Here is a 208,179-nt window from a genome sequence, read left to right as displayed (position 1 = left end):
GCCCAGCGTTGACATCAGATCGCTCCCAGCTTTGCACATGCGCAGAACGGACTCTTACTTTCAGTAATGGGCTGTGCATGCGCAGCCTACATCAGCACCTGGTTTGTCAGGACTAATTTGCGCATGCGCCCAAAAACGTCATTCGCGTACTGCAATGTCTGTCAGCCACTTGCTCCCAGCATCGCCACTTCTCATTGTCTCATTATTGCCTCCTTTTGTCTTGCATCATCACTTCTGTTATTTAATCGATCCTGTCCTATGCTGCATTAACCTCTTCCATTAATCTTCCCTGCCCCCCCTTTCTCCCTACTTCGCACTCACTTAAAAGCTGTTTATCTCTACCAGTCTTGATGAAAGATCATCGAGCTGAATCATTAGCTGTTTGTCCCACAGCTACTGCCTGATTTGATGAGTGTTTCCTGAAGGTTGTGTTTGTTGACGATGCAACCACTAGGCGGCGCAGTACTTGCACATGAGCAAATGCAGCCTCATGCTCTGAAACGTCACTGTCTGTGACGTTTTTGGCAGCTGCCTGTAGTAAAGGTCGCACTGCCTCATTTATCACAAAAACAAATGAAGCTTGGCCAGTAGTGGTGCTACCGAGTCACTCGTGGTGATGGACATTGAAGTCCCCCAGCCAGAGTACATTCTGTGCCCTTGTTACCCTCAGTGCTTCTTCCAATTGATGTTCAACATGGAGAACAGTCGTCAATGGTGGTAGGCAATTAAACAACTAACAGGAGGAGGAGGATCCACAAATATCCCTATCCTCAACGATGGGGAGTTCAGGCCATCAGTGCAAAAGATCAGCCTGAAGCATTTGCATCAATCTTCAGCCAGAAGTGCCGAGTGGATGATCCATCTTGGCCTCCTCCTGAGGGCATCAGTATCACAGATGCCAATCTTCAGCCAATCCGATTCACTCCATGCCATTAAGAAACAGCTAACGGCACTGGATACTGCAAAGGCTATGAGACCTGACAACATTCTGGCAATAGTACTGATGACTTGTGCCCATGGCCAAGCTGTTCCAGTACAACTACAACACTGGCATCTACCAGCAATGTGGCGAAATGCCCATGTATGTTCTGTCCACAATAAGCAGGACAAATCTAACCTGGCCAGTTGCCGCCCTAGCAGTCTACTCTCAATCATTAGCAAAGTGATGAAAGGTGTCGTCGACAGTGCTATCAAGCAGCACTTACTCAAAAATAACCTGCTCAGTGATGCTCAGTTTGGGTTCCACCAGGACCACTGTGCTCCAGACCTCATTACGACCTTAGTTCAAACATGGACAAAAGAACTAAACCTAAGAGATGAGGTGACAATGATCACCCTTGACATCAAGGCAGCATTTGACCGAGAATGGCATCAAGGAGCCCTAGCCAAATTGAAGTCAATGGGAATCGAGGGAAATCTCTCCACTGATTGGAGTCATACCTATCACAAAGGAAGATGGTTGCTGTTGTTGGAGGCCCAGGGCATTCCTCAGAGTAGTGTCCTAGGCTCAACCATCTTCAGCTGCTTCATCAATTACCTTCCCTCCATCATAAGGTCAGAAGTAGGGATGTTCGCTGATTGTACAAAGTTCAGTACCATTCGCAACTCCTCAGATACTGAAGCAGACCATGTCCATATGCAGCAAGACCTGGACAACTTTAAGGCTTCGGTTGATGAGTAACATTCGCGCCACACAAGTGCCAGACAGTGACGATTGCCAACAAGAGAGAATCTAACCATCTCCCCTTGACATTCAATGGAATTACCATTACTGAATCTCCCATTAACAATATCCTGGGGTTACCATTGACCAGAAACTGAACTGGAGCAGCCACATAAATACTGTGGCTACAAGAGCCGTTCAGAGGCTGGATATTTTGCAGAATTGAAGGTGAATGAAGTGTGTGGGGGGGTGGGGGGAGTGAACGGAGCAGTTTTAAGAATATGGCATTTGATGATGCATTCACTGGACCTGACCAGTTGTTTGAGGTCATTAAACATCTCCCTGCATGCATCCAGGCCCTCAGGGCTTGACTGCATTGATAGCGATGGCTATCTGCTCCCACTGCCTTTTCAGTATCTGTCCAGAGGATCTCCTGGACCCCTGTGGGAAGAGGACCTCACTCCTCTTACCTCCAAACCCTGCATCGTGGCCTCCAATGTTGTATTAGAGAACCCTAATCACACTTTCTACCCTGTTATGCCATTTTCAGTCGTCTTCCAGCTCAGAGACACTCTCCCCAGCCACTTACAGAATTTGCTGCAGCCAGAATGCACTTTCCCTTTAAAAGGCTGGCTTTAATAGTGCTTAAAGTATAAGGGTTTGAAATAGTTAATGTTTGAGACAGTGAGAGGAATACCTTCCACCATGATGTAAGAGATCACATGCAAGAGACTGGAGGGAGAAGCAACCTAATTAGAGGAGTCATACAGATTTATGTAAAGCTGTTTATAGTTAAAATGTAATAAATGAGTTAATGTTAAAATTACTGAAGACTCAATCTCTCCTAGCTAGACTAACCAAATACACAAACGGTGGCAGACTAACCAAACTTCAAATATGGCAACAGCAGTGGTTCCTACCATACAACACCCAGAAGAATTAGAAAAATTCTTTAACAAAAGCTGACCTGGAAAAATAGCACCAGAACTCCAGAAGAGGCTGTGAAAAAGCTCCAGAGCTACTCCGTGGACGAAAACGGCAGGGAGAGTTGGGAAAATCGGCTTACAGAGGCATTCGGGCTGCACCACAGGTGGGTAGTCTGAAAAAAATTCTAGTTCAGCGATCGCAGGCTTAGAGTTGAAAAACCAAGCAACGGTCCGGGATCTGGGAAGTAACCTGTAAAGAGGGTAAAAATTTGTTCATAACAGTACTAGGCAGGCAGCACCGGGAAAGCCAAAACTCCTTTGCGAGGGCGGATCTGAGATGCCATTACTTGTGACATGCAAGACAGGAAAAAAACAGAGGCTGCAATTACTCAATACTCTTAAGTGAAGCAAGTAAAAAGAGTAGAAAAACTGCAAAACACCGTTTAAAGAAACAAAGAAAGACAGAGTCTAACAGTGAATTTTCATAGGACGAAACGGCGACCATAGCAGGAGTCAGCATGAGGCCGAAAAACAAGGGAATCTTATGATACTGGAGGGAACATTTTTAAAAGAAAGTAAATTGCATAGAAAGCCATGGATCTTAAGTTCATGATACCAGAGAGGTTTGGACATATGGAAGGACCAAATTGAACTCAAAATTGGTCTCTAGCGAAAAGGTTTTTGGGGAGGCAGTGATGTGATGGTATTGTTACTAGGTTAGTAACCTAGAGACCCAGGGTATTGCTCTGGGGACATGGGTTCAAATCCCATCATGGCAGAAGGTGTAATTTGAATTCAGTTAAATCTAGAATTGAAAAATACACCTGTCTGATGATGGTCATGAACCCATTGTCGATTGTTGTAAAAACCCATCTGGTTCACTAATGTCCATTCCGGAAGGAAATCTGCTGTCCTTACTTAGCCTGGTCTATATGTGGTTGACTCTTAAATGCTGTCTGAAATTGCCTAGCATGCCACTCAGTTGTATCAAACTGCTACAAAGTAAAGCTCCCTTCCAAACAGCACTGTGGGTGAACCTACCCCTCATGGACTGCACGGTTCAAGAAGGCAGCTCACCACCCCTTCCCAAGGAGAATTCAGGATGGACTATCTGTGCAATCCTAGCCAGTGACCCCATATCCCATGAATGAATTTTTAAAAAAATACAGAATTCCTTCCAAATTAGACAGCCAGTCTGAAACAGAGCAAGTTAACACATTGATGTATTACATCGCAGACAATATAATTGCAAGACAAGTGTCATGAAGACCCCCACCTGCTAAGAATGAGGCATATTAATTTTGTCACATGAACACTAATTTTAAACCGTTGCTGGAATGAAGAGATTACTTGTTCAAAGAGATAAGCGGTGGCTGGAAAAAATTTGCATTCTAAGAGACAGTCGCCTAGGAAAAGACTGGGAACTGCTCACTGATTCAATTAACAGAGATTGGTCTAGGCAATGGTGGTCCGCATCTTCTTGGTGTAAGAGCACTATACCCCCACCAAGAGTTTTGGAATCCACAAATGCAGGAGTTTGTTAAAAGATAAAGTGAGTCACATGACTAACCTGCTGACCCAGGTCTGGTTTAAACTGCACACAGGACAGCTTGGGTTAGACTGCAGATTGCAACTGAACTTGGAAGAAGAGAGCCTCTCTCTCTCTCTCTCTCTCTCTCGCTCTCTCGCACTAATCTCCGGATCCACTGAAGTCACTTAACCCTCGAGAGAAAAGACTGCTACATTGAAACAAATCTTAAAGCATGCATTGGGCCCCAACGAAACGGCAAGACTTACCTGCAATGAAAGACTCCACATCGAACTCAAAGGACCATAAATAGATCTCAGCTATTGCTTCAAACATTTCCCCTTTATTCTTTCTACTTCTGTCTCTATCTGTGTGTGTGTTTATCGCGTGTGCATGGTAGCGTGGTTATGTTGCGCATTCGTAGTCGTTAACCAAATTAGAGTTTAAGATTAATAAACTTCCATCTTTCTTGTTTAAATCTAAGAAAACCTGTATGATTGATTTCTTTGCCTTACAATGGGAAAGCAGCGAACAAAGATTCACTGAGGGGGAGCTAAAAACAGTGTTTTTAAAAATTAAACCCTGTTAGTTTAACCAGGCAAAGGCTGAGAGGGAACCCCTAGACCCCTTTCTCACCTGGTCATAACACAAGGCATTAATGAGACATCAGACAAACTTGATGAAGTTTTAAAAGCCTTTGATAGCTATTTCAACCTGTGGAGAAATAAGATTCTGGAAAGGGCAAAATTTAACAGAAGGGTCCAGAAACCAGGTGAAACAGTTGATGCTTTTATTAATGGCCTTTACAGACTAGTTGAAGGATGCAAGTATGGAGATCTAAAAGCAGAATTAATGAGAGACTGCATTGTAGTAGGTATTACTGATGAAACCCTAGCAGATTAATTGTAGTCTAAGGAAGACCTCACCCGACAAAACAATTCAGCTGATGAGACAAGCAGAGGTCCAGAAAAGGAACAGAGTAATCCTGAGAGGTGAAGAAAAACCTTGATTCTGCAAACCTCCAGTGAGCATACAGTTCTTTAATCACAGGTGTCAGGAAAACCCTATATTCCAAATGGGAAATATTAACTTAATCGGTTGGAAACTTACCTTAGACTTTTAATTGAAAAAACCCTACAAGTAACTTAAAAAAAAACTAGCAGCCAAGATGGCCACTGCAATGTGCATCTGAAATACCAGGGGATTGGGATGGAGATAAAAAGTCTAACAAGAAGCCCAGCTAGGACAATGGCTTGCTCTAAGTAATTGAATTACCTAGAATGGCTTCATTATCACAACAGTCAAGGCCATCCCCACCCATTGACTTTGAAAGAGACAACACCTTCTAAGTGTGCATGGACACCCTGGGGCATATAGAACCTTGAATTTCATTAGAAGATGCCAGAAAAACCTCATTAGAAACTAAGGGGATTGAGAAGAACCATATGACCACCTGTTCATCTCTGAAGAAACAAGTTTTGTTATACAGACAAGCAGTAACCAAGTGGACAGCAGCTGAGAAGGCTGCTGCTCCCCTGCCTCTTTCTCTCTTCCACCCCCCCCCCCCCCAAGAAAACATCAAGTGAAAATTGTCTGCGACTGGGGGGGACCCTCCAAGCATACAGACCACTACAGCCAGCAACCAGGGGAAGAGAATCAACTGCAAATTCTGCCTTCAAGAAAACCCTGAGCACAGCAGGCCAGCCAAAATACACTTTGACCAACCAAGAACTTCAAGAATACGTTTTCAGCTGAGGACTATTAGATCATCCACTTTACAGACTGTATTTAAGTTCCATTTATTCTGGACTTTAATCCAGCCACCAAATTTATTTTCCCTTCTGTAATGTGTGTGTGTGATTCTCATGTGAATGTGTAGCGTATTTTTAAATCGGGTTAGAGTATTAAGTATAATAAATTTACCCCTTTCTTGTTTAAACTCATGAAAACCTGTACAATTGGTTCTTTGGCAATCACAGTCAAGCTAAAAGGTAAAACACTCATGGAGGTGGTAAGCACAACCACTGTTTAAAAGGAATAATCCCTGTTGCGGTCAAATAAGAGGAAGGGGCAAAAGGGGAGCCTGAGACCCCCTCCTTACCTGGCTGTAACACAGGGCTGTAAAAGAAGGACCAGGAAAGGTACACTGGTGGGGTGGGGGGGGGGGGGGGGGTGCGTTTGAGAGTGCAAGACGCCATGAAACCCTGCCAGCGCTGTGGCACCAAAAAGACCCACAGGTGTGAACAGTGTCCTGCAAACAAAGAATGCTTCCACTGTAAAAAAAGGCCATTTTGGGAAGATGTGCCAAAGTAAAATCTCTAAACCCACAGGTTCAAAGGAAAAAGTCTTCAAGCATAGATCTGTTAATGAATTGAACAATCTCCATCAGGAGAGAAATCTGCAAACTTCCTTGGTGAGATCAATGACCCTTATCAGGCATTCTAATCTGCAGATATATATGTCAACAGACATATCACCAATTTTAAACTAGACACTGGAGCAAGTTCTATCAAACAACAGAGCATGGTTATCAACACATTACCTGGAACCAACAGTATCTCAGTTACATGGCCCAGGAGGGATTGAACTTAAAGTCAAGGGAAAGCTACAGGTAACACTCCAGTACAAGGGAAAGCAGATATTAGAAACACTGTATGTTCACGGAATCAAGAATTTTCTCTTTTAAGTAGAAGAGATTGTATTGATACTCATTTTATAAGAAAAGTGAAAGAGGGCAAGCAACAAACGACAGCAGATGCATTGTCCAGAGCTATTGTTGATCATCCGACACAACAGGATGTTAATATTATTGAAATTGAGTCATATTCTTAGTTCACTGCATCACAATGGCCAGCACGTTCAAAAAAAGCTCCAAGAAATTTGCATGCTCAGATGCAAGATGAGGAATGCATCTGTATCCATCAATATTGCAAGCAAGGTTGGCCACAGCAGCGTCCCAGTGGGAAGAGGATGAGAATCTTCTTCAAATACAGAAGGCACTTTTACGATTGTGGATGATTTGCTGGTATATGAAGAGAGGCTGGTGATTCTGGACTCACTTCGGCTAGACATCTTGGAGAAAACACATCAGGGCCACATGGGTATAAGGAAATGTAGAGCATGGGCTCAGTCGTCAGTGTGGTGGCTAGGAATATCGAGAGATATTGAAGAAATGATTTCTAATTGCCAGGTATGCGCAGTGCACAGGCAGGATCAGAGGAAACCCCTTTGCCCGACCCAATTTCCAACCAGATCGTGGGAATGTCTGAGGATGGATATATTCATGTTTAACGGAAAATCCTATCTCATTGTCATAGATTATTTCTCAAAGTGGATTGAAGTCAAACGTTTGTGCACAATGACTACTGAGATAGTCATTTGAGCTTTATCGGAGATCTTTGCAACACATGGTATACCTGACCAGATAGTTTCTGATAACAGACCACAATTTGCAAACAAATACTTCAGGTATTTTGTGGAAAACTGTGGATTTGAGCATCTTATAAGTTCCCCTAAATAGCTTCAATCTAATGGTGAAGCTAAAAGAGGAGTCAGACCTATCAAAGCATTATTAAAGAAAAATTAAGATTTTCAAACAGCACTCCTAAACTAAAGATCTATTCCATTGTTATGCGGATTAGCACCATCCGAACTGTTGATGAGAATGAAGCTTCAAACACAACTTCCTATCCTACCCAAAAAAATTACTTTCAGGGCTAGAAGTCCAGGATTATCAGAGAGTTCAAGTCAGAGAAAAGTGTTACCAAAAGCAACAAGCTTATAATTATAATAGGAAATACTGTACCAGGCGCCTACCTAAGTTGATGGAAGGAGAAAAGGTATGGGTATGAGACCAAGGCAGGGAAGGAGTAATCGTCCAGAGAGATGAGAATCAACAGCGATCTTACTTAGTACATACTTCAAAAGGTACTATAAGACAAAACAGAAGAAATCTTATTTCTATTCATCAAATGTCAATCAATCATACATTTGGATGAACCAGATGTTGAACCTGAAATTCAGAAAGCACCGGATACTACAAACCTCAATAAAGGCCGTCCAAATCATGAAACAAGAGTTCAGAGAAAGGCTACTAATCTTGCGCATCTAACAACAATATAATCAGGGAGAGTTGTGAAGCCGCCTGACAGATTGAATCTGATATCAGCGACGTTGGGGGAGATGGGGTACTAAAAATTAAAAAAAATGTATATATATATGGATGAAGACTTGGGGAGAAAATTAGCATAAGGGTTTGAAAGGGTTAATGTTTGAGACAGTGTGAGGAATAATTCCCACCATGATGATGTAAGAGATCACATGTGAGAGAGGCTGGAGGGAGAAGCAGCGTGACTTCAGAGAAGTCCATACAGACTTATGTAAAGCTGTATATAGTTAAAATGTAACAAATGAGTTAATGTTAAAATTACTGAAGACTCAGTAATCTCTCTGAGCTAGACTAAGCAAATACACAACGGAGGCAGACTAACCAAATATACAACAGTGCAGGCTAGCTTTAAGTGGTGCATGCCTCGCACAAACCTGGGCCCCCTGCTGAGGTGTTCAGCCACTCAACAGTGCATTTATCCTGGGCTGCACATTGTCATTTAAATTAGCAGGCAGCACAAAGTTTGAAATGCAACAAAGGGGCGTGGATTAATTGTGCATCATGATCCCCACACCCATTTTAAGGCCTTATCCAATTTTCCCCCCCAGAACTCAGCACAGTACTCGAAGAGTGGTCTAACCAAAGTTCTGTACAAATTTCACATAACTTCTCTAATTAGTTTACTTTTTTGAAAAGTGAAACACTGTATATTTTGGAAATCTGAAACAAGAAAATGCTGAAAAAACTCAGCACATCTGTGAGGAGAGCAGAGGAGTGAACCTTTTGAGTGCAGATGCTTTTGTCAGAATCAAATTTGTTTGCCTTGGACTGATTCCAGGGCCCAGTGGGAACGTCAGTCCGGCTATAGTGTACTGCTGCATAATGTAAACTGATACCTCCTTTCTAAGAGGAGGCAGGAACTTCATTAACCCCTTGGACAATAAAGAACAAGAAACAGCCCTAAGATTTCGTCAAATGGCAGGATTCCCAAAAGTCCAAGATGCTATTGACTCCTGTAGAGCCTACCATGCTCCTGCACTCGGGAGTGTTCTCTATACACCCTTCTGTTCTAAGGGAGACACTGAAGCCCAGGAAGGGCTAGGGAAAGGCATCCTATATTTTTAAATGCTCCTGAGGACGAACATGGACATCTTTATAAAAGTAATCAATTCACTTTGGGATCGATTACATTCATTTCAGGCACTAGGCCTAGTGAGGGACCTACACCAACTCTCAGCTGTCATAGATTCCAATGGGCCTGCTGGATGGTGTACAGTAGAATTCCTGGTTCGTTTGGAAACACCCAAGACACACCCTCATGTATAATACAGCAGCAAATGACATAGTTCGCTGCGAATGTAGGGGTTGACCAGAAGACATGTGGTTTCTCCCCTGACTGCAGCACTGGGAATGGAAACCTGGCAGATCTGGTTTCAGAGATTTGTATTTAGACATTCCCTCCTCAAATGTTGATGCAGTCCTTTTAGAAATTCATTCCTTTAAGTTAACACTTTTGCTGATCTTGTTAAATAAAAGCAAAATACTGCAAATGCTGGAAATCTGAAGTAAAAACAGAAAGTGCTGGAAATACTCAGCAGCTCTGGAAGTTCTGATGAAAGGTCACAGACCTGAAACGTTAACTTTGTTTCTCTCTCCACAGATGCTGCCTGACCTACTGTGTATTTCCAGCACTTTCTGTGTTTATTCCTGATCTTGTTTTTGTGTTCTCCTTTTGGATTCACAGTATGCATAAAAACAAGAAGTGCAACTACCCCAATCACTCAGAACATTTTTCCAAATAAACAATATAAAATATCAAAGTTTCACTTGCCACACTTACTCCTTCCACTGGGGAATCATTGATCATAAATTGAAGTTTAGAAATTACACCCAATGCACCACCACTAATGAGAAGTGCCATGGGGAAAGAGATAAAGTCATTAAATAAATACGTTACATTGTATTTCAGCTTTGAAGAGTTGCTTTCACAATGTCAGGTTCCATGTGTACACTGATGACATCCAGCTCTACCTCATCACCATCTCTCTCAACTCTTCCACTGTTTCTAAATTATCACACTGCTTGTCTGACTTCCAGTACTGGATGAGCAGAAATTTCCTCCAACTAAATTTTGGGAAGACTGCAGCCATTGTCTTTCCTTCCCGCCAAACTCCATTCCCTAGCTACCAACTTCATCCCTCTCCCTGGCAACTGTCTGAGGCTGAACCAAACTGTTTGCAATCTTCGTGTCATATTTGACCCTGAGATGAACTTCCAATGACATATCTGCGTCATTGCTAAGAATGCCAACTTCCACCTCCATAATATCACCTGATTCCATCCCTGCCTCAGCTCACCTGCTGCTGAGACCCTCATCCTTGCCTTTGTTACCTCTAGACTCGATTATTCCAACACACTCCTGGCCGGCATCCCATCTTCCATAAACTTAAGCTCATCCAAATTTCTGCTGCCTGTATCCTAACTTGTACCAAATCCTGTTCACCCATTGCCCCTGTGCGCACTTACCTCCAGTTTAAGCAATTTTTCAATTTTAAAATTTTCATCCTTGTTTTTAAATTCCTCCATGACCTCACACTTCCCTATCTCTCTACCTTCCTTCAGCCCTACAACCCTCCAAGATATGTGCACTCCTCCAATTTTGGCCTCTTGTGCATCCCTGATTTTATTCACACCAGCTTTAGAATCATAGAATCATATAAAATTTAAGGCACAGAAAGAGGCCACTTGGCCCATCGTGTCTGTGCCGGCCGAAAAACGATCCACCTATTCTAATCCCACCTTCCAGCATTTGGTCCATAGCCCTGCAGATTACGGCACTTGAGGTGCAGATCCAGACTCCTTTTGAATGAGTTGAGAGTCTCTGCCTCAACTACCCTTTCAGGCAGTGAGTTCTATACCCCCGCCACCCTTTGGGTGAAAAAGTGTTTCCTCATCTCCTCTCTAATTTTTCTGCCAATCACTTTAAGTCTATGCCCCCTATCACTGCCCTCTCTTATAACGTGAATAGACCCTTCACCTGCACTCTATCCAGGCCCCTCAAAATTTTGTACATTTCAATTAGTTCTCCCCTCAGCCTTCTTTGTTCCAAGCAGAACAACCCCAGCCTATCCAATCTTTCTTCATAGCAGCACTTTTCCAGTCCTGGCAACATCCTCGTAAGTCTCCTCTGTACCCTCTCTAGTGCAGTTCCATCCTTTCTGTAACGAGGTGACCAGAACTGCACACAGTACTCAAGTTGTGACCTAACCAATGCATTATACAGTTCCAGCATAACCTCCCTGCTCTTGTATTCTATACCTCGGCTAATAAAGGAAAGGATTCCATATGCCTTCTTAACCACCTTATCGACCTGTCCTGCTACCTTCAGGGATCTGTGGCATTCACTCCAAGGTCCCTCACTTCCTCTACACTTCTCAGTATTTTCCCATTAATCGTGTATTCCTTTGCCTTGTTTGACCTCCCCAAATGCATCACCTCACAGTTCTGCAAGTTGAATTCCATTTGCCACTTTTCCGCCCATCTGAACAGATCATCAATATCTTCCTGCAGCCTACAGCTATCCTCCTTGCTATCTACCACACAGCCAATCTTTGTGTCATCTGCAAACTTCTTGATCATGCCCCCTACATTTACGTCCAAATCATTAATATATACCCCAAAAAGCAGGGAACCCAGTACTGAGCCCTGCAGAAGGCCACTGGAAACAGCCCTCCAATTGCTAAAACAGCCGTCAACAATTACCCTTTGCTTCCTGCCACTGGGCCAATTTTGTATCCACCTTGCTGCATTTCCCTGGATCCCATGGGATTTTATTTTTTTAACCAGTCTGCCATGTGGGACCTTGTCAAAAACCTTGCTAAAATCCATGTAGACCACATCAACTGCACTACCTTCATCTATCTTCCTTGTTACCTGCAAAAAATTCGATCAAGTTGGTCAAACAAGATCTTTCCTTAACAAATCCGTGCTGACTATCCTTGACTAACCTGTGCCTTTCTAATTGACTTTATCCTGCCTCTCAGAATAGATTCTAATAACTTGCCCACTACTGAGTTTAAACTGACTGGCTTATAATTATTCGGTCTATCCTTTGCTCCCTTTTTAAACAGAGGTACAATGCTAGCAGTTCTCCAATCCTCCGGCACCACACCTGTATCCAGTGAGGACTGGAAAATTATGGTCAGACCCTCTGCTATTTCCTCTCTTGCTTCTTTTAACAGCCTAGGATACATTTCATCTGACCCTGGTGATTTATCAACTTTCAAAGATGCTAATCCCATTAATACTTCCTCTCTCCCTATGTTTCTCACATCCAATACTTCACACTCTTCCTCCTTAACTACAATATCTGTATCGTCCCCCTCTTTTGTGAAGACAGATGCAAAGTATTCATTAAAAACCATACCAATATCTTCCGCCCCTACACATAGGGTACCTTTTTGGTCTTTTATAGGCCCTACTCTCTTCTTAGTTATCCTCTTACTCTTAATGTCTTGATAAAACATCTTTGGGCTCACCTTAACTTTGCTTGCCAATATTCTTTCATGCTGTCTCTTTGCTTTCCTAATTTCCTTTTTGATTTCACCCCTCCAATTTCTATACTCCTCTCGGCTTTCTGTAGTATTGAGTTCTTGGTGTCGGACATAAGCTTTCCTTTTCTGTCTTATCTTACCCTGTAGGCTCCTTGACATCCATGGGGCTCTAGATTTGGCCGTCTCACCCTTTTTCTTTGTGGAAGCATGTTTACGCTGAACCCCTTGAATGCCTCCCACTGTTCTGACGCTGATTTACCTTCAAGTACCTGTTTCCAATCCACTTACTCTAAATCACTCCTCAGTTTAGTAAAATTGGCCTTGCCCCAATTGAGATCTCTAACTCCTGTTCTACCTCTGTCCCTTTCCATAATTATGTTAAAACTGACTGAATTATGATCACTACCACCAAAATGCTCTCCCACTGCCACTTCTACCTGCCCATCTTCATTTCTTAAAACTAAGTCTAAAACTGCACCCTCTCTTGTTGGTCTTGCTACATACTGGGCAAAAACGTTCTCCTGAATGCACTTCAAGAATTTTGCTCCCTCAATTTCTTTCACACTAAAACTATCGCAGTTAATATTGGGGTAGTTAAAATTCCCTACTATTACTGCCCTATTGTTCTTGCACTTGTCAGAGATTTGCCTACATATCTGCTCTTCTATCTCCCTCTGACTGTTTGGGTGTCTACAGTACACTCCCAGCAGTGTGATTGCCCCTTTTTTGTTCCTTAGCTCAATCCATATGGCCTCATTTGATGAACCTTGCAACATATCATCCCTCCTCACAGCTGTAATAATTTACTTGACCAAAATTGCCACTCCCCCTCCTTTCTTATCCCCCTCCGTATCACGTCTGAAAGCCCTGTAACCAGGAACGTTGAGCTGCCATTCCTGTCCCTCCTTAAGCCATGTTTCTGTAATAGCTATGATATCATACTGCCACGTGTCTATTTGTGCCCTCAGCTCATCTGCTTTACATGCTATACTTCTTGCATTCAAATAGATACCCTTAAGCACTGCCAAAATCTTCTTTTTATTTTCTAACCCTCATTTTCTCTGTCTTCCAGATTCATCCATTAATTTTCTGCCTTCCATTTTCATTTCTGATTTTGTCCCAACTGAGTCTACCCTCAGGTCCCCATCCCCCTGCCAAACTAGTTTAAACCCTCCCCAACAGCACTAGCACAACGTCCTGCAATGAGCTCAGTCCCGTCTCTGTTCAGGTACAAAGATGCAACCATGGCTTCAGGTATTGTGTCAGTCATGGCTCAGTTGATAGCACTCTCACCTCTATGTCAGAGGTTGTGGGTTCAAATCCCACACCAGAACTTGAGTACAAAAATGTAGGCTGGCACTGCAGTGTGAAACTGAGAGAGTGCTGCACTGTCTGAGATGCTTTATTTCAGATGTGATGTTAAACTAACACCCTGTCTCCTTTCTCAGGTCAATATAAAAGATCCCATACTACTAGTTTGAAAAAGAGTAGGGGAGTTATCCCCAGTGTTCTGGTCAATATTTATCCCTCAATAAACATCACAGAAACAGATTATCTGGTCATTATCACATTGCTGCTTGTGGAGCTTGCTGTGCACAAATTGGCTGCCACATTTCCTACACTAGCACAGTAACCATACTTCAAAAGTACTTCATTGGCTGTAAAGCCCATTAAGACATCCTGTGGTCATGAAAGGTGCTATATAAATACAAGTCTTTCTTTCTTTCTGCTGAGGCCCTCTTTCCTCCTTTAAGATACTCCTTAAAACCTACCTCTTTGAGCAAGTCTTGGCCATCCGCTCTAAAATCCCCTGAAATCTCAAATTCTTACACAAATGTCAGTCTCCTTGAAGAAATTACTCGTTTTATCTATTTGACGATCACATTTAATGGGATTAACATTACGTATGAAGTTACATTCTCCAACAGCAACAGTAGCATAGTGATTAAGTGTCAAGAATGGTAACATTGTGGTAGTGTTACAGGACTAGAAATCCAGAAGTCTGGACTAATAATTTGTAGACATAGGTTTAAATCCACCAAGGTAGCTGGTAAATGTAAATAAATCTGGAATTAAAAAGCTACTATCAGTAATAATGATCATGTTATGGACAGAGATGAGAGAGAACCAAAACCCCAGTTCTCTTCTATTTACTGTTTGTATGTAAGTGTGTTTTTTTGAAAAGGAAGATGGGTGTGTATCGTAACTCCCTGAGTATATGAGTATATTGAATAACCAGCAGCACGCTTTTCGTGGGTTGAAATAAAGAGAATTATTTTTATTCACACATTCACCCAGAAAGTTTGACTCTACGTCACTCACTCACCACTCTCACAAAAGCGTGCTATGATTTTTTTTTATTCCACCGGCTGGAAATCTGAATTAAATTTTTAAAAAGGAAAAAAAGAAAAGACTGCGAGCAGCTAAAATGGCCATTGCAATTTGCATCACTATATCCTACATTCCAATGCATCGAGGTGGAGACGTAGTCTCTGCTCAGTCCCCAGTAAGAACAATAACCTGGGATATTGAGTGAACTACCTGTCCTGTCCCCATTAACAAGATATTAAGGCAATCCCCTGAGATGTTAAAATAAAAGCAAAATACTGCAGATGCTGGAAATCTGAAATAAAAACAAGAAATGCTGAAAATACTCAGTAGGTTTGGCAGTGTCCGTGGAGAGAGAAGCAGAGTTAACGTTTCTGGGAACTGGGAAAGGTAGCCAAACCATGGGAAATTAAAGACAGCATTAGATCCAAGGAAGAGGCATATAAATTTGCCAGGATAAACAACAGACCTGAGGATTGGGAGCAATTTAGAATTCAACAAAGGAGGACCAAGGGATTGATTAAGAAGGGGAAAATAGAGTACGAGAGCAAACTTGTGGGGAACATAAAAACTGACTGTAAAAGTTTCTATAGGTATGTGAAGAGAAAAAGAATGGTGAAGACAAATGTAGGTCCCTTACAGTCAGAAACAGGTGAATTTATTATGGGGAATAAAGAAATGGCTGATCAACTAAATACTTTGGTTCTGTCTTCACAAAGGAGGACACAAATATCATACCAGAAATGTTAGGGAACACAGGGCTGAGTGAGAGAGAGGAACTGAAAGAAATCAGTATTAGTAGAGAAATGGTGTTTGGGAAATTGATGGGATTGAAGGCCGATAAATCCCCAAGGCCTGATGGTATGCATCCCAGAGTACTTAAGGAAGTGGCCCTAGAAATAATGGATGCATTGGTGGTCATCTTCCAAGATTCTATAGACTCTGGAACAGTTCCTACAGATTGGAGGGTAGCTAATGTAACCCCACTATTTAAAAAGGGAGGTAGAGAGGAAGCAGGGAATTATAGACCAGTCAGCCTGACGTCGGTAGTGGGGAAAATTCTAGAGTCTATTATCAAAGATTTTATAGCAGAGCACTTAGAGAATAGTGGTAGAATCGGGCAGAGTCAGCATGGATTTATGAAAGGGAAATCATGCTTGACAAATCTAATAGAATTCTTTGAGCTTGTAACTAGCAGAGTTGATGAGGGGGAGCTAGTGGATGTGATTTATTTGGACTTCCAGAAGGCTTTCGACTAAGTCCCACATAAGAGATTAGCATGAAAATTAAAGCGCATGGGATTGGGGGTAGTGTATTGCGATGGATAGAAAATTGGTTGGCGGACGGGAAACAAAGAGTAGGGATAAACGGGTCTTTTTCCAAATGGCAGGTAGTGACTAGTGGGGTACCGCAGGGATCGGTGCTAGGACCCCAGCTATTCACAATATACATTACTGATTTAGATGAGGGAACTAAATGTAATATCTCCAAATTTGCAGATGATACAAAACTGGGTGGGAGGGTGAGTTGTGAGGAGGAAGCAGAGAGGCTTCAGGGTGATTTGGACAAGTTGAGTGAGTGGGCTAATGCATGGCAGATGCAGTATAATGTGGATAAATGTGAGGTTATCCACTTTGGTAGCAAAAACAGGAAAGCAGATTATTATCTGAAGGCTATAAACAGAGAGGGGAATATGCAGTGAGACCTGAGTGCTCTCGTACACCAGTCGCTGAAGGTAAGCATGCAGGTGCAACAGGTGGTAAAAAAGACAAATGGTATGTTGGCCTTCATAGCGAGAGGATTCGAATACAGGAGCAGGGATGTCTTGCTGCAATTATACAGGGCCTTGGTGAGGCCACACCTGGAATATTATGTGCAGTTTTTGTCTCCTTATCTGAGGAAGAATGTTCTTGCTATAGAGGGAGTGCAGCGAAGGTTTACCAGACTGATTCCTGGGATGGTGGGACTGACGTATGAGGAGAGATTGAGTCGGTTAGGATTATATTCGCTGCAGTTCAGAAGAGTGAGGGGGATCTCATAGAAACCTATAAAATTCTAACAGGACTTGACAGGGTAGATGCAGGAAGGACGTTCCCGATGGTGGGAGAGTCCAGAACCAGGGGTCATAGTCTAAGGATACAGGGTAACCTTTCAGGACTGAGATGAGGAGACATTTCTTCACCCAAAGAGTGGTGAGCCTGTGGAATTCGCTACCACAGAAAGCAGTTGAGGCCAAAACATTGTACGTTTTCAAGAAGGAGTTAGATATAGCTCTTGGGTCTAAAGGGATCAAAGGATATGGGGCAAAAGCCGGAACAGGCTATTGAGTTGGATGATCAGCCATGATCATAATGAATTGTGGAGCAGGCTCGAAGGGCCGAATGGCCTACTCCTGCTCCTATTTTCTAAGTTTTTCTGTGTTTCTATGTTTCAGCTGTCAGTGACCCTTCATCAGTTCTGATGCTGCCAGACCTGCTGAGTATTTCCAGCATTTCTTGTTATTATTACTTGAGACATTAAACTGTTGGAGACAAACTACTCAAACCTAATCACTTGAGAGAAGGTAATTCCTAGACGTGAACTGATTGGGTTGTAAGAGGAAATACACACTGGGTGACGGTTATGTGACAGGCGCACCATCTGTGAGTTTAAACTGGTATTTTTCTCTACAGCCCAGACAGCAGCTAGTCACTGACCAGAGAAGACCCAAGTGGGGTCCCTCTCTCTCTCTCTAGTCCACCTTAAAAATTTCAAACTGTCTGTACTGGCTGTAACCACCAGGCCTATCGCTGCTACAGTCAGAGAGCCCATGAAGGAAATCATTTGCCACGCTGTTGTCTCAGAGAACCACCAAACCAGCTGGCCACATCTGCAAGCCAGAAGCCTCAGGACCACTGAGTTCAGCTGGAAGCCAGCCAAGTCATCAAACTCCACAGACTGTATACCCCTTTTTATTGCTCCGGACTCTAATCCAACCAAGCTATCCTTCCTCACTCTGTAACCTATTGGTGTGTATGTGTGAACCTCGAGTGTATGTGTGTGAAAGTTGGACCATAGTTTATCATTTTACTGAGATCGGTTTAAGTACAATAAAGCTAATCACTTTTTTTGTTAAACTCAAGAAAACCTGTCCGATTGGTTCTTTTATAATCATAGCACGTAAATAATTAAACACTCAATGAATTGGCAAACACATTCACTTGATAAAATAAATAAACCCTGTTGTGGTCAAACAAGGAGAGGGACAAAAGGGAAACCCTTCAACCCCTCCTCACCTGATCGTAACACCACTCACACAGACACACCCTAGAAAAAGAAAGGCGTTAAAGAGCATAGTCCAGTTTTACAAATTACAAACAAAGGAATTGTTCATAAGTCACGTGATTTAGCTCGTCTTGGGGAAAAAGCATGCTTTGCAGGATAGGTGAAGAAGGTGTTTTCACTCCTGAAGTGTAGGAAGGTGGATTCGATAGCTGGAGTCGTATATTGAAGTCATTGCAGGATTCTCTCAAAGAGACGGATTTTCAGTGGGTCACAACGTTACATGCTTATAAGTCTTGTTAGTTACAAGGTAAGTTTTCTGTATGGGTGGATTTGAAAAGGAACAGGCTGTTGTGTGATTGCCTTTACATGCCACTCTCACTCTGCTACTGTAACACCAAGAGGCAGTTTCTGAAAATAGTTAGCTCTGCACTGTATATACTTGTTAGCTGTTTAATAAACCTGTTTGAGATCTTCAACAACCTGAACTCCAGGCATCTCATTTATGTTGCATCAGACAACATAAAAAGCTTCTCATTACATGGTGGCAGTGGCTTCTCATTACATAGGCTTGGAGGCCTTAAAATGTGGTTGTCTCCAGTTTTAAAGTATAGGTGTTTTGCCTTTGCTGCTGTCTTTGTTGCTGGTAGTTGTAAACTGACCAGTCTGCCCCTGGGTCCTTGGAGTAATAAGATTCGATATCTGCCAATAGTTTTGGTTGGGTGACTACATGATCAATACTGCTATTGTCCACCCAGACTGATTTGAAATTTGAAGCCATTGCTACACAATGGGGAATGGATAGTCGCCATTCGCACCTACTTATAATTTAACTAGTTACTTACAGCTCTCTCTGTTAAGTTTCGAGCTCGGAGAAGCTCTTAGTCTAGAAGTCCGTAGATATTGATTTTTGGGTAAGACCACAAACAATAGGAGGTCTGAATTCTACAAATGGTTTTGTCTTGGTCTCTCCATTCAAGGGAGGCACTCCATCCATGGTCATTCAATTAGGAACTTTCCACGGGCTTGAGATATTTCCGAGTCTGGGCTGAAATTGCAAAAGTCAGCTGATCCTCGGCAGCTATCTTATGCAGCATTTTAATGTCCATTGTGGTTCATTTAAAAAAGAAAATTCGCCTCCAAAAGATTCTATGCTGAATACAGTCCATGTTTAAAGTTATGAATTAGACATTATGAATTAGACCGGGCATGACAACCGGATTACTGTAAAAACACCCTTTGGTTCACTAATGTCTTTCATGGAAGAAAATCTGCTGTCCTTACCTGGTCTGGCCTATAAGTAACTCCAGACCCACAGCAATGTAATTGACTGTTAACAGCCCTATGAAATGGCCTAACATAGAGTCATTATGACACAGGAGGAGACCATTCAGCCCATCGAGTCCACCTGGCTCTTTGTAGAGCAATCCAATCAGTCCCACTCCTCCACTCTATTCCTGTAGCCCTGCATATTTCCCTCAAGTGCCCATCCAATTTTCTTTTGAAATCATTGATCATCTGTTTCCACCACCCTTGTAAGCAGCAAGTTTGCTGTGTAAAAAAATTCTTCCCCGCATCCCCACTGTATATCTTGCCCAAAATCTTAAATCTGTGTCCCCTAATCCTTTACTATCAGCTGTGGGAATAGCTTTCTCTGTCTACCTTCTCTAGACCTGTCATAATATTGTACGCCTCTATCAAATTTCCCTGCAATCTCCTTTGCTGCAAGAAGAACAACCCCAGCTTCGCCAACCTAACCTTGTAGCTAAAATCCTCCATCCCTGGAATCATTCTGTTAAATCTCCTCTGCATCCTCTCAAGGACCCTCACATCCTTCCCAAAGTGGGGTGACCAGAACTGGGCGCAATACTCCAGTTGTGGCCTAACCAGAACTTTATAAAGGTTCAACATAACTTCCCTCCTTTTGTATTCAATACCTCTATTTATGAAGCTCAAGATCCCATAGCTTTGCTGACTACTCTCTCAATATATCCTGCCACCTTCAAAGATCTATGCACATGAAACCCCAGGTCCCTCTGTCCCTGCACAATCTAGAACTGCAGCATTAAGTGTATACTGCTTCTTCCTATCCCTTCTGCCATAATGCACTATCTCACATTTCTCTTAACTAAATTCCACCTATTCTGCTAGCCTATCTATGTACTGTTGTAGTTGATTGGTAGCATCCTCACTGTTTGCCACACCTCCAAGTTTGCTGGTATGAACAAATTTTGAAATTTTACTCTCTCTTCTAATATCAAAGTCATATATATATATATATATATGTCTCAAAAAAGCAGTGGTCCTAGCACTGACTCTTGGGGAACACCACAGTCTACTATGCTGCAGTCTGAGAAACAACCATTTACCACGACTTGCTGTTTTCTGTCCTTAAGCCAATTATTTTACCCAAGTTGACACTGACCCTCCTATTCCATGAACCTCAGTTTTGTTAACCAGCCTTTTATGAAGTACTTTGTCAAACTCTTTCTTAAAATCCATAGAGACAACATCCACTGCATTCCCTTTATCAGCCTTTATCAAAAAATTCAATTAGATTGGTCAAACACGATGTGCCTTTTACTAATCTATGCTGGCTCTCCTTAATTAACTCAAACCTCTCCAATTTTCTCCCTGATTATTATTTCTAAAACCTTACCCAACAATGATGTTAAACTGACTGGCCAGTAGTTACTAGGAATGTGCTTACACCCTTTCTTGAATAAGGTGGCACATTTGCCACTCTCCAGTCCTCTGGTACCTCCCCCACTTCCAATTTAGAAGTTCTACTTTAGATTGTTCCTTGCACTTCTCCATTACTAATTTAAAGCAATGATCACTCTTACCCAAGTGTTCTCCTACAGACACTTGATCCACTTGACCTACTTCATTCCCCAGCACCAGATCCAGCAATGCCTCCTTCCTCATTGGACCGAGAACATACTGGTCAAGGAAGTTTTCCTGAACACATTTCAGAAATTCCTCTCCCTCCTTACCCTTTACTCTAATATTATCCCAATCAATATTTGGATAATTAAAGTCCCCCAGTATCACCACTTTTTTTTAATTTCCAAAATATACTTTATTCATAAAATCTGTAAAAAATACATTACCAGTTTCAAACAGCACCAAGTCAAAAAATACAAACAGTGCAAAGGAGGTCCGTTTGCTTCATTACAATCATGAGTTGCCTCACAACCCTTCCATTTCACAATTGTCATGCCAATTACATTTTTACATTTTACAGCAAATGAAAATTTTCCCGATACAGTTCGAGGGGTTTCCCATGGATCCAGACTCTCGGTTCAGCTTCGTGGGGGGACCTTACACTGTGGTCTTTCCCCATTGAGCCTTTGCTGCGGTTGCCCCAAGCTTTAGAGCGTCCCTCAGCACATAGTCCTGGACCTTGGAATGTGCCAGTCTGCAACATTCGGTTGTGGACAACTCTTTGCGCTGGAAGACCAGCAAGTTTCGGGCAGACCGAAGGGCGTCTTTCACCGAATTGATAGTCCTCCAGCAGCATGTGATGTTTGTCTCGGTGTGCGTCCCTGGGAACAGCCCATAGAGCACAGACTCCTGTGTTACCGAGCTGCTTGGGATGAACCTCGACAAAAACCACTGCATCTCTTTCCACACCTTTGCTTTGCAAAGACACATTCCAGGAGGCAACCGTCTCTTACCCACCACAGCCACCGCGGGGGCATTGCGCGGAGGGGGCGAGACTTCGGGGGTGCAGGAAGAATCTGACGGGGCGGTCTCTTCTCACCACCAGCCAAGCTAAATCTTAGTGCTTGTTTGAAAGTTCTGGTGGTGAGGCATTCCGCCAAATGACTTTGGCGGTCTGCTCGGGGAACCATCCGACAGGATCCACCGTCTCCTTTTCCCGTAGGGCCTTGAAGACATTCCGTGCAGACCACTGCCTGATGGATCGGTGGTCAAAGGTGTTTTCCCGCAGAAACTGGTCCACGAAGGATAGGTGGTACGGCACGGTCCAACTGGATGGAGCGTTCCGCGGCAATGTGACCAGGCCCATTCTTCGCAACACCGGGGATAGATAGAACCTCAGCACATAGTGACACTTGGAGTTTGCGTACTGGAGGTCTACACACAGCTTGATGCAGCCGCACACGAAGGTGGTCATCAGGATGAGGGCCACCTTGGGTACATTTTCCCGCCCTTATCCAGAGGTTTGAACATCGTGTCCCTCTGGACCCGGTCCATTTTAGATCCCCAGATGAAGCGGAAAATGGCTCGGGTGACCGCCACAGCGCAGGAGTGGGGTATGGGCCAGACCTGCGCCACATACAGCAACAACGTGAGCGCCTCGCACCTGATGACCAGGTTCTTACCCACAATAGAGAGAGATCGCTGCCCCCACATGCTCAACTTTTGTTGTACCTTGGCTACTCGCTCCTCCCAGGTTTTGGTGCACGCCCCGGCCCTTCCGAACCATATCCCCAGCACCTTCAGGTAGTCTGACCTGACGGTGAAGGGGACAAGGGATCGGTCAGCCCAGTTCCCAACGAACATGGCCTCGCTCTTGCCGTGGTTAACTTTGGCTCCCGAGGCCAGTTCGAACTGGTCGCAGATGCTCATCAGTCTGCGCACGGACAGCGGATCTGAGCAGAAGACGGCGACGTCATCCATGTACAGGGAGGTTTTAACCTGAGTGCCTCCACTGCCTGGGATTGTCACCCCTCTTATGCTCGCATCCTTCCTAATAGACTCAGCAAAGGGTTCAATACAGCAAACAAACAAGACCGGGGAGAGAGGACAGCCCTGTCTGACTCCAGGTCGGATCGGGAAACTTTCCAATTCCCACCCATTGATTGAGACTGCGCTACTGATGTTTGTGTAGAGCAGTTTGATCCAATTGCAGATTCCCTCCCCAAACCCCATTTTGGAAAGCACGTCCATCATGTAGGTGTATCACCACTTATAGTTCTTGCACATCTCTGTGATTTCCCTGCAGATTTGCTTCTCTATCTCTCTCACTACTTGGAGACCTATAGAATACCCCAGTAGTGTGATCATACCCTTTTTGCTTCTTAATTCTAACCAAATGGATTCTGTCCTTGCCCCCTCAAGGACATCCTCTCTTTCCAACACCACAATGTCTTCTCTGATCAGTACCACCACCTCACCTCCCTTTTTCCTTCCCTATCTTTTCTGAACATTTTGTATCTGTGAATATTAAGTGCCCAATCCTCATTATTTTTAAGCCAAGTTTCCGTGATTGCCACGACATCATATTCCCACACAGTTATTTGTGGTTGTAGCTCACCAACCATATTCACCACACTTTGTGTGTTTACATACTTGCATTGTAAACCTATCTTTGTATTGTTTGTAGTCCTTCTTAGTCTGCTCCTATCCAATATGGTATTACTTCCTTCTCTAGCAGTATCCAACACTCTCACTACTTTATGCACCTGAGCAAGTCACTTAGTTGTCAGGAAGGTTGCCTGCTACCACATTCTCAAGGGCAATTTGCATTGGGCAATAAATGCTCTTTTTTTCTGTGACGCCCACATCCCGTGAATGAACAAAAACTGTTTATTAAGGCATATTTATCTCACACCTCCATCACCTGCTTCAATTTAGTGCGCATTGCTTCACAACCAATTATCAGTAAAACAGAGAAGGCAGAACAAAAAACAAGTTTGACAAGGCCAAAATTCCAGAGGACGCAGCCTTTTTAAGCTAACAAGTGAGATTTCATCTTTTAACCTTTTGAGGACTAAAGATCTTTTCCTTTTTTCTAAATCATAATTTTGCAAAATATGATTCTGAATATTACACAGCACAGTCCCAGCAGCCTAAAAAGAATCTGACACATGGGAAAAAATGAAAAACTCTCACTTTTAATTAGTTTGAGAGCACCCATCTTTAGTTATTTTAGGAACGGTGTAGATATTCACGCAGCTCTGTAAGGGTTAAGGGGTGGGGAAGAGAATTAATGCTATTATTTTGGAATGCAGTAATACATCTTTCGGCATCCAGTCCAACCTGGTGTCTGACTATTTCATTGCATCTGTATCTGTTTACTTGAAATTTTTTGTTTATGAGCATGAGCTGAAACTCCCAGGATGTTTGCGGCTGACATCACATGACAATAGTTCTGATTACTCTGGATACCTGCAAGGTTGCCTTTAAATAATTCATACTATTTGCTTCTCTCTCTCCTTGTTCCAGACACACAAGCTTTTAATTTGTTTTTTGTTGCAGATGAATGTTATATTTTATTTCTGAGCACTGTTCATTTCATACAAAGCTCTCAGTAAAGATTCAGGATGGTCAATGTGTTTGCATATCAGAGCTCTCAGATCGACTGGTGTGAAGACAATTTTCAGTTTTCAGAGAAAGTTGCTGAGTTTTACAACACGGTGAGTGCTAACTGTTGACTGTGTCATTTCATGATTATGTCAGACAATTTGAAGCACAAAACAAGCAGCAGCATTTTAAACTATATCACAGACTAGAATTAGAACAGGCAGCAGCATTTTAAATTGTATCATAGACAAGTATTGAAACATGCTGTCTAAAGCAATTTTTATATTAAATTGTGAACCTGCCAGTCTCTTTTGACCAATCATAGATTTAACATGTGAGTTTATACTCATGGTTTGCCAACTATGGAGTTCCTGATCAGTGCACCAAGGTCGCCAAGCAAAATGAATCACTTTACCTCCCCCATAGAGAGTATACAGCTCATAGTGGCTTGGATGCCTTTATTCCTCATTAATATTATTGATCTACCACTGATGCAGCTGTTGAAACTAGTGCCAAATCTGTAATTTATACCTGGGCTCTCAGAAACATGCCTGAGAGGGTGGTCTGCAGCTAGTGATGCCACGGTTTTAAGTTTAAAGACAGGGACAACAAAAAATATGGTCCATCTAGATTGGGTGGCTGAAATGCCTCCGCTATGATTGTACAGTTAGTGAAGGTCTTTCTCAGACACTCATCTGCTGGGGGCATCCCCAGCCACTGGGGAAGTTATCAGATCAAAAGAAACAAGGTTTTAAAATGTTTCCTAAACTAAAGCACATGGACAAGCCTTTGTTGCTTAAATTTCTTAGAAGCATACAGCACAGAAGGAGGTCATTTGACCCACTGGGCCGGATTTTCAAAGAGGGGTCGGGAACCCAACACCCTGATGAATGCCAGGTGCCGACCCCCTGCTTCAGCTGTTTTGGTCTTGTGACGCAATCTTTGAATGTTAATGTCCTAACTGGACAGGAGACGGGCTCGGCACCCAATTAGAGGTGTTGGGCGCCTCCAGGAGGCAGAAGCTGCCTGCCTGGCACCAGTGGCAAAGGCAGGTGGTAGCCATGTTGGGGGCTACGGCTGTCTTGCCGAGGAGAGCAGGCAGCTCATGAAACGGCCAAGTTGGTAATAACGGCGGGAAGTGGCCATGGACACCAGGTGGAGGTTCAGCACTTGACCTGGCACTAGTTGGCCTCAAATTTAATCTCACCACACAGAGAAACAAGCTTGCATTTGCCCCGTGGCAACCCTGACTCCTGTGCACTATACCAGACTGGTTGGGATCGCCAAAATCAGATTTTAAAATTACTTTACCAAACACCTTCGGCTCTTTAACAAGCTCCTAAAGGAGCTTAATAGGCTGGTAATTGATGGCGTGCATGTTCCCTGTTCCCTTCCCACCGCCAGCCCTTTGAAAATTTGGAACTGTCCTGGAGGCATCCAGATGCTGAGACGAGCTGCGGGACCATGATTTTCAAATGCCGCCCACACTGGGTCCCGACCCATAACCCTTTGAAAATCTAGCTCATTGTGTCTGTGCTGGATTTTTGAAAGTGCTATCAATTTCTTAAATGACTTTTTAATATTGTTTTGATAACTTCCTAAAAGTCTGGGGAAGCTCCCTACAGATGAATGGTAGAGAAACCAATTCACTACCTATATAGAGGGAAGAACTTCAGTCTGGCATATTTGTTTGCCACCTCTTCGATCTGCACTGGTTTTAAAGTCTCCTTGAAATGCAAGTTGTTACGACCGCGACGGGAGTGATGCACTGTCAATTCAGTCCCGTCACTCCACAGGTCGCAGCATTTTAATTTAAAGTTTTCCACCCAACTGGAAAACAACCAAATTAAGCACTCTAGTAAGTCACCCCGGAATAAAACAGACGAAACTAGGTATCTTTAGACAACAACAAATTAACTATTTATTAAAAACTAAATCTTAAACACTATTAAGATAAACCTATGTCTAAAGACCTTATAACTTCTTATTTTAATCTAACTTCCCCATTCACACACATACACTCAAGAATAACGGTCATTAACCGGTTTTAAAAGTGGTGTTTTTAAAAATTAGCTGTCTCTTAAGAATAAATAAAATAAGTAAGCCTTTGTGAATTACGTTCCTGGTGGATGAGGTATTCTAATGTGGAAAGAGTCAAAGATCAATCAAAGTCTTCACGTGGATTTGATGCAGTAATCTGTTCGTAATAGGCATTCAAACTCTTTGGCTACAGTAAGTATCAGCCGTTCCTTCAGCAATACAAATAGTCTCTTGAAAAAAGAAGGTTTTTCTTCTTTAGGCAATTAACTCAGCCCGTAGCTTCCTGAAGAATTTTTTTTTTGCTGAGAGTGTCATGCTAGGCCACCACCTGCCAAGAATGAGGCACATCAATTTTGTCATGAACATTGATTTTTAACTGTTGTTGGAGCGAGGAAATGACTTGTTAAACAGATCAGCTGTGGCTGGAAAAAACCTTTACATACTAACTGACATCGAAGGTGACGAAGCACAATCCAGGGCCTGCTAAGGACGATACAATCCACTTGGGCCAGGACTGGTTAGAACAGCGGGTCACATGACTAACTGGCTGTTCCAGGGTTTTCTTTTGAACTGGCCACAGAGAGTTTGAACTCAGAAAGACTGTTTGCTCCTGGACTGAGAAGGTCTCTCCTGTCTGCTCCCATCTCTTTCTCACAGAACTCCAAATCCACTGAAGACACATGAACCCTAAGAGAGAAAAGTCTCCTACAACAAACAAGGTTTAAGAAAACTGGGCCCTAACGAAATCAAAATTTACCTACAATAAAGGACTCTACAGTGAGCTCCAAGATTCATAACAAAAACCCTCTTCAGAGATTGCCTCAAACTTTTCCACTTTATTTTTTCTGCTCTTTTCTGTCTCTATCTGCATGCGTGTTTCGCTCATGCGTGCTAGCGTGGGCACTTCGTATATCCATAGGCGTCAACCAAATTAGAGTTAAAGTTCAAGTTTAATAAACTTCAACTTTTCTTCTTTAAACCTAAGAAAACCTGTTTGTGCTGGTTTCTTTGCCTTATAATTGGGAAGCGGTGATCAAGGATTCACCAAGGGGGAGCTAAAAACAGTGTGTTTAAAATTAAACCCTGTTACGGTAAGACCAGGTGAAGGCTGAGAAGGACCCCTAGACATCTTTCTCACCGGGTCGTAACAAGAGAAATATAGACAGCTTTCTTCTCTTCAGTAGCACGCCTCGTTGGAGAGTCTCTCAAAACTAACTGGTTCAGACTAGTTTTTGACAGTTTTCACACACAGTCAATTTGAAACATTGAACCATGTGATTTCTCTCTCTCCTGCTGTTGCCCAGGGTAACAAGTGCAGCTGCCGGCACAATGTGCATTAGAAATTCCAGAACTTTCTCTGCCTTAAAGATGCACTGTTTTTAACAGTGTTTTAAAGTCACACACTTTTTTTTTAATCTGTGGAGAAAAATAATTACAAGTCTGTGACAAAGTGAAGGAGTTTAATAGAGGTAGGCAGAATTCAGATATATAGAACCATTTGCCTGAATAGTCCTGTTATCTAAAATGACTGTAAACTTGGCTGCACAATAGGCAATCTGTTTAAAAGAGTTCCAGAGATGGGAGAAGCTACCCATAAGCATCATTAGCGGTATTCCATCAAGACTTTCTGATTGGCACAAAACATAACAGCAGCACCTTTAGTGTTTCTGGCATAAACCTAGAAGTCTGGCTTCACCATTAGTGACTCTTCTGATAATAATTATGGTTTTGTAGAAACTGCGTTATGAGGTTACATTTCTGTCATGATATAGTTGATGGAGTCTGCCTAGAATGGGTCATTCTTATCCAGTCCGTTTGTTTTAATCTCTTTGGATTTTGAGTTCATGAACAAGAGGTTTTTTTTTCACTGTGCTGTTCCATTACTACTGTGGCAGAGATTGCCAAACTAAGCAGAAAACACAGAGCAACAACAACAGTTTGCATTTATATAGCCATTAATGTAGTAAAACATCCCAAGATGCTTTACAGAGGTGAATTTAGAAAAATTAATTGACAATGAGCCAAAGGGGGAGACATTAGGACAAGTGACCAAAAGCTTGGTTAAAGAGGAAGGTTTTAAGGAGCATCTTAAACAAAGAGAGAGAGAGGCAGAGAGGTACAAATGTTGATGGAAAAGGTCTTTAGCCCAAATATTAACCTACCTCCCTCCTCTGTCAAGAACTATCTGTTGAGTACGCCTCACTAAAGCTATGCGAGCTTTATTTAAATAGTAATCTTAATGAAAATTAGATGGAACTGATTGCTCCCAGCAATTGCCTGATCATTTTCCAAAAGTTCATAGTGCGCTCTTCCTACTCAAATAAAATGAGCGATAAAGGGCAGCGATGTTTTGGCTTTTCTGGAAGTATGTTCTTAAAGCAGTATTTTTCTTTGCTACAATCTAATTTTGATTGCATTAGTCTAAATTCTGAATACGGGGATTACTGGGAGTGTTACATGTAACAAACAAACCCAGGTATATCTATATGGGAAGGTCTGAGGACATCTGCCTTCTCAAGCTCTCCAAAATGTGCTAGCTTGCATGACTTTTGTTGAACCAACAGTTCCAGGGCCTTGTAGCTAAATGTTGTTCTCTGATGCTGTTGAGACCGTTTGTCAGGAACTGCACAGCAGGACTCCCAAGCTATCTGAAAGTTACAGGGAACAGTTAGTTCAATAGGTCTTCTAGAAATTTGAAAAGATGCAGGCACTTCATGATTGGCTGCTATTTTTCATTCCTGCTCATGAAGTTGGCATTATCATAGTCAACACTTAGAAACATTGCTTGCTTCTGTGATTTCATTTGCATTTAGTTGAAATGTTCAAAAATAAAATGTTTTATTTGCATTTTTTCAAAGAGAGAGGACAGTCACTTTTAATGACATCCACCAGATGATCGAAGGTAACAAAGAATGGAGTCAGGTCAATACAGTGTAGGTTTTTGATGGATGGATTAGAGAAAAGGATAGCCTTCATCAACTCTGAGCGATACAAAAACCTCAACTTTGGTGATCACAGAAAAAGTGTGTCACTCGCTAAAGGACAGACAAATCCATTTGTTATAATGTACTATTACTTTAATTTACAGATCAGCAACATGAGTTTCCTTATATCTGCCCCTATAATGATGTATCTATTACATCCCTATGCTCAGAAGAGGAACAGAGCTGTGTATCTGATCTGGGTCATGATCATGTTAGTAGGTGAGTTGCACAGCATAATAATAATTTGTCAGCACACCCAAGTGCAGTCTATCACTAAAAGTTGGACATATATACACAGGTTTCATTAATCAATAGAATGGTATTTTTCAGATTTATTTCTGCATAATTACAATATCTTACCCCATTTCCAGTACTTCCAGATAAGTACACCAACAACATCTGAAAGAAGTGTGGTACAGATATTTGTTACTCCAGGTCTTTTTAAAATGACAATGGGTTTAATTTTATCTAAACAGAGCTGCATACAGAGGGGAGGCCGATAGTGGGTCCGTAACCTGTTTGTTCTGTCAGCGGCCTTTGCCATGGCTCTTTAACTCAGCTACGGCATTAGCACCTCCTTCCTGGGTTTCCCAACCAATCAGAGTGCGGGCATGACGATGACCCACACTCTGGGTTGCATGTTCTTCTGGCAGCGGATGAAGAAAATGTTGGCTCGCTCGCGCAGGTCACACACCGCCATGCCGCCGAGATCTTCTTGGAGGCGGCCCAGGCTAATGAGCCGTCACCCCACCCCAATCACATGGAGGGGGCGGGATCTCCGACGCCGGCAATGGCATCAATTGCCTGTGCACAGGCACTGGCGCCATTTTTAAAGGGTAGCCGCAATGTACGACCGATAAATCTATCACCCCTTCCCCCCATAACAATTAAATTCAACATTTGCCCTCTTCCCCCACCCCCCCCCACCGAAACACATACCTTCAACACTTAACCTTCCCCTCCCCAAACTGATCAAAGTGTAGAGGTCTTCCCTTCCCACCCTCCCCTGCACTTATGATTTGTAGTACAATGGTGGGAGGGGTGGGGAGGTGGAGAAACGGGCTCTAATGCAAAGTTCCCCCCTTCACTACCATGGTGGCACCTGTTTTCCCTGGATAGGAAAGTGAAAGCGGTGAGTGCCGGCTGCTACTTGGAAGATTGTGGCCTGAAGGTAAGATCACTGTTGATTTTATTTAAATGCATTCATTTTATTAATTTAATTATGTTAATTTGGGTCCTGTCGCGAGTGGTGGGGGGGCCGCCATGGAGCCACGCTGCTGCCTGGAAGATCGAGCCTGGCACTCCCAGCATGGGCTCCATGGCGGGCCACTGCCAGAACAATCTTCCAGCACCCCCCGCCATGGAGGCTGACGTCGGGAGCTCAGGGGTCAGAATGGCTGCAGAAGCCTTGATTGTGAAGGCTTGTGGAGGCAAATAAATGGAAGGAAGGAAGACATTGGAATACTGCCCACTGTCACCCCTTCCCCACCAGTTCTCTGACTCTTCCCTAGAGGTTATGCTGCAGACGGAGAGGGCTGGCCACCCTAACTAAACAGGCTTAACTAGAAGTTGTGGAGTCTGTCAGCAGCAGGAACATGATACCCAGGACCTGGATACAGTGTTGGAAAAAGTTAAATGACCTCATAAGACCAGGAAAGTTGAGTGCCCCACCACTTTCAAGTGGGTTTCATCACTCTCTGACCGCCCTAGCATTCTCCTGCACTGCACTTGACCTTGCAGTTCCACAAATTCCTTTCTCTCCAGCACCTCCTCAAATCTCTGTTTGAATAGTCAATATTGTCACTCACTCTCATCCTATTGCCATCTCACACGCAGTCTTCATAGTCACCCTCCACAGATGTCCCCATTCCATCCTCAAAACAAATTCTATTCCCCACCCTCATAACTCTCTGCTTTCTCTCATTGTAAGAGAAGAGAATCCACAACCTCAGGGAAAGACAGAGAAGCTGGGGCTGGGGGACAGTGGTGGACCTGCAGCCATATCCACCCTGACTGCATTGGAGGATGCGCCTAGGAGATCGGCAGGGTGGCGCTCACACTAAGCATCCGCAATGGAGGAGCCCGGCCTACACCAGAGCCCGCCACCCCCGCCCCCACCCCACAGGCAGTTAAGATTCTGCCTTATGTGTCTCAAGTTTTCTAAGCAAAATAATGAATGTCTGCAATTCCCACTCCCAGCTATCAGAATATTGGAAAATTCAGCATTGGTATCTTATGTACATTTATCCACGGTGAGCCTCAAAATCTCTTCATTGATTGGTACTGTCGATTTTTCCATTTAACACATATGTATTTTTGAATCCTTGCTCCCATACTTACTATTTTACACATGTCCATATTGAACCACATGTGCCACCTACTGGCGTAGATACATTAAAAAAATCCAAATTCTTCTGAATCGAGTTCCATGATTTAGCATTATTGCACTGCTCCCTCTTTTTGTATGGTCTTCAAATTCTTCTAAGCTACTTCTATATTGCAAATAGTAAGAGCCCCAAGATTGATCCCTGGGGATACCCCACTCACAACATTCTCCATGTTGTAAAGTTCCCGTTATTGGTAACTTTCCATTACTTTACCCCATTTCACAATGTCTTAACTTAGCCACTGACCACTCATATAGAGCATTGTCAGAAATTTCTTGAGAATGTATTAAGAGGAACTGTTGTTGCACAGAAATATCCCCAAACTCTTAAATCGGAAAAGCATTTCACTAAGTTGCTGTTATGTGGCTGGAGCAGATCAGGGCAACTTTGCAAAATCTTTTGAGTGAGTAAAGAATAAAAGAAAATAAAGCAAAGGATTTTACCAGCCACCCTGAGCTTGGGAGAGGACCCCGAGTGCTCCTTTCCCATTCCCTCTAGTTTCTCTGGCTGCAGAATTTGGAGGGTTGACTTCTTGGGCCAAGTTAGTAAACTGCACTTGGGAGGGTCACTTCTAGTCTGCATATGTTCTTTGCCGATTATGCCCAGCTTTTCCCTCTAAGCAGAAACAAAATGTTTAGAATGCGAAGGAACAGAATTGGTGGGGCAGAAAATCCTTGGATCTATTCCATTGCTGTAATTCTGATGGAGAGGGAATCCATAGATTGTTTGACAAACAAAATTCAGGACAATGTTGACATGCATACAATCAGTAGCAAGGGGATAGTGAGGCCAGTTACAGAACCCACTACCACAACCCCATTTCAGATCAACTAATGCAGCCCAGACCAAAGACTGAACCTGTGTCATTTCTAGTTTTGCCATGCCATGTGCTGAATTTACTCATTGAGTCATAAAAGTCTAAACATTAATACATTCTGAAAATTATATTTAGGAAAATGAGACGTCTGATATCTGAAGTCCTTATTTAATTTGAATGATACATTTTTTTCAATCTATTTCATAATAGGATTTTTCTCTGCATACTACCACATGACTCTGAGTTACTTTGGTCAGTTACTCGATGAATTATCCATCCTGTGGGTGTTAGCAATTGGCTACATGCTGTGGTTTCCCAGGAAACACTTACCAACGTTCATCAAAAGCAGGTAATGAGTGTTTTATTTAATTTAAATTTCTTATTCAACACTCAAATGTACAAACGCAGTAAGAATTAGTTGAGACAGAATGTGCATGTCAGAAGTTCTGGTACGTACTGCCCACAAATTCTGACCATTATTTCAAATGGTCAGACAACTGTGTACAGCAGAATGTGGAATCTCCAACATGTATTCTCCTTTGGTGCTGCTTCCCACCAAGTCAGAAAATTACCTTATAATTTTACTTCTTTAAATGGAGCAATCAAATCATGGACAATGCAGTAATCAAGTCATGATATAGTGTAGCACAAAACATATATAATGTGATGCACAGCAATGATGCAACAATGCAGCGGATGGAATGGGATGTCATTGGGGGCAGAGGAACAGGGCTTCAGAGAGCATTGAGGCTTGCTCATTTTGAACTTATGAAGGAATTCCTTTGTAAAAACACATTTTAAACTCTGCATGAGCAAATAGTCACGACTGGCTGTGGAAGGGGTTTAAAAGAATAAATTATGGGAGTAATTTTCCAAGTGCTTGTGAGCATCACATATTTGGGGGCATGCTAAATACAAGCCCCCACCATCAAAGTCCTGAGCATCATCACTGACAAGAGAAATAGCTGGATCAGTCATATCTGCACCATGCTTATAACAGTAGGCAAAGGCTCACCTCTTGACCCATTTAAGGCTCACCACCATCAGCAAGACTCAAGTCAGGAGTGCAATGGGATACTTCCCATTTGCTTGGATGGGTCCACCTGCAACAGTGCTCAGGAAACAGTTTGTCCATTGGCGCCTGTTCCATAGATTCAATATCCACCCCCTCTACCACTGGCGCACTGTGGCTGCTGTATATACGAACATCCACTTTGGCAGGAAGAATAAAAAAGAAGCATATGATCTAAATGGTGAGAGATTGCAGAGCTCTGCGATGCAGAGGGATCTGGGTGTCCTAGTGCATGAATCGCAAAAGGTTAGTATGCAGGTACAGCACATAATTGGGAAAGCTAATAGAATGTTATCGTTTATCGCGAGGGGAATTGAATACAAAAGTAGGGTGGTTATGCTTCAGCTATACAGGGCATTGGTGAGACGACATCTGGAGTACCGGTCTCCTTATTTAAGGAAGGATGTAAATGCGTTGGAGGCAGTACAGAGAAGGTTTACTGGACAAATACTTGGAATGAGCAGGCTGTCTTAGGAGGAAAGATTGCACAGGCTAGGCTTGTATCCGCTGGAATTTAGAAAAGTAAGAGGCGACTTGATTGAAACATATAAAATCCTGAGGGGTCTTGACAGCGTGGATGTGAAAAGGATGTTTCCTCTTGTGGGAGAATCTAGAACTGGGGGTCACAGTTTTAAAATATGGGGTCGCCCATTTAAGACAGATGAGGAGAATTTTTTTCTCTCAGAGTGTTGTGAGTCTGTATGTTCGTATGTAGTACCTCCAAGCTCAATGCAGTGGTAACCTCCAAAGTCACAGCAAGAGCTGTCCTGGTGGTAAGAATTGTCTGCACTTTAGCCTGGAGAAGATGACTTAGCTCAGTGACAGATTCCCAAATGCAGCAGAGATCACAAACCCATATCTCCTCTGAGATGCCCAAATATGATTGTATCGGCCTGTAAATCGGGTAAGGGCAGGAATGTACATAACCACTAATGTAATTTTCCTTATCTAATTAATACAGCATCACTGGGGCTTCCAAAAGAATTCCCAACCTGAGCAGATTGTTTGTTGCAAGCCGAATTGGAGCCTTCAGCAAGACCATTGCATAAAAAGGAGATGTAATGTAAAAGTCTTGCAATGCAAAAAAAAAAGTGCCCTCCATAACCATAGGAATAAATAACAGAGCTAAATGCAAAACAAACTTAAGGGCCGATTCTCTGGTGTTTGGCTTGGGGAGTGCCCCGTTCATTGGGAGTGTGTACGGCATCACAAAAATCAGGGAGCTAGGCTTCAGCATGCTGAACATTGAACTCCCAATTGTGCAGGAGAAATTTCTGAGGCCATGCTTTGGGGGAAGGAAATAACAGTGGCACATTGACATAGCATAAGTGTACCCCAATGGTCCAGGAAAACGTTGAAAAGCATTTTACAAATTGCTGGTTTTCTGTTGGGTTGGTTTCAGTAATGATTTTCATTAATTACATTGCAAGAAGCCCTTGAAAACTCTGAGCACAAACATCTCTTGCATCCAGCATTACTCTGACACCAGTGATAGGAAATATGCTGTATAACCATGCTGACCTAATATGTCTTATTTTGCAACCATCCTCAAACGCAGCAGAAATTCTGATGGATGGGAAAAAGGGGCAGGGACATGCTGTCCTCATTTTATGGTGTTTCACACAGCAACTAGACAGTAGATTTTGGGCCACTGTATTTATAGACAGTATGCTGTATAATACAATTGGCTACATTTTAATCATACAAATTTTCTGCACTCACTTGTAAAAGATTTAGTTACAGAAGTGACTGTTTCATATAATACCAAATGTTTTGCTTCTATGCACTTCCTGTATAATGCACTGCATCATGATTTTGAGCAACTTTTATGTCACCATTTACAATGGAAACTGTGCATCTCAACACTTATAATAGAAATTTCCCTGGATAAACATTCACCTATCATGCTGTAGTTGCATGTCTTGCACCACTGGTGGCACTGTACAGCCTTCCCATGCTGCCAGTGCTAAATCTCTTTTGGCTGTCTGCTTACATTCTCCGCCTTTTGTTTATTCTAGCTTCTCACTAACTGCAACCGGACCCCATGCCTTCATTGCCTTCCCACCACCAGGTCTTGGTCCTATTGGCCTTCCTCGTCTAGCTCTTTCAAATGTCTTGGCCTTTCCTCTCCACGGACTCTAAACCAGGCCTGACTCTAAAAAAAATTGGCCTGCAGGTTCACCCTAGTCCTGGCCCCAGGCCACATGAAATTTTGGCCTCTTACCCTCTGGCAGGTTTCCAGCCCCGCACTCCCACTCTTTAAATATTCTAGGCCTCTGTTTGCCACTGTTCTGCAGGTTTCCAAGCCCTAAACCCATCCTCAACCCCAACTCCTTAAAACTTATCCCTCTGTACATGTTCCCAACCCAAGTTTGGGCTGAAGTGTTCAGAATTTTGCCTTACCACAGCTTCCCACCCATTACACCAGCGCTAACTATATTAAAAAACTCCTGCTGATTTCAGACCACATTGTTTTAAAATGTTATTTTCTAATAATCCTAGCCCTCATCTTCAAAATTTTTCTTCACGTACCTATTTTCCCATCAAGCTCTCAACCATATCCTCAACTTACCATGTGCAGCTCCATTATATTAATTAAATTTACATAAATGGCTTTTTACCCAACAAGTTGTCTTCTGTACTTTAGTTGATCCCTTACAGTTTAAAAAACATCCATTCTTAGGTTGCCTGGCAGCAGCTATTTATAACTTGAATGTAGACAATGACATAATGCAGCCCGATGAATAATTCTCTGCTATTCTATCCATCCTTATAGCCAAGTATGTTAATACAACACAATGTGGGGGAAAATCAGATTGAAAGGAAAGAGAACAAAACAGGTCTGGAGTTTCCTCCTTGGGAGGAAAGTTAGACCCATGAATGTGTCCAGTGTTGCACCCAGTTTGCTGATGTCAAGTTACCCCCAAGTACCCTCCCAATCTCATTAGAATACACCAAATTTAAAATGGGTATAAATCAGTGTAAACAATTGGGGCCCAACGAAACAAGTTAAAAAGTTCCAACTCATTTAACCGCCATTCATGCACATCAGCCCAAGATGTTCAAGAGCCTATGACCTGGAAAGCTTTTCAATTTTTGATGTGGCTTATGCTATAAAAATGCAAAGAAGCAAAATATACAAAGCAGGTCTTAGTGAGGATAAAACTGTTTTAAAATGCTCAAAATATTTCAACAATAATAAAAATGAGACTTTATTTCCCACCGTGCCTGAAAATCTGGTTGTAACATCGCAATGCCCAAACAAGCACAATTGGGGGATTTGAGAGTAGGGCGTGTGGCCAGTTTTATGGACAGAGATTCATTCAGGTGGAGTGTTTGATGGCTGAAGTAAAAGACGTGGGCATATTATGGTTAAGCTCGTAATTCACTTGTGACGATATTTCCACGATCTTTAAAGTCATGTAATTGGTTTATGCCCAGATTATGGGTGTTATCTGGTGCAAATACAAAGGAAACTCCAAGTCCAAATATCTACTTCTCCTCATAAACCACATTACCAGTTCTACACTTGTACAGACACAGAATACAACTTATAACCTCCCTTAAATAAAGAGATTAAAACAGGTTTAGCTAAAAATCCAAGATAAAAAGTGAAACTGCAGGAATACTTCTATCTCAGTTGTTAAATTCCAGAAAGCTTGTTGTGGAAGGATGATGCTGGAGCCAATGTTTACTCAGTTTCACATTTATTGTGCAGAATAAAAGGATTACAAACACGTAGCTCCTCACTCAAAAACCTCCATCAGTCTCAGTAAGTGTATGCTTATAAGTGCTCAAGTAAGACCCCAATTAACTCCCTCCACCTGCATGTAATTAAACAATTGATACACAATTAACAGGTTAACGCCAGTAGTTTTCTGAAGTGGAAATTAACTTTGAAAAACAATCCAACAATCCAGAATTTACTGAAATGTGTTTTTCCTCCCCACCAGGGAGTCTTTTTCACTGATGGTCTTTCTCACTGCACTGCTAAGTACAATCCTGTCGTTTTTAAAACCAACAGTGAACGCTTATGCACTCAATAGTGTTGCCTTGCACATTATTTATGTGATTTCACTTGAACTAAAAAGGTAAGAACTTTACAACAAATCAGTAGTAAACCTAAAGACTTGATTCGCATCGAAACAGTTAAATGTATTATTAATATTCTGAGAATCAAGTTTTAACAGCAACCAGTGAACCAAAGCATCCCAACAGATACACTGGGCCCGATTTTACTCTGTGCAAGTGGATGGGTTTTCAATGAATTAAATTGCCCACTGCAATTAAAGTATGGTGTTATATTGTAAGTTTGGAACATGTTCCATTGCTTGACAACTATGTATTAATTTTGACTTCATGCGAGAGTAAATGTAGATGAAAATTCATGAGGATATGGAATGATTATAATTGGGTGCATCTGATGATGTTATAAATCTTGAATTACAATATCAGTTCCTTCACAGCCACTTCACACTTTTGAAGTGTAGTCATTTAAGGAAACATGGCTGCCAGTTTTGTTTGCAGCCAGGTCCTTTACCACATTTTTTAATGATGTTGGCTGAGGGATAAATATTATAGAGTCATAGAGTTATACAGCCCAGAAACAGGCCCTTCAGCCCATTGTGTCTGTGTCTGCCATCAAGCACCTATCTATTCTAATCCCATTTTCCAACACTTGGCCCGTAGCCTTGTATGCTATGGCATTTCAAGTGTTCATCTAAATACTTCTTGAATGTTGTGAGGGTTGCTGCCTCTACCACCCCTTCAGGCAATGTGTTACAGATTCCAACCACCCTCTGGGTGAAAACATTTTTCCTCAAATCCCCTCTAAACCTCCTGCACCTTACCTTAAATCTATGCACCCTGGTTATTGACCCCTCTGCTAAGGCAAAAAGTTTCTACCTATCTATCCTATCAATGCTCCTCATACTTTTGTATATCTCAATCATGTCCCCCCTCAGCCTTCTCTGCTCTAAGGAAAACAACCCTAGCTTATCCAGTCTCTCTTCATAGCTGAAATGCTCCAGCCCAGGCAACATCCTGGTGAATCTCCTCTGCACCCTCTCCAGTGCAATCACATCCTTCATATAGTGTGGTGACCAGAACTGTACACAGTAATCCAGCTGTGGCGAGTCGAAGAGACTTAGCAGTTGGCAGGAAAAAAGACAGAGGCGCAAGGGGAGAGCCAACTGTGTAACAGCCCCGACAAACAAATTTTTCTGCAGCACCTGTGGAAGAGCCTATCACTCTAGAATTGGCCTTTATAGCCACTCCAGGCGCTGCTCCACACACCACTGACCACCTCCAGGCGCTTACCCATTATCTCTCGAGATAAGGAGGCCAAAGAAGAATCCAGCTGTGGCCTAACTAGCGTTTTGTACAGCTCCATCATAACCATATTGAATTCTCTTTCTCCCCCGGCAATATCGGGCCAGGCATTCCTGGCGTCGAGGCCCATGGTGGGCCTCTGTCAGAGGCATTTTCCAGCCCCTCCCCCCCCTCCACGACCCCCTATGTCGGTGGTGGGGGGGGGGCTGTAAAATTCAGCTCCAAGTCTCTGGAATGGGCCCTGAAACGTAAACCTTCTGATTCCGAGGTGTACATGCTACCAATAAGCCACAGCTGATAAAGAATTAAAAATCTTCTTCTTAGGCAGTCCCTCGGGAATGAGAATGACTTTCTTCCACTCCAGGGCTGTGGGTCCTTCAGTGACTGAATAGTCCAACAGTCAATTACGTTGGGTGGACCACATCATCTGCATGCCTGACACAAGAATTAAAAATAACTCTTAACTCACATAGAGCACCAAATGAGAGTTCATTCTTTTTTCAGGAGCAGAAAATTTTACTGTGCTTTCTGGATGCATTATCATGAATGAACAGTTGAGAAACCAATTGGAATGCACCAGTAAAAATGGTGCAGAAACTGGTATAAATAGCGCTCAGTGCAGTCTGTGATATTGTGGCCCAATTGAGGAGGACTCATTGTTTTTATAAATTCTAATGTGTCTGATTTGTGGGCGTGCAATAGATTGCCACACTAACAACATTGGGTTCCTGTAACATACCGACATCCGTTGTGTCCATCACTGCTATGGCAGTATTGACAGAAAATACTGATATATTCAATGTAACTGAAATAACTGAACAGGAAATTCTACCCAGTATGCTCAACCCAAAGGGACCCAGCAACCTTCTAGAGCCAGAACACCTGGGGAGCGAATGAAGATTCAAGCAGGATAAAAAATGCAGAAAGTTGTAGAGCTGGGGAAAAAAGACAAAGTACACCAAAGATAGGGGGGAGGAAAACAGCCGTTAACATTTGGAAGGCAGCATGCCTGAGAGATTTATGATCAAGAAGAGTAAGAGAGATTGCAATTCTAATTAAACATATAAAGTTTTTATATTTATTTTTCAGATGTACAGATCAAAGAATAATTAACCTAGCCTTTGTGACTGTGGCTTGGTGGCTTGTGGCGATTTCTTGCTGGCTAAGTGATCGCTTCCTCTGTGCTTTCTGGAGACAAATAAACTTCTACTACCTCCATAGCTTCTGGTAAAAACTACTTTAACAGTTTTTCAACACTTATGCTGCCAGAGCTGCTGAGTATTTCCAGCACTTTTTATTTTTATTTCAGATTTCCAGCATCTGCAGTATTTTGCTTTTATTTCAATCCTTAATATTGTTTATGATATATAGGGGAGGTGGTGGTGCAGTGGTATTGTCACTGGAGTAGCAAAGCAGAGACCCAGGGTATTGCTCTGCGGACATAGGTTCGAATGCCATCACAGCAAAAGGTGGAATTTGAATTCAATTAATAAATCTGGAATTAAAAGCGAGTCTAATGATGGCCACGAAACCATTGTCAATTGTTGTAAAAATGCATCTGGTTCACTAAATGTCCTTTAGGGAAGGAAATCTGCTGTCCTTACCTGGTCTGGCCTACATGTGACTCCAGACCCACAACAATGTGACTGACCCTTATGCTTTCTGAAATGGCCGAGCAAATCTCTCAGTTGTATCAAACTGCTACAAAGTCAAGGAATGAAACCGGACAGACCACCCGGCATAGACCTAGGCACTGGAAATGACAACGGCAAACTCAGCCCTGTCGACCCTGCAAAGTCCTCCTGGGGGCTTGTGCCAAAGTTGGGAGAGTTGTCCCACAGACTAGTCAAGCAACAGCCTGACATAGTCATACTCACGGAATCATACCTTACAGACAATGTCCCAGGCACTGCCATCACCATCCCCGGGTATGTCCTGTCCCACCGGCAGGACAGACCCAGCAGATGTGGCAGCACAGTGGTATACAGTCAGGAGGGAGTTGCCCTGGGAGTCCTCAACATCGACTCCAGACCCCATGACGTCTCATAGCATCAGGTCAAACATGGGCAAGGAAACCTCCTGCTGATTACCACCTACCGCCCTCCCTCAGCTGATGAGTCAGTACTCCTCCATGTTGAACAGCACTTGGAGGAAGCATTGAGGGTGGCAAGGGTGAGGGACTTCAATGTCCATCACCAAGAGTGGTTTAATAGCACCATAACTAACCGAGCTGGCCAAGTCCTAAAGGACATAGCTGCTAGACTGGGTCTGCAGCAGGTGGTGAGGGAACCAACAAGAGGGAAAAACATACCTGACCTCTTCCTCATCAATCTGCCTGCCACAGATGTATCTGTCTATGACAGTATTGGTAGGAATGACCACCACACAGTCCTTGTGGAGACAAAGTCCCGTCTTCACACTGAGGATACCGTCCATCGTGTTGTGTGGCACTACCACCGTGCTAAATTGGATAGATTTTGAACGGATCAAACAACTCAAAACTGGGCATCCAAGAGGTGCTGTGGGCCATCAGCAGCAGCAGAATTGTACTCAAGCACAATCTGTAACCTCATGGCCCGGCATATCCCCCACCTTACCATTACCATCAAACCGGGGGACCAACCCTGGTTCAATGAAGAGTGCAGGAGGGCATGCCAAGAGCAGAACCAGGCATACCTTAAAATGAGGTTTCAGCCTGGTGAAGCTACAACCAGGACTACTTGCATGCCAAACATTGTAAGCAGCATGTGATAGACGGAGCTAAGCGATCCCACAACCAACGGATCAGATCTAAGCTCTGCAGTCCTGCCACATCCAGTTGTGAATGGTGGTGGACAATTAAACAACTAACAGGAGGAGGTGGCTCCACAAATATCCCCATCCTCAATGATGGGGTAGCCCAGCACATCAATGCGTAAGATAAAGCAGAAGCATTTGCAACAATATTCAGCCAGAAGTGCCAAGTGGATGATTCATCTCAGCTTCCTCCTGACGTCCCCAGCATCACAGATGCCAGTAACATTCGTGCCATGCAAGTGCCAGGCAATAACCATCTCCAACAAGAGAGAATCTAACCATCTCCCTTTGACATTCAATGGCATTACGATTACTGAATCCCCCACTATTAACATCCTGGGGGTTACCATTGACCAGAAATTGAACTGGAGTAGCCATATAAATACTGTGGCTATAAGAGCACATCAGAGGCTAGGAATCCTGCGGCGAGTAACTCACCTCCTGACTCCAAAAAGCCTGTTCACCATCTACAAGCCACAAGTCAGGAGAGTGGTGGAATATTTTCCACTTGCCTGGATGGGTGCAGCTCCGACAACACTCAAGAAGCTCGACAGCATCCAGGACAAAGCAGCCCGCTTGATTGGTACCCCATCCACAAACATTCAGTCCGTCCACCACCAACGCACTGTGGCAGCTGTGTGTACCATCTACAAGATACACTGCAGCAAAGCACCAAGGCTCCTCAATCAGCATCTTCCAAACCCGCGACCTCTACCACCTAGAAGGACAAGGGCAACAGTTGCATGGGAACACCACCACCTGCAAGTTCCCCTCCAAGCCACACACCATCCTGACTTGGAACTATATCGCCATTCCTTCACTGTTGCTGGGTCAAAATCCTGGAACTCGCTGCCTAACAGCACTGTGGGTGTACCTACACCCCAAGGACTGCAGCAGTTCAAAAAGGCAGCTCACCACCACCATCTCAAGGGCAATTAGGGATGGGCAATAAATGCTGTTCTTGTCAGTGATGCCCACATCCCACGAATGAATAAAAAAAAGTTTTTTTTCCACAGTAAGTGTTAAGATGATAATTTTTTACACTTTTGGGTATTTTCTATTCCTTTTTCTAGATTTTTGAGGTATTTTAGAGTACTCTCCTAGGTGAGTTACAACTCCCTATTGTCTCGCAATATCTTCAGTAGTATGGATGTCTAGGGCAGCCTTTGGTAATGTTCCCAGGATAACATACTGAAAAATCTTTCTGCTAATTAACAACTGGAATTATCTGATATCTCCGAACGATCTTCCAACTGCAAAAAAAATCACAATATCAGACCATGTTTTAGACTTTGACAATGACACAAATTTATTTAACAACTGATGGATCTTCTGTAGTATTACTCGCAAGAGGACTATTAAACGGTACAACAAAAGATGTATTATAATATAATAGGGCCTTCCTCAGATGGGGACCAAAGTGGGGCAGGGAATGGGTTGAGAGGAGGTGAAGGCAGGGCAGGCCTAAAGAAACAGGCAGCTGGGTCAAATCCTGGAACTCCCTCCCTAACAGCAATGTGAATGTGCCTGCACCACATGGACTACAGTGGTTCAAGAAGGCAGCTCACCACCACCTCTCAAGGACAATTAGAGATGGGCAATAAATGGCAGTCTTGACAGTGATGCTCATATCCCATAAATGAATAAAAAAACAGGTACAGGGATTGAGTGGCATTGGCAAAAAAAAGCTGCAGAGGTAGAAAGGGATTTGGACTGACAGGCCATTAAGGGTGTGTATAAATTCTAGGGTTAAAATAAAAGTAAACTTTTATTTGATAGTCATACTTGCGTAGGAAAACTTACAGCTATTTGATAAGCAGAAAAATAGAGTTTGAGACTGAGGAACTTCTAGCTAGTACAGACTGAGCAAAATGGAAGCACAACAACAGCACCCAGTGGTGGGAGGCCTGTCATTAGCCCGTGACAGGCAACTGCAGATGTAGGTAACTGCCATTATGAATGTTTAACCTTTTAACATTGTATATGTTGCCATAAAAAGATTATTCAGAAGTCTTGGTTACAGAAAGTAAGATTCTGGGACTTGCCAATCTCCCATGGTATCCTATGCAGAGAGTGAAGACCAAGTGTAGTCTTCAAGCAGGGTTAGAGGCCAGAGTATAATTGCACAAGGGTGCCCAGATGTAATTCAGTCCTATGGCAAGGAGAATGTAATTACAGCAAATCTTTACAAAGGCAGTTTCCATTATAAATGTGGAACAGGAATTTGTAATGCAAGTACATGCAAATGTAAGATTTTTAATACATTATAGCGAAATAAACAAATGAATAAATAATAGTAAATATAACATATGCACATAGAGCATAAATTATATTGTTTAGCTTTATTCTGAATTAACATTCTTTTGAATTGATATACATAATGATTCTTTCCTTCTATCTTCTTACCAGTGTGGGTGTAAAATTGATCTGATCTGATTCTTTATGTTCCAAGTGTACATTCTCCCTAATTTGAACAATTTAATTAAATTATTTAAGACTTCGCGGTTTAAATCACTGACAATGTGCTCAACACGTAGCTGTCAATCATCCTCATTCATCAATCTGTCAACATAGTTTATGTTTGAATAATATGTCTTGCATCCTTTCTCAAGCCTGTAATCTTGGAGACAAATGGCCAAACCTTGCAATGTTTCTAAGAGGAATGAGGACAGGAACTGTAACTACAACTGACTTTTGAATTCTTTATGTGTTGTAACTGAATACATTTGACCCTTTGTGGATCTTAAAGTCATAGATTTGATTGATAACTGTATTTTGAATTGAAGACTTGAGTCAGGTTTTCACTCAGAGAAGCTAGGTCTTCTTTCATTGTAGTTTATTTTGTGGGCATCTCTGTAGCCAGGAGCCACTGATTGTCATTTTATATTTGGCAACCTGAACCCTGCTCACTGATCATGTTGACTCTGTGAGGGGTATGAAAGTACTTAGAGGAACAGTGATAGCAAAGAGCAAGGCAAAAAATAACTGACCATATTTTAAGCATCATTTTTATGTTGCGGATTAGTGCAGAAGTATCTTTGACATTTCAATGAGAAAAGTAAAGCTTTCTATTACTGTACTGCTTCTGCTATTCTTTTACCTGTTTAATATTTGATGAATTTGTCCAGCAGTTTATAATCTGAGCCACAATCTAATACAGTGGATATTTCTCTCTCTCCAAAGTCTAAGAGAATATGTGATGACAAGTTGCAGTAATCCAGAGTACAGTAATAAGGATTCTCTGTTTGACCCTTGGGACCCCACACTTAGCTAAATATTGAACAGGAAATTCATACACTGGTTCATACAGAATGTAAAATCTTCTTACAGGAATGATCAGTCACACTGAACCCAAATCTAAAAATGTAACACCTCAGCAAAAACTCAGCCTCTCATTTAATTGCAGCTCATAGTAATTTCCCATCTTATGTAACTACTGCTGCCTAGCACCACTATAAATGAGTAAAATCAGTGTCATATTTACTTAAGTTGGAAAAAATCACTCGTTACTGACTAGACCGATGCATCAACCTTTTGCTCTACTTCATGGAATTTACAGATGACATAGTCACGCACACTTTAGTCTATTTTCTTTCATATCTAGGAAAAGCAGGCATTGAGTTTTTGATGTTTGGTTTTATTTTGTGATTGAGACTAAAATAAAAGAATAAACTAATGAAATCCTATCTGTTACACATCGTATCTCATTCCTCTGGATCTATTTGCAGGCACGTGCTGATTAATATCGCAGTTGTCCATGGCACAACGCTGTTTGCATATTTTGATGCATTTTATGAAATTCCAGAGACCAACCCAGAAGTGAAATATTGGCCAATAAACTCGCAGTACTTTGGTCTACCATACCTTGCAATAGAAACCAAGGAGCATCTCCAAAAGATCTGCTGATAGGGGTGTGTCTTGTTAACTGATATCAAACACTTTATTAATCAGTGCCTATATATATATCTGCAAAGTGCTATTGTGGGGATTTTAATGATGGTGGAAAAAGCCTAATCTGAAATGATATATTTGTCTTTTATTTACACAGTTCACTGTATTGTTGGCCATGTATTATTAACTTGATAGAAGATTTGGGTAAAATTTTTAAATTTGGAGCACTTATTTTCTATTTTAATTATTTTTAATTTATTTATTTTTCTGTGACTTCAGGTGAAGGCTAGAGAATACATTTTTTAAAAATGTTATGCCCCATGTCAGTATAAATGAATCTTTAGCAAAATATGTCATGGGTAATCAGCATTAAGAGCTCCTTGTGAAAGAATGTGATATTCCAGTTTCCCAAACCAGCCATCTTTCTGAACTCTCTGAAGAGTTATAGGTAGTTTGTACTGTGATCTCCTGTCCACGAAGAATTTAGGGGACAAAACCTTTTTTCCCCCTCAACTTTGGGAAAATATCTTAAGTAATTATTATTGAATACATGCTAATGAAATTGCAGGAATGTACATCTTTTGAAATGTGTCCTTTCTACAAAAAGGATTTTGTTGGTATGATCATATATCACCTAACTGCAATACAGGACTAATGACCTCAAGTATGAGTGTTGAAAAGTTTTTTCATTCAACAATGGAGCATGCAATTCATAGAATCATAGAATTTACAGCACAGGTGGTGACTATTTGACCCATCATATTTCAACTGAAGCTGCTTACACTGTTTCCTTACAGAAGCAAAATACTGCAAATCTGTCAATCGGAAATACAAACAAAAGGTGCTGGAAATATTCATCAGGTCAGGCAGCATCTGCGGAAGGTATTTCCAGCATTTTCTGTATTCTACTTCCATGTTCTAGCAGTTTCCTTTTATTCTTCTATGTCCTTCTTGTTCAAATACTTAACAAATTACGCTTTAAATAACATTCTCAATGGCCACTCATGGTAAAACAAACTTTGTTCTAATAACCAAACAGTGGAAAAATCTTTCATTGTTTATCCTCTCAAAATGTTTTAGAACTTTGGAAACCTCTATTCAAAACCTACATGAATCCATCTTTGAGTTGGCTGATGTTTGTATATTTTGCAGACTGATCGTTTCAGTAAAATCAATTCAAAGTGACCTAACATGGCAACAGAACTTTTGCATGATTCAAAAAGTTAAAAGCTATAGGGACAGAATGTAGGAAATAGAAAATTGCCTGGCTATCGGCAAGAGAACAGCAGAATAAAACATCTTAGACAATCAGCAAAAGTTAACCAACAGCTTTAACCAATTGCTAGTACAATGCCAAAAAAACTGACAACTTAAAAACATCCCTGAATATAGGCTTATAATCTGGGCCACTGTTTTTTGACAACTGAATAGGTCAAATTTTGTTTTTCCGAGCATTTGACAGATGCTTTGGGATCCAATTCCACAATTCATGTGTTTTTAGTATAATTGAAATTTAGTGGTATTGTCAAAATGTGAAAGTGCAGTGGGACCGAGGAATCTTATAAGAAGAAACAAAACTCCTGTTTGTTTTTTCAGTTGCAGAGATATTTCTGAAGGGAGTACGGAGACTAAAAACAGGAGATTTGTTTTTTGGGGAAAATGGGAGCATGCGCTTCCAGAAAGTGTTGATTTTTGCCATTTCATTTGATGGTTTTTGGAGTCTACTATAATTCTGCATTTCAAACCAAACTAATAAAATCCCACAAGGTAACATCTCTTTGAAATATGAAAATAAAATGTGTCGAGACTTCAGTAGAATTTGAGAGGGTATAGTTCCTTGTATTGAGAATTTAATCCAACATGCATGCTTTACATGGACAGTTACCATTTGAGTGGTTTGACTTTGTGGTTCCATCTGTTTCCCTTTCCCTTGGAAGCTAGTGATGAGTGGCCATCTGTGCTCATCCTGCTTCTTGAGTGCTTTACAACTTCTATTGGCCTTCTAAAGCATTACAAAACCTTCTTATTCTGGTTTATCTCTTCTTTCTGTCCCTGGTTCTCTTCCTTCCACTTTCCTGCCTTTTAGCCTCAATGACTCAACCAACCAAACTGACTTCAACTGATTTGATGCTAAAACAGAAAGAAAAGGCAAGGCTTTTATATATCTTAAATTTCACTAAAGCAAGTCTCCTTCTGGGATTAAATGTTCTTTAAAAAATGGTTATCTCTGTCATCTGGGATATTTCCTAAGTGCCAATCAAATAAACAGGCATACATCAGTAACTATGATGGTCAAATTTCAAATATTTTTGATGTAAGCCATACCCTCCTGGCCAGTTCACCTTTCTTAGTATCTCTTATCAATCAGCCACAGCCAGAGGGTCATAAACCAACTCTTTTGTTTATCTCATCATTAACTTCACAAACAACTGTGACCCATCAATCTGTCTCTTGGGTTCCTGCCAGATTTATGACATTTGCGGTTCCGTTGTCAATCAACCACTTGTGATTTCTGGTACCTCACCTTTTTGTGATCTTGGAATCCCCAGAATATTAATGTTAACCCTTTAGGTTTTCCCAGAATTCATTACTGGCAGTTCTCCAATTATAATATCCACTTCTTCTGCAAAAACTGAGACAAAGTACTTATTTTGTATTTGTTTCATTCCCTTAATCTCCATCACAAACTTATTTCCTTTATCTCTTATCAGCCCTTCCCCAAACCTACTTATTCTCTTTCCACTGATGTGTCAAGATAACATTTTGGGTTTTGTTGGCATTGCCTGAGCAGAATTTTGCCAATTTATAATATTGCTTATATATCAAATACAGCATTTTTGACAATGTTGAGGCCAGCAGTCTGGGATTACTTTAACAATAGTGATCTGAAGTCTTAATGAACAATCAAGAGACAGATCATGGCTGGACTCTCATGGATGTCTCAGAAATGGCCAGATACTTAGGAACAGTTAGCTTGAAAAATGAGTTTTGATCCAGAATGGCAGCATGGATGCATATTGATGGTACATGAGAGGTAGGAAATTGATGAATTCCAGTGTGAAAACTGTAATTAAATATTTTATGTAGAATACATTTTTGACTTACAATTGTGTCTCATCTTGCTAGCGTGATTTTCATTTTGCTTTCCATAAAGACAGGAGACCCCATATAGTGGCATATGCAAGATTATAGTAGCTGGCTTGGACGCTGTTAGGAAGGGAGTTCCAGAATTTTGATCCATTGACAGTGAAGGAAGGGCAATATAATTCCAAGTCAGGATGGTGTGTGGCTCGGAAAGAACTTGCAAGTGGTGATGTTCCCATGTCCTTGTCCTTCCAGGTGGTAGAGGTCACAGGTTTGGAAGGTGCTGTCGAAGGAGCTTTGGTGAGTTGATGCAATGCATCTTGTATGTGGTTCACACTGCTACCACTGTGCATCGATGGTGGAGGAAGTGAATGTTTAAGTTGGTGGAGGGGGTGCCGATCAAGTGGACTGCTTTGTCCTGGATGGTGTTGAGCTTCCTCAGTGTTGTTGGAGCTATGTTTATCTAGGCAAGTGGAGAGTATTCCATCACACTCCTGACTTTGTGCCTTGTAGAAGGTCCCTTTGTTATGCTATTTTAACTAGATATTCAGCAGTAAAAATGCACTCACAATTGTAGAGGATGTGAGGTCCATTGAGCACCAGGGAATATCTAATGCAATATCTATGACATTTGTTTCTTGATTTGTGCCAATTGCATCTCTTGTTTAAATATTTCCCATTAATGATACACAGTTCTATTTGCCATTAATTCCCTTCCATTTAATCTGAGTAAGGTACCCATTTTTTGGATTTTTTTTTCCATTCACATAACCTCGACATCAACTTTTCTTTTTCCTCTAACGTTGAACCTAATTATAGCAGGTCAGAGACTGGAAATTCTGAGGTGAGTAACTCACCTCCTGACTCCCCAAAGCCCGTCCACCATCTACAAGGCACTAGTCAGGAGTGTGATGGAATACTCTCCACTTGCCTGGATAAGTGCAGTTCCAACAACACTCAGGAAGCTTGACACCATCCAGGACAAAGCAGTCCACTTGATTGGCACTCCCTCCACCAACTTAAACATTCACTCCCTCCACCACCGACACACAGTGACAACAATGTGTACCATATACAAAATGCACTGCAGTAACTCACCAAGGCTCCTTTGACACCTTCCAAACCTGCAACCTCTACCACCTAGAAGGAAGAGGGCAGTCAACACATGGGAACACCACCACCTGCAAGTTGCGCACCATCCTGACTTGGAACTATATTGCCAATTTCACTGTCGCTAGGTCAAAATCCTGGAACTCCCTTCCTAACAGCACTAACAGCACCACATGGACCGCAGCAGTTCAAGAAGATGGCCTACCACAACCTTCTCAAGGGACGGGTAATAAATGCTGGCCTTGCCAGCAACACCCACATCCCATAAAAGCATTAAACAAAAATTGTGGTCACATGCCAAATGTTCCACTGCATTATCTAGAACCAGATCAGATTGTACATCATTTCCTGTTGAATAGCAATAGAGTGACTAAGAAAACTGTCCTGAACACATGACAAAAAAACCCTCATTTCTCACTAGAAATATTTTTGCAATTCCAGCTTATTTTTGGATAATTAAAATATCCTACTAATATAACTATATTATTCTAATTTATCTATAAATTAAACTTACACATTTGAGCACTGGATTAACAATCCTCTTTACATCTACCTTTTTCCTCCAGAAATATCCAGTTGTCTACAGACCCTTCTCTGGGTGCTCTACTGCACACCGATCCCATTTATACTACTGATTAAAGCCGTTTCCAAACCTTGTCAACAATAATGCTTGACGCAGAACAGCTTCAGTGCAACCATAATTTTAATGAAACTCAAGAGTGTATGTATGTGCCCTGAGTTTCTGACCATTGTGCTTCCTCTCCATGCAAGTGTGTGAAGTGGAACAGTTAAAACCATTTTAGTGTTCCTCCCAGTTGCTACTTGAGTAGCAGAATGGAATGAGCTGGCTGGCTGCTGATCGGTAAGATGAGCCTCTTGGTGCTAAGTGCTGAAAGACCTGGTAAAAGCTGCACCTTGTATGGCGTTCCATGCATCACGCGGGCCTGCTCTGCTTTCTCACATAAGCAGGCATCCAAGCAGCTGGTGGTAGAGCACGTATGATAGTGCTGATATGCTGACAGACAGTACCTTCATCTGAGGGCATTCCTGCCAGGATATTAGTACTGGGCACATGGTCGTGAATCTAAGGGAAAGCAGTCCCAGTAAGACTGGTGAATTCCTGCCTAGTGATTGTCTTTCCAGGAACTCCATGTTTGAATCCAACCAACCAGGTTTCTGCTGCTGCCACAATACTGAAACGGCTCTTATCAAAGCCACAAATAACATCCTACATGACAGTGAACATGGTAAACTATCCCTCCTTGCTCTTCCCAACTTGTCTGTAGCCTTTGACACGGTTGATCAAAACCATCCTCCTCCAACCCGTCTCCTCTGTCGTCCAGCTAGACTGCACTTGCCTGGTTCCATTCTTATCTATCCAGTCATAGTCAGAGAATCATCTGCAATGGCTTCTCTTTCCACTGCTACCCTGTTACCTCTGGAGTCCCCAAAGGATCTATCTTTGGCACCCTCCTATTTCTCATCAGCATGCTGTTCCTCTGCGACATCATCCAAAAACACAATGTCATATTCCACATATATGCTGACAATACCCGGCTTTATCCCACCAGCACTCTCTCGTCAACTCTACTCTCTCAAAATTGTCAGACTGCTTACCTGGCATCCAGTACGGAATGAGCAGAAATTTCCTCCAATTAAATATTGGGAAGACAAAAGCTATTGTCTTTGGTGCCCACCAGAAACTCCATCTCTAGCTACCAACTCCATTCCTCCTCCTGGCAACTGTCTGAGACTGAACCAGACTGTTCACAATCTTCGTGTTGTATTTGACCCGAGGTGAGCTTCCAACCACATATCCAAGCCATCACTAAGGCTGCACACTTCCACCTCTGTAACATCACCCGACTCCTCCCCTGTCTCAGCTCATCTGCTGCTGAAACCGTCATCCATGCCTTTGTTACCTATAGACTTGACTATTCTAATGCATTCTTGGCCAGCATTTCATTTTCCACTCTCCATAAAAATGAGCTCATCCAAAATTCTGCTGCCCATATCCTAATTTGCACCAAGACATGTTCATCCATCACGCATGTGCTTGGTGACCTACATTGGCTTCCATTTGAACAATGCCTTGATTTTACAATTCTCATCTTGTTTTCAAATTCCTCCACAGCCTTGCTCCTCCCTTTCTCTGTAACCTCCTCCATCCAGCCTTACACCCTCTGAGTGCTCCTCCAATGCTAGCCTCTTGTGCATCCCCAAGTTTAATCACTCTACCATTGGTGGCCGTGGCTTCAGTTGCCTAGGCCCTAAGATCTGCAATTCCCTCCCTAAACATCTCCTCCATTCTACCTCCTTTAAGACACTCCTTAAACCTACTCTTTGACCACGCTTTTGGTCATCTGCCCTAATATCACTTTGTGTGGCTTGGTGTCAAATTTTATTTGTTCACACTCCTGTGAGGCACCTTGAGACATTTTACTACATCAAAAGTGCTATATAGATGCAAGTTATTGTTGTCTGTCTGGCTTCATGGTTGCCAAGTGTTATGAAAGCGCTTCTATTTTAAAATTTTTTTTTTGAGAACTCATATTTTAGAATTATGGACATCAGTTCATTTGGGAAAACTGAAAAAATTCCATGGATGTGTTTTTGTTTTTACAAGGGTCACAGAGGTTTTTTTTGAAAATAAACCTTTACTGGATGACACATGCCTTAAGCTCAATAAACAACAGAAACATTGGTGAGTTGGCGGAGATGTTTACAGAGAAGTGACATGTCAAGATTTACACAGGGCAGGAGGTTTCGCTTTTGGGATATTGTTTTGGTTCAGTTGGGCTGTGGAGTGTTTTGAAAGCAGTTGGGTTTGTAGACTGCTAGCTCCTCTTTCTCCACCATTTTGAAAAAACCCTGTGAATCCAGTATGTGAGAGCCTAAACCCCTGATCCGCATTTCCCCTGAGAAGCACCTGGAAAGCCTGCCTGAAAAGAACTGCTCCAGAAAAGATCCAAAATACCAGTCTACGTGTACTTGGACACCAGACGGTATGCCTTTTTTGGGACACAACATATCTCATTCTTTTATTTCAAGAATTAACAAGTATTTGGCCAAAGTATTCTTTTTTGCCTTTTTTTAAAAAGACATCTGCAGAGAATATTTCGTTTTTTTTTCTTTAACCAGTGTGTGTGTTGGGTATTTATAAAGGGAATTTTCATATTTCAATCTGTGTGTTAATGCTTTTGATCTTTACTGGCTAAGTCTTGTTTTATAACAAACTGATAATTTCATTGTTTATTAAAGAAACCTGGTTGGTGTATTTTATTCTGCAATAAAAATAAAGTATAGGATTGGGTAAACATTTAAATATATGTTGTGATTTGTGGAGAAGTGGAACTAGAGAAAGACAGTGTAGTCCTCCCGCCTCAGTCGTAACACAAGTATTTTGAAGCTCTCCAATATGATGCTGGAGGACTCTATGCAGTAGAATATGCATCCATGAAAGAAGTACAGACTGACTTAGGGCCTCTGTCACAGGAAGCTCCTCTGCAAATGTTTATGGAGCTGTCATACAATCTACAGTCTGGTGTAGTAATGTAGATGCAATGGGATGGTATATTTATCAGCACAGGATTTCAGTCTTGTCATCACAAATCAAAAACAGTTGAGGGATGGGGTAGGGAATTGCTTCGGAGGTGGGAGTCAGTGAGTATGGATCATGAATATGTACTCAAATTGACAGGATGTGACTAGTTGTGTCCCCCAAGGGATCTGTATTGGAGCCTCAGCTTTTTACTATATATATATATAAATGACTTAGATTAAAGAATAGAGAGGCATTTTTCTAAGTCTGCTGATGACACTATGTTAGGTGACACAGTATGTAGCATACATGGAAGTTGAAAGTTGCAATGGGACATTGATTGATTAAGTGAGTGGGCAAAACTGTGGCAGTTGGAGTTCAGTATGAGAAGGTGTGAGGTCATTCACTTTGGACCTGAGAAAAATAGATCAAAGTATTTTCTAAATGATGAGAAACTGCGAAATGTGAAGGAGCATTCCATACGGGTCCATGTATGGAATGTTGGCCTTTATCTCAAAGGATCTGGTACACAAAGAGGTAGAAATTATGTTAGCATTGTTAGCACTGGTTAGACCCCATTTAGAATACTATGCACCTCAGGAAGGATATACTAGCCTAAAAAGGGGCGCAGCACAAATTCACCAGAATGATACCAGGGATAAAAGGGTTAATTCTAAGGACAGGTTATATAGAACAGGCTTGTATTCCCTCAAGTATAGAAGATTAAGGGGTGATGTAACTGAGGTGTTAAAAATGATTAAAGGGTTTGATAGTGTAGAAGCTCTTTCCTCTGGTGGGCAGTACCGAACGAGGGGGCAAAACCTTAAAATTGGAGTTGGGTCCCTCAGGGTTGATGTCAGCAAGCATTTCTTCACATAAGGGGTAGTGAAAATTTGCAAACTTCTTCCCCCAAGATGCTATTGAGGCCACATTAATTAAGATATCAACTGAGATTGATAAATCTTTGTTAGGCAAAAGCATTAAGGATTATGGAACCAAGAAAGGTAGATGAGATTAAGATACAGATCAGCCATGAACTAATTGAATAGCAGAACAGGCTTGAGGAGCTGAATGGCCTACTCCTGTTCCTATAAGAAACAGTAGAGTTCTGACAATAGTGGTACTGCAGTTGTTTACCTTTCTTTAGGGTAGAAAGTTTTAATGGGCTAATTCTGTGTATATTTCTGAACGCTTAGGGGCAGTTTGAACAACAATTGGTCCAGTCGCTTGTTGGGCTGTGAGTGATCTCACCCATCACTTACACAAGATTTTTTTGGATTCCGTATCTCAGTTCACTTGGAAGCTAGCCTCCAACTCCCTATGTCATAGAGGATGCTTTCACCTTTCCAGATAGCTGGGAACTTTGGAGTGTGCCCAGGGATTGAATAGAAAAGCCTCTACTTTATTTTGGCTTTATCACATCGTTGAGCATTGTAGTATTACAGTGGTTACAGTTAATGATCTCAAGTAGAAAATAAAATCACAACTACTGAGCCACACTGTAGAATACAAAGTACTCTTATAGAGCAGAAAGTGCTGGAAATACTCAGCAGGTCAGGCATCATCTCTGGAGAGAGAAGCAGAGCTAACAGTCACCAGTTCTGATGAAAGGTTACAGACCTGAAACGTTAACTCTGCTTCTCTCTCCACCTGCTGAGTATTTCCAGCATTTTCTGTTTTTATTTCAGATTTGCAGCATCTGCAGTATTTTGCTTTTATTTACTCTTAAAGAGCAGTTCTGTTTTGACTGATGGAAGCTGTCTAACCTTGCCCTCTCTCTGCCCAAGCTTAAGATGCACCCTCTTTGAACCAGACAGATAAATACTTTCCAAAATAATGTACAGGAGCAAGCAGATTTAGGTATGTGTTAAACTCCAGAAAAATCTCCTATCAAATGTATATTTGAAGTAATCCTATTAGATATTTGTATCTAAATTGGTTGGAGTGACCCACCCCCTAACTCTAGCCTGGATCAGAGAAGTAGCTAGTCGCAACTTTGCTATCAAAATAAACTAGGCCATTTTCTTTTCTGTGAGCTGGCTTGTAATTCTTTAAAAATGGGATTATAGAAGCCATCTTCATGCTACATCTTGGACAGGAATGCATTTTTATCATAAAGTGCACAAGTCCAGAAGTAATGATTTTCTTCTTCCCAAACGACTGTTCAGAATTATAATCAGTAGAGCGGAAAGCATGGTGAGGAATCCTAGGTCCGTTTTGTTTTACTTCCTTGCCGGATTGAACTGCGCTGTCAGAATTGATCACATCAGTGGGAGACGCGTGGAGGTGGAGATGAAGAAGCCAGGATTTTTACTCCAATTTTCACCCATCTTTTACGACTGGAAACATCTTGTAAACGGGCCTTTCATGGGCAATCGTACCCATTCCATATGCGACAAAACCGGCAAAGGTGCATTGCAAACGATATTTGAAGTTTTACGGTCAGGACTAAGACCGTAATGCGATAAATCCGGCAATGGGGGGAGGGGGTTTTGATCATAATCCGCTCAGGATTGTATTTTTTTAATAACCGAAAGCAACAAACTCAGTCAGCTTGAAATAGAACGAGCGGGTAAAATGGGTGAGGGGAGGGATCGGGTAGTGAGGGCTGAGGGGAGTGTGAGATGGGATGAGTAAGGGATGGGATCGTGAGGGAGGGGTGAGTCAGGGATGGGGTAGTGAGGAATGGGGTAATGAGTGATGGGGTAGTGAATGGTTAGTGAGGAATGGGGTGAGAGGGATGGATGAATGAGGGATGTGGGTCGTGAGGGCCAGGGTGAATGAGGGATGGGTGAAAGAAGGAACGGGTTGTGAGGGATGGGGTGAGTGAGGGAGGGGTTGTGAGGGATGGGGTGAGTAAGGGAGGGGTTGTGAGATGTGGGATGAGTGAATGAGGGAGGGGTTGTGAGGGATGGGGGACTGATGAGTGAATGAGGGATGGGGGAGTGAAGGATGTGAATGAGAGAGGGATTGTGAGGGATGGATGAATAGGGAGGGGTTGTGAGGGATGGGGGAGTGAGGGATGGGGTGAGTGATGAGTGAATGAGGGAGGGGTTGTGAGGGATAGGGTGAGTGAATGAGGGAGAAGTTGTGAGGGATGGGGGAGTGAAGGATGAGTGAATGAGGGAGGGGTTGTGAGGGATGAGTGAATGAGGGAGGGGTTGTGAGGGATGGTGCAGCCGGAATGAAACACTTGACCTAGAAGCTATGATCCCTCAGGGTGAGGGCTGACTAACCCTGACTGGACATTCTCCCATACCCCACCCTCCTGTTTCCCCAGACAGCAGCTCAGTGACGGCTCCAGACCCACAGAGAATGGGGGACATGAAACTGTGTAACTCCAAGCAACCAGCACTGCCAATCCGCACTTCCGCGTGAAGGAAGCAGCCAATCCCTGACGGCTGCATGACGCGGACCACTGGGCTCCGCCCCCTGGGCTACCGCTGATTGGGCAACTCCGGCCTCTCCCGTAGACTGGTCAGCCCGGCTGTCAATCACCGGTACAAGATGCGGAGGGGGGGTTGCGTGCGCGGTGACGGGAAATCCCGCCTCCTCTCGGCGCTGATTGGCTCCATCTGGCACTGCCGGCCCCGCCTTCCCGGCGCGTGATTGGCCGGGATGACATTCTGTTTTGGAACGTTACCGAGTGTCAGTGTAACAAGTCGGCGCTGCTTCCGCTGTGGAATCGGCCGGGATACAATGCGAGTGTGAGCTGGGCAAGCGGCCGAGGGAGAGGCGGCGGCGGCGGCGGCGGCGCAGGGCGACGCCATGGACAATCAGGTAGAGTGACCGCCAAAGGCGGCTGCAGGCTCGCCCACTCCTGCTGTCTCACATGCATTTTAGCTCCAGGTCCCTCGGGCCTCCTGCAGAACCCGGGCGACGCGTACGGCAGCGTGAGAGAGTGCACGGTCCTCACTGATGGAATGTCTTAAATTAAACCCGATGATTCTGCTTGGAAAGTTTCATTTTATATAAAGAAGAGCACTTAATGTAATAAAGTAAATGCCGACGGCCCCTCATCTAAACCATTGAGAGGTCTCTCTTTCTCTCTCTATCTCTCTCTCTAATATATTTGGGTTTAGTTGACAGGTACCTGAATGGAAAAGGCTAACTACATCTTTAAGGAAGGCCGACTATAATTTCTGGAGCCGGGATGAGTTCCTGAATGAAATTAGATGTTTTGAGGGTTGTTGGTTAAGCATTTAATACGGGAAGGCTTTTAAGGGTTCTACTTCAGTGTTGAGATTAAAGATAAGGATTAGGAGTTGGTCTTTAGAATAAGACTGAGGCAAGGATTTTGTGTAAGGAGAAATGCAATAATAAACTTAAAATGCCAAGTAGAAGGCTTCCAGCAAGTTCCCTAGCAGCAGTGCAGCACAACCTTTAGGATGCTATAATCATTAATTAGTCATCCACTGTAAGCTATTTAGTGAAGCCTATTGAGTCACATCTTGAAGACTATATTAAATATGAAAGCATAGTGCAAGTAGGTATCACAAGATTTCTCAGTATTTTGCACATTGCTAAAGACTCCTTCAAGATTAAAGTTTGATAGCGTTCTCACCACCCCAAATTGATGATCAAGTTGACAGTTTTGGAATCCATTGACATTTTAAAATATATTTTCCTCTGAAGCTTTTTAAAAACAAGTGTTAATGTAGTTGTTGAAACAAATGTTATAATTATATGAAGAACAAATTACCTGGCAAATGTCACATTGAGTACCTTTTGATTTCAACTTGTAAACCATCATGTAGCATCTGTTTCAAAATGACCTATGTATTTGTGCAGTATAACACAATGACTAACAACAGTGGCTGCTAGTAAATGGATTACAGTGACATTTTAAATTCCTTCCAGTACTGTGCAAACAAATCGTCAGTTACTGATACTAATTTTATATGGCAAAGCATATTTGAATTTACATCAAAGGAACAGAGTTTTCCATCTCATTTGCAGAACTGTCCATGAAAATATTTATAACAAAAAAAACATAATTACTGGTAGAACATTGCCATGTTGCTCCTCTGATTCTCTTACATGCACTAAATACATAATTTTTTAGAGCTGAAACTGAGCTCCAGTTATGACAAATTATTTTTTCGGCAGTGGTGAAATATGAAGCATATTTTAATTGATGAAGTTGACCATAACCACCTTGTGACTTTGTTCTTCTGTTGTCTGGTCAACTTAGCTCATTGAGACACTGGTACTAACCATGCTATGGTCTTTACATCATCCCATTGTGTTTAATGTCTTTGATAATGAACTTGAAATAGGGCTAATTCACTTTTTTTCTCTGCCTATTTTCAACTAAAATTCTGCTCTAGTTTAAAGAAAAAGTCTTGGGTTGTATTGTTGGGAATTTGTTTTTAAATCTTCTGTTTTCTTTTCTTATGCTTTCTTGAAGTTAGTGACTTATACTGGGATATGATTCTACAAGTGGTGGGAACATATAGGTACCTCATCAAGTGGTGATTCTTAATGTTTCAGCATGGGCAATGATTGTTGACAACTTGGGGTGGCTAAACCCGATCCTACGGTCACCTAGTGTCCGCCTATGTACTTCTAGTTGACGTAGTGGGAGCCTTGATTGATATACCCACCCCCTTTCAGCACAGGGGGTTTAATTGGAGTTCAAGTCAAAAATTCTTTTGTAACAAATATATCAGCCATGGTTCAGTGATGGCTCTTCGGCTTCTTGAGTCAGAAGATCATAGATTCAAGCCCCACCCCAGATACTTGAGCACACACAAGCTGACACTCCATTGCAGTATTGAGGAGTGCTGCACTGTTGAAGGTGCCACATTTGGATGAGGTGTTAAATTGAGGCACCATCTGCCCCCTCGAATGGATGTAAAAGACTCTGTGGCACTATTTGAAGAAGAACAGGGGAGTTCTCCCAGCGTCCTGGCCAATATTTCTTCTTCAACCAGAATCATTAAAACAAATGAAATGGTTATTTATCTCGTTGCTGTTAGTGGAACCTTGCTGCATATGTATTGGTTGTTGTGTTTCTCTACATTACAACAGTAACTATACTTCAGATGTACTTTATTGGCCTTTGGGATGTTCTAAGGTTGTAAAAAGCACGATATAAATGCAAGTCTGCCATCAAATGGTGAGATCCTTTTTGTGTGGATTTAGTTTGATTAGCACAGTGCTCTAAACTTATAAAAAGCCCAGACAGTCATGTCCCCAACTTCCAAATTTGGAATGTAAATTTGTCAGAATTTGCTACATATGGTATTACTTTTTAAAGATAACGGATAGATTTAGCATTGGATACAGACTAGGATTACAGCCACGTAAAGATTTGACATTTGTCTTATGGAACAAAAATTTTTAGATTTATGGAATATATTTTGAAAAATGGGATTCCCTGCACAAGAAATGTTGTATTTGTTCTGATTTATAGCTAGCAAACTTCACCATGTTGTAGTATCCTTTTGAATTTTTGTTTTGTTTTATTAAGTATAAGTGTGCTTTCAAGCTGTAAGTTTAATTATGTTCACGTGGTTCTTCCAGTGGCTTTGCCAGGGAGGGGTTAGGTTGTTGAGAAGTTTCTGGGGCTAGGAAATTCGATTATCTTTAAGGATGTGTAAGATTCTCTTCCCTCCCTGCTCCCTCTTTTTTTTTTTCTGTTTTCGCCCCTTTGAATGAAAGGTTGTTTCTACAGAGTTCTACCACTGTGTAGGGATGTTTTCAGTATTGCTAAAAACTTAATTGGTTAGACTTTTGTTGCACTTTGTGATTTTTCAACCATTTTACAATGGAAGAATTTGGGTAATTTATACTGAAGATTGTGTTTAAGCTAATGTGAGTTCTCCAGTGGGTTAAAATCTAGTTTGGAGTTGGAGTTTGGGGGTTGGTGGGTGTGGGTATAGGAGTGGGTGAGAATTGTGTGGTCGAGCCATTCAACCTATTAATGATCTAGGACAGTGTGGGGTGTTGTCGACTTGTTTCAGGCAGTTCCAATGAGTTTTTTCACACAATGTTGGGAGATACTAAATACATGCATGCAGATGTATGATCCTCCACCCATTGGAGTGATAGCTGGATAAATGACAGCTCGACTGGTCAGTCCTTGGACAGCGATGAAGTGGGATGAGCTTGAATATGTGTTTCATTCTTTTGTTGCTTCTGAACGCTCAAAGCTGAGTAACCCTCATATTCCTGGTCTCAGTAGCAAATAAGAGTGAAACATAGTCAAGGTCAGTTGGGTAAGGTATGCTGAGAGAGGCTGGAAGGTCTAGGCCGATTTGCCTCAAGACCTCCTGATAAGCCTTGGTCTGATTCAGTGATGGGGCTGACTCAAAGAAAGTGTAACTTAGACAGATAACTTTATGGCAAATTGTTTATATTCTTTATTGCTGAGGAGTGACTAATGTCAAGGTGAAATAAATTGTGATTTACTACATTTATTTACTGCCCATGACCCCTGGGCTCACTGACCTACAAGGACTCCTGGTCTATCAAAGCCTCAGATTTAAGATTCTCATCCTTGTGTTCAAATCTCTTCATGGCCTCACCCCACCATAACTCTGTAACTTCCTCTAGCCGTCCCACTTCCAAGAACTCTGCGTTCCCCCGACTCAGGCCCCATGTATCTCCCACTCATTTTGCCCACATTGGCAGCTGTGCCTTCAGCCATTTAGGCCCTAAACTCTGCAAGTCCCTTCCTAAACCTCTTCATCTCTGGCTCTTCCTTTAAGACCCTCCTTGAAACCTAATTCATTGACTAACCTTTAGTCTCCTAATAGCTCCTTCTTTGGCTAGATGTCAATTTTTGATTGATTATGCTCTGTGGAGCACCGTGGGACATTTTCCTCTATTAAAGGCTGTATGTACATACAAATTGTTTTTGTTGCAAAATAAAGCTACTTAACTGATTTGTATTTGGCCTTGTCTCACTAAAATGTTAATCACTCCACCTTTTTGAAAGGTTGGAGAAATGCACGTTAGGATCATGATAGCCACTTCTTGTACCTAGGAGCTGTCAGTGTTACATCTCCTGTGTTACACTGTTGTATGTCAGGTAGTCAGCAGTGAACGTAACCTCCTGATCGTGAGGAACATGGATCCACTTGTTGGAGAGATTGGTGGCACATACCTGAGAGAATATCTAAGGTGGACCTGAAATTTGTAACAGACTTCTTAAAATAGATTAGCTTGGCAGATGTGGTAGGTTTTAAAGAGTGACTAAAAGGAGGAGAGTGAGGTAGAGAAGTTCTGGCGGGGGTGGGGTGGAATTCCAGAGCTTGGGGCCTAGGCAGCTGAAGACATGACCGCCAATGGCAGAGCATTGAACTCGGGTGTGGTAGAATCATATAGCATAGAATGGGACCATTTGGCCCATTGTGCCTGTGCACACTGCTTGAAAGAGCTTTTCAATTAGTCCCACTCCCCTGCTCTTTCCTCATAACCCTGCAAATGTTTTGCCTTCAAGTATTTACCCCATTCCCCATGTAGAGTTACTGTTAAATCTTGTTCCTCGACTCATTCACCACCATTTTCCTTATGTCGTCTTTTTTGCCAATTAACTTAAATCTGTGTCCTCTGGTTACTGACCTTTCTGCTATTGGTTACAGTTTCCCCTTTACTCTTTCAGAACCTTTCCTGATTTTGAACACCTCCATCAAATCTCCCCTTAACCTTCTTTGCTCTAAGGTGAACAATACCAGGTTCTTCACATAACTAAAGTCCCTCATCCCTGGTACTGATCTAGTAAATCTAATTGAATGGTGGAGCAGTCTCGAAGGGCTGAATGGCTTATTCCTCCTATTTCTTATGTTATTTGTACCCTCTCCAAGGTCTTGATATCCTTCCTAAAGTGTGGTTCCCACAAAACACCCACTGGGGCCTAGCCAGTATTTTATAAAGGTTTAGGATAACTTCTTTGCTTTTGTACTCTATGCCTTTATTTATAAATCCTCATTTTTTACTACATTTTCAAGTTTCCGAGTTTTGTGTTATCTGCGTACTTTGAAATTGTGGCCTCTATACCCAAGTCCTGGTGATTCATTTAAATTAAAAAGAACAGTGGTCCTAATCAACTTACCCTCTAATTTCTTTTTGTAGTGCACAGGTGATTTGTTTGCGCGTGGGCCCTTTAAATTTTTTCGTGCGGCTGCACATGCATGGTAGCTTAAACCAGTGCGCGGTCTGCATGGGAACATTTGGGTTGCTGTGCCAAGTTGGAACGTTGGTCCTAATGCTCACCCCATGGGGACACCACTGTTTACTTCCATTTTGTCTGAAAAAACAGTCTTCTGCTCTGCTATCTGCTCCTTAGCCTATTTTGTATCCATGCAGCCACAGCCTCTTTAATGCCATGGGGTTCAATTATGCTAACAAGTTTTAATTATTATATGGTACTGTCTCAAATGCTTCTTTAAGTCCACAACCACAAATACAACTGCTTTACCCTCATTAATTCTTCCCATTACTACAGACCAGAATTGGAGAAGTGCAGAGGGAGAGATTTGAATACAAGGATGAGAATTTCAAATCAAAGCATTGCTGGACTGGGAGCCATTGTAGGTCAGCGAGCATGTGTGATGGGTGAGCAGGACTTGATGCGAGTTAGGATACAGGCAGCAGTCAAGGGTGCAGTGGCCTAGTCACTTGATCCTCAATTTGTGAGAAGTTGTTGCTACATGTTTAGTGTGTAGATTTCTTCTGAGGCAAGGGCTTTTTCTTGTGCAGTCTGCTTTCCGTTATTTTGCAGGGAACTGCTATTTTAAAATTTGGGATAAGTAGAAAAGGCTGTTGCTGTCAGCTGTGATTAGATCCGTGTACACGTCCATTAATAGGACACTACCTCAGTTTCTGCTGAGTTAGTCATGATGAGCAGGTGTAAGGTGTGACACTGGATTCCTAAACTAGCGGTTAGGAATGGTTCTGGAGTTTTTACTTTCATTGAGGTTTTCTTTTACTCTAACTAGAATGTGTGCTACAGCTTGGCACTTCTGCCCTGTGTGGCGTGAAAGAGTCATATTGATCAGGTAGGTCCCAAGTTTGATTTGTGGCCTCTGCTAGCTTGGTCACTCCGGGCAAAGCCGGGAGTGTAGCGCTACAATTAGCCCTGACATGCCAGACCACAAAGAGAAAAATCCAACAAGATTTCAGTTCACTAGTGATTCCCCGCAGAATGTGGGCAGTAGGTCTGGCTAGGATTGGATTCAGCTGCGATGATACCCATGGTTGAGTAGTCCCTCCCACACATGCATGGATAAAGAATGGGCATTTGTGTGAGGTGCTGTTGCCAGTTTCAGCACAAAACATCAAAAGTCACAAACTGCAAGGAAGTGGAATAAGACTAGAAAACTCAAAGGGGGAGGGGGAAAACAAAGGAACAAATTCTGCTCATTCCTTAATACTACAAAGATGCCTTTTCTGTATTGCATGGCATCACTTAAAAAATATTATCAGTCAGGGACTTGCTAAAGTCCAGATCAACTAACTTGGTAAGTATTGATTGAACACAGGCCCCTAGAGCTCAGTGCATCTATTTACTGAGCTGTTGGGCAAGATTGCATGACATCACTTAAATACTATTTACATAACACTTTCTGAATCAACTTTGATCCCTATTTGCTTCAACGTTGCACTTCTTTCTTTTCTTTTTCTTTTCTTTTGGGCCTCCTTATCTCGAGAGACAATGGATACGTGCCTGGAGGTGGTCAGTGGTTTGTGAAGCAGCGCCTGGAGTGGCTATAAAGGCCAATTCTGGAGTGACAGGCTCTTCCACAGGTGCTGCAGAGAAATTTGTTTGTCGGGGCTGTTGCACAGTTGGCTCTCCCCTTGTGCCTCTGTCTTTTTTCCTGCCAACTACTAAGTCTCTTCGACTCGCCACAATTTAGCCCTGTCTTTATGGCTGCCCGCCAGCTCTGGCGAACTCTGGCAACTGACTCCCACGACTTGTGATCAATGTCACAGGATTTCATGTCGCGTTTGCAGACGTCTTTATAGCGGAGACATGGACGGCCGGTGGGTCTGATACCAGTGGCGAGCTCGCTGTACAATGTGTCTTTGGGGATCCTGCCATCTTCCATGCGGCTCACATGGCCAAGCCATCTCAAGCGCCGCTGACTCAGTAGTGTGTATAAGCTGGGGGTGTTGGCCGCTTCAAGGACTTCTGTGTTGGAGATATAGTCCTGCCACCTGATGCCAAGTATTCTCCGAAGGCAGCGAAGATGGAATGAATTGAGACGTCTCTCTTGGCTGGCATACGTTGTCCAGGCCTCGCTGCCGTAGAGCAAGGTACTGAGGACACAGGCCTGATACACTCGGACTTTTGTGTTCCGTGTCAGTGCGCCATTTTCCCACACTCTCTTGGCCAGTCTGGACATAGCAGTGGAAGCCTTACCCATGCGCTTGTTGATTTCTGCATCTAGAGACAGGTTACTGGTGATAGTTGAACCTAGGTAGGTGAACTCTTGAACCACTTCCAGAGCGTGGTCGCCAATATTGATGGATGGAGCATTTCTGGCTTCCTGCCCCATGATGTTCGTTTTCTTGAGGCTGATGGTTAGGCCAAATTCATTGCAGGCAGCCGCAAACCTGTCGATGAGACTCTGCAGGCACTCTTCAGTGTGAGATGTTAAAGCAGCATCGTCAGCAAAGAGGAGTTCTCTGATGAGGACTTTCCGTACTTTGGACTTCGCTCTTAGACGGGCAAGGTTGAACAACCTGCCCCCTGATCTTGTGTGGAGGAAAATTCCTTCTTCAGAGGATTTGAACGCATGTGAAAGCAGCAGGGAGAAGAAAATCCCAAAAAGTGTGGGTGCAAGAACACAGCCCTGTTTCACACCACTCAGGATAGGAAAGGGCTCTAATGAGGAGCCACCATGTTGAATTGTGCCTTTCATATTGTCATGGAATGAGGTGATGATACTTAGTAGCTTTGGTGGACATCCGATCTTTTCTAGTAGTCTGAAGAGACCACGTCTGCTGACGAGGTCAAAGCCTTTGGTGAGATCAATGAAAGCAATGTAGAGGGGCATCTGTTGTTCACGGCATTTCTCCTGTATCTGACGAAGGGAGAACAGCATGTCAATGGTCGATCTCTCTGCACGAAAGTCACACTGTGCCTCAGGGTAGACGCGCTTGGCCAGCTTCTGGAGCCTGTTCAGAGCGACTCGAGCAAAGACTTTCCCCACTATGCTGAGCACTTAATGCAGCGTTTTGCACTTAAGCCCTGTATAATTACTGATTGCAACAGCAGTCCCCCTCCATTGTGTTGTAGATTGCCACAAAAATGAAGCCAGATCAGTAACAGTTGTCTTGAATCACTGAGAGACCTCATGCTGAAGTCCATCGAGCAAGTACACAGTGAGCTCGGAGGGACGTGACAGTGTGGTGAAATTTACTTGCTGCATAAACTGAGCGTGAGACACTGGATTATGCATTGGTTTGCATTGAATGGTTGAATTTGGGTAGGGGTCATAGAGAGTAATTGTCATTTACGGCACAAAGAAGGCCATTCAGCCCATCGAGCCCATGCTGGCGCTGGTTCATCCAGTCAGTTCTACTCCCTCACTCAATCACTGTAGCCCTGCAAGTTTATTTCCTTCATTGAGGCTGATACTTCATTGCAGTACTGAAGGAGCGCAGCGCTGTTGCAGGGGCAGGACTAAGTGGGGAGGGGCTGTTCTGGGGGAGCGCCGCACTGTCGGAGGGGCGGTTCTGGGGGAACGCTGCATTATCAAAGTAATTTATATAAATGACTTCAGTGAAGGGACCGAAGGTATGATTGTCAGAATTGCTGATGACACAAAGATAGGTAGGAAAGTAAGTTGTGAAGAGGCCATAGGAGGCTACAAAGGGATATAGATAGGTTCAGTGAGTGAGCAAAGATCTGGCAAATGGAGTATAATGTGGGAAAATGTGAAATTGTCCATTTTGACAGGAAGAATAAAAAGGAAGCATATTATCTAAATGGTGAGAGATTGCAGAGCTCTGCGATGCAGAAGTTTCTGGGTTCGTGCATGAATTGCAGAAGGTTAGTATGCAGGTTCAGCAAGCAATTAGGAAAGCTAATTGAATGTTGTCATTTATTGTGAGGGGAATTGAATACAAAAGTAGGGAGGTTATGCTACAGTTATACGGGGCATTGGTGAGACCACATCTGGAGTACTGTTTACAGTATTGGTCTCCTTATTTAAGGAAGGATGTAAATGCATTGGAAGTAGTTCAGAGAACGTTTACTAGACTAATACCTGGACAGGCTAGGCTTGTATCTGCTGGAGTTTAGAGTAAGAGGCGACTTGATTGAAACATGTAAGATCCTGAGGGGTCTTGACAGGATGGATGTGGAAAGGATGTTTCCCCTAGTGGGAGAATCAAGAACTAGGGGTCACTGTTTAAAAATAAGTGGTCACCCATTTAAGAGAGAGATGAGGAGAATTTTTTTCTCTGAGGGTTGTGAGTCTGTGGAACTCTCTTCCTCAAAAGGCAATGGAAGCAGAGTCTTTGAATATTTTTAAGGCAGAGGTTGATAGATTCTTGATAACCTTTCACCCCCAGCTTATCAGGGGTAGGCTCGAATGTGGAGTCAAGGTTACAGTCAGATCAGCCATGATCTTATTGAATGGCAGAGCAGGCTCGGGGGGCTGAGTGACCTACTCCTCCTAATTCGTATATTAGAGGTTCAGATGGATGAACAAAACTCACATAAATTCCCATTGGGTTTAATAATTTCAGATATTCTTTGTGTTCAAAAGGAAAGAAAAACTTGCATATCTATAGCAGTGTTCACAACACCAGGACGTCTGAAAGTACCCCAGCCAATGAAGTCCCTTTGAAGTGCAGTCACTGCCCTAATGTAGGTAACTGTACAAAGCACTGCATGCTCCAACACCCATCATTGGGCGCTGTTCATTTCTCCATCACTCCTGTTCTGTTGGTCCACAGTCAAGCAAGCCACCTTGTAAACTGAACCTACAGAATGGAAACGCCTCACTTTGCCCATCCAGTCCATGCCAGCATTTACCATCCACATGAGCAAACAGCAAGTAATGAGTGTGGAGAAGACTGACATTAGGATTAAGAAGTGGACAGAGTAAGGTAATGCATGACCCAATGGATTCAATCCACTAATAGGCAGAATACAAGGCACCTGTAAATGAGATTTAGAAACCTCATCAACTTAAAAAGAAATGAAAAGCGAGGCTGCTGCAGGCATATCTTAGAGTAGTTGTTGCCGGAGTACCCTTCTCCTGTAAATCAATATGCAGGACTCGAGGAGTGATTGAATCCGACTTTATACAATAACTAAATCAACTCTGCAATACATGGGAACTGTGTAAGACTTTTCTCCAGTGCAGTTTGATGCAGTCTCTTCCCTGAAGAGCATTAATGAGCTAGTTGTGTTTTTCTGACAATCAGGCAGCTTTCATCATTTTTCTTGTGTTAATCCACAAATTACCAGATTTATTGAATTCAGTTTTCCAGCTGTGAGATTGGAACCTCTGGGTTGCTAGTCCAGTGGAATAACCTCTAGGCTACCATACCCAATTCTGCCACACTGTATTACTCCTAACAATAGCAATTCTTATTTGTGAATAATACTGTCTTGCCAAATTTAGATGTGAATTTATCAAAACCTGATTGTATAAGGAAATCACTTTTTTTCCTACTGTCTGTATATTGAAGTCATGCTAACTAATGCTGGCACATTTAAACAGGAAGCGTTTATTAAGAAAATATGCAAACATTAAAGTTTCTTTTAATTATCGATATAATACAAAATGCATTTCCCAGGAATCTGCTTCTGAAAGAATGAAATACTGGTAAACCTACAGTTGTGTTGCAGGAGATGAAGACTTTGGATATTATGGGGTACTGTATGCTCTGGGCCCCTATTACTCTTGTCTTTACTTACAGTACCTCCACCATAGTTTGTGCATATAACAAAGAATTTTAAAAATGAGTGTGTCACTATTTTTGGTGAATTTAAGGGAACAATTCAGCGATCCAGACTGTGTTAATTATTTATGATTGTGTCTGTTCTCGGAGACAAGCAACTACAAGATTTTGTGTTTAAGAGCGATATGGTTAAACACCACAACATGTTTTTTGACATACTTGTCTGATTTCCAAGAGCTTTACGATTTGCGAGTTTTCCAAGGATAACATAATTAAATGAACCTTTTGTTCCTCTCATTTCCCATGTTTCCAGAAGAGAGCTAACGACAAAAGTCACTTTTATTCAGAAAAGTTGCAGTCTCATAGACTTGGATTACTTTTGATAGATGAATTTGAAGTTTCTTTAACTAACGATACTCAAAACCTTATGATAATTGCAAGGTGTTTAAAGCTGTCCCCTAGACTTGCTTCTCTGGTGGGAGTAGCAAATGTTTTGTCGAATGTTAATTTTGGATTGTTCACAAGAGTGTGGTTTGAATAATGGATCAGAAATGTGGAAAGCATGCCCATCTCTGGGGAGGTCATTGGATGCAGTGTTCATGAGAACACTAGTCTTTTTGCCGTGAAACTTTGTTTATATAAATAATTGTTCCGTTCCAGTGAAATTATCCCAATTGGACCGTTGATCTTGCTGGTGGCTCTTATAGCTAAGACTGCCTTAAGTGAAGCATTGTGTGGACGAGTGAAGAACAATAGATGGGTTAATTATAAAGCCTTAGGCATAAACAGAGGGAATGGTGGGAGCGGTAGTTGCCATAACACATGAGACTTTGGGAGGGAAGGAGCATAAGCCGTACTTTTAATTTTTTTTTTCTGACTGGTCATTGCACTCTCTCTTTCTGTTAGTTTATTGTTTCAGTTTAGCTTTTGCACTCTCCATGCTTCAGTTTTATTATTAAAAATAAATCTATAGCAGTTCCCCTGTGAATGCCGCTACCGAGATCCCTCTGATTAATCATTTAATGGCAGCTGAATTTGCCATGGACCAATCCACAATCACTGATGCCCTGGCACATCCTAAGGCCCAAAGCTGTTTCCAGGATTATAGTTTTGATTTTGAGCCTAGCCCTGCTGGATAAACAAACTCCCAGTGTGAGGGCACCAAATGCTATGGGTGTACAGTTTGTAAATCTGAAATTTAAGCCATACCTTTTTCGTGCTCGAGTACAGTTTCAGAATGAACTGCCAGTGCAGATTCATGAGCATACAGACACTTGCTGGGTGAGTGTTTTCATTGCTCTAGTCTCGCATCTTGCCAGATAGAATAGTTGACATGTATATGCATTTATTTCCTGGTGGACTTGTCTAGAAGGGAAAAGATTTGATTCCTGAATGCAACTTTGCTTGGCACAATTATAGATGGTGAAGGTTCTGCTGTTTCTGTTAGTTTGCTTCATTGGGAGTATTCTCGCGTCTCAGTGAAGAGCATTGGTTCAAGCCCCATTGCAGGAATTTGAGGTCAAAATGTAGCCCGCCACTTCAATGCAATGTTGAGGGAGGGCTGTACTATCAACTATTCAGAGGAGATGTTAAACTGCTTTGTCAAAACCACCAAAAACAGATTAACTCGCCATTATCTCACCACTGTTTGTCAGACCTTACAGGGTGCAGTTGGCTATCACAGTTGCCTATATAATGAGTGACTCCCATTCAAAAGTAATTAATTAGCTCTGAAGCACTTTGGAACATCCTGAAGATGTGAAAGGCAGTATTTAAGTGGATATTTGTTTTTTGTCCCCCTCACTCTGACCATCTTGCCATCATTCCTTTGTTGTATATTCCTAGAAGCATCTAAGCAGCTGAGCTTTCCCAGCAACATCCATAATCATGGATAACTTGTTATATTAAGTGCTGATGTGAGGTGTGTTAAAACGTGCAGAGGCCCATGCGTTGCTCTCTTCTCTTGAATCTGATGCGCAACAATTATGTCCATTGTGCTTTTCTGTGATCACATTCCGTCTCAAGATGAGGTGGTCAATGATTTTGACTAGTGTATGATTGAAAAGTATTTTTGACCATGTTTGACTGAGTTGAGAGTGTGGAGTAGTATGCTACAGTATCTTATTTTATTTTTTAGAGATACAGCACTGAAACAGGCCCTTCGGCCCACCGAGTCTGTGCCGACCAACAACCACCCATTCATACTAACCCTACAGTAATCTCATATTCCCTACCACCTACCTACACTAGGGGCAATTTACAACAGCCAATTTACCTATCACCTGCAAGTCTTTGGCTGTGGGAGGAAACCGGAGCACCCGGCGAAAACCCACCCAGTCACAGGGAGAACTTGCAAACTCCGCACAGGCAGTACCCAGAATCGAACCCGGGTCCCTGGAGCTGTGAGACTGCGGTGCTAACCACTGTGCCATCTTTCTCTTGTATATTGTAATCTTGGCATCCTTAAGTTGCTGTGGAAGGGGTTTCTTGTATCCTTATAGTTTAAAATTCTGTCTGGTTTAGATGTTTTGCTGTTGTTCATTGAATTGATAGCCTTGTGGATCTCCTCCTGTTGGAGAGGATCAGACGTCCACAATGAATAGGGTGCCACTTGACTTGTGAAATCCAGGCCATCCTCTCATGTTAGAAGTGGTTCAGTAGATCGTAACAATGCAATTCAATATTTCATCCCAAAAGTGAGTTGTTGACCATGAGAAGAGACCGTTTCATCTTTTAGGGAAAAATTGGATAAATATTTAAAACGAGGAAGAGATATGTGACAGAGCAGGGCAGTGGGATTAGTTTTGGATTGCTGTCACAAAGAGTTGGGCTGAATGATGTCCGTCTGTGTTGCAAATATCTATGGTTCCACGGTAAGCAAAGGGCCATCTGCTGTTTTTTCCAGTGTGAATGATATTGGGCTGCAAACACTGCTTGATTTGCCTCATGGAAAGTATTTGTGCTCTTCTAATCTGCTGGAGTTTGCAGTTTACTAGTTTTCCTGCCCTATAATGCACAATAGAGCCATAAAATGTTACACCAGAGAAACCCACCCAGGCCATTGGCCCATCAGGTCTGCACTGATGTGTTTAGTCGTCAGCCATCTAGACTGAACCTACACTTCTGTTTGTTGCCCATAATCATTCAAATTCTTCCATTTTGAATAACTATCTAATTTGTTTGAAGAGAATTTATGAGCTCAACAAGTTTGTGACAGAGGGTTCTGCAATCTAACCACCCTCTGCATCGACACATTTCTTTTCTAACTTCCCCTTTTAATTTTAGTTTTATTTTATCTTAAATTTGTGCAGTCTCTGCGCCGTCTCACTGATAGGCGGAAATAATCTATCACATTTTACACTATTTTAACTACTCATAATCTTGAAGATCAGTCATGTTATCCTTTAATCATAAGCTCTGGTTGAGGCTTTTCTCACTTTTCAAGACTCTCAACATAACCATCCCCCTCCTCCCCTCCCCCCCGCACTCATCGGATAACAGCTCAGTAAATCTCTAAGCTGTTCTTTTTCCATTGCTGCTTTTATTTCTTTCCTATAATGGGCTAGCCAAAACAGAACACAACACTCCAACTGCAGCCTAGCTGAAATCTTGTGCAAGTTCAAGATTATCACCTTGCTTTTGAATTTGAGGCCTTTAAGGCTCTGTTTGCTTTTGTGATAGCAGCACCAATAAGTATCTGCATGCCACTGACCCCAGCTGACCATTTTAAGATATATGTCCTCTCCCTATTCGTATTTAAAAATGTATCTTATACTTTCACAATCTTCTAAATGAACTGCATCTGCTAACAATTTTCCAGTCCCCTGCACTCTTGCACAACCCTTGGAAATGTTCATAGGTTTGAAAGATATCATGTCCAGCTGTTTAATCAGTTTGCTCACATTTCTACATCATTGTGGCCAGATAACAGAATACATCATGGGATGTGGGCGTCGCTGGCCTGGGCAGCATTTATTGCCTGTCCCTAATTGCCCTTGAGAAAGTGGTGGTGAGCTGCCTTTCACACCACCTTTCATGACCACAGGCCATCCCAAAGTGCTTTACAGCCAATCAAGTACTTCTGAAGTGTATTCACTATTAAAATTGTCCACTTCAATGCAAAGGAACATCAGCCATGATCATATTGAATGGTGGGGCAGGCTCGATGGGCTGAATGGCCTACTCCTGCTCCTATGTTCCTATGACACGTGACTGAAATTGCGTACAGCAAGATCCCCAGCCATGTGATAGTGAGCAGATAATTTTTTTTCTGTGGTGTTGATTGAGGGATAAATATTGACCAGGACACCGGGGATAACTCCTCTGCTCTTCTTCGAAATGGTACCTTGGGACCCTTTATGTTTACCTGAGAGAGCAAACGGGGATTCGCCAGCACTCCCTCAGTACTGTACTGCAGTGTTAGCCTTAATATTCTTGCTCAAATTTCTGGAGCAGGACTTAAAACCCACAATCTTCTGACTCAGAAACGGAGTGCTACCAACCCTCTGAGCCACAGCTGACACTTGCCTGGCCAGAAATTTGTACAACATATTGCTCTTGTCATGTGAATACAAGAGAATTGAAAATGAGAAGAGGCCATTCTGGTGCTCTTGACTCTCTGCGTGATTATTACAACATGGACGATCTCTCTTCCATACCACCTGTTGTTCTACTTTAGATCCAGTACGATTGTAACACCACCACTCCCCGCCCCCCCGCCAACCTTCCATTTCATAAAATGAACATAGGAACAGGAGTAGGCCATTAACCCCTCAAACCTACTCTGCCATTCAGTGAGATTGACATAACTCCATAAACCTGCCTTTGTCCCACACTCCTTAAAATCATTTGGTTAACAAAAAATCTTATCAATCTCTGATTTAAAGTTAACAGTTGATCTAGCATCATCTGCTGTTTTGCCGAAGAGTTCCAAACTTCTTTTACCCTTTGCATGTAGAAGTGTTTCCTAACTTCTCCTGAAAGGCCTGGGTCTGATTGTTAGGTTATATCCCTTAGTCCTAGACTCTCTAGCTGCTAGAAATAGTGTCCCTCTAGCTACCCTATCAGTTCGCCTTAATATCTTGAAAACTTCGATCAAATCACTCCTTAACCTTCTAAATTCCAGGGAATACAACCAGAGTTTGTGTAATTTCTCCTCGTAATCAAGCAATGCTAATGCTTCCATAATGCCAGCAACATCTTACATTTATATAACACCTTTAACATAGTAAAAAATCGCTTCATAGGAGCAACTATCAAGCTAAATTTAACACCAAGCCACATGAGAGATTAGGACAGGTAATCAAAAGCTTGGTGAAAGGTAGGTTTTAAGGAGCATCTTGAAGGAGGAGTGAGAAGTAGAGAGTCAGAGAGGGTTAAGGGAGGAAATTTTAGAGCTTCAGCCAGAGGCAGTTAAAGGCATGGCCACCAATGATGGAGTGAAGAGAATTGTCAATGCACAAGAGGCCGGAATTGCAGGAGTGCATATATCTCGGAGGGTTGTGGGGCTGAAGGAATTTAGAGAGATAGGAAGGGGTGAAGCCATGGAGGGATTTGAAAACTAGGATGAGAATTTTATAATCAAGGCCATTGCCAGTCTGAGAGCCAATGTAGGTCAGCGAGCATACGGGTGAATGAGACAGTGCGAGTTTGAATATGGCCAACAGAGTTTTGGATGAGCGCAAGTTTATGGAGGGTGCAAGGTGGGAGGCCATCCAGAAAAGCATTGGAATAATTGAGTCTAGAGTTAAGAAAGGCATGGATGAGGGGTTTCAGCAGTAGATGAGCTGAGGAAGATGCAGAGACAATTGATGTTACAGATATGGAAGCAGGTGGTCTTTGTGATGGTGCAGATATGGGGGCGAAAGCTCAGCACAGCTCAGGGTCCAATAGGATGACAAGGTTGCGAACAGTCGGATGCAGCCTCAGACAGTAGCCAGGGGAAGGGGTGGAGTCGCTGGTGGGGACCGAAAACAGTGGCTTCGGTCTTCGTAATATTTAATTGGAGGAAATTTCTGACTTCAAATCAGTGGCATTTTTGGGAGTAGGTTGCACATGCTCACCGTCCTGAGACGGCAGAAAGGTTTTCTAACCTTTCTTGAGGCTTGTAAACACCTGTCCAATGCTAATTGTTCAAGTTAAACAGGTTTTTACTTCCGGCTTATCCATATCTCTTGTCAATTTGAAGAGCTATCATGGTCTTTCCCTCAGTCTCCCTGTTCTCTAGTGAAACTTAGTTTAATTATTGGAGCACTGAATATATGTGAGGGCACTCATGTTCAGCATTGTAGCTGATCCCTTACAACGTGAGTCAGAAGGCTGTGTTATTGCTGGAGGCTGTGCCTCATCTGTGCCACACCCCCATCAGGGATGTAATTCCCTTGTTTACCTTGTTAGTTTTGAGAACCATGATTCATAATGGTTCACCGCATACAGACTCCGTTATCTGCTGTTAGTTTTTGTGTAGGCCTTGGCGGATACACATCTCAGACCGATTAATGTATGTGGATTGATAATGCTGTACTTGGTTGGGGACCTGTCTTGGATGAAAGGGTCAAACAATTCAATTACAAGCATCCTGTGGGGCTGTTTACAGTTCAAGGTTGATTTGCAGCTGAATTTGTGTGGGCAAGCATTCTTTTGAATGCTGGAAATGGCTGACCATCTGGCCTAGATACACTTTTTAATAGCCTTTTGTTCTGGGATATCTTCAAAGGAACTAAGGGTTGTATTTTGGACAGTTTTGCCTAATGACATAAGTCCGTCTGAAGCCAGCAGAGATCATGTCAGGGACTTTGCGGTGACATAACGCCAAGAAAGAACTAAAGCAACCTTATTTCAAGGATCAGTTTAATGTGAAGAATTAGTACAAGAAAGTGCCTTTGCTGTTGATGTTGAGGAGATTAGTAAAGGTTCGAACATTCTGTTTGCACTGAGTATGTTCATTTACTTGCTTTGCTGTTGAATAAATCTGTCTAGTGGTTCATAGCCTGAGGCGTATTCTGCTAATGTTCATCCACCTACCAAAGACAAGGAGGCAGCATGTGAGTCTGTTTTGTATTTGATCTCTGGTCTCGCTACATTTATCAAGCTATACGGCAGGTAAAGGCACCCTCTGCTTCAGCATGGGTGTGAGGTCTGTTTCTAGGAGTGGCCAATGACAGTGAACACACAGAAAATATCCAGCATAAAGTCCCAGAAAGGTTGAAACGCACAAAAGGGGCTGATTAGAGAACTAATTTCTTAATGAAAATTTAGAAGGTAGAGTTGTTTAATTCGTTTCCCAATTGCAGTGGGTGGTGGAAGCAGCAGTTACTGCAACAAGAGAGAGACACCCAGCAAGAAAGGAACTTTGCCACCATATGTGCTTTTTAAATTTGAGTTCAAGATCACTCACTCCTTAGAGCTGGGTACTCCACTTGAAAATAATGTTACCAGAATATTTGATTTTTCTGGTAGTGTGAAATGATTTGAGGTGTTCTTTCCAAACCAAAAAGAACCCGGTGAACTCTTAATATTTTACAGGTAAATGTTTCGCAAAGGCTAATTATGCGTTTCTCTGTTTATAGTCACCTTGAAAACATTCTAATGCAGCTGTGCAAAAACCCTCCAACAAAAATGTTTCCAGTGCAAGCTATTTGACCCTTGATGTGATGCTGTCAAACTCCAGCACCCCCATCCACCTTCTGCCCAACCCTATGATAATCCTGCTCCTAATGTTGTCAGAGCCTAAGGCACTTCACTGTTGCTAAATTCCTTACCCCACCCCCGCCTCCCATCCCTCCCCTCTCTAATGCTACTGAATACTTATATTCAAGCTGGTGCATATTGCTGACCATCTTGTGTATCTCAGCCAAGTGATGACCTACTAAGCTCCAGCACAGAAGCTGCCTTCAGCACCTTTGAGCTCTTTAAACGTCAAGGGCTTGGGGCACTGGAAAAGTTTGCTCCCCAATCGGTGGATATTCACCAGCAAAGCAGCAACCTTTGAGTCCTCCAGGCCCAGCTTCTTTCAAGAGGCAGAACCTTCTTTTCCTTTCCTCCCCATGTTGCTTTGGTGGTCCCAGCCTCTGCTGCCTGTGTTAATGGAGCAAGCATCTTTTAGAAGTGGGATTGTATTCTTGAAGATAGTGGAATCTTTCTAAAACTACCCTGTGACATGGCCCGGGAGAGGGGGAGGGCGAAGGTAGAGAGAGAGAGAGAAATAGGGTTGCGGGGGCTGTGTGGGGGTGGTGGATAGTTGGATGGGGAATGTTAAATAATATTGCTGGTTTATAAATGGCGGAGGGACTCTCTTTCATCCAACAGTCTTGACATCTATTTGGCACCCAATCCCAAACTATTGAACATCTCTGTTTAAAATATGTCAGTTAATAAAATTAAATGCAAATAACCAGGCTCACTGATGTTACATGCAGGAATGGACAGAGGGAGAGGGCTTTTAATTGGGAAGGAATGAATAAAATGCCCCAGAATACAATTTAATAAAAACACAGTGACTGTAAATCGGCCACCTTGATTACATGGCCTTGCACAGTGTTACTGGAATAGTAACTCACTGTGAGCACAGCAACAGGCACATCACTGGAAAAGAAGAAAGTGTTGCCTTTATGTAGCACCTTTCATGACCTCAGGACATGTCCCAAGGTGCTTTACCATCAATGCAGTACTTTTTGAAGGCTATTCACTGTTGTAGGAAACAGGCAGCTACATATGCGCACAGCAAGCTCCCACAAAGAGCAATGTGATCATGACCAAATAATCTGCTTTGGTGGCGTTGATTGAGGGACAAATATTGGCCAGGGCACCAGAGAGAACTCGCATGTTCATGTTAATATTAAGTATTCCTATCCAATATTAAAACTTGTGTCTGCATGTTTTTGGCTTTCTTTTGGTAACCATTTTTGTGTCAACATTTCCATTATAAATTCCTGTGTCGATAGTTATAATGAAAACTGCCAGTGTAAATTCACTGCTCTGTGCCAGCGAGTGGTCTTTTGTAGCTGGTGGGTGAGAAGGTGCAGCGAGGCATGTGAAGAGTTGAGGAAGGAGGGGTGGTGGGTTCTCCACCAAAACTTCGTAAAGCCAGCTCCCATATTTTTTTCAAAAGGGCTAGTGAAGCCCATCAGCATTGCTGGGCCAGTGGGGAAACCTGACAGCAGGGCCGAAAGAAATGCCTAGCTAAAGTTAGCAAGGCAGAGCTGGTAGACAAGCTGAGATGGGAATAAATGGAGAACCATAGTGCCTGGAGCTATGCAATTTTCCACAGTGATGGCAGGACTGAATAGTGTTTCCTTTTGAAATTAATAGAAGCAGGTGATACTTCTAGGCGTTACCACATTACAATAGCCTTAGTAGGCCCTGAGAAAAGAAGAGGCCTTTGTGGGGCAAAGCTCTTGCAGGTGTTTCTGGCATTAAATGACTAATTTTATAAATGAGTTCAGTGATTTCTTTTTTTTGACATAATTGAAAAAACAAAATTAATTCCAGCTATGAAGAGTGACTTCAGTGAGAAGGGAAAAGGCGACCAAAAGAAGTTTGGAAGAAATTGAGAAGTTTGTTTTATGGCAGTTGCTGGTACCTGATTGGGACCTCTCAAATAAAAGCAATTTGTTGGGCTTGTGACAGTTGCTCGCTGAAGATTTTCTTACATGTATATACTGTTTCGTAGTTGGCAGCTATTCCTATGTGTCCTTAGTTCAGCAAATTAGCACAGTAAAGTTAACATAGGGGATCTTTTGAGGCAGTTAAATCTCAGCACCTAATGTATGCAGTCAGGTGCAAGGCTTTTAATTATATAGATATATCAGCGGCGCTTGAGATGGCTTGGTCATGTGAGCCGCATGGAAGATGGCAGGATCCCCAAAGACTCATTGTACAGCGAGCTCGCCACTGGTATCAGACCCACCGGCCGTCCATGTCTCCACTTTAAAGACGTCTGCAAATGCGACATGAAATCGTGTGACATTGATCACAAGTCGTGGGAGTCAGTTGCCAGAGTTCGCCAGAGCTGGCGGGCAGCCATAAAGACAGGGTTAAAGTGTGGCGAGTCGAAGAGACTTAGTAGTTGGCAGGAAAAAAGACAGAGGCGCAAGGGGAGAGCCAACTGTGTAACAGCCCCGACAAACAAATTTCTCTGCAGCACCTGTGGAAGAGCCTGTCACTCTAGAATTGGCCTTTATAGCCACTCCAGGCGCTGCTTCACAAACCACTGACCACCTCCAGGTGCGTATCCATTGTCTCTCGAGATAAGGAGGCCCAAAAAGAATATCTGTGTATCTAAAAATTTGTGCAAAAGACAAACAAAGGTATGGTATGGAAACATTTTTGATGTGTCCATACAGCACAAAGCATTCTGGTTGGCTTACATATTCCAGCAGCTAACGGAGAAGTACTTCACTATCTGATTATCCTTCCTCCCTCCCTCTCACCAAAGGTCTTTGAGTGGCCTTTTTCACTCATTCCACTACATACCCTGACAGTTAATATTTATGTTACTGTGGCTGAGTTGGTAGCAGTCTTGCCTCTGAATCACATTCCAGGGCTTCAGCACAAAAATCAAGGCTGTAACTCGAGTGAAGTACTGAGGGAGTGCTGCACTGTCAGAGGTGCTGTCTTTCGGATGAGATGCTAAACCGAGGCTTCATCTGCCTGCTCGGGTGGATGTATACGATCCCGTGACACTATTTTGAAGGAGAGCAGGGGAGTTTACCATACCTGGTGTCCTAGCCAATATTTATCCCTCAATCAACATCACAAATACCAGATTATCTGGTCATTACCGCATTGCTGTTTGTGGGATCTTGCTGTATGCAAATTGACTGCCGCATTTCCTACATTACAACAGCGACTACACTTCAAAAGTACTCCGTTGGCTGTAAAGTGCTTTGAGACATCCAGTGGTTGTGAAAGGTGCGATATAAATGCAAGTCTTTTATTAAAAAATCCAACAGTCCTGCAAACAATATTCAAAAGTATACCAATAAACTGACCTATTTCATGTTACAATTATCTCGCCTCCTTAGGTTTCTTCCTCTCTCAGTGAACTTGTCCTTGTCATCTGCTCCATTTCTAGAGTTTCCCTCGTTTTCCCTTGCTATTCTCACTTGTGTTGATTCTTTGCGCCGCTAATGTTGCTTTTATCATACCCTTAAAAAAAAAAGTATGGAATTGAAAGCTAGTCTCAGTAATGGTGCCATGAAGCTAACGTCGATTGTCGTAAACACTAATGGTTCACTAATGGCCTTTAGGGAAAGAAATTTGCTGTTCTTACCTGGTCTGACCTACATGTGACTTCAGACCCACAGCACTGTGGTTGACTCTTTAACTACCCTCTGAAATGGCCTTGCAAGCCACTCAGTTGTGATGGGCAACAAATAAAGAGACTTGCCGCACCTGTGGCAAATTTGGTCACATGGCAGCCAACTGCAGCACGGTTGTTTGCAAGAACTGCAAGGAGGAAGGCCATCAGACCAAGGACTGTAAGCAGACTAAGTGTTGCAACTTGTGCGGTGCGGCAGGCCATCTCTACTAAACCTGCCCCAAACGCTGCCTCAGTTATGCTCAGACGGCAAGGTCCAAGGAAAGGCCGGGAGAAGGTTCGACGAAGGCGTCCGGTGTTCGAAAGGAGACCAGCAACCTTCTCCGCAGTGAGGAACTTCAACCTGAGAGGGAAGGGGAGGCAGCTGAAACCAGCGACCCAGCACCTACCCAATGCCCGGAAACCCCTCCTCCACAGACAGAATCAATGGAGGAGGAGGCAGCAGATGGACAAACAGGTCAGTGGCAAGTGGTCCAGAGGAAAACCACAAAGAAAAAACGCCCCAAAGCGGAACAGGCCACCACCCAAACCAGTGGCAAGAGGAGGCTATCTTCTGAATCAGACTGCAACAACTCCTCTTCACTGGACGAGGGAATGCTGGAACGACAGCCCCTTCAAAAGAGGCGGCAGAACTCTGAGATGGATGATAAAGCATCCCAGCCCCCGGGCACTGGAAGCTGTGATGGGCCCGGCGTGCCCCAACCCCATTGCGCCACACGTAACGACGTGGCCAACGCATCTCAGCTCCGGGACACCGGGAGCAAAGACAGGTCTGGCGCACCTCAGCTCCGGGAAGCCGGGAGCAGTGATGTTTTCGAGGAGGAACAGATGGAAGCAGCTGAGGACAACCCAATCCTCTCTGCCTACAAGACCCCCCCGATGTCACCCGAGCGGAACAAACACTGCATGAAAAAGCAGGAGGGGTTTCTGAGCCCAACCAACGTGAAACTGCTTGCGCACACGATGGGTATGCAGGAACATCCCGAAGGACTGGGACTAGCAAAGACAAATGGTATGGGAAGCAACAAATAACTTTTTTAAAAATGGGTGTAAGAATTGCTTCCATTAATGTGCGTAGCATTAAATCTACTATGCGATGTGTTTCAACCTTTGATTGCCTCGCCAAGGTCAAAGCTGACCTACTGTTTCTGCAGGAGTGTGGAATACCACACCTCAGCACCTACAGGCAGTGGTCGCGATGGTGGTCCCACGGGCCATCGATCTGGTCGGGGGGTAATGATTGCCGTTCCTCCGGCCTGGGTATTCTGCTGCGGGGAGGTAACTTCACCATCTCCGAAGTTAAGGAGGTGCTGGGCGGTTGCCTCCTTGTAGCAGACGTGATGTACAACAACTCTCTGCTCCGGTTGATCAACGTGTACGCCCCGGTACAACGCAGCGAGCGGCTGACCGTCTTCCAGCAGCTCCCACTGCTGCTGGTGACGTCGAGGCTGGTCATTCTAGGCGGTGGCTTCAACTGCATCATCGATGCGGCTGGACGATCCGGCAGTGACGACAGCAAACTGGACGCTACGTCCAGATTCCTAATAGAAACAGTTAAAGATGCCAAACTGCACGACGTCTTCAGCAAACCTGCAGACGGAGCGCAGCGCAGATACACATGGTCAAGATCGGATGGGTCTGCCCGTTCCAGGATTGACTTCCTGTTTGTGTCCCGTGCTGTCATGGTCAAATCCACCGACGTCAAGCCAGTGTTCTTTTCTGACCATTGCCTCTTGCTGGCCGACTGTCACTTACAGGACGACCAGCGAGTTGGCAGAGGGACGTGGAAGCTCAATGCTACACTGCTGACCCCAGAGAACGTTGAGGAACTCAAAAGGGATTATAAAGGTTGGAGGACCGTGAAACCCCTCTTTGAGTCTCCAGTTCACTGGTGGGAAGCGATTAAGGAGAACATCAAGAGGTCCTTCATCCACAAAGGTGTTCAGAGGGCGAGAGAGAGACAGAGGGAAATGTCCCGACTCCAGAAAATTATGCAAAATCTACTCCGGTTGCAGTCAATGGGGGTCGAGGTCAAAGAGGACCTCCAAGAGGTTAAGAGCCAGCGGGCCTCGCTCTTTGCCAAGGAGGCCTCCAAGATCATATTCCGGTCCAGAGTCTGCTCCATCGAGCAGGATGAGACGTGCTCGCGTTACTTCTTCCAAAAGGTACACAGAGCTCTGTTATCAGCAGCCTGAAGGAAGAAGATGGCTCGGTAACGTCTTTGCAGTCCAACATACTAAGGATCAGCAAATCCTTTTATTCTGGGCTGTATGACGCGAAGCCCACAGACAGCAGAGCCTCCCAGTCCTTCCTGTCATCTATCACAGAGGTCTTAGATGACAGCAGGAGGGAGAGACTGGAAAAGCCGCTAACTCTGGACGAGCTGACAAAGGCCGTCGAGTCCTTTTGAGACGAGTAAAACTCCCGGAAGCGACGGCTTACCGGTCGAGTTGTACTCGGCCCTGTGGGACTGGGTCGGCCCGGACCTGCTGGAAGTATACGAGAGTATGCTCCTGGCCTGCAGCACGTCAGAATCCATGAGGAAAGGCATCATCACCCTCATTTACAAGCGGAAGGGGGAGAGGGCAGAAATCAGAAATTGGCGGCCCATCTCACTGCTTAATGTTGACTACAAGATTCTGTCCAAAGTCATAGCCAGTCGAGTCAAGTCTGCTTTGGAGTTGGTGATTCACCCCGATCAGACCTGTACTGTACCCGGCAGGAAGATCTCTGATAGTCTCGCGCTACTCAGGGATACGATCGCCTACGTACGGGACAGGAGGGTGGACACCTGCCTCATCAGCCTGGACCAGGAGAAGGCTTTTGACAGGATATCGCACACCTACATGATGGACGTGCTTTCCAAAATGGGGTTTGGGGAGGGAATCTGCAATTGGATCCAACTGCTCTACACAAACATCAGTAGCGCAGTCTCAATCAACGGGTGGGAATCGGAAAGTTTCCCGATCAAATCTGGAGTCACACAGGGCTGTCCTCTCTCCCCAGTCTTGTTTGTTTGCTGTATTGAACCCTTTGCTGAGTCTATTAGGAAGGATGCGAGCATAAGAGGGGTGACAATCCCAGGCAGCGGAGGCACTCGGGTTAAAACCTCCCTGTACATGGATGACGTCGCCGTCTTCTGCTCGGATCCGCTGTCCGTGCGCAGACTGATTAGCATCTGCGACTAGTTCGAGCTGGCCTCGGGAGCCAAAGTTAACCAGGGCAAGAGCGAGGCCATGTTCTTTGGGAACTGGGCTGACCGATCCTTTGTCCCCTTCACCGTCAGGTCAGATTATCTGAAGGTGCTGGGGATATGGTTCGGAAGGGCCGGGGCGTGCACCAAAACATGGGAGGAGCGAGTAGCCAAGGTATGGCAAAAGTTGAGCATGTGGGGGCAGCGATCTCTCTCCATTGTGGGTAAGAACCTGGTCGTCAGGTGCGAGGCGCTCACGTTGTTGCTGTACGTGGCGCAGGTCTGGCCCATACCCCACTCCTGCGCTGTGGCAGTCACCCGAGCCATTTTCCACTTCATCTGGGGATCTAAAATGGACCAGGTCCGGAGGGACACGATGTTCAAATCTCTGGACAAGGGCGGGAAAAATGTACCCAACGTGGCCCTCATCCTGATGATCAACTTCGTGTGCGGCTGCATCAAGCTGTGTGTAGACCTCCAGTATGCAAACTCCAAGTGTCACTACGTGCTGAGGTTCTATCTGTCCCCGGTGTTGCGAAGGATGGGCCTGGTCACATTGCTGCGGAACGCTCCATGCAGTTGGGCCGTGCTGTACCACCTATCCTTCATGGAGCAGTTTCTGCAGGAAAACACCTTTGACCACCGGTCCATCAGGCAGTGGTCTGCACGGAATGTCCTCAAGGCCCTACGGGAAAAGAAGACGGTGGATCCTGTCGGATGGTTCCCTGAGCAGACCGTCAAAGTCATTTGGCGGAATGCCTCGTCACCAGAACTTTCAAACAAGCACCAAGACGTAGCTTGGCTGGTGGTGAGAAGGGCCCTCCTTGTCCGATCCTTCATGCACACCCGAAGTCTCGCCCCCTCCGCACAATGCCCCCGCGGTGGCTGTGGTGGGGAAGAGACGGTCGTCCACCTCCTCCTGGAATGTGTCTTTGCAAAGCAGGTGTGGAAAGAGATGCAGTGGTTTTTGTTGAGGTTCATCCCAAGCAGCTCGGTAACACAGGAGTCTGTGCTCTACGGGCTGTTCCCAGGGACACACACCGAGACAAACATCAACTGCTGCTGGAGGACTATCAATTCGGTGAAAGACGCCCTTTGGTCTGCCCGAAACTTGCTGGTCTTCCAGCGCAAAGAGTTGTCCACGACCGAATGTTGCAGACTGGCACATTCCAAGGTCCAGGACTACGTGCTGAGGGACGCACTAAAGTTTGGGGCAGCCACAGCAAAGGCTCAACGGGGAAAGACCACAGTGTAAGGTCCCCCCACCGGGCTGGATCCATGGGAAACCCCTCGAACTGTATCGGGAAAATTTTGTCTGCTGTAAAATGTAGAAATGTATCTGGCACGACAAATGTGAAATGGAAGGGTTGTGAGACAACTCATGATTGTATTGAAGCAAACGGACCTCCTTTGCATTGTATTTTTTGATTTGGTGCTGTTTGAAACTGTTAATGCATTTTTTTTTTTTTGCAGATTTTTATGAATAAAAAATATTTTGGAAATAAAAAAAACCAAATATTGATCTTGCCAGTGATGCTTAAATCCCATGAATGAATTTAAAAAAGTACCGTAACTTCCAATCTGAAGATTATTAGGGTACAGATTATGAATATTCTCACATGTTAAAGGGGCGCAGAAAAGCTAGAATTCCAAAATAGAGAAATTAGAATGAGTCTTAAAAGAGGCAAATGACCAATCTCGGGTTAATGATACAAAAAGGATTTTTTTTAAAAAAGAGGTAAAAATGATGGGAGTTCAAAAAGGGGTAAAGTAATCCTGGCAAGTTACAAGGACATTTTAACGGATTTTAGAAAAGGAAAAGACTTGCATTTGTACAGCATTCATGATCTCGAGCTGCTCCAAAGCAGTTTTCAGCCAATTAAGTACTTAAGAGTAACTATTGTTGTAATGTCAGGAGATTTGAGCACAGCAAGGTCCCAGAAACAGCAATGAGATACATGACCAGATAATCTGCCTTTTTAAGCAATGTGGTTGAGGGATAAATCTTGGCCAAGGCATTGGGACAATTCCCCTGTTCTTCTTCGTATAGTGCCATGGAATGTTTTGTGTCCTGAGAGAGCTGATGATGCCCTATTACTGTGCAGCGCTCCCTCAGTACTGCACTTCTATGTCAACCTGGATTACGTGCTCTCGAATGGGGCTTAAACCCACGACATTCTGACTCGGGTGTGAGTGCTGCCACTGAGTCAATATTGACACCTACTACAGGATTTTATAAATACCAGAATAGTTAGAGAGTAGGGTGGATTAAAGATGAAAAAGAAAATCTCAAGGATGAAGGAATGGAAGCAAAATTAAATGAGGAATTCACTTCTCTCTTCACAGTGGTGTCTGTTACATATTTCTAATTTGTCTTGGATATTATTTTGGGTACAGCTGTCCAGCTCCCATTATCAGTTTGAGCATCTTGCATCCAGCAGTGCACCTGCATATCTAATCTTATGATAATTTAACTTGATGTGGGGTGGGGGGAGGGAAGGAAGGGAGGGAGTGAGGGGAAGAGTATAATACTTGTGATCCGAACTGGATATTGTGTCTTTTGCACGTGCGTTCCTCCTATGTTCCAGTCGTCAGTTTGATAAATGTATTAGTGAGAGGAGGTCTGATGTAAATCATCATGCTGCTTTGTTTTACATACAAATGGAGACAGAATTGTAAACTTAACTCCCTTCGCTCAATATCACTTCTCTGCTTGAAAAATGAGATAAATAATGATGAACCTTACCCTTTTCTGGACTGACTTTTGGCGTCACCTTTCCTTGCAGACCATATTTGATCTCCTGAGTCTTCGCTGCAGGCCCCGGCCTGCCCATTGCAGTCTCCAGTTTAAAACCGAATGGATTTCTCACTCACACACTCGCTCAGTCACTTTGTCTCTTTCGCTCTTGAAGGGTGGTGCCGCCATTCTTTTTAGGAATTCATCACAGGCCTGTCAACCAGACCAGACGAGAGCCTCTCGTGAGAGTGTATTCTCAGCAGACATCCCATGCTAGGTCCACGTGAATAGAATCCACCCTTCCAAAATAGGTATAGATAGTTTCCCTGGTTCGTGTGGAAATGTCTACAGTTAATCCTTCAAACCTTCTCTTTTTCTCAGAGGCTGCAGCCTGTGACTTTTTAGACTGTGCAAGTTCACCCTGTTTAAAAACACTGTTTTTAGATGGAATGCATTCCCAAATCCCTACCATTTAAAAAAAAAAAATCAAAAATCCCATTTGGATTTTGGGAAAGTAAGGCTACAAAAAGAGGTGATACAGTGTAAGCGGCACAGTGGCGCAGTGGTTAGCACCGCAGCCTCACAGCTCCAGCGACCCGGGTTCACTTCTGGGTACTGCCTGTGCAGAGTTTGCAAGTTCTCCCTGTGACCGCGTGGGTTTTCGCCGGGTGCTCCGGTTTCCTCCCACAGCCAAAGACTTGCAGGTTGATAGGTAAATTGGCCATTGTAAATTGCCCCTACTGTAGGTAGTAGGAGAATGGTGGGAATATGGGATTAGTGTAGGATTAGTATAAATGGGTGGTTGTTGGTCGGCACAGACTCGGTGGGCCGAAGGGCCTGTTTCAGTGCTGTATCTCTAAATAAATAAATAAAAAAATAAAGGATCGGGGTAGAAATTAGTCTTCGCTATTATCAGATCAGCCGCCCATTATATGCTGGGTATAACAGGCGGCCGATCCGATACTGCCTGCTTGGTGCCACTACCCTAGACAAATGCCTACCTCCTGAAACCCAAGGGGAGATGAACCAGAACTTAGAATGAAGGAAATAACACAACATCTGACTGTGAATGTAAGAGCTATTGCCTCTGTTCCAGTAATTAAGGTTCTAAATGCAGAATTTTTGTTCCATAGGTTTATGATGGGGAAAATGAAACTCATTGACACATTGTGATACGAAGGCCGTGGAGACCTCGCGTTACCGTCTGAGTTCATTCACACTGATTTACCAAATTGGGTTATCCCTAACTTACAATGATTTTGGTTTTACAGATAAAAGACCATTCAGTTACCTCCACGATCTTTGCTCTTGGTTTTACAGCTAACTCACATCAGTCTTTTTTGCTGGTCTTGATCTATTTCTTTACAGCTGATGAGCACTTTGAAATTTATACTGCAGAGGTACAGACTAGGAGGGAAGCAACATATTTTTAACTGAACCGGTCACATTTAAACTGGTGGGGGGGAGTGGGAGGGGAGAGAGTATTGAAAATACAGGTAAACTGGAATTGGCTGCAGAGAATGTGTGAGTTTTGAAGAGAGCAGAGTTGAGATTCAGCCTGAGGGGAATGCTACATCACTGCTAATGGAGAAGATCTTGTCAGGCAAACCCCCACCTGCCAAAACTGCGGCACACATTACTTCGCCACGTGAACAAAAACTTAAAATTGCAAGCCCTGACTGGAAGGACATTTGCATAGCACCAGACAATGCTGAAACAATGGGGACCCAGTAGTTGCTTCCCCAATACACAGAAGTGGTCAAACCAGTTTTAGTCACATGACTAACTGGCTGGAGTTTTTGGATTTGAACTTCCAACAAAGGATTTGAACTCCGAACGCTGTGTGCTCATGGATTGAGAACGTCTCCTCTCCTTCTGCTTGCCTCCATCTCTTTCCCACAGAACCGAATCTTCTGAAGACACGTAAACTCAGAGAGAACAGTCTCCTACTTGAACAAGGTTTAAGACGAATACTGGGCCCCAACGAAACGCACGACCATATCTTCAATCAAGGGCTACCACAAGTTCGAGAAACAGTAACAAGATATTGCCTCAAACTGTTCTACTTATCTTATCTTCTCTTTTCTGTCCCTATTTGCATGTGTGTATCGTGTGTCCATGCTAGTGTGGGCGCATCGTATATCCGTAGGTGTTAAACGCATTAGATTTTAAGTTTAAGGTTTAATAAATTTCATCTTTAAACCAAAGAAAGCCCGTTTGTGCTCATTTCTTTGCCTTATAATTGGAAAGCGGTGAACAAGGATTCACCAAGTGGGAGCTCAAAACACAGCATGTTTAAAAATAAAACCCTGTTACAATAAGACCAGGTAAAGACAGCAAAAGACCCCTAAACACATTTCTCACCTGGTCGTAACAATATGCATTGTTGGCATTACCTGTTGGTGAGTTATAGCTGGCATCCTCGTGCCCCCATCCTGCCCCTGACAACCTCGTTATGCCACCCCGCCCCTAGAATGGAACCTCTACCAGATACAATGGTGAAAGCAGGATCCACAATAGCTTATAAAAGGAAAGTGGATAAATATTTTGTAAAAGTAGAATTGAAAAGGTTATGTGAGGAGAGGAATAGGGGACTAAATGTAACCTTTTGAGAGCTGGTGCAGACACGGTGGGCCTGTGCCTACTTTCTGTGCTGTACGATTCTATGACTGTAGAAACAAAGGGACAGAAAGGCAGGAAAAGATGTTGTGCTTGACAAATTTGTAATGAGAGATGAATTTTTGTCTTGTGAAATACGTGCTTTTTTTTTACTGTTGGAGCAGCCCAAGGAGCTCATTTGAAAACCAGTCTCTGATGCTGAGACATTTTGTTAGACTCGCAGCAGGAAAACCCTTTGGCCTAATGATATATTCCTCATTGTGTGATGTGGCAGAAAAAAATGCTATTTCCAAGTACCATCGGGTGTTAAAAAGAAGCAAACTGTTATGCCAGCAGGAAGCCAAGCAGGGCAAACCACTGCAACTTTGTGTACTAAACTATTAAAATTGTTAACGTTTTGATGGGCTTGACTGCTTCAAAGGAAATGGCTTTACATGAAAGAAATTCTACAGGATAAATATAACTATCTGACAATTCTTTGGCAAGTGGTGCTTTTAGATTGGCATGAATGTCCTGGGGTAACGTCATTATTGACTTAATGGCTAGTGCAATCAAAGCTAAAGAGAGTTGCTCTTCTCTATTTATGCTTCTGTATTAAACAAGACATTTATCCATGCCGTTTGCCATCTCTAGACTCTGTTCCTTCATTTTCCTCCTTGTCATCCTCCCATGCAATAAAGTCCAATTTGTTCAACAATCAGCTGTGTGATCCTGTCCTGAACTTGTGTACTGCTTTCCCATCACCAGTGCTTCCATTGTCTCACTGTACCCTGTTTTTCTACTCCCCTCCAGCCTTGCATCCCGCTCACAGTCTGGCCCTCTGGCTCTGGCCTTTTATTCATTCCACTCCCTCCATCTCTATTGATTGCACTGTCTTCAGGCTCCTTGGCAACACTCCCTGAAGCTGTCTGCTCAAACAGCCCCACCACTCCATCCTCTTGTTGACTTCTTTAAAACTCATCTTTTTAATCAACCTTTTGGCCGATCCTCCTCCTCATGCCATGACTCAACATCTGCTCCTTTCTCCTCTTTTCTACATTTTTTTCCTCTTCAAACACCATCAACACTCCCCCATCCCCCCTCCCCTGACCAGTGTAAAACATCATGATAGTTTTTTTTAAAATAGAAAACCTAGGTAATTGCAAGTGTAGTAGTAATTCTAATAATCGAGGGTGGGGCGGGGGATGGTATCATGTGGTCTAGGTTTTGATTTGCTATGCTACGATGCCACGAAATCATTCCAATGACCTAAGACTGTGGTCTTGATTTATTGTAGGGGATGGGGGCTGGGAATTCCTTCAGGTTCAGGGGAAGCTGAGCCTAGGGGAGGCCCAAGGACTCCTTGAGGGGTCTGAGGGAGGACATTTTTAAAGCTTGCCCGGGCCTTTACTGGCCAGCTGACCCCTCCTACCACAGTTCTGCTGCTAAGTAGCAGCTAGTACGAGTTCCCCTGGCTTGACGACATTGAGCTGTGACTTTTGCATGTTAGGTAGGCCCCCGCCTGCCTTTAGCGAGAGCCTCATTAATGACAGGGTTGGAGGTGGAATTTTGATTTTCCAGATTTTAACCCTGTGCCTGATCTTTCCTGACCCATTGATTGATGGCGATGTTTAAAATCGAGGTCTGTGTTTCAGAGAACATATTGCGAAGAGTTATGTGTAAATGAAACCTGGAGGGTGGGGCAGTGAAGAACAAACTTGTCCCTTACAAATTCCATGCATACAGTAAATTTTTTTAAACACAGTGCTCACATGTTATAATTGATTAAGGTAAAATCACAGTTTGCAGTATCTTGAGAGAGCATTTTGCACGATACAATCCAAGGGCAAAAATACTGGCCTTTATTGGTGTTGAGAACAATTTGAAGGTAATGAATTCAGAATCAAACCTGAAGCCTATTGTCTTTTAATTTATTGGCACCAGTATACTAAATAGTCATGTTTACAGTTTTCCCACTGCAGATAGTAAATTTGATAGGAAGCACTAAGTGTTAGGATCCAATCGTCTGCTAATCTTTCAGACCACTATCTCCAATATGTTTTCCTAATTTCTCTGTCTGCACCTCAACTGCCCTCAATCTCCCCATAAATGGGTGATCCAGTCCAATCTTGAAGCATTTTTACACTATGGAGTTAAACTGATGGTAGACAGTTTCCCTTCATCAGCTGCACACTACAGTGCAAAGAACACAACCTATCGGGAACTAACAGCATCGTAGCTCAGTGAAAATGTATGTCTGTGAATCTGCTATCAGCTGAATGCTACCTGTTTGTGTAAAGTAAATGTGGGCTGCCACTCCCTGATGTCCATACTCGAGATCAATAAAGTTTTCCAATAAAAAAGTGACTAAAATAGCAAAGGGGAGAACAGTGTGTAAGATTGCTGCCATAGATGGTAAGTTTTGATAAGTAGTATAAAAATGATCTGATTTATTGAAATTTAATTTGTCCCTTTCACTTTTTGGGGGAAGGGCAGTTATGTACTGAATGTTGTAATGGAATACACCCTGTCTGTCTGTGTCTTTATTGTGTTTCTTTTGTGCTTGTTTACAGTGCACTGTACAGGTTAAATTGGAACTAGGCCACCGAGCCCAGCTTCGGAAAAAGCCCACCACTGAAGGATTCACCCATGACTGGATGGTGTTCGTTAGAGGACCAGAGCAAAGCGATATTCAGCACTTTGTGGAAAAAGTGGTTTTTCGGTTGCATGAGAGTTTTCCAAAGCCGAAACGGGGTGAGTGGTATTTTTAAGGGATATTTGACTAATATCTAAAACCCAGTTACTGAAACATTCTGACTTTCCAAGTTTAAGATTCTTGTATGAGGGTTTGGGACTACCTAGGACTGGTGGTGGGTTTAAGAAACTACTGATAGCATTCAGTAAAATTGTATCTGTCTTGCTTGGGGCATTGAAGTAGGAGTGGGGGAGGGATAGGTGGAACTATGGGCTACAACTGACATCGTCAATGTTGTTATAACTTCTTAAATGACTATTTTTCTTCTGTCCTCTGTAGCACTGAAAGGAATTGCTTGTACTCATGCATGCATTACTGTTCACCACCCTGCTTAGAACAGACGTGAAGTTCTTGTGTTCAAGGCCATTAAATTTGAAAGGGTTGAAATTCCTCTTTTCGATCAATTTAACCAAAAAAAAACCTCTTTGTCCATATAAGTCTCTTTTCTTTCTGTCTGGGTTTCTGTATGTCTCCTCTTCCCCGCTCCGAGCTCTCATCAAGTCCTGTGCTCGCTGACCTACATTGGCTTCCAGTTCACCAAGGTCTCAATTTAAAAAATACTCATCCTTGTGTTCAAATCCTTCCATGGCCTCACCCCTCCCCATCTCTGTAACCTCTTCCAGCTCTGCGACCCTCCAAAAACTCTGTATGTTCCTTCAATTCTGACCTTTTGTGCAACCCCCACTTCCTTTGCCCTACCATTGGCAGCCATGCCTTCAGCTGTCTAGACCCTAAGATCTTGGAATTCCTTCCCTGACCTTTTCTGCCTCTTCCCCCGCCCCCCCCCCGCCCCCGCTTTTATGACCCTTAAAATCTACTTCTTTGACCAAGCTTAGTCAGTTATCCCAATGCCTCTTCATTATTCTGATGTCAGTTTGTGTCTAATTATGCTCCTGTGAAACCCCTTGGGATGTTTCACTGTTAAAGGTGCTATATAAATGCAAGTTGTTAATTTGTCTGTTTTCCTCTCTCTACTCTTGACCTCCTGTCTCCTTATTTTTTGTCCCCATAATGATTTTCTCTATTAGCTGCAGTGTTTTTCTTAGTCCGTTTACTTTGTTCTTTCTGTCCTCCTCTTGCAGCCTTTCTCTGCTTCTGTTCCCACTGTGGTTTTATCTGATTTTATCTTTCCCTGTCCTACTACATACCAGTTATCCTTCAATATCTGTCTGTCTCCCTCCGTTTCCTTGCTGTGCCCTCTTTTGTGTGTCTTCACTATCTGCTGTTCTCTATTTGCCTCTGTTCCCACCTGCTACATCTGATATTTTGTCTTTTCTGAGGCTGTCTGTTTCTTTCTGTTTCCGGTATACGCTGTTATCTTCCATGCCATGCTCTGCTCCCTCCTCTCTGTTGCACCCAACCCCCTGCCATGTACTTCTGTATATGGGTGCTGCCCTTGCATGCTGATTCTCTGTCACATTGTCTCCCATCCACCATCCCATGTTGCGCATATGTGCCTTTTGCTAAACAGAAATCCAGAGCTAGATCCAACCAATCAACCCACCTTAGTCCAAGTCCATGCATGATAGATAATCATGGACATTTCTTCCACACCACCTGCTGTCTACTTTAGAGAATGCTAATTTTGTTCCTTAACTTACCCTTGGGGGGGCGGCGGCGGGGGGGTGGGGTGGGGTGGAAAATCTGAATGTTGTTACCTATCTCTGTAACTGTCATTTCAGTTTCTGATCCAGCTTCCTTTAAAGATGCCAATTGAGCCTGAACCAACTACCTTCTCTGGGAACTTGTTCTACATGACCGCTATTTCCGGGGATAGGTTTTCTTTTTAATCTCTAACCTTCTTCGAGGCTTGTGAAATTAGTAGTTGTGTCCTTCTGTCCTGTGTTCATTGTTCAAGATGAATAACTTGTACACTTCAGCTTCATCTCTATATTTTATTATTTTGAGGTCCTATAGCGTCTTCCCTTAGTCTTTCTTTCAGAAAAAGTTACTACTTATTTGCTGAAAACTTTCTTCCTATCTTAGTCCTCTAAGGTTCTGATGTCTCTGAATTCTTTCTAATGCATCAATTTCTTTTGGGGTGGCGTGACCAAAATTGCAAATCATACTGCAGAATGGGTCTTACCATTGATCTGCACAATTTCAGTACTACCTTTGGCCGCCTTATTTTTATCCCTTTGTATTTCTATCTTTTCTCCCTCTTTCCGCCCCCCCCACTGCTGTTAGAAGGTATTGTGGCAATTGCAGCTGCCCAATAGTTACCCCCTTGCCCCTCTACTTAGCTGCTTTGACTTTGCATGGCCTGACCAAGAGCTCCTATGGCTAGATTATCTCACTCCCCACACTAAATGAATTTGCTGTCTCTATCATTCTCCAAATGCTGTCTTATAACTTTTCAACTTTTTGTGAACGAAACTGAATTATCCACTCTAACTTCCCCAGAAAAGAGTCACAAGGCTTCCCCACCACTGCCCAATAGTGGGCTAAATTTTGACTTGCATGATTTATCAATTTATAGCAACTTCACCTGAACTGTTAGCAGTGTCACTGCTTTTGGTGATCAGGCTTACACTTGTGCCAGATCCTTGACTGTCCTGAATGACTGACTGAAGAAACTGTTCAAGCAGCATGCTATAGACAGTGCTAAGCAATTCCACAAACAATGGATCAGGTCAAAGCCCTGCAGTCCTGCCACATCCAGTCGTGAATAGCGATGGACAATTAAACAACTAACAGGAGGAGTAGACTCCATTAACATCTCCATAGAGTCATTACAGCATAGAAAGAGGCCATTCAGCCCATCGAGTCCATGCCGGCTCTCCACGGCACTATGCAGTCAGCGCCACTCCACGTTTCAATCCCCATAGCACTACAAGTCATCCAACTTCCTCTTGAAGTCATTGATCCATCTTCAGTGATGGTGGAGCTCAGCATATGAGTGCAAAAGACAAGGCTAAAGTGTCTGCAACCACCTTCAGTCAGGAGTGCCAAATGCATGATCCATCTCAGCTCAGGTCCACACAATCATAGATGATAGTCTTCAGTCAATTCAGTTTACTTCAAATGATATGAAAAAGCAGGTAAGCGCACTAGATACAGCAAAAGCTGTGGCCCGGCAACATACCAGCTGTAGTGCAGCATCAAGGAACCCTAGTAAAATTGAAGTCAGTGGCAATCGGGGAACTCTCCACTGGATTCAGTCATACCTAGCACAAAGGAAATTGGTTCAGGTTATTGGAGGTCAATCTCTACCCCAGGCCATTGCAGAAGGAGTTTCTCAGGGCAGTGTCCTAGGCCCAACCATCTTCACCTGCTTCATCAGTGACCTTCCCTCCATCATAATATCAGAAGTGAGGATGTTTGCTGATTGAAACTGAACACAATGCATTCATAACTTCTTAGATAATGAAGCAGTCCGTGCCCACATGCAGCAAAACCTGGATAATGTTCAGGCTCGGGCTGATAAGTAGCAAGTAACATTTGCGCCACACAAGTGTCCGACTGGAATCATCTTTAACAAGAGAGAGTCTAACTATCTCCCCTTGATATTCACCAGCATTACCATCGCTGAATCTCCCACCATTAACATCTTGGTGGGGCTTGACCATTGAGCAGAAATGTAACTGGAGTAGCCACATAAATACTGTGGCTACAAGAGCAGGTCAGAGACTGGGAATTCTGCAGAAAGTAACTTGCCTTCTGATTCCCCAAAGCCTTTCCACCATCTACAAGGTACAAGTTAAGAATATGATGGAATGCTCTCCACTTGTCTGGATGGGTGCAACTCCAACAACATTTAGGAAGCTTGATGCATCATCCAGGACAAAGCACCAGTTTGATCGGCACCCCATCTACCACCCTAAACATTCACTCCTTTCACCACTGGTGCACAGTGGCAGCAGTGTGTCCCATCTACAAGATGCAGTTTAGCATCTTGCCCAGACTTGAAACCTCTGATCTCTCCCACCTAGAAAAATCAGGGCAGCAGGTGCATTGGAACACCACCACGTGCTAGTTCTCCTCCAAGTCATATGCTCATCCTGACTTGGAACTATATCACTATTCCTTCACTGTCGCTGGGTCAAAATCCCAGAATTCCCTACCCAAAGGCTCTATGGGTCTACCTACACCACACGGACTGCAGCGATTCAAGAAAGCGGCTCACCACTGCCTTCTCAGGAGAAAGTAGGGATGGGCAATAAATGCTAGCCTTGTCAGTGATGCTCACATCCCATGAACGAATTATGAAAAACATACATAAAACCAGTTAGCTCAATATTTCCGCTAATCTCCTTGATCTTTTCCTTACTTTACATAGTAACTTGTAATATATCTGTTTCCTCACCTCTGGGGTTCTTCTGACTAGCTTCTCGCATCATAACCTTACAGAATATCTTGCAATAAATCATACACTGCAACTACTCCCGTTCTGTTTGGCACAAATCATCCAATGGGGATGGCCTTTTAGAATTATTTGCTATTCTCCTCCAGTCCAAATGGGCATCTAACTGATCTGAGTCTCCCTTACTATTTGTTTTGTTGGCAAGACAGATTTTAAACCTTACTCTGACCGTACATTATATCTGGTGCTGTATCTTGCTTCAGTCATGCCTGCTGACTCAAAGACTTTATTGCATCTGGCAGTTATCACCTCGTGCATTTTCAGCCAAATTTACCTCTGCTTGTATCCTTGAAGGGCAGAATTGCAGCTTTATTGAAAGAAGCAGTTACTTTCCCACAGCTGGTGCTCCGTCCCCATTGCTAAAATTGTTTTTCAAAACTGCTGTGAACTCTTTTTTTTTCTAGCCCATTTAATAAATTAATTTATTACTGCTCCTAAAGATACAACTGGCCTTTTGGCTCTTTTTTTCTCTGCCAACTTGAATCTTGATAGCCTTGGTAAAGGACCACACTTTCATTACTTCATCCTTTTCTATTACTATGTTCTACTACCTCTGTTCCTTGGGCTTCAAGAAGATCGCTGGTCCTGAGGATATCTTTCCTATTATTCTCTGTGTGGTTTTGAATCTCTGACCTGTGCCATATTTTCACTTTCATTCCTCATCCACCATCTTCTCTTTGGAAATTTACTTGTATTAAACTTATTTCTTAAAAACAAATCCTCTTTTTAAATATGCTTTATACACTAAAAGTACAATATAATTTGACTGATCCTGAGGAAACAATGTGCCTGGCATACACAAATGTTGTCATAATATTGCAGATGAACAGTGCTGTATGTTGTCTCCCATTCCTACATGGTATAAACCCTCATGATATTTAACATGGCTCAGGTTCTTTTTTTCTCCAGTTAATAATTTGTGTTCTCTGTTCCTTGAATTGCTTTGCTTCTATTAGTGAAGAATTGGGACTAGCTTCTGTTTTCTCCTCCTGGAGCAGGTTAGACTAGATGGGTCCTGTGGTCCGAAAGTGCATTCTGTTGCCAGCGGGCAGATTTGTTTTGCTTTTTCAGGACTTTCCCAGAAATTGAGGAATCAGCACAAACCAACGACAAACCCATAATGAACGTCAACAAAGCACTATTTTCCTTAGGATGTACACAAAAATAAAAGATTAATATGTTTGCCTGTTTTACAGGCTCCATGTCTAGTCGTACTCTGTTAAAGTCATAAGCTGGCAACAGGCATCCAATTACCTGTTTTCTAGGTGCTCATTGCAAAGAGAATCATAGAGGAATCAAACAGCATTAAAGAAGATGAATTTACATAGAGTGTGCATGTTTACTGGACTGTTGTTTTTCTTTACTCAATCACTGACACAGTTGTTGACCATATGTTGCTTCTATCAGAAAGAAAATGTCTTATTTGGGATAGTAGGTTGACTTCAACATTTGACAAAGCTCTTTAAACATTATGCAGAATGAGCAGCCCACTCATAATTGCAGATCGTGCCTAAAATTCAATATTAACTTTGGATTCACAAAATGTACCTGTAAAGAGCACCCTGAATCACAGCCCATTTGTTATTCTCAGCTGGATATAGCTGAGCAATTGATTTTAAAGCCACACAGGAATTGATTAGCGCTGAGGATTTTCTGGCATTGCTCATTGCAAAAGACCTTGCTTGGCACTGACTGCTTTGGTGCTGGGGTTGTTGTGCTAAAAGCACCTCATCCCTTCCAAAAACAAAACCTCTCTGGGAGTTGAGGGACTCTCCAAGCAGGGGATTCTGGCACACCTAGAAAAGTGTCACCAAGCCTTCCCTATCACCACTCAACCTTTGCTTTGCATGTCCCTAGAGATTGCTGAAATACATGTGAAACCAAACTGAATTGGCCTAAGAAGAGGATGATAGGTCTGCCAAAGTTGCAAGGGATAATATCTCCAAAGGTGTCTGTCTTGAAACTCCAATCCTATGACAAATTGCACCAAAATGGCCACCACTGATGCCATATTCTTTGGCATTGCTCTCTCAGCAGAATCTATAGAGTTCTCTTATGGGCAAGGAGCAGGGGAGTGGGATGAATTGGATAGATTTTCGAAAGAGCTGGCACAAGCATGGTGGGCTGAATGGTCTCCTTTGGCACTGTATCATTCTGAGATTCTATGAAATCCATTTTCATTCTCCATTCAATAAAAGCTATGCTTTGTTCTACAAGGGGCAGTTCAAAGAATGGATTCACAATCATTTGAGATCATCTTTTCCGTCAACACCCCGTGCAATCCATCAGCCTGCAGGTGATTCAGAACAGGATCTGTAATAGGAGAGACGGAGGTGGATTGCTAGACTAATTTTCTACATTTGCAGATGCATGCATCATTCCCTCAGTGTTCACTGAGGAGTCATTAGCTGTTCCTCCATAGCCATCTCTCTTTCTCAGAAATGAGAGCTGATGTAGATAAGTTAACAAAATCTGTCCTTAAAACAGACAGCTTGCTTAATTCACCAGTATTCAGCAGTGTTATGCATCGTACACTATCTTATTTCAGTGGAGATTCTCACGTTTTTCCCCACATGGGGAACTCCCTTTGCAAGATGTTAATTCTGAACCTCCCAACTACAACTCCAAATGTTTGAGTACACTCAGAAATGATCTCGCGCGCATTTACACAAGAACATAAGAATGAAAGAAATAGGAACAGGAGTAGGCCATTTGGCCCCTTGAACTTGCTCTGTCATTCAATAATTGTTCTGCAAGTTCTCCCTGTGACTGCGTGGGTTTCCGCTCCGGTTTCCTCCCACAGCCAAAGACTTGCAGGTTGATGGGTAAATTGGACATTGTAAATTGCCCCTGATGTAGGTAGGTGGTACGGGATATGGGATTAATGTAGGATTAGTATAAATGGGTGGTTGATGGTCGGCACAGACTCAGTGGGCCGAAGGGCCTGTTGCAGTGCTGTATCACTCTATGGCTGACCTGATTGTGGCCTTAACTCCACTCCTGCTCCCCCACAACCTGAGACTCCCTTGTTAATCAAAAATCTGTCTAACAATCGTGAATATATTCAGTGACCCAGCCTCCACTGCTCACTGGGGAAGAGGATTCCAAACACTAACCACCATCTGAGAGAAGAAATTCCTCCTCATCTCAGTCTTAAAAGGGAGACCCTTTATTTTGAAACAGCGTGCCGAGTTCTAGATTTCCCCATGAGAGGAACCATCATCTCAGCATCTACCCTGTCAAGCCCCCTCAAAATCTTGTATGTTTCAATAAGATCAGCTCTCAATCTTCTAAACTCCAATGAATGTAGGCCCAACCTGCTCAACCTTTCCTCATAAGACAAACCCCTCATCCCAGGAATCAGCCCAGTAAACCTCCAAACTGCTTTCAATGCAAGTATATGCCTCCTTAAATAAGGTGACCAAAACTGTATGCAGTAATCTAGGTACAGTCTCATTAGTGCCCTATAGTTGTAGCAAGACTTACCTACTTTTATGTTCCACCTCCCTTACAATAAAGGCCAACATTCCACTTGCCTTCCTAATTACTTGCTGTACCTGCATGCTGACTGTGATTCATGCACAAGGACACCCAGGTTCCTCTGTCCCACAGCATTCTGCAGTGTCTCTCCATTTCAATAATATTCTGATCTTCTGTTCTTCCTGTCAAAATGGACAACCTCACATTTTCCCACATTATACTCCATTTGCCAATTTATTGCCCACTCACTCAACCTATCTATTTCCCTTTGCAGACTCTTTGTTTCTTCCTCACAACTTACTTTCCAACCCATCTTCGTATTGTCAGCAAATTTGGCTGCAATGCAGTCGGTCCCTTCATCAAAGTCATTAATATAGCTCGTAAATAGTTGAGGCTCCAGCACTGATTCCTGTGGTACTCCTCTTGTTACAGTTTGTCATCCTGCAAACAACCCAATAATCCTGATTCTCTGTTTCCTGTTGATTAGCCCCATCCACTATCCATGCTAATATATTTCCCCCAACACTATGAGCTCGTCTTGCATAGTAACCTTTTATGTGGCACCTTATTGAATACCTTTTGGAAATCCAAATACACTACATTTACTGGTTCCCCTTTATCCACCCTGCTTGTTACATCCTCAAAGAATTTTAATAAATTTGTTAAACACTATTTCCCTTTCACAGAACCATGTTGACTCTGCCTGATTATATTGTGATTTTCTAAATGTCCTGCTACTACCTCTTTAATAATGGATTCTAGCATTTTCCCAACGACAGACGTTAGGCTAACTGGCCTATAGTTTCCTTTTTTCTGCCTCCCTCCTTTCTTGAACAGGGATGTTACATTGTGGCTTTTCAGTCCACTGAGACCTCTCCAGAAGATTACAACCATGCATCCACTATCTCTGCAGCCGCTTCCTTTCAGACCCTCAGATGCAGGCTATCAGGCCCAGGGGACCTGTCAGCCTTTAGTCCCATTAGTATTCCCATTACTTTTCTCTAGTGATAGTGATTGTTTTAAGTTCATCCCTCCCTTTTGCCTCCTAATTTTCTACTCTTCTTGGGATGCATTTTGTGTCTTCTACTGTGAAGACGGATACAAAATACTTGTTCAAAGCCTCTGCCATTTCATGGTTTCCCACTATTAATTCCCCAGTCTTGCCCGCTAAAGGACCAATGTTCACTTTAACTACACTTTTCCTTTTTATGTATTTGTAGAAGCTTTTACAAGTTTTAAAATTTTTGTTAGTTTTTTCCTCATACTCTGATTTCTCCCTTTTTTTTTAGTCATCCTTTGCTGATTTCTAAAATTTTCCCAATCTTCTGGCCCACCACTAATCTTTGCAGCATTGTACACCTTTTCTTTCAATTTGATACCACCCATAACTTCCTTAGTTAGCCATGATGGTTCTAGGTACACTAGAACATAACTAAACCTATTGGGTAGGGTTTGTGAAACGGAGGGCCAGTTGTTACAATGGGCTGCAGTTTTGTTTGCTATCTCTGGATGCATTGAAGAAGTGAGGGTTGAGATTGCTCATTTTGGGCATTCTGCTTTATAAAACGGAATAGCCACATCTAGCATTACTCACATTGGATTTATGCCACCAATCACTGTAGCTACCTTTACATGAGAAGATTAATTTCAAAAGCTCAATCATTGTTCCCAGTAAGACACAAAACCCCAAGACCTATCTGATGGCTCAGACAAACATAGAAGATTTCATGACATTAGGCAAAGTAGGGAGATCTACTGGATCCTGGCAAACATTCATCTCAAACAGTAGTAAAGACAGATTAGTTGCTCAATTGTCTCATTTACTGACTGTTTTGGAACATTTCTGTGTAAAACATGGCTGATTGACATACATTACAACAGAGTTAATGCACTCTATTTGAAATGCTTTGGGATGTAATCAGATTCTATATAAATGCAAGTTCTTTCTTAAGTTGAGAATTTGTTAGAAGCTTTACACAAGCATCAACAAAATTCACAAACTGTGACAGGAATGGTAATAAGATCTACTTAACAAATTACAACAGAGCATAATACAATAATAATAACAGTTTTTTCCTGTCACTTTCCAGAGTTGTCAAGCCCCATGTCCAAGAATGGCTCATTAACCTAGTGTGTAATCCATACCTCAGTGTCTTCTCAGATGTAGTCATAAGAGTGTCACCCAATGACTCATTGATCTCCTCCACCCTAACCTCAACTTACATGTGTGAGGTTGCCTACAGCAGTTTGAGGCACAATGTTGACAAGTGACTACAGCTGCATGGATGTTAGTCGTCTTTGTTTTACAGGCATGCTTCATATGGTAAAATAAGATATCTATAAACTTTCCCATAGTGGAAGTAATATCTGTCAAGATTGACAAATTTCTGTCTGTCACAGCCTCAAATCTGCTCCAAGCGAGAGATGAGGTTTCCACTCCAGATAGTAGTCCTTACAATAAAAAAAATGGGAGAAAGGCGATACAACTAAATTGTATGTGAAACTAGTTCCACAAGCAGGAAAAGTGCAAGATGGTCATAACCACAGGTTATTCAAGCATTATGCTTAGAAAACCAAGTATCATTCATAGAACTAAAAGGATATCAACTTCCATATATAGTCTGGTACATAAATAAATGGGAGTGTTGTTTAAAAACATCTCAGCTTTGTCTTTGAAAACTGAATTCATCAGTGCAAGGTACTAACATTTGGCCTTATTAGCTCCCAGGGTTTTTACAAAATCCTTGTCCATGATCACAATACATCTCAGCATGCAGTGTTATCTGGGTGATTGGTTCAACATAATCCCTTTGCTGGAATCTGCAGACACAGCTGTACATCAGCTTCTCAGTACAGTACAGGAGTTTGGTGTCTTTAGAAGTATTATCCCAAACTACCCTGTGAAGTCTTCCTGCCACTAGACATCATGCTCAAAGATCTCCAGTTGACATGGATAGTAGTGAAAAGCTATGTACAAATAATTTATATGATGGCAGTAGGCACCTACGTGTCTCTCTATGCTTGCCTGTTTGAGTGTACCCTCATTTCAATCAATAAATATGAACTGTTGTTGGCGTTGGATTTCAATGGTAGCTCTAGGAGAACAATGTTATTTGAACCCTACCTAATTCTAGCTCTTGCCACAGCTGACACTGAGAACCAACATGTCCTTGGCAGGACAGGGTGCTTGTCTGCAAGGCTCTGTTTTCGGGATAAATGGATGATGGAATTTATCTGGAATTGGGAGTAATTGGCTGTGGACCATTTCCAAGCCTGAGCACAGGACCATCAGAATACATATAGACAAAGAATGCTTCAGTAATCTGGTACATCAAATGAGAATAATTTTTGGTTTCTTTGTCAAGATATGGTTTAACTAATCCACTGACATCAATATTACAAGATAATATTCTTCACCTAATATTTTTATGCTGACAACCAATTTAAGATTGTCAGTAGGGCTCACAGTATGGTGTATTTGCGTGTACTGGAAGCGACAGAGCCCTGTTATTTGCAGACAGAAAGAACATGTACACACATTGCGCCTGTTTCAGCTGAACAAAATAGGTGACAGCCAATCACTGGTTCATTGGTCAAGGCATTGCCCTGAGGAATCAAGAGTCAAGCTGCCTGGTTTAAATTTCAAACAAAGCTTGGCAGTTAACTGTCAGTCAACATAAACTGGTGCATTCTCCATGACAACACCTCTACCAATCAGAGTTCACTTGCCAACCAATCAGCACTCTCTTTTCATGCAGCATAAGATGTTGTTTTCCCTTACATAGGAACATAGAAAATAGGAGCAGGAGTAGGCCATTCGGCCCTTAGAGCCTGCTCCGCCATTCATTATGATAGTGGCTGATCATCCAACTCAGTGACCTGTTCCTGCTTTCTCCCCATACCCTTTGATCCCTTTAGACCCAAGAGTTATATCTAACTCCTTCTTGAAAACATAAAATGTTTTGGCCTCAACTGCTTTCTGTGATAGCGAATTCCACAGGCTCACCGGGTGAAGAAATTTCTCCTCATCTCAGTCCTGAAAGGTTTACCCCGTATCCTTAGACGATGACCCCTGGGTCTAGACGCCCCCACCATCGGGAACATCCTTCCTGCATCTACCCTGTCAAGTCCTGTTAGAATTTTATAGGTCTCTATGAGATCCCCCGTCACTCTTCTGAACTCCAGCGAATATAATCCTAACCGACTCAATCTCTCCTCATACGTCAGTCCCACCATCCCAGGAATCAGTCTGGTAAACCTTTGCTGCACTCCTGCTATAGCAAGAACATCCTTCCTCAGATGAGGAGACCAAAACTGCACACAATATTTGAGGTGTGGCCTCACCAAGGCCCTTATAATTGCAGCAAGACATCCCTGCTTCTGTACTCGAATCCTCTCACTATGAAGGCCAACATACCATTTGCCTTTTTTAACCGCCTGTTGGACCAGCATGCTTCCCTTCAGCGACTGGTGTACGAGAACACCCAGGTCTCGCTGCATATTCCCCTCTCTGTTTATAGCCGTTTAGATAATCTGCCTTCCTGTTTTTGCTACCAAAGTTGATAACCTTACATTGGTTATTCTTGCGTATTGTCCTGATGAGTGCAAGACGAAAAGCTTCGACAACATATCTCTATTTTCAGCAATTCTCAAGTTCTGTGCTACCAAACGACAACAACTTGTATTTATATAGTACCTTTAACATAATAAAACATCCCAAGGTGCATCACGTGGGCATTATTAAAAATAAAATGACACCGAGCAACACAAGGAGGTATTAGGGCAGATGACCAACAGCTTGGTCAAAGAGGTAGGTTTTAAGGAGTGTCTTAAAGGGGGAAAGCAAGGTCGAGAGGCTGAGGGCTTTGGTTGGGAATTCCAGAGCTTAGGGCCCAGGCAACTGAAGGCATGGCCACCAACGGTGGAGCAATTAAAATTGGGATGCTCGAGGCCAGAATTAGAGGAGTGCAGATATCTCGGAGGGTTGTGGGGCTGGGGAGATTACAAGATATGAAGGAATGAGGCCATGTAGTGATTTGAAAATGAGGATGACAAAACAAGGAACACAAAAAAAAACTCTCTGTCCTGAGCAGTTCATATTCTTGAATATGAAGGTTCCTGAAAGCATTTTTTCAGTTACCTTACAAAATATAGAAGATGTGTACAAGAAGCAAAAGCTGACCTGGTCATCACGTTTGGCCTCAGCCTATTGTCTTTGGACATCCAGGCAATGTACAAGGCCCAGAACTACTGCTTTGCGGAGGAGTTCAGCAACAATTATTGCATCAATCTGGAGATGTTCAGATTGATGGTCTGGCTATTTAAAGGTGATAGACTGTGCTCCAACAGCTTACACTGTTGCCATGTGATGTGTTGATCAGTTCTCATAGCGCATCTACCAAATAGGGCATAACCCAAAAGGGAACAAAGTTCTACCTGGTGATAGTCTTCACAATCTGGAATAACTATAATTTGTTCAAAGTCACTTCAAATTGAGTTCTTATTGAGACTATTTCAGTCTAGTTATGTTAAGCTTATTAGGGGAGTGTTGCTTGATATGCTCCTCTATGCAAGTTTATTTGGAAATTTCACAAGTTCTCATTTGGAACTTGAATTTACGTCTTCACAAATTCTACCATTTGAATCTCTTGCATCATGTGTTGTCAAGAGTTTTGAGAGGAAATATGTTATTTTGGCTTTCAGAATTACTGAACTCACTTCCTTATTGCAGATCACCTATATTTCGTTTGGCTCTCTGACTAAGATTGAGTCTTACAACTCAGTCAGAGTTGCACCCTGTATTCATTTGGGCGAAGAGATTGTTGTCCTGTTTTATCCACCACCACATCAGTTGAATGTGGATTGTCTTTTCCACTGTATCGTTGTTCATAGACCCCAAGTTGCTATTTCTTCTGTGCAAAGCAATTTCAGAACCCTTGGTTATGTTTCTTGTCATGTAAAGATACAAGGCAATTCTGTTACCAAGCAACAGATACTTAATTGTATGGTTGAGTGCATACAGTTTGCAGGGAGGGAGCCCAAAGGGGAGATGAAAAATTATTCAAGCCATTCCATGGCTATGTTCTGTGCATGTCTTGATCGGTTCTGTAAAGCAGCTACATTGAGTGTTCCTCAAACACGTACTAATCATTACCATTTAGCTTTAAATGCAGCATACAATATATTAATAGTTTCTCCCTCCCAAATTGTGCAACTTTGGTATGCTCCTGTGGCGTATGCAAGATGCTTAGTGAAGGAGAGGATTTACGTATTTTGTAGGATTGTTATCATTGTATAATCTGCAACCTCCACACATCATGATCCAACGGCAACTTCAGGGTTATAGGTTTTGGGATTAGGGATTTGTAGGTAGCTTCAGATGTTAAAGGATTGTTGTCTTGCTGTAGGTCCTGAACCTTCATCTAAAGTGAGATTAGGAGACCATGTGCAGAACCATCTATCTGCATCACCATGGCAGTCTTTTAATATGTATGCTAGGCATATTTATGTGCAGTATTACCCCAGACCCAGTCAACCTAATCTTTACTCATGTGGTATTTGGAGGATGTAGACCATTTGAACAATTGAGAAGACTTTGCAAGGTAGGTAATCCATTTTTAACTTTGAGCTTATTGCCATTAAATCTGCACTTACCAAAGTTATGGGAACTCCTATTAACTTTCAAATAATCCTCAGCTTGAACAATCTATTACATGCATCTGAAACTCTGCTCTTGAACACTCATTTGTCATCTGGGGCATCTCCAAAGTCGTATTTACTGTCTAGTAAGTAACATGTCGTTCAAACTGTGTTACCCATCACATGCTCTCCCACTGAAGCAATGCCTTTCATGGCTCAGTTTTTTCCAGTAAATTTGTGGTCCTCAGGTCTCTCTATAACTCTGCTCCATTTCCAGATTAAGTGACTTCCTTCACTTGCATCCACCTAGATAGTTTGTCTTCCATTCCACAAGCCTTGACCTTTTTAACAGTCTCTTATGAGGACGCTTGTCAAATGCCTTCCAGAAATCCGAGTAAACTGTATCTACTAGACTATCCTCATCTACTCGCCTAATTACCTCCTCAAATAATTCCAATAGGTTTGTTATTCATGACCTATTAGTTCTCAAAAGCATGTGGAATGCTCCTTATGATAGCAATGTTCTTTAGATCATCACTGACAGTCTTTCTTATATTGCCTTCATGTATTTTTTACCTCTATAGGCATTAGGCTCACCAGACCTGCTTCGTGCATTTGAAAATTGAAATGATGTTTGTTATCATCCAGTTCTTGATTACTCTTCCAATGTCTGTGAACTCCTGAAATTATCAATGCATCACTAATTCTCTCTCACTTTCTTGAGGGTTCCAGGATCTATTCCATCATGTCTAGAGGTTTAGTTCTCCTAGCTTTTGGATAACAGTGACCCAATTCAAATTCTTTACTAACTTCTGCATGTATTACAGATCTTTCTTCCTATTTATTGTATCTAGGATTTGTCTGCAGTCTTCTTGTGAACACATGATAGGAGTCTGTATAAACATCTGCCATATCATTTGTGGTAGCTCTACGAAATCTGTCACTTAATCTTTGAGCTGCGTTAGAATCATGGAATTAAGTTGAAAAGTGCAACATTTATATCGGCGGTGGTTCTGATCAAAACCATTTTGCAGCTCAATTTTGACTCAAGTCAACTGTTTATCCCTTGCTTTCTCTCTCCTACAGACCTACCCTCACCATTCCTGCTGTAGATAACATTGGCAAAGGTATTTAGTGATTCCATAAACAGAAACATATCTGCAGATATAATGTTAACACATCAATGTTTTGTTGCAATGACACTGATTGTTAACTCTTCATGTCAGTTGTACAGATGCCTGTCTAAACAACTCTGTCACTTGCATGCATTTAAAGATCTTTTATAATTAAGGCAGCAACATCCTACCTGGATAAGTACAAAGGGTTTAATTTAGTTGGTATTTTTAGCACATTGATTAAAGTGTTTGAGACTGTGTTAAAATGGAAAAGTCAAGACTGGATGCATAAACTAGTGTACTAAAAACAGTACATGCAGAAAAATTAAACCTTTAGCTACACAGCCATTTGATGCCTTCACTGTGTCAGAAAAAGCATAGGTCTCTTTGAAAATGCTAGTTTTGCTTCTTGGGGTAACATTTTATTTTTAATGCCTTTCATGCTGGTTGTACCCCAGCCAACTTGGCATGTAGGAGGAGGCAAACTTCAGTACAATAACAAGGGTAGCAGTACTGACTGATGGATTTTGTTTTTTAAAAAGATGGCCATGACACAAGGATGCTGCATTGAGTTGGTATTTCACACCATTCCATAGATTTATGTTTGGAATTTCCCACAAAGTGAATTCTCATTTCAGCTGGGTTGCTGGGCAAATCCCAAGTACAAATTCGGCATTTTTCAAGAAGCAAGAAAAATAAGCCTGACATTCACATTGGACCTCGATGTGCACCTACAGATGGCTGGTTTAAGAGTCTCATTGGACAAAGAAAAGTGAACAAAATGAGATAGCTTAAAAGGAGAGCTGTAAGTGGTGTAGGGAGAAGAAGTAATTTAAGATGATTATCCATGGTTTCCTGGCACTTACTTGATTGGCTTGGAGAGTCAGGGAAGAATTTTCCAGAGTCTCTAATGAGGTAGACTACTTTTTCTGTGCTTGCCTCGAAGTTGCCATTATTGTGTTTGGTGAGGGTGGTGCATTAGGCTGATCATGGATGTTTTCTCCCTTCTCACCTTTGTTTTCATATACGTAAGTGTGATTGTAGACAAGTGTGAAAGGTAAAAAGAAGACTGGGAGATCATTTCCTTCAAGGGGGGGAAGGAACAAGATCAATGACTAATCTCTAAAGTCATTCCTAAACTCAAATATCTGGATTGTTGGCAGCAACATGCTGCAGGTAAGACATTGATTGTCAAAGTACTGTAGAGAGGATGTTGTCAACATGAATATTAGCACCGGTATTTGTTTTAGCAGCTGAAGCAAAAATAAGGCAGTTTCCTTTCTCATTTTTAATGAGGCCTTCAGTATTGCTGTGGGGCTGATGGGCCTTTCTGCACTCCTTGTTAAATAACTAAAACAGAGAAACATCCTGCTTAATGTTTTTTGTTTCTTCTAATGTAGTTTGCAAGGAACCGCCTTATAAAGTAGAGGAGTCTGGGTACGCTGGATTTATTATGCCAATTGATGTCTACTTCAAGAACAAGGTACCTCTGCTGCTTCTATTAAACTTACTTTTAATAGAGAACAATAAAAAGAGAAGAGAAAACAGCACGGTCATTCTTGACCTCAGTCTGTTCTTGCTCCTCGCTTGTTTCCATCAGCTCTCAATTTTGAGTCTGACTATGCCTCTTCTGATGAAGGGTCATATCCAGAATGTTTCTTTGTCTGACCTGCGTAAATATTTCCAGTAATACAGGTGGGAATAGACTGGGGGGGAGGGGGGGGGGTCATACTTTCCTGTCACCCTTCAGCTCAAGGCTGCTAGACCCTTCCCCCAAAGATATCAGAGCCTGAAAACTCCCCAGTACTGCCAGACGTACCTGCATACTGCTTAACCCCTGTCCTCAGATCCTCAAACACCTCTCACAGTGCAGAGAAAGCCCTAGATCACCCTACAAAGACCCTAGGACCCATCTACCATTCATTCCTGCTCCCAGGATTGCCTCTACTCCAGAGACTCGAGCACAAACTCTAGGCTGCCATTCCAGTGCAGTACTGAGGAAGTGCTGCACTGATGGAGGTACCGCCTTTCAGATGAGAAGTTAAACTGAGGCCCTGTCTTCTCTCTCAGCTTGTTGTAGAATCACAGAATTATTACAGTGCAAAAGGAGGCCATTCGACCCATCATGTCCGCACTGGCTCTCTGAAAGAGCAATTTCCTCAGTCCCATTCCCCTGCCTTCTCCCCATAACCTTGCTCATTCTTCCGTTTCATATAACTGTCTAATTCCCTCTCGAATGCTTCAATTGAACCTGCCTCCACCATGTTCTCAGGCAGCGCATTCCAGACTTTAACCACTCGCTGCATGAAAAAGTTTTTCCTCATGTCACTTTTGCTGCTGTTACCAAATACTTTAAATCTGTGCCCTCTCATTCTCGGTCCTTTCACGAGTGGGAACAGTTTCTCTCTATCTACTCTGTCCAGACCCCTCATGATTTTGAATAGCTCTATCAAATCACCTCTCAGCCTTTCCCTTCTCCAAGGAAAACAGTCCTAACTTCTCCAATCTATCTTCATAACTAAAATTCCTCATCCCTGGAACCATTCTCGTGAATCTTTTCTGTACTCTCTCCAATGCCCTCACGTCTTTCCCCAAGTGCAGCGCCCAGAATTGGACGCAATACTCCAGCTGAGGCCGAACTAGTGTCTTATACAAGTTCAACATAACTTCCTTGCTCTTGTACTCTATGCCTCTATTTATAAAGTCCAGGATACTGTATGCTTTATTAACTGCTCTCTCAACCTGTCCTGCCACCTTTAATGACTTATCACATATACACCCAGGTCCCTCTGCTCCTGCAGCCCCTTTAGAATTGTACCCTTTATTCTACATTGTCTCTCCGTGTTCTTCCTACCAAAATGACTCACCTCACATTTCTCTGCATTGAACTTTATCTGCCACCTGTCTGCCCATTCCACCAACTCGTTTATGTCCTTTTGAAATTCTACACTATCCTCCTCACAGTTCACAATGCTTCCAAGTTTCGTAGCATCTGCAAACTTTGAAATTGTGCCCTGTACACCAAGGTCTAGGAAAAGCAAGGGTCCCAACACTGATCCCTGGGGAACTCCACTACAAACCTTCCTCCAGCCGGAAAAACATCCATTAACCACTATTGTTTGTTTCCTATCACTCAGCCAATTTCGTAACCATGTTGCTACCGTCCCTTTTATTCCATGAGCTACAAGTTTGTACACAAGTCTGTTGTGTGGCACTGTATCAAATGCCTTTTGAAAGTCCATGTACACCACATCAACAGCATTGCCCTCATCAACCCTCTGTTACCTCCTCATAAAACTCCAGCAAGTTAGTTAAACATGATTATCCCTTAAGAAATCCTTGCTGGCTTTCCTTAATTAACTCGCATTTGGCCATGTGACTTTTGATTTTGCCCCGAATTATTTTTTCTAGAAGTTTTCCCACCATAGAAGTTAAATTGACTGGCCTGTAGTTGCTGGCCTTATCTTTACACCCTTTTTGGAGCAAGGGTGTAACTTTTGCAATTCTCCAGTCCTCTGGCACCACCCCGAGTCTAAAGAAGACTGAAAAATTATGGCCAGTGCCTCTGCGATTTCCACCCTCGCTTCCCTCAGTATCCTTGGATGCTTCTCATCTGGTCCTGGTGCTTTATCCACTTTTAGTTCAGACAGCCTATCTAATACTTCCTCTTTATCAATTTTAAACCCCTCTAGTGTCTGATTTACCTCCTTTTTGGTAAAGACTGATGCAAAGTATTCATTTAATACCTAAGCTATGCCCTCTGCTTCCTCGTGTGAATCCCCTTTCTGGTCTCTAATCTGCCCCATTCCTGCTTTTGCCACCCTTTTACTATTTGTATGCCTGTAGAAAACTTTGGGATTTCCTTTAATGCTAGCTGCCAGTCTCTTCTCATGCTTTCTCTTTGCTTCACTTATTTGCTTTTTAATTTCCCCTCTGGACCTTCTATATTCAGCCTGGTTCTTGATAGTATTTTCTACCTGGCATCTGTCATAAGCACACATTTTCTTCTTTACCTTAATCTCTACTTCTTTTGTCATCCAAGGAGCTCTAGATTTGTTTGCTCTACTTTTACCCTTCGAAGGAACATACCTTGACTGTGCCTGAACTATCTCTTTAAAGGTATCCCATTGTTCATCTACCGGTTTTCCTGCCAGCTTTTGACTCCAACTTATTCGCCCCAGCTCCATTCTTACCCCATTGAAGTTGGCCTTCCCCCAGTAAATTATTCTTACCCTGGATTGCTGTTTGTCTTTTTCCATAGTCAGCCTGAATCTTATTATACAGTGATCACTATCCCCTAAATGCTCTCCTACTGATACTTGATCCACTTGGCCTACCTCATTCCCAAGAACCAAGTCTAGCAGTGTACATTCACATACATGCACATTAACCCTGATTCTATGTCATTATTTCAAAGAAGAGCAGGGAATTCTCCCTGGTGTTCTGCCCGATATTTATCCTGCAACTAAATCACTAAAACACATTATCCGATCATTTATCACATTGCTGTTTGCGGAAGCTTGCTGTGTGTAAATTGGCCGCTGTGTATCCTACATTACAACAGTGACTACACTTTAAATGTATTTCATTGACCATAAAGCACTTTGAGGTGTCATGTGCGGCACCATATAAGTGCAAGTCTTCCTTTTGCAATGCTCCCAGACTTGGATATTTGCTCACAAGTCTGTTGTGTGGCACTGCATCAAATGCCTTTTGAAAGTCCATGTACACCACATCAACAGCATTGCTCTCATATAAGTGCAAGTCTTCCTATTGCAATGCTCCCAGACTTGGATGCTGCTTCCAGTGATTTGAGATCTTCACACCTGCAGGAGTATCTCCTGGAATTCTATCTGCCGTGATCTCACAGTCCAAGCACCTCCCCACCACAACCCTGATCGAAATACTACTACACCATGAGACCTGAGTATTTATGCTCAGCAGGTCAGGCAACAGCTATGGAGTGTGTAGGGCTAGGGTTGACACTGCAGGTCTGTGACTTATCAGCAGAACCAGTTCTACATTTTTCAGTAATGTGTGGGGGAAAGGACAATACAGCACCGCCTATTGGCCAGAGCCAGTTTACTTGGAGCTTTTCGACTGTAAATGTGGACATAGGAACTTATGATGGAAATGCTGACACAATAAAAAATAAAAGAAACAGTATGGTAACAGGAGGCAAGGCATTTTTGACAGGGAGAGTGCACAGACCTAAGATTTTTAATGCGATCTAGATATATAGATTAGTAGTGGAATCTCTGTGGCATTGCCCGTGATATTGATGATCTATTTTGTAAGTATCTTATTGTACTAAGTAGTGCAGAGATAGTAGGGACTACATTGGATAGCCCCGGAAAAAGGGCGCAGGGATCCTGATGCGGGATTAACCTGTGCAGGTTGATTGAAATGCAGGCAGCAAGCCAACTTTGTTCAGATATAGCTCTTGGGTCTAAAGGGATCAAAGGGTATGGGGCGAAAGCCGGAACAGACTACTGAGTTGGATGAACAGCCATGATCATAATGAATGGCAGAGCAGGCTCGAAGGGCCAAATGGCCTACTCCTGCTCCTATTTTCTATGTTTCTATGTGCTAGCTGCATTGTTCATTGCCTGCATGCAAAAGCAGGGGGCCCAAAATCGTAAATTTCTAGCACTTCTTAAAGCTAGCCTGTACCTCTTAAAAGGGGAGGTACATTGTGGCTAGAGCAGGGGCTGGCATGCAGGTACAGCAAACTATTAGGAAGGCAAATGGCATATTGGCCTTTATTGCAAGGGTATTGGATTACAGGAATAAAGAAGTCTTTCTGCAGTTGTACAGGGTTTGCTGAGACCATACCGAGAGTACTGTGTGCAGTTTTTGGTCTCCACATTGAAGAAAGGATATACTTGCATTGGAGCCAGTACAGTGAAGGTTCATTAGGCATCCATGAGGCGCGGTGGGCCATCAGCAGCAGCAGAATTGTATTCAACCACAATCTGTTCCCTCATGGCCAGGCATATCCCCCACTCTACCATTACCATTAAGCTGGGGGACTAACCCTGATTCAATGAAGAGTGCAGGAGGACATGCCAGGAGCAGCATCAGGCATGCCTAAAAATGAGGTCAGCCTGATGAAGCTACAACACGTGACTATTCGCAGGCCAGACAGCAAAAGCTGTGATAGACAGGGCTAAGTGATCCCACAACCAACGGATCATATCCAAGCTCTGCAGTCCTGCCACATCCAGTCGTGAATGGTGGTGGACAATTAAACAACTAACAGGAGGAGGAGGCTCCATAAATATCCCCATCCTCAACGATGGGGGAACCCAGCACATCAGTGCAAAAGACAAGGCTGAAGCATTTGCAACAATCTTCAGCCAGAAGTGTCGAGTGGATGATCCATCTCGGCCTCCTCCTGAGGTCCCCAGCATCACAGATGCCAGTCAATCAGCCAATCTGATTCACTCCATGTGATATCAAGAAACGACTAAAGTCACCAAAGGCTATGGGCCCTGACAACATTCCGGCAATAGCACTGAAGACTTGCGCTCCAGAACTAGCTGCGCCCCTAGCCAAGCTGATCCAGTATAGCTGCAACACTGGCATCTACCTGGCAATGTGGAAAATGTGCACAAAAAGTACACAAATCCAACCCGGCCAATTACTGCCCTTTCAGTCTACTGTCGCTCATCAGCAAAGTGATGGAAGGGGTCATTGACAGTGCTATCAAATGGCACTTGCTTAGCAATAACCTGCACGCTGATGCTCAGTTTAGGTTTTGCCAGGGCCACCCGGCTCCTATCCTCAATACAACCTTTGTCCAAACATGACAAAAGAACTGAATTCCAGAGGTGAAGTGAGAGTGACTCCCCTTGATATCAAGGCAGCTTTTGACCGAATATGGCAACCAGGAGCCCTAGCAAAACTGGAGTCAATGGGAATTAAGGGGAAAACTCTCCACTGGTTGGAGTCATATCTAGCACAAAGGAAGATGATTGTGGTCGTTGGAGGTCAATCATCTCAGTCCCAGGGCAACACTGCAGGAGTTCCTCAGGGTAGTGTCCTAGGGCCAACCATCCTCAACTGCTTCATCAATGACCTTCCCTCCATCACAAGGTCAAAGTAGGGATGCTCGCTGATGATTGCACAATATTCAGCAGCATTTGTGACTCCTCAGATAATGAAGTAGTGCCTGTCCAGATGCAGCAAGACCTGGACAACATTTAGGCTTGGGCTGATAAGTGGCAAGTAACATTCATGCCACACAAGTGCCAGACAATGACCATCTCAAACAAGAGAGAATCTAACCATCTCCTGTTAATGCATTACCATTGCAGAATCCATTATGAACATCCTGCGGGTGACCATTGAGCAGAAATGTAACTGGAGCAGCCGCATTAATACTGTGGCTACAAGAGCAGATCAGAGGCTTGGAATCCTGCGGCGAGTAACTCGCCTCCTGACTCCCCAAAGCCTGTCCATCATCTACAAGACACAAGTCAGGTGTGTGATGGAATACTTTCCACTTGCCTGGATGGGTGCAGCTCCAACAACTCTCAAGAAGCTCGAAACCATCCAGGACAAAGCAGCCCGCTTGATTGGCACCCCATCCACCACCTTCGACATTTACTCTCTCCACCACCAACACACAGTGGCAGCAGTGTGTACCATCCACAAGATGCACTGTAGCAACTCACAAGGCTCCTTCGCCAGCACCTTCTAAACCCATGACCTTTTTTTAAAAATTTGTTTCTGGGATGTGTGCGTCACTGACTAGGCCAGCATGTATTCCCTAATATCCCTTGAGAAGGTGGTGGTGAGCTGCCTTCTTGAACCACTGCAGTCCTTGGGGTGTAGGTACACCAACAGTGCTGTTAGGAAGGGAGTTCCAGGATTTTGACCAAGCGACACTGAAGGAGTGGCAATATAGTTCCAAGTCAGGATGGTGTGTGGCTTGGAGGGGAACTTGCTGGTGGTGATGTTCCCATGCATCTGCTGCCCTTGTCCTTCTAGGTGGTAGAGGTTTAGAAGGTGCTGGCTAAGGAGCTTTGGTGATTACTAGGATTTCTGAGGTGCAGCCCTGGAGGAATGGCAGTGGCTCCATGGGGCATGAACCTGCTGTCCTCTCAGGATGACAGCATTTGTCCTCTCACCACTGCTACTCCTGCCAGTGCCCTTACTGTTGCCAGCCAGACGCCCATGCTGAGATGATGCAGTTCAAAACCTGGCCTTCTAGGCCCAGAGCTGCTCATGTTGTGCTCCAAGGACATCTGCAGTTTCCTTGACTGAAAGTTAATATCTTCCACCAGCCTTGTTGCAGCCACTGAGGTAGCACTGTGCAGGAGCTCTAGGACAGGCCAAAGCACACAGAAGACAGGCACTAAGGGAATCCACAAGGGTGATTAGTTGCCATTTGTATGCAATATGGCATGATTTGATTTTGCATTTGGTTTGGAATGTTTATTTTGTGGTGGCTTTTATTTTTGTAGCCAAGAGGATGATGTATTGGTCAGTGACGTAGGGGAAGGTAAGGAATGTGGGACTGTTGGGGAATAGGGAATTGGGGTCGAGGTTCCTGGTATCTAACTCCAAGTAGTTCCTTCTGTACAGCCCGGGCGGAAAGGGCTGACTAGGTTGCCACCATCCTTCCTCTTTCTCTTCCTCCTCCTTTTCTTTGTCCTTTTCCTTTTCTTCCTCACCTTCCTCTTCCCCCTCCTTACACTCTGTTTTCCAGCAGCTTGTGCAGCTCTGTCTGGCCCCTGCTTATTCTCACAGTCATGCTGTATTCTATGAGGAAGGCCTCTTGGTGCAGCCATGTCTGGCAGCAACTGGTTTGTGCAGAAGCCTTGAAATCAGAAGAGGTGCCTCAACACTTGCTAGACCAGTTCCTTTTAGCAACTTCAATCAACTATGGAAAGCATCAAACACTTGTAGATTGTACCAACAGCAAGGAGAAATCAAGCAACAACTAAGCTGTAAGTAGCTGATGATCCCTTTAAATAGCGCTGGTGGGAGGTCCTTCCTGCTGCTTAACACGTGTTCAGCTGTGTGAAGTTAAGAGCAGGCGTCATCTGGAGAATTGAACTCCAAAATGACAGCACTGGCAGCGTTGCACGTTAGTTACATGTGTGCTAATGTCTTCACCAATATGCCATTCGGTGCAATTCGTGGCAAAAGTGTGCACGCATGTGCATTGGATGCCATTTTGGTTCCCAAACAGCACCTGTAGGACCCAAACAACGACGCTACCAAGACTAGTTTCCTGATCAGTCGCTGCAGAGAAGCTATGTCTGGTTATGAACATAAAAATCTAACTTCTGTTAAGAAAACACAGTGAGGTCTTTCAGGGTTCAGGCTGTAGGACACACAACCCTGTCTTTGTGTGATTAATGTGGTGAATTAAGAGGATACAGACATTCTGACTGGTGATTTCTGTTGCTGGGGAGTTTCTCTGTACATTGCAAACGGTTACCTGATTTCCAAATGTGACAACAGAAGTTTGTGTATTACACTTGAAGTGTGGCGGGCTGGAAAGGTGTAATGTAATGGGTAGAAAATGCACACAAGATGTAACATTATATTGTAATGATTATACTTTGCCGATGGATATTGGCTGCTTTCTCTAATACCAGTATAAATGTGACGAGAAGTTTAGTGTGCATGATCTGTTCAAGTCAAATTTATTATTTTTTTTAGATTTAATTACGTGTGCAATTTGTTAAAAGGGAGGGAAGCAAAGCTATTGGGAAAGTAGAAAAGTCTGATTGCAGAATGACTAATTTTAACTCGTGTCTAGAATGAAATGAACTTTCTAAATTTACCTTCTGGCAAAGTCAAGTACAGACCACTAATCCGAGCAGGTGCTCCAAGTGAATTTTTGATCTAAATGCACTCAAGAAAACCACATTTTGTGATCTAGCAGTTTGGAGTGAGTTTGAGGTAAAATAGAGAGATTCTAAATAGTTTTGATTTTTCCCATCAGGAAGAACCCAAGAAAGTCTGTTTCACGTACGATTTGTTTCTGAATCTGGAAGGGAACCCACCTGTGAATCATTTGCGTTGTGAGAAACTCACCTTTAACAACCCAACTAAGGAATTTCGGCGCAAGCTTTTGAAGGCAGGAGGGGTAAGCTCCAGTCACGGAGTAATGCAGGCTACTGTTCCTCATTTTTTATCTGACTCTGCTTTCGCATTCCTGATAATGTCCGACTGAATCTATGCTGAATCTCTTCCATTGTTTTCATATTTAGGGCATACCCAATTCTGTACCTAATGTTCCAGCTGTGGCATAAAGCTGTTGCATAATTGCAGCATTACATCCTTGCTTTTGTACTCTGTATCTCCAGGTACAAAACCAAAAATTTTGTTTGCCTATTATATGGGGCTTTCTGCTCGGCAGAAGCAAGTCTAGGTCTGCAAACGGAAGAGGCCCGTCAGGTATGTGCAAAGCTTCCTTTGTGCAGCCAAAAAAAGCAGGAATTTTCCAGGTCCCATGAGGAAAGTCCCAACCTCCCCTACCCTGGGCTTGATATTGTGATGGAGAGAAGTGGTTGGTAGATATCAGTTCAGCAGGTAAGTTTGCACAGTTTGCAGACATGACCACATTAATTTAAGGCATGGGGAAATTAATGTTGAGCTTTAGGAATAACATGGATGACATGGCAAGTGACGGAGCGTGTGACAGTGCCTCCTCAGAAGGACTCTCCCTTGAGGTATCTTCTTTGGGGCCGCTTTGGCTGTTGAGAAGGACCTAGCGGAAATATAGAAGGGGCAAGAGTTAGGATGGCATTGGGAAGCTGTACATTTGAAGCAAAATTGCATCACAATACAGCTTGATGTAGTCAAGCTGCCTGTGTGTTTTTCCAGTGCTCAATGACCGAGTGCAAATAATTGTCAGAGATGCTGTTCATTAAAGCTGCCTTGAAATGGTCGCTGCACACAGCAGGCACACAAATATCTATGGATTGCTGCTCAGAACTGAGTGGAGTTAAAATTAGGGCCATTGTATTTGTGAGGCAAAATATTAATGTTTAAAGCTGTGCTGGCTCAGTGCATAATAATAGTCCTTCTTGCCTCTCAATTTGTGTATGATTTACAGGTTCCTCACTATCTCTGCCCATTAAACTCATACTACATAACAAATTTTCAGACAGCCTTTCATTCATTTTTTTAGGTTATGGTAATGCCTGAAGGAACTGACACAACCTCGAGACCGAGTCCAGACTACCCCATGCTACCCACAATTCCTCTATCTGCATTCTCTGATCCAAAGAAAAGCAAACCATCTCATGGGTCAAAGGTTAGTCTTACATTTCATAACGTTCATACTGTCTACATTCAGAATATTTTCAAAAAGTTAAAATATTTTTAAATTTAAAATTCTTTTAAGCAGAAATATTGGGGGTGATTTTCCGCTTTGCTGCTTGGGTGATAAACTGGCGTAGTGGCTCGCCTGTCTGTTATAGAACCTGCCTGATTTTCATTTCCATTGAACTTGTTTATTCCTCAAACTGTGAAGGTGAAAATTGCACCCATTATATTTTCTCTGCTCAAGTAGATTTAGTTGTAAAGCATAGGACTCTGAACGTGGGAACTTGAGATCAAACCACAACCTCAACACTCATGAATACTCCAGTAGAATCTCACTATGTCAAAAACCTAAGGGATTGGCTAAAAGTGGTTGACATAACAACATGGTTAAGTTAATTTTACCCGACCTCCATTATAAATGCTGCTGCATTGTAGCTTTTAGTCTAGAAGGTATTCCAAATTACTGATCCTTCTTCTATAGCATGCCCGGAGCATTAGCAGTGGTATGCCATTGTGATCTTGGTACGGCAGCCCATCTATGTCAGTCAGAGGATGTGAAGTTATGTGAGGGTTTTTTTATTCATTCATGGAATGTGGGTGTCGCTTGCCAGGCCAGCATTTATTGCCCATCCATAATTGCCCTTGAGAAGGTGGTGGTGAGCTGCCTTCTTGAACCACTGCAGTCTATGTGGGGTAGGTACACCCACAGTGCTGTTCGGAAGGGAGTTCCAGGATTTTGGCCCAGCATCAGTGAAGGAACAGCGATATATTTCCAAGTCAGGATGGTGTGTGACTTGGAGGGGAACTTGCAGGTGGTGGTGTTCCCATGCATTTGCTGTCCTGTCCTGCAGGTTCTGTCCTGCACTGCTAAAGTCCTGCGCAATTCTTACTAGCTTGTGCACAGCCTTCCTATTAACTTATAGTTTTCCACAGACACTTTGTTACAGTTAAGTCAAGGTTGTTTAGCTGACCTTTAGTGAACATCTTGCTTAATTTACCTGGTGAGAAAGGGAGAGGGACAGATGACTGGGATATAAGTGAACTAATGTCATAATGTGCTCTTGTTGTCGTGATGATGATTTATTCCAGAAGTCAGAGATTTAGACCTATAGGTTCTTAATCATGAAGCCCTAGGACTTTTTGTTCATCCACACCCTTCTGCATCTTTCAATTGATTGTATACTCGCAGTCCTTTTATTTCCTCCAAAATATCTTCTGAAATCTGTATATACCACATCTATTGCGTTCCTGGTATCAATCCAGAAGTGGTATGCAAGATAGTAAATGGTGCAGAAAAAGTTCAGTACACTGCTTCAAGTTAAAGCGTTATATTAGGACAAGGGACATAGTTCAAAATGACAAAAGGAGAATTTAAAACTGATGTTAGGAAGTATGATCAACAATTGGGATGGATTCCCAGGTAGGATAATGGAGACAGAAATCTTGGGATTCTTTTTTTAAAAAAAAGTTGGATATGATGGTGTTTACTATTAACCCCCTTCCCCAACCCCCATCTTCCCCTCCCTGTGGAATAGTTGAACTAGGATGGTTTGAAAAACCTCACTGTATTGTGTTGTTGTAAATATTAATCCCTAAAGTATTTCCTTATCAAGACTTAACCATATTTGCAGAATGGTATGATCTCTCTGTATGTTGTATGGTGATAGTGCTTTTAACCAAAACAGTCTTGGAGGTGCATTTTAGGAGCTGGGAGGTCTGAAAGGCGAGTGTAATTGGGAATATTAAACCACACCAGCCACATGGGCCTCATGGAGATAGTGTGATGTAATGCTAAGCCCCCATCTGCCAAGAAAGAGGCACATTAATTTTGTCATGAACATTGATTTTAAACTGTTACTGGAGTGAAGAAAGGACTTGTTAACCTGATCAGCTGTGGCTGGAAAAGACATTTGCATGTTAACAGACGGTGATTGGAAGGACAAAGGACCATTCCCTGACACTTTCAACCCACAATGGACCTTAATCACCAGGTATTGTGTGTAAGAGGAACATTCCAGAGACTGCTAAGGTGATACAATCCAAGCCGTGGTCAGACCAGTTAGTCACATGACTAACCTGCTTGGCAACTTAGGTTTTCTGAATTGTACAAACAGTTTGAACTCAGAGAGTGTCTGTTTGCTCCTGGACTGAGAAGATCTCTCCTGTCTGCTACCATCTCTTTCTGAATCCACTGAAGACACATGAACCCCAAGAGAGAAAAGTCTCCTCCAGCGAACAAAGTTTAAGAAGAATACTGGACCCAAACGAAAAGTAAGATCTACCTACAATCAAGAACTCTACAGTGAGCTCGAAGAACCGTAACAAAATCTCTTCAGATATTGCCTTAAACTTTATTTTTCTTCTGCTCTTTTTCTGTCTCTATTTGCATGTGTGCATCACGTATGCATTGCTTGTGTGGGCGCGTCATGCATCCGTAGTGTTAACCAAATTAGAGTTTAAGTTTAATAAAATTTCAATCTTTCTTCCTTAAACCTAAGAAAACCTGGTTGTGCTAGTTTCTTTGCCTTATAATTGGATAGCGGTGAACAAGGATTCACCAAGGGAGGAGCTAAACACACAGTGTGTTTAAAAATAAACCCTGTTACAGTATGACCAGGCGAAGGCTGAGAGGGAACCCTAGACACCTTTCTCACCGGGTCATAACAGTGATATAACTTTACCATAAGCACAGGAAATGCATTCAAGTGTAAAACTATTTATAAATGCAGGTTTGTGCTTTTTTAAAAAAAATTCTCCCATATCCTCAGGATGTCTGAAATACTTCCCAGCCAATGGATTACTTTTGGAATGTAGAGAAACGAAGAAGCCAATGACCAGTTAATTTGTTTTGGCCGTGTTACTTGAGCAACTGTTGATCAGAACTCCCTTGATCTTCTTTGAATACCACAATGGGACCTTTTTTACATTTCCAGCGGTCTGCATAGATTGCGTGGGGGTTTGTGAACTGAGGTTTTTTTTGTTTTGGTCAATTAAGAAGTGTGACATCACATTTCAGAGAAGAATTACATATTGTCAAGTAATTTTTAATATAGATATTGATCATAAGTGGACCCTTACAAAGGAGCTTGTCAGTGATAAAAGTGATCTTAGTGTCGCCTACATTACAGCAAATTATTGCAAATCTCCAATTTTCATATATTTTTTGTATTTCTTTTCAAGATTTGTCAGTGATTACTGTTCAGCTTTTGCAAGATAGTGCTGTTTATTGTTTGCTATGAAATGAGTAAGCTGTACTTATTTTCAAACAACTTTCTGAAGTTATGAATTGTGACTGGTTGCTTTATTAATTGCTTTTGTCTTTTCAAATCAGGACACAAATCGAGAAAGCAGCAAGTCCTCAAAACCTCACAAAGTCACAAAAGAGCACAGGGAACGGTCCACAAAAGACTCTGAGAACAAGACAACTGTAAAAGAACCTGAAAAGGAACACAGTAAATCATCCAAGGAGTCATCACGAAAATCAGCAGAAAGCAAGACTTCAAAGGAAGAAAAGGCTACTCCAAAGGCAACTTCTAAAGAACCAAAACCTGCCTTCAAAGAGTCTAAACTAGATAGTATGTCACCCAAGGGAGGAGGAACCCTACATCAAGAGTCAAAGCCCAGTATTAAGAGGCCCTCCAATGTAGATTCACTAAAGGTCAATACCAAAAAACAAAAGAAAAGCACTTCTGAGACATCAAAAAGTTTCCCAAGTGTCTCACCAAGAATTTCTTCTTCTTCATACTCTGAAAAAAAGCAGTTGAAGGAAAAAGAAAAGGAAAAAGTGAATGTTAAAATAGAGAAGGTTAAATCTGAAAGTAGTGTAAAGGAGGTGAAGAAGGCTGTGGATTCAGATGACTGTAATTCAGAAGATGAAGTCGTGTCCAAATCTGAGGTGAAGAACTTTATTCTAAAATCTAAATGTAGTTTTCAAAGGAAAGTAGCTCTTTGGCGTCGCATTATGCCGTGGAATACCATATATACTCGTGTAAAAGTCAAATTTTTGAGACCAACTTTTGAAGCTAAAATTTAGTGGGGGGGGTTGACTTTTACATGAATCATATTTTTGAATATTTAGTAACAAAATAATAGCCACCATGGAGACAGGATATGGAGTCGAATGGATGCGTGGGAAACTGTGTATCCATTCTGGCGACGTTCACTGACCCATTCTGCAACTTGACCATCTAATTGCGGCACTTGCTAGACTTTTCCCTGTTGGCAGTTTTATTCTTTGGCATCTTCAGCTGTGTGGAAAGCTTTCTCCAATCTCTGGCATTCTTCTCTAATACTTTGAATTCTGGTGCTGCTGCACAATTATTCGCCTTCTCCGCACATGCAACGACTTTTAGTTTAAATTGCACTGTGTATTTGTTGTTCCCCCTTGGGACCATCTTGAAGAAATGTGGGGGTCCTAGCTGAATGTTTTGGTTTTTATACTAGTGCGTGATTAGAATGTTCTGTCTGCACTCTGAAAGTTAAGGTCGATATAGGAAAATAAGATGTAGGAAAAATTCAAGATTTTTTGGCCTTAAAGTCATGGGTCGACTTTTACGAGATTGACTTTTACATGAGTATATATGGTAGTAGGAAAAGGGGTTGTTTAAAATGTAAGAGCAACCAGCAGTGCAAAATAGCATGAAGGTTGCTGTTTCTTTTGCTCATAATGGTACATGTTCAGGGTCCTTTTAAATTTATGAAATGGAAAAAAAAACATTTAATTAAAAAAAAATCAATATTAAGTATTGAAATGTTCTTGATATGAGAAATGAGCTGAAATTGTCTGCTTGCTTCTAAGTGAAGAGACATCTTGTGGTGGAAGTTCTCAATATGACACTGCAGTCTGTATTCTTTGCTCCTGGTCAGTCTCTGCACCAGCATAAGCTGGGCAGCCTTCAGTGAAAAAATGAGCAGGAGTTCCTTCCTGTTTGTACTCTGTCCAATTTAGCATCTGCTCTATTTCTGCCTTCATTTCCAGCAGCCTTGGATATGTTCACCTGTTTTTTGGATAAGGGCATGCAAATTGTGTAGTAATGGGATGTGCTGATGTCATATATCCTGTGTTCTGTCATTTCCACCTTCATGTCCTTACTGCTGTAAAAGGGTCAACCAGGATTGCTAGGCACGACAGAAATGGCGGAAGACAATTTAAAGAAGCCAGCAGCTAGATTGGTAGGATTTGCAGAAACCTCTACAGACTAGAATTTGATAAATTAGTTTTGCTTTTCACTGCCACCAACTACCATCATCTCTGCTTTTGTGCCATTTGCCATGAGGCTGCTGTTTTTCTTTTTACCCATTGTGCCGCCCCCACCACCCCCCCCCCCAATCCAGTTTCGTACAGGGAACAGTGAATTCCCATTGAGAATTCTTCTGTATCTTTATTTCTTGGAAGAAGAGTAGGAGCAATGGAGGTGTGACAGGTTGGTCAAGCATACAGCACCCACAGGTCAGTATCCCCACATCAGAATACATAAGTAGAAGTGTTCTTACCCTCAGTTGTTCAGGAGCAGTGTTTGCAGAGTCTTCACTTTCCAGAAGAAACTGTCAATGAGTTGCGATGCGTGCTGTAACCTGACCTCTGACCAAACCCACTACAGGCACTGTACTGTCAGTGACTGTAAAATGTGCTGCCTTTTATTCTAGGATATCATTTCAAGGTGCCACTGGGGATATCACTAACAGTAGCCAATTAGCCTTCCACCACACTTGCAGACATCAGAGTGGGCTGGTGGGAGGGCATCCATTCATTTTATCCTGAGACACGTCATCATCAGTGTATATTTTTGTGATGCCACTAGTGCTGGGAACTGGCGCTGCATGGCCACTGATCTGCAGGAAAGCAGGCGTTAAGGTAGTAATGAGATCAGTGAAGCTTTCCTCCTGTTTATCTGTAACTGGTAACCAAACCTGTCAAAGCTGCAAGAGACACTTCTCACTGATCTGACATCTCAGCAGTCTGGGTATCATTGGCTGAGGGGTGTGGTATAAAACGGGCTGCCAACTCGCTATCACCTGTTTTTTGCCTGCAATTAAAAGTACCACCACTTAATTTTAAGATACAACAGTTAACCTAACTCATCCGCAAATTAATTCCATAAAGACGCAAAATAAAATTCAAAAATGTATTTGTTTGGACACCTAATTCACAGATCATACTGATCATTCGGTAAATGATCTATCCTGCTTGTATTTTTCAACTTATTTATTTTTAACTTATAAAAATGAACGTAAATCGACACAGCCAAATTGCAGATAGATTCCAGACTTTCTCCATGTTGAAGTTATGTTACTTGGTTCCTGAAATGTAGATCTGCAGGTAGCTCTACCATTGATTTTTCTGGCTCAACGTAATGCTGAATGGTAATAGTCTGATGTGTCACAACAGTACACCTTGCAGTCCTATTTGCAGGGTAAGTGTTTGCAAGGGCAGCACAGTGGCGCAGTGGTTAGCACCGCAGCCTCACAGCTCCAGCGACCTGGGTTCAAATCTGGGTACTGCCTGTGTGGAGTTTGCAAGTTCTCCCTGTGTCTGCGTGGGTTTCCTCCGGGTGCTCCGGTTTCCTCCCACAGCCAAAAGACTTGCAGGTTGATAGGTTAATTGGCCATTATAAATTTCCCCTAGAATAGGTAGGTGGTAGGGGAATATAGGGACAGGTGAGGATGTGGTAGGAATATGGGATTAGTGTAGGATTAGTATAAATGGGTGGTTAATGGTTGGCACAGACTCGGTGGGCTGAAGGGCCTGTTTCAGTGCTAAATCTCTATTAAAAAAAAAAGATGCTGGTGCATCAGATTGTCATTTAGGACCACATTAGCCTTAATTGATGAATGGTACACCTTAAAAGTTGATGGAATTTGATAACTACTAGTGGCTCTTCACTGATTTGATTTAAATAAATCAGTCTGTTTACCTTTAGACATGCACCTTGCAGTGTTCCTTTTACAGCTGTCCAAGCTACAGTTCCCTTAAATGTGAGTTTGGATTGGTGATTCAGTAACAGTTAATTACTGATAGAGGTGCAGTTTCTAAACCTAACGCAGATTATGGATGTAAGAATGCAGACTGTACGTTATCCAAATTGATGTTTGTGGAAGTAAATGGTTTGGCTTCTTTACTCATACGTGATCACATAAAAGCTAGCATGAATTACTGATGTTCAATCGACAGGCTTCTACCCAAATTGAACATCTCTAGACAAATAATCCCCTACACCCTACAAGGAGCGCTGTGGCTGCCCCTGCCAGGACTTCCTTTCATCCTTCCCTCCCTCCCAAAACTTCCTTCCGAAACCTGCTCCTTGCTACTTACCCTCTTGCCGTAAGCTTTTTTGTGATGCTGGCAGGCTGCTAAACTTAACACTCACCAACCAGCTGGCACTTTACACTCGTTACATGTGGGAAGTTGACCCATGGCTTGCGGATGAGGCCTCAGAATTAATCTGAGTCTGTAAGTAAGTTTTTCACGCACCCCACAGCCCATCCGCACCTCACAGGGAGTTAAAATCAACTCCGCTTAATTGAAATTGAATCAATTGATTACCTGTCAGTATTTTTTCTGACTGGTATGTGTTCCTCTCTTTTCCATGTTTAGTCTGTACGGACCAGTCAGTCCAACTCAAGCTCAAGTTCCGATTCAAGCTCAGATTCCGATTTTGCACCATCTCAAAACCACAGACAAGGTATGAAATCTTCTCTACATTGCTGCACATGCTGCTATTTACAGGTACTTCTATCCAGAGCTCTGGACCTCTCCTCAACTGAGGATGAATGCAATGAGGCATATAGGATAAATACTGCCCCCAATTGATTTGATTCAGCTATTCCCTCACTGCTTTGAAGGTTGGCCCTTTTAATATTGAATACCTGTTTCTTGCTTCTGCATGTTATGATGATCACTTTCATTCACAGCATGCTATCGTTGTGTTTCTAGAATTTTGTGGAACGGTGTTGTTTCAGTAACAATGACCTGAGAAGGACTTCATCCAACTGAGGACAAGGTCCATCAGTTTGGCTGCACACTGGGACCTGACCAGAACAGCCTAGAAGCTGACGGGACCCAGTGTGGCCCAGCACCAACATTGCCTCCTTTGCATTCTCTACTTTTCCTCCCTCACCATTACCACGCCTATAAAATCACCCGCCCATCCCCATCTTCAGGTACCTTTCAACCATGCTGTATGAACACCAACAGGACCATTGCTTCTTCATCTACTCATCTCACACAAAGAAACGTAGAAAATTTACGGCACAGAAGGAGATCATTCAGCCCATCGTGTCTGTGCCAGCTGAAAAAGACCTATTCAGTCTAATTTCCCTTTCCAGCTCTTGGTCAGTAACCCTGTAGGTTATGGCACCTCAAGTGCATATCCAAGTATTTTTCAAATGCAAAGATTTCTTCCTCTACTACCCTTTCAGGTAGTCAGTTTTAGACTCCCAGCACCCTCAGTTTGAAACATTTCACCTCAACTTCCCTCTAATCCTTCTGGCATTTACTTTAAATCTGTGTGCCCTGGTTAATAATCTTTCTGTGCAGGGAAATAGGTCCATCCTATCCACTGTACTGAGGCCCCTCATAATTTTATACACCTCAACTAAATCTTTACTCAGCCTCCTCTGTTCCAAAGAAAACAACCCCAGCCTACCCAATCTTTCCTCAGAGCTAAATTTCTCCATTCCTGGCAACATCCTCATAAATCTCTGTGATAACATCCTTCCTGTAATGTGGCGACCAGAACTGCACACAGTACTCTAGTTGTTGCCTAGCTAGTGTTTTATACCGTTATAGCCTAACCTCCCTGCTCTTAGAAATGTAGAAAATTTACAGCATAGAAGGAGGCCATTCGGCCCATCATGTCTGTACCTTATATTCTATGCCTCAATTAATAAAGAAAAATATCCTGTTTGCTGCCTTATCCAGCTGTCCTGCTACTTTCAGGGATCTGTGGGCATGCACTCAAAGGTCCCTCTGTACCTCTACACTTCTCAGTATCATAACATTTGTTGTGTACTCCCCTGCCTTGTTTTTGATCCCCAACTGCATTACCTCACACTTCTCCAGATTAAATTCCATTTGCCACTTTTGTGTGCATCTGACCAGTCCATTGTTACCTTCCTGCAGTCTACAGCTTTCTTCCTCAATATCCGCCACATGACCAATTTTATATCACCTGCAAACTTCTTAATCATGTCCCCTACATTTAAGCCTAAATCGTTGATATACACCAGAGAAAGCAAGGGACCTAGTACTGAGGTCTGCGGAACCCCACTGGAAACAACCTTCCACTCAAAAATGCTCGTCGACCATTACCTTCCTGCCATTGAGCCAATTTTGGATCGAGCTTGCCACTTTCCCTTGGATCCTCTGGGCTCTTACTTTTTTTTGACCAGTCTGCCGTGTCTTTCCCTGCCTGCCTCCAATACCTCCTTTTATGCTTTGAGAAAAAAGTATTCCCTCTAATGCCAGTCCAAGGGGAGGAAAATCAGACCTCACAGAATTGTCTGTAATCCTGGGAGTGGATTTGAAGGTGTGGGTGAAGATGGGGAGTACACAATGTGAGGTCTCAGCCACAGTAACTGCACATCTATAGAAATGCTACCCTGCATGTCACTGGAGAATGAGCAAGCATTGCACAGCTGAACCTTGTGTCTCTCCACATTCTGTAGGTTTTCTTCTTCCTGTAGTGTTGTGAAATAGTTTAGATTTTTCCCCAGCATCTGCTCTTAATTTTAAATGGCAACTATGAGAAGAATGCAGTTAAAAGGATGTAGGCCTTCTCTTGCTTGTACACTTCTATTTAAAGATCTTCAGAAAAGCTTTGTAATTTAGAAAAGAATATAAAAAATATTGTAGATTATGTGATTTGACCGCAGACCTTTTTTAAAAATCGCCTATTAACATGCCTTCAGATTTAAACTGCGGGCAGCAGAGAAAGCTGTGTATGTGTACGCATGTCTGATCAAGGACAGATTTTGACAGTGGGTTTCTTGTGACTGACTTTTTAAAAAGTACCAGTATGTATCCGTAGGACACTGACCCTATAAGTGATTTATTTTGTGTTTCCATTTCAAACTGAAAATCTTAATTCAACCTCTCCCCTTGCCTTTTAAGAAAAAAACAGGAGAACTGAGAAATAATGGGCTGAATGTTCTCCTGTGTTGCAAATGTCTGTGCTATTAAAATCCAGACGATTGATTTGCCTTTATAACATAATGATGGACATCACTGTAATTTTGGGAGATTTCATGACAGCAATTTGCAATTTTATAGTGCCTTTAACATAATAAAACGTTCCAAGGTGCTTCACAGGAGCATTACTGGACAGAATTTGACACTGAACCACATAGAAAGATACAGGTGGCAGTTGACCATTGATATGCTTGCTCATCCCTGTTCAACTTCTCTTGTTGTCGCTAGGGCCCTTGCGGTCCATGGTGGAGGAGATCCAGTCCGAAGGCTCTGATGACGACAGCAGCTCCGAGGAGGAAAGGCCTGTAAAAAACATCGCAGTTAGCAGAGATCACAGGTCGGTGAGCTTAACAGATGGGAATGTGACAAAGAAAGTTCAGTTGTGTTTCAACCATTGTTTGGAAGCTGTGCACTCTGGACCCAAGGTAGAAATTTTGATCACCTTTGTATACCTAGACCAAGTCTAAACACCAATAACCCTCTTAAAGAAGGCTTCCATAGCTGTTAACTATGTAACTTACAGGCCCCAAATTAGGTTTACTGCTGCACTAGTCACAGCCAAGTAGCAGTACGTATTTACTTCAGAAAAATGGTAGTGTACTTTAAGTCTTGCACAGTGTTCTTGCTAAGCCTGCATCAATATATTTTTCTTTATAAATTATCTTTTTAAAAATAATTTGCCAACCTTCATATTTGAGCACAGAGAGTGTAACAGGTATTTTACAATGGTAGGGAGGAGGGAATCAAAACCAAACCCAATTCCGTCCTCACCCATACCAACACATCGTATGGATAATGTTGTCCTGGTGTGGCAGCAGTTTGTATGTTGCATACACATGTAGTGCTTCCTGCTGACTGTAATATAACCTCCAAACTGACCACCTCTTTGATACTCGGGTTAGTGCAATTGTGTCCTTGAAATGGACTTGAAAATTTTGGCATAGCATGTTCTGTTGTCCCAAAACAAGATTACTGTTTGATTAAAAGAAGGGACTAATGGTCAGTTTTTTTCACTGGTGCACCAGTCTGCCTAACATTACTGAGTATTGCAATACAAACTTAGCACTTGTAATTCATTTTAATTTTGGTTAAATAGGTAGGAAAATCTACTAACTAAAATACACTCCCCCCATTCCCCCCCCAGCTATTTTTATTTAGAGTAGTTATATATCTCCTATTCAATATTGTTTATTCAATGGCTTTGCAGAAACTCATCTCTGTTCTCAGCTACTCCAAGACTGTTATTTTAGGAACATAGAAACACGAGTAGGCCATTTAGCACCTCAAGCCTGCCCCGTCATTCAGTTAGATTGTGACTCATCTGTACCTCAATTCCATTTACCCGCCATACCTCCATATTTCATGATACCCTTGACAAACAAAAATCTGTCGATTTCAGTCTTGAAAGCTCCAATTGTGCCAGCATCCACTGCCTTTTGAAAGAGAAGGTTCCAGATTTCTACTATCATTTGTGCAAAGTAGTGCTTCTTGATTTCCCTCTTGAATGACCTAACTCTAATTGTCCCCTTGTTCTTGATTTCCCCCAGCAGAGGAATTAGTGTCTACAATTGAATCTTTAAAAAATGTTAACCATTTTCAGGTTTTTAAACACAGAACTCAGCATGTTAGTTCTGATGAAGGGTCACTGACCTGAAACATTAACTCTGTTTCTCTCTCCACAGATGCTGCCAGACCTGCTGAGTATTTCCAGCATTTCTTGTTTTTAGCTCAGCATGACTGTGTTGGTTTATTTTACACACTGCCTTGTTTCAGTATCTGTCTGATTCACTGCAGCGCATCTCTATCCAGTAAGGAACCAGCTAGTATGGTTATCTGCTTAAACTAATAGATGCTGGGTATTTTTGAATTCCAGCTGTAATTTTGAATATAGTTTTATGTCCGATTCAAAAATTAATCATTGCTGCTGACACTAAATCCTAGAAATTACTGTTCACAATATCAGCAGCTGAACATTAAAACTGTAATTTTTAACGCTGGCACAGTTAGGTGACCATGGCACAGGCACTCTTGCACCTGTAGTACAGGAGCGAGCCACACTGAATTTGGTGATTATAAACCCTACCCCCTATTTTGAATAATCTACAAGCACTGGAAAAGTTTTTCCCAGAGAGCTTGGCCTGTAGCACAACTGGGGCTGTGGAGAACAAAGTCCACTGCTAGTGCAGCACTTAAAGGGCAATAGCTCACCAAAAAAAGAGAAAGTTTTGATGTTGGCAGGATAGTGGAGTAATTGTTCACAGTGGCATAGTGGAGGTGTATGAGAAAAAGTGCTTCTTTCTCTGTTTATAGGGCTGGAGGTCCAGCTGCGGCAGGTGCACCAAAATGGAGCAGTGCTATTTGGGATTCGAGGTTCCCCTCTAGTAAAAGTAAACAGCCTTAAATTATCACCGGATTATTAGATATCCATGCTGAGGTCAGGAGGCTGGTGGCAATATACTTCTTACCATTACATTCGCGAGGAGCTCCTGGTTTCCACTATCCACCTAGTGAGGGATCAGATCTGTGCTCGTCAGTTATCTAAAGACCAACTAATAACTGTCCTCCTCGGGGAATGCGAAGAATAATATCTTTGGAGGTTAAGGTGCTAATAAGCTGGCATGTCTGGTGATATATTCAGAATCAAGTCAACCCTCAGTGGTAGACTGCAGGCAGTATGCTAAGGCGTTGCTAATGGTTGCAAAGGAGACCTGGCTTACAGACTGAACCTGGATGGGTAGACCTATCATTAGGGGTTGTGATTCTTCTGCACAGTTCTACACAACTTCTGAAGCTAATGAGCTAATAGAGTGATCCTAGCTGCATCAGCAGTGGGGAGCTTGTTAGAGCAATCTGATAGTGTGCTGCATGGCTTGAGCTGGTTAACTTCAGTAGGGCTACTGCATATATTTGGGGGATTGCCTAAGCTTTTGCTTGGTAAACATACATGTAAGCTGTTTGAATTTAGGTAAGTATAATCTGGCATTATAAGGAGAGAGCTCCTTATCTCTACCTTCTACATAGTGATAGGTTTCCATGGGTAAGGCATCCTGTTGACAAAAGAAAATGAATACTTGGAATAGAGCAGGGCAGTCTGGACGATAATCTAGGATGTCAGGGTCTTGTCTCAGCACTATACAGATAACCACTATGCAGAATATCTGGGTTCTTTTGCTCAAGACTGATCAATGTGCATTGTGTTCCTTTTTGTTTTCAGATTGAGTTTAAGTGATGACAGTGGAAGTGAAAGCAGCGAGAACTCCAATGTCAACACCCTGGACCAGCCTCCAATTCAAAAACACATAGCCGCCAGCAACAAGGTACTTCTCAAGATGTCCACTTTCTGTGCTGCAGTATAGATATTTATGAGCATAGCATGTTTAGAAGTGCGTACATAGACTGGTGATTTGCCAAAATATTCAAGAGCCAAGCTTCAGAAGTGCATAAAATCTGAAAATGTTGGAAATATTTAGGTAGGTTCTGATGAAAGGTAACAGACCTGAAACATTAACTCTGTTTCTCTCTCCACAGATGCTGCCAGACCTGCTGTGTATTTCCAACATTTTCTGTTTTTATTTCAGATTTCCAGCATCCGCAGTATTTTACCTTTATTTCAGAAGTGCATAATCAGGGGTCAGCAACGTGTCCGTACAGGGACACCAGTGTGTGTGCTAAAAAAATTTTGAGGACCGAGACTGGTATTTTCAGGGATAAGGAATTTCCCATTGGTTTCATCATTCCGACCATCGCAACTGTCAGTTTCATGGCTCGCAGGTGCTGAGAGCAGAACAGCGGTTTGCGAACTTCGGACAGATTTGTTGTTTTCTGGCAGGTTCCGATTTTTTTTAAAAAGCCCACTGGAAAATCACAAATTTAAAAAAAATTATTTGTTCATGAGATGTGGGTGTCACTGGCTAGGCCAGCATTTATTGCCCATCCCTAATTGCCCTTGAACTGAATGGCTTTCTAGGCCATTTCAGAGGGCATTTAAGAGTCAACCACGTTGCTGTGGGTCTGGAGTCACCTGTAGGCCAGACCAGGTAAGGATGGCAGATTTTCTTCCTTAACAGACATTAGTGAACCAGATGGATTTTTACAACAATTGACAATGGCTTCATGAAATAAAAACAAGAAATGCTGGAAATACTCATCAGGTCTGGCAGCATCTGTGGAGAGGGAAGCAGAGTTAACGTTTCAGATCAGTGACCCTTCATCAGAACAATGGTTTCATGCTTTTTTGTAAATTCCAGATTTTTTAATTGAATTCAGATTGCACTATCTGCCATGGTGTGATTCGTACCCAAGTTCCCAGAGCACTAGCCTGAGCCTCTGGATTGCTAGTCCAGTGACAGATCTGTCCGAAGTTCAGAAATCGCTGGTCCTGCTCTCAGCAACGGCTGGGGGGTTGGGGGAGCAGAGAGAGAGAGGAGGGGGGCAGAGAGAGGGAAGCAGTGATTGGGGGGTGGGGGGGTTTGGGGGCAGAGAGAGCAGGGACGACACAGAAAGCGGGGAATGACACGGGAGGGGGAAGCACAGAGAAGGGGGACACAGAGAGGGAGAGGGAGAGAGAGGACGGTGTGATGGGGCTGAGTGATATTGGTAAAAACAGGATGTGGCTGACCCATATACAATAGTTAGGAAATACAATGTAATGAATAACTTTAATAAACCTTAATCTACGATGAACTATGATTCATGCTGCATTTGCAGTTTTAAAAACTGTCAGGGCAGACACTAAAAATGTATTCTGTTTCAATGACCATGTTAGATTAGAAAAAGGCATTAGCTTTTTTTTTGGCTGCAAATTGGATTAAGGGACATGTTTTACAAGTATGTCAAAGATCAGTAACTGCAATGTGCATCATTTACCATCCAGTTTGAGGGCAGATAACTTGAATGGCCAATGTCATTTGAACGTTGTTTGTATCACATACTTACATTATGTTAAAAGTACACCTTTGCTAACAGATAAGAGATTTGGCTTGGACACAAATTGGTTAGTCTGGAGTACAGTCTTACTGATAGTGACTAAACATTTTGTAACTGATTAATGCATGCCGTAACAACCGCTCAACTTTTTGTAGAAAAACTTTTTGTTAATATTGTCTTGTCAGAGCTGAATTGGAATCGACAATGATAGACTGAGATATAAACATTAGTGAATTTAAGATAATTGCTTTATTGGAGGAACTGAAAAGTGCTCTTTATTTGTAATTGTGTTTATCTGATTTTGACAGTAGCTTTGGTGAGTAAATGACGTTTTGTCCATGAGAGTTGCTGTTGCTTCTGTATTTTAGAATCCAGGACTAGTTTAACAGCCTGTCAAGATGAATAAACTAGTCTTGGTTACCTACCGTTAATCTCTCTGTCCCTTCCTGTCCCACTCTGCTTTTCTGTTTTATATGACTGTTCTGAAGTACTATCTGCTCCATCCTACAAAGTTCTCCTGATTTGGAGATCACTACCCTTTTATTGGCTGCCCTGCCTTAAGACACATATTACAAGCAGGTGAAGAAGTTGCACAGAGACCACCACAGGCTAAATTGTCTTGTAACAATAGCAGTGAGAGAAATGGTCCGTCTTCCTATTGCTGATTTTTCTATTGCCTCACCGCAATAACCACAATAACAATCCTCTCCTTGAGTTTCATATTTGCACTCCTGACAGTGTGAATCCACAGAGCTCATCTGATAAGGTCCCTCTACCACCCTTGACATGGTGTAGCTAGCTCTATTCTGTCAGCATAAGTACTTCGCATTGGGTTTGCATGTTATTTTGCTTGTTAGCTAGCTAATACAGTTGTGCTGCTCTCCATTGATGTTTTTGTGCTTAGCTACTTTATTTGTAGGGAGAAATGTATTTAATATCAGACTGTGTTTTAATGTTATTAGATTGGCTATACACTTTATATACAGATTAATTGCCCCACGTCCATGGCTGAGTCAATAATTTTGTCAAATGTCCTTGTGCAACATGTTGGTGCCTATCCCTGTGCATAATTTAGGCAACAAGATCACTCAGCTGCCAGTGCTTCCCCCTCTGCAGTTTAATCCTTCTGCCCTAGAATAGGATATTTTGTGATACTCAGATGATGGGATAGAAAACCATATATAATAGCTTATCGATGATACAAAGCTAGGCAACTTTGTAAGCAGTATAAATAGAAGCATGAAATGACAGAGACAGTAATAAATTAAGTCAATGGGCAAAACTGCAGCAAATGGATTTCAATGTAGGCAAATGTGAGGCCATCTGCTTTGGAACAAAAATGGATACAACAGGATACTTTCTAAATAGTGAAAAGCTAAAAACAGTGGTGGTCCAAAGAGACTTGGGGGTCCAGGTACAGAGATCATTAAAATTACATGAACAGGTACAGAACATAATCAAAAAAGCTAGTGGAATGCTGGCCTTTATATCTAGAGGACTAGAATACAAGGGGGGAGAAGTCATGCTTCAGCTATACAAAGTCCTGATTAGACCACGCCTTGAGTACTGTGTTCAGTTCTGGGCATCACACCGTAGGAGAAAGTGCAGTATAGATTTACCAAAATGATACCTGGACTCCAAGGGTTAAATTACAAGCAGCGATTGCACAAACTAGGGTTGTATTCCCTGAAAATTAGCTGGTTAAGCGGTGATTTGATCGAATATGTTAAGGGGACCTGATAGGGTAGATAGAGGGAAACTATTTCCGGTGGTTGGGGAGTCTAGGATAAGAAGGCCTTGGTAAAAAAAATTAGAGCCAGACTATATGGAGTTAGGTCGCAGATCAGCCATGATCTCATTGAATGGCGGAACAGGCTCGAGGGGCTGAATGGCCTATGTTCCCAGATATATATATTCTAAAATAATCATCTAATCTATGGCCAAACATTATCATTTTATATCAATGTGCTGTAACCTTTTTAATATAAGCTGAGACGGGGTGTGCCAATGCTCTTAAACCAGGCAGGTTGTTTCAGACTATTTGCCATGCCTAGTGGGGACCAGCCACTATGCGACAGAATGAGAGAGAGAGCCAAGCTTCCCTGAATGACTCACACACACCTCCAAGCAGCCAGTTGACTGTTCTGACAAAGTAGGGCTCCCTGTCTCCCTGTGTCTGCGTGGGTTTTCTCCGGGTGCTCCGGTTTCCTCCCACAAGCCAAAAGACTTGCAGGTTGGTAGGTAAATTGGCCATTATAAATTGCCCCTAGTATAGGTAGGTGGTAGGGAAATATAGGGACAGGTGGGGATGTTTGATAGGAATATGGGATTAGTGTAGGATTAGTATAAATGGGTGGTTGATGGTTGGCACAGACTCGGTGGGCCGAAGGGCCTGTTTCAGTGCTGTATCTCTAAAACTAAAAAAATATCAGGCAGGAAGTATCTTAAGCTGAATTTTTTTCTAAATATGGAATTTGCATCTGCAGATTCATCCTTCTACCATTAGATGGAGCTTCAGAAGCTGCAGATTCCCATGCCTTCCCCTACTGTATCACAATGCGTTTGCCCAGAATTATAATGGACACAGCAATTCCACTTGTAATTATTTATCATGATTGTCTTGAAAGCTCTACAGGGCATCTGTGGCATGGTAGTGGATGGAGATGGAAATTGAGGTGGGGCTCTGTTACATTGGCTCTCCAGTGATGCTACTCACAGTGATCAGGAGGATATGCCGTTTTATAACAATAGGGTTTCTCAGCCTGTGCTATGGAGAACCCCCTTTGTTCCAATCAACTCTTATTTCTCTGCTTTCAAAATTGCTGTAAATTTTTCTATTTATCTGTAAATAATATTATGAAATCATAGGGGTCCTTTGCTTTATAAATAGTGGCATAGAGTGCATTGGACTTCAGTTACATGAGAGACTGGAGAAGCTGGGGTTATTTTCCTTAGAACAGAGAAGGGCATGAAGAGATTTGAGAGGTCTTCAAAATGATGAATGGTTTTAACTAGAGTAAATAAGGAGAAGGTGTTTCAGTGGCAGGAGGATTGGTAACCCCAAAGGGCACAGATTTAAGTTGATTGACAAAAGGACCAGAAACAATGTGAGGAAAAGATTTTTTGATGCAGTGAGTTGTTGTGATCTGAAATGTGCTGCCTGAAAGGGTAGTGGAAGCAGATTCAGTGGTAACTTTCAAAGGAGAATTGGATGAATACTTGCTGGAAAAGAATTTACAGGGCTATGGCGGAGGAGCAAAGGAGTGTACTAATTGGATAACTCTTTCGAAGAACTGGCACAGGCACAATCAGCAGAATGTGCTGTGAGGATGCTGTGCTGTGCAGTGTCATTCTATGATAATATCTAAAAATAAAAACAGAATATATGACTTTAAAATGGGGACAGAATTGCATTTTTATACTCTGGCTGAAATATCTCTATCCTCTAACCCCATTTCACTTGAAGTCTGCACTGTGCACTGTCACTGGGGGTCATTTACTATATTTAAAATCTTGCTTATGGTGCACACTTTCTTGTAAACATTTCTGATGGGAATTTCAGTGATCCTCTATCATGCCACTAGGTGGCTTCCCCGCATTACAACAGTGACTACAATTCAAATGTAATTCATTGGCTGTGAAGCACTTTTTGACATCCTTTAGTCATTAATGATGCTAAATAAATGCGAATTCTTTTGTTTCCTTTAATGGGAATTGAACGTAGACATCTCTATTAACCTGTAATGCCTCCCTGCCATACCAGCTGGTTGTTCTATAGAGGCTCCACGTCCCCTGTATAGCTTGCTGTGCTGCATTCTTTATCCCATCAAAGACAAGTTCCTGTGGCAAAGGCTCAACCTTATTGATTATTGTTTGTTACCCATTAGGGGGGGATTTTCCCTAAGGACAGGACTGACTCTGGAAGTGGATTGGGGTAGAATTTCCACCTCCCAATCGACCTCACTTTGAGCCCATCATGTTTTCCTCAATCAGGGTCAATTATGCAGACAGACATCCAACAGCATCTCTGTTCCTCAGTAACAGTCTACCACTGCAGGGGAATGAAATTACATGGTGAGACACTCATTACAGCACCTGAAATGGTCAGGCAGATGTTGAAAGGGACGGAAGACCGCTGAATTGCCAGAACAAAATTTTGAATGGCTCTCAATGAGCCCAGGAACCATGGAACAGGCAATTTGAGAATTGTGGAGAGGGAGAATTGGTCAGATCTCCTACATTTAGCTGCGATCCTACTGAAACTGTTCCCTGCCACCTCCTCCCTTCTGGCCTACCCCTCCATTATGAGTGCAGAGGTGGAAATAAAGGGAAATTGGCCTGAGTCCTAAGCCCTGCTGCTTCACCATCATTTACATGAGGTGGGGCAGGTAATAGGCAAGCAGCCAACAATATGTACCAGTGGGTGTGGGGGATAATGTTGATAGCCAGTGTTAGAGGAATGAATCTGACGGAGTATATCCCTGCCCCATTTTTCTTGATTATCCAGGTCGCTGTTCGCTGGACAATTCCTTGCACTGTGAGTACTTTATCGTAATGGAACCATCGGGCGAGGACCAATTGGAGGTCAGGTACTTCTCTCTAAATGAGGAAGAATCAGCACAGGGCAGTCTCGTACATCTCAAAGGCTGTTCAAGAGTGCCAGAGCTTGTGAACCAATTGTCCTCTTTGCTCTAAAATGGCGTGTGGCATGGTGGTTTAAAAGAAAAGTAATATTTTGAAATTGTGGAAGCATGAAGACAAACTATATGTTAAAAAATAAAAGTGTTTGAAAAAAAAAGTGAATGTTTTACCTCCAGATGTACACTGTAGGAAGAGTCCCTTTAAAACAACTAATTGATTTCTGGATATTTATGTTCATCTCTGTTACAGACATCTGGCAGAAAAAGTCCTGAAAACTGTGAAAAACCTGAAAAACTATTTAAAAAAGGATTGCAAGACAAGGTGAACAACTCCCAATTATCAAAGAACCACATCAGTCCAAAAATAGAGCGATAATCTTCATTGTAACTTTGTATAAAATATATCAATGTTTTGCCTTATTTTTATTTTACTGTTCTCATACTCATTTCTCAAGTGATGTTTAATAGTACTGAAGAATGATATCCACATCAACATCTGTGTGAAAGCAAATTAACAAACGCTTATATGGTGATTTATAAGAATGAGCTCAGCATCTAGTTAATTAGGAAGGAAATTTATTGCTATGCCAGTCCTCGCCTTGCTACTGCCATATGAGTAGCATCATAAAAATTGGTGACGATGCAGCTTCCTTTGAGGTTTCCAATTGCCCTAAATATTATAAATGAGGAAGATGAATTCATGAAGGGACAACAAATACAGGTGCAATGACTCCTAAGACGTTTTTTCTCACACACCACTACTCTAGCATTCACATTTATTCATCACCCTACACAAAACTGGACAGATCTGCTTCACCATGTAGGCTGTCATGGAGTTACATTATCTGCTGCACAATGACCTGCTAACACATCTGGAACAGGAACAGCTCTTTCCACCACAACACAGTTTGCATTTATATATCTGTAAAACAGAAAATATCCCAAGCTGCTTCACAGAAGTGAAAGTTAAAATTTGGCACCTGGCCAAAGAAGGAGATATTTGGAAGGGAGGGCTAGTTAAAGAGATAGGTTTTGTGGCGAGAGGGAGATGGAGAAGCAGAAGGATTTACAATACCATGAAATTTTCCTCCTACCACAACCTTCCAAGCTACTGGCGGAGTGAGATTTGCCATGTCAGACTCTCTGCTATGGCCACATAGGTCAAACCAGTGACTAAAGCTGTGTTGGCAAGGGGCAATGCTTTTGCCGTAGAAATAAGTCATCGGTTTAATTGAACGTAGAAATTTCAGATTTTTGTTAGTGGCACAGTTCCTTTGTTCCAATGCAGTGAGAATGACACTGTTGGCATCTGGTTTCCTTGTTAAAAACCCCATGGCCTACAAAACAGAATGAACTTGCATTCTGGTAATGTTCAGGTGATTACAGAAATAGTATGTACCTCTATGACTGCTGTACAGGATGCAACCATGCTGCCTTCATTATGCAACAGTTCATGGTACCTGCATTATTTGAAGAAAAACAGATGTCCTCTTAGAGGGTCAAGGCTAACCTCTGCATTCCTGACTCTTATGAGAACATCCAAGGTGGTCCGTGGCTGGGGAGTTTAGGACACTACCTCCACCTGCAAGAAAATTGTGTTATCCAGTTTTGAATACAAAGGGAGGTTATGCTTCAGTTATACAGGGCATTGGTGAGACCACAACTGGAGTACTGTGTACATTATTGGTCTCCTTATGTAAGGAAGGATGTAAATGAATTGGAAGCAGTTGAAAGGTTTACTAGACTAATACCTGGAATGGGCAGGTTGTCTTAGGATAGGTTGGACAGGCTAGGCTTGTATCCACTAGAGTTTAGAAGAGTAAAGTGGCTTGATTGAAACATGTACGATCCTGAGGGGTCTTGACAGGGTGGATGTGGAAAGGATGTTTCCTCTGGTGGGAGAATATAGAACTAGGGGTCACTGTTTAAAAATAAAGGGTCGCCCATTTAAGACAGAGATGAGAACAAATTATTTCTCTCAGAGGGTCGTGAGTCTTTGGAACTCTCTTCCTCAAAAGGCGGTGGAAGCAGAGTCTTTGAATATTTTTAAGGTAGAGGTAGATAGATTCTTGATAAGCAAGAAGGTGAAAGGTTATCGGGAGTGGGCGGGAATGTGGAGTTGAGGTTACAATCAGATCAGTCAGGATCTTGTTGAATGGCGGAGCAGACTCGAGGGGCCGAGTGGCCTACTGCTACTCCTAATTCATATGTTTATATGTGCAAAATGGAAATGGTCATGTACAATACTGAAGCGGCCATCCCAGAGGGTGCAAGGAATTCTGAAATTGGCCGTACTAGCTAGTCCCACAAGAAATTTGTGTCACAGTTTACTTATTTTATCTTCCTCCGGTTATGGGTGAGCATCTTCATTTTGCAGCCAGGTACAAGATATTGGGATGACTGCATTGACTTGGTGAGCAATCTCCCGTCATGAAATTTGCACCTGCTGTTTTACTGGCGGCCGTCAGTCCACTAAGTCCTCCTTTGGTGTATGTCCTGCAGCAGGACCTCCAACGACTTAGAATAAAAAGGAACACACAAACTCGTGCTTCCATTGTGCTGTTGTGAGCAGTTGGTGCATTTTTCTGCCACCACCTTTAGGGTCAGCTGCAGCCCTTTATGCACTGCTGTCTTGCCAGATTTTACACTGCCCAACTAAGTGTAAACCTGGGCAAACTTTATATGCCGGTATTCTATTCAGGGGAGGGTCAGTTGTTGGAGAATTTGGTGCAGCCCATCTTCTGAGCTGCCAGTTGACTTTATGTTACCTTGAGCCAGCTGTGCCCCATTTCTGCTGCCTTTGGAAAATCAGGGGTCCAAGTGTAAACCTAACTGCGTTAGAACTAAAAGGTAAAAGTTAGTTTCTGCAGTTTTAGCAAAGGTAAAGACTCTAATATTCATTCTCCCTTCTGCAGTCATATACAGAGGAATTGGTGGATCTTCATCGCAGGTTGATGGCATTACGAGAACGCAACGTGTTGCAACAGGTAAATTGTAAATGCACTCATGGAGGCTGCACATAGATATTTTATTTTATTGATGGTATTGCTCCTTTAAGTGTTCCGATTATTTTTTAATTAACGTCACAATATACATTGTAATATTTTAATGTCTGGTTGCATGCTTTTTAGGTAAAATTTCATTTTTTCCCCTTACACTTGCCACTTGGGCTACCTAAATTTCCAATCTGGTGGCTTGCACAGCAATTTGCAGCATATGCCGGCTTTAAACACCTTTTCCAGGGCTCCGTATCTGTCTACTGAAATTGGTTTGATTTTTACCAGATCAAATTGTGGAAATGTTAAGTTGATTTAGGTAAAAATCTGAAGATCTGACCTCAATTTCTGACCCTGTTTTTAAGCCATCTTTATTTTCCTCTTATAGATTGTAAACCTTATTGAAGAAACAGGACATTTCAATGTTACAAATACAACTTTTGACTTTGACCTTTTCTCATTGGATGAAACCACCGTCCGTAAACTACAGAGTTACTTAGAGGCTACAGCAACATGACAAGACTTGGGCCTTCAATGCAGGCTGTAGTATTTTGAAATAAGAACTAAGACATTGAACTTCAATCCCTGTATGATGGAAAGCACAGCCTATGAGATGAGGAACGGCAATGTTACTGGATATTGAATACTTTCTGTCTCAAGCCTATGAGGCTCAAGTTAAAACCATCACTGCATGGGATTAAGAAAGTCACAGTCCAAGCGTAAAATTTATTACCATTTATCAGTTCCCGAAAGCATAGCTGTTCTACTAGGTCAGGGGCAGACAGAAAGGAAGAATAGTGAGTGACTTTCTCCTCCAAGAGGTGTTCACCTCTTCATGCTACCAGAAGAACACAGAAAAGAATCGTTTTTTTAAGCAGCATTTGATGGGACTCTTGTTTTAGTTTAGTGAACTTGTGTGAAATTTTACCTGAAGACTATAGAAATAATGTATATATTCTGAAAAGAACAAATGAGCTACATCCCTGATGTGAACCGAAGAATTCTGTGGTTTCTAATAAAACGCCAAACAATACAATTTTACTGTGGAAATAAAATTCCAGAACATGCCAGGCACATTACTGAACTTCGTGTCACTAATGTGGTCTCCGAATCCCGTATAGATCTACTGCATTGTATATTATCTAAAGAATATATATTTTTGAACCCTTTGAGTACTGACTATCCTTTCCCATTTCCAAAACGTGCACACTTTTAAAATCATGCATTTTGCATAATAATACCTAATCATGCATTTCATGACTTGTCACTTATGAAGTCACCAAAATTGAAAGAATTTTAAAACCCAGGAGGCCATTTGTCCTATCCCACCTGGACCTGCTCTCCTGCCATTTTGGCACACCATTCTTTTTCTATTAGGTTACAGATCCATTTCCCTGCCATCATCCCTTATCTATTATTTGCCTTAATTTTATCAACAAGCCTATGTGGGCCTTTATCAATTACCATTTTCAAATCCATATGCACACCATTAGCATTCCCTTATCAATACTGTCCAATTTTTCCTCAAAGAACTATTAATTCTATCAGACATGGCTCACCTTTATAAATCTCTCACTACCCTTAATCCAAATATTTCTATATATAAATTTTATCACATTATGGTATCTAGAAGCTTACCCACTTCTAATGTTAGGCTGGATAGTCTATCATTATCCAGTTTATCCTGTTCTTAAAGATGTTACGTTTGCAGCCCTCTAGCATAACTTGCATATGCAAAGTGTTTGAAAATAATGTGGTCAGAGTCTTTCCAAGGCTAGAAAATGATTATCTTGTGCTAGAATACTTGATGGTACAAGATCAGCAGAAGTCACCTCTTGATTTTGATGCTAACTTGTCCTTTTTAATTTCTGAATCAGAGACAGGGGGGAAAGATTTTAGCCCCCACCCCGCCCGCCCTTGGTTGTCTGATGTGTTCTTGACCCCAAACTGAAGTTACTAGAGTCTGTTATTAGGGGCAGAGACTGAACATTTGGACAAAAATGAGCTTATCAGAGAGATCCAGCATGGATTTGTGAAGGGTAAGTTATGTCTGATGAGCCTAGTTGAATTTTTTGAGGAGGTAACTAACATGGTAGATAAGGGAGTCTCGATGGATGCTATTTAATGGACTTCAAGAAGGCATTTGACAAGGTTCCACATAAGAGACTGTGAACAAAAATGACAGCACATGGAATTGGAGGCAATCTTTTGGCTTGGTAGGGCATTGGTTTAGAGGTAGGAGTCAGAGAGTAGGGATAATGAATATGTATTCAAATTGGCAGGATGTGACTAGCGGTGCTCCTCATAGATCTGTACTGGACCCTCAGCTTTTCATCATATAAATGACTTGGATGGAAAAATAGAGAGTTGTGTATCTAAGTTTGCTGACACCAAGTTAGGTAGTATACAGTAGTGAACAGTAGTGTAGATGGGAGCTGGAAGTTGTAAAGAGACATTGATAGATTAAGTGAGAAGGTGGACTTCCATGTGGTCAAGTATGAGATCATCCACTTTGGACCCAAGAAAGATAGGTCAGAGTATGTTCTAAATGGCGAGAAGTTAGGAACTGTAGATAAGAAAAGATATAGGGGTCCAAGTACAGAAATCACGAACAGCTAGTGAATAGGTACAAAAAATAAGAAGAAATGCTAATGGAATGAAGTCTTTATCTCAAGAGGGCTGGAATATGAAGGAGTGGATGTTATATTACAGCTGTAGAGAGCTCTGGTTCAATCCCATGTGGAGTACTAAATTCAGTTCTGGGCAGCACACCACAGAAAGGATATATTAACCTTGGAAGAGGGTGTAGCATAGATTCACTGGAATGGTGGAGTTAAATTATGAGGACAAGTTGCATAGACCACGCTTCTAGTCCCTGCGTATAGAAAATTAAGGAGTGATCTAATTGAGGTGTTTAAGATGATTGATGGAGTTGACAAGGTTGATGAAAATGATTTCTTCTCAGAGATTCCAGACTATGGGAGCATAACCTTAAAATTAGGGCCAGGCTGTTCAAGGGTGATAACAAGAAGCACAGGCACGGGTAGGCCTACTTTGGAAAGTTTTAGCCGGAATAATGCCATCAGCACTGTAATGCAGTTTGCCTTATGGATGCAGGAAGTCTGCAAGGGACCTACCCTGAAAGATGAGGCATGGATGGTGTCCTGGAGTGGCTAGAAGAGGCCAAGGTAAGTTTAAAAATTTAACTTTTCAGTGGCATCTTGCAGGCCTGCAGGAGTGCCTGCATATTTACTGGAGGGGAGTTGTCAGCCCCAAATAGAACTCACTCCCTCCTTTGCTGTGCCTCCTGTATCAAAAGTAGTGACATAATGAATTTTTCATTTGTTTTCTGATCAACACCACACTTTTCCCTTTATTGGCAAGTAATATCCCTTCAAGAGCTGCTGCTGCACTGTATTTGACACACAGTTATTAAAATAATTGCAGTTCACACTCTCAATTGCCAGAGTAGGTGATATTTTGGATAATTGTTAGAATGCTACCTAGGCCTAATGATTATTGAATAGATGTTGGTGTTCCAACACAAAAAAGGATCATCTTTCATATTCTAACATTGTCTGAAACATTGACAGAACAAGAGCCCAGGAGTTTCCATACCATTATCCTGGTGCACTGGATGGATGCAAATATGCCAGAATTGGCAATGAAGGTGGGATTTTACCATCTAATTTAGTAAAGAATGATAACGTTTAGAGTACAGGGCTGAAGTTTCAGTTGGGGGGTGCATATTAGTTGAGGGCCGAATCCTCCTTTGGGATCAGGTATGATAGTAGAGTTGTAATCACTGGACCCATTCAGAGGTGGATCAAGGCACTACTTATTTAATTTTCCTGTTGAGAAGGCAGACCTGGAATTGTATTGGAAACTTTTATACCATGCCTTATATGTGCTGAGCCTGTTTATGATGATTTTCCTTGTAGTATATAGTTCAATCAGTTTTTTTTTGTATTTTATAATGTTTATAATGAACATAATAGTAGGGGAGTGATCCCCAGAGTCCTGGTCAATATTTATCTCTCAATCAATATCTCAAAAACAGGTTATCTGGTCATTATCACATTGCTGTTCGTGGGAGTTTGCTGTGCGCAAATTGGCTGCTGTGTTTCCTGTATTACAACAGTGGGTACATTTCAAAAGTATTTCATTGGCTGCAAAGCACTTTGAGGCATCTGGTGGTCGTGAAAGGTGCAATATCAATGCAAGTCTTTTTTTTTTCTTTTTAGAAGGTAAAGCTTGTCAACTGATATTGCTATAAAACAGGACGGCTGTTCCAATATATGAGGAGGTGATTTCTATTGCAAAGTCATGAGCATATTAGCATGTTTTGAGCGAAGAGTTTGAAGGGTTTTCTTCTCCATCATTGCTATTACTTTTTGTATCAGTAATTCTTCTCCCTTTCTACTTTGAATTTACCTGGTCAAGGTCACTTTTAGTCCGCCCTTAAAAGTGCTAATTTATGCTACCATATAAATAGTTCCCATCATGAAAACACAACACAGGAATACAAAATGAACTTCTAAAAATTCACGAGAAGGGCCCGTCCACCTAAACCATGGCTACCTGACCCAAACCCAACTGTGCCTGACATGTCGTGTTCAGGTCGGGTCTCTCTTCCGAGTCCAGCAGTCGGGCTCGGGTTGGGTTGGACGTGGACAGTGATACCTTGCTCCAGGAAGTATTCTTCAAATGAACATTCAAGACGTCAAGGCGGGAAACGTACAGTCCAGACTCTGCAGTAAAGCCTGGCTACCCAACCAAACCCAACTCCATGGGTCGGGCATTTAAAAAAAATTAAAGGACTCGGACCTGCGTAGGGTTCAGGTTGGCTGTTATCGGGTTAATTTTATACCCGAGCCAGGCTTTACTTCCACCCACTCCCAGTATCATTCTCCTGTAAGGCCATTCATTTCACAACTTTATTTGCAGCCCAATCCATGAAGTACACAAATGTAATATACAACATTGAACATGTTCATGCAAAATGTACAGTCTGCTGCAGCAATAGAACCTAATAATTTATTAACTTCAATACCCATATTTACACTGAATACAGTCTGGGTGTCGTCATTCATGGAAAGTAGCAATAATTATACTTATTATAAGGATTGTGACATGTTACAAAAAAATACTAACGAGTGAAAAGATTGCTAATGTAACAAATTATCCTTCAAACAATAATGTAAAAGAAGTTTTCATTGGGCAATGCTTTCAAGCTTCAGTTTGGTATGGTGAGATTTCTGATACTTCATCGGGGTTGTACTCAGTTTAAAAACATGACAGCGTGTATACATTAGATGCAGTACATAAATATTAACTTAACACAAAGAATTACCTTCAGCTTACCTTATCATTAAGGAATATAAGATGCAAATTGAACATTTCACAACTAAGTAAGAAAAACGTAACATATTATCTAGAGCAAGTTATTAAAACCACTGTGTAAATCATTCATAGAGCTTTAAAACAAAACTGAGATCATTGGGTGTCATTTTTACAGTATGTTTTTGTGGCGTAATCTAATTACTAATATTCCTAGCAGCAAAAGAATCTAGAGGTGACTCAATGGGCTACTTTTTCAATGATTAATATATGTCCCCTTCAATCAAAAAATAGCATCCGTTCTGAAAAATTCAAAACGTATATGTCATAATTTTAAGTAAGAACTCAAAGTGTTGCAAAGAAATATGTACAATAATAAAAGTTTTGAAAATTTAGTTCCAGCATTTAAGTTTTTAGGCATGTTTCACACATGATATAAGAAATCATGGCATAGAAGGAAACCTTTGCAGTGCAGTGCACCTGTATGTGTTAGCTGTTCACCTGAAGCCATGTACTCTTAACCTAATTTTCCCCTACATCCTTTTATATTCCCTTTCAAATACCAATTCAATTCCATGCCTTTGCTACCTCTAGGCTTGACTATTCCATTGCACTCCTGGATGGCCTCCCATGTTCTACCCTCTGTAATCCATGTTCTAACTTATACAAAGTCCCATTTACCAATTCCTCGCCCCCTCCCCCCCCTTAAAACCTCTCGCTTTGACCAAGCTTTTGGCCATCTGTCTTTTGATTAAGAGATACAGCACTGAAACAGGCCCTTCGGCCCACCGAGTCTGTGCCGGCCATTTACACTAACCCTACAATAATCCCATATTCCTACCACATCCTCACCTGTCCCTATATTCCCCTACCACCTACCTATACTAGGGGCAATTTGTAATGGCCAATTTACCTATCAACCTGCAAGTCTTTTGGCTGTGGAAGGAAACCGGAGCACCCGAAGGAAATCCACGCAGACACGGGGAGAACTTGCAAACTCCACACAGGCAGTACCCGGAATTGAACCCAGGTCGCTGGAGCTGTGAGGCTGCGGTGCTAACCACTGCACCGTCTTAATAACACCTTGTGGCTTGGTGTCAAATTTTGTTTCATAACGTTCCTGTGAAGCACCTTGGAATGTTTAATTGCATTGAAGGTGCTATATAACTTGAACTTGTTGTATTAAGTGATTTTGTAGGCCTTGCCTTACTAGACACTAATGGTAAAGAATTACCTGGAAACAGACCAATGGAGTGCAAAGGGCCATTAGAGTACAGACCGCAGCCTCACTAAGGGTTCAACTTTGATGTCCATTTGGGTCAAAGCTATATTTGATGAAATTTTAATAAGCTCAAACAATCCAAGAGAAATCAGCTTAGGAAAACACCTGAGGCCCAGCACTTGCCTGAGCCCAAATGTCCTGGATGCACTCAAGCTCCACATGTCTGAGCTTCAACAATAGCTGTGCATTCTGGCATGGATGGAAGGCTGATGGATTCCTGAAATGCACACTCTAGTAAGTGATCCCTATGCAGGCAGTGCAAATAAGTAAGGAAGGGAAGGAAAATCCAGTAGCATGAAGAAAAGGGACCAATTCTGGAATAGAAGCAGCCTCCACAGAATGGATAGGCTTCATCTGAAGAGCACTGATACCAATCTCCTCCCTTGCAGAGTAACAAATGCTATGTGGCAAGGATTAAAACAGATAGGAGGGAAAACCCAAGATGAGGAAGCAGAGGAAACAAGAGAGCATAGACTGGGAAAGATTACGTAAAACAGGAAAGTCACAGCTTAGATGATTATAACAAGCAACGAGGCATATTTCAAGTATACACATGTAAATACACAAAATAAAATTGGCGAGCCAGTGTAAAATTGCTATGGGAGTATGATATAGCATTAACACATATGGTTTTGGCTAGCACAAGATAGGAGCTAAACATTCCTGTAAATGCAGCAGAGGCTGTGACCACAATCTTTCAAACACCCTTGGATATGGAAATTGAGAGGGGACTGAAGGGTTAACACTTCTGATCAAGGGGAAGAATAAATCAGGTAACTATAGACTAGTCAGACAATGGGTAAAGCTTTCAGAGATCCAGGTTGGGATAAAGTTACTACTCATTGAAAAAAGACGAGTTGAATCAAGGATAGCCAGCATCGCTTATAAAAGGCAAGTATACCTGACAAGGTCAAGAAGGTTCTTTTAGGAAATAATGGAGTAATTGATAAAGGAAATACAGGGCACATATATACAGATTTTCCAAAGCATTTGGCAAGTTGTTGCGTAGGAGGCTTGCTGATAAAAATTAAGGCATATGGCAGCATGGATAGGAACTTGGCTAATGGACAAGAAAACAGAAATTAGTGATAGTGGAGTAATTTGAACAGTGGTGTTTCCAAGACACAGCTGCGTTGTGTGTTATATATACACACACATGCATATATATTTTATAGTGAGAAATATCAGTGATCTGGACTTGGGTGTAGAGAATACAAAATTTGCAGATAACATAAAACTAGTGTTTCAATAAAAATGGTCACGCATAATTTCAGGAAGACATGGATAAATTACTGGATTAAGCAGGTAGACTTCAGATGGAATTGAATGTGGAGAAATATGAGGTTACGCATTTTGGGAAGAATAAAGAGAAAAAGACAATAATTGAAAAAGATTATGATACACAAATCTAGAAAAAAAAACTAGTATCTAGGGTTTTAATCAATAGGATCAGAGTTACAAATGCTGAGGTAATGTGAAAGTTATGCCAATTATTGGCATCGTACTTTGGAAGGAGTTAACAAAATGAAAAGTTTTAGTTGTGAGCAGAACCAGGTGGCTTACTCGAACAGAAAAGGTTAAACTAAGTCTAAAAGGGTCAACAAGGGTGTAAAAACAGTATAAATTTAAACTAGTCACTAAAAAGACAAAAGGGAGAATTTTTGTTTTTATTATGCAAAGGGTGGTTAGGACACAGAATGCCTTAGCAGTACAGTGGCGAAAGCAGAATCCACAATAGCTTTTAAAAGAGAACTGGATGAATCGTTGAAAAAAAGATGGCTCTTTCAGAGTGCTGGAATATACATGATTGGCCAAATACTACTGTGCTGTAAAAGTCTATGGTTCTACAAACCTTAAAGCTCTACCGCGTTATATTGTGGCTTTTCATGTATAAAATGAACCCCATTTTGTTTTTCTGTTTGGCTTGTCCAAATTGTACAGTTCTTCAACAAAATGTATATTTAAAACACAAAAATATATTTCCTGATAATTATACTTTAAGAACAGTAAATAGCCACAAAAACAAAGAAATAGTTGGACAAGTTTAAATAAATTTTTGGGCTGTACAAAAACTAAAAATGGAACTACTAGAATAATAAAGTTTACACACAAGTGGTTGCTCAAAACATAAAATATCATACTTCTTTGGAGACTGTAATAGTGTATAGCAGGGTATATATACCATTCATCATGGAATTTGTAATAACATGTTGTTCTGCATCCAAGAGGCATCGCTGTGTACAGAATGATTGCTGCTCACCTTCATATTTACTACTGTTTGACATATTACCACAATAAGGAAGTGATATGGCAAAAGTAAGTTGTCACCTGTACACACACACACACTTAAAAATGGTAACAGAACTTCTCAAACTGGCATGTTTGTAGTGCTGACATAATAGCTGCACCAAGCATTAACAGTAAGAAGTCCATTTCCCACATAAATTTGTTTAACAACCCCAATCCCTGAAAAGTACAGATGCAATACAATGAGTTTCTTCATCTGTGAAACATGAAAATGATTGACATTTCTGCCCCAAATAAAAATGTTAAAATTGCAAAATTAAAAATATAAAGAGTGTACAAATCCAGCTGGTCTTTCACTGCTGTAGCAACTGTCAAGTCTATTTTGCTGTGAGTGGATTATCTGGAGTGATCGGGGTTATTGCATCCTTGTAGAAATCATCGATTTGGTCTCTGTACATCTTCAACACAACAGGTCGTTTCAGTTTCATTGTTGGACCTATCAGTAACAAAGGACAATAAGCCTTAAGCAAGATTAGTCAAAAAGTAGCAATTACCAGAAGTTTTTTTTTTAAAGATGTTTCTTTTAGCCTCATTTTTAATCATTTTCTACAGCCTCCTTTCTCTCAACTTTTAAAGGAGCAACTTATTTCTGCTTGCCACTTCCCTTACTTAGGATAAGAAGCTTACTGGGCTGGATTTTGTGGAGGAGGAGGCGGGGCTCCCGGCACATGGCTGATAAGGCGGGGAAAACAACAGCTCAGCCTTTTTGTGCCCCCTACCCCTGCAGAGCAACTCTCCGGTGTTTTGAAGCCCAAATGCCTGGCGCTGGGATCGCCGTCCCTTTAAGACAGAGATTCTGCCTCCATGAGCTGCTGGCCAATACCGGGAGCAGTGGCCACTGCTGGTACTACAGAGGCTTTGGACCCAGACCCAGGGCTGGAACCCTGGATCAGGCAAGTTAGATAGGGTCACCAGGGCCAGTTCAGAAAGCCCTGGTGGGGCAGCGGTGGGGTTGGTGGGAGGTCCAAGGGAAGGAGGAGCCATAAAGTCGTACGTTTTACCAGCGGGCGCCCTCTGTGGGCCACAGATTGCCCACGAAGAAGGGAACATCTCCCTCACAACCGCCAAACCCCCCCTCCGGCTCCCCAAGCCGATAGGGAGGGCGCCTCGTTTTACAAGGCACTCTCTCCACGTGGCGGAGGCACCCACCTACTGATTAGGTCCCTGTGGTGGAAGGGGCCCTTAAGTAGCTGTTAATAGGCCACTCAAGGGCCTCAATTGGCCTTTGGACGGTAAGGCAAAATCCACGATTCTATGGGCACCACCTCAGGGGGTCCATAAAATGCAGCCCACTGTGTGTATAATTACCAGCAGAAAAAAAAACACGTTACTATTTCAGAGTAAAACACATCAACACCAACTTGCTTGGTTGCTGGTTCACTGTACATGTTTTGACTTGATCAGCTTTGAAATGATAATATTGCACTACTGCCTGTATTTATCTCTAAAATGATAGATTCATCCCTTACCCAGTTCTCCTCCTGGAAGGGAGAAATCTTTTTCTAAAAGATGCCACTTCTGAATTCGCTGTGCATTAGATGAAGCCTGTTCATTCACACGGTTGATGCCTTCCTGTATGGCACCAAACACATCAACATCTTTGCTGGCTATGATTTCTAACACCTTTGTGGCTTTGCAACCTATCTGTTGGCAGAACTGAATTGCTTCTTCTGTTAGGTCATCCTGTGGCTCACCAGTATCACTGTTTACATTGCACTGGAAGAGGAAATGTACACAATTTATTAAACATGCCGTAATACACAAATATAATTGTAGAATTTGTTTTGATTGATTGATAGTATTAAAATTGCAACTTAATCCCACTGATAAATTGTCCAATGTTACAATATATTTTCATCGCAGAGGGAAGAAAACATCACTATTATTCCAACCAATTAGAAATAGAACAAATCATTTTAAATACTTAATGTTTCTTACCAATACTAAAGTTCCCTGGCATCACTTTTTCTTCACTGGTTTTAAACATAAAAGAAAAACTACCTGCCTTAGAGTATTTTTCAAAAATATCCTCACAGCGCCAGTTGTCCAAGGAAAGAAATTACTCAAGGAATGACCTCCCTTTAAAAAATAATACATTCAACTAAGCAAGAACTGTTGCATCAGTTCATTTGCTCAAACAGTATCCAGGAAAGAATATCAACTGCACACACTTCTCAGGAAGACTTGAGTTTTAGCAGTGTGTTGAGGATGCCTTCTCTCTCAAAGAATGAAGACAGTCTTTCGAGGTAGATAATCTTTTTAATTCCAGGTATCCTTCACACATCACTGACCAAGTAATTAGGAAAATAAGTCCTTGCGGTTTTTCTAGACCTAAAGACCAAACAGTAAAGTTTGGTGACAGCTGCTCCAGAGTGCTATTTTGTCCATGTAGGGATGCTCATGAAACAGATGTGGAATGGAGAATACATGTTTTGTGACTGATGGGTTTTATATCAGGGAAATGGAGGCTACAATCCACGAGCCATTTGACAAAATTGTGCTACTGAGAATTTTGGACATAGAATATGATGAAAACTTAATGAATCTGAGGAAATTAATTTGGAACACAGGAAAATACAGAGCTGAAAAAGACACTGCTGTCCACTCAAGAACTAAGAGTAGATGTTTCACTCTGGGACTCCTGCCAAGGGCCTGACAATGCGCAGATATTTGAAGTGCACTGCACCTGTGAGGGGAGTGTGCAAATTTTCCTGTCCTCATCCATTAGCATGGCCTAGACACAATCCTCGTTTAGGCACACCTCATCAGGGCTTTGTGCTGGGATCAGGGGAACAGAAACAACTGCAAGTCTCTAAGGCCCCTGGGCATAAGCAACAGGACTCTGGCTACTGCTGGAGAGGGGATATTAATTGTGTTGTCAGAGAAGTGTTAAATCAAGTACCAGTTAAAGTATTTCTGTGTTTCAACTTCACCTTCAATGATGTCATTCTGTGTTGTACTGGGTCAACAAACAAACAGCAGCTTGTACTGATACAGTGCTTTTAAAGTAGTAAATCGTCCCAAGGCGCTTCAAAGGAACGCGAGCAAACACAATTTGACACTGAGCCCCATAAGGAGAAATTAGGGCTGATGGCCAAAAGTGGTAGGTTTTAAGGGAAGAAAGAGAGGTGGAGTGTTTGAGGGAGGGGATTCCAGAGCTTAGGACCTAGGCAACCATAGGCCCTCTGGTGATTATTTTGGTTTGTGTAATTGTTACATAATACTGTTCAAGTTATTAAAGTAACTTGAAGTTATTCTTGATAAGCAAGGGGGTGAAAGGTTATCGGGGGTAGGTGGTAATGTGGAGAAATCAGTTCAACCATGAACTTATTGAATGGTGGAGCAGGCTCGAGGGGCTGAGTGGCCTACTCCTGCTCCTAAATCATATGTCCTATGCAATAGTCCAAAGACAAGCTAATTTAGGCATGTTATGAACTTTAAGTGTGATTGGCAAATTCCAACCCAATTCTCTCATTTGTAAACATAGAAAAGGGTGGAAAGATTCATCTAATTTCCTTTGATTACCTCTTGGCATTTCAGATCTAGTATCTGTACATAATTTACAGACTTACCATTTAATCAATCTTGCAGCTCCAAGGAATTGATCAAACTTATGGTGCAAAAAAGCAAGAAGGTAACACAGTACCTGTCCTTTAACATTAATATATTAAAATGTCTGAAAGGAAATTAGTCCTTTCCATGATTTTCTCAAGGCCATCAGTTCAGTGCTGGCGAACTGCAAACATTGTGTAGAGGTTGGAATGAAAAATTATTTAGGTACTGAAATCTATTCATGTTGCTGATGTTTCTCCCAGCTCTGCTCTACAATTTGCACTCAGACAGATAGATGTAATTCCATTTAAAATCAATGAAGATAGAAATAGTTGGCAACTGAAGTAGGGATAAATACACATTGTATTTACCTGTAAAAGTTCCTTCAATATTTTTATACGAACTGTGAAGTAGCAAATATGAAATATAATTCTGATTGGTACAAGAAAGGTGGACTACATCTAAACAGGGTATGAATGTACAGCTAATAACAAACAGGACTAGATTAAGACTTTATTTTAAACATGCTATGGGAAACAGAATTTGGATGATGGTTGGGGAAGAAGAAAAGATACAGCAGAAAACAAATAATAAATAAACTTAAAGGCTAAAAAAAGCAAGAAGCATAATTTAGTGCCTTTACCTTAAAACAAGAAGCATTAGAAATTAAAGTGCTGGCATTGGACAGGATAATGAATAAAAGAAAAAAAAGTCATAGTGAGTGTGAAAACACATTCCACTCCTAAAATAGGCAGAGATATGGGTTGTTCAGGACAAACAGGAAGGATGAGAGGCGATGAAGTGTAGCTTTATATGTACAAAACAAATTGAAACAATGTATGGAGGGATGGGAAATTAGTTTGTGGCTAGTGGTGGACAGGAACCGCCACACTGAAACTGATGAGAAAGATGGACCATGCAAAATTGGCTCTCTTGCATCATCAGAATGCAACCGGCTCGAAAAGGAGCCGCAGATGATGAAAAATCGGCCGGCGAAGACACCAGCACTGCAGCAACACCGGGGAGATCAGGTGGGGGACATGCCAGCAGTCGCTCACAATTTTAACGCAATGTAATGAAACAGCTACAAATATATTAAGGGGTCATAAAATAAATTTCCGCTAATTTAAACTAAGATCAGATCCTAGAAAAGCTGTACTTATTCAAAAGGGAGAGTGATATTTAAAGTGAACTGCCAGGTAAGGATAGGGGAGTTCAAAGTGTAACTGGATGTTAGGCTGGGGAATTAAAATAGAGGGAGATGAGTTTGATGGGCCTGCCTCACTTGCCTTTTTTAAAAAAAATAATTAAACTTAAATGTTTTCAGCCCCTGCATGCTTCCATCCCGCACATCAGGATAGCTCCTGTGTTAAATGACTTATTGAACATATCTATACAGCCCTAATGCCACTATATATCAAAAAATAAAATACCTTCAGAGTTAATAACATAGATAGGAATTTGCGTTTGTCTCCTATCAGCATGGCATTGCTGATGATTGGTAAACGTTCCTTTACAGCATCTTCGATGGGAACAGGCGGTATGTTTTCCCCACCAGCAGTAATAATCAATTCTGTATCACAGAAAAACAGAGTTAATTAACAATGAAACATGAATTCCACAATGGAGATGAAGATGATTGAGGACTTGTATTTATGGCACCTTTCATGACCCCAAGACTTCCCAAAGCGTTATATTGCCAATTAAGTGATTTTTAAAAAAAATTGCAGTCACTTGCAATGCAGCATTACTATAGCACTAAAGCTAGTGAAGAATCTCCAGTTCTTTTGGGCCTCCTTATCTCGAGAGACAATGGATACGCGCCTGGAGGTGGTCAGTGGTTTGTGAAGCAGCGCCTGGAGTGGCTATAAAGGCCAATTCTGGAGTGACAGGCTCTTCCACAGGTGCTGCAAAGAAATTTGTTTGTCGGGGCTGTTGCACAGTTGGCTCTCCCCTTGCGCCTCTGTCTTTTTTCCTGCCAACTACTAAGTCTCTTCGACTCGCCACAATTTAGCCCTGTCTTTATGGCTGCCCGCCAGCTCTGGCGAATGCTGGCAACTGACTCCCACGACTTGTGATCAATGTCACACGATTTCATGTCGCGTTTGCAGACGTCTTTATAGCAGAGACATGGACGGCCGGTGGGTCTGATACCAGTGGCGAGCTCGCTGTACAATGTGTCTTTGGGGATCCTGCCATCTTCCATGCGGCTCACATGGCCAAGCCATCTCAAGCGCCGCTGACTCAGTAGTGTGTATAAGCTGGGGGTGTTGGCCGCTTCAAGGACTTCTGTGTTGGAGATATAGTCCTGCCACCTGATGCCAAGTATTCTTAATTTCCCAGGAATTAGCAAGGGAGGCTTTCCCCCAGGTGCACTGGGTTGACCGAGCAATGCACAGGTATTAGATATTGGGGAGGTCACTGTGCACATCTATAAAGGAAGTCTCCTGATTTTTCTTTTATTTAAAAAAAGTGTAGCTGAATTCCATGGTTGCAGATCCAGGAAAATCTCCCTTAGAATTACTAGAGGTTAGCTGATGTACGAGGTTAACTGATGGATAGGATGAGATTGGTCCTATACATTCCTGTTCAAGTACATGAAAATATCATGACAATTGCAGATCAGCAGGTCTCCTCGCAGTACCTGCACCATTGCTCCAGTTCATGTTAAAGCAGACCACTCATTGAGCTATTATAATCTTCTAGAGCTAGATTTCCACCCATTTATCGTAAATGGACTGAAGATCTAGTTCTATACTATATGTTGTATGAATGAAAGAAACAGAGTGTGAAAACCCTACAAACAGACCAGATGACAGTACTTTGCACTGGGAGTAGTTTTAAGTCTTAAAACATCACCTCAGATTACTTATCGTCATTTACGGCACAGAAGGTGGTCATTTGGCCCATCTAGACCTGTGGGCCTTCCAATGACATTCCTGTCTGCCAGTCCTTTGGGCATAAAGGCTGAGGTGATATGTAGTACTGTGACCATCCTGAACCTTTGGATTTCAGAAACCTGAGGTATTGCTGAACTACCTTTTTAAGGAGATGTCTAGAAACTTTTTTGGGGTGAATTCTGTTAATCCAGTGCTAGAATCTTGTCTGATTTAAAAAACAAAAATCACACAAATCAGATCTCAGATGATCCAATCTAATCACCCTGCAGAATCCGAGGTGCATTTCTGAAACGAAGGGAAGCTCTTACTAATAGTTTTGAAGTCATTAACATCTGCAGTGATTCCGCCCCAAATTTCTGCATGCAACTATCTATCTGGGACCCAGATTAGATGAGAATACTTTCTGTGTGTATCCCCGATTTAAAAATAAATTGCTCAAACTTTGATGGCCTTGCCTTCAAGCTCTGGAAAACCCTCCCTATCCCTCTCTATCTCCTCCAAGCAAGCTGCTCTTTAAAATCTACCTCTTTGCCCAAGTTGTTGGTCATCTAGCCAAATTCTTAACATATCTAACATCAATGATATAATGTGGCTAAGTGTCAAATTTTGTTTGATAACGCTCTTGTGAAGCATCTTGGGATGTTTTACGACATCAAAGGTGCTATATAAATAAGTGATTGTTGTTGGTTTGTTCAAACAAGATCTGAATCCCAGAGTGAGCCTCGAGATGTGGATAGCACTCTTGCCTTAAGTTGGTGAGCCGCTCATGGGTCTGCCTGCCAGAAACCGAGCGGTATGACTAAACAGCTGCCGATTTGGGAATTGCTATGGTATGTTGGTTGAGTAGGGAGGGCTTTCAAAAGCACAGTTGCACTGGTGACTGTGCACAAATTCTGCTCATGTTTTTAAAAGGATTCCAAAAGGTGAGAATTTTATGTTTATGTTGGAGAGAAAAACAATTCAATTGCTAAATATGTAAATCCTTTTTGTTTAAACATTTTTCAGTTACTGAGAAAGAAATGGCAGATGAAAACATTTCAAAAAGCATTTTGAGTGATTTATTGGGAAAAGGTATTACAGTGCCACAAAGTAGCCCGATTTTGCAATGACACAGTGAAAGCCTCCATTATAAATGAGGGCATAGAAGAATGGTGCAAAAGGTGTGACAAAAATAAACTGGAAATTAGGTTTAACTCGACAGAAAATGCATAGAGACACAAAACCTTTTAATAAGGTGTAGACAGATATGAAAGTAGTTACCTTTAATTCTTCCTGTGATATAAAGGAATCCATTCTCATCATGTTTTCCCAGATCTCCCGAGTGTAGCCAACCATCCTCATCAATTGCTTCTTCTGTCTTATCCTCCATTTTCAGATAACCCATGAACAGATGCCTGCCCCAAAAACAGATCTCGCCACAACCATCCGCGTCAGGATTGAAGATTTTTGTTTTGCAGCCTGGCATCACTTTCCCACAGCTAGAAGAAATAAATCCATTAACAATGTAAAGTAAAAACATACAGTAAACTTAGGGGCTAAATTCCACGAGAGACGAACGGATGACGTTAGTGTATTTTATCTGCCACATTTCATGTAGTGGTGCAATGCAGGGACTTTGGTGGTTTTCTGCAACCTCCTCATTTAAATACAACTGGTGTGTTCCCTGCATAATTAGCATCATGCACTAGGAGTGCAGATATCAGTACTTCCTGTACAGAAGCAAAGATGTAAAAGCTTCTTAAAGCACCACCTGCACTTCCTGTTAGCAACAATGTTTGAAACTGAGTATTCTTTGCTGTGTATTATGCTTAGGAGAGGTAGGACACGGCCTAATGATCGGGGGTAGGGAAGACAACCAATGTCAGAAAGTCTTTTAAAGATGGGGATCCAATAATATTAATACAAAACAAAGAGAACATATAAAATTGAATGCAAAGGAACAAGGATGGTTGCAATGTAGAGAGGGTAAAAACTTTCAAAGTTCCAGATGAACAGTCTTACAGCAGCTTGTGGTTGCTGTACCACTGCAGGCGTGTGTTATGCTCCAACCCTATAAAAAGCACACAGTGCTGACCTTCCACCAATGGAGCAATGCATCAGAATTTCTGGAGCCATTATAACCTGCCTTCAACAATTCTTTAATGAGACATGCATTATGGAGCAGCAGTAACCCCCTGCGACATCAGCACAGCCTCATGAGAGAACGGGGGGTGAGCACATTAGAGGCACAAGGCCAACAATTGCAGTCTTCTGCTTCCTCTGGAACTGATGTGTATCTGGACTGCCAGCGACCTAGATTGCAGTTTTATTTTAAATTTCCAAAATATACTTTATTCATAAAATCTGTAAAAAATACATTGCCAAACAGTTTCAAACAGCACCAAAAAATACAAACATTGCAAGGGAGATCAGTTTCCTTCAATACAATCATGAGTTGCTTCCCAACCCTTCCATTTCACATTTGTCATGCCAATTACATTTTTACATTTACAGCAAATGAAAACTTTCCTGATACAGTTCGAGGGGTTTCCCATGGGTCCAGTCCCTCAATTCAGCTTGGTGGGGGGACCTTACACTGTGTCTTTCCCCATTGAGCCTTTGCTGCAGCTGCCCCAAGCTTTAGTGCGTCCCTCAGCACGTAGTCCTGGACCTTGGAATGCGCCAGTCTGCAACATTCAGTGGTGGACAACTCTTTGCGCTGGAAGACCAGCAAGTTTCGGGCAGACCAAAGGGCGTCTTTCACCGAATTGATAGTCCTCCAGCAGCAGTTGATGTTTGTCTCGGTGTGCGTCCCTGGGAACAGCCCATAGATCACAGACTCCTGTGTTACAGAGCTACTTGGGATGAACCTCGACAAAAACCACTGCATCTCTTTCCACACCTGCTTTGCAAAGACACATTCCAGCAGAAGGTGGGCAACTGTCTCTTCCCCACCACAGCCACCGCGGGGGTATTGCGCGGAGGGGGCGAGACTTCGGGCGTGCAGGAAGGATCGGACGGGGAGGGCCCTTCTCACCACCAGCCAAGCAACATCTTGGTGCTTGTTTGAAAGTTCTGGTGATGAGGCGTTCCGCCAAAATGACTTTGGCGGTCTGCTCGGGGAACCATCCGACAGGATCCACTGTCTCCTTTTCCCGTAGGGCCTTGAGGACATTCCGTGCAGACCACTGCCTGATGGATCGGTGGTCAAAGGTGTTTTCCCACAGAAACTGCTCCATGAAGGATAGGTGGTACGGCACAGTCCAACTGGATGGAGCGTTCCGCGGCAATGTGACCAGGCCCATCCTTCGCAACACCGGGGACAGATAGAACCTCAGCACATAGTGACACTTGAAGTTTGCGTACTGGAGGTCTACACACAGCTTGATACAGCCGCACACGAAGGTGGTCATCAGGATGAGGGCCACGTTGGGTACATTTTTCCCGCCCTTATCCAGAGATTTGAACATAGTGTCCCTCCGGACCCGGTCCATTTTAGATCCCCAGAAGAAGCGGAAAATGGCTCGGGTGACCGCCACAGCACAGGAGTGGGGTATGGGCCAGACCTGCGCCACGTACAGCAACAACGTGAGCGCTTCGCACCCGATGACCAGGTTCTTACCCACAATGGAGAGAGATCGCTGCCCCCACATGCTCAACTTTTGTCGTACCTTGGCTACTCGCTCCTCCCAGGTTTTGGTGTATGCCCCGGCCCTTCCGAACCATATCCCCAGCACCTTCAGGTAGTCTGACCTGATGGTGAAGGGGACAAAGGATTGGTCAGCCCAGTTCCCAAAGAACATGGCCTCGCTCTTGCCGTGGTTAACTTTGGCTCCCGAGGCCAGTTCGAACTGGTCGCAGATGCTCATCAGTCTGCGCACGGACAGCGGATCCGAGCAGAAGATGGCGACGTCCTCCATGTACAGGGAGGTTTTCACCTGAGTGCCTCCGCTGCCTGGGATTGTCACCCCTCTTATGCTCGCATCCTTCCTAATAGACTCAGCAAAGGGTTCAATACAGCAAACAAACAAGACCGGGGAGAGAGGACAGCCCTGTCTGACTCCAGATTGGATCGGGAAACTTTCCGATTCCCACCCATTGATTGAGACTGCGCTACTGATGTTTGTGTGGAGCAGTTGGATCCAATTGCAGATTCCCTCCCCAAACCCCATTTTGGAAAGCACGTCCATCATGTAGGTGTGCGATATCCTGTCAAAAGCCTTCTCCTGGTCCAGGCTGATGAGGCAGGTGTCTACCCTCCTGTCCTGTACATAGGCGATCGTATCTCTGAGTAGCGCGAGACTATCAGAGATCTACCTGCCGGGTACAGTGCAGGTCTGATCAGGGGTGAATCAGCAACTTCAGAGCAGACTTGACTCTACTGGCTATGACTTTGGACAGAATCTTGTAGTCAACATTAAGCAGTGAGATGGGCCGCCAATTTCTGATTTCTGCCCTCTCCCCCTTTCGCTTGGAAATGAGGGTGATGATGCCTTTCCTCATGGATTCTGACATGCTGCCGGCCAGGAGCATACTCTCGCATACTTCCAGCAGGTCCAGGCCGACCTAGTCCCACAGGGCCGAGTACAACCATCGCATCCGGGAGTTTTACTCGTCTTGAAGGACTCGACGGCCTTTCTCAGCTCGTCCAGAGTTAGCAGCTTGTCCAGTCTCTCCCTCCTGCTGTCATCTAAGACCTCTGTGATAGATGACAGGAAGGACTGGGAGGCTCTGCTGTCTGTGGGCTTCGCGTCATACAGCCCAGAATAAAAGGATTTGCTGATCCTTCGTATGTCGGACTGCGAAGACGTCACCGAGCCATCCTCTTCCTTCAGGCTGCTGATAACAGAGCTCTCTCTGTGTACCTTTTGGAAGAAGTAACGCGAGCACATCTCATCCTGCTCAATGGAGCAGACTCTGGACCGGAAGATGATCTTGGAGGCCTCCGTGGCAAAGAGCGAGGCCTGCTGGCTCTTAACCTCTTGGAGGTCCTCTTTGACCTCGACCCCCATTGACTGCAACCGGAGTAGATTTTGCATACTTTACTGGAGTCGGGACATTTCCCTCTCTCTCTCTCACCCTCTGAACACCTTTGTGGATGAAGAACCTCTTGATGTTCTCCTTGATCACTTCCCACCAGTGAACTGGAGACTCAAAGAGGGGTTTCACAGTCCTCCAACCTTTGTAATCCCTTTTGAGTTCCTCAACGTTCTCTGGGGTCAGCAGTGTAGCATTGAGCTTCCACGTCCCTCTGCCAACCCACTGGTCGTCCTGTAAGTGACAGTCGGCCAGTAAGAGGCAGTGGTCGGAGAAGAACACCGGCTTGACGTCAGTGGATCCGACCGTGACAGCTCGGGACACAAACAGGAAGTCAATCCTGGAACAGGCAGACCCGTCCGATCTTGACCATGTGTATCTGCGCTGCGCTCCGTCTGCAGGTTTGCTGATGACGTCGTGCAGTTTGTCATCTTTAACTGTTTCTATTAGGAATCTGGACGTAGCGTCCAGTTTGCTGTCGTCACTGCCGGATCGTCCAGCCGCATCGATGATGCAGTTGAAGTCACCGCCTAGGATGAATGGCCTGGACATCGCCAGCAGCAATGGGAGCTGCTGGAAGACGGTCAGCCGCTCACTGCGTTGTACCGGGGCATACACGTTGATCAACCGGAGCGCAGCGTTGTTGTACATGACGTCTGCTACGAGGAGGCGACCGCCCACCACCTCCTTAACTTCGGAGATGGTGAAGTTACCTCCCCGCAGCAGAATACCCAGGCCAGAGGAAAGGCAATCATTACCCCCCGACCAGATCGATGGCCCGTGGGACCACCATCGCGACCACTGCCTGCAGGTGCTGAGGTGTGGTATTCCACACTCCTACAGAAACAGTAGGTGGGCTTTGACCTTGGTGAGGTAATCCAAGGTTGAAACACATTGCGTAGTAGATTTAATGCTACGCACATTAATGGAAGCAATCCTTACACCCATTTTTAAAAAAAAGTTAGTTGTTGCTTCCCATACCATTTGTCCTTGCTAGTCCCAGTCTTTGCTCTCGGTTTCCCGGAGCTGGGATGTGTTGGCCACGTCGTGATGTGTGGCGCTTTGGGGTTGGGGTATGCCGGGCCCATCACAGCTCCCCGTGCCCGGGGGGCTTTATCTTCCATCTCCTTGGAGTTTTGTCGCCTCTTTTGAAGGGGCTGTCGTTCCAGCATTTCCCCGTCCAGTGAAGAGGAGCTGTTGTAGTCTGTCTCAGAAGGTAGCCTCCTCTTGCCACTGGTTTGGGTGGTGGCCTGTTCCGCTTTTGGATGTTTCTTCTTTGTGATTTTCCTTTGTACCACTTGCCACTGACCTGATTGTCCATCTGCTGCCTCCTCCTCCATTGATTCTGTCTGTGGAGGAGGGGTTTCCGAGCGCAGGGTAGGTGCTGGGTCGCTGGTTTCAGCTGCCTCCCCTTCCTTCTCCTTCTCAGGTTGAGGTTCCTCACTGCGGAGAAGGTTGCTTGTCTCCTTTCGAACACCGGACGCCGTCGTCGAACCTTCTCCCGGACTTTCCTTGGACCTTGCCACCTGAGCATAACTGAGGCAGCATTTGGGGCAGGTTTTGTAGAGGTGGCCTGCCGCACCGCACAAGTTGCAACACTTAGTCTGCTTACAGTCCTTGGTCTGATGGCCTTCCTCCTTGCAGTTCTTGCAAACAACCGTGCTGCAGTTTGCTGCCACGTGACCAGATTTGCCACAGGTGCGGCAAACTCTGGGCTGCCCAGTGTAGACCAAGAAGCCTCGACTTCCCCCGATAGCGAAGCTGGAGGGAGGGCGGATGATGGCTCCACTGGGATCGACCTTCAAGGTGACCTTGAACTGCCGCTTGCTGGTCCAAATCCCAAAGGGGTCCTTGACATCAGTGCTGCCGCCGGCCACCTCGACGTACCTGGCGAGAAAGGTGAGTACATCCACCACCGGAACATGGGGGTTGAAGAGGTGAATCATCACCACCCGGTCCCGTTGTGACGGAAGCGTGAAGAGCGGCTCCGCCGTGAGGATCCACAGTGGCGCCCGGTCCCCTTTCTCCTTGAACGCCTTCAGGAACTTGATGCATCCCGCCACGTTCCGGAACGTCACGTCGAAGTATCCACTGCTGGGGAAATCCTGCAGGCAGAAGACGTCCGTAGCTTGAAATCCACAGCAATCGAAGAGGATTTTCTTGATGAAAAAGGTGCGACCGACCGGTGCATCTCCTTCTTTGTCCTTCACGACCACCCGAACGGTGTTCCGCACTCCCAGGCCTGAAGCTCAAAGATTGGTTATAGCCATTTTACTCAAAGCCTACCCAGGATCAAAAGGCAATGATCATGGTCTCTTCTCAGCCGTTTTATTCCTTTGAGATGCCTTTCCCAAATGTAGTGTTTCTTCATCTCCACCTTTTTTGTCACCTCTTGGAATCAGCAATTCACTTTGAGGTACAATTTCACCAAGGATTTAACCCAATATGTTTCTAGTTTGTATGGCTTAGTGGTGTGAAGCAGAGTTCATGCGCTGCATTTTAAGAGTCCGCCACCGAAGTATGGGCACCACGTCACGGAGCCGCTGCAATTTCAAACGTGACAGCTCATTTGCATGGCCGCGGCACCCGCCCCCTGCGATGATATAGAGGTGGCAGGCGAGCCGTTGCAGGCAATGGCATCTGGCGCCAATGCGCAGGTGCCATTTTTAAAGGGCTTATAGCCCTCAATGGACATTTAAAATTTAAAGAACTGGGTAAGTGAAGGTTTCGCTGAAAAAAAAAACTTAAATTACCTTTCCATGCATCTCCCCCCCCCCACCCTCACATTGGCATTTCAATATATCCCTGCCCTCTTTCACCCCGCCCCCCCCCCCCCCAGAATTCGTATAATGAGAATTTGACTTTCCCCCACCATAGTTTGGCACCTTTGCCCTTTACCCTTTTCCATCACCTCCCATGACCAATCTGCATCGTTGTCACCCTGATCTCCAACCCCCACATAGAAAAATATCCTCCTCCCCCCTCCCCACAGGCATCGTGCCACGTTTCCCCGAATGGGGATTTGAAGGCGCAGCATTGTCAGCCGCCTGAATGAAGATCAGTGCGGAGATTAAGGAGGCAACAGGAGCCTCATTAAATCAGGTATGTAAATTAGTTTACATATTGAAATGGGGGTCCTGTCGCCAAGTGGCAGGGTGGCCACCACGAGGCCTCGCCGCCACCGCCGAGATCGGTACAGGGCCCGTCGGGGTCAGTGGCAGGCCTCCACCATACCGATCTTCATTGCCCCCCTACCACCGTTCCGAATGGTGGAGGGGCTTTAAAATCCAGCCCCATATATCTACCACGTCATCAGGGGAGGGCAGAGCAAACATCATTATTGGACTACCTCCTACTAAAATCTGTTGCATTTGGAGAAGAAAATAGCTGTTAAACATGGATATTGCTTGACCTGGAGATTCAAATATAGAATTGAAGGAAGTGATACTACCTTGAAAGTCTGAAGGCTTCAGGTACTGAAACTGTGTGCGGTCCCGTGCTTTCACTCATTCCATACAACTCATACACAGGAATGTTGAGACTAAGGAAGAACTCCAGTGTGTCTTTGGTTATTGGAGCTGCTCCAGTGTAACATTTTGTGCAGCGATTCAATCCTAATGCATTCCGAACCTTTTTAAACACCAATTTGTTGGCTATCAGGAAATTTAATGGGACAGCCATATTTCTGAAAAAAAAGGACACAAATATATATTTCAAGGTTTTAAAAAAAATTTAAAAGGACTTTGTTATTGTAAATACATTGGGTGGTTTATCATTTCACACTTTATGCTTTTTTTGATGGAAGGAGGAGGAACAATAATTTAGTGAATTGATGGAGATCTCAAGGGCCAATATGATGTTCAGTGTTCGCTGCACTGCCGCCCCATATCATACACAGAACCCTAGACTGCAGCTCATGTCCCAATGTGGCCAACTAGTGCAAAGAATGCTGGAAGCCTGCTTCCAAACAGTGAACTTGTTATAGGCCTGGAATTTATTGAAATGAGACAAGGCCCCATAATGCAGCTGCAGGGCCTGACCAGTGCTGCGGTTGCTCAGCACTCGTTACAATTGGGCACCGCAGCCATTTTTAAAGTTGTGTCCTGGGTGGCCATGACCATCTCATACAGCCACCCACCTTATCTGCAGCAGGGCCTTTTGGGCCTGATCCACTGGGTACTCCTTTTTGCTCCCCATATATTTCCTTTGGCCGTGCTATGCTCTGGTGCAGGGAATCCCAGCGAGTCAGGAGCAATGTACTTAGAGCAACATTTAAATATTGAAATAGCTCGAATTCAAATTATCACATGCGGTAATCTTATTTGCCTGCAAGTGACTGTGCAGGGACTACATTATTGGTCCTTCACAGCAAGAGTACAGCTACTTACTCAGCTGGCATTAGCTCACTAGATAGACCCTTGTGAAATGCCTGAAGAATGCAATACTTTCTGTGCTGGGAAATATTTCTAAGTGGTAGGTTGCTCTGATATCAGATGTTACCAGGTGCATGGAAGCAGCCTAGGGCAATGCAATCAATAGACATGTTCCATTAAGGAAAAATACAAACTGAGTAGTTATACCTCATATTCCAATATATCATGAAGCTTAATTATGGAACTGACTAAAAACAAGTAATTTTATTTTCAATTGAAGGGCAGGATTTGTGTTTTGGGCTCAGGACCCCGACGCCAGGATCAATTCAGGTCCCAACCCCGCACTGTGTCGCAAATAGTCACCCGATGCGATTTTCAAAGGAGCAATCAATTGATGGCCAGGGATCACACTCGCTGTCCAATTAAGAATGGGGGCAGGGTAGGGCTCCCAATGTTGGAGGACCAGAAGGAGGTCCTCCAGCACAGAGTAGCAGCCTGCTGATGGAGGTAATGGAGAGACAAAGAAAAAAAAAGGGCACCTCAAGGTGGAGGCACCTCTCAATTTTTAAAAATTATGTCCACAGCTGCCAGACCATCATTTTGGAGGGGGACCCCTCCACTCGGCAGGCTGCAGCTACAGCTGTGACCATCTTTCGACACTGGTACTGGAGGGTGATGGTGGGGGGTAAATGTTTCTGGAGAGCTGGCCCCCTCCTGGTCTGCTGGGAGACTGCCTCCTCTCACTGGCCATGTTTCAGTCGCCACATGGGACCGACCGACCAACTGAAAAATTCCAGTTTGCATGGGAGAGGGGCCTGAGTATGCCTTTTAAATTGCCCTTATTGACTACCTGCTGCTTGCAGGTGAGTAACCATTTAACCCCCGATCTAGTCTTTTTGAAAATGGTTCGGAGGGAAGACCATGCCGACAAAAAGCAGCACAGGGGCCAGTAGCAGAAAATTCTGGGCCCCCCTGCCTTGGTCCTGCCCCCACTGACCACTGAAAATTCAGCTTGTGGTCTTTGCTTAAGAAACAAAACTAACTAAATTCATTGTATGGAACATATCCAGGCAGCTTCACTTGTGAAGTTATGATGAAAGGAAGCAAATGGTTGAAACTAAATTGGATGACAGAGATAACTCAAAGTCACAAAATTAATCTATATATCGTTCCGCTGCTTTACACGTACCCGTTCATGCGATTTAGATTGTTTTTTAAGCCAATATCTTTTGCCCAGGAAGCCACTTTTCTCCTTACAGTTGAGGATTTTGCTCCTACAATCTTAATTTTCTCTTGCATCTTCTCCCAGACACGAGGCACACCTAAAAACGCTGTAGGACGCACCTCTTTCATTGTGGTCACCAACGAGCCCTGAAGTAAATGATTAGAACCCAAAAGTAAATGTATTTGCACCCTGGGTAATTCTTTCAGTAAGATTTGCTGTGATATGTTCGCACCAAGAAACATATAATGAATCAAAAGGGACCCTAAACCACAATCCACACATTTACATTAAACAGGTGGGTGCATCATAAGCTGATCCTGATCCTTGCAGTACTCTGCACTCCATAATTACATTGATGAAATCATAAGATTTTACAGCACAGAAAGTTGTCAGCTGCCCTAGCTTTGGTCTCCGCCATTCCCCACATCCTTTTAAAATTTGTATTTTTCCGATATTTATCCATTTCTGTTTTAAAAGCTATTATGTGGATTCAGCTTCCACCATGGTTACGCATAGGGCAAGTCATGGCACAACAAACCGTGTAACAAAAATGAGAGTAAATTTTCCTAACTTCTCTTAGTTCTTTTGGTGATGATCCAGAATGTATAGTCTACAGTTACTGCTTAGTTTTGCTTTAGACACTTAAGAAATAGGAATAGGTCTTCGGTCCCTCAAGCCTGCTCCGCCATTCAAGATGATCTGATCGTGGCCTGAACTTCACTTTGCTGCCTGCCCCCCATAACCCAGGACTCCCTTGTCAATCAAAAATCTGTCTAACTCAGCCTTGAATATATTTAATGACCCAGCCTCCGCTACTCACTGGGGAAGAGAATTCCAAACACTAATGACCCTCTGAGAAAAGAAATTCCTCCTCATTTTGGCCTTAAATGGGAGACCCCTTATTTTGAAACTGTGCCCTCTAGTTCTAGATTTCCCCCACGAGAGGAAACATCCTCTCAGCATCCAACCTGTCAAGCCCCTTCAGAACAAAGAACAAAGAAAATTACAGCACAGGAACAGGCCCTTCGGCCCTCCAAGCCTGTGCCGATCCAGATCCTCTATCTAAACCTGTCGCCTATTTTCTAAGGGTCTGTATCTCTTTGCTTCCTGCCCATTCATGTATCTGTCTAGATACATCTTAAAAGACGCTATCGTTCCCGCGTCTACCACCTCCGCTGGCAATGCATTCCAGGCACCCACCACCCTCTGCGTAAAGAACTTTCCACGCATATCCCCCCTAAACTTTACCCCTCTCACTTTGAACTCGTGACCCCTAGTAATTGAATCCCCCACTCTGGGAAAAAGCTTCTTGCTATCCACCCTGTCTATACCTCTCATGATTTTGCACATCTCAATCAGGTCCCCCCTCAACCTCCGTCTTTCTAATGAAAATAATCCTAATCTGCTCAACCTCTCTTCATAGCTAGCGCCCTCCATACCAGGCAACATCCTGGTGAACCTCCTCTGCACCCTCTCCAAAGCATCTACATCCTTTTGGTAATGTGGCGACCAGAACTGCACGCAGTATTTCAAATGTGGCCGAACCAAAGTCTTATACAACTGTAACATGACCTGCCAACTCTTGTACTCAATACCCTGTCCGATGAAGGAAAGCATGCCGTATGCCTTCTTGACCACTCTATTGACCTGCGTTGCCACCTTCAGGGAACAATGGACCTGAACACCCAAATCTCTCTGTACATCAATTTTCCCCAGGACTTTTCCATTTACTGTATAATTCACTCTTGAATTGGATCTTCCAAAATGCATCACCTCGCATTTGCCCTGATTGAACTCCATCTGCCATTTCTCTGCCCAGCTCTCCAATCTATCTATATTCTGCTGTATTCTCTGACAGTCCCCTTCACTATCTGCTACTCCACCAATCTTAGTGTCGTCTGCAAACTCGCTAATCAGACCACCTATACTTTCCTCCAAATCATTTATGTATATCACAAACAACAGTGGTCCCAGCACGGATCCCTGTGGAACACCACTGGTCACACGTCTCCATTTTGAGAAACTCCCTTCCACTGCTACTCTCTGTCTCCTGTTGCCCAGCCAGTTCTTTATCCATCTAGCTAGTACACCCTGGACCCCATGCGACTTCACTTTTTCCATCAGCCTACCATGGGGAACCTTATCAAACGCCTTACTGAAGTCCATGTATATGACATCTACAGCCCTTCCCTCATCAATCAACTTTGTCACTTCCTCAAAGAATTCTATTAAGTTGGTAAGACATGACCTTCCCTGCACAAAACCATGTTGCCTATCACTGATAAGCCCATTTTCTTCCAAATGGGAATAGATCCTATCCCTCAGTATCTTCTCCAGCAGCTTCCCTACCACTGACGTCAGGCTCACCGGTCTAAAATTACCTGGATTTGCCCTGCTACCCTTCTTAAACAAGGGGACAACATTAGCAATTCTCCAGTCCTCCGGGACCTCACCCGTGCTTAAGGTTGCTGCAAAGATATCTGTTAAGGCCCCAGCTATTTCCTCTCTCGCTTCCCTCAGTAACCTGGGATAGATCCCATCCGGACCTGGGGACTTGTCCACCTTAATGCCTTTTAGAATACCCAACACTTCCTCCCTCCTTATGCCGACTTGACCGAGAGTAATCAAACATCTGTCCCTAACCTGAACATCCGTCATGTCCCTCTCCTTGGTGAATACCGATGCAAAGTACTCGTTTAGAATCTCACCCATTTTCTCTGACTCCACGCATAACTTTCCTCCTTTGTCCTTGAGTGGGCCAATCCTTTCTCTAGTTACCCTCTTGCTCCTTATATATGAATCTTGTGTGTTTCAATAAGATCACCTCTCACCCTTCTAAACTCCAATGGGTACAGGCCAACCTGCTCAACTTTTCCTCACAAGACAAAACCTTCATCCCAGGAATCAGCCCAGTGAATCTTCTGTTAAAATTCATTCACGGAATGTGGACATTGCTGGCAGGGTTGATATTTATTGCCCATCCCTAGTTGCCCCAGAGAAGGTGGTCCTGAAATTCTTGGGCCTAGCACAGCGCTGCAGGAACGGAAGCTGGGAGGGGACCAGAATTTGTGGCGAGACCCAGTATCATTGGGGATCTGCTGCTTTTATGTAACATTACAACTTTCTGGCCAGGGGCTTGGGTGATGGGAAATGCACTTCCTCTACCAAACTTTCACCATTAGAAAAGGAAGCAGGACTGATATGACCTGTCAGAAATTCCAACAGTACCATGCCCTTTGCCGCACTGCAAACTATGTTCTTGTTATCTTGTGCAGACCATTTTCATTTATATAGCATAGTCATGGAGTCATTAGAGCACAGAAGGCCAATTGGCCCATCAAGTCCATGCCAGTCCTCTGTATAGCAATCCAGTTAGGCCCCTGCTCTATCCCTTTGGCCCTGCAAGCTTATTTCCCTCAAAGAGCCAACCAATTTCCTTTTGAAATCATCGATGATCTCCACTTGCACTACCCTCGGCGAGTAGGCAGCGAGTTCCACGTTATTACATGCCAATAGGTATACCTGCATTGCCAGGACATCACCCTGGTGGAAGCCCATGTTGCAGGGTCGATATTTATTGCCCGTCCTTAGTTGCCCTAGAGAAGGTGGTAGTGAGCCACTGCTTTAAGCCACTGCAGTCCAGGTGATGTAGGTACTCCCACAGTGCTGTTAGGAAGGGAGTTCCAGGATTTTGACCCAGCAACAGTGAAGGAATGGTGATATAGTTCCAAATCAGGATGGTGTGTGTCCTGGGGGGGGAAACTTGCAGGCGGTGGTGTTCCCATGCATCTGCTGCCCTTCTCTTTCTAGGGGGTAGGGCTCGCGGGTTTGGAAGGTGCTCTTGAAGGAGCCTGGTGAGTTGCTGCAGTGCAACTTACAGATGCTACACACTGCTGCCACTGTGCACTGGCAGTGGAGGGAGTGAATGCTTAAGGTAGTGGATGGGGTGCCAGTCAAGCGGGCTGCTTTGTCCTGAACAGTGTTGAACTTCTTGAGCGTTGTTGGAGATGCACTCATCCAGGCAAGTGGAGAACATTCCATCACACTCCTGACTTGTGCCTTGTAGGTGATGGAAAAGCTTTGGAGAAATTGGAGGCGAGTTACTCACCACAGATTACCCAGCCTCTGACCTGCTCTTGTGGCTACATTATTTATGTGGCTTTTTTAGTTAAATGTCTGGTCAATGGTGACCTCCAGGATGTTGATGGTGGGGGATTTGACAATAATAATGCCGTAGAGATGGTCAGACTCTCTCTTGTTGGAGATTGTCATTGCCTGGCACTTGGGTGGCACACAATGTTACTTGTCATTTATCATCCCAAACTTGGATGTTGTGCAGATCTTGCTGCGTGCAGACACAGACTGCTTCATTATCTGAGGAGTTGCAAATGGAATTGGACATTAGAACTGGACATTATGCAATCAGTGAACATCCCCACTTCTGACTATATGACAGAGGAAAGGTCATTTTTGAAGCAACTGAAGATGATTGGGCCTCGGAGACTACCCTGAGGAACTCCTGCAGTGATTTCCTGGGGCTGAGGTGATTGGACGACTACTACAACTACCACAAATACAACAACAATGTATATTTATATACCACAACCATCTTCCTTTGTTCTAGGTATGACTCCAGCTAGTGGTGAGTTTCCCCACCCCGATTCACATTGAGTTCAATTTTATGATGCCACACTCAGTTTAAACACTGCCTTCAACTCAAGGGCAGTCACTCTCACCTCAGGAATTCAGCTCTCTTGTCCATGTTAGGACCAAAGCTGTAATAAGTTCTGGACCAGAGTAGTCCTGGCAGAACCCAAACTGGGTACTGGTTAGCAGATTATTGGTGAGTAAGTGCCGCTTGAGAACACTCTCGATGACAGGAAAAACTATTTCCTTATCAAAACTGCTCATAATTTTGAACGCCTCTGTCACATCGCCTGTAAACAGCTGAAACCGTATTTCAAGCTGCCTTTGTTATGGTCTACAATGACCCGGTTAGCTGCAGTTATGTTGCGGTTAGCTGCTGTGTTGTATCAGTACTCAGCTTATGCTTGTGACTGGCACCAAGGGGTTATTAACTATGTGAGGGTGGGTTTGGTCTTCTCTCCTAATCAATGTTCCCTCTAAGCTGCGCGGGAGCATGGCCGCACAACAATCGGGAATGTACCTTACCTTTCATCTTCAACCCCTTCCCACCATCCCCTCTACCAATCGCAATTGATTTCTCTGCACCCACCCAGCCCTGAAAACATACTTGCTCCCCCAATCCCCATCAGTGTTCCGCCATTCTTCAGTGGTCGGGGATCAGCCAGCGCGGGAGTGCCAGCCACCAACCGTAATATGGGAGCGGCATGGCCAACATGATGAGGTAAGTATTAATTCTTTAATTTACATACATTAACATATTATAATTATATTCCTGTCGCTGAGTGGCGGGGGGCCACCACAAGGCCTCGTCGCCGCTGGTGATATGGGGTGGGGCCTTCTTGGCGTCGAGGCCAATGGCGGTCCTCTCCCAGAGGTATTTTCCGCACCACCCCCCTCCCCACCCCACCATGGCTCCCGACATCAGGGGCCCGGTAAAATTCACTCCACTATATAAATGCAAGTTGTTGCTGGATTGCCTGTTTAAATTACGGGAACTGCACAAGTTCTCAATCTGGGCCACAGAGGTCTACAGGAAATCCGACGCTGCACAAAGAAAACATTTACATTCTTTCTCCTGCAAGAAGATCACAGAGCTGCACTGTTTCCAATAGTGGAGAAGCTAACCAATGCATACCAACATCTCTTATTGGTTTGCAGCCCACAAAGTAGAATAAATGCAAAACACTGAACTAAAATAAATACATTTCATGTTGCTTTTTTTTTTTTACCTTTAGTGCATCAGGTTGTGCAAAATAAACGGTTCCTCCAAACTTAATTGACAGCCAGATATCGATCATTTGTGCCGCAATATGACTAAGTGGCAGATAACTAATAATAGCTTCTTGGCTCTCAGTGGCTGGTTGCAGTTTCACCATATTTCCTGCTGCAAACGCTGTCCATGTTAACTGTAGTTGGAGAAGAAGTATTTTAAATGATCTCATAACCAGAAACGTATTACTCCACTAAACATAATACACAGCTTTCATTATCCCCACGCCACAAGATGTCCATGATGCTGGCATAACCACATTTACTGACCATCCCCATTTGTCCTGCGGTGATGATGGGCCTTCTTTTTAAATGGTTGCTGTTTGTGTGATGATGTTATTTCCATGATGGGAAGTAATAAAAAATCAAAACTTTAAATAAGTTTCTATCCTGTCGTAAAAATTTAAAACAGATCTTCCCTTAGTGTTTCCAGTTTCAAATTTTCAGGATATGCTGAACCTACACCCGTGGAGACAGTGCTGCTCTGATAACTGTACCTGTATATGTATGTGCAGTGACTTCTAGGGCACATTGCTACACTTATAAATATAATGGAAACATACTACTTTATTTAACTTTCTCCAAAGTTAGCAACTATTTGTATTGTATGTAAACAATGTCGAAAAAAGTTTTTATTTTATTTTTGTACTTAACCAAGAAGCAAAATGCTCTCCTGGTTCACATTTAAATATAACTCTTCAACCAAAGAATAAAACACATATTTCATTTTTAAAAAAGAGAGGCAATGAAAGTATTGAGGGCGAACAACAGGATCATCTAATGAGTGACTTTAACGATCTGAAGATGGACTAGGGTAATAATAATGTCAGAGCAAAGAAAGGAAGGGACTTCTCTCTCAATCAGTATGTTTTTTAGCCAAAGAAAGGAGAGTGTTGGATCGAGTTCCATGAAATTAAGTGGGGCAAGTAGATACTGCAAGTTTAGCAAACATCTAAGAAAAGCTGACCATAATATAATAAGATTTGATTTTTTTTTTTAAAAAGGTTAAAGGTCATAGAGCAAATACAGAAGAAATTCAGTATGACAATACCAAGGATGAAGAGACGAGAATGCTAATTATTCAAGCCAATCAGTAACGAGAGGACATAAATTTATCGGCAAAGGTAAGGAGAATTTTTCTTTATATAGAGGGGTGTTAAGACATGGAGGGAAGCGATTTTACAGTAGGCTAGCAGCGGGGACGTGGGAAGGATTTCAGCAATCCCTTTAATGCCCAAGGCCCAACTAACGCAACTGGCACAGCAACATCCAGTTAGGTGTCCTGAATCAGCACTGCATTTAAAAAAAAAAAATCAAAATTCACAGCAAAAATACAATAGTTACATTCGGTGTATGAAAATTTGAGAAATATTTTAAAAAGACAGCTGTAGATAAAATCATAATTAAAAGGAATTAGAAACAAAAAAAACTATTATATGATTACGACTCCAATTAATATATTCAGCAAAATTTAATAATTTTGAATAGGCAAGTTTCTTTTTCTCATAGAGCGCTACAACTACAAGTAACAGAATGAGATATACAAACTGACAACTCACTCAGCCAAATAGAAGATGAAATTGAAATGACAACCAGCCCTGGATTCAAACATGTGATCTTTTTAGGCCTGTTTCAAGAACTTAAGCGATTCTTTTTTTAAAGCAGAAAACTACTGGAGAGGGTGCAGAGGAGATTCACTGGGACGTTGCCTGGGCTGGAGCATTTCAGCTATGAAGAGAGACTGGATAGGCTAGGGTTGTTTTCCTTAGAGCGGAGAAGGCTGAGAGGGGGGGGGGGGAACCTGATTGAAGTATACAAAATTATGACAGGCATAGATAGGGTAGATAGGAAGAAACTTTTTCACTTAGTGGAGGGGTCAATAACCAGGGGGCATAGATTTAAGGTATGGGGCAGGAGGATTAGAGGGGATTTGAGGGAAAAAAATTCACCCAGTGGGTGGTTGGAATCTGGAACACGCTGCCTGAAAGGGTGGTAGAGGCAGGAACCCTCACAACATTTAAGAAGTATTTACAGGAGTACTTGAAACGCCAAAGCATACAAGGCTACGGACCAAGTGGGATGAGAATAGATAGGCTTGATGGCCAGCGTGTACATGTTGGGCCAAAGGGCCTGTTTCTGTGCTGTATAACTATGACTACTTTTTTTTTTAAATGGCTATAAAAAGCTGTGAAATTAAATCAAGTAAGTCACCTCCAGGCGCGTATCCATTGTCTCTCGAGATAAGGAGGCCCAAAAGAAAGAAAGTCACATGAATAAGATGCATTGTGTTACTAAGGTAACTCTTACATTATCATGGCTCAGCATGACTCCCTTTGGCTTTCCAGTAGTCCCTGAAGTATAGATGAGTGTGCAACATTGATTCGGCTTCTGGGAGGCAATGATCTCATCAAGTTGTGAATCTGGCACATTCTTCCCAAGCTGCATGAATTCTGCCCACTTTTGAGATACAAGAAAGCACATGTCAGAAATATCTCCAGAAGTCGAATACAATTATGTTTCTTGAGAATATTCTACCATGACAAAGAACTCCAGTAAACTGGTTAAACAAAATTCACTCCACATTAAATCCAAGCCGACTCCCTTTTACTATACCATACCTATCTAGGTATTTCATTATCTCTTTTTTCAGGATGCCTTCCAATACTTTACCTATAGCTGGTCATAGAATCAGTCAAATTTCCTGGGTCCCTCTCATGCTCTTTTGTAAAGACTTTCCAACCCTTAGGCACCATTCCTTTTTCTGATGATTCCTTAAAGATACTGACAAGAATGCACAAACTTCATAGAATCATAGAATGGTTACTCTCTTTAGGTGCTTATCCGATTCCCTTTTAAAAGCCATGGTTGAATGTGCCTCCACCACATTCTCAGGCAGTGCAACCCAGATCCTAAGTCCTCACTGCATAAAAAATGTTTTTCCTTATGTCACTGTTGGTTCTTTTACCATTCACCTTATTATCGATGTCCTCTGGTTCTTGGTCATTCCGCCACTGGGAACAGATCATCTCTATCTACTCTGTCTAGACTTTTTATGATTTTGAACACTTATCAAATGTCTGGTCAACCTTCTGTAAGGAGAACAACCCAGCTTCAATCAATCCATGTAACTGAGTCCCTCATCCCTGGAACAATTCTCTTTTCTGCATCCTCTCTAAAGCCTTCACAGCCTTCCTAAAGTATGGTGCCCAGAAATGGACACACTATTCCAGTTATAAAAACAAGAAATGCTGGAACCACTCAGCAGGTCTGGCAGCATCTGTGGAAAGAGAAGCAGAGTTAACGTTTCGGGTACCTCCCAAGAAGGGTCACTGACCCGAAACGTTAACTCTGCTTCTCTTTCTACAGATGCTGCCAGACCTGCTGAGTGGTTCCAGCATTTCTTGTTTTTATTTCAGATTTCCAGCATCCGCAGTATTTTGCTTTTACAATATTCCAGTTGATGCCAAACCAGTATTTTATAAAGGTTCATCATAATTTCCTTGCTATTTCATAGCTATTCTTTTAAACCTCTGTATAAAAATCCATTGGGTCTGGAACCTAGCTGCCCTTCAGCCCATCAGTAACCACCTTAACTGAGGTTTCTAGTTCTATTCTCATTTCATCCACTCCCCTTCCCCAAAGAAATTCAACTCCCGTGCTAGGATTACTGCCCATAATCTCCTCTGTAAACACGGAGAATAAATAATTTAGTGTATTTGCTATCCTTTATTACTTGATAACATATTACCTTTGGAACCTCCAATGGCCCGTTTCTTCTTGTGAATATGGAAAAATTCTTGATGTTTTTAAAATTAAAAAGTACCTGCTATCCTAACCTCACTTTTTATTTTTGGTCTCCTGAATAGATTTAAAACCTCCTTTACTTTATTTTTCCATTTGTCTTGGTTGTCGATGCTATCCAATGATTTATTTGATAAAAACAATTCCTTTTTTTCCCCCTTATTCTCTGCATTACTTCCACTGCTACATACATTGGCCTTTCCCCTCTGTTACCCGTCATCTTTAGTGGCATCTGTCTGTTCTGTACTTAGTGTATGATATGCTAAATATGATCCAAGGTTTTCCCTTCAAACAGCATTGTTCTGTACAGTATTCTCTCATTCCCAATCTCTCAAAATCTAGCCTTCCAAAGTTGAATATTCCTATTGTATTTGTTTTCTTTTCCATCATAAGCCAAACCTTGAAATGCCACCATATTGTAGTCATAGTTGCCAACCTGATAGCTGACTCACACCTGCCATCAAGTCAAAAGTCACCCTAGTTTGTTACAGGTAACAATCTACTAGTGTCCAAGATCATGTTTTCAATCAGATTGCCTCCCTGCAGCTTGCATCTGGTTTTACCCCAAACCTGCAGCTACATCAACAATATCCCCTACTTAAGTGTATAATGCAACCCATTTCTTTCTAAATGTTTTATATTGTTACATGTACAATTCATACAGAAATAGAAATGTTAGATGACAAAACAAATAAAAATGATAAAAGGTAAGGGATGTAACATAATAGAGCAATCATACATCAGCAAACTTCCTGAAAAGCTGAAAATGTGCTCCACGCTCAAGATCCTAAATAAAGTCACACCAGCTCCCAGACAGGAAATTTGGGGCTGAATTACATTCCCACCGCAGAAATTGGATGGGGGCAAAAGGAATGGCGACCGGCCCGTGCAGTCTGCATGTCGCAGAGGTGCCGCGATCCTAAACACGGGGGTTCATTTAATTAACCGGGGCGGGCTCCCCCACAATGGCGTGGAGGGGGTGAGCTGTCTGACCCCGGGAATGGCATCAGCTGCCTGTGTGTAGGCGTGACGCCATTTTTAAAGGGCTTTGAGCCCTACCGCTAATTTTGAAGATTTAAAGCTACAGTGAATCACAAAAATTTAAATACATTTATTTTACCCCGTTACCCCCCACCCCCGTAACCATAAAATTAATTTCTTTCCCTCACCCCATTAGACACTTACCTTGTCCACTTGACCCAACTCCTAAAAAAGTGCATAAACTTTAACCTAAAACCCTTCCCACCGTCCCCTACACCAATGATGTCACTTTGACTCCGTTCCCCACCTTTTCCACACTGAGAAATTTACCTCCTCCCCCCTCCCCACCAGTGTTCCACCTCGTTTCCCCAGACGACGATCCAAAGGCAAGGCTAGATTGGAATTCTATACTGTTTCATGTTTATTCAAATCCAAAGAGTTTCGTAGTCTGAATCTTAGTTATACCTACAGTGTAAAGATTTGGTCTCTTCTCCTTCAGTTCATCCTTGTACTGTACAATTGCTTTTAGGTGAGGAAGCTGATCCTGAACCTGAAAATAATGAGATATGTATAACACACATGCAAAAAAATACACAGATTAACTGTGCAAGTAATGATATTCCATTAAGATATTAGAGCCAAGAAATTACTAATGTGCTATTAGAATGTAAATACTTAATACATTCATTGACATTATTATTTTAATAAATGATTGAGACTGTGGAAAGTTACATAGTCAGCATGATGCTAATGGGAGAACAAAAACATTAGGGGAATTATAGAAAAAGAATTAAAAGGAAGGTTAGAAATAAAATTCTTTACAGAGTGTGGTTGGAACTTAGAATATTTTGCCACAAACTGTTGTTAAAGCAGTGTCTCCTTTTAAAAAGGAAAAAGGTAATTTCTTGAAAAAAAGAGGAATATTAAACTTAGAAGCATTGTGAACTGTGAGGAGGGTAGTGTAAAACTTCAAAAGGACAGACAAGTTGGTGGAATGAGTAGACAGGTGGCAGATGAAGTTCAATGCAGAGAAATGTGAAGTGATTCATTTTGGTAGGAAGAACATGGAGAGACAATATAAAATAAAGGCTACAATTTTAAAGGGGATGCAGGAGCAGAAGGACCTGGGTGTATATGTGCATAAATCATTGAAGGTGGCAGGACAGGTTGAGAGCGTGATCAATAAAGTATACAGTATCCTGTGTTTTATTAATAGGGGCATAGAGTACAACAGCAAGGAAGTTATGTTGAACCTATATAAGGTTCGGCCTCAGCTGGGAGTACTGTATCCAATTCTGGATGCTGCACTTTAGGAAAGACATGAGGGCATTGGAGAGAGTACAGAAAAGATTCACAAGAATGGTCCCAGGGATGAGGAATTTCAGTTATGAAGATAGACTGGAGAAGTTAGGACTGTTTTCTTCGGAGAAGAGAAGGCTGCGAGGTGATTTGATAGAGGTATTCAAAATCATGAGGGGTCTGGACAGAGTAGATAGAGAGAAACTGTTCCCACTCATGAAGGGATCGAGAACGAGAGGGCACAGATTTAAAGTATTTGGTAACAGAAGCAAAAGTGACATGAGGAAAAACTTTTTCACTCATCGAGTGGTTATGGTCTGGAATGCGTTGCCTGAGAACGTGGTGGAGGCAGGTTCAATTGAAGCATTCAAAAGGGAATTAAACAGTTATATGCAAAGGAAGAATGTGCAGGGTTACGGGGAGAAGGTGGGGGAATGGAACTGAGGGAATTGCTCTTAGAGAGCCGGAGCAGACATGATGGGCTGAATGGCCTCCTTCTGCACTGTAATGCTTCTATGATTAAAAGGATGATTTGAGCAAGCGGAGGAAGGAGGTTAGATATAGGGGGAAAATACTGGCACGGTCTTGACAGCCTGAATGCCCTGTTCCTGTGTTATAATGTTTTATGGTTGGAGGAAAACTCCATTAGCAAAAACTATTAAGAATAGAAAATAAAGACATCAACAAAATATAATGATGGATAAGCAGTGTGAGCACAAAGAACATTAGAGAGGGTAGCCAAGAATGGTAGAGCCCAAACCTTAGAATTCAAAACTTTCTCAAGGAATACAAAGCATTGATAATAAGTGTATGCAATATATTACCATTAATTAATTTGAAAAAAATCACATACATCACTTTGTTGATCCATACACCTATGCACAATGCTATAGTCCTTAGCCTACCCATATAGAAAACCACTGCAAACATGTAAAATTAAGGTTTTTTTATAAAACAAAACTTGATTCACTCAACAATTTGAAGAACAGCCAACAAACCTGCAAGATCTTCTGTAATTGCTTGTTATTCTCTACGACCAAAATATTAGCTTCACTATCATTTGCTACATATTGACAGGCTTCAGGTGAGTTTGTGGAATAGATTCCGACAGCCAATCCACTATATGAAAAAGAAAAAAATATTTGTAAAAGCATAAGGCTCTGAAAGTCTGCAGCCGTTCCAGCGGAAGGTATTCAAAATCATGAGGGGTCTGGACAGAGTAGATAGAGAGAAACTGTTCCCACTCATAAAAGGATCAAGAATGAGAGGGCACAGATTTTAAGTATTTGGTAACAGAAGCAAAAGTGACATGAGGAAAAACTTTTTCACTCAGCGAGTGCTTAAGGTCTGGAATGTGCTGCCCGAGAATGTGGTGGAGGCAGGTTCAATTGAAGCATTCAAAAGGGAATTAGACAGTTATATGAAAAGGAAGAATGTGCAGGGATACGGGGAGAAGGTGGGGGAATGGTGCTGAGGGAATTGCTCTTTCAGAGAGCCAGTGCGGACACAATAGGCCAAATAGCCTCCTTCTGCACTGTAACGATTCTGTGACTCCTGCCATAGGTCTGGTGGGGGAAGGATCTTCCACCTGCCATTTGGAGGTCATCAACATAAGGGGCAGCAGGGCCAGGGGCAAAGACTAACTGGTTAGGGAGCTCCTGCACCTCGGCTTGCAAATGGGACCTGGTGCACAAATGAAGCAGATTTATATTTGGTCTCACCACCAGTGACTGTGTTGTTGTAAAATCTTTGCTTTAATTTCAGGAATTGCTTTACATATAATATGCAGCACAGAAACAGCCATTTGACCCAACTAGTCAGTGCTTGTTGTTTATATGCCAGGAGTTTCCTCTCACATAGGTGTCTAGTTTTGGAAACATCTAAGCTATTTGTTTCAGCCACTTCCTGTGGTAGTGAGTGCCACATTTTAACCGCTCCCTGAGTAATGGAATTCTTCCTTATTTCTCTGCTGTATTTATTAGTAACTAACTTGTATTTATGGCCCCTAGTTTTGGATTCTCCCACAAGTGGAAACGTCCTGTCCACATCTATTCTGTCCAACCTGTTCATAATTTTAAGGCCATTATCAGGTCTGCTCTATTTTCTAAAGAAAAAAGCCCCACCCTGTTCAATCATTCCTGATAGCAGTAATCTTTCAGCTCTGGTACCAACCTCGTACATCTTTTTTCCCACTTTCTCCACCTGTGTTAAAATTCCTTTGCCATTAACTGTCCAGTCTGCAAGTTTTCTAATGACTTCATTTATTATGTTGCATTCTTCCTCAGTGTTAATTGGATCCCCCAGTTTGATATCATTTGCAAATTTTGATAAAAATATATTTTTCTAAGTCCAGATCATTAATGTAAATTATGACTAACAGCGGTCCCAGCACTGTTCCTTGTTAAACACCACTTTTTACCTTCCTCAAATTTGAACAGTTACCCTTTACCTTACTCACTGCGTTTTAATTTTAGCCAATTTGCTATCCATTCAACCATGTGCTCTCTGATTCCACAGGCCATAACCTTTGGTTTGAGCCTACCCTGTGGTATCTTATCAAAAGGCCTTTTGAAAATCCAATATATAACATTTACTGCATTACCCTGGTCTACTCTTTCCATTATCTCTTCAAAGAACTCGATCAGGTTAGTTAGGCATGACTTAGCCTTTCGGAATCCATGCCGTTTTAAAAAATTATATTTTCTGTCCCTAGCATCACTTTAGTATAGATTGCAGTACCTTTCCTATGACTGATGTTAAGCTGACTGGTCCATAGTTCCCAGATTTTGTTCCATCTCCCTTTTTGTATAAAGGGATATTAGCTGTCTGCCAGTCCTCTGGCACTAACCACCTTCTGTGGAACTTCTGTATATATAAACTAGTGCCTCTGCTATCTCATTCCTAGTTTCCTTGAAGATGCACGGGTGCATATAACACAGACCTTGGGTTTTACCCTCTTTTAGTTTTTCTAGTTTGCCAATTATTTTCTCCCAAACTTTCCTAACTGTATTAATATTCTTTTTAAGCTCATCCTCTAGTGAAATGTCTATTTCATTACCATTTTTAATTTTTAAAAAAAGGGGCAAAGTATTTATTCAATACTTCTGCCATTGCTCTATCATTACCTGTGAGTTCATCTTGCTCAGCCTTTCGTGGCCCTATCCCCAACGTAATTTGTGTGACTATGGAATGCTTTATTATTTCTTTTTATATTCCTTGATATTTTGATTATAAATTTTTCTTTGCCTTCCTGATTTAAAAAAAAAATTCTCCCCTAGGTTTGTTGCATTCCCTTTGTCCTCATTCAGTATTGAAGTACTTCTTATATGCCTTTTACTTCAGGTTCAATTTTTCCTTTAGTTCTTTAATCCTCCACAGTTCCCCATGATTAGCTTGCTTGTTTTTTGGGGGGATTTTTTTTTAATAGAATACATTTCTCTTCAATTCTATTCATTATCCTTTTAGAGTTCCCACTGTTTTCTCCCAGTTTATCTTTTTTAGATCCAGCCTCATTTCCTTATAATTTGCTCTTTTCCAATCTCTTACCGTTGTCCTACTTATGTTACTCTCAATCCCAATCTTGAACCTTAGGCTGATTAAAATGGATGTTTAGTTCATAAGTGAGTGTATGGACTGACTGAGTGTTAATTGTGTGGGTTGTTGGTGTTTGCTTTTTTAATATACATCTGGACATTTAACCTGCTGTGCTTGTAGTGACTTGGGTGCGTTTGTAACAACAGGACCCGCCTGGATTTATATGTTTTGCAACTCTCACTATTTGCACAACTGGGCTGGATCCACAGTAAGCAGAGGAGATTTGGATCTCTAAAGATGTTGTTGCAAATACCAGACAGAGAGGGGAAAAGAGAAGGGGATTTTTGCTAACCAGACTTTTGGCAAAAGGTGCAATGCAGTGCCTTCCTGAATGCAAAAATAGCAGACTGGAATGAAAGGAATTTAAACACTTGTTTTTGTATGCAAGTACTTGTCAGAATGAATTATTTTGCTTTATGATCCCCAACAGAGCTGTTAGAGGAGTATTTGGCAGCAATATTCTTTAACAGCAAGTATTTTTATTGGTTGAGTGATTGTATCTACATGATACACATCCGTTGACAGCGACTCAAGAAATAAACTCAAAGTTGACTGGGCTCATAATTGTTGCCCTACCTAGTATTTTATTTACTTTCTAAAAATATAAAGATACAACTATTTTTACACTGTATTGCATTTATTTTTCTGCATATCTACTGTTTTCCTTTTAAATTTGCACTTTTGGCTTGGGATTTGAAGCGATTTTTGATATTCTCTTCACCAGTTCAATAAACAGTTCAGTTTGAGTTTTTCCATATAATTGCATGTCAAAAATATACGCAACTATAAAGAGGGACCAACAATATCAATCCAGGAACAGGAAAGCAGGTTTTGTACGCTGGGTTGCTTTTTGAATACTGGTATTATCACCACTGGTAAAACAAACCTGAATGAAATGGATGCAGTAATTTTATTAAATTTGCAAATAAAACCAAGATTAAAATTTTTGATTGCGATATTAATATTGTTAATTGCCTGACAGCCCTACAGTGATGTGCTGGAATGCATGTATGTGTTAACTTCAAGGAGGGAATCGAAACAGTCTCAAAAAGTCTGTGTACATTCACCATGAAGATTCGTAAATGAAGTATGGACACTTGGACAGAGTTTATTGTACCTGAGGGCTGACAGCACCCCACCCCAACATGGCTTGGTGTCTTTTCAGGCAAAAGGGGAGCAAATTGGAAAGAAGCTCCATTTTGCGCAGCAACTGAGTCAGCCTGAAAAAATACTCCCATTCCTGCCATCACATTTAATCAATAATTTGAGTCATACCCTGCCAGGACTGCTCCGATATCCGCAATGAACCACTCTGGAGAATTGAAACCGAGGATTCCGACACCATGGAAACGCTGCAGTCCAAGCTAGAAGTAAAGAAAATCTAAGAGATAGTCTTTATAATGGCATTTCCATGCATTATGGCAAATAAGTATTTATCATCAAATGAACAATTATAGCCCAAAAACACACAAAACAATTTGCAGAATGACATCATTTTAATGTTAAACCAGTTATGCTACCTAACACATAACTTAATTGCAGTGGGTTTGGGTCTCTGTTACACCCCAAGAACAGGTATAACCCAGTGGTATTGGACTGCTGAGCAGAGCAGAAATGAGCTCCATCTGCTTGAGGGTAACTGATCGAAGCCCCTGCCTGAAGCATTTGTAAATTAGAATGGCAGCAGGGAGGTCCTACACATTATTCCACTATTTAATGGCAGTGGCGTGTAGAAAATTAATCACAACCTACAATCTAGAAATCTTTGCATCTAGAGTCAGGCAATTTCAGGTGGAGTTCTGTTAGAGGGCTGAGAATTGTAATGTAAATGTCAAGAGGAAAATCACTAAAGAGATACTGGGCTTTAAATTACAGGCATTAAATAGGAGCGATGATAACCAAATCAGAAGGGCAGAGACCTGTGCCTGATCTGCCAGGCTGTTTGGGCCAATGCTAAATAGATCAAGGCCTTTTATTAGACAGCCCTGGCATCTGCCTAAAATGGGCATAGGCCTCAATTTAATACTGAAATGAGGCTCCTGACCCCACATCAGACTGGAACTCCCAAATTTAATTAGACTAGTCTTGTGACGTGCAAGTTCCTTGATCTGCTCACTCAGTAGTCGTTAAAAGGGCCCATTATATGTTGCTTAGTGGAGTCAGAAAGAGCGTGCCCTCAGTCCCCGCAATAATCGCCCTTTCACTCTCCCCGGATCTACCCGTGGGGCTCGGCACCAGCCAAAACTAAACCCCAACTGGTCAGCTGTGTTGGGATGCCTAACTGCCATCTGCAGCTCCCATGAATTATGAGGCCGAGGCCAAAGACAAATTTACATGTCACTACCTTTGTTTATTAGGTAGTATCATTTAATAGCTGCTTTCATGAGTCAGGTTAGATTTGACAATTTTTTTTGTACAATTAAGAAGCAGTCTCAATAAGCTGACACAGTATAACAGACTCTGGAACTGGCAGCGTTTCATAAATGCAGAAAAAAGTATTTCCATCTACCTTCAGAAAGCTTTTTGCAGCGCCTCTACATTCGTTATAGTATTGCTTAAATGTTATCTTCTTCCACTGTTCACCGTGCTTTGATGCAAGGGCCATATAATCAGCATACTTTCCTACAGACTCCATGAACATCTGGTGTACAGTCATTGGTGGCTGTTCTGGAGAATCTGGATCATCCATTCTCAGTTTTATCTCACCATCTTTATGAGTGGTGCTGAGATATGGGCCAGTAGATCCTAAACTCCGCGTAACTATCTGAAGCACATCTAAAGAAGATTAGAGAAGAGACATTTTAGTAGTATTATTTTGTTCCAATCAACCATAAGTCACGAGGCTTTGTTATTAAATTCCGCTGAATCATTTGTGCAACTCCAGTCTTCACAATGTTCAGAAAATGAATTTACATTGATGTGAATGGATTTTGACATTTCATTACACAGGTTTCAAACAAATACACTGACCGACCAAAATTGATCATACACGAGACGCTGCATGAGTACAGCATGTAACACAATAGAAAAGTGGAGTATGGATTCACTCCTGTGATTTCCTCATGCCAATCATATTAATCAAGGGCACATTTCAAGTTACGTCATGACTGTAGCATGAGGAATGTAGCTTAAAAACAATATTAAAGGCAAGTTTAAGAATGATGGCAGGAAATATTTGCACAATAGAATTATCTTTTGAATAGGGTAGTGGAAGCAAAAACTCTGGAATCAGAGGAGGCAATTGAACATCCTGATGGTGGATGCAAGGGTGAGCTAGATGGGCTGAACGGACTTGTTCTTGTATGACCACTGAGTTCCCAATTGTGGTAGTAATTGCTGTGGTGAATCACTGAGCAAAGGCAAAGCATCTCACCAACAGAAAGGTTGCCACAGAAATTATGATAAATTGCACACTCAAACTAATGCATCAAAATGGCATTTTTCACTTGCACAATATTTATCCTGGAGCTTCTCCGGTTGAAATGTCCAGGCTAATGCCAATTTAGGAGCTTTTTGTACCTTGGGCCCATAAAATAAAGACTACCCAACTTTATTTCATATCAAACCACCACAGAGAACAAGCATCTGTCTAATCATGATTCAAACCTAGCTCAAACAACTTAAAAAGGTCACTGAGCTCACCAAATGCCCTTTTTTCCCTAAAATTTAGAGCTGCCAAGAGATGATCAAAACCAACATCGGTCCCAAAACTGTAAACTTGCACACAAATCAAATTGTCCATTCTCCTCAAGCAAAGTTCATAACTGACTTGCATCTGTCAAACAAGAATTCTTTTCTCACCTTCCCTTCACGCATCTCAAGTTAAGCGGAAATTGAATTCTTGTGCGTTTACCTGACTATTCATTTCTATAAATAGAATATGGGCCACTTCAAAACTCATTAAGGCTGGAATTTTACGGGCCTGGGAGCCACGTCAGGATTTTACATGGCCCAGGCCCTTAACTGGACTTGGGCAGGGCTTCCAACTCCTGAGGCAGGAAGTCCTGCCTAATGGAGCTGCCGGCCAATCAGCGAGCCGGCAGCTCTTAATCCCAGTAGCGTCACTGGGAGCAGTGGCTATTGCTGACACTGCACCCAGCCGACAGCAGGATCGTGGACATCGGCCCCGGGAGACAAGTTAGTTATGGGGCCTTGGGACTTTCAGTAGGGCGGTTGGGGCTTCTGGAGTGGCCCTCTGTGGGGCACAAGGTGTCTGATTAGGAGGGCCAGCCCCCAGCCCGCGAAGAGGTGTTCTGGGGGCCTGAGGTGCCCACCGGCCACTGGTAAAAGTACCAGCAGCACCAGCAGAAGGCCCTTAAGTGGCAGTTAATTAGCCACTTGGGGGCCTTGATTAGCCTGGGGCAGGTGGGCTGTTTGTCACCACGACCGCCCCTGGTATTATAACAGAGGGGGTGGGAAAGCGTCGGTATTGGCACCCCTTGCCTCCCACTCAATTTTACAGCCCACCACCAGCCCGCTCCTGTGGGGGTGGGTGAGGGCGGCGGGAAGCGGAGGCGTAAAATTCTGGCCGAAGTGTTAACTAAACACGTAATGTTGACTCAAGCTGAAGATGGAGGTTTTGATTTTCCTAATATGGGCACTGTTCTTCACACACTTACCATTCACACACTGATGAATGGTTACAAATACTCTGGAGTTTTTTTTTTTAAATTGAATAGTCATATTATATACAAGTTACTGGAGAGCTGTACATGCACATTCTACTAGGTATCAACACTCAAACGAATGTGTTACATACTATATGACATCACTTCCTGCAGTGATGATGCACTATTTACATATTCCTTTAAAGCAATATCACAACAGGCACCTTTGAGGAAGCGGCACCCTGCATTTTTCCTACCCAGTTTTATATGTCAGTGCACTCCGGGAACAATGTCAGTCCCTGGCTTCACCTTGATAAATATGATGCAGTAAGCAGGCTGCGAATGTAGTCCTAGCTGCTGCCAACAAGGTGGAGGGTGAAACTAAAATTAGAAACTCATAGTATAAGCGGAAGCTCCAGGAAATCCCACACAATGGGGGTGCAGTCCTGACAAAACATTTATCCACACCATTTGCCTCAATTCTCCAGGGCCAGCAAAGAGAAAAATCCAATCTATGGTCTTCACTACATGCATTTTTTGAACAGTTTCTTTTTTGATTGAGAACTGATAAACAGTCACATTATGGAGGACTCACATTTCTGATCCCCAAAAAAGAGGCTCGCTTTCTTCCACAGAGAAACATTTTCCATGCTGATGAAAACAATGTAACCACTTGGCTGATACACATTGAAATGGGAAATGCCATTTCAAAGCATTAGTCTATTGTTCGGAGGTTCAGTTAGAGGACACTTTTGGGGCAAAGTGGGAGGAACTTGATTCGGAATTTAATTTTTGTTTTTCCTGACCCGGAAATATTTGCTGCTGGCACTGCAAGTTCAAAAGCACAGTATTTTCAGTGCAGACATCCCTTGCTTTGCTGAACACCATAATTTGTCATGGTTATAGAAACAATATAACCTTTAGCCTGACGAAGACAAAAGAAGCAAAGAAATAATTTACATTTCTAAAGCACTTTCATGTCCTTGCATCCCAAAGCTCAATGAATTACTTTTGAAATGAAGTGCAGGGCACTCAATACACAGGGAAATATTACAGGCAACTTGCATACATCAAGGTCCCATAAATACTGATGGTGATTCTGGCATGGTGTTTCCACTGTAGCGCAATTGACAAAGTGCCCCAAGAATGTGCTGGACAATGCTGGTTTTGCAGAGGTGAGGTTACACTCAAGTTTCCCTGCAAGCTCATTAGCATAAGCCCACATGTAAAATCTCCTGACAATTATGCTACTTGACTGCACGGATTCATCACAATCCATTCGTGACTCAACATCCTCTAGCATAAGAGGAGTGGGATTGCCAGGAAATGAGTAATCGTCAACTAACTGATTTAATACTCTTGGTCTTGCTTTTTAGTTGGCTTCAACTGACTTGATCTATCCTTAGTACTCAAGGATGGTAACCAGTTAATTGAAGCCACAAAGGTATCCTGCTCTGCTGTTTGTGACTGCATTTAGACTCATTTAAATATGAATTTAAAGTAATTGAAATAATTGCAGCAGCTGCAGGAGAAACAGATTTGGGTTCAATTGACTGCTGGTCACTTCAAGTATGGCTGATTAACACTAGATTGTTACCACCAGTGCTTGGGCACCAGAAATTCAGGCTGTCATATAATGAACACCCCAAATAGGCACAATCGGTGGAAACTCGCCATTCCGACTAGGGCATGGCCAGTTTTGTGGGCAGGGACTATTTCTGGTGAATGAATGAATGTTGCTTATGAACCAGCATAAAATTGTTCTGGGCACATGTCACGTTTAAAATTCCACAATCTATAGTGGAAACTCCACACCTACCTGTATTGTTGGTGTTGGTTGGGGTGGTGGTGGGTGAAATATTAGCCAAGACATTGTGCTCTTCTTCAAAAAAGTTCAGCAGGATCTTTTATGTTGAGATGAGCCCTCAAATTAGTCATAGAATCATTTACGACACAGGAGGCTATTCAGCCCATCGAATCCATGCCAGCTCTCCTTGGAGCTATCCAGTCAGTCCCACTCCCCTGTTTGATCTCCACAGCCCTGCAAGTCTATTTCCCTCAAGTGTCTATCCACTTTCCTCTTGAAGTCATTGATTGGCTCCGCTTCCACCACCCTTGTGAACAGCGAGTTCTAGGTCATTACCACCCGCTGCATAAAAAGGGTTCTTCCTCATACTCCTCCTTCATCTCTTGCCCAAAACTTTCAATCTGTGTCCCCTAGTCCCTGTACCATTAGTTAATGAAACAGTTTTTCCTTGTCTATCTTATCTAAGCCTATCATAATCTTGTACACTTGTATTAAATCTTCCCTCAATCTCCTTTGTTCCAAGGAGAACAAACACAGCTTTTCCAACTTAACCTAGTTGCTTAAATTCCCTCATCTCCAGAACCATTCTGGTAAATCTCCTCTGCACCCTCTCAAGGGCCCTCACATCCTTCCTGAAGTGGTGTCCAGAACTGGATGCAATACTCCAGAAGGACCTAACCAGAGCTTTATAAAGATCCAGCATAATTTCCCTGATTTTGTACTCAATGCCTCTGTTTATGAAGCCCAAAGATCCCACTTCCTTTACTAACCACTTTCTCAATATGTCCAAAGATCAATGCACATGCATCCCCAAATCCCTCAGTTCCTCCATTCACCCACCATTAACATCTCATCAGGAAGATGACTAATAATGCAGCACTGCCCCTGTACTAAATGCAGCCCAGGTATGTGTTCAAGTTCTGCTGTGCAGCTTAGGCCTAAAATCTCCTGACTCAGAGGCAAGAGTGTTACCACTGAGCCAAGTATGATATTTTCACTTTCCCCAACAGTTCTCAAGTTGCATCTCTGAATTATATTGCAAGGTTGAAGCAGAAGAGGAAACAGACAAGCCCAGGAGTCCAGCAAGGGAAATCACAAGACAGAATGATCATTCTAAGGATAAGTCTTCCTCTGGGTTTAGTTAGTTTAGGAAATATCATTGATATGTGGACAAAAACAAGAAATGGAGCTCTAAGACACTCATAAAATCCAAGTATTGTAGATGAATATTGTGATCTGGTAAACTCAGGAATGCAATGCAATAAATGACACTACATTAAATATACTTCAACAAGATATAAAATGCGACAACAGTCACTGCAGCTTCCCAAAGTAGCAGCACACTTACCATTTCTTTTCTCAGGTACTTCTTCCATTTTTGGCATTGCATCAACTACTACCACTGCAGGATCCAAGTCATCAACACATGTTTCTTGAGCAGAACTATTATTCAGCATTGATACATCACTAGAGATCTGTGTGCTGTAAGTGATGACAGAAGTACATATATTATGTTGAGAGATATGAAGCTGAAGTACATTCACATCCTTTCAAATTGTTGCAAAATAGCATCTACAGGTTCAATCTATAATTCTGAAAACGTTCTGTTGAACTGGTCAATTAGTTTTACTGGTCAGTGCTCTTCAATCCTATCTTTTGTTTCCATTCCTATTTCGGAATATACGAACAGGAGGCGGCCATTCAGTCCCTCAATCCTTTCCCACATTCAATTAGATCGTGCTGATCTGCACCTTAACTCCATTCACCAGCTTGATTCAGTAATCCTTAATATGCTTGCCTAACAATAAAAACTCAGTTTAAAATTTCCAGTTGATCCCCAGCCTCAACAGAAAGAGTTCCAAATTACCACTACCCTTTGAACGAAGAACTCTTTTCTGACATCACCCCCAAATGGCCTAGCTCTAATTTTAAAGGTTATGCCCCCATGTTCTCAACTCTCCCACCAGATGAAATAGTTTCTATCTACCCCATCAAAATATTTAACCATCTTAAACACCTCAATCTTCTATATTCAAAGGGAATACAAGACTAGACTATGCAACCTATCCTCATGATTTACCCCTTTTAACCACAGTATCATTCTTGTGAATCTGCACTGCACTCACTCCAAGGCCAATGTCTTCTTCCTGTGATACAGTGCCCAGAACTGACTGCAGTACTCCAAACTCAGAGTTGTCATCCTTAATAAGCACGTTTGTATGTGTATACACATGCACTTTATGACTGCCTTAATTTCCAGCCCAAAATTCTGAATAATAGCTATGACCAATAAAATACACCATTAGTTATTTTAGCTCCGAGAGTGAAAATTTTGATTTTAATGGGCTGCAGACTGCACACAAGCAATGGATGGGACCAATTAACCTCTCGAGGTTGTTGGCTGGATGAAGAAGCCAAGCAATACAACTGAAACAGAAGCGTTAAATGAATATTTTTCATCAGTATTTACAGTAGAGAAAGAAAATGTTGTCGAGGAGAATACTGAGATTCAGACTACTAGGCTAGATGGGATTGAGGTTCACAAGGAGGAGGTGTTAGCAATTTTGGAAAGTGTGAAAATAGATAAGTCCCCTGGGCCAGATGGGATTTATCCTAGGATTCTATGGGAAGCTAGGGAGGAGATTGCAGAGCCTTTGTCCTTGATCTTTATGTCGTCATTGTCGACAAGAATAGTGCCGGAAGACTGGAGGATAGCAAATGTCGACCCCTTGTTCAAGAAGGGGAGTAGAGACAGCCCTGGTAATTATAGACCTGTGAGCCTTACTTCGGTTGTGGGTAAAATGTTGGAAAAGGTTATAAGAGACAGGATTTCTAATCATCTTGAAAAGAATAAGTTCATTAGCGATAGTCAGCACGGTTTTGTGAAGGGTAGGTCGTGCCTCACAAACCTTATTGAGTTTTTCGAGAAGGTGACCAAACAGGTGGATGAGGGTAAAGCAGTGGATGTGGTGTATATGGATTTCAGTAAGGCGTTTGATAAGGTTCCCCACGGTAGGCTATTGCAGAAAATACGGAAGTATGGGGTTGAAGGTGATTTAGAGCTTTGGATCAGAAATTGGCTAGCTGAAAGAAGACAGAGGGTGGTGGTTGATGGCAAATGTTCATCCTGGAGTTTAGTTACTAGTAGTGTACCGCAAGGATCTGTTTTGGGGCCACTGCTGTTTGTCATTTTTATAAATGACCTGGAAGAGGGTGTAGAAGGGTGGGTTAGTAAATTTGCGGATGACACTAAGGTCGGTGGAGTTGTGGATAGTGCCGAAGGATGTTGTAGGGTACAGAGGGACATAGACAGGCTGCAGAGCTGGGCTGAGAGATGGCAAATGGAGTTTAATGCGGAAAAGTGTGAGATAATTCACTTTGGAAGGAGTAACAGGAATGCAGAGTACTGGGCTAATGGGAAGATTCTTGGTAGTGTAGATGAACAGAGAGATCTTGGTGTCCAGGTACATAAATCCCTGAAAGTTGCTACCCAGGTTAATAGGGCTGTTAAGAAGGCATATGGTGTGTTAGCTTTTATTAGTAGGGGGATAGAGTTTCGGAGCCACGAGGTCATGCTGCAGCTGTACAAACCTCTGGTGAGACCGCACCTGGAGTATTGCGTGCAGTTCTGGTCACCGCATTATAGGAAGGATGTGGAAGCTTTGGAAAGGGTGCAGAGGAGATTTACTAGGATGTTGCCTGGTATGGAGGGAAGGTCTTACGAGGAAAGGCTGAGGGACTTGAGGTTGTTTTAGTTGGAGAGAAGGAGGAGGAGAGGTGACTTAATAGAGACATATAAGATAATCAGTGGGTTAGATAGGGTGGATAGTGAGAGTCTTTTTCCTCGGATGGTGATGGCAAACACGAGGGGACATAGCTTTAAGTTGAGGGGTGATAGATATAGGACAGATGTTAGAGGTAGTTTCTTTACTCAGAGTAGTAGGGGCGTGGAACGCCCTGCCTGCAACAGTAGTAGACTCGCCAACTTTAAGGGCATTTAAGTGGTCATTGGATAGACATATGGATGAAAATGGAATAGTGTAGGTCAGATGGTTTCACAGGTCGGCGCAACATCGAGGGCCGAAGGGCCTGTACTGCGCTGTAATGTTCTAATTCTAAAGAAGCAAATGTGCGATTTGTTCAGTCATCTTTATAACTGACAGATCCTTTTGATAACTATTCAAATCTATGAAGTTCTGACAACTGTTTCAGAGGTATTTATTTAGCTGGAACCATTCAAATTAGAGAGAACCAGCCTGCAGTTTCAAAGAAAAATAACTACATGCATAAGAGTTAAATATAAAATTATTCGCTTAAATTGCAAGCCAGATATTATTTTCCATTCTGAAGAGTAAACATAGCTTAACATCTACTGTAAAGGCATGCATTATCGTAATTTTACTTATTCACTTGTCCATTAAAGTTGCTTGGCAGTCAAATCTTAAAATGAAGTCTGGTGTTGTGATATTCTGCTAAGTCCTGTGGATCCATAGGATCTATCCCATAGATCAAGAAATCTAGTGAAAAGGTTTTCTGATCACTAGCCTGACCAACTTTCAAAACTTTCCCAGGTGTCAGAGGCAGCGAATACCCTCGGGAGCTAGAATTGAATACGGTGAGTAGTCTCAAAAATGGAAATCACTGAGTAGGGTGGACAGAAGAGACCAGGAAACACAAGTGATGGGATCAAATGGTAAGATAGATTATAAGGAATAGATCAAAAACCTGAAGAGCACAGAACAATAGTTTTAATAAAGAATAAAATGAGGCTATGAAGAGACCAGAAATATAAAGACAAAACCTTGAATCTCTGGAGTCTTGTTACTGCCAGTTGAAGTGCAGCATGGCAGGATTCCTAAGTGGCCATGGACAAGGATACAGAACCCATTCGAAATCAGAAGGATTGGGTCATTCAGATAGTTGGTCGGTCACCTGCACCTGTACAGATGCATCAATTGATGTAGAAGCTCAGCCGTGATCTTATTGAATGGCGACGTAGGCTTGAGGGGCCGAATGCCTACTACTGCACCTACTTATGTTATCAGAGACACTCACCCCAATCTAGCAGCAAAGGTCAGTGACCCACAATTGCTCCAGTAAAGGGACCTCTCAAAAAAGGTCCTTTCCTGGGCTGGGCAAAAATAAGGTAAATTTCTCCAGCTCCTAAGGGAGCTAGGGGTCAAAATTAATTGATTCTGAACTTTACCAGACCCTGAACTGAACTCATGAATTCTGCTGCAAGAGGAGGAATATTTGGGGAGACCAGGAAGTCCTACGGACCCCCACCTTGGCATGGGAGGGAAGATTAAACTGCTCCCACACCATGCTACCCCACCCTCCTCCACTGACAGTATTCAGCCACATGCAAAAGTCCAGTCAGTCTTCTACATGAAGATATGATCTAAGAGGAACCAGGAAGAAAGAGCCTGAAAAGTTCTCTTAATATGACAAATATTCTTTCAACTGAAATTAAGTACAGAGAGGGGAGGATATAACAGCAGGGGTAGGTGACATGACAGTCAACAGTAAAGCCAAGAACATGAGAAAAGTGAAATAGTGAGCAGCAACTCCCCAACACTCAGAAACCCTTTTCAGCACAGGATGCGGTTTAAAGACATAATCAACAATGATAACCGGTTAGGACTGCATGCTGCCCTTAAATGTATATTTTAGGCAATAGGGGCAGAATTTCCATGGAGAATGCCTGATCTCCTACCATACCTTTGACAGAAACTCAGAAGAAACTACCTAAATGGGCATTTACCCTCTTTCTCCAAGGTTTCTGCCAAAACTATTGCAGGAGGTCAGGAGAACCCTCAAGAAATTACTGGCTTAAACCTACATTTACCCTAAAAGTGCATTCACAAATGTAAGGATATCACTCTGTGCATTCAATGATTTAGTGATATGAGCACATCAGAAACCTCAATTAAACAGATACAGCATCCTGCAATGCATGTACATTGAAGCCTCATTATTTCAGTGGGGATTCCATTAAAGAAGTGATGAGAATGCTGTGAATGACAATTATGCACAGAATTCCCAAGAAGGACAGGCTGCAGACAAAAGAGGAGGAGGAAGTGCAATCCTCAAACTCACTCAGCTAATGCCACCCATGGTTTGTAAGTATTGACCAAGTTTGACTAAGTATTAATGGTCAGAGATCTGAAATGCTTCCTCTTTAAGGCCCATGCGCTGAGGAGACCCTTACATGAGCCTCAAAAAAAATGAAAAAGCGAACGGGAAACTTGTTACATTTCGCATTCTCAAATGCACAGCAACTGGCAGCAGGAAAGATGCTGCAGATCGGGAGAAGGAACCAATGTCAAAACTTTTAACATTTGTTCAAAGAATCTCATCAATTTCACTTACCAGCCCAAATAGGTTAACCTGTGGTGATACAGATAATGTAGATGAGGAACAGACATTGGGTGAATCTTAACTCAAAAGGAGGCCAGAGGATGAGGTATTGGAGGTGCAGCATGATGTACCAGAGAGGAAGCTTACAAGATGTCTGACCCTGGTTGTTTTCTGCATTCAGACAATGATCTCGGGAGCCCTATCCTGTATAGTCAAATTCTTACAGAGCATCAGAACAACATGAAGACTCCGTCAAAATGAAGATATTCATCAGACAGAAGGTATGGCTGCAGAGTACAATGCTATTCTATATGACAGAGAGGGCTTTTATAATGCAGGGTATCCTGCAGCAAGAGACACCTTCAGAAAATTCTGCACTGATCCCAAAGAATAGAGGTCACCTGACACTTAACTCCTAATTGAGGAATGATTTTTTTGGACCATATAACCAATGTTCTCTTTAACTTTTGTTTGCTGTGCATAGTTGGCTTGTTGCACTGTGTGGTCCCTTTAAGACTGACACATGGCTGTGCACGCGCGCATCTTAAATGGGAATGTTGCTTGTGCACAGCCTATTGGTTCCCTGCACGGCACATTCCTGATTGTTGCATGGGTGCACACCCACATGGCTTAGAGGGATCAATGCTGGAAACCTTGCTTCTTGGTTACGTATAGGAGGATCTGGATATCATTCGGTGCTACCTGATGAATCATGCTACTGGATTGTCTGTTCCTAGGAAGGAAGGAAAAGAAAGCAAGCAAGAAAGACAGAAAGCAAGAAGATTGCACTTATATAGCACCTTTCATGACCATAGGATGTCCCAAAGCGTTTACAGCCAATGAAGTAATTTTGAAGTGTAGTCACTGTTGTAATGGAGGAAACACGGCAGCCAATTTGCACACAGCAAGCTCCCACAAACAGCAAAGTGATAATGACCAGATAATCAGTTTCTGTGATGTAGATTGAAGAATAAATGTTGTACAGGATACCAGGGATAACTCCCCTGCTCTTCTTCAAAATTGTGTCATGGGATCTTTACAACTTTAACAATGAGGGGGGGGGGGGTGCAGATGGGGCCTTGGTTTAACGTCTCATCCAAAAGTTGCCACCTCCAACAATGCAGCATTCTCTCAGTACTGCACTGGAGTGTCAGCCTAGATTTCTGTGCTCAAAACTCGAGTGGGACAACCTTCTAACTCAGAGGACTACCAACTGAACCATAGCTGACACACAAATAAATGTTAGCGGGAAAACCCCATGAAGACATTTTACAGCCTTCCCCTGCACTTTAAGGAAACTTCCCTAAGGGGAAACCAAAATCTCAGGGGAAAAATAATGTTCAGAAGAAATTTTGCCAAAAGGCCAAGACAGAAGTTCTAAGTCTCCATCTAACATCACAGTGAAACACAGCAATTCAGCTTTAAGATCCAGGTGTCATGGTTCACGTAGCTACCAATGACATAGATAGGACTAGGTAAGAAGTTCTGCATAGAGAGTATGAGCAGGAAGGGGCTAAATTAAGAAGCAGAACCTCAAAGGTAATACTCTCTGGATGATGACCTCAGCCACCAGCAAATTGGCATAGAGTAAATAGGATTAGACAGTCAAATGCGTGACTCAAAGACAGGTGTGAGAGAAATAGGTTTCAATTCATGGGGCACTGGCACCAGTACAGGGGAAAGTGGGAGCTGGACCATTGGGACAGTCTTCACCTGAATGGTGCTGAGACTAGTGTTCTGGCGAGTCGTAGAACAGTATGTTGAGGAACCAACTCGAGAAAGGGCTATTTTAGATCTGGTATTGTGCAATGGGAAAGGGCTAATTAATAATCTTGTTCTAAAGGAGCCTTTAGGGAAGAGTGACCATAATATGATAAAGTAAAATTCTAAGTTTGAAAGTGATGTAGTTCAATCTGAAACTAGGGTCTTAAATCTAAACAAAGGAAACTACGAAGGTATGAGGGGCAAGTTGGCTATGGTAGATTGGGAAACGTACATTAGAAGGTATGATGGCAGACAGGCAATGGCTAGCATTTAAAGAATTAATACATGGTTTATAACAAATTTACATTCCTTTGAGGCACAAAAACCCAACATGAAAAGTTAGCCATAGCTGGATCACAAGAGAAGTTAAAGATTCTATAAGATCAAAGGAAGAGGCTTATAAAGTTTCCAAAAAAGTAGTAAGCCTGAGGATTTGGAGCATTTTAAAATTCAGCAAAGGAGAACCAAGAAACTGCTAAAGAAAGAGAAAACAGAATATGAAAGTAAACTAGCGAGAAACATAAAAATGCACTGTACAAGCTTCTAAAGGTATGTAAAAAAGGAAAAGATTAGCAAAGACAAATGTGGGCCCAATAGAGGCAGAGACAGGGGAATTTATAATGGGGAATAAGAAAATAGCACAGAAACTAAAATACTTTGTGTCTGTCCTCACAGAGGAAAATACAAAAAACCTCCAGGAGTATGAGAACCAAGGGACTAGCGAAAATGAGTAATTGAAAGAAATTATTCGTAAAAAAGTAGCACTGGAGAAATTAATGGGACTAAAAGTTGATGAATTCCCTGGACCTGATGAGCTACATCCCAGAGCGTTGAAAGAGGTAGCTGTAGAGATAATGGATGCATTGGTGATCATCTTTCAAAATTCTATAGATTCGGAAGTGGTTCCTGTAGATTGGAAGATAGCAAATGTAACCCCACTATTTAAGAAAGGAGGAAAAGAGAAAACTGGGAACTAGAGACTTATTAGCCTGACATTAGTAGTAGGGAAAATGCTAAAACCTATTATAAAGACTGTGATAACCGGACACTTAGAAAATAATGGTAGGATTGGGCAGAGTCAACATGGATTTATGAAAGGGAAATCATGTTTGACAAACCTGTTAGATTTTTGAGGATGTAACTAGCAGAATACATAAGGGGAAAAAAAAAATCAGTGAATGAGGTGTATTTACATTTTCAGAAGGCTTTCAATAAGGTCCCACACAGGAGGTTAGTAAGCAAAATTAGAACACATGGGATTGGGGGCACTATACTGGCATGGATTGAGAACTGGTTAACGGACAGAAAACAGAGAGTAGGAATAAATGGGTCATTTTCAGGTTGGCAGACTGTGATTAGTGGTGTACCGCAAGGATCAGTGCTTGGGCCCCAGCTATTCACTGTTCACAATCTATATTAATGATCTGGGTGTGGGGACCAAATGTAACATTTCCAGTTTTGCTGATGACACAAAATTAGGTGGGACTGTGAGTTGTGAGGAGGTTGCAAAGAGGCTTCAGGGGGATTTAGACAGGCTAAGTGGGTGTGCAAGAACATGGCAGATGGAATATAATGTGGAAAAATGTGACATTATTCACTTTGATAGGAAAAACAGAAATGCAGAGTACTTCTTAAATGGTGAATGATTGGAAAGTGTTGATGTCCAAAGGGACCTGGGTGTCCTTGTTCAAGAGTCACACAGCGAACATGCAGGTGCAACAAACAATTCGGAAGGCAAATGGTATGATGGCCTTTATTGTAAGAGGTTTTGTGTACAGGAGTAAAGAAGTCTGGATGGGGTGCCATCCAGGGCAAAGCAGGCCGCTTGATTGGCACCCCACCCACAAACATTCACTCCCTCCACCACTGACACACAGTGGCAGCAGTGTGTACCATCTACAAGATGCACTGCAGCAATGCACCAAGACTCCTTAGACAGCGCCTTCCAAACCCATGACCTCTACCACCTAAAAGGACAAGGGCAGATTTACGGGAACCCCACCAACTGCAAGCTCCCCTCCAAGCTACACACCATCCTGACTTGGAACTATATCACTGTTCCTTCACTGTCACTGGGTCAAATCCTGGAACTCCCCTCCTACCAGAACTGTGGGTGTACCTACCTCACATGGACTGCTGCGGCTCAAGAAGGCAGCTCACCGCCTTCTCATGGGCAATTAGAGATGGGCAATAAATGCTGGCCTTGCCAGCGACACCCACATCCCATAAACAAATTAAAAAAAGTCTTGCTGCAATTGTATGGAACCTTGGTGAGACCGTACCTGGAGTACTGTGTACAGTTTTGGTCTCCTGAGCCAAGGAAGGATCTACCTGCCATAGAGATCGTGCAATGAAGATTCACCCGACTGATGCCTGGGATGGCAGGATTGTCCTATGAGGAGAGATTGAGGAGACTGGGCCTGTATGCTCTAGAGTTTAGAAGAATATGAGGTGATCTCATTGAAGTATACAAAATTCTTACAGGGCTCGAAGGAAGGATGTTTCCCCTGGCTGAGGTTGGGGGAGGGGGAAATCTAGAACCAGGGACACAGGCTCAGAATAAGGGGTAGGTCATTTAGGACTGAGGTGAGGAGGAGTTTCTTCACTCAGAGGGTGGTGAATCTTTGTGGGCTGTGGAGGCTCAGTCATTATGTTCAAGACAAAGATGGATAGATTTCTAGATATTAAAGATATCAAGGGATAGGAGATAGTACTGGAAAATGGTGGAGGTAGAAGATCAGCCATGATCTAGTTGAATGGCAGAGCAGGCCTGAGGGGCCGAATGGCCTACTCCTGATCCTATTTCTCATTACTGACAGATGTCACTAATTGTACTGACACACTCAGCATTTTCTAGATTATCAGCACTGTACAAGATTCCAGTCATGCCTTTCAGGATGAAGAATGCATCAGCTGTTAGCGAGTTCCATTCTGATGAGCACTGGTGATTGCACTCAGGCATGCATTGAGTGTATCATAATTTATGTTCAGACATGGTGGAAACACATCAAGCATATTGTCAATATATTAACACACTTCAGTAAAACAGACTCGGCAGTTAATGTAGCATTAATAAGAACACACGCTCTGGAAGTGGTTCAAGAGTTCACCTACCTAGGCTCAACTATCACCAGTAACCTGTCTCTAGATGCAGAAATCAACAAGCACATGGGTAAGGCTTCCACTGCTATGTTCAGACTGGCCAAGAGAGTGTGGGAAAATGGCGCACTGACACGGAACACAAAAGTCCGAGTGTATCAGGCCTGTGTCCTCAGTACCTTGCTCTACGGCAGCGAGGCCTGGACAACGTATGCCAGTCAAGAGCGACGTCTCAATTCATTCCATCTTCGCTGCCTTCGGAGAATACTTGGCATCAGGTGGCAGGACTATATCTCCAACACAGAAGTCCTTGAAGCGGCCAACATCCCCAGCTTATACACACTACTGAGTCAGCGGCGCTTGAGATGGCTTGGCCATGTGAGCCGCATGGAAGATGGCAGGATCCCCAAAGACACATTGTACAGCGAGCTCGCCACTGGTATCAGACCCACCGGCCGTCCATGTCTCCGTTATAAAGACGTCTGCAAACGCGACATGAAATCGTGTGACATTGATCACAAGTCGTGGGAGTCAGTTGCCAGCATTCGCCAGAGCTGGCGGGCAGCCATAAAGACAGGGCTAAATTGTGGCGAGTCGAAGAGACTTAGTAGTTGGCAGGAAAAAAGACAGAGGCGCAAGGGGAGAGCCAACTGTGCAACAGCCCCAACAAACAAATTTCTCTGCAGCACCTGTGGAAGAGCCTGTTACTCCAGAATTGGCCTTTATAGCCACTCCAGGCGCTGCTTCACAAACCACTGACCACCTCCAGGCGCGTATCCATTGTCTCTCGAGATAAGGAGGCCCAAAAGAATAAGAACAAAGGAACAGGTGGAGGCCATTTAGCCCCTCAAGCCTGTTCTGCCATTCAATGACACATGGCTGACTATGACCTAACCCCATATACCTGCCTTTGCCCTGTATCCCTTCATATCTTTGAGCGACAAAAATCTATCGATCTCAGATTTAAAATTTACAATTGATCTGGCATCACATGCCATTAGTGCAAGTGAGTTCCAAACTTCTACCACCATTTGTGAATAGAAGTGTTTCCTAATTTCACTCCTGAAAGGTTTGGCTCTAATTTTTAGACAATGCCCCCTAGTCCTAGCCTCCCCAACCAGAAGAACTAGTTTTTCCTCTGGCTACCCAATCTGCTATCCTTAATATCTTGAACACTTTGGTCAAAATCACCTATTAACCTTCAAAATTCCAATGAATACAACGCTAGTTTGTGTAATCTCACCTCGTAATTTAACCCTTGGAATCCAGGTATCATTCCAGTAAAACTACATTGCAGCCTCTCCAAGGTCAATATTCCCTTCCTGAAGCGTGGTGCCCAAAACTGCTCACAGGGCTTTGTATAGCTGAAACATGACTTCTACCCCTTTGTATTCTAGTTCTCTAAATATAATGGCCAGCATTCCATTACCTTTTTAATAATTTGCTGTACCTGTTCATGATATTTTAATGATCTATGTACTTGGACCCTGACAGATAGGTGAAAAGAACAGATATGTAACCAGACAAAGACTGTTTGTCCTACCCCTGACTAAGAAACACATGTGGCCATTTCTCAGGTGGGTCAGTTATTTTGGAGGTTCATTCCCAACTGAAGTTCTATAGCATTAATAGAATTACCCTGAAAATGAAGCCCAATTAAGTGATCTGATCCTCTGGAGGTAGAAAATGCTATTGACAGATGAAAAAAATGCCCGTACTAGCTTGTTCCAATTATTCTTGAGCTTTCACAGTCCACAGCAACATGTCAGTCACTGATGCAGTATTAAGCTAAATGAATGATCTTGGATAGGAGCACCCAGTAATTTACCTATGTTATATGATACAAACGTGAGAGATTCTTTTTCAATAATTGAATCGGCAATGTTTAAGGATTGTTTAGGTATTGCAAAGATTATAGCCACACTTATACAGCACAGCAATGCTCTTGCATGGCTACAGTAAACATTACAAAAGCGTGTAACTGTTGTGATGGACCAGCGCTCTTGTAAGAGTACAAATGGTGTTAACAAATATAATGCAGTTCCCCAAAATGGGAATGATGGCACCCTATCATGCCAGGAATCAATGAGGATTTGATTATCACCAACAGCACTCGCGTACTTAATTCAAAAAAGATGGTGGAGGTGGGTGGGGTAGTGGTGTGGCAAAAATTAAAGTACTTTGTCTTGTTTTAGCTCAGTAGTGGTTCCTTTAATGCAATCACAAATCACAAGGAGTTAGCGAATTCACACATTTTGGGTGGGCACCCACACCATTTCAGCCCCCTGTGGAGGAAGCAGGAATTTTGGATCAGCAGTTTGCTCTTTCATTTGGGGGTTGTCCAGCTGAAGAAAAGGATAGCAGAAAAAAAATTATTTGCTAATATAGCCTTTCTGGAAAATTTCAAGACACCTTCCAATGGTATTACAGATTGGAATAAGCTCAGTGATCCTACTGATGTTGGAGAAATGCCACTGTAGGTCTCACTTCTGCTACAATTAAATCCTAGTACTTATTACACATGTTTCATTCTACACTATAATTTTAGTCTTATATCTGAGCCTTTAAGATTAATGCATGGCTGAAAATAGTGCAGTAGGATATTCACAGAAGGATATTTAGCTGATTTGCAACACCATTATTTACAAAATGTATGAAGGCATAATCTGCAATTATTTGCTAACCAATTCTATGCACTGTATATTTGGACATTATTTGGGAATTGTGAAGCATTGCAACTGTAATATGAAATTGCTGATCCTTACCTTTCTGAGAATTCAACTGGTTTGTCGCAAAGGGGCATGTCACGTAGCAGTGGGCTGCCTGACTGCTGATAATCTACGACTGCAACTGTTGGCTCAGTGATATTTAACGACATACCGCCCAAGGCTGCTTCTGCTGGGGGAGGGAAAATGCCACATGTTAACTCGTATGGACAATCAAGATGAGTCACCGTTGCTGAATGAATGAACAGGAAGCGTAGAATGCAGTTGAGAAGAGCGGATTGAGGAAGTGCTATGAATTTTTCTACACTACCACTGGAAAAACAAAATACTTGGTTGTTATTACTGGAATTCTGAAGTTCAGTTCCTTCCCTAACACTTCGTCCTGTTTAGCAGCCCGTCTTTCGGCACATTAATTTCAAAAATCCTCTTTTAGATGTTTCTGTCCAGTCACCCTGCCCTGTATCTGCTCATAACTGCATTGGTCGTCGATCTTCAGGCATTTCACCCCTATCTCTCCCCACCCCCCACCAAAACCTTCCACCCTGCCTCCCATCCATCTCCCGTTAACAAAAACACATACACAAAAAACCTACCCTCCACCCTGCACTCACTCCGTGCCTCTCACCTCTTCAAATCGCCACAATTTAGGTCCAACCCACTTTGCGAGGCACTTTGGGACATGCGCAGCATAAAAGGCGCAAATGTTACTACAGTTCATCGCTGGAGTGCATCCACTGAAATCACCAGGACTCCGAGCTTAATAGACATTTTAAATGAGGGTTCTCATATGGAACTGGGGAAATCACAAGCATCTTTTCTGAAATTAATCCACATGACAAAAATCAATAATATTGATTCAGTCTATCTAAAATAATCATTTTGTTAATGAGTTTCCACTTTTTTCCCAAATTGCCATTGGAACATTAAGACCAAAAGGAGTAATGCAGACTTACAAATAAATGTTCACTAGTTATTTTTAAACCGCCAGCCATACATATAACTAACACGCTCCTGTTCGATTACATGTCGCTTGACAACTCCTATTAAACTTTGAAGATAACCCACAACTATTTGTGTCCAATTAAGACTGCAGCCACAGTTCTGACGCCATCTATATTTTTAAATTCCTGAGAGAAGTTCTTCCTACTGGCAGGGCAGGGCAGGGCTTTCCTGTCTGCCTTGCCTGTCATCGTTGGTCACACGTTCCTTCAATGTTCCAGAGGACGTGCCAAGAAAATGACTGCTGCTGCAGCAGAAATCAAGCAGCAGGATAAAGCTGCTTCACAGAAGGAGAACCAGTTGCAGCCTTTTGCTGAAAAAATAGTAATGGGGCTACAGGAAATGCATATGGGCAGCCCCTGCATCCAATTATGTTAATTTTTGTTTAGGAATGCCTGTTATTTTGCCAATGACCAATATGACCCCCATATTATACCATCACTGCTACGCGAGCTTCCAGTATCAGGCAGAAATTCTGCTAGAAAATACACAGGGTGAAAAAAAGGGTAGTCATCCACCCTGAATCAATGTTGTGTCCCCACTCCCCTAAAAGGCCACAGAACCACTGATGATTGAGCAGAAAATCCTCCTCCCCCCAACCTCCGAGTTAGAGCGATCTCTACCAACCCAAGATTAGACAGATAATCCTATTTTTCTCAGTGGTCAAATTGGTTATTTGATTGCACATAATTTATAAATCATAATGAAATTATCGGCCAGTTTGGTCCATTTGTGGCGATAAAATGAAAAAGTGGATGATTTAAATATCACCAGCTGCTCATATGGCATCTGCAAATAGAAGGCAGATTAAATGTTAACTTAGAAGCAAGATACTGCAAATGCTGGAAATCTGAAATAAAAACAAGAAATGCTGGGGAAAAAATTCTTCCAGCATTCCTTGTTTTTATTTTAAATGTTAACTTGTTTGTTTTCTTCTGAGAGGTTAAAGGAAGATCATACAGAGGCGGTCAAAATTACAAAAGGTTTTAAGCGCATAAACAATGAAATATTGATTCTACTGGCTGGAAAATTGGTAATAAAAAGGCATAAACTGAGGATTGTAACGAAAAAGCAGCGGGTTAGAAGAACATGGGATGCTTTATCACAAGCACCTATTGAAGCTGAGACTGTAATAGCATTTAAAAGGGAATTGAAGATAGATTTAAAAATTTTAAAGGATATGGGGAATGAGCAGAGAAATGGGATTTGAGGAGTTAGCTCCAGTTGAAGACTGGACGCATGTACAATGGGCTGAATGGCCTCCTTCAATACTGCAATTTCTATGATTCTTCAAGAAGTGCCCGTATTGAAAGAGCCGGAGTAATTATATTAGAGAACAAACCGGGATCAAAATCATTTCAGTAAATAAAATAGAGTTAATGTTTCAAGGTTGATGACCCTTTATCAGAACCGATTCCGAGTTCTGATGAAGGGTCACTGAGCTGAAACATTAACTGTTTTTCTCTTTCCACAGCTGCTGCCAGACCTGCTGAGTATTTCCAGCATTTTCTGGGGGGTTTTTTTTGTTTCAGATTTCCAGCATTTGCAGTATTTTGCTTTTATCTTATGTTTATATATTCCTGGTTAAAAACGTAATTGAAAGATTTCCACGTTGTTAACACAGACGGTCTTACGGCACTCATTTGCTATATGGTGATGCTGAAAGTATTATAAAGAGAGCCTAAAGAGGAATGCCTATAAGGATGACAAAACCATTTGTAAGGCAACGTATAGTGGTAAAATATAGCATCCTCTTCCTCTCATGGTGAATTCTTGATCTCACGACCAGGGTCAGTGTATGTGTAGGAAATAAATGAAAATTGAAAAGCTTGTCACCCTGGCTCACTCTCACGTTCTACTTAATAGCTGGCTGAAGAACCAGCAGCAATAATATTTTTGTATTATATTTTGTATTGTGTAGCTCTAAATTACAAACCCCATCCTGTACTGCAGCAGAATTACAATGAAAAAAAAAATCATGGAATTTCGGCCCATAGCTGCGAGCCACCTAAATGAAGTGCTAGTTAATAAGAACCTTCCAATATCGGCGTAACAATCACTTGCTCGTTATTCTATTCCTCTTGGTCTGTTCCACAACAGGTTTCTCCACTCTCTGACTTGTACTTAGAACCATCCACGCGCAACTTCATCACAGTACCAGAACTAAACATTCTGTGTTTCTTGCAGTCCCAGATGAACATGGCTTAACATCTTTCTCAGTCAGCAAAGACCATGTGCAGGATCCTGACTCAATTGGATGTTCCCTTTAAGAATGTTGATTCTGTCCGGTCGTGTGATTGGGATTGTACTGCCCAATAAATAAAACAGCATTTGTCGAGCACTGAGTGCTTGTTAAATTTTATCAATTGTAGATCTACCACTATGCATATGATTGGTAAAACATAGCAATTTGCAAAGCAAACATTTGCTTGCTGCAGTATAATTTTAAATAGTATAGCAAAACATGTAATTATTCGCATGGATTTCCAAGACTTTAGTTTTATTCACATTAAAAGTAGAAAATAATCTGCCATGTTTTCAAAACAACAATTTCGATCCAACTATTGGTAAAATTTCAATTCTTGACCACTTAGCATAAAACAACAAGCATTTGTGGTTGACACACAACTCAACATTTAGTATTGCATTAAATCAATTGAAAGGCGTTACATTGATAACATTTGAAAGCCTCATCACATTTGGCTGTGAATATTAAATCAAAATACAATAATAAAAAAGCTATCAACTGAAGACATTTCAGTAACCACAGAATACAGAATACAGTAATAACGACACATTCTCCAGCTAATTTATATAGTTATTGTATAACAAAGAATTTTCAATTTCAAAACCGCACCATCTTCAGTCGCAAAGATATTAAAGCCATTCCAGATATTGGACTTCAGATCACTATGTGGTGCTGATTCATTCAAACATATGACTGAATTACCAGACTTCAATCCCTTTTCTATATTTCCCGAAAAAGTTTAAAGTTTTGCAAAAACCTGCTGCATCATGAACAGCAACATTTCATCATAGACATGAAACAACCAATATTTACGCAGTTCCACAGTTCCCATTCTTTATGCTCCTGTAGAAGCCAATTTCTGTATTACATTACTTTAATACAAATGCAATTATTACAGAATATTAGTTTTACAAAAAAAACAAAATCAAAGTATTCCTTACATTCTATCCTTGGCATAGTGTGACAGGGTTTAAAATTTAACACCAAAGTCTGCAGTTTCTTTAATCTACGTGCAGGCTAGTCTATGAAAACAACTGAGCTCCTTCCTTATCGAAGCATAATCTCTGCCTGCATTGTTCAAACAGCTTCCCTCTGGAGGCATCAGCATTCAGTGATGTAACATCTCCTGCCCTCGGATTGGATACTGCTGTCTGCAGGTACCCCATCACCCCATGTAACCACAGCCCATATATGGCAAGATCCTCAAATTACATGGTAGTAGTTCATTGGCGAATGACTGCTGATTTTCTCAAACCTCACTAGAATACAACGTCCTGTTTGTCATTAGCTACTTGATTCTGCGCGCAAGTCATATCCACCGACATGCACTCACGTCCTAACAGCTGCTTAAAAACCTCTTCGATTGTTCACATTATTGATACAATTACTTCCCCATGGTTATTCTACTTCAATTACAAAAATACATAACCCAAATGCTACACATGAATGATAAATGCAGGGTGGGCCATATCTTCACATTATCTCTACTTAACAAATGTGCTGACAAAAATATCGGTAGTTATAATTTGTAATAGAGAAGACTTCACATACCAGAATAAAGGCTTCGCTCAGCGGTAACACTTTCACTTGAGTCAGAAGGCTGTGCTTTTAAGTCCCACTCCAGGAGTGTGAGCATATATTCTAGGCTGACGTGTGCACTGCTGAGGGAGTTCTACATTGTCAGTGATGTCATCTTTTGGATGCGATGTTAAACCAAAATTTCATCTGTCCTCTCAGATTCCAGAGGAGAGGGTTTTCTTGGTATCCTGGCCAATATTTATCCCTCAACAAATATGTTCTAGTCATGATCTCATTTCTGGTTATGTATGCAAATCAGCTGCTATGTTTACCTACATGACAACAATGACTACACTTCAAAAAGTACTGCATTGGCTAGTAAAGCATGTTGGGACATCGTGAGGTTGTGAAAGGTCCGAAATAAATGAAAGATCTTTCCTCCCAGATGTTACTGTCTCTTTGTACAATACTAACTGTCATAGGTAATGCATAGCTATAATAGGGCCCTTCCAAATGCAGCAAAAATTTAAGCTTGACTATATTGCATATCACTGAAACAGCATGGTCCTCAAATTCCTTGAGTCACAGCCCTGGCAATTATGCCAGAATCATCCATGATGGTGGCCTCTACTACTGAACCTGCCACTTCGCTCGCATT

The 208,179-nt window shown here is 42.5% G+C and overlaps 3 protein-coding genes across 10 annotated transcripts; 2 read left to right on the top strand and 1 right to left on the bottom strand.

Annotated features, from left to right (window-relative positions):
* The first annotated feature begins 24,660 nt into the window (after nucleotides 1–24,660).
* Nucleotides 24,661–45,973, top strand: acer1 (alkaline ceramidase 1). The gene is made up of 6 exons (XM_068015828.1): nucleotides 24,661–24,753; nucleotides 29,769–29,883; nucleotides 33,079–33,217; nucleotides 37,894–38,031; nucleotides 40,361–40,498; nucleotides 45,796–45,973. Exons 1-6 carry the CDS (start codon nucleotides 24,661–24,663, stop codon nucleotides 45,971–45,973), a joined length of 801 nt encoding a protein of 266 aa, XP_067871929.1.
* An 11,341-nt stretch (nucleotides 45,974–57,314) lies between these two features.
* On the top strand, nucleotides 57,315–146,542 carry mllt1a (MLLT1 super elongation complex subunit a). Its single transcript, XM_068016414.1, has 12 exons — nucleotides 57,315–57,473; nucleotides 90,986–91,166; nucleotides 108,165–108,247; nucleotides 116,729–116,872; nucleotides 117,920–118,045; nucleotides 121,388–121,951; nucleotides 125,651–125,738; nucleotides 128,474–128,582; nucleotides 131,460–131,562; nucleotides 138,062–138,133; nucleotides 140,727–140,798; nucleotides 141,196–146,542. The coding sequence occupies exons 1-12, from the start codon at nucleotides 57,462–57,464 to the stop codon at nucleotides 141,322–141,324; spliced, it is 1,683 nt and encodes a 560-aa protein (XP_067872515.1). The 5' UTR covers nucleotides 57,315–57,461; the 3' UTR covers nucleotides 141,325–146,542.
* acsbg2 (acyl-CoA synthetase bubblegum family member 2) lies at nucleotides 145,731–207,761 on the bottom strand. Of its 8 annotated transcripts, none has more exons than XM_068016405.1 (15): nucleotides 207,555–207,761; nucleotides 202,796–202,928; nucleotides 190,156–190,289; nucleotides 184,903–185,168; nucleotides 183,669–183,757; nucleotides 179,798–179,918; nucleotides 177,970–178,050; nucleotides 175,026–175,175; nucleotides 172,679–172,855; nucleotides 166,767–166,948; nucleotides 164,656–164,889; nucleotides 157,449–157,666; nucleotides 154,722–154,861; nucleotides 151,206–151,452; nucleotides 145,731–150,172 (listed from the first exon to the last, which is right to left on the bottom strand). In XM_068016405.1, the coding sequence occupies exons 1-15, from the start codon at nucleotides 207,637–207,639 to the stop codon at nucleotides 150,054–150,056; spliced, it is 2,376 nt and encodes a 791-aa protein (XP_067872506.1). In that variant the 5' UTR covers nucleotides 207,640–207,761; the 3' UTR covers nucleotides 145,731–150,053. The 8 variants fall into 8 exon arrangements, with proteins under 8 accessions (XP_067872506.1, XP_067872507.1, XP_067872513.1 ...); XM_068016406.1 differs by lacking the exon at nucleotides 207,555–207,761 and adding an exon at nucleotides 206,945–207,099; XM_068016412.1 differs by lacking the exon at nucleotides 207,555–207,761 and adding an exon at nucleotides 206,945–207,099 and having other exon boundaries at nucleotides 202,796–202,925.
* Nucleotides 207,762–208,179: the final 418 nt, after the last annotated feature.

The sequence above is a fragment of the Heterodontus francisci genome, chromosome 36 (genome assembly GCF_036365525.1).
Source record: "Heterodontus francisci isolate sHetFra1 chromosome 36, sHetFra1.hap1, whole genome shotgun sequence".
Lineage (NCBI taxonomy): Eukaryota > Metazoa > Chordata > Chondrichthyes > Heterodontiformes > Heterodontidae > Heterodontus > Heterodontus francisci.
Note: the sequence above shows the minus strand (reverse complement) of the source record. Positions and strands in the feature narration are given on the sequence as shown.

Bases quoted from the DNA above. Each gene is read 5' to 3' on its own strand.
- acer1 (XM_068015828.1), top strand. From the start codon at position 24,661: ATGGTCAATGTGTTTGCATATCAGAGCTCTCAGATCGACTGGTGTGAA. The intron at 33,218-37,893 runs GTAATGAGTGTT...CCTCCCCACCAG, and splicing joins CCAACGTTCATCAAAAGCAG to GGAGTCTTTTTCACTGATGG. The intron at 38,032-40,360 runs GTAAGAACTTTA...TTTATTTTTCAG, and splicing joins ATTTCACTTGAACTAAAAAG to ATGTACAGATCAAAGAATAA.
- mllt1a (XM_068016414.1), top strand. The intron at 121,952-125,650 runs GTGAAGAACTTT...TTCCATGTTTAG, and splicing joins AAGTCGTGTCCAAATCTGAG to TCTGTACGGACCAGTCAGTC. The intron at 140,799-141,195 runs GTAAATTGTAAA...TTCCTCTTATAG, and splicing joins AACGCAACGTGTTGCAACAG to ATTGTAAACCTTATTGAAGA.
- acsbg2 (XM_068016405.1), bottom strand. From the start codon at position 207,639: ATGCTCACACTCCTGGAGTGGGACTTAAAAGCACAGCCTTCTGACTCA. The intron at 179,919-183,668 runs GTATGACTCAAA...TTTTTCATATAG, and splicing joins ATCGGAGCAGTCCTGGCAGG to TGGATTGGCTGTCGGAATCT. The intron at 164,890-166,766 runs GTACGTGTAAAG...CTTTTTTTTCAG, and splicing joins AATCTAAATCGCATGAACGG to AAATATGGCTGTCCCATTAA.